General features: G+C 44.6%; 10 protein-coding genes and 2 pseudogenes across 22 annotated transcripts; 8 read left to right on the top strand and 4 right to left on the bottom strand.

The window, feature by feature from the left end:
• Positions 1-5,920: 5,920 nt before the first annotated feature.
• TAF15 (TATA-box binding protein associated factor 15) lies at positions 5,921-35,182 on the bottom strand. Of its 2 annotated transcripts, none has more exons than XM_033431533.2 (16): positions 34,927-35,182; positions 28,432-28,471; positions 26,887-26,938; positions 26,720-26,804; positions 26,535-26,637; positions 24,655-24,848; positions 23,119-23,239; positions 15,740-15,774; positions 15,095-15,127; positions 13,108-13,217; positions 11,923-12,052; positions 9,074-9,166; positions 8,297-8,378; positions 8,092-8,180; positions 7,606-7,984; positions 5,921-6,251 (listed from the first exon to the last, which is right to left on the bottom strand). In XM_033431533.2, the coding sequence occupies exons 1-16, from the start codon at positions 35,165-35,167 to the stop codon at positions 6,212-6,214; spliced, it is 1,827 nt and encodes a 608-aa protein (XP_033287424.2). In that variant the 5' UTR covers positions 35,168-35,182; the 3' UTR covers positions 5,921-6,211. The 2 variants fall into 2 exon arrangements, with proteins under 2 accessions (XP_033287424.2, XP_033287423.1); XM_033431532.2 differs by lacking the exon at positions 34,927-35,182 and adding an exon at positions 34,242-34,398.
• Positions 35,183-44,018: 8,836 nt separating this feature from the next.
• MMP28 (matrix metallopeptidase 28) lies at positions 44,019-69,152 on the top strand. 5 transcript variants are annotated; one of them, XM_033431530.2, is made up of 9 exons: positions 44,463-44,567; positions 52,223-52,366; positions 52,708-52,787; positions 53,011-53,198; positions 58,904-59,128; positions 62,000-62,245; positions 63,599-63,748; positions 64,079-64,246; positions 65,073-69,152. In XM_033431530.2, exons 4-9 carry the CDS (start codon positions 53,039-53,041, stop codon positions 65,465-65,467), a joined length of 1,344 nt encoding a protein of 447 aa, XP_033287421.1. In that variant the 5' UTR covers positions 44,463-44,567; positions 52,223-52,366; positions 52,708-52,787; positions 53,011-53,038; the 3' UTR covers positions 65,468-69,152. The 5 variants fall into 5 exon arrangements, with proteins under 5 accessions (XP_033287418.1, XP_033287422.1, XP_004271749.1 ...); XM_033431529.2 differs by having other exon boundaries at positions 44,490-44,567; positions 52,220-52,366; XM_004271701.4 differs by lacking the exon at positions 52,223-52,366 and having other exon boundaries at positions 44,028-44,567; positions 65,073-66,679.
• C19H17orf50 (chromosome 19 C17orf50 homolog) lies at positions 67,278-70,071 on the bottom strand. The gene is made up of 3 exons (XM_049702284.1): positions 69,917-70,071; positions 67,590-67,905; positions 67,278-67,488 (listed from the first exon to the last, which is right to left on the bottom strand). The coding sequence occupies exons 1-3, from the start codon at positions 69,927-69,929 to the stop codon at positions 67,278-67,280; spliced, it is 540 nt and encodes a 179-aa protein (XP_049558241.1). The 5' UTR covers positions 69,930-70,071.
• Positions 70,072-78,572: 8,501 nt separating this feature from the next.
• GAS2L2 (growth arrest specific 2 like 2) lies at positions 78,573-87,807 on the top strand. Its single transcript, XM_004271700.3, has 6 exons — positions 78,573-80,689; positions 82,102-82,346; positions 83,193-83,300; positions 84,447-84,543; positions 85,145-85,397; positions 85,974-87,807. Exons 1-6 carry the CDS (start codon positions 80,305-80,307, stop codon positions 87,520-87,522), a joined length of 2,637 nt encoding a protein of 878 aa, XP_004271748.1. The 5' UTR covers positions 78,573-80,304; the 3' UTR covers positions 87,523-87,807.
• Positions 87,808-88,501: 694 nt separating this feature from the next.
• Positions 88,502-102,676, bottom strand: RASL10B (RAS like family 10 member B). Of its 2 annotated transcripts, none has more exons than XM_033431526.2 (4): positions 99,023-102,676; positions 95,821-96,183; positions 91,405-91,529; positions 88,502-90,934 (listed from the first exon to the last, which is right to left on the bottom strand). In XM_033431526.2, exons 2-4 carry the CDS (start codon positions 96,034-96,036, stop codon positions 90,661-90,663), a joined length of 615 nt encoding a protein of 204 aa, XP_033287417.1. In that variant the 5' UTR covers positions 96,037-96,183; positions 99,023-102,676; the 3' UTR covers positions 88,502-90,660. The 2 variants fall into 2 exon arrangements, with proteins under 2 accessions (XP_033287417.1, XP_004271747.1); XM_004271699.3 differs by having other exon boundaries at positions 88,502-90,931.
• A 3,558-nt stretch (positions 102,677-106,234) lies between these two features.
• AP2B1 (adaptor related protein complex 2 subunit beta 1) lies at positions 106,235-228,796 on the bottom strand. 7 transcript variants are annotated; one of them, XM_049702262.1, is made up of 23 exons: positions 228,713-228,795; positions 223,687-223,911; positions 217,426-217,485; positions 212,968-213,073; positions 209,683-209,818; positions 207,512-207,757; positions 192,432-192,622; positions 189,954-190,175; positions 189,310-189,430; positions 189,082-189,177; positions 182,399-182,514; positions 180,227-180,392; positions 178,587-178,685; positions 170,372-170,631; positions 163,760-163,952; positions 151,492-151,533; positions 150,496-150,642; positions 147,406-147,551; positions 144,244-144,373; positions 120,430-120,514; positions 119,407-119,493; positions 111,485-111,639; positions 106,235-106,696 (listed from the first exon to the last, which is right to left on the bottom strand). In XM_049702262.1, exons 3-23 carry the CDS (start codon positions 217,460-217,462, stop codon positions 106,622-106,624), a joined length of 2,856 nt encoding a protein of 951 aa, XP_049558219.1. In that variant the 5' UTR covers positions 217,463-217,485; positions 223,687-223,911; positions 228,713-228,795; the 3' UTR covers positions 106,235-106,621. The 7 variants fall into 7 exon arrangements, with proteins under 7 accessions (XP_049558219.1, XP_049558225.1, XP_049558222.1 ...); XM_049702268.1 differs by lacking the exon at positions 207,512-207,757 and having other exon boundaries at positions 228,713-228,796; XM_049702265.1 differs by lacking the exon at positions 151,492-151,533.
• LOC105748098 (glutathione-specific gamma-glutamylcyclotransferase 1-like) lies at positions 139,187-140,145 on the top strand (annotated as a pseudogene).
• A 74-nt stretch (positions 228,797-228,870) lies between the features above and the next one.
• On the top strand, positions 228,871-232,574 carry LOC101286601 (peroxisome assembly protein 12). Its single transcript, XM_012539362.3, has 3 exons — positions 228,871-229,526; positions 229,822-230,375; positions 231,196-232,574. The coding sequence occupies exons 1-3, from the start codon at positions 229,401-229,403 to the stop codon at positions 231,593-231,595; spliced, it is 1,080 nt and encodes a 359-aa protein (XP_012394816.3). The 5' UTR covers positions 228,871-229,400; the 3' UTR covers positions 231,596-232,574.
• A 6,781-nt stretch (positions 232,575-239,355) lies between these two features.
• LOC101287619 (neuroligin-2-like) lies at positions 239,356-241,351 on the top strand. The gene is given in 3 exon segments (XM_012539356.3): positions 239,356-239,664; positions 240,464-241,239; positions 241,242-241,351. Coding segments are annotated over 3 exon segments (972 nt in total). The 5' UTR covers positions 239,356-239,563; the 3' UTR covers positions 241,337-241,351.
• Positions 241,352-243,880: 2,529 nt separating this feature from the next.
• Positions 243,881-245,405, top strand: LOC101286863 (spermatid maturation protein 1-like; annotated as a pseudogene).
• A 1,829-nt stretch (positions 245,406-247,234) lies between these two features.
• Positions 247,235-249,329, top strand: LOC101287879 (uncharacterized protein SPEM2-like). Its single transcript, XM_012539357.3, is given in 4 exon segments — positions 247,235-247,389; positions 247,552-247,609; positions 247,743-248,366; positions 248,369-249,329. Coding segments are annotated over 4 exon segments (1,446 nt in total). The 5' UTR covers positions 247,235-247,251; the 3' UTR covers positions 248,995-249,329.
• Positions 249,330-249,719: 390 nt separating this feature from the next.
• Positions 249,720-252,814, top strand: LOC117199133 (uncharacterized protein SPEM3-like). The gene is given in 5 exon segments (XM_033417739.2): positions 249,720-249,857; positions 250,006-250,063; positions 250,182-250,715; positions 250,718-252,627; positions 252,629-252,814. Coding segments are annotated over 5 exon segments (2,682 nt in total). The 3' UTR covers positions 252,671-252,814.
• The last annotated feature ends 89 nt before the right edge of the window (positions 252,815-252,903 follow it).

Here is a 252,903-nt window from a genome sequence, read left to right as displayed (position 1 = left end):
ATCCCACATGCCGCAGGGCAAATAAGCCTGAGTGCCACAACTACTGAGCTCACACGCCTCAACAAGAGAGCCCACGTGCCGCAAACTGCAGAGCCCACACGCTCTGGAGCCCGCGCACCACAACTAGAGAAGAGAAAACCCGCACGCCACAACTAGAGAGAAGCCCGCACACAACTAGGGAAGCATGCATGCAGCAACAAAAGATCCCACATGCCTCAACGAAGATCCCACGTGCCACAACTAAGACCCGATGCAGCCAAAAAAAAAAAAAAAAAAAAAGATAAAGAAAATAAATACAATAAATATTAAAAAAAAAAAGACAGCACGGAGCATAAAGGTCTGCATAGAGCACCGACCGTCTGGTATGCCACCAAGGTACCAGAGCCTTCCCAGTACCAGAGCTACCTATATCCAATATTCTTAGAAACACACTTAATCCAAGCTGTGGCCAACTTCTCTCAGAGGCCTGAAATGCCCACTCTTCTCAGCCATCAGGATATGTTGGGATGGATTTTTGGACACCATCCAAAATGTAAGTCCCCCTCTTACCTCTCCTCCCTTTCTAATGGGATCTCTGGATACTCCCACTGATGGCAAAAAAAAAAAAAAAAAAAAAAGGATTTATACCCTCTACCTCTACACCTCTTCCTCAAACATTCTCCCCCATCTCTGTGCTATAACTGAAACCTTGCTCTTGAACTGGCTTCTTCCTGAAATGTCAGGTGTTGCTCATCCTCCTACATTCCTTCCAATGTCACAATGTCCTGTCATTGTTTCTCCAAGGGTCTTGGCTCTCAAACGAGCTATCCCACCCTCTGGCCCACTTCCCTATTTTCTCTCATTCATTGCCTGAATCTTAGTCTTGCTATCACCATCCCTATGGACAACCATCCAACACCTCAGTTCCTCAGTCCCTCAGCTCAACTACAAAGGCTTTTCCCTCTCTTTCACTTCAGCTACCTACTTCCATGGCCACACTTAGCCCTAGTCATCCCCAGGAATTTCTCCATCTACAAAATCGTGAACATCTACTTTCTGACCCAAACCTTCTATCTCTCCAGCTCTTTTTATCCCCACTACCAGGCCTCTGAATCTCATCAATAACACTATGGTCTTGACTTCCCTACATTCTCCCTGTTAGCCCCCTCTTACTTTTTAAATTTCTACTCAGCTGGGACTCCATCCATCAACCACTATTCTCACTATTCTTATACTTCCACTATCATCTCTCTCTCTGACTAGTAAAATCCCCAACCCTGAATCAAATTGCCTCTGATCCTATAACCAGGTTGCTGATTATAGTGGAGAAAACTCACACATCCATAGACTGGTTCCCTCAAAATACTTGCTTCCTATCTTAACTGAGTTCTTATTGCTGTCTGGCAATTTTATGGGTTCCTAGTTACAATTTCAAGCCTTCTCTGCTCTCTTCACATTTCCTACAGGCTCTTCAAACTTTCTATCTTATTACTCCCCAACTCTCAGTAGGCCATTATAATTTCTCTTCGGGGGAAAAAAATTAAAAACATCAGATGAAATTACCTCAACTTCTTGCCACCTGTTATAAGAATCCTTGTATACAGTAGTTGATAGCACAGGCTCTAAGGCCAGATACTCTGGTTAGTATCCTAGCTCTGTAACTTACTAGAGATGTGATCTTGGGTAAGTTGCTTAACCTTTCAGGGTCTCTGTTCCTCAGTGTCCCTTCTAAAAGCCCCTTTCCAGTAGCAATCAAAATCATTTACACTATTCACCTCTTCTCTGATTTTACATTCAAAAGGAATATTTTTCCCTATACCTCCTTGCCTCACAGCATTGTTATGAGAATTAAATGAGTTAACACATACGGATTGCTTATAATTGCCTGGCATACAGTAAGCTCCCAATAAATGTCAGTCATCTGTTACTACGATTATCAGCATCTGCACTAACCTTAGCTCCATTACAGTGCAAGAGGCACTCTCCTCTTCCGAGGCAAAATCCTCCACCAGTGTCTTGGGTGCCATTCCTTCAAGGAATTTGAATATCAATTTTCCCCATTTCCTTTCAAATAGTGTATAAACATGATCAATTCCCATCCATCTTAAAAATAACCTCCCACAAACCCATAACCCTTTCTAGATGCCTCCTCTCCTTAGCTCACCTCACCTCTAATCATCCTTCATAATCAAGATTCTTAAATAGTTGTCCACATTACCTGTCTCCATTTCTCTAATTTCTATTATTTATTACCCTACTTCAGTTTGGGTTCAGAATTCAATTCTCTACCAAAACTGCTTTTGCTAAGGCAGTAGTTCTCAAAAGGGACAATTCTGCCCCCTCCAAGGGACACTTGGCAATGTCGGGAGACATTTTTGGTTGTCACAATTGGGGGCTGCTACTGGTGTCTTGCGGTAGAGGGCAGGGATGTGGCTAAATATCCTATACATAGCACAGGGCAGCCCTCCACAACAAATAATTATCCAACCCAAAATGTGAGTAGCACCAAGGTTGAGAAATCTCATGCAAAGATAATTTATAACCTCTGTATTGCTACATACAATGAATGCTTTCTATCCTTTATGTGACTTGGCCAACTCGAGCACTTGACCCCATTAGTTTCTCCCTCCTTGTAGTCCACTCTTCCCTTGGGTTCCACTGACACCTCACTGGTATTCCCAGTCTGTTTCAGTATCCTCTTCTATTATTATTTTTTTTATTTTTGGCTGCACCACGTGGTTTGTGGGATCTTAGTTCCCCAACCAGGGAGGAACCCAGGCCCTCAGCTGTGAAAGCAAGGAGTCCTAACCACTGGACCACCAGGGAATTTCCTATTATCTCTTAAATATTGGTACTTCTCAGGGTTTTGTCCTAGGCTCTTTTCTCTCTAGACTCCAAAACCATTAGAATCAATTGGGGCTTTTGTTTTTTAAATGTCCCAGGCCTCACAGATTCCATTGTTCTGGAGTGGAGCCCAGACATCTTCTGCATTTTAAAAAAGTTGCTAGCTAATTCTAGTATCCAGCTAAGATGGAAAACCACTACACTAGTCTTATTTTAATCATATCCACTCTCATCACTTTAATTACCATTTATATACTAATGGCTCAAATCTATAATAATAGAGTCTTTCATTTAGTCAATATTCATTGAGTACCTACCTAGGTACTGGGGTAGAACAGTGAACATCAGAAGAGGTTCCCTACTCTCCTGGAACTTACATTCTAATGGAGGAGAGAAATTAACCACAAAAAGATCGTTTCATATAGTGATAAGTACTGTGAGGACATCATTAAGAGATGATGTGTGTGTGACTGGAAGAAGTATTTTAGATACGAAGGTCAGCAAACACCTGGGAGGGAGGCTGGGATTTGACCCAACATTGTTATGAAAAGGAGTCAACCATGTGAATATGAGGAAAGAGAATCCTGCACAAAGCACACGCAAAGATACTAAAACACAAGCACGTTTTGTACCATCAAGATTAGGACCAATGTGGTTAAGGTAAGGCTAGTATGGAAAAATATTCTCCTATGAGGTTGTGGAGACAAAGGCCAGATCATACAGGGCTTGGTAAGCCAAGGTAAGGAATTTATAGCCAACATACAATGGGAGGTCACTGAAAGGGTTTTAAAGAGGCATGACATATAGGTTGATTTACATCATTACCATATTGTTTAGCTGCTGTGTGAAGAATAGATTTTAGAGGGGCAAGATTGTGGGGGACCTATTAATGGGCTATTGCAGTTATCCAGAAAAGTGATGATTGTAGCTTGTACCAGGATTAGAACTAAGAATATAAAGATGGTTTCAGGATATATTTTGGAGGTAGAATTAAAAGGACCTGCAAGTATGGGATGAGTGAAAGAGAAATCAAATGTAAGTTCTAAGTTTTTTATCTGATCTGATTTGGGTAGATTAAGACTGAGATGAGGAAGACCAGGAAGAAAGAAACTGATTTGGAGATCAGAAGTTCTGTTCAGTCCCAGCGGAGTCACCAAAAAAAAAAAAGTTATGTTAAATACATCCTAGTGGAAAAGTCAAGTAGGCAGCTGGATATAATGCAGAGTTAAGGGAAGAAGACAGACTGGAGACATAAATTTGGTGTAGTCATCACCATATAAAACCCAGGATAAAAGTGAGTATAGGGGCTTTCCTGGTGGTGCAGTGGTTAAGAAGAATCCGCCTGCCGATACAGGGGACACAGGTTCAAGCCCTGGTCCAGAAAGATCCCACATGCCGCGGAGCAACGAAGCCCGTGCGCCACAACTACTGAAGCCCATGCAGCACAACTACTGAAGCCTGCGTGAGCCTGTGCTCTGCAACAAGAGAAGCCACCGCAATGAGAAGCCCATGCACCACAACGAAGCTTAGCCCCCACTCACCGCCACTAGAGAAAGCCCGCACGCAGCAACGAAGACCCAACGCAGCCAGAAATAAATAAATAAATTTTTTTTTAACAAGTGCGTATAAATAGAAGAAAGGGGATCAGAACAAACTGAGAAACTTCTAACACGTAAAGGGCAAGTAAAGCTAGCAAAGGAGACAGAAGTCAGTAAGGAACATCAGTGGCACGTAATGTTCAGTGCTGCTGTTCTCTGAGCTGCAGATTTGCACACCCAGCTGCTGACTGAATGTCCCTACTTGGAAGGGACATTCACAAGTGCCCCAAATTCTACTTACCCACAACTGAATTAATTTCCCTCATCTTACTCCCAAACCTGTTTCCTTTTCCAGTGTTTCCTATTTCAATGAACAGCACATCTACCCAACTGCCCAGGCCAGAAACCTGACTCTTTTCTCCCCACTACTTCTGACATCCAGCCAAATCCCATCAAATATACCCCTTCACTTCTCAAATCTATTATCTCCTCCTCATCCAGTCACTATCTGAGCTCAGACCTGTATCATCTCTCACCTGGTATACCATTCTGTCTCCAGTCCAGCCTCTCTACTAGGCAGCCATAATTATCTTTCAGTTGATGCCACTCAGGTCAGGCCATTCCCCTGCCTAAAATCTTTTAATGACTCCCCATATGGAGGCAGGGGGAAAATGAAATGCAAGGACCTTATCGTAGAGCTGGCTTACCTCTCCAGTCTTATCTTTTGCATGCCCATTCTTAAACTTCTTCCTCCAATCACAGTGCACTACATACAGTTCTCAAGGGCACAGCCTGTTCCTCACTCTTTTAACTCCTGATTTATTAATATTTGTTCATGTCAGTTTTCTGCTGGGAACACCAATTCCTCACCCCAGCCTCTTTACTTAGCCAATTCCTACTCTTCCCTCAAGGCTCACCAAGCTTTCCCAATCCCCCATGACTGGATTAAGTATCCTTCCAACCAGCCCTCAAAGCACCTTGTACTATTCTTACCAGAGCACTTATCAGACTATATACTCTCTGTTTGCTTGATGAGTAATATATCCAGCATCTGATGCAGTGCCTTACCCTTGGTAAGGGTAGGAAAAATAGTTTTTTAAAGAATATCAAATAACATATTATGTATATTGGTATCTTAACCCTGGTTTGTCAAACCCTTACTCTTCCTTCCTAGCCCTTAGACCCCCATATTCCCAGCGTCTAGAACACTGCCCTAAATAAATGGTTCTCAGCTGTAAACCTGGTTTTTATCAAAACCACCTGGTGATCTAAAGATAAATTAAGATTCCCAGCTCTACCTCCCCACATCCCACCAATTTCTGATCCAGTAGACCTGGGGTGAGGCCTAGGAATCTGGAATTTTGACAACCTCCTCTTGTGGTTCTAACATGCAGTCATGCTTGGAAACTACTATTCTAAATGGAGTAGGAACTCAATAAATATGGTTGGAAGTAACATTTTAATTTCATGAAGTAGAATTCATTTCCTAATTCTTTAGAGTTCGAATCTGTTGTGACTGCATCCTGAGTGTGACAGAACAATGCACTAATGTACAAAAGTCCACAAAACAAACATCCTTTATTGCAGTATTACAAAACACTTTCCATTTTGGCAATATTTTACAACGCACTTAGCTTCAAGGGTTGGGAAGGATAAGGCTGGAAACTAAAGGGGGATATTTCGATGGACATTTCTAAAAGGAAAACTGTCCCAGCCCTCCCACCCAAATAAAAATCCAAATGTCACTTAATTTCACTACGCAAGAAGAGGCCACGAGGAAAGCAGCAGGCAAAACTCTGGCAATTTCACTATGGATCATGTCAGAGACAAAGGAACATTCAAAACAGTCATCAGTATGGTCGGTTGCGCTGCTCATTTCTGTAGTCGTTTCTAGGAATGAAAAATAAAGAGCCAGACTAAATTCTAATTTTCTACCAGGGGAAAGCATCAGACACTTCTTCAGGGTGCTGGTGACTGGCATCAGCTTGACAATTTCTATAAGAATGACACCATGCCTAATATATTTCTCTGCTCCTAGAAGGTGCTTACGAAATGTCTAATTTATCAGCTTTAAGACATACAAAGTTCCTAGAAGCCCTGCTATCACTAACTCTCTTAAAAATTTTTCCATCTAGAATAAGGACTCTAAACCACTGTGGTATTTCAGGTCAGAGACTGCCATTCCAGAACTCTAAAAAGAAGCGTAGTATAGTGGAATAAGCAAGCAAACACTTTCATGTAAGAATTCTGGACCTGCCACTTACTATGCGGTCTTGGAAAAGTTACTCAACATTTCTAACTCTGTAAAATGGCAAGTACATCTACCTCTGGGGTTGACAGAAGGACTAGAACTAAAGTATACAAAGACACTTTCACAGGATTTGCCACACAGTAAGAAGTGTTTAATAGATGATAATTACTAATAGCTAACAATTATACAGTGATTACCATGGCCCCACGGCATGGCATGGTTACCATGGCAACCGTTGTAACATAATCTAATGCAACTCCACGAAGGAGATATCATTAGCCCCATTTTACAGATGAGAATACTGACACTCCAAAGGGTTAAGTAACCTGCTTATCAAGCAGCTAATAAGTGGTGGAGCCAGGATTTGAAAGAAGACAGTCTGTCTCCAAACTCTGTGCTCTTAACTACATGCTTTACTAATTCTTGCTACCCTATATTGTCTCTGGCACAGTAACTGAAGTTATTTTACATCACTGGTTATTCAACTTTTTTTGCCTCTACAGCTTTCACGTGCATAGCACACTCCCATCAGTACCACCAGTGATTTTCATCTGAAAAGGTGTAACAGAATCTCCAGAGAAACAACTGCAAGGTAGCACGTGTGATTTGCTAAAAAAAAAAAGCACACTCCTATAAAAGCACACTCCTATAAAAGGTGTGCTCTCCCCTCACTTAGATTAAGAATGCCTGATTTACATACAGTTTCAAATCATCTCTCAATCTCAATTATCTTCAGCTATGAGAAAGAATACACACACATTTACCTACATTCATCCAAATATAAAAATCATGAATAAGAATTTCCAAAACAAATTTTAGGAATTGCTAAACAGGAAACTAAACGGATCTTCTCCAACCTAACTGAAAGAGGTGACAATGGGAAATTCAAGTTCTAAAAAACTGGACAGGAAGAAAATGTGATGAAAAGGGCTCAGCCTCTAAAATCTAAGAGCAGTGAGGTAGAAAGGTTAGTATGTACATTCTAATACTCACCTTCCTCCCATTTTGCCTCCATAGCCACCTCGGTCTCCTCCATAGCCGCCGCCACTCCTGTCTCCTCCGTAGCCTCCACTTCGGTCCCCACTGTAGCCACCACCACCACGGTCTCCTCCGTAGCCCCCCCCACTTCGCTCTCCTCCGTAGCCGCCGCCTCGGTCTCCTCCATAGCCACCACCACGGTCCCCCCCATAGCCACCTCCTCGGTCCCCCCCATAACCACCCCCACTTCTGTCCCCTCCGTAGCCACCGCTGCCACTTCTGTCTCCACCATAGCCCCCCCCACTTCGGTCTCCACCATAGCCGCCTCGGTCTCCACCTCTGCCCCCACGACCTCTGTAGCCCCTCTCTCCACCGTAGCCTCTTCCCCGGAAATCTGCAAGGCAGAAATGCAAACTAGTAAGGCCAGCAGAATAATGGAAAGTCTCCTTAATGCCAGTCAGAAGATTAATAGCATGCAGATGCTGTTAAAGGCTGACCCACCTCCTCCTAAGGGACGAGAGTCCTCTGGTCTGGGCTCATTGCACTGATTGCAAGAATTCCTTCGAGCAAAGTTCATATTTCCACATGACCTGAGAAAGGAGGAAAATAAAATGCTCAATAGTTTCCAATGGATTCAGAACCCCCTCTTGTACCTTCCAACCCCAATCCCAACTCTTACATCTACCAAAATAAATGGTATACTTACGGATTAGGGCAAACCCAGTCCCCACTTTTGGGGTCTCCACCTCTCCCCTGAAAGCCTCCACGGCCTCTATATCCTCCACGGCCTGGGGGAAGTAAGGAGTGGGGAGGAATCAGTAGCAGACATTAACAAAGCAGAGGAAAACCATCAGACGAAAGAACTAAGAGCAAGTGTTCATCAATAACTGGGCAGCACCCCCTCAAATTAACCCCTTATGGCAGGACTCCATGATTCTTTGATTTGGGGCTTTACTTATTTAGTCAATGCAGGAGATGTGGAAGAAGACCCCAAGGCACACATTTAAGTGCAAATAATGCACTAAAAAACTTCGAAGTCCACTTTCTATAATGCCCTCCTTAGTTTCAGAATCTCAGGGATAAAGGTTAAGTGAGAAGACATATTCCAAATTTAAGGAATTAGACACAATGGAAATGAAAGAGTTACAAGTAACTATCAACATATCAGGGAACTCCCAAACTGGTCAGATTAACTACCTAATTAGGTACCATTTAAACAACTACCTCCTAATGTCCAGGTGAATAACAAACTGCTTTATATAGCTTTCCAAAGAGATTTCTGGAACCTTCTTCCACCAGTTTCTTAGCTATTACGACACCTTATTTACCTAATCTCCTATTCTGTACCTCACTTTTAAGATAGAAGGAAAAAGACCGATAGGGAGAGAGAAGTAGTAGCAAGTTCACACAACAGGGACAGAACATGGACTCAAATCCAAACCTTCTGTGTAATACCCAGGCCTGTGAGCAATAAGTATTTTACCTCGTCGCCCACCTCCACTTCCACCTCCTCTCATGAATTCAGGTCTTCTGGTGGCAAAAGACACTTTAATGATGTTGCCGTGGAATTCTTTTCCTAAAAAAAAAAAAAAGAAATGGTTTTGCAGAAATGCTATTCTACATCTCCACCTTTCAAAAATATAAAACTTACGAATTTTTAGTTTCAGAGGAATAACTGACATGTCCTCACAGAAATTCAAACACACTAGTGTTCCAAAGAGTCAAGGTAACTGTACTAGAACATGACACAATCTACTAAATACAGCAGATCTGTCACAAGGAGACAGTCATTTCTTACTAAGCAAAAAAAAACAAAAAACAAAAAAAACAAAAAAAACAACCATCTAAAATTTTACATGAAAAAAGCCAAGTACAGAACAATGTATGTAGTATGCTACCATTTCTTTTTTTTAAAGGGAATGAGTGTGTATGTGCATGCATGTGCACACATATGCCTGTCTATACACGGCCTATTGTGCTTAACTCCAGTAGGTGAAAAGGTGGAAAGGAAACTCATTTTTTACTATATACTCTTGGTACCGTTTGAAATGTTTTTTACCTTAGACAAGTAGTATCTTTAAAAATAATGTGTGCAGGGCTTCCCGGGTGGCGCAGTGGTTGAGAGTCCACCTGCCGATGCAGGGGACACGGGTTCGTGCCCCGGTCCGGGAAGATCCCACATGCCGCGGAGCGGCTGGGCCCGTGAGCCATGGCCGCTGAGCCTGCGCATCCAGAGCCTGTGCTCCACAACGGGAGAGGCCACAACAGTGAGAGGCCCGCGTATCACAAAAAAAAAAAAATGTGTGCATATGTGATTACTTATATACATGCATACATACACATATTCTGCTGTCCCAGGGCCTTAGAGACAGAAATTTTCACTTTATATTAAATAAGAGAACTGACATATAAGGAAAAGGTGCCCAAGGAGTCATAAAATAGTTATAAATCCAGGAGTCTTAGCACTCTCACCGAAGTCCTAATTGTTGTGACTGGCAACCTTCCACAATGTCAGATGGTATGACAAGCACTTTTAAATAGGAAACCCATGGATCAGTATTTTAAAAGCTGTAAAAAGACCTGGTGAGAGCTGAACTATGGAGTTACTGTTAAGAGGCTCATTTGCCCTATGGGGGAAAGGCACAATAATTTTTTTAACATATCATAAGCTATGATAGTTTTATGATTCACAGAAACTATGACACAAGCAGAAAAGTGAGGGAGAATGGACCTAGCCTTCAAGAGCAAGGTGATGGGGCCTGAGTAGGGCAAAAAAGTAAAGAAAATGGAGGTGAAGACAGAGTTATCATAACCTCATCTGTGAAGAAGTAAAGAAATGCAATTATGTCTTGCAAGACACAGGTGCAATACTCTTGGAACTGGAAGGGACCACAAGTGCCTGTCAATCCAGCATAGTTTAGCACTTCACAGACAATGGTGCTAGACTGCCTGAGTTTAAGTCCTGACCCTGCCACTTATTCTGTGGTCTTGGAAATTATTTATCTTCTCTGTGCCTGAGTTTCATCATCCGTAAAATGGTAATAAAAGGGTACATCTTATAGGGTTACTGTGAAGATCAAACTGAGTTAACGCACATAAAGTTCTTAGAACAATGCCTAGCTCATAAACCACAGTAAACATGCAGTAAGTGTTAGTTATTATTAAATTAGGGTACAAAAAAACAGTGAATTTATAATAACATGGGGAAATGACTATGTTAAGACGTTAAGTGAAAAAAAGCATGAGACAAAACTACATTTGGAGTATAATGATAAACTATTTTAAAAAACTGGAAGGAAGGGGCTTCCCTGGTGGCACTGTGGTTGAGAATCCTCCTGCCAATGCAGGGGACACGGGTTCAAGCCCTGGTCCAGGAAGATCCCACATGCCGCAGAGCAACTAAGCCCGTGCACCACAACTACTGAGCCTGTGCTCTAGAGCCCGTGAGCCACAACTACTGAGCTCGCCTGCCACAACTACTGAAGCCAACGTGCCTAGAGCCCGTGCTCCACAACAAGAGAAGCCACCACAATGAGAAGCCCGCACACCACAACGAAGAGTAGCCCCCGCTCGCTGCAACTAGAGAAAAAAAGCCCGCGCACAGCAACAAAGACCCAACACAGCCAAAAATTAATTGTTTATTTAAAAAAAAACTAACTGGAAGGAAAAGTTAATACCAGTAGTTGTCTCTATGTAGAGAACTATGGATGCTTTACTCCTTTCTTCTACTCTCCCATATTTTCTTATTTTCAGGGGGAAAAAAAGTCTTACTGTTTCTTCTAAGTACGTATTAAGATTATATTTTAAGGGAAATTAACCTAAATTTAAAAAGAATATAGTCAACCAGGCCAACCCTCTACATCTCTATTAGGGTGGCCTTAAGCACAAAGCATGACATAAGGAAATATTTTAGACAGAGTTCATCTCATTTCTAAAGGTATGTAAAAACTCTGGCCTGTATTCTCAATAGAATATCTAAAAAAGTAAACATGAAGATAATCACCGTCTACGAGAACATATTTTGACTTCAATACTAGAAAACATTTAGCCAAACCACACGTTGAAATGATATGAATGAGGGACTTCCCTGGTGGCGCAATGGATAAGACTCTGCACTCCCAATGCAGTGGGCCCGGGTTCGATCCCTGGTCAGGGAACTAGATCCCACATGCATGCCGCAACTAAGGAGCCCTGGAGCCGCAACTAAGGAGCCTGCCTGCTTCAACTAAGGAGCCGGCAAGTTCAACTAAGGAGCCCGCCTGCCACAACCAAGAGCCAGCACAACCAAATAAATAAATTAAAAAAAAAAGAAACTATATGAATGAGCTATACCATCAAACCAGTCAATGGCTGCCTTAGCTGAAGGAGGGTCATCAAATGATACTGTTGCCTCCCCTTTTGGCTTTCCTGTGTCCTTGTCTGTGTACAGATTTATCATTGGTTTTCCAGTCTTCTTATTTGTCTGAGGAACAAACAAGTGGGTGTCAGTATTTTAAGAAAAAGTGATCATGAACCACATAGATAATTAAAATTTTATTTTTTAAAGGAATTTACATATCCATACAATAAATACTATCAACTTAACATAAAAATGAAGTTATCTGTAGGTTCTGAAAAAGAAAACTCTCTAAAATACATTAAGTGAAAAACAAACTAAAAAAATGATACACAGTATATACTGTTTTATCCATGTATAATTTCTTTAAACCCACAAAAAAGAAAACAGATAATACTTCATATAAATATATACCTTGTAAAACTTAAAAAAAAAAAAAAGACCAGGAAGAATGTTCACCAAGCAAATAAATAAATTACCATTAAGGCGTACACACTGGATTTTGTTGAGAAGGGAGTGGAAGACAAGAACTGTGTGAATTTTTTACATATTTCATGTGTAATTAATAATTTCTTAAGAAACTTTTACTCTCCAAGAAGGAGGAAAAAAAAGTAATTCCACGGACACCAAAACAAGAGCAACTGCAAACTGATATCAGGCAAATGCTTCAATCTACTAACACTAATCTAAATGCTTTCTAGTTAGGAGATGAAAATATATGCATGAAACAAACAGTGCATGAGACACTTAAGTACAATAAAGTTATGAAATAAAGCATTATTATATTGGGCAAATATATAGCAGACATTAAATACCAACATAAAAAGTTGTTAGTAATAACTTGGGTTTTCATATGTTGGCATTTCAGAATATAAAAATGTTTTCACAATTTCATTTGGTTCTCACAATTTTAGGAGCTAGGCAGAGACTATGTTTAGAGTCCTAAGATTGAAAGCCAAAGCTGTGGAAGGCTGTGGAAAGGTACACACAAGCAAGGAATAAAAATCTTCAAGTATTTTAGCAAACTTAGCAAAGGCCTACAGACATGGGTGAGCATGTGCATCAGGGAACTTTAAGAGACAAGCCTTACTGGAGTATGGGCTTATTATGTAACCTATGTATCTTAACCAGAATATGTCGATAATTATGAGATTTTCAACATAAGCCAATTTTTTACTCACCTTGATAATTCCTATTTGTTTAAAGAACTCCCCCACTTGATCTGTAGACACACCCTCCCCAAGTCCTTGTACAAAGATTGTGTTGTTATCTGAATTATCAGATTCTGAATCTATGGGGGGAAAAAAAACCATGATTAATTTTACATATTCCTTAGGTTTACTACATCCTATTTAGTAATCAAGAATAATAATTTATTATTCAATATTCAACTATTTCTGTGACCAAAAGGAAAAAGGACCAATACATGAAACCTCTTAGATAAACATGCAAAGTGGTCATAACAGTTATTTGGTAGGTCAATTCTCACAACTAAACTTCACGTAAAGTGGATCAAGTCCACACTATGTCAAATACATAGACCAATTAAGGGAAACCTTACAAATCTCACTCTTCAGATTCAGATACAGGACTCAAGCTCAGTAAGAGATGAAGAAAGTTAGTATAAAGTAGCATTCCTTTCTTTGGAGAGTTTTAATTCTTTCTGGCTAATCAATACTTTTAAAGCTTTCTAGTAGAAAACTGCCCAAATCTGACACCTTGAACTTCCAAGCAAGCCAAGCAGAATTGCTGGTTTCCCATTCATTGCAATAAGCTTTATATATACCAGAGAGTAGGGGCACCTTGACACACACCTTACCTTACATGCACACTTTTGGATTAGTATAACAAAACAAGAAAGATGCACATAAATTCAGTCCATCAAGGGATAATTCAGAAATTGCCATCCATATAGAATACTTTAGCATCTTAATAAAAACAAAAGTTCTGATTTCAATATATACAGCTACTGAGCCTGCGCTCTAGAGCCCGCGAGTCACAACTACTGAGCCCGTGTGCCACAACTACTGAAGCCCACACACCTAGAGCCCGTGCTCCACAACGAGAAGCCACTGCAATGAGAAGCCCGCGCACCGCAACGAAGAATAGCCCCTGCTCGCCGCAACTAGAGAAAGCCAGTGCACAGCAACGAAGACACAATGCAACCAAAAATAAATAATTAATTAAAATTAATTAATTTTAAAAAAAATTTTGGCTCAAATAGATTTTTAATCTCTACATAACTTTCAAAAGGCTCCAGGCAGCCTTGAATTTCATTTGAAAATATAAAGGTACATGAAATTAGTGACCTCTGAGGACTTCCCTGGTGGCACATTGGTTAAGAATCTGCCTGCCAATGCAGGGAACACAGGTTCGATCCCTGGTCCGGGAAGATCCCACATGCCGTGGAGCAACTAAGCCTATGCACCACAACTACTGAGCCTGCGCTCTAGAGCCCGAGCCACAACTACTGAGCCCATGTGCCGCAACTACTGAAGCCCGCGCACCTAGAGCCCCTGCTCCGCAACAAGAGAAGGCACTGCAATGAGAAGCCCGTGCACTGCAAGGAAGAGTAGCCCCCGCTCGCCACAGCTACAGAAAGCCCACGCGCAGCAACCAAGACCCAACACAGCCAAAAAAAAACAAAAAGAAAGGCACACGTAGAAAGAAAGATGTTTTGTAAAAAAGAAAAAAAAAGAAAAGAAAAGAAAAGAAATTAGTGACCTCTGCCCAGAGTAAGACAATTCTCTCATATATGAATTCAGGTTTCTTAGGCCCACTGACCAGACTATCAATCCATTGTAATATTTTCTTAAACACAGCTATTCTAATTCCCCAATCATACCAATTCTCTCATACTTGATTTCCAGTAATTAAACAAATAATGCTAATTAGCAGTACAAAATCAAGTATTTCTTCACAAAAGAAAAAGTAGAGAGCATGGGAAAGCACAAACATAGTAATTTTTCCTAGCAAACTTTCCAATCAATCCCCCTGAACTTTTCTTGCTAGTACATCTTTAGAAGTGAAGCTCCCTGGTTCTGGCAGCATTATCAAATCAAATCTTCCTCCTGTACTAACTCCTCCAAACACACACATTTCTCCTTTGAAAAAATGGAAAACTAACATTCTCTTAATGGGAGAGTCACAAACTACCATAAACCTTACCAGCATCTGGTCTGGGTCCATAATCCCTGTGACCTAAGGGAAAAGAAAAAGAAAAAGAAAAAGAAAGCTATTTAAGGCAACTCATAAGAAATCATTTAAAAACAGTAATAATAACCAAGGCATGAAAAGTCAATACTTCCAAAATCCTTGTAAGTAACCATCACAGATTTACAAAGTAAGTATATAAATTAAGTTTTATTAAAAGTTTAAGAAATCAAGATGAATGTCAATATTCCCTTAAACTTGTCCCAGACGGCACCAGCCACTTTGGCATTACACTAGTATCACTTTTGTTAAGTTCTGGTTGTGAAGGCTGATTGGAAAACCGTAATAATTTAAAAACACCATGTCAGCTACCTTTATTAAAAAACATATTGACAAAATCCAGTGAAGGTCTCATTCATTGGTCACCAGACTCTCATGCAAATTCACTGTGTAGAAACCCATTGGACTGTTTGAGATCAACTTCGTCTTTTTAATATTTTGAGATATATATATATGCATATATATAATTTTTTTTAAGCACACAACACACACCAGCCTCAACAGAGTAAGAAAGGGCTTAGACTACGTCTGCGGGATATTGGTGGCTTTTAGGTTTATATAGCATTTCCACTGAAACATTTTGGGATACTCAGCACTTACCACCAAAATTTTTGAAGCCACCGCGGTCACCACCACTGCAGAGGAAAAATTGAAGAAATGATTTCTTCCTTAGGTCTCTAATGTGCTGAGCCCTGGGCTCAATCTATACTTAACTGTCACAAGTAGAGCGCCCAGGAAAACAGTAGCACCTCTAACTTTCCAGTAAATTTCATTTCATAGACTTCAAAATGTTGTTTTCACCTAAATGTTTCCCCAAGGATCTATTTCCACAAGGGTGCCTTTTCAAGCTTATTACAGAACATACCTAATATACTCTTATTTTAAAATTTTCCCAACCCCAAGCCAAAGGGATAATATTCAAATCCACTTAAACTGGAGGCACAAGAGGAAGAATGCTAAACATTCTTTCCAAGGGGAAAGAAATCATTTTAAAACAGTAATAATAACCAAGGCATGAAAAGTCAATGGGACAAAGTGAGAGAGTGGTGTGTACATATATACACTACCAAATGTAAAACCGGAAAAAAAAAAAAATGTAAAACCGATAGCTAGTGGGAAGCAGCTGCATAGCACAGGGAGATCAGCTCGGTGCTTTGTGACCACCTAGAGGGGTGGGATAGGGAGGCTGGGAGGGAGGGAGATGCAAGAGGGAAGAGATATGGGGATATATGTATAGCTGATTCACTTTGTTATAAAGCAGAAACTAACATACCATTGTAAAGTAATTATACTCCAATAAAGATGTTAAAAAAAAATTTTCCAAAATCCTTGCAACCATCACAGATTCACAAAGTAAATATATAAATTAAGTTTTATTAAAAGTTTAAGAATTCAAGATGAATATCAATATTCCCTTAAAGGGAAATATTTTTGTTAAAGGGGATATTTTTGTTAAATATGAGAAAAAGACTAGGAGAAAAATATAAAGCAAGATTAAAATTCTGATAGCAGAATGGGAGAGGTAAAAACTTGAGCACTACGTTCTACTGTGACACCAAACGGTGGGTTTTATGAGATGAAGAAAAAAGTGAGGTACAAATATACACAAAAGTGAGACTGAATGAAAGCGGTCTTAAAAATTCAAATCATTCAGATATCTGGTAAAATGAGCACTAAAAGAAAGCATAACTTTAAACTGCCCTCCTATTCCATGCCCACTGCAACATGCTAGCTCTCTTCACAGCAGAGCTACTGACATTCATGCTGCCGAATGCTCTTGTACACCAATCAGTAGACCATATCAGAGACAGAATGCTACATACTCCACAAGAAAATGACTTTATTTGGCAATTTCCACTGCCAGGTAAGTCAATGGCCCTTGTGTGCATAGCTTTATGTAAGAAATCTAAGATCTCTCTTATCAAGAAACTCTTTAAATGCTCATACATTGAAAGCTTGTTTCTCTTAACTGAATTATGTAATCCTCTAAGATTCATGTGCTGACATGGATACAAAAACACCCGAAGTTTTCAGATGGTGATATCTAATTTTCTAATACTACTAATCTTCTACTATAACCCAAGAAACTAATCCAATATACTAATGTCTCTTCACTGCTTAAAAGCCTCTGCTTTAGTAATAACCCTGCCCTCTAGATGGCCTTTCTTGAGCCATCCTGAGAAAAACCACTCTGACTAAATGAGAAAGAATTTTTTCTTTAGAAGTCTATTCTACTACCTTGACGTAAAAAAAAATTCCCTTGCAACTAGCATAGGTATGGACACACGCAACTTAACTCGCCATTAATTTTTATTTGATGCCCAAGAAATCTAAAAAGGAGAATAACAATATTTCAAGGCTATGCAGACAAAGCGAAGCTCAGGTCTTTCATATATATAGTTTCCTATTGAGTGTCTAAGACCTCTCTTTCAGAACATCACCCAAGCCCTCCCACCAACCCATACTTCTAAATGGCCTATATATCATAGCTTAACTCTTTAAGGAAAGGAAGCCAAACAGAGTTCTGAGATTAAATTGCTGAAAATCTTATTAGAAACAAGATATCTCAGGTTTCTTCAAAGATGATCATGAGAATTCTAAAAATGATGAAAAAAGAGCTAGTGAAAATATTAAATCGGGCTTCCCTGATGGTGCAGTGGTTAAGAATCCGCCTGCCAATGCAGGGGACGGGGGGTTCGAGCCCTGGTCCAGGAAGATCCTCCATGCTGCGGAGCAACTAAGCCTGTGTGCTACAACTACTGAGCCTGCGCTCTAGAGCCTGCGAGCCACAACTACTGAAGCCCACACACCTAGAGCCCGTGCTCCGCAACAAGAGAAGCCACCGCAGTGAGAAGCCCGCACACCTCAACGAAGAGTAACCCCCGCTCGCTGCAACTAGAGAAAGCCCGCGTGCAGCAACAAAGACCCGATGCAGCCAAAAATAAATAAAATTTTTTTAAAAAAAGAATATATTAAACCCACATTCCTATGTCAGGACGTTAAAGTACCCAGGATAAAGTATTTTTTTTTAAATAGGATATTTGCACAATTAAGTGCTGGAAGAGGCACCACTTAATTATTCTGCTGCCAACTTAACCAAGTACCAAATTGTTTATCTGACCACAATGGAGGGAAAATATGCAATTTCATATATCAAGTACTTCTAAAATTTCTATTCTGGCCAGCAATATAACTTTGAACAATTTTTTAAAAAAGGACATACCCCTGGTAAAATATAAAGGATATAAAACAAATGACACTTGAATATGTTTATAATTTTCTATTCCTCCATACAATGGCATTTTAACTTAAGTCATCATTACTGAGCATTTCCTTTGAAAATTCAGCAGCTGAACACTTCAAACACAATGGCCGTAAATAAGGAAACACCCATAAGTACATTCGAAAAAGTACTAGTCTTCAAAGTAGGAGTCTCAGGGTATAGTCTTAACTATCACTAATCAATCTTGAAAATTTGGAGAAGTCAGTAATTCTCCCTAGGCTTCAGTTTCCTCCTTCGCAAAATAATGGTCTACACCCTTACTACCTGAAAGGTGGTCTATGGAATAGCAGCAAAGGCAGAGCCTGGGAGTATCTCAGAAAAGCAAGCTCATCCCACACCTACTAAATCAGAATCTGCATTTTAGTAAGATCCCCAAGGAGTTCGTATGTACATTACAGTTAGAGAAGCACTGGTCTGGATGACCTATAATTTTATGTGAGGCTTTCTTTCAAGTTCCAATGTTTCAGTCGCTTTTCTCTTTCCTTATTAAGAAATTTCATATTAATTAATTATAGTTCCTTACTAGGAAATTTATTATATTAAACACAGTAAATAAACCTCAAATAGTACCACTATTAAATCAGTTAACAGAAGATGGGCCTGTGGTTAAGAATCTTTCTTCAAATCTGCAGCCAAGTTACATGTCCCTTTTCCATAAACTAAGTTAAGGCCCCACTAGCAAATTAAGACACAAAGGCATGTGAACATCTGAGTCAAGATGTTGCCACAACAAATTTGTTTTCCTCCCAGGAAAAGAAACAAACTTGTACACATAAAGAATTTCTGAAGTAAGGACACTTTAATGTAAAGAAGTAAAGGTATTTACTAGAGACATAAGAATACTCAAAATTTATGGCTGAGTGCCCCCCGCATAGGAAAATCAATTGTATATTCTTGACTCAACTACAGAAATCGTCCCAAGTTCAAAACCACAGTGAGCAGCCTACTCTAGGGTAGACTCTGAGGGTTCTTTCACTGTTACAGCATTACATATTTAGAGACGACAGTCAGATTTAATTTCAGGTGCTTGTCAAGAAAGAAAATATACTTTGACAGAGTCTCTATTCCCAAAATTTAATTTTTAAAAATCCAAATATATCTGTATTCAAGGACTAAAACTGCCAAGAAGTAAAAGGACAATATAGGAATCTTTATTCCCAGAAAATTCAATACACAGAGAGAAAAAGGAACTTAGCTAAATATTGAAAAAGATTAGTTTTTTAAAAACTGTTCTGTTTGATTTTTCATACTAGTAATTTACCAACATTTCAGAAGACCAAGAATCTACCATTCTAGAGCTGCACTATCCAATACAACATTTACTAGCCATATGTGACTGCTGACCTTTTGAAATATGGAGAGTCTAAATTGAGATGTACTCTAAATGTAAAATACAAAATGGATTTCAAAGTCTTAGGTAAAAAAAAGAATGTGCATTATCTCAATAATTTTTATACTGATTACATAAAATATTTGTGATATTAGATTAAATAAAATGTATTATCAAAATTAACTTCAGCTGTTTATTTTTCTTAATGTGGCTATTAGAAAATTTTACATTACACATATGGCTCACAGTTGACCCACATTATATTTATATTGGGCAGCACTGGCGGGACTATCACCAGCACACATGCACATTTTTAAGAGAGCTATTCAAAAACTCTTATAAGGGCTTCCCTGGTGGCGCAGTGGTTGAGAGTCCGCCTGCCCATGCAGGGGACACGAATTTGAGCCCCGGTCTGGGAAGATCCCACATGCCGCAGAGCGGCTGGGCCCGTGAGCCACAGCCGCTGAGCCTGCGCGTCCGGAGCCTGTGCTCCGCAATGGGAGAGGCCGCAGCGGTGAGAGGCCCGCGTACCGCAAAAACAAAAAAACTCTTATAAGAAGACATTCAAAATTTAAGATAACTTTTTTGAGACTTGAGATATTAAAGCCTAAAAAATCTACTTAACTTGATGACATGCTAATAATGGAAAACGGTTATCTATAAAGTTCTAGTAATTTTGCAATGCATTCAGCACAATGCTAAAGTTAAAAGCACTGAGAAAATGTATGGCCTTAAGCTTCTAGTCCAGTAGGAGGCCACTGATCTACTTTAGATAACAATTAGAAATTCAATCTCTTTTGCTGCAACTGCTTCTTCAAAGAAAAACACTGTTTCCTATAGTCCCTATAGTCTTCATGTTTCTCTTCCAAAATTGGAAAGCTGACAGCTTCCTTTGGTCTGAATTCTTCCTGCAGTCAAGCAATCATACAACTTGAGTCTAAGAATGTCATATCCTTTACCACACATCAAACCTTCACCTGCAAACTGTGCCCCTTCTTTAATTATAAACCCAACTAATGCCAGATATTCTTCAAACAGCCCTGAAAGGATCATATTTTCAACCTTGCTATTTTTAAGTAAGATGATTACAAACACAAATGGGAGTGTTGATGAAGACTAAAAAAAAATGTTTGGGTATTTCTGGTACTTAAATGTAAAACCAAGTGTAAGGGGAAAAAAAGCCCTGAAACTGGGCTTTTTTTTTTTTTTTTTTAATTTGAAACACTTCACCCCTGTAAATAAGCTAAAAATCACATCCTGAACAAGATATTGTGGCACATGAAAATTATATGAACTTCGTATTTCAGTATCCATAAATGAAGTTTTATTGAACACAACCATGTTTATTCATTTATACAGGAGCAGAGCTGAGCAGTTGCAAAAGAAACCGCATGGCCTGCAAAGCCTCAATTATTTACTATGTGGCCTTTCACATAAAAAGTTTGCCCATCCAATATAGAGAGTAAGTATAATCATCCACATAAATTTCTTAAAAAGGCATTTCATGCACATTCCATTTACTGGCTAAGGGGGTGGGGTGGGGGGAGGGAGGGAGTATACAGACAGCAACTGGGTAAGACCTCTCCCCAAAAACCCTACCCTGACTTGAACCAGATCACCATCATTTTGACCTAATACATCCTGGGCTTCTACACAAGATTTTGTTTGAAGAGGTTCTAAAGTTAAATAAAAAGATTTGAAACTCAAAAACTTAGTTCATGATTCAGTACCTGGGCCAAAAATTATACTGAAATGTTGCCAAAGAGGTTTATCGAAGTGCTTAAAACTGGTATGCCCAGGGTTGGTTAAGATACAGATCTTCCCTCTTTTAGCAGGAGGATCACTCAAGGTCCTTTCAACTCTAATTCTAAGATAAGTCATCTCTCAAAAACGAAAACATATTTTTAAAGACTTCCCTACCCTCCTCCTCCTGAAAAGTGGGGTTCTACCATTCTCCGTCAGACACTGTCATAGTTTCAGAGATAATCTATAGATATAATTATAACTTCCTTATGAAGAAAATTAAACCTATGATGTGCTGTAAAACGTATAGCATCCCAAGGCAGCCAATTATCTAAAACATATTAACCAGAAAATCACATATACCTGTTAGTTATCTTGTTTGGGATTCTGTTTGAGGGAGCGAGGCTATTAGGTAGAGAGTAAGCACCATACCACTCTACGTTGTTCACTTACATCCACATGACAATGAAGAGGCATACAATATACTTGTTTTATCTTAATAAATTGACTTCGGCTATCAATCAAAAGACATTTAATGTTCAAGTCTTATAGAAATTTATCAAATATGTTTAGACTTTAGATTTGCCAGACCAAAGCACTATACACTAAACAGAGAGAAAGTCAATGAGATCAAATTCCTGGCTCACTTGAAAAATTAACAGTGCTGTATGTAACTGATTTTCTCAGGTCACCTCAGGGAACAGACAACAGTCCCTAAGAAGCAAAAGAGTGACCTGGTATTGATATAATATTGTCAGTTAACAGGCTGACAATTTCAATTCCCAAGGAACACAAATTATCTTTTAAGCCTGTATATTTTACACACGAAATGTGCAACCTACAAACCTCATCTGAGGACAATAAATGTCAATTACTTTTTCATTCCTATTTTTAGAGCAAAAGCGCTAGACTTACGCATATATTTGAAAGTAATTTTAAAGCCACCTTTCATAACATATGCCATAAATACCAAAACCTGATAACACTAACAATGGAGAAAAGGAAAGCTGAATTAAAAAGTCATTCCTTTTGCACAGCTTAGTCTAGACAAAATATGCAACGGTATGTGACATTGCACTAATTATCTCAATAATTGTTTACTTAAGAATGGGGACAAAACAGTTCAGTTACATAAAATCTTTCTCTCATTTGCCAACCCCAAATTTATAATCTGCTATTGCCTCCTAATATTTTCCCTTCCCAAGGGGATTCAAGATTAAAGAACAGCCTCTCCACCTTCCAATCTAGAATTAACTTACCTTGTATTTTCTACATATAAAACACTTGGATTTCCCAGAGTCATCTTTTAAAGGAGTTTAGAGTCAATAGCTCTGGCAGGAAAAACATAGTTAAGTGGTTTAACCACACCATAGTAGGGGACTTTTCTCCATTGGTATTTAATATATACCACATAAACTAACGGCTAACAAAGCCTATTTTGAGGTAATTTATGTGACATCTTAAGACTGAAAATAAATTTTGAATTTCTGTCCTCTTCTCTACAACATAATCTTTTATAGGCCTCTTAACTAAATCAGATGATGGAATCAAACCAGCTAAGTAACAACAACAAAAAAAAAAAAGAGAGAGAAGAAATGTAGACATCTGTACCTAAAAACTTACCTTGATCCTGTCATAGGACCTCTTCCATCCTTGTCATATCCCCCACGCCCTCTACCTCCTCCCTGTGACCCGCCATATCCTCTATTATCTTCTCCATACCTACTCACATCACGACGGTCATCTACAAAAAAGAAAATTAATACATACATACATAAACAACTTGAAATTTCTGACAAAGGCTTTCCACAACATAATATTAAATAGCTCTTTAGGTCACCTGTGACCTTCAGAAAATGGCACATGTGCACAAAACTCAAATGCAAGTCAACATAACACCATCTGGAATTAAATGTATGAGACTTATATGTGTGTCAAATTCCATTCTACCAAAGTCAGACAGCAAAATGGTGATGTGGATATCACCATTTGATGTGATGATAATATGGAGTAGTTTGAGTAAAGTACATTAGGTACAGAACTCTAATAAATTAAAAGAATACCCTGATCTTAGGGACTTCCCTGGTGGCGCAGTGGTTAAGGCTCACGCTCCCAATGCAGGGGGCCCGGGTTCGATCCCTGGTCGGGGAACTAGATCCCACATGCATGCCGCAACCAGGAGTTCACATGCCACAACTAGGGAGCTGGCAAGCCACAACTGGGGAGCCCACCTACCACAACTAAGGAGCCCACAAGCTGCAACTAAGACCTGGTACAACCAAATCAATCAATCAATAAATAAATACTTTAAAAGAATACGCTAATCTTAAAAGTTATTTTTCATGTCGAAAATATTTCAGTGTAAATCAAACACAGACAAGGAATAACTAGATTTTCAAACTGAGAGATATTCAGTGAATATATTCAATGAAGAAGATATTCAGTGAATGAGCTTCCACTCTTACTCATTCACTTGTTCATTCATTCAACTATTCAACAAATATTTATCTAGCAGGTACAAAAATGAGTAAGGCAGGACCTTTGCCCTTGAAGCATTCATTTTTATGGCTGATCAGATTCCTAAATATCATGATATATATAAAATGATATATATAAAAGAAAGAATGACTGGTCCTTCTTAGTTGAGGTTAGAGAAGGCTAATACAGGATCATAATTTCCTCAAATCACATACAGCACCAGTACCAAGATAACTGGTAGCATGGACTTCCCTGGAGGTCCAGTAGTTAAGACTCCGTGCTTCCACTGCAGGGGGCACAGGTTCGATCCCTGGTCAGAGAACTAAGATCCCACATGCCACACGGTGCGGCCAAAAAATAAAAAATGTTTAAAAGTTAAATTAAATTATAAAAAAGAACTGGTAGCAGCAGCATTCATTGTCAAATGATCAGTTGACTGAGACAACAAAGGAAATTCAAAAACTCAGCCAGCAAAAAATCACGTGACCATCTGGAGTCTCCAAGTTCAGAAATATCAATCTAATAAACTAGTTTTGATGGACATGAGACAGAACATATGTTCAGGGTGACTCTAAATTCTTACAAACAGTTGAAATCCTCTGTGGGTCTTTTAATACAGAATTCAATACACAATTCTATGAAGGGAAAAAAGGAAAAGTAATAGAGGTCAGCATATCTTACCTTGTGTGTGGTGGCTGTAATTTTCCCTTTGTGAATGGTAGGACTGCTGGTTTTGATTATAGGAATCATGCTGCTGATCATAATTTGACTGCTCGGCATAAGAGCCGTGATGTTGATCATAGCCTGACTGCTGGTCATATGAATCTTGTTGACCATAGTCTGACTGGTCATATGAAGGCGCTCTTCCACCTTGGCTAAACAGAAATCAAGAACTTGAGCGATTTTACAGAGGGACTGTTTACTGCAGCAGGCTGACTGAGACTGATTGCTATAAGAGGCCTGCCCAGCTAGACCTCATCCACATTTACTACCCTTTTCTGGTAGGAATCATTTAGCTCTTTTATCTACAGAATCTTATCACCAATGGAATGACTTTCAAACAACAGTTCTACTATCACTGAAGAGGTGTCACATTATGAGAAAAAACACACACACCTTTGAAAACTGTAGAGAAGCAAGAAAATCACTATGGTTTTTATCATCTCCTTGAATTAAAAAAAAAATTAAAGATGACATAAAGTACAGTAATATGTCTGACTCTTTAACAAACATGACACAGCAAGTACTGACTCCTTTTAATAGTTACAGTAAAAGGCTCTATCTCAGTTTTAACAACAATATTATTTAATAATATTTTGGGGACTATTTTCTTATCTTTAGAACCTTACCTTTAGTACATTCTTCTAAGCATCTTCAATAATAGTAAATTTTAGAAAATAGCAATAAATCATTCAAAGTTTTAATCTGCTGAGTAAGAGGAAGGAACTTGCTTTGTGATGCCATTTTTTAACTGAAACAAAGTCTAACTACCAAATGAGACTGCTTTATTTTCTCTTGCAATTCAAAAAGAAAATTCTAAGTATGTTCTGAGCAATATGACTATTAATTACCTACTCTCAGGATGGGAATGTTGAAACACTTAATTGGATTTGAGTTCTAATGTTTACTCAAAAAAAAAAAGGTGGAGGGGGGGACAAAAATGGCCTCACAACTTAATAGTCACATCTTACTCTGCATCAAATGATCAAATGCATCAAATGATCAAAACAATCTAATAAAGATCGGTTCCCCAACTCCCTACCCAAAGCACATCACAAAGGTCAGAACCCTAGACCTTCACTTTAGAATGACTGTCAAACCAAATCTAACATTTCTCTTTGGTCCACATTTATACGTCACATTACCAAAAATGCATCCTTATGAAAAGGTTCTCCTTAAATTTAAAACTAACCAGGCTTGAAGAGCCTTCTAATGTAACACGCTTTCTGGATAGTATTCCCTACATTTGTACTTTGTAAAGCACAGTAAAAAGTAAGTTGCTATTACTAAAATTAATAACAAGTACAGGCTCCTCAAATCAGAAAATTTTAAAAAAATATATAAGACCTGTAAAATTGCTAATATTCACCTACCTATATTAACAATTAAAACATTTTTTAGGGTATTTGAAATAAGTGCATAGGTTTTGGCACTTTTTTCTTTAATATTTTTGCCCCTGAAAAGGACATTAAATACATTAAAATGGTTAAAAAATAAAATGGAAATGAAAAGTAAGCATTGATAAGTCTCCTTTTATAGGCAGGTTTTTATTTCATCTCAGGTATAAAGCAGAGGTTCAAATTTTACATTTTAACATTTAAATCATGTGCATTCATTTACAGCTAAACTAACTGTACAAATAACACATCATAAGAATCAAATATCAATATTGACAATCTCCACATTCTTTATAATACAAAACTGTGAAATTCATACACCATCAACACTTTTCTGGAAAAAAAAAAAAAGTTTAAAGCTGGGACTTTGTTAGTGAAAGCTGTTTAATACCCAAAGTGTTATTTCCACTTCCCAACACCTCAGTACTTTCACTGTTTCCTTACCCTCCTGATGATTCCATGTTTTGCTGTGCCTGGTTATTATAAGATTGCTGGCCATATGAGCTCTGCTTTTGATTCTCATAACCACCATAGGACTGTGAATAACCTAAAGATTAAATAGATATACCATTTAGGAAAGGTTCTGATTTTAAATTTCTAAAACAGCAAATTTAACAAATCAGTCCAACCTGATTGGCTTTGTCCGTAACAGGAGTAGCCGCCATAGTTCTGCCCATATGAAGAATCAGTAGTTTGCCCATAGCCAGAATAGCTCTGAAATTTAGGTAAATACAAGTTTCACTGCATATTTAAGATTAAAACTATTTATAAAGAACTCAATTTATATTTAACCTACTTGTGGTGCTTGTCCATAACCTTGGCTGCCTTGATTTCCATAGGAAGAATAACTGTAAAAGAAAAGTGTACTACTTGAAAGAAATGTGCTAGAATTTAAAAGCTTAAATTAACCCTATCTTCCTTTTCAACTTTCAACTCAAATACAAGCTTCTTTCCTGAGAAACTGTTGATCTAACTACCTCTTCGAGTCTAAATTGAAAGGTGATAACCAAAGACTGTCAAAGACATAAATAAAATCATCCCCAGACCTCTTAAATGCCAAACACACACCAGAAGTTTTGCTTTGACAATCTCCCACAAATAAACAAAACTTCACCAGAGCTAGAAAATTCCAACAGAATTATGCTTGGATGGGTGGGAGGCTGGGGGTGGAGGGGAGTGACTACATGGTAGCAAGACCCATAATAAATATCTGAAGCAGAAAAATAATGACTCTTTAAGTTAGAGCTTTAATCAATTTAGCTGTGCTGTGACAGATTAATTTCTTCCTACCATTTGCCTTAAATTTGCCTCTAACATCCTAGAAAATGCACAGTGTGGCACTAAACATCCAATTGTTAGTGCCTCAGTAATGAGAGGCATGTATATCTTCAGAATACTATCATAGAACAAAAGTATATTGTATCTCCAGTGTCATAGCATAGGATGGCATAGTTTGTTGACTGAATGAATACATGCAGCTTTCTCGGAGTTGAACTTTCTTTAATTTTAGTGCATAGAAGCTTTAACAAGTCAGAAACAAACTTTCTGAATATATACCAAAGAAAAATAAAACATATGCCAAAAAAAAACTTACTATTTTAGAGCTATCAAGTGCTAACAGAATTTCTTAACTTTATAAAACATATTTCATTGAATAAAACATTTGCTAGTTGCCTACTATGAGGGTCTATCCCATGAGAATAAAAAAGTCAAATCAGTTTTGTTTTCATGAAGCTTAAAACTTGATGACAGAAGGTATCTGAGATGCTCTTCTGAATATTTCACACTGAGCTGCAAAACACTTATACTACAAGTGAAGGCTGTATTTCTGGTAAGCAAGAGAATCCTACTGCATGTATACATTCACATAAAAACAGACTTTTCTTTTTATTGTGAGCATGGTGAGGATGATTTTAAAAATGCTAAACACTTCTATCATAGTGCTTCAAGAAAATCCACTCCAGAAAAAACATTTAGCATATTATATACAATCAAAAAAATTAAATGCTTTTTCTAAGCTGTTATAGTTCAACTACTTAAATCCTTTTAGTAATTGTTTCTTCTAAATAATTTCTTAAAGAAAACAATCTTTATAATACCTATGAGATTCATTTTAATCTCTAGGGGGCACCTATATTTACTGATTCAAATAGCCTTTTAAAAAAAGAAAAATATCTTACAGCACCTATGTACATAGGCTGACTCTTTCCCCTTCACAAGCTAAGATTTAACTCTTTTAAGACGTCAAGATACCAAAGCTTAAGAGGAAAGCCTGACTAAATTTATCTTTTTTCTCAGCTCTACTCGTTCATGGTATTATTGAAATGTACGTATACTTTACCTTTGCTGCTCACCCCCAGACTGACCGTAACTTCCGGAATCTAAAACACATAAAAAGAATTTTTAGTCTTATTTAAAATTAGGCTTCCCTCAAAGGCTGACTTTAGCTCTTACAGATGAAATGTGATAAGAAAATATCATAAACTACAGAAAGAAAAACTAGAAGTTAAAAATACAGTGCAAGGAAAAATCTGTGCCAATAGTATTAGCTATTTACAGTAACTACAGCTTTGAAAACAACTACTCTACAAACATGTCCTGATGGTCACAAAAACCAAGTGAACAAATGAGAAACAGTCAGTGAAAAACCCATCCTTTCAACAAAAACTCAAAAGCTCAAGTTATATTATCTTTATATATAAAAAGATATCTGTTAAAAAAAACTAATCAGGATCAAAAAGGGGAAAATGCACACTCTAAGATAAATCCCCAGGATTACATTCACGTCATATCCTTGCCAGCCTAACATATACACCATTCCCTTGGATTGGATTGGATTGCTTTGGCTGTCAGCAGCAACAAAAAGATCTCCAAAGACTTGGTAAAAGCAGCTAAGCCACTTGGTATATACCGACTCAGCAATACTTACCTCTAGCTTCCTTGTTGGCAATAAAAACTACCAAGGAAGGCATGAGTTGAGTAATATACGTCAAAATAATAATAATAATTTGAACTGTGAACTTTTCTCAATACTTTAAAGTGTCGGTTATTCCAAAAATTTTTGAAGAGGCTCTACCCTCTAGGCTTCTCCTCAGAGTCAAATGAATGACCTAATTTTATTAGTGATTGAGTAAGAGAAGAATATCATATGAAATACTCTTTCAACTGCAAAAAAATGACTGATAGTCTTCAACTGCTATTAGGCCCAACCTCATCTAATCTGAATAAAACTATTTGATGTTGAACAGTTCTGAAAACCCGCCAAATATCAAATCACATCAATGACTTTTTCATTCAATTCATATAAAGCTACAATATGAAAACTGTCACTGGCTGTGTAAGTGGGTGACATCAAATTTGCCACTTTTCTACAGTAGAGATCTCCAATCAGACTGAACAAGAATTTTTTTAATCCTTAACTACTAAAATATTGAATGAAATCCTGACACAAACTACTTCTTTTATGAATGTGGACATAAGGCTACCTGAGATGAAAAAAAAATTGTGCATCACTGCCCATAATAATATGACTAGATCTGTAACTAACCAAATAAGAAAAATATGAAAAGAATACAGAACCTAACTGGATCATAAAGAGATTAGATGCATCTATCAAATGGCAAAGGAAGTTAGTTTCAACCAGTTCAGAAACTAAAAAGGATTACTGTGGGAGGAGGGGGTGTATGAATAAAACAAATATACATACACTGAGGATGCATGAAGCTTTAAGTTAAATTATATCCCAAGGCACTGACGTGGGTTCTCCCAGTAACAGAGTGGAGTCCAAGACCTTATTGTACTTTGGCTCAGGCAAAAATTATAGAAGTACACAGCACATATGTCATATGACCCTGGCTTAAATCTAATAAGTATCAGAGCTCTTAACTCAGTCAACTTCAGCTCTCTGAAACTGTAAATCTGACTTCTTTAGCTGGCTGACTTTAAAACTCTAGAATATAGAAATAAGAGTACTGACCAACAAGTCGAGCTCTTAGTGAAAGTAGATGTTTTACATTCACCAGAGAAAATCAGTTTATAAATGTTATTTATGGCATTTTAAACAACTGCTCATTATGAGTACTTGACACTTGAGCCTTGTATCTGGGCCCATGAATTATTTAGAGATGCTTTTATTTCCAAGTGTATAGGGTTTTGACACTCCTTGTGGTTTTGTCTTCTTATTCCATTGCAGCCAGAAAAGGTATTTTCTGTACTATTCCAGGTATTTGTTAGGATTTGCTGTTTTTCGCTTTTCCCCTTGGTAAACACTTTTACTTACATAAATGTCTCCTATGTGCTTGAAAAGAACTGTATTATCTAAATGTTGAAAGAATTCTGTAAATCCGTAAGATGATGCTTGTTAGTTCTATTATTCATATTCTTACTCATGTTTAGTCTACCCGATCTATTAATTACACAGAGTAGTATGTTTAAATTTTTTTTAATGCCCTGTTTGACTCTGTATTTGTCAATTTCTTTCACTGAGTGTTTTTTTGCTTTCTACACTTTGAGGCCATATTGTTAAAGCACATAAAAGTACAGATTTACAGCTTCCTGGTGAATTTCCCTTTTTTTTCTTTTTTGAATTTCCTTTTAACATTACATGAAGACTATCATTAAAAATGTCCAAACTTTATTTTGACTGGTAATGTAACTAAACAATCTTCCTTTTGGTTGATGTTTGCCTGATTAATATTTTTCTATCTCTATACTTTTAACACTTCTTATTCTGATGTTTTAGGTATGTCATTTTTGAGAGCATACATCTAGATCAATTTTTCCCAATGTGAAAATCTTTGTCTTTCAACTGATGTTTTCATATTTTTATTATTACTTTTTATTTATTCCTACCAGCCTATACTAGACTCTCTACTTACCAGGGTCTTTTTTTTTCAACTCCTTAACTTCCTTCTATTGGATTTTCCTTACTCCCTTTCCCCCTCTACTGCTTTGGAAGTTAGACGTTCAAATTCTGTTCTTTTAATAAGTCACTATTCATAATTTAAAGAGTATGTTCAATTCTTAACATGCATTCTTGATAAAGGTCAAAATGATCTTCGACCTCCACTAGCATACAAGAACTTTAATGCTATAATGCCAATCACAGCCTTCACCTATTATTTTGCTTCCACTTTTTCTTTCCGTTATCTTTTGCTTCCACTTTAAAACTCTAGATTCCACACAGTCAATACTTTTTATCTACTGCATTTGCTTCCTCTGTATCTTTTTGCATCCCACTCCTCCCTTTCGGATTTCTTTTATTAGTTCTTTCAGCAAAGGCCTGAAAGTGGTATTCTTAGTCTTTTATTTGCATAAAAAAGTCAAGGTCAAATGTTATTTTTCCTCTAAATTCCAAAGATCATTTAGTGGCTTCTTAAAACTTCTAAGAAGTCTACCAATCTTACCTTTTCTCTATTTCCTCTGATAGGTCTGTCACTGGTATTTCATAATCTGCAGTTTCACATTTATGTATCTAGGTACGAATTGATTATGTCTCATGTTTGAGACTACTGCTTCTTGATCCATCAATTTTGAAAAACTCTCAACTACCTATTAATTCTTCACCATTTACTCCTTCTCGAACTCATATTAGATATATGACAGGACTTCACAATCTATTTCCTATACTTCTTAAAATTTCAATTTTCATCTTTATCCTTCTGAACTGAATCCTGGGTAATTGTATCTATTTTCTACCTCACTAATTATTTCTTCTGCTAGGTCTATCTGCAATTCTACTTGGCCACTTTTTCCATTTCTAGAAGTTACACTTGACACTTGATTCTTTTTCAAATCTACGTAACCATTTTCCACGTCTTGGTCTTAGGGTTGATTACTTCTTTTAGGTTTCTAATAATTTTAAACACATTAATACTCGCTTTCAGACTATCTATTAGGGATTCAAATACCATCTGTCACTCTCATTTTGGCGAATTGTCTTCCAGAATTCTGCAATGTTTTACTGTGAACTTATGTTCTGCAAGGCTTGTTTTTTCTGTAAGATTCCTCGTGACCTAGGCTCTGAAATTTCCTCAGAAAAGGTTTTTCGTTTGTTTTTACTAGAAACCCCAAGGTTACTGTCAGTCGAGAACCAATTTTTATGTTAAATTTCTTGGCCTGAGGTTCCCTGGACCTCATAACTAATCTAAATGTACACCGAAACTGTATGAAGCACAGGTCCCAAGTTACAAATTCTCAGGAAAAAACTTTTTTCCCTCACTCAAGGCCCAGGCTTCCTTCTTATCTCCTATCCTGGTACAAAGGTTTTTCTAGTTCATTCTTTCACTGAAGATACAGTCCTTCAAACAACCAGGTTTTATGTAAGGGTTCCCATTACATGGCTCTAATGGTCTCAAGGCTGCATTTCATGTCCTTAGTTATTTGGGCAATAAACTCCAAGTCTCTGAATGAGACCTACACCCTTCTCTATGCCTACTATGCTGGCTTCTACTTCATTTCTGGCAGCAGGGGCTCGCCCTTTGTTTTATGTAAGTTCTTGCATTTTTAGCTATTCGTATACAGAGGATTTACAAGTTATCTTAGGCTGTCATAGTGCCAAAAGAAGTTTCTTGACTTCGTAATTTTTATATGTATAACTGATATTAGATTTAACTTCAAAGGTGTCAGATAATTCACATTTGTCTGAGAGTCTGACTCACAATATTTACAACTCTGATTTATTTATTATGTAAGCATTTATTTTATTACGCTTATAAGTCTGTCCTGTCAGGCACCTGTAGTGGCTGAGTCAATTTGATAAGTTAAATTTACAATATAGTTTGGAATGTTTAAAGGACTTAACTAAACTTAATGCCATTAGTTGTTTAGGGGGGAGTCAAAAGCATTATTCCTATTTTTATACAAAGTCGAAAGTATTATTTTTATACACAAATTACAAAATGTACAGAGTATATAACAACACTAAGTAGAACTTAAAAGATTCTAACTCTAATTGACTTAATGTAGAAACAAGCAATTATTAGTTCTTTTTGACATGAAAGTCAATTTTGATGTTAAAAAAACTCAAATTACAAAATGACAAGTGCGTGCTGTCTTGGTAATTCTAAAGACCAAGGATAATGGATTACCCAGCTCACACACTATTATGACACACTGAAAATCCTGGATCTTACAAACGGTACAGCTCTAAAACTTAATTTTCCATAAAAGCTACCCAGTCCTACAAAAATAAGCCATTGCTTTAAACCAATAATTATGTCAAAAATCGAGACAAGTCAATGGTTTTTAATGAGCACTGTATACATTGAAATGGTAAATTTCTGCATGAAGGTGGGAGAATCTTAAAAAATTTTTTTTTTACATCACGGATGGGTTACACACCCTCCTGAGTGTACTTCTATGTACTTCTGTGGAGCTTTACCAGACTTCATTCCAAATTATGCAGCTGGTAAAATATGTACCAATGTCACCTTTGGGGTAAGAAATTATTTCTTGCTTGAGCAAGAATTAAAGAGACAAATTCTGTGCAATTAACAGCCTCTTACATCAGGTAGATGCCCCTTCCCCTTAAAGATCAACCTTCTGGCTTAACATCAATGTTAATCTAAAGAATGTTTATCATTTCCCTGTCCAACCATTCTTGCTAATTTGGTCTCCTCTCAGCCTGCTCCTTCCTTTTTGTCACATATTTCCACTCTTCTGCAAAACTGGATTACCTGGGGTGGGGGTGGAGGTTGTGTTTTTGGTTTTTTTAATATCAACAAGTCCTCCCTTAAAAAAATGTAAAATACTCTGCCAGCAGTCATTTTCATCCCAACCATATGGCTTTCAGGGACGTGTTCTGCTTTTCCACCTGAAAAGTAACATGTAATTCTCATGATGGTTCCTAGCAAGTGGGGAGCCGGGTCTTTCTTTGCAGCCTGCGATGTGCCCAACAACAGAGGGCCTTGTGTGGCAGCTTGGACTGCTAAGCCAAGCGCAGACCCACGTCCCGGACTTTATATTCTACTTTCGCAAGACCTAAACGGGCTGTCCTGATAAGACCAAGGCCTCTATTTCTCTTTCACACAACGGGGGTGCCTCTGTCAATTTAAAGTGCTTGATGGAAGACTGCCTTTCCTTTGGTCTGTATGTTTCAACGTAAATGCCACAGGGACCTACAAGAGCCCATCAATAATAAACAGGGCTCACTTTCAAGCTCGTGCAGGAGATAAACAACTGAAGAGGTGAAGATGACAGAGAAGGGTGAAGAGGAATTATACGCAAGCACCCCCATCTCGAATCCGGGAGGCTGGTGCGGAGGGAATGACGACATGTATGTAGGATTTCGTGTCAGGCAACGTCGTTTAAAAGGGCTCCCAGAGCGTCAAGGCCCCCACCTGATGAATGGGTGAGTCAGGAAGGCCCAGCTCCACGTCACGGATGGGGAAACTGAGGGACGAGGCGGCGAGATGACTGGCCGGAGGCCTCGCTGAAAGATCTGAGGCGGAGCGGAGAACCAGAAGCACCGATTCTCTCCGGCCGATGCTCTAATCACGGGCTCCCCCCGCCCCTGCGATGGCGTAGCGGCCTCCGCCCCCCGATTCACACACCCTCCCCCGGGAGCAGCACGTCGCCTCGGGTTCCAAGGACAGGGCCAAGAGACCGGGGGCTCGAGGCGCTCCCGCCGGGATTTGCAGACGGAGAGCGTTGGGAGCGTGCGTCCCTCCAGTCCAACATGGCGGCGGCAGCGTCCGCCCCCCCCACCCCCACCCCCACCCCAGCCTCCCTCAGGGCCGGAGACTTTCCCGCGGGGCCCTCCGGTGGGCGGGAAGACGGCCCAACCCCGCCGGGCCCCTTTTCGCCGCTGCCGCTGCTCGCTGAAAGTGTCACCTACCCGACATGACTAACGGCCGCGGCGCAGAGCCCCCACAACCCGCAGACAACAAGGAATACCAGAGCCAAGCGGGGCCGTACTGAAGGCGGCGCGGCGATCTGGCCCCGAATGCGGGACTTCGGCAGCCAATCAGAGGGCAGCGGGCGGTACCACAACGCCACGGCTCGAGGGGGGGCTCTGTGCTAGACCAGAACCCAGAGGACTTCAGAATCCCCGTTCCCCCCTCCTCGGACGGTACCATTATTGAGAGGGAATTGTGGAGAGGCCGTACCACTGCCGCGATCGGGATGGGGGAGGGGACTGAACCTACCCGGTACGTCCTGATTACAGTCCTATTTTTCACTTTATTGGATCTAATAGAATTCGAGGTTAGGAAGCGAAACAGGAGAGCCTTATAAACGCAGATTATATGGTTAGAAAAGGAAATTTCGAATGGTATGTCCTAGTTCGCTCCGCTTGGGCTGCAGAAGGCTTGAGCCACCGGGGGCGTTGGGGGTTGCTGAGCTCCGGGCCGTAAAGTCGTGACTAACTGCGGGACCAAGTCGCCTCCCGGTTTGTTGTAACTAACTTGCCGAGTAACAGATAGACTACAAGGTGATACTGGAACAAACGTGTGCCTTAAAACGAAATCACACACAAACCGGACCCTGAGGATGTGTCAGGGTAGGGGGTCGAGCTTTAGTTTTCGGTGCTAGGATAATAGCTAATTCTAATTGTCAGGCACCTTGCATCATCTTGTTTAATTCTCACAGCAGACTGATGAAATACTATTCCCACGTTACAGACGAGAAGGCAGAATTCACTTGCCCTGGGTCGCACTACTGGTAAATGGCCAATGTGGAATTGGAATCCTGGTAACCAGGCACCACTGCCTGTGGGTCTAACTATTCTGTTGCCCTGCCTACAGGGGACTCAAGCTCTCCAGTCTGAGGTGAGGCTATGAAAGCTCAGAGAGAGCACACAAGGACATTTTCCCCAAGGGTGACGTGACATCTGATGAGACAAACCATAGGTGATGTGCAGAAGCTGACCACTTCTTAAGTGGGGAAAAGTGTTTTCAATGACTTGGGACTTCCGCGGTGGTCCAGCGATTAAGACTCCACGCTTCCAATGCAGGTGGACCTGGGTTCGATTCCTGGTCAGGAAATTAGATCCTGCATGCCGCAACTAAACACGTGACAAAGAAGATGCTGTGCAGGCAACTAAGACCGGGCCCAACCAAATAAACAAATACTTTTTTAAAAAAGTGATTCAGTATGTTTGGAGTTTACCCAGGAGGGGAGTGTGGTAGGAGATGAAGCCAGAAAATTAGGGGGCTAAAGAGCTGAGACCTTGTAAAGTACATTAGAGTTTGTGCTTTATTGAAGGCAGTGGGTAACTCCTGCCAGATGATTTTAAAGAAAGATCAGATTTGCATTTTCAGGTTGCAATATGAAGAATGTATGGAGATAAGAGGTGCCTAAAAGCAGGGAGACCGATTAGGTGACCAATGCAATAATTCTGGTGAGGGATCATAGTGGCCTGGACTTAGGTTGTGGCTGCGGGGATGGAGGTAAGTGAGAAGATCCCTGACATACTTAGGTAGTAGACTGAGCAAGATCTGGTGACCAATTTGGGTGGGAAAAGAAGTGAGAAGTCCAAAAAAAAAGAAGCGAGAAGTCCTGGGTAAATTCTGAGTTTCACACCTGGACAAGTGGGCAGGTGGTGGTGTCATTCACTGTGACCGGGAAAAGGAGGAGGGGCAGGCTGGGCTGGAGGTGGAGTGGTAAGTTCAGAATTACTGCCTTCAGGTCAGAAAAAGAGGCATGAGGTCATCTCTCTTCATTATACTAGCAGTAAATGAGAGCTCAGCTCTAGAGGTAGAGGGTCACAGAGCTCTCTAGGCAGGTCCAAATAAGCAAGGCTAAAGAAATAGAAATTCTTTCATGACTAAAAACAATTTAGCCATTCAGTGTATATATTGAGGAAGGCAACCCCAGAGGAGGAGATGGGCAGGAGAGAATTCGGTTATTGCCAGTGGGGGGAGCAGGGAACACGATTTCTAGGTTTTTCTTCCTCTTTTTTTTTTCATTTTTTTTTTTAGTTTATTTATTCTATTATTTTTGGTGGGGTTGGGTCTTCGTTGCCACGCACGGGCTTTCTCTAGTTGCGGCCAGCGGGGGCTACTCTTGGTTGCCGATCGCCGGCTTCTCATTGTGGTGGCTTCTCTTGTTGCAGAGCACAGGCTCTGAGCGCGTGGGCTCAGAAGTTGTGGCACGCGGGCTCTAGGACTCAGGCTCAGTAGTTGTGGCATGCGGGCTTAGTTGCTCCTCAGCATGTGGGATCTTCCTGGACCAGGGATTGAACCCACGTCCCCTGCATTAGCAGGCGGACTCCCAACCACTGTGCCACCAGGGAAGTCCCTTTTCCTCTTTTTGAATTTTTTTAAAATTAGGCTATTTTAAAAGATGGATATACAAAAAGTGTTGCTCATCATCAACCCCTTAAGTTTGTACCACCGTTCATTCATGCATTCTTCACTCAGCTGCCATCTCCTGAGGTCTACTAGGTGTCAGGCCCTGGAAGACCTAGAAATAGAGAAACAGGAAGCAGGATGGCTCCTGCCCTCCAGGAAGGGCCTTCTCATAACAGGGACAATACAAACCTATGATTCCAATAAACTACTGAACATGCTAGAATTGGAGGGTGCAGAGGGTGGTCTGAAAACACAGAGGACGAGCACGTAGCCTACGTGAAGGGTAGAAGGGTTATTAAGGAAGTCTTCCTGCAGGAGATGCCTCCTAAACCGAGCTTTGAAGAAAGAACAGGAGTTAGCCGGGGGAGTGTATATCGGGAACAGCATGCTCCAGGCAGCAAGGGCTGTATTTGCAGAGACCGGGAGAGAAGAGGGTTCTGGAGTTTTTAGTGATTCAGTCTGGCTGGTCTGTGGAGTTGCAGGGGTGGGGAATGGTGATAAGTGAAAGAAGTAGGCAGAAGCCACATTTTGAAAATCCTTGTGTGCCTTGTGGAGGAGTTTGGATGTTAAATTTAAAACAATAGAGAACTTCTGAGGAATCTAATCAAAGGAGTGACATTTAGTTTTTTATATCCATTATCTCTTTTAATCTGGACAGCCCTGTGAAATAGATATTGCTGTTATCCACATTTTGTAGACTGAACACTGAAGCTTGGGGAGGTGAAATTCTTTACCATGTTCACACAGCCAACTAGGGACAGAAACAGAGCTCACAACCAGGCCTTTGGGCCAAGCCCCGTGTTCTTTTTGCAGTGTCTGTGGTCTCCCAGACTTGAAACAGAGAACTCCCAGGTCTGCATTGTCCTGGGGCTTCTTTCCCAAGGGTCCTTCTCTACCACAAACTGACTCCAGATTGACTCCTGTGCCCTCCTGCCTTCCAGGCTTTTGCGAGGATGATTATCTGCCACAAACTTTAACCCTCACTCTATGTATTTAGGGAAGACAGCAGGTACTTTTCATATATCAGCTTTAGCAGAATGCATCTGGGAAGGTCTTAGTAGTGGGTCTGTTTGCCCCTGATCCATTCCTCGGGTCCTCACTTGGGGAGCTGACCCCTGCAAGCTGGTTTCAATTTCATCGATTCCCTTAGGCGGTAGCTTCCAGCTAGAATGGCCAGGGAGCATCTCAGTGGGAAATTAGGTGGTAGAAGAAAGGGAGGATCAAGGGTTATTTCTCCTCCCCCACCCCCCCTCTGTCTGCCACAGGAGGTGTCTCAGGCAGCACCTATCTTCTCCAGAGACCCAGTTTCACTTGGTGACCCTGGTTCTTGGACTCCAGAACCCTACCCCTCCCTTCATCCCTCCAGCCTATGGTTGGTAGAGTCTTCTCGCTGTTGATCATTTCTGAGTTGCCTCCACCCTGTTTGGCTTCCCAACTCTTCCACCACTGGTGTAGGGCCTTGTAGGACACCGCAAGGACTGTGAATTTACTCAGAATGAGAAGGGAAACCAGTAGAGGGAGCCATTTAGCAGAGCGCCAATAGGATCTGAGCTATTTTACCAGGATTACTCTGGCTGCTAGCTTGAGAACAGATTGTAGGGGGCAGGGAGAGGTTATTACTCCCACCACAGTAGAAACCAGCCCCCAGTGATCTTCTGCCTCTTTCAAAATCCTGTGGAACTCACAATTGGACCACATAATTCAGGGCTTGCCTACCTGCTTAGAGACCAATTTGTTCTGTAGTTGGGTTGCATCATTCATCTCTGAACCCCCCAGTGCCTCATATAGCACCTGAAACAGTAGGCACTGAAAAAAGGGGGTGGGGGGGACTTAAATGAATGAATAAATAAATGATGAAAAAAATGGCATGACTTGTCTAGAAACTCCTCAAGCTCAAAAACCTCATCCAGGACTTCCCTATGTCTCCCATGGGGCACAGAGTAAGTGTTTGGTGAGTATTTGTTGAACACTGTAGTCCTGCTCTGTGCCAGGTGCCCTCATCACCCACCCGCACCCCACAGAGGGGTCCCTGGAGCCCCACACCTCCAGCCTTCGTAGAGAGCAAGCCTCCCACGGGGATGAGACTGACACTCCGCTGCGGCAGGGCGGGAGGAGGCTCCTTGTGAGTGACCTGCTCAGGCACTTCCTGTTTGGGGTGGAAAGGAACCAGACACTTTCCTGTTAGCACGTCTTTTAAGCAAAGCCACAGATGCCGAACAGGTCCTGGCCCGGCCTTTCAGGCCAGATGCCTGGAGGTTAGATGGCCTTTATGTAGAAGGGAAGTGGGGCACAGGGCCAAATTGGCCAGCCTTTTATTGTGTTCCTGGCAAGTCCCCTGGGTCCTGGTGTGAGTAAAAAACAAACCAGAAGAGGCTGACGCCCTGCAAGCTGTGATGAGGGTTAGGGTTGATGGGGCAGCTCTGAGCCAGAAAGCATTGTTTGGGATGAGGTAGGTGTTCATGCAATTGTCCTGGGGCAGGACAGGCTTGTGTATGTCGTGTGGATCTGAGTGCATTTGAGTGTGAAACCCATGTGAAGAATACATGCAAGTCGCTTATGTCTGTGCACACAATCCCCAGCACTTGATAAGACTGAACAGTAATTGTCTAGCTTGCTCCCCATAGCAAATCGGGGTAGTAGAAAAGGCAGGAATTATTATTGTCCCATTTTAGATGGCAGACACAGAGAGGTTAGTTGACTTGTAAGGGTCAACAGAGTGTGAAAAAGGCAAGATTCAAACGCAGGTCTGTGTCGCTCCAAATTTCTTGCTTCTTCCAGTCCCCTAGGAACGTGGCAGGTGTGTATGTACAGGGTGGTAGAAAGGGAGGTATACTTGTGAGTGTGACCCAGGCTGATGAGAGCACATCCACCTGTTCTGGAGAGAGGAGATCTCTCTTCCAGAGGTGGAGGTGTTTGCTAGAAAATTAGGGCTTCCAAAATTGAATCACAGTTTAAAATGCACAGAGGTTATGGTCAATAATAATCCAGATTATCACAGCTAAAGTCCTCGCATCTCTGGAGAAAGCCTCCTTGTCAGCCCTCCCAAACTAATCTCACATCCTCATTATTCCTCTGGTTATTCCTATCATTGTGGTTTTCAGACGTTGATCATTCCATTAGTGCTTTTCTCCAGAGCTCAGAATTCCTTCTGATAACATCTACTTTGTGTTCTACACATTTCCTGGGGTGAAGGAAGGGGCAGAAACAAAGCTGATTGTTTCTCATATTATGAAGAGAGAAACTGAGGCCCAGAGGGGCCTTGTCCAGGTCCACACATCCTGACTGATTCAAGGGGTCCTGGTCAGGAAGAGGACTCAACGGCCAGCTGTTGCCTTCTATCAGGCAGGAACGAATGACTGGGGAGCTGCCAACTATTCCCCTGGGCAGGCAACTTGCCCAGCCCCTGGCACGAGTTCCTCAGAAGTTCTGTCCACTCTGGGAGGGCTGGGAGGTACTGTGGATCTAAACCGAGCCCCAGTCCAGGAGGAGGGAGGGAGGGGAAGCAGCTCTCTTTGAAGAGGAGCTGTGGAGAGGACTGCCGGCTAGTTGGGTCAGGAACCTGCTAAGCAATATGTGGAGGGAGAGAAGGAGAGAGCCAGAGTTTTCTAAAGGAAAACCTAGAGCTACTTTCCTCTTAAACTTTTTTTATAAATTTATTTACTTCTTATTTATTTATTTTTGGCTGCCTTGGGTCTTCGTTGCTGCCCGCGGACTTTCTCTAGTTGCAGCGAACAGGAGCTACTCTTTGTTGCGGGCTTCTCATTGCGGTGGCTTGCCTGTCTTTGCTGCGGAGCACCGGCTCTAGGCCCACGGGCTTCAGTAGTTGTGGCTTGCGGGCTTAGTTGCTCCGCGGTATGTGGGATCTTCCCGGGCCAAGGCTCGAACCCATGTCCCCTGCATTGGCAGGCAGATTCTTAATCACTGCACCACCAGGGAAGTCCCTCCTCTTAAACATTGGTATCTAGTATTTAGTGATCCAGCAGGTCTGGAGTGGGACTCAGGAATCTGAATTTTTAACAAGTGTCTCCAGGTGATTCAGTGCAGGTGTCCAAGAATCACATTTTTTAAAAATGAAATCTACAATTGACTTTAATGTACGTCCCTAAGTAAGAGCTTTTTCTTTTTCTTTTCTTTTCTTTTTTTTGGCCGTGAGTCATGCGGGATCTTAGTTCTCTGACTAGGGATCAAATCCATGCCCCTCAATTTCCTCATCTGTAAAATAAGGATGCTTATAATAGTAGCTTTCTCATAAGGAAACTGCAAAGATACAATAACATGATTTATGTGAAGCACATAGCACATACATGGTGCATGTTAATTCCTCAGCAAGTATTAACCATTATTATTTGTTCCAATTCCTCCTTCCCACCTCCACCCCCACTCCCACCAGAGGAAGATACAAGTCCCTATTGGATTAATATAGGGACTTGTCACCACAGTATTGTTTTGGTTGTGGGCAGTCTTTGGACCTTGCTTTGAGGATTCCTGCTCCAAAGCCGTTCTCCTCCCATCACTCTTCTGATACCCTTGCTGTGGATAATGTCTTTCCAATAAACTACCCTGCCTTTCTCATCTCTCTTTCCTGCTCAGTCTCCCCGCCAATGGCAAACAGCCCTCCTTCACATCATCCAAAGTGATTTGGCTCGGGATGTGTCCTGGAAAGTAAAAACATACAGCACGTCAGTTGTGGAGCTGCAGGTAGGCCCCAGGATTCCTGAAGATCACAGAATTTGGTGCTCTGGGACTTATGAGTAAGCTTCATAGGCGGTCAGGGAACTGAATCCCCCTGCTCCCCTCATTCTAACCATGGATACACACTGTCTTTGGGAAATAGACATATCCTGTACAGAGGTATGTTTGAAGCCCAGGGTGGGTGTGTGGGCAAAGAAAGCTCTGTTCTGCATAAACTCTTGCAGGCACTCGCAAGCAGAAATGGAGTGGGGAGAGGTGAGGATAAGATGAAATAATCCAACCAAGGACACAAAGGGAAAGCAGAGGAAGTCAACTTTCGAACACAATAGTGGTGCTAGTTTTCAGGTTCCTGGACCAGGGCTAACCTCGGCACTGGGCTAACCAGGGCACTCTCTAGGATTGCCAGATAAAACAGAGGATGACCAGTTAAACCTGAATTTCAGATAAACGATGAATAATTTTTTAGTATAAGTATGTCCCAAATATTGCGTTGACACATACTTATACTTAAAAATTATTTGTTGTTAATCTGATATTCAAGCTCCCGTACTAGATTTAGCAACCCTTCTCGATGCTCAGCCCTTCAGCATCTCCCTCCCCCAGGCTCACTGCAGGGCTTTGCCTGAATCTGTAGCTGTGTCCATCTGTTCTGTCCTTAGCTGAGAACCTTGGTCACAGTCCGCCGCTAGACTGAAAGCTCTCTGAGGGTAAGACCCAGGCCTTGTCCACCGTCTCCATTCCAGGCAGAGATGCTCCCTATAGATGTGCACAAGGGCACCGGCAGAGAGGGGGCATGAATTTACAAAGAAACCCACCCTCAACTCTGCCCGCAGCGGAGCCGTTGCCGGATTGTGTCTGAGCCCTTGAAGGGCGCCTTTTTCTCATTGATCTGCCCAAACGAGCGCCTGTTTCTAATTGGTTCGCCCAGAATGAGTGTCCCCTTTTCATTGGCTAGTTGTGAGGTGAGCGTGGCCTATTTCCAAACAGTCCGCCCCAGGAACGCCTATTTCTGAGACGTCCAATCAAAGAGGCGCCTTTTAAAAATTCCTCTGTCCAAGTAGCGCCTTTCTCTAACAACACAAAAACATCTTGTGCACTACTAAGGCCCTAAGACTTCGGATAAGAACACTGCGTTACATTTGCTTAGCGCTTTATAGATTCCAGATTACCTTTACACACATTAACTCATCTAAACCCCACATCGACCCCCACAGGTGGGTATCATTGTGCCATTTGCCTTTTACAGGTTAGCAAACTGAGCCTGGAAGAGAGACAGCAAGCCGTCTGCAGTCACTAAGGCGGATAATGAAAACAGTTTACTTTTGCTCAGTACGAGTTTGACTAAGCTTTTCACGTAAATCATCTGTCCACCCTTACTAGGACTGTGTGGGATATATAAAGCCAGGCACTTTACACTCATTTTCTCAATCTTCATGCAACTCTGGAAACTAAATATTATTCACTATCATTTCATTGTTGAGAAAATTGACGCTCGAAGTAAATTCTTTGCCAAAGGTCACACAGCTGCAGTCTACCTTTTACTGATATAAAATGCGGAGTGCGTGATGCCAGGTACGGTGCTCAGTTATTTACAGGCATTCTCTCATTAAATATTCCCTATTATCACGTGATGTCGGTATTCTATTATCCCCATTCACTGCTGAGAAAAATAGGTTCAGAGAGGGTGAGTGACTTGCCCAAGACCACACAGCCAGCAGGTGGCTGAGACAGGATTCACACAGCTAGCAAAGAAGCAGATCAGGAGCTCAAATTCAATTCTTCTGACCCCAGCCCAGGGCTCCTTCTCTCACACCTCAGGGCCTCGGTCCCTGCCAGCCCGGCTGAAACCATCAATGACCCTCGGGTAGGCCAGAATGCCTCTTCATCGAAGCCTTAGGTAGCCACAACCGCCAGGAGAAGACGTTTCCTCCCCTGTCCTCCCCACAGAGATCCGGATCGACTGGAGGTGGCGGACTAGAGGACGGGTTCGCAAGACGACTGGCGCGGGGCGAGGCCACACAGCCTGCGGAAGAGGCTCTAGCACCGCCGCTTGTTCCAGGAGCCGAGGCGTGTGGGTGGGGCCGAAGTGCCGGGGTCCCGCCTCCTCCTCTCTCTTTCCCCTCCCTCCCTCGCCTCTAGGTCCTGGGCCGGCGGACCCGGGGGCAGGCACTACCGGGCTGGACGACCTCGACCCGGCTCCCGGCGAAGCGCTGCGGAGGAGCTGCCCGGCGCGGAGACCGGGTACGGGCGAGCCCCTGCAGCCTTCCCCTCGGCGCTGGGCCGGCGCAGAGCTGGAGCATCCGCGGGGACCCGGGCACGGAGGACCGACGGCCGGCTGCCCCGCGCCCCGTGCCCCGCGCCCAGCTGCAGGGGCGGCGGCGACATGTACGCGCGTGTCGGCCTCCTGCTGCGCGCCCTGCCGCTGCTGCTGTGGGGCGGCCTGGACGCCCAGCTCGCCCAGCGCGTAGGCCAGGAGCTGCGCAGGGAGGCGGAGGTACGCGGTGTGTGGGGGGCGGAGAGGGTCCGCGTGCTGGAGACCCGCCCGAACTTTGCAGTCAGGCCACCCAGCCGCCCCATCTGAGCTGACCATCGGCGTGACCCTCCCTTGTCCTCCTCACCCTTCGCACTTGCACACAAAGAGCCTGGGGCAGCATTCTCTCCCCTCCCACCCCATCACCCTACCCCACCCCCGAACCCCAAGCCAGGGCTGGAACCACACGGGCAGGCGGATCTGCACTGATTTCCCAGGACAAGGGGAAGGGGCAGCGAAAAGATAGGATAGACATGCAAGAACTGAGGGAGAGGGAACCCCTACACCCCAGTTTAGCGGGGAGCCACTGTCCCTCAACGCCTAGTCTGGGAGACTTAGCAGTTCATTCATCACACGCCCTCCCCAAGTGTCGGACGCTGCGGAGACTCCCAGATTGCTGGCGAGAGCGTACTGCTGTCTGGCCCTGGCCGGGGACACAGGGAACAGCTCTGGCTTCCTGGGCCGGTGCTGCCCCTGACCAGCTGGGGCTAGTGAGCGCCCAAGCTCAGAACTTTCTGCATCTGTAAAATGGGTGAGAGTAGCACACACTCTCTCTCTCCCTTTTTTTTTTTTTTTTTTGGCTGTGCTGTGCGGCTTGTGGGGTTTTAGTTCCCCGACCAGGGTTTGAAGCCATGCCCCCTTGAAGTGAGAGCGCAAAGCCCTAACCACTGGACCGCCAGGGAATTCCCAAGAGTAGCATACTCTTAAGAGTTGCTTCTAAGGAGCTTTAAACAGTGCTTCAGGACTGAACTGGAGAAAAGGGGGTGGGGAAGTGGAGGTGAACCTTAAAGATTTCCCATTTCATTTTCCTCCTTTGGACTCAACTGCTTGGTGTAGGTTGCACAAGGGGAATTTTTGTGAGGTGGGGTTAGAGGTGAACTTGGAACGTCTACTTTCTAGATATAGGTGATTGTAATAATACACCAGTTTCATTTCTTTCTTCCCCAAAGGAACATCACTGTCTGTGTTCTTATCTCTTCTCTGGATTAGAAACCGGGGTCACCACTATTTTAAGGAGAAGGGAGGCAAATAAGTTTTAAATGACTGAGCCCAGCACTTTGCCCTGAGACTCTTACAGAGCATCTTTCCTGCTGTAAAACTGCCAGTTGTGAGCTTCTCAGTATCCCCACTCCCCTCCCCTAGAAGAGAGAGACATGCTGAATTTAAGAACCCTGCAAAATGAGGAGGACTGCCTCTGAACCACTCTTCCTTCCACCAGCCCTTTCCCATTACTGCTCTGGAATATTTGGAAATGACCCTGCTTCCACAAGGGGGTCCTCTCTCCAACTCCTTCACTCCCTCCCATCCAAGCACTAGTCTCTTGCTCTGTGCTCTCTGCTTTTGCACATTCGGGAATCACTTTGTTTCTCTGAGTTTAGAGTCTTACAACATCAAGTGCAGAGTCCTCCTGGCCCCAGGAGAAGGCTTCTGTGTACCAAGCCAAGTCTTGTTAAGAGTTCCATCCCACCTCCCCCCAGGTCTGGGTCCCAGGCAATCCTTGGCGAGAGAACAGAGACCCTATCTCTGCCGCCCATGCCTGCGGTGGCCCCAGATGGAGAGAATTTCATCTTGGGGTGTGCTTGGGAAATGTAATATCTAGCCGATTAAGTCTCTTTCCATCTATTTAACATAACTGGGGGAAGGGGATTTTTTTACCTCTGAAAGCAGGGAATATTTTAAAAGCATAAAGAACTCTGGAAATGTGTAATGGGGGTGTGTCCCTATATGCATATATATATATGCAAATTGTGTGTCTGTGTCGGTATGTCTATATGTGTTTCTGTATATGGTCAATTGCATGGGCTTCAGTGTCAGGCAGACCTGTGTGCAAACCATCAGTAAATTATTTAACCTCTCTGAGCCTCAGTTTTCTTCTCTGTGTTATGGGGGTTAGTAATGCCTATTTCACAAGATTTGGGTGTGGTTTCATGAGATAACATATGTGAAATACTTTCTAGGCTCAGCACGGTACCTAGTATGTAGAAAGCAGTCTATCAAAGGAAGTTGCTCTCAATGTTGTTCTTGTTATTTTAGAAAACAGACCTTCAAATTAAAGTCCTGGCTTGGTGACTAGCTCTCCTAGAACAATAATACAGGACAAAGTATGTAAGACAACAATTTTCAGCATTTGACAACAGGGCTATAATTCTTAAGAGATGGTGTTGCAGTTACTATGGCTACATTAAAATTACTTCAAAATTCAGTGAAGTAAAAGAACCATGTATTATGTCCATAGATATTGTGGGTTAGAATTTCAAACAGGGCACAGCAAGGCAGCTTGTCTCTGCTCTGCAGTGTCTGGGGATGGAACCATCTGAAGGCTGTTTACTCACCTCTCTGGCAGTTGACACTGGCTGTCAGCTGGGGGCCTCAGTTCTTCTCCATGTGGGCCTATCCACATGGTCTCTGCATGTGGGCTAGTTTGGCCTGCCTCCAGACATGGTGGTTGGGTCTCCAAGCTGAGAGCTGAGAGAGAGAGAAAAGAGAGTGAGAGATGCAGAAGTTGTATCTCTTTGTGACTTAGACTAGGAAGTTGCATAGCCTCACTTCTGCTGTACTCCACTGTCTGGAGTCACAAACTCCAGGTCAGGGGGTGGGAACACAGACCCCACAGTTGGTGGGAGGAGTGCTGACGTCACATCGTAAGGAGAGCATGAGGATGAGAGATGTTGGGATCATTTAGGGAAATACAACCATCCACAGAAAGGAACCTGCACAAAGTGAGCCCCCTGATCACCCTGGCTCTTTGCTCCGGTTCATTTCCCTGACCGCAGTGCAGGGAGCCAGACCCCAAACAAAGCACGGCAGTCCTGCTGAGCTCATAGACAAAGGTCAAAGTTCAGGAGATGGAAAGAAAGAAACAGTAAAACAGCTGTGTGATCTTAAGCTTGTCTTTTCCCTTCTCCAGTCAGCAGATTCCTCTTATGTAAAATAAGGGAGTTAAATTTCTTAAATGATTTTTAAGATTCTCTCCAGCACTAACATTCTTTAACCTTGGTATGTTTGTACGCCTTTGCCTCTGTGTGTATGTGTGTACACATTTCATCTACCTATGTCCGTGTCTATCTATCTGGATGTCTCTGTGTGTATTCCTGTGCCCTGCATACATGGCTCTATGTGTCCCCTGTGTGCACACAAAGAAATAAAATCGAGGGCTTTCCAGAGTAGGCTTTGCCTTGCAGGGGACTGACTGCTTACAAAGCTGCATTGTGAACAAGTTCATTGTTGCCCACTTAGGAAAACTAGAGCTGCTCACAACATTCGTGAGCAGGAACAGTCTCCGCTGCTGAGTTGCAAGATTGAGAGTTAATGAATGACATCATCACCCTGGCCGCCCTCCCATTCCCAGCCAGGCCCTATCCTGTTCTTGGGCAACACAGACTGTCCCGAGAGATCTATCTACCATGCATTGCTCGGACCTTCTTTAGCACAACCCGGCAATGTGTCCAGGACCTGCCTTCCACTCAGTAATCATGCATAACTGCACGGCTATTCCCAGTGTGCCAGTGCAACAGGAAACTGGGTAGTTTGTTTCTCCAGGGAGACACTGGAGCTTCTGTGGAGTATCCACCACCAGGTGCAGTGTCTGTTTCTCATACCACAGATCCATTCATTTTATTTTGTGTGAGTCAGAAACCCAGAAGCCCGGGCATGGAAGCCTTTCCCAAGAGCTCAGCTCAGTGATTCATAGGGGGCAGACGAGGCTCTGAAGTGTCCCAGAGGACCACAAGTTGATGGAAAAGCAATTGCCAAGCCAGTCTGAAAACCAAGACATCTATTAATAGGAAAAGCTGGATGGTGGAAGCAGGGACATAGAAGGGAGAGATTGTTGGACAACTCCTCCTCAATACAATCTTGGTTAGGACATTATTTTGTGCCTTAAACTTCGCCCCACACCCAGTGAGGACTATGGGTCCATACAGTCTGGTTATTTGGCATTAGAAAAAAATACAAGATGGGATCTGGATGGAGACTGGCCAGCTAATGTTTTCCAACTTCCTTAAGGATGGAAAATGAAAGAGGGCACGGGGATTACAGTAAGAGGTATCTAAGTTATACCTAGACAGAACTTTGTGAATATGGGACCAGGGACAAGGGAAAGGAGGAGAAGAGGAAGGGAGTCAGACAGAAGGGAAGGGGAGGTCTTTGCCCAAAATAAAGGAAAGGGGCGGAGCTTGTCCCACTGCCCTGAGAACTTCAGTAGGTTTCAGAAGTCAGAGAGCAAAAGCAATACTTTGTGGAAGCAGACGTTTGTCTTTGTGAAGAACACACTTGGGTGCTGTTGAATACCTGTGGCTTGTCAGAGGGCCCCTGTGGCTTGTCGTGGGACATGTGATCCTAGTCTCTTTGGAGTCCCCTGCCTGAGCAGGTTCTTCCCTCTGCTCCACCCCTGGGCCTGCTCGTGGAGGAGACAGAGGGGATCCAGCTAGAAACACCCCCAGTTTTACCTTTTTTATATTTGAGGGCCATCTCCCAGTGGTGAGAGCAGCTTGGACCCTGCTCCTTCGGTTTTAAAACCTCTGAGTCACTTGCTTATTAGGTGTCAGAGGATTTAGATTCAAGTATGAAGCACTACACTCCCTTGAGATTTACCTTCCTCATCTTTAAAATGGGAAGAACAACACGTGTCCTGCCTATGTTCTTGGAAGGTAATTGTGAAGCTCAAAGAAGGTGAGATACCCCGAAAAGCTTTACAATAGGCAAGAGCTCACTGTGCTCCTGACTACCAGAAAACGTTTTTATTTATGGGACATGGCAAGGCGGAACATCAGCTGCTATCCCCTGCGTCTTGACTTGGCTAATAATGCCACAGGTGTATCAGATGATAAACACAATCACACAGAGTCACTACAGAAAGAGTGGAATCATAGTGAAACATAATATGAGAAGTAATAGATCGTAGGTGAAGAACACGGTTTCTGCATGAGCTTGCAATTCTTTCATTCTTGGTTTCATTTTTTGCTGCTGCAATTCTTTGATATGGAGGATGTCATGGCCACTCTGTGGACAGGAGACTGGAAGCTGACCCCTCCTAGACTAATCTACCAAAGGTCCCTTCCAGCAATGAGGCTCCGTGACTATAAATGGAAAAATAACGTTTTTAATGGAGCAACTATCATAAAGCTTTCCCAGAGCTGCTTCTTGCTGGATTGTCACGACACTCCTGTGAGAAACATAAAGCAGTAGTCCCACCCCCATTTTATATTTGAGGCACAGCTTTATATATATATAAAATTTTATATATATATATATATAATTATAGCTTTGCCATAGTTCACATAGCTAATCAGTTGCAGAAACAAGGCTACAATAAGAGAAGGAGCTGGAGTAGATCTTAGCTCTAATCCAACCCCCCCCCCCATTTTATAAAAGAGGAAACTGAGGCCCAGAGAGGCACAGGACTTGCTTAAGGACACACAGTTCACAGCAGCACCAAGAATAAAACTCAAGACACTCAGTCCAGGGCTCTTGCCCTGCCGGGTTAGTGACTCAGAGCTCCGGGGTTCATTTTGCTACACCTCATTGCTAGTCTAGCCCTGCTCAGTAATGGCCAGAATTTCCCCTTCCTTCAGGCACTGAATGGGCTGGGCTCTACACACACTCCCAGGACAAGTCAGGACGGATGAAGGACTAGAGCCCCTGGAATTCTGATGCCTCTCAGCTTTCTGGGTCTGGGGAGAACCGTCTTCATTTTCCCCAAACACCACAGCCACCCCCAGGGCTTTGCAGAGGCGACTCCCCAGGGAAGTGGCCCCAGCCCTGACCGAGTGGGTGAGGCAGGTTGGCGCAAGCTTTCAGACCTGAGCAAGGTGAATCACTGGGGGGCACAGCCCTCCAGCTTCCTCTCCATGCAGCTCCAGCCCTGGGCTCCATGGGAGAGAGGATGGGTGGAGGACAGGGCAGAGAGAAAACCTGATGTTTGAACTGTGAGGCAAAGAGGAGCAGCCTGGGCACGGCTTCCACGAAGGGGGACAGCGGTGATCCCAGGTGGAGCTCGGAGAGCCCCCGAGAGAGCACAGGACACCCTCCCGATCCTGCATCTTCTCCTGGGATCCCTCTGCCACACTGTCACCTGCCCTACACCCCTGCTCTTTCTCCCAGGCAGACGAGCATTTCTCTAACCTTCGCAGGGGAAAACAGGCACGGCAAATGGGCAAGCAGAAGAGGGTTAGGGAGGCCTGCAGGAGCAGAGGGCATCTCAACCCTGCCTCCTCGTCACCCCGGGATGTGGGTCTCCCTCCACTCAACAGAACTTCAGGACACTCAGTATTAAGGGCCCCCTTCCTGTAATTAAAAATGTTTTAAGATATGTGCATAGTAAACATAGAATAAGTATAAGGGAGTTCTTAAGTCCTGATAACCCCCATTATAGCACTTCGTTGCTTTTATGGAAATATTAAGTGTCAAATTCTTAACATTTCTTTTACTCATTCTTTTGGTGTCTTTTGGCTGGTGTCCTGGATACTTGCTTACTCTGCCTTCTGGAAATTCAGCTCTGCCTTGAAACCCACAGGTCAGCCCAGGACTTCCCCTCTGATGGACCCCTGAAAAAAGCCTCCACCCCCATCCTGCCCTCCACCCACCTTGCCTGCCAAAGTCCCAGGCACGGCAGCCCAGCCAGGAAACAGGAGACGCCGCTAGTCAGTTTCCCCCGTCCTCCCCCCTCTGTCCAAGGCTTCCGAGTTCCTGAACGGGAGCCAAGTCCCTGATAAGGGCTGGGTGGGTTTGGGGGGAGAGGCACAGGGAGGGCCAGCCTGTTAGCCTGTGACCCAGTCTCTCCCAAGTCACTCACTCAGCAAAACTGCTTCTAAGGAAACAATTCGCTGACTTCCTTTAGAAAGCCACTCTGTCCATCGTCACCAAGGGAGAGGGAGGAGGCATGGAAGAGAACCAGGCACCTGGCTGGGGTGAGGCAAGTCTGAGATAAAGCACCTAGAATAACAGAGGTGTAACTGCCTTGTTCAAAGCACTTCCCGTCTTATAGATGGGGTGCATTCCAAAAGCCTCTTGTTAATTTCCCCACTAAGGTAAATCAACCTGATCAACTGTTTATTGAGCATTTACTATATACCAGACAACTATGCTAGATGTACATTGCTATATTTAATCCTTCTGAGAATCCTGTGGGGTTATTTCTGTTCTCACATTGTGAGTGAAGAAATGGAGGCTCAGAGAGGTTAAGTAGTTTGTCTCTGGCCATCCAGCAGGGTCATGGTTGGGAACAGATTCTTGATTCCAAGACCTGTGGCTATTCTATGATGCCACACTATGTTGAGCAGTAAAGAGTCTTCCAGATTAAGTCCCTAGAACTCCTTTAATCCATTTTGCATCCCCAAATGGTGTACCTATGCAAAGGGAAAGAAGAAAACAATAGTGCTGAAATACTAATAAGTTAGCGCAGGAAAACAATAAAATGGACTTGGAAAGAGTTTGTCTAGAATAAGCGTTCCTTATGGAAAGTGACTTTATTGAGAAGAGGATGTGGAGGTCTCTGGAGACAGATATAACGAAATCCACAAAAAGGAGGCGGGATACTTGCAAAGGTTTAGAGGCTTGCCGGTCCTGGCTCTTAGTGTCTGGCTTCATTCCCAACTTGTGCCTTTTCCTTGACGCAGCAGCTATGATTGGAGTTGATCTGAGTTAAGAAATACAGCAAAGAAGAGAACAAGGAAGACAGAAAATTATTTCTGGATAGGTAACACAGCAAGGAGGGGTAAAAATGAAGAGTCGATGTGTGTCGCTATAAGAATTCAGCAGCCGAGGTGATTTTTTTAATCCATTGGTGGAGTTTATGGGTGAGAAGTGCAAGCAGGGAGCTTAGTGCATCATTCCCCTGAAGGGCAGGACTGCTGATAGGGATGGGCAGTGAGTCACACACTTCCTTCCACTGGCTTCCAAGAACTATATCCAGCTGATCTGTTGTTGGCCTGGAACTGAGTCCAGGTTCTGACTTTGATGCCAGGACTCTTTCTGCTATAGCTCATAGACCTTGTTGGGAAAAGGGATGAGCCTGGGCGTGATGTATGTGACATGGGCCCTCGGAGACCCAGGGAGGGGAAAGGGTGCCACACCGTGGGAAAGCTGACCTTTCTCTCTCCCCCAGGCATTCCTGGAGAAGTACGGGTATCTCAGTGAACCCGTCCCCAGTAGTCCCGCCTCCACGCGATTCAGCAATGCCATCAGGTAAGACAGAGGGATGTGGAGGACTTGGTGGTGCTGGAGTGCAAAGCTCCGGTCACCTCCTCCTTCCTCTTAGAAGGCTGGTCTCCCACATGTGCCCAGGGGGTCACACTCCATTGCTCCCTCCCTTGCCCCCAGCATCCTGCTGTCTCCAGGGAAGCTCCCTGCATTCATCCCCACCAGCCAGCCTCACACTGTGGTCCTTTATCTCAATTCCTCCTAACAGGGAGTTCCAGTGGGTGTCCCAGCTGCCCATGAGCGGGATGCTGGATGCTGCCACGCTGCGCCAGATGACGCAGCCCCGCTGTGGGGTGGCAGATACCGACAGCCAGGTGGCCTGGACCAAGAGAGTCAGTGCCCTATTTACTGGACGTCGGGCCAAAATGAGGCGAAAGAAACGCTTTGCCAGGCAAGGTGAGCACTGTTAAAATGTAGCTGGGCTGGGATTCCCCAGCGTCCTGAAGCCCCATGGCCAGAAAAATACGTCTCATCCTCGGACTGGGCTCTGTGAATAACCTCGCTCCCCTAGGGTGGGTGAATAGGACCTCTCAACCCAAGGACCATCTTTGTGAACACAGATATTTAAGTCAGAATTATGCCTAAATTGATGAATTTTCTTTTTTTTAAATTTTTCTTTATTTTTTCATTTTAAAAAATATTTATTTAGTTAGTTTTTGGCTGCGTTGGGTCTTCGTTGCTGCACATGGGCTTTCTCTAGTTGTGGCGAGCAGGAGCTCTCTTTGTTGTGGTGCGCAGGCTTCTCATTGTGGTGGCTTCTCTTGTTGCGGAGCATGGGCTCTAGGCCTGCGGGCTTCAGTAGTTACAGCACGGGGGCTCAGTAGTTGTGTCTCGTGGGCTCTAGAGCGTAGGCTCAGTAGTTGTGGTGCACGGGCTTAGTTGTGCCATGGCATGTGGGATCTTCCCAGACCAGGGCTCGAACCCGTATCCCCTGCACTGGCAGGCGGACTTCTAACCACTGCACCACCAGGGAAGTCCCTAAATTGATAAATTTTCATTGTGCAAGTATTTTCCAGAGCAAACCCCATCAAACCCACTTAATGCCTTGATCAATTTGCTATGTAGGGCAGTTAAACCATTGCCAACATTTTCCTTTATATTTGACTGAAGTCATTTTCATCAGAATCGATGTTTTTTCAAAAGCATTATTCAACAAAGATGTGATTCATCGATCAGTTTTATTTTGACCACAGCACATTTTTTAACAGCGTTATGGAAATACAATTCACATACCGTAAAATTTACTCAAAGTGTACAACTCAGTGATTTTTAGTATATTCACGGCATTGGGCAACCATCAGCACAATCTAATTCCAGAACGGTTTCATCACCTCAAGAAGAAACCCCATGCCCCGAATGGAACAGTCACTCCCACTCTCCCGCTTCCCAGCCCCAGGCAACCGCTAATCAATCTCCTCTCTGACTCTGCAGATTTGCTTATTCTAGACATTTTCACACTACAGTTTCTGCCATTGTGATTTTCCTTGTGTAGTTTTGGGTTTTTCCTTCCCTTCCCCTCCTCCACTTCCTCCTTCTTTGTCCAAATCCAATCTTCCAGGATCCGATGTTACAGATCTACGATTTATGAAGGAGATTTGATTCTTCTGTCAATTCTTCATCAATGACAAGTTTAACTGTGTGTGATTTTTTTTAAATTTATTTATTTTATTTTTATTTATTTTTGGCTGCATTGGGTCTTTGTTGCTGCAGGCGGGCTTTCTCTAGTTGCGGCCAGCAGGGGCTACTCTTCGTTGCGGTGCACGGGCTTCTCATTACAGTGGCTTCTCTTGCTGCAGAGCATAGGCTCTAGGCACGCGGGCTTCAGTAGTTGCAGCACGTGGGCTCAGTAGTTGTGGCTCACGGGCTCTAGAGCGCAGGTTCAGCAGTTGTGGCCCACGGGCTTAGTTGCTCCGCGGCATGTGGGATCTTCCCAGACCAGGGATCGAACCTGTGTCCCCTGCATTGACAGGTGGATTCTTAACCACTGCACCACCAGGGAAGCCCTAACTGTGTGTAATTTTAACATCTTGTTTGTACTAAGTCTAGTTTTCTCTGCTCAGTTTTCACAGTTTTCAAGATTCCTAACAAGATGGGGTTGCTCAGTCAGGTTCTCATCTCATTCATTTTACTGTGAGCGCTTAGGGCCATTGCCTCTTTTAATTTGCATTAACTACTCTGGCTGACAATACCCATTATGAACAGAACAAGTGGCACACTGTTTTTATTTCTTAGCTAATTCGTAAGGAAATTGTGACCTGTTCCCCTCAGCTGTTGGGGGATGTCTGTTTCCAGGTACTTGCCAATCCAGTTCCACTGTGTCTACACATCCAGCCACTCTGGGTCCCCAGTACTGTATGACCGCATTCTGGTAAAACAAGGAGGAGCGATGGGGTCCAGACTCTGGGCTCAAGATGTCCTTGGGGTCAACATGTTCTGCATCCCCCAGTGTTTCTGGATGGCAGAGGGGAAGGACAAGGTAGAATGGGGGAGCGGTGTGAACTGGAGCAGCGTCCCTGGATCCAGAGCTCTGAGTTTAGCTGTGTGACCTGGGCCATGTCACTTTGCTCTGTTTCCTCATCGGAAACAGCTTGTTCAGGTTGCAAAGGAGAGGCGCTGATTACTAAGGGGAAGGGCTTGTTGTGAGAATATGGTGGAAACTGGGGCAGCCCCGGATAGTCTCAATAGCGACACTTCCAGCCTAGAGTCGGTGTCCCAGAGAATTGAGACGATGCTTCCTGGGCACTCAGGACATGACCTGAGCATGAGGGATGTTTCCTCCAGGCAGCATCTCTTCTTCTCATGCCCTAAGGGAGGAACTGATGGAGTCCGTTTGTCACTGTCCAATTTGGAACATCCCTTTTGGACGGAAATTCATGCTAAGGCACCTCCCTCTCCATCTCATTATCTGACACTGACCCCTGGTCCAGACAGCAGTGGCCAGACTAGACAGAGAATTTCTCTCTTATTCACAACATGAACCACAGCAGCTTGAATTCTTTCCCTCCTGGGTGGGAAGACATTCCCTAGAAAAGAGCTGCGAGCTTGGCAGGCACCAAGCACTTCCTATGCCTTAGGAAAGAAAATGTGATAATAACAGTTAATACACACTGAGCCTTTATGATCGTGCCAAGCATGGTTCTGAATGGATTAACTCATTTAATCCAATAACAACCCAATGAGATGGGTACCATTAGTATCCTCATTTACAGATGGGGAAAATGAGGGACAAGCAGCTCGAGCAACTTTCCCAGGGCCACATAGCCAGAGCGTGGCCAAGCCTTCTTTTCACTGGGAGGACTGTGCGATTGCCGGATGTGAAAAACCCAGAACGTGGGTAGGGGCTTAAAACGGGATGTGGATTTCTAGGCCAGTGACTTTCCATTATGCGGGTCAATGCTATACCGATGAAATTGGGTTCCAGGTTTGCCAGATAAAATACAGGATGCCCAGTTAAATTTGAATTTCAGATGAACAACGTAACTGTTTTGTTTTCACACACTTATACTACAAAAAGTATTTGTTGTTTATCTGAAACTCACATTGAACTAGGCATTCTACGTTTTCATTTGCTAAAGCTGGCAGCCTCATTCCAAGCACCAGCTCCGGACTCTGTGCCTGCAGGGCTGATCTTCAAGGTCCCTGCTCCCTCACAGGGCTGGTGGAGGTGGGGAGCCCCGGGGCGGGGAGGGGGGGTGTATCTGGATGGAAAACGAAGGAGCAGGGATATTTATTGAGCACCCACCACATGCCAAGCAGCTTTGTGCTGCCTTTTCATTTGCTGTTTCACTTTTACCAGGAGGTGAGTCTTACCAACCCCACTTTGCAAGTAAGGAAACTGAGGCTTGGAGAGAGTCTGTAATTTGATACGCGAGGTTGTAAGCAAAGGGGCTGGGATTTCAACCCACGTTCTCTCCACAGTATCAGTTGCCTGTGGGGAGTCAGGATCCCAGGGTCCCCCCCCCCCCCCAGGCAAGAGTCTAGCTCTCTGCCCTTCCCCATCTCCTTTTCCTTCCCTCTTCCCTTTTGAATTTTGGAGCAAGGGTGTGGTGGCTGCAGTGCCAGGTGCTGCTGTGGCCTGAGGGTTGCCATGGAAACCAGCCCTGCCTGGTCGGGAGTTTGGGATGGGGGCCTGAAGTGGCCAGCCTGCTCCAAGGACACAGACCTACAAGAAGACAGGGATGAGGGCTCAGGCTGCTGGCCAGGCGGTTCCTTTCTCACCAGCAGCCCCACCAAGGACCCCCCCATCCAGCTCTACTCTCAAAGAAAATTAGTCTCTCAATACCAGTCCTATCTGTCCTCCCTAGCCTCCCCACTTCTTGCCCATGGAGTGAGGGGCCTCCCTAGCTGCAAAGAGGCAGGAGGAGCTGCCTCACACTTTTCTAGAAGCTTGAAGGTTTTGTGGGCGGTGGGGGAGAGTCTGAGAGTTGGTCACCCGCAGCAGGGTGTGAAAGAGCCCAACGCCAGCCTGCCCTGTGCCTGGTGAAACTTACGATTCAATGAGAAGTGTTATTGGTACCTCGGGAACCCTCAGGCGGCGCCTCTGGCCTTCCTCCAGGCTTTCCTCCTCTGCCTTCCTTAGAATCCTTCCCTTTTCCCTCCCTGAGGGTTGGTCACTGGCTGGGAGGGGTTGGGTGGCTGCCAGGCCCAAAGGGGTGAGAGAAGGGACACCCCCAACCCCACTTCCATGGAGGATGGAGGGGGAGGGAAAGCGTGCTCAGCTCTTCTGCCAGCTGGAGAATTCAGGAGAATTTCAGCCTGCGCAGAGCCCCTGCTTTGACCCAGAGGAGGGACGTTTAGGCAAATTTATAAGCCTTGAGTCTTAGCAAACGGGCCTGCTTATCTGTGTGGTACAGTGGCCGGCGCACTGGATTTGGTGTCAGGGCCCGGGCTCAGGGCCTAGCCCCGCCACTCACTCGTTCTGAGGCCCTTCCTCCTGGCCTCAATTTCAGCAAACTAGAGCAGAGAGATGGATAAGGCGATGGCCAAACGTCCGTGACGTCACTCCTCCTGCCTGGTTCAGGCAAGGGTACCCCCAGGACAAAAAGGCAGGAGATCTGAACCTTCACCTGCCCGCCAAGGGGAGACGGGGCCCTGTCCTCTGGCCTGGCCTCCTAGCACAGCCAGGCCTGCCCTGCCCGCTCATCACCCACGCTCCAGGGACTCTGGTCCATTTGGGAAACTGAGACCCAAAGGCAGCATGATTCTCGGCTGCTCACGGGAGTCCTGCCTCCAGAGCTGTAAGTCTTCCACAGTTTCAGCCCCTGAGCTTGCAGGGCTCAGAAATAGCCCACGAAAAACTCTGGGATCTGGACCTTCTGAGCACCCTGGTCCTGGGTGCAAGGCGAGCTGCAGAGGGACACGGTTGACCTGGGGCTCGGGCAAGAGGCCAGAGTCTCAGGCCTCAGGGAGGAACTGCAGTTTGAGGCAAAGGAATAGGAACTCTTAACTAAGTGGAGATGGAAAAATCTCTCTCGGTCAGTGACAAACACACCCTTTGTTCTTATTTGTTTTCACCTCAGAGCTCTGCAGAGTCCCTGAGGAAGTGAGGGGGAGGGCCAGAGGTCAGAGAAGGACCTCGAATAAATGGGCCTTGTGGTCTCTGGTCAGCAGCAGGCCCAGGGCACGGGAAAGGGAGCTGGCAGGAGGGTGTGAGGGGTGGAGAGGAGGAAGGGGGAGAGGGCAGGCATGGCTGTGGCCCCCGTGGCTCCACTCCGACACGGTAGACAGGGGCTGGGATTCGCTGCCAGCAAGAGACGCAGCACGGTTTTCCAGCTCAGCCCAGATTGTAGGGAAGACGGCCCCAGACCCAAGACTCCTTCAGGTTGGGGACTCTTCCTGGGTAGAGGCTGCTTATCCCCTGTCATACTGGGACCTCCCCAGGTCGAGCCACTGGAGTAGGGACCGTGCAGGACAAGCGTAGTCTTGTCAGTCTGAGAGCAGTGTCTCCACAGCCAAACAGGGGACTTCCCATTTGGGCTGTGGTTCCTCCGTCACATCAGGGACTTCCTGGAGGAGGACCTATCTCCCCATCAAAAGAGTCCGCAGGGAGCAGCCCCAGGCTCTGCAGCAGGTGTGACTGATGCGGCCTCTCTGGGTGGCAGGCAACAAATGGTACAAGCGGCATCTCTCCTACCGCCTGGTGAACTGGCCCCAGCACCTGCCTGAGCCGGCAGTTCGGGGGGCCGTGCGCGCCGCCTTCCAGCTGTGGAGCAACGTCTCGGCGCTGGAGTTCTGGGAGGCCCCGGCCACAGGCCCCGCTGACATCCGCCTCACCTTCTTCCAAGGGGACCACAACGACGGGCTGAGCAACGCCTTCGATGGCCCAGGTGCTGACACAGAGCCTCTCTCCCACACGGCAGGAGGGAAACCCAACTAGGAGAGGCAGTCTGGGGAGGGCAGTAGAGCCTTCACTCCCTCTTTGGCCTTGGCCAAGCTGCAGCCCCCTCTGAAGGACCTTCAGTCTTCCCATCTGTAGAATGGGAACAGTGGTCCCTGCCCTATTAGGTGCCTCATGGCTGAAGGGACGGTCACATGAGGTTCTCCATGGAAAGTGCTTTGCAAACTCTAAAGAGTATTATCTCTTTTGGGAGAACCTTCTGGGGTCTTGTCCCCTGCCTCTAGTCAGGCCTGTGCCTCTCTTGTTCTCCAGGAGTGAATGTTCTCCAGACCAAGGCTCTAAAAACATCCAGAGGCCACCACAACCCCACTCCCGCCCTCCCACCACCCACTGCACAGTCACTGCCACAGGGCAAGAGGCCTTCTACCCTCTCCCTGCCACCTGCTTCACACACCCACAGCCCAGACTGTCTGCCCCTGACCTAGAGGCTTACGGCTGCAATGTAAACCACTCTCCTCCCCTTCTGCCCAACACTAGCCTTCACAACCTGAATGCAGGCCATCTGTGCATCTCCTCCCCACTAGTGAGGCGAGGAGACCTGATCAGGCCCCTTCAGGGTGGGGACTTAAGCCCTTGTGTCGCCTGGGTACTTGGGCCCCACCTCCCCTGCACTCTCCTGCTTTCCATCAAGCCCACTCAGAGCAAAGCCCACTTCCAAGCCCTGCTGCTGAGACCCAGGGTAGGACTGGGAGAGATTTAGGCTCTTCAAGAATCCACATGGGGGCTTCCCTGGTGGCGCAGTGGTTGAGAATCTGCCTGCCAATGCAGGGGACACGGGTTCGAGCCCTGGTCTGGGAGGATCCCACATGCCGCAGAGCAACTAGACCCGTGAGCCACAGCTACTGAGCCTGCGCGTCTGGAGCCTGTGCTCCGCAACAAGAGAGGCCGCGATAGTGAGAGGTCCACGCACCGTGATGAAGAGTGGCCCCCGCTTGCCACAACTAGAGAAAGCCCTCGCATAGAAACGAAGACCCAACACAGCAAAAATAAATTAATTAATTAATAAACTCCTACCCCCAACATCTAAAAAAAAAAAAGAATCCACATATAGCACCCACACGTGCTTGCATGTAACTCACTTCACCCACGATATCTCCATGAGACATTGATATCCATACCCAGGTCCCCAGGTGGAGTCTGGTCACTAAGACGGCACTGGACTGGGAGTCAGCTCTCTGATTTGAGAGAGGTGTTTTGTCTGAGTTCAAGTCTTCTCCCTTCGAAACCTGCCCATCTGTCTCCCAGGATTATTGTGAGGGTTAAACAGAAAGGGCTTACATGACTCGAAACAGCTTGGGGCATATTCAAAATTAGAAGCATGTATTCCTCCTACAAATGACCAGCTCTCCACGCCCCAGGAGGCTCCCTTTAAAGGCAGCCTCCCAACTTTTGCCAGTCCCCTCTGGCCTGGGCTCCAAGAAGGCAACGCCAGAAGGACCTTCAGTGGGCTTCTAGGCCAGCATCATTGCAGTGCTGTCTGCCGACTCCTGCGGAAAGTGAATTGTGAGGGGGTAGGACCCTAGAAACTGCAGAATTGCATCTGGGGCCCACTACCAGCTTGAGAATCACTGATCCAGCCCATCTCCCTCTGCGCACTCCTATTACAAGCAGGGAAGCAGGGAAGTAGAGACCCACACAGGACCCTGGCAGAGGGAAGGCAAGAGTGAAAGAACGCAAGAATATATAGACTTTTTTTTTTTTTTTTTTTTGCCCCGCTGCGTGGCATGCGGGATCTTAGTTTCCTGACCAGGAATCCAACCCGTGCCCCCTGCAGTAGAAGTGCAGAGTCCTAACCACAGGACCGCCAGGGAAGTCCCCTACATATGCTTCTCTCTCCTTTTTTTTTTTTTTTTTTTTATAAATTTATTTATTTTTGACCGCGTTGGGTCTTCGTTGCTGCACGCAGGTTTTCTCTAGTTGCGGCGAGCGGGGGCTACTCTTCGTTGCCGTGCGCGGGCTTCTTATTGCAGTGGCTTCTCTTGTTGCAGAGCACGGGTTCTAGGCACGCAGGCTTCAGTAGTTGTGGTGTGCGGGCTCAGTAGCTGTGGCTCGCTGGCTCTAGAGCTCAGGCTCAGTAGTTGTGGCGCACGGGCTTAGTTGCTCCGCGGCATGTGGGATCTTCCTGGACCAGGGCTCGAACCCGTGTCCCCTGCATTGGCAGGCGGATTCTTAACCACTGTGCCACCAGGGACGTCCCCCCTATATGTACTTATTAATAAATAAGCTATACCTACCCATAAATACACTCAGCACCCAGATCAAGAAACAACATTACCAACACCCCAGAAGTCTCATTAAGCCCCCTTCGGGGGTAACCACTGTCCCTACTCCTAGATCTCTTCGAAAGTAAGTAACGGTTAGTACCTGCGGTAGACACTAAGTATTACATGTAACATACACAAGTACACACATCCCTTTTTAATACTCAGAACAACCCGTGAGGAGCAACTCCCTTATCAACATGCCCATTTTTCAGATCTAAAATCTAAAAGCTAAGACACAGAGAGGTTAAGCTATCTGTCCAAGATCACACAGCTAGTAAGGGGATAAAACCGGGATTGGAAGCTAGGCAGTTTGGCCCTGTGCTCTTTGTACACCACCGTCCCTCTTAGGCTTCCAGGCCCCATAGCCTAGTCATCTGTTCATTGCTCCACACTTCAGCTTCTGCCAGACTTAATTAGGAGGGAAATTACTCATCAAAAACGCAGCCATACACACGCCAATGGCATTTGCGCCGGGCGGTGGGAAGTTGGGGGGTGTCGCGGGCGGCGGCTCCGCCTGACCTCCTCGCCGCTTGTAGGCGGCGCCCTGGCGCACGCCTTCCTCCCCCGCCGCGGCGAAGCGCACTTCGACCGCGACGAGCGCTGGTCCCTGAGCCGCCGCCGCGGGCGCAACCTGTTCGTGGTGCTGGCGCATGAGATCGGCCACACGCTCGGCCTGACCCACTCGGCCGCGCCGCGCGCGCTCATGGCGCCCTACTACAAGAGGCTGGGCCGCGACGCGCTGCTCAGCTGGGACGACGTGCTGGCCGTGCAGAGCCTGTATGGTGAGCCCCCGGCGCGCTCGCCACTGCGCTCTCCCCTGTCCCCTGCGCCCCGGGATCCCCAGGGCTCGGACACCGGCTCTTCAAATAGGATCCCCCATCCTAAGCGCAGGAAGCTGGCCTCCCCATCACAGGTCCTTCCCGATGCTGAAGCTTCGGGCTCCCCTCAAATCTTGAGAAACCTCATCTCCTGCTGTGCTTCACCCGCATGCCTGGCCTCTATCATCCCAACCAATTCCTGGGCACAGCCCTCCTCTGCGTTCCAGTTGCTGATTCCTGCCCGACCAGGGCTGCGCAATTCCTCTCATATCCCTGCCCCATCATCCAGACCCAGTCCTCGGTCCCACCCAGACCCCAGAGCCCTCATTCCTGCTCCCAGCTCCAGTGGCTCTCCCCCAACATTTCCCTCTCCGTGAGCTGATGCCCACTTTCCCCCAAGCCTGGGCCTCTGCCTGGCGGTGGACTTAGACAAGGTCTTCTCCCGCAGAATGAACTGACTGGTGCTTCCCAGAGGTTTATCTGGACCCCAGCCCGGGGCTGTGACCCTGAGTACCTGGTGTGGTGGGCAGGGCCAGGATCCCTAGGATCAAGTACCATTCCATCGGGGTTAGCAGTTGCTCTTGGGCAAAACACTTCCCCTTTTAGAGTCCTCGGTTTTATCTTCTGGGGGAAAAAGAAGGTGGGGGGGATAATAATTGAAGCCCTGCTTACCTCCCAGGGCTGTTGTTCTGGTGGATATGAACATGCTTTGTAGTCTAAGAGACCTACACAAAGGTAATAATAATAGCTGCTATTTCACGAGTGTCTACCATGGGCCAGACACTTAACACACCCATGAGGTATCTTTTTATCCACAAATGAGGAGAATGGGGCTCAGAGACGTTAGATAACTTGTCCAAGGTCACCCAGCTAGGAAGGTGCAGACCAGGATTCAGGAGCTGGTGCCGAATTCTAAGCTTGGTGGACTCTGCCTCATTCTCATAAGTGAAGTATAGTGATGTCATTATTATAACTGCTGTAATTATCACAGCCCAGGCCCCTGAACTCTGCCCTCCCGCCATCTGCATTGTCCAGGACTCAGGGAAGAGGACCCTCTGCCCTTTTTAGTTCCAAACCCTTGTTTGGTTCCCCCACGATTTTACCCTTTTCCAGACTGTTCGGCAGGAAAGAGGACTTCTGAGTTTGGTGCTATGGTTATAACACCAACAACCAAGGACAATTCTTAACCCCCCACCCCTGCCCTCCTTCCCTGCCCCTCATGTCAGATAATGAAACGAACCAAGGGGGAGGTCTCGAGCACTCAACACACCCCCAACCAGTGTGCGTTCTCTCCCGCTTCCCTCCTTCCCTGTGAAGGGAAGCCCCAGGGCGGCTCAGGGGCCATCCAGCTCCCTGGAAAGCTGTTCACGGACTTTGAGGCCTGGGACCCCCACAGACTCCAAGGAAGGCGCCCCGAAACCCGAGGTCCTAAATATTGCCACTCTTCCTTCGATGCAATCACTGTAGGTAAGATGGTCCCGCGGGTTCCTTGCTTCCTTCTTCCCTCCTCCTCCTCCACATCTCCAGGGGTCTCCGGAGCTGGAGTACAAGGTTGGGGGATGAATTATAAAATCCAGAAATCCCAAGTCACAAGCATTCTGCAGGGTAGCAAGCCCACGCCAAGCAAAACGCTGCTTCCTGCTGCACTTTCCCCTCTGCCCCAGCTGTGCCTGCTGTATCCTCTCTGCTGCATCCTCTCTCGTCAGTTTGGGAAGCTGGGTTCTAGGGAAGCACCTTCCCTGGAAAGAAGGCAGGAGGCCGATGGTCACTCCTCAACTTTCTCTTGTCTCTGGGCAGATGGGCAACATCGACTGTACATATTTCAAGGGAACCAGTTCTGGGAGGTGACAGCTGATGGCAACGTCTCAGAGCCCCACCCACTACAGAAAAGGTGGGCAGGGCTGCCCCCCCATATTGAGGCTGCCGCGGTGTCATTGGAGGATGGAGACTTCTACTTCTTCAAAGGTACCAGCCCTGGGGCAGATGAGAAAATTGAAGCCTAGAGAGGGGAGGAGTCTGCCCAAGGTCAAAAGAGGGGAGGAGTCTCAATTCCATTCTGAACCTGTGGCCCCAGAAACTCTCCCAGGAGATTCCTTTAGTGATGGATTGGGGGGCACAGGTGTCACGGTTGTCCCAGAGAGCGGGTGGGAGAGTTTCAGAGAAGAGTCTAGAGGGAAGCAGAGGGTGGCTCTGAGCTCTGCAATACAGCAGAAGGACAAACCTTCCTTGGACTCCTGGCTGTGTGAGTCTGGGCCTGTCACTTAACTCTTGGAGCTTGAATTTGTTGAATGGGGAAAATAATCCCTCAGGCTTGTTGGGGAAGGAGGATTAAAAGAACATAATGTCTGAGGAATGTGCAGTATGAGAAAATTGTGTTCATTCATTGATTCAACAAATATTGAGTGCCTTCTACAAACTCGGCTGGAGGTGTTGGGATACAGTAGTGATCAAAACAAAATTCCCTGCCCTCACGGAACTGTTGGTAGTAATGGCCGTGGAGAAAGCCCCTGGACTTCCCTGAAGTCTACCACTCCCCTGGGAGGGCGCATGCTTCCTGCCTGGGTTGGGGAGGTTCCTTCAGAGCAACCTGCCCTCTGCGGACACCTGCTGGAAGTGGAGGCCACAAGAGTCCCTCCTCTACTGTTTACAACTGATCTATTTTGATTATCACAAATACTGACCACCTTGGACTCCAACATGAAGGGGAGTAGGAATATGGGGGGACAGAGGTGGGGTAGAGGACCAAAGGGCGAGCGCACCAACTCACGCTGGCTCTGCCGATGTCCCACAGGGAGTCGATGCTGGAGGTTCCAAGGCCCCAAGCCAGTGTGGGGCTCCCCACAGCTGTGCCGGGCAGGGGGTCTGCCCCCCCACCCGGATGCTGCCCTCTACTTCCCTCCTCTGAGTCGCCTCATCCTCTTCAAGGGCGCCAGCTACTACGTGCTGGCCCGAGGGGGGCTGCAGGTGGAGCCCTACTACCCCCGAGGCCTGCAGGACTGGGGCGGTGTCCCTGAGGAGGTCAGCGGCGCTCTGCCCAGGCCCGACGGCTCCATCATCTTCTTCAGAGATGACCGCTACTGGCGCCTCGACCAGGCCAAACTTCGAGCAACGCCCTCGGGCCGCTGGGCCACAGAGCTGCCCTGGATGGGCTGCTGGCACGCCAACTCGGGGGGCACCCTGTTCTGAAGATGCCCCCACCTCTTAGTGAATTGCTGGCGCTCTCTCGTGGCCAATGTGTATCCCCAGCCCCAAGGGAAGCCTTGAGCTTGTCTGGAAGCCTCTGAGCCTCCCTGCAGAAGTCCAGGCAGGAAAGTTCATCTGCATTTGTTCCCTGGAGAATGTCTTTGTGCTGTCAAGACATTGATCTTTGTGGGATCAATTCGACGAGAAGCCGAAAAGGACCCCAGACCCCACGGCCCTTTCCCCAAAGACTCATTCCTCCCCAGGCCTTGGGGATTTTGTTTCTTCCCCTAAAGGTGCAGTTCCTGTCCATGAGGCCACAGCACTGGGCAACCAGGAAGGATGCAAAACTCAATGGAGAAGTTGGGACCACTTTGCAAGACTGTCCCTTCCCCTCAGGGCCTCCTGGCTCCGTCCTTGGAGGCTTGTGTCTTATTTAATCAGAGGCCCCACCCCCAGGAAGATTGGATGGATTGAGTACAAGGGTCTCCAACCTCAGGAGTGTCAGGACCCAGAACAAGAAGGAGGCCGATGCAGGCCTGCCGGGCCCTGTTTCTTTCAGGGGTTGGGGGGAAGGCTGGAATAAAGAGGTGCTCCCAGCTGGGGGACCTGGAGGGGGAAGCAGCCTTCCTTGGACACGTTTCCAGTGAGAGCAGGTGGGTGTGGATGCCACGGAGGCTGCAACCATGTTCTTCCGGTCAAAGCTGGGACCAGGGAGTTGTGCGTGTGTGTAGTTGTGATAGGGAGAGGGGCCCTGCCTCTCTCCTCAAAGATCAAAATATCCTTCGTCCACCTCATCCCCCAGGCCAGATGAAGGACCCTGTGTGGCAGGAGGAGGACAGGGGCCTCTCTGGAGGTCTGCACAGCTGCAGTCGCTGGGGGCTCTGCAGGCCGGGAGAGCTTCGTGCTCACAATGGCCCCATTCTCCTGGCCACACACGAAGCATTCCAGGAGCTCCCGCTGGCCGGCCGAGAATAGCTGGGATTCCTGGAGAAGGACCCAGCTCTCCGGCCTCCCAGTCTTCTGTCTCAGCGGCTTCTGGGGCCGGTTCTCTAGTCCTGCCCCCTGCACACCTGCCAGTGCCTCCTCTGCACACACACTGACCTCAGCCAGACCGGGCTTCCCGCGGGAGGGGAGGAAGGTCCGGCCAGCTTCAGCCCTCAGCTGCCCGTGGGCATTCCTGGCCCGGCAGCTTCATTTTCTTCTCTGCGCGGTGGGGAGAATGGCCTTTGACTGCCCTTGGCTGCAAGTGCTTTGTTCCGCCCTCTCCGGGGGGAGTTGCAGGGAGGAGGCTCTCCGCCTGCCCTTTTCCCTCTGGCTTGAACCCAGGGGAAGGGGAGGAGGGTCGATCTTTATTCCACGCCCCACCTCAAGGCACTGACACTTTGATTAGGGGCTTTATTGAAAGATTTGAGGGAAGGGGCAAGTTTCCCAGAGGGGTTATTTTCTCTAGGCGACGCCTCTGCTCACCGGGCCCGAAGGACGTGAAATACCCCAGAGATGAGCGTGAGGCTGTACCAGGGGGCGCAAGTCAGGTGGGCGGTGGGCACTGCGTGCTGACCCGGGCGCTGGGGCCCTCGGGAGGCGCTGTTGGAGGAATGGAGCTCCAGGTGATGTTGGGCTCCGCATTGATGACAGGTGGGCCCGGTCATCAGCGGTGGGCCTGCTGGGCTGCTCGGAGTGGGGCGCTCCGGGAAGGCGGCTCTCAGGTACGTATTGGAGAGCGCTCCGCGTCGGGGCGGGGGAGGAGAGGGTGGCGGGGAATTTGGAGTCAGGCGAGGATGGAGGGCCACAGAGACCGGGGATTGGGGGGCGCTCAAAGGCCCACGGCAGCCCCCGCGCCTCCAGAAGCCCGCGCCTCCGGCAGATCCGGGTGCTCCAGAAGGCAGTGCGCCACGTAGCTCTGCGAGCTGTGCAGGTTCCTGCACTTCTTGCAGAAAAGGATCTCGCAGCGCGCGCAGCCCCCGCCGCGCAGCCGCCGCCGCCGCGTCTCCAGCACGCACGGCTCCTCCGGGGGGATCCGCTTCCTGCGGGAGGGGGCCGGGGCGCTCAGGGCACCGCGCCACCAGCTCCCGCCCGGGGCCCTGGCGCCAGTACATCCCGCCCCCGCCGAACGGCGCGCCCTCACCTGTTGGCGGGAGGGGCCAGGCCGCCGAGCAGTGCTAAGGGGCTGAACCAGCCCCAGAAGCCGCTGTCCGCGCTCCGCAGCAGCGCCACCTGCAGGATGCTGGACTCCTGGCTCAGCGGATAGTAGGACACGGAGCCCCGCTCCCGGCCCTCGCCGCCCTCCGCCTCCCCGCCCTCCGCCTCGCTCTCGGCCGCGCGTTCCTCCAGCAGCCTCTCCTCGTCCTCCTCCGGCGCCTCCTCCGCAGCCTCCGCCTCCGCCTCTGCCTCTCTGGTCCCGGGCTGCTCCAGCTCCTTCTTCCACAAGGGGATCTTCACGCCTGCGGGGGCGGGGGGCGGGGAGGAGGTCGGTGAAGGGCCTGGGTACCCTGGTACCCTGACTGTTGCCCACAGCCCGACCGCCCGCCCCCCCCCAAAAAAAAATAGGCAGGCGTTCGAACGACGGTGCGCACGAGATGCCCGGAGCCAGCAGGATTCCAAGAGAGGGTTACAGAGTGTGCAGGATTTCCTGGGCAAAGGAAGGCCTGGTTTCCTAGGTCCCCGCACTTCATAGCTGAATACTCGGGGCAAATCACGTCGCTTCTGTCACCTCCGTTCCCCTATCTGTAAAATGGGAAAAAGTAGTGCCTATCCCAAGGATTACTGTAAGGCAGGTATCAGATCGAGTGTGTTTGAAGCGCCTGGCTCAGGGGCCGCGGGAAGCCATCAACAAACAGGTGCAATGAGCCTTGCGAACCCGGAGGAGATGGCGGTTCATCACCACCTTCCTTCTAATTGGCTCCGGGGTGGGGACTGATCTCTGTGCAGGCTGTCAATAAACATTAAGTGCACTGATTGGAATTTTAATAGGTGGTTTATATTTTGTTTTCTGGATGGAACGGGATTTCCGTCTTCAAAGTGGGCCATACCTTAAGAAAGCCCAGCAACACCTGCAGCGGGGTGGGCAGGCAGGTGGGCACACAGCGCCTCTGCACTGTTAGAAATGGACGCCTCTGATGAGCAAAACAGGAAAAGTGCCCCTTATGAGCGGACTAAATAGAAGTTTTCTTGCCCTCCCACCCCATGGGCAGACCGATTAGGAAAAGGCTGCCCTAGGGGGGAGCCAATTAGAAAAAGACGTCTATTCCTCCTTCTAGGCTTGACCTGAACCGCCAGCTGGATTTCAGCCACAACTGTCCCCCTTGCTGGTGTTCAGGACACAAACTCCACAACCCCAAGCGGCAGTCCTGGCAGGCGGGAAGTTCTTGGACTGATGTGAAAGTAACACGGCCGCCGCCGGTAGGTGTCCACCACTCACTCAGCAAACACTGACCCAGCCCCACCGTGTGCCCTGCTGGCTGCTCGATCTGGGAAACTAGACTTGTAATGAAAAAAAGGGGGAGGAGGGCAGGGAAGACACAATTCCTGGGGTTTGCGCTGGAAAGGTCTAGAAATTTTTCTATTGATCCCTGCCCATCATGATTAAAGAGGTTGGAGACAAAGCGGAATGATAATATAGTGTTCCAGCCCACATGTATTGAGCACCAACTGCACGTAGTCACCGGGCTAACCTCTTCATACATCATGCCCCTTCATCTTCCTGACCCTCTCAGGCAGGTGACGTGGTAGGTAACAGAGGGGCCTCTGAATTTCAAGACTTTTGAAACCTTTCAAGAAAAGTTGTTTCAAACATTCTGCCAGTTCTTGGTATTGCTAAATGTGGAGAACCAAGATCCACTGTACTTTTTTTTGGCCACGCCGCATGGCATGTGGGATCTTAGTTCCCCAACCAGGGATCGAACCTGTACCCCCCTGAAGTGGAAGCCCAGAGTCCTAACCACTGGACCGCCAGGGAATTCCCAAGGTCCACTGTACTTTTATTTAGGAAATATTTAGGAAATTATTTAGGAGCCTTCTGGTTGTGAAAGGCCAGACGTAGTGCACAGCCAGAAAAGGGTGCTGGGAACATTTGGGGAGGATGAGGAATTGGAAAGGAAGGTTGGGATTTGGGGGCCCAGACTATGGAGTTTAGACTTTGTCCTTCAGCAGTGGGGAGCCACTGAACGTTTTGACACAGGGATGTACTCAGAGCCATCCTTTAGGATGTTCCCTCTGACAGGAGGAGACAGAGAGACCTACTTAGGAGTCATTACAGTGGTCCAGGCCAGAGAAAAGATCTGAACAGCAGCAGGTGAAGATGAGAGAGCAGAATATTCAGGAAAGAGAGAGAAGAGGGCTTGTACATGGATGGGTAACTGAGAAAAGGTTGGGCTTCTACTCTGGGATTGCCATGGTGATGTGTTGATTGGTCCGCCCTGGAGTCAAGAGACCCTGTCCTCCGGCCCCACTCACCGTGTTTATCCATTCTTCCCAAAGCTGTGCTGCCCTCTTCCCTTGATCAGGCACTGGGATGAGAGGAAGTTCCCACAGAACTTGGTCTGGTCTCTAGGGCCTCTGTTGGATTGTGAGGGGGCGGGGCTAGAACCCCACCTGCCCATAGGGTTCCACCCCAGAATAGTTGCCTTTTCTAGAGCTTCCAAAAGCACCCCCAAACAGTACCTTTTCTCTTGGGAAGGTATTAAAGGGATAGAGAGCAACTTTGGCCCCCAAAAGACTGGGGTCAAATCCCAGCTTTACCACATAAACATAAAAGCTATTAGCATATTACCTTTCTGACCCTCAGTCTCTTTATCTGTAAGTCAGAGATGGCAGTGCAGTACCAGACTTTACCTGGCCCACAGAAAACACTTAAAGCATTATGTTTATTTGCATCACATTTCCTCTTTCTGTTCTATCCGTGTCCTTCCTCACCCTTGCTCCCCAGCCTACCGACTTCCAGCACATTGCTTTAGCTCCGAGAAGCAGAGGACATGGTGTGAAGTCCTGTAGGAAGCAGAACTCGGGCAAGAGCTGGGTGGAGCTCCTGGATGTTCTGTATGTGTGTGAGAGAGCTGGGGCTGGGGAAGGGAATAAAATCATAGAAACTTGGGAGACTCCTTCTCTTCCTGGCCTGACAGTGGGGTGTGTTGGCAGAGTCAGGGGCATGGAGAGGGGCAGAGGATGCAAACCCAGATCTGGAGAGTCTCAGTCTGATGGCATACAGTTGCTGGAGTCAAGGAGATACCAGCCTGATAGGGGAACATGATATGGTCCTCCATCCAGGTCTGAAGCGGGGCGATGGGGTCTCTTCCTTCAGGCATCTCCTAGTTTGGTGGAGCCAGTTTGATGGGAGGTAGAACAAAGTGGGCAGACCAGTCCCCAGGAATCTCATGGGGGCAACACTGTCAAGAACTGTAAAGAGTCTAAAACTTTACCCTACTTGCAAGTTAGCCTGCTGTACTTTCATGGGTGCTGCCAAAAAAACATGAGACTCCTGGGTTGGAGAGAAAGGACCTCATTACTCAAGGCACAGCAGCATCAGCATACCTGTGTCATCTCCTCTTGGCCCACTGTCCCATGGGTGCTATAGGGATGGGTGCCAGGGAATACCTGCATATGCAGTCATTTGCATTATAAGAGAAACCCTGAGCTTAGGGAACCCTAATCTTTCATGCTGGGCAGTAACCAAACCTCTTCTTTGCTCCAGAAAAAGACACTATCTCTACTTCCAAGGTTGTTCACTATATAAACACCCTTGAAAAGTCAGTACCTCTGCTTGCAAGACATGCAAAAATAGGAAAGACCCATGCAGAATTGTCTCCCCTACAAAACCCCATTTTCCTTACATTTACTAAAAGAGCCTATAGCCACCTTGGCTCTTTTTTTCCTCAAATAATTTGGTAGCATGCACATTACTTTTTTTTTGAATTTTATTTTTTTTTTTATACAGCAGGTTCTTATTAGTCATCAATTTTATACACATCAGTGTATACATGTCAAACCCAATCACCCAATTCATCACACCACCACCCCCAGCCCCCGCCACTTTCCCCCCTTGGTGTCCATACGTTTGTTCTCTACATCTGTGTCTCAATTTCTGCCCTGCAAACCGGTTCATCTGTACCATTTTTCTAGGTTCCACATATATGCGTTAATATACGATATTTGTTTTTCTCTTTCTGACTTACTTCACTCTGTATGACAGTCTCTAGATCCATCCACATCTCAACAAATGACCCAATTTCGTTCCTTTTTATGGTTGAGTAATATTCCATTGTATATATGTACCACAGCTTTATCCATTCATCTGTCGATGGGCATTTAGGTTGCTTCCACAACCTAGCTATTGTAAATAGTGCTGCAATGAACATTGGGGTGCATGTGTCTTTTGGGATTATGGTTTTCTCTGGGTATATGCCCAGTAGTGGGATTGCTGGATCATATGGTAATTCTATTTTTAGTTTTTTAAGGAACCTCCATACTGTTCTCCATAGTGGCTGTATCAATTTACATTCCCACCAACAGTGCAAGAGGGTTCCCTTTTCTCCCCACCCTCCCCAGCATTTGTTGTTTGTAGATTTTCTGATGATGCCCATTCTAACTGGTGTGAGGTGATACCTCATTGTAGTTTTGATTTGCATTTCTCTAATAATTAGTGATGTTGAGCAGCTTTTCATGTGCTTCTTGGCCATCTGCATGTCTTCTTTGGAGAAGTGTCTATTTAGGTCTTCTGCCCATTTTTGGATTGGGTTGTTTGTTTTTTTAATATTGAGCTGCATGAGCTGTTTATATATTTTGGAGATTAATCCTTTGTCCGTTGATTTGTTTGCAAATATTTTCTCCCATTCTGAGGGTTGTCTTTTTGTCTTATGTTTTCCTTTGCTGTGCAAAAGCTTTGAAGTTTCATTAGGTCCCTTTTTTTTTTTTTTTTTTTTTTTGTGGTACGCGGGCCTCTCACTGCTGTGGCATCTCCCGTTGCGGAGCACAGGCTCCGGACGCGCAGGCTCAGCGGCCGTGGCTCACGAGTCTAGCCACTCCGCGGCATGTGGGATCTTCCCGGACCGGGGTACAAACCCGTGTCCCCTGCATCAGCAGACAGACTCTCAACCACTGCGCCACCAGGGAAGCCCCCCATTTGTTTATTTTTGTTTTTATTTCCATTACTCTAGGAGGTGGATCAAAAAAGATCTTGCTGTGATTTATGTCAAAGAGTGTTCTTCCTATGTTTTCCTCTAAGAGTTTCATAGTGTCCAGTCTTACATTTAGGTCTCGAATCCATTTTGAGTTTATTTTTGTGTATGGTGTTAGGGAGTGTTCTAATTTCATTCTTTTACATGTAGCTCTCCAGTTCTCCCAGCACCACTTATTGAACAGACTGTCTTTTCTCCATTGTATATCCTTGCCTGCTTTCTCATAGATTAGCTGACCATAGGTGCGTGGGCTTATCTCTGGGCTTTCTATCTTGTTCCATTGATCTATATTTCTGTTTTTGTGCCAATACCATATTGTCTTGATTACTGTAGCTTTGTAGTACAGTCTGAAGTCAGGTAGTCTGATTCCTCCAGCTCTGCTTTTTTTCCCTCAAGACTGCTTTGGCTATTCGGGGTCTTTTGTGTCTCCATACAAATTATAAGATTTTTTTGTTCTAGCTCTGTAAAAAATGCCTTTGGTAATTTGATAGGGATTGCACTGAATCTGTAGATTGCTGTGGGTAGTATAGTCATTTTTACAATATTGATTCTTCCAATCCAAGAACATGGTATATCTCTCCATCTGTTGGTATCATCTTTAATTTCTTTCATCAGTGTCTTATAGTTTTCTGCATACAGGTCTTTTGTCTCCCTAGGTAGGTTTATTCCTAGGTGTTTTATTCTTTTTGTTGCAATGGTAAGTGGGAGTGTTTCCTTAATTTCTCTTTCAGATTCTTCATCATTAGAATATAGGAATGCAAGAGATTTCTGTGCATTAATTTTGTATCCTGCAGATTTACCGAATTCATTGATTAGCTCTGTAGTTTTCTGGTGGCATGTTTAGGATTCTCTATGTATAGTATCATGTCATCTGCAAACAGTGACAGTTTTATTTCCTCTTTTCCTATTTGTATTCCTTTTATTTCTTTTACTTCTCTGATTGCCGTGGCTAGGACTTCCAATACTATGTTGAATAATAGTGGTGAGAGTGGGCATCCTTGTCTTGTTCCTGATCTTAGAGGAAATGCTTTCAGTTTTTCACCATTGAGAATGATGTTTGCTGTGGGTGTGTCGTATATGGCCTTTATTATGTTGAGGTAGGTTCCCCCTATGCCCACTTTCTGGAGAGTTTTTATCATAAATGCGTGTTGAATTTTGTCAAAAAGCTTTTTCTGCATCTATTGAGATGATCACACGGTTTTTCTTCTTCAGTTTGTTAATATGGTGTATCACATTGATTGACTTGCATATATTGAAGAATCCTTGCATCCCTGGGATAAATCCCACTTGATCATGGTGTGTGATCCTTTTAATGTGTTGCTGGATTCTGTTTGCTAGTGTTTTGTTAAGGATTTTTGCATCTATATTCATCAGTGATATTGGTCTGTAATTTTCTTTTTTTGTAGTATCTTTGTCTGGTTTTGGTATCAGGGTGATGGTGGCCTCTTAGAATGAGTTTGGGAGTGTTCCTTCCTCCGTAATTTTTTGGAAGAGTTTGAGAAGGATGGGTGTTAGCTCTTCTCTAAATGTTTGATAGAATTCACCTGTGAAGCCATCTGGTCCTGGACTTTTGTTTCTTGGAAGATTTTAAATCACAGTTTCAATTTCACTACTTGTGATTGGTCTGTTCATATTTTCTATTTCTTCCCGGTTCAGTCTGGGAAGGTTATACTTGTCTAAGAATTTGTCCATTTCTTCCAGGTTGCCCATTTTATTGGCATAGAGTTTCTTGTAGTAGTCTCTTAGGATGCTTTGTATTTCTGCGGTGTCTGTTGTAACTTCTCCTTTTTCATTTTTAATTTTATTGACTTGAGTTCTCTCCCTCTTTTTCTTGATGAGTCTGGCTAATGGTTTATCAATTTTGTTTATCTTCTCAAAGAACCAGCTTTTAGTTTTATTGATCTTTGCTATTGTTTTCTTTGTTTCTATTTCATTTATTTCTGCTCTGATCTTTATGATTTCTTTCCTTCTGCTAACTTTGGGTTTTGTTTGTTATTTCTCTAGTTCCTTTAGGTGTAAGGTTAGATTGTTTGAGATTTTTCTTGTTTCTTGAGGTAGGATTGTATTGCTATAAACTTCCGTCTTAGAACTGCTTTTGCTGCATCCCATAGGTTTTGGATCGTCGTGTTTTCATTGTCATTTGTCTCTAGGTATTTTTTTATTTCCTCTTTGATTTCTTTAGTGATCTCTTGGTTATTTAGTAACGTATTGTTTAGCCTCCAAACGTGTTTGTGTTTTTTACGTTTTTTTCCCTGTCATTCATTTCTAATCTCATAGTGTTGTGGTCAGAAAAGATGCTTGATATGATTTCAATTTTCTTAAGTTTACTGAGGCTTCATTTGTGACCCAAGATGTGATCTATCCTGGAGGATGTTCCGTGAGCACTTGAGAAGAAAGTGTAATCTGCTGTTTTTGGATGGAATATCCTATAAATATCAATTAAATCTATGTGGTCTATTGTGTCATTTAAAGCTTCTGTTTCCTTATTTATTTTCATTTTGGATGACCTGTCCATTGGTGTAAGTGAGGTGTTAAAGTCCCCCACTATTATTGTGTTTCTGTTGACTTCCTCTTTTATAGCTGTTAGCAGTTGCCTGATGTATTGAGGTGCTCCTGTGTTGGGTGCATATATATTTATAGTTGTTATATCTTCTTCTTGGATTGATCCCTTGATCATTATGTAGTGTCCTTCCTTGTTTCTTGTAACATTCTTTATTTTAAAGTCTATTTTATCTGATATGAGTATTGCTACTCCAGCTTTCTTTTGATTTCCGTTTGCATGGAATATCTTTTTCCATCCCCTCACTTTCAGTCTGTATGTGTCCCTAGGTCTGAAGTGGGTCTCTTGTAGACAACATATATATGGGTCTTGTTTTTGTATCCATTCAGCAAGCCTGTGTCTTTTGGTTGGAGCATTTAATCCATTCACATTTAAGGTAATTATAGATATGTATGTTCCTATGACCATTCTCTTAATTGTTTGGGGTTTGTTTTTGTAGGTCCTTTTCTTCTCTTGTGTTTCCCACTTAGAGAAGTTCCTTTAACATTTGTTGTAGAGCTGGTTTGGTGGTGCTGAATTCTCTTAGCTTTTGCTTGTCTGTAAAACTTTTGATTTCTCCATCGAATCTGAATGAGATCCTTGCCGGGTAGAGTAATCTTGGTTGTAGGTTCTTCCCTTTCATCACTTTCAGTATATCGTGCCACTCCCTTCTGGCTTGTAGAGTTTCTGCTGAGAAATCAGCTGTTAACCTTATGGGAGTTCCCTTGTATGTTATTTGTCATTTTTCCCTTGCTGCTTTCAATAATTTTTCTTTGTCTTTAATTTTTGCCATTTGATTATTACGTTTCTCAGCATGTTTCTCCTTGGGTTTATCCTGTATGGGACTCTCTGCACTTCCTGGACTTGGGTGGCTATTTCCTTTCCCATGTTAGGGAAGTTTTCGACTATAATCTCTTCAAATATTTTCTCGGTGCTTTCTCTCTCTCTTCTCCTTCTGGGGCCCCTGTAATGCGAGTGTTGTTGCGTTTAATGTTGTCCCAGAGGTCTCTTAGGCTGTCTTCATTTCTTTTCCTTCTTTTTTCTTTATTCTGTTCCGCAGCAGTGAACTCCACCATTCTGTCTTCCAGGTCACTTATCCGTTCTTCTGCCTCAGTTATTCTGCTATTGATTCATTCTAGTGTAGTTTTCATTTCAGTTATTGTATTGTTCATCTCTGTTTGTTTGTTCTTTAATTCTTCTAGGTCTTTGTTAAACATTTCTTGCATCTTCTTGACCTTTGCCTCCATTCTTTTTCGAGGTCCTGGATCATCTTCACTATCATTATTCTGAATTCTTTTTCTGGAAGGTTGCCTATCTCCACTTCATTTAGTTGTTTTTCTGGGGTTTTATCTTGTTCCTTCATCTGGTTCACAGCCCTCTGCCTTTTCATCTTGTCTATCTTTCTGTGAATGCAGTTTTTGTTCCACTGGCTGCAGGACTGTAGTTCTTCTTGCTTCTGCTGTCTGCCCTCTGGTGGATGAGGCTACCTAAGAGGCTTGTCCAAGTTTCCTGATGGGAGGGACTGGTGGTGGGTAGAGCTGGCTATTGCTCTGGTGGGCAGAGCTCAGTAGAACTTTAATTCGCTTGACTGCTAATGGGTGGGGCTGGGTTCCCTCCCTGTTGGTTGTTTGGCCTGAGACCACCCAACACTTGAGCCTGCAGGCTCTTTGGTGGGGCTAATGGCAGCCTCCGGGAGGGCTCATGCTAAGGAGTACTTCTCAGAACTTCTGCTGCCAGTGTCCTTGTCCTCATGGTGAGCCACAGCCACCCACCGCCTCTGCAGGAGACCCTCCAACACTAGCAGGCAGGTCTAGTTCAGTCTCCCCTGGGGTCACTGCTCCTTCCCCTGGGTCCCGACGTGCACACTACTTTGTGTGTTCCTTCCAAGAGTGGAGTCTCTGTTTCCCCCAGTCCTGTCAGAGTCCTGCAATCAAATCCCACTAGCCTTCAAAGTCTGATTCTCTAGGAATTCCTCCTCCCGTTGCCGGACCCTCAGGTTCGGAAGCCTGAAGTGGGGCTCAGAACCTTCACTCCAGTGGGTGGACTTCTGTGGTATAAGTGTTCTCCAGTCTGTGAGTCACCCACCCAGCAGTTATGGGATTTGATTTTATTGTGATTGTGCCCCTCGTACCGTCTCATTGTGGCTTCTCCTTTGTCTTTGGATGTGGGGTAACGTTTTTGGTGAGTTCCAGTGTCTTCCTGTCAACGATTGTTCAGCAGTTAGTTGTGATTCTGGTGTTCTCACAAGAGGGAGTGAGAGCACATCCTTCTACTCCGCCATCTTGGTTCAGGCTCCTACTTATTTTTTTAAATTAATTAATTAATTATTTTGGCTGCGTTGGGTCTTCGTTGCTGAGCACGGGCTTTCTGTAGTTGCAGCGAGCGGGGGTTACTCTTCATTGCGGTGCGTGGGCTTCTCATTGCGGTGGCTTCTCTTGTTGTGGAGCACGGGCTCTAGGCGTGCGGGTGTCAGTAGTTGTGGCATGTGGGCTCAGTAGTTGTGGCTCGTGGGCTCTAGGGTGCAGGCTCAGCAACTGTGGCACACGGGCTTAGTTGCTCTGCGGCATGTGGGATCGTCCTGGACCAGGGCTCAAACCCGTGTCCCCTGCATTGGCAGGCAGATTCTTAAACACTGCACCACCAGGGAAGTCCCAACCACCTTGGTTCCTGATTGCAAAATTCAAAAGTTTACTCTGGCTAATTTAAAGAAAAAAAATAGAGCTCACAGAATGGCTGGAAGACTTGACAATTGGAAGTCAGGTTCTCTCTCTGGGGCTGGGCTCATCTTCCCTAATTTCAACAAAGCCCTACCTAATACCTGAAAATAGGATTTTATTAGCAAGAATGGAAAAGAAATAGCTCCTCTGTATTGGGGTAACCAGTCTCTAGAATGGCTCCCAATGACCCTTGTCTCCTGGTAGTCACACTCTAATGTAGACCCTTCCCAAATGAAATAAGGCCAACCTGGGTAATTGATAGGATATTGTGGAAATGACAGAGTGTGACTTTCAAGGCTAGGTAATAAAAGACCCTGTGGCTTCTGTCTTGCTCTCTCACTCTAGAGAAAGCCAGTTGCCATGTCTTCAGCACACTCAAGCAACCCTATGGAGAGGTTCATTACACTGAGGAACTCAGGCCTCCTGCCAGCTTCAGTTTTCTTGTTTCCTCATCCATAAATGGGTACAACAATCACCATCTTGATGCCTTTAAAAGGTAATTGAGGGACTTCCCTGGTGGTCCAGTGGTTAAGACTCTGCGCTCCCAATGCAGAGGTCCCGGATTCTATCTCTGGTCAGGGAACTAGATCCCACATGAATGCTGCAACTAAGAGTTCTCATGCCACAGTGAAGATCCCACATGCTGCAACTAAGACCCGATGCAGTGGAAGGGAGGGAGGGAGGGAGGGAGGGAGGGAGGGAGGGAGGGAGGGAGGAAGGAAGGAAGGAAGGAAGGAAGGAAGGAAGGAAGGAAGGGCAGGAGAGAGAGAGAGAAAGAAAGAGAGAGAGAGAGGGGGAGAGAGATAGACAGAAAGAATGAAAGAACGAAAGAAATTGAAAGAAAATTACCTTCCAAAAGGTAAAGAAAAGCCCTGCATAATCTGAGGCCCCATTTCCTCTCTTCCTCAGAGCCTACCTATCATTACTATTCCTGGGATATGCTAACCATCCCCCTGCCTAGAGTGTTTTTATTTTTTCGGCTGAGCCACATGGCTTGCGAGATTTTAGTTCCCCAACCAGGGACTGAACCCAGGCCACGGCAGTGAAAGCACTGAGTCCTAACCACTGGACCTCTGGGAAATTCCCCTGCCTGGAGCTTTTGCACTGGCTGTTCCCTCTGCCCGAGTACCCTTCCCGAAGATATGCTTCCTCACTTCTCTTAGGTCCCTGCTCAGTCATCACCATAGCAGCGAGGCCTTTCCTGACCCCCTTATAGAAAATACCTCCCCCTTCTCCTTTAGTCCTTTAGTTTTCTCCCTGGTATTTATCACCGTCTGACTTACTATAGACTTGTAAGTTTGTTATCTGTCATCCAACACCCACCAACATATAAGCAGCCTCCATGAGGTCAGGGACTTCATTTATAGCTACACCCTCAGGGCCATAATAGTGCGTGGCACACAGGAGGTACTCAGGAAATATTTGTTGAATGAATGCATTGCTGTGGCCATGGGGTGAGGTACTATGATTGACAGCCCACTCTGGAGGAAGCACGTGGGTAGAGTGGGAGGGGTTCACCAGAGAAATTAGGGAGCATGGTGCACAAACAAGGCTACTGGGAGAATCAGTGAGAGCTGGGACCCCCCCAGTCTTAATAGTCTGATACTTCCCACATTCGCGATTCCTCTATTCTTCACAACACCCTGGAGAGGTAGATATTACTATTCCCATTTTATAATTGAGGCAACTAAGGCACAGAGAGGCTAGGCAGTATATGAAGGCCACAGAGGGCTTCAGGAAAGGGTCCAAGGCCAAACTCGTGTATGGACTCTGTCGCTGCATCTATTTCATCCCTATCCTACGGTGCTCACTAAACACCAAGGGGCATGGCATCCCCTGGCCCCGCTTCTCGCCCTCATTTCCCAAAAGCCCCCACCAGTGTCAACCAAGTGAGAGAAGCCAGCCCCAGCCTTCCTCTGCTCCCCAGGCTCCAGGGCGGGCAATGCCAGGAAGGGTTAACAAGGAGTGTTTGTAGCAGCCACTGTCTCCAAGGAGAGGAAAGCAGAGTGGAGAGGCCGCCAGCCAGACTCCAGGCTGGCCGGTGGTGGGTGGGATGCAGCTAGCACAGCCTGTCCAGCCCTGGGGGGAGAAAGGAGTGTCCTCACCTCCATCTGTCCTGGGAGGTGGCGACCTCTGAGCGGACTGGGCAGCTGGGGTGTGAGGTCGCTGCAGGGCTACAAAGTAGGAAAGTTCTGGGAGGGACTGAGGAATGGGGAGGGGGAGGGGGCAGGCCTGGCCCAGCCCAGTGGCGGCAGTGACAGTGGCTGAAGCCAGCGGCAAGTAGCAGAGCCGTCCTGGGCTCTCGGAGGACAAGGGGAACCCCCGAGTCAGGGAGAACCCAGCAGGTGGTAGGAGTGAAGACACAGCTGTGGGAGAGAGGAGGCAGCTGCCCCTTCCCCGGCTGGTGGTCCAGCCATGGCCCAGCCTGGGGTTGGTAGGAGGAGGCCTGGGACCCTGAGGCCTCCGGTGAGCAGCATCCGGCCCTTTAAGTCCAGCGAGCAGTACCTGGAAGCCATGAAGGAGGACCTGGCCGAGTGGCTTCGGGATCTCTACGGGCTGGACATCGACGCGGCTAACTTCCTGCAGGCGCTGGAGACGGGCCTGGCGCTGTGCCAGCATGCCAACGCCGTCACTGAGGCCGCCCTGGCCTTCCTGGCTGAGGCACCTGCCGGAGCCCAAAGCATCCCCCTGCCCCGGGCCGGGGTTTCCTGCAATGGGGCCGCCCAGCCAGGCACCTTCCAGGCCCGGGACAACATCTCCAACTTCATCCAATGGTGCCGCAAGGAGATGGGTATCCAAGGTAAGCACCCTGGCCCCCCCTCCCCAGACCCTTATCTTGTCAGGCGTCAATCTCCTCTCTGAGGCTCAGGCTGCATCAGGGGTCAGGAGCCACGGTCCTCCTTCCAGATTTGCCTTGGGCCAGCTCATTCCTTTTCATGCCTCAGTTTCCCAATCTCATAGGAAATCCCCAATAAATAAATGTGTTGATTGGATGATTCGAGCACCTATCTCCTTTGGGTAGAGCGTCGTGCTGGGCACCGAGCGCTAAGAGGGCTGAGAACCAGTGCCAAGAAGTTTGTGGCCCAGGAAGAGAGACAGCTGAGAAGATGCATAAATTATAGCCCAACGTGGTAGAAGCTCAAGGAGAGGCATCTGTGCTGGGGAGACAGAGGCGGAAACAGCCACCTGATGGGCCTGGAAAGACCATATAGTGGATGGAGATTTGAGCTGAGTCTTGGAGAATAAAAAGAAGTTTGGCGGACAGGGAGTTCTAGGCAGGGGGGCACAAAGAAGGCGTGTGTTTGGGCTACAGTGGGGTGGGGAGGGGACAGGGGAGGAGGCAAGTGGATGTTAGGGAGGGGCCAGCCGTGTTTGGGGCTTCCAAGACTCTAGGACTGATATCAGGCTCCCTCATCTCCTTGGCCTTGGACCCAGCAGCGGGGATGAAGCTGGGTGCCGCACCATCCTTCAGACCAAAGGCAGTGGGGGTGTGGCAGAGGGAGGGGTCAGGCCTGGCCTACCGGCCAGTCGGTGGCAACACAATACGGAACAGGACTGGAGGGTTGATAAAGGCCAGTGTTTTATCGGGCACTTACCATGTGCCAGACATTGCCTGCAAACACATAACTATCCCTTCAGCAACCCCATGAAACAGACTACTTTCCCGTTTTACAGAAGAGGAGACTGAAGCTGGGACTAGCCCAAGGTCATACGTCCGGTGGGTGGGAGCGTCAGGGTTCCAAAGCTGGCAGTCAGGCTCCAGAGCCTGTACTCACCCCAGCCTGGTTATGTGTGGGCTGGGAGTTGAGTCTGGGGTGCCTGGTGGTTACTGGAGGTGAGAGGCGCGGATGGGAAGCAGCACAGACTGCTTCTTGCTCCTGGACCCATCCTGGCAAACAGAGCGGGGAGAAGGGCTGGTGGAGTTAGGCTCCTTCGCTTGGCTGTGTCCCCTCTTCTCCCTCCCACCCTGCCCCGCCATAAGGCAGCCACCTCGTCTTGCACTCAGTACCTGAGCAATTCTGTCCAGACCCTCCTAGGGGCTGGCTTGCCGCCAAGAACCTGAGACGCAACCCCCCATCCCCCATGCCTGCGTCCGCGCCCTGGTCCAGGATGGCCCCAGGGCTACCCCACCTGTTCCGCTTTCTTGCTCCGGGCAGGTCAGCAGGGATCTCAGGCTGCCTACCCTCCTCTCCCCTCTCCCGCCCCGGCCAGAGGTGCTGATGTTCGAGACGGATGACCTGGTTCTGCGCAAGAACGTGAAGAACGTGGTGTTGTGCCTGCTGGAGCTGGGCCGCCGGGCCCGGCGCTTCGGCGTCGCGGCGCCCAGCCTGGTGCGGCTGGAGGAGGACATCGACCAGGAACTGCGGCTGGAGCTGGCCCTGCCCCCGCCCGACCCCCCGCCGCCGCCCGAGCCCCCCACGCGCCCGCCCTGCCACTTCCGCAACCTGGACCAGTTGGTGAGGTCTCCGGACACGCCCTCGGCCCCGCCTTCCTTCGCCCCGCCTCCCTCTCCCCCTCCGAATCCGGCCCCTCTGAGCCACCCCCTTCTTCAGCCCCCGTCCCCTCCTCGACACTCTCTCACCGCGTGGTTGTTAAGTAAGTCGTGTCCGCTTGGAGCCTCGATGCTCATCGTTTTCTTTATGAATCCAGCACCCTACGCCTCTCTCGTTTAAACCCCGTGGGACGGTTGTTAAGAACGCAGAACCTTTTCTGACTGCTTGGTTTAAGTCTTAGTTCCACTGCTTTGCAGCCGTGTGACTGGGCAAATTATTTGCCCTCTCTGTGCCTCAGCTCCCTTATCTGTACTGTGGGGATGTAACCGTGCCTACCTTCCACGACCGCGGTGGCTGTTAGATGAGCCAGCGCACGTGAAGCGCTCAGCCAGTGTCTGGCACAGAGGGTCCTGTCCTGGGAGTTAGCTCTGACTGTGACTAGGAATCACTTCTACCACCAAGGAATCGAGCTCAGGGAGGTTTCTTACCTTGCCCAAGGCCTATAGTGCGGTGGAGGCAGGATTCCCACCCAAACCTGTCAGGTTCCAACGTCCACCTTAACCATCACACTCCACGGCCTCTGTTAGCTGACTCACGAGGGTGCTGGGCCGTAGGTGACCACTCAAGGTCTTGTTCTCGTTGAGCCATTAAAAGGCTTCTCTACGTGCTTCTCAGCCCCCAGCCCTGACTTGGCAGAAGCCTTGGGTCTGGGGGGCAGGCAGGCCGCCCGTTGGGCTTGACCCAGCGTGCAGGGGGAGCTTGGCTACCTGGGCAGAGGGGAGGGCTGAACCCATTGCCCACTGCCCGCAGGTTCAGAGCCTGGTGAGCCGCTGCACGTGCCCGGTTCAGTTCTCCATGGTCAAGGTGTCCGAGGGGAAGTACCGCGTGGGAGACTCCAACACCCTCATCTTCATCCGGGTAAGTCCCTGGTCGGGGGTGGAGGGCCCTCTCTGGGGTCGGCAGAATCAGGTTTCCTTCCGTGGGACTTTGCCCAGGCCTGAAGGCAAGGACAGGAAATCACCATTCATCGCCAGTTATCAGGCCTTGGGGCTTTCCTTCTCTCCGTTGGAGAATTCCAGAAGATTCCTGACAAAGTTGGCAAGCATGTCCCCTCCTTCCATGAGGGCAGCCAGAACCAGAACCTCCCCCCCATCTGCCTCCACCTTAGTTCAGAAGGGGGTCTCCCCAGTCAGAAGTGAGGATGAAGCGTACTCCCACTTTTCCACCCACAGGCTTGGTCACAGCAAGGGGCCTGAGACCCCGTTCCCCGTCCCGCCCCCCCCCCCCCCCCGCCCAGTCTGTGTTCCCCGCAGGGCCCAGCCACATCAACCCCGCGGTCCGCGGCTCACATGCCCAGCTTGGTGCCTTCTGAGCGGCAGTACAAGTCTGAACTGTGCCTCCCACCACTCCCCACTCCCCACCTCCTCCACCCCACCCCATGCCTGGCCACCTGGCCAGAAACAGTCTGCACCTGGGGGTGTGGCCAGCGGCTCAGGGGCACAGCTAAGCCTTCTTCTCCTTGGGTCGGGCCACACCTGGGGGCAGAGCCAGCTCCCTGGGCCCTCACCCAGAGCCTGAGCCAAGAGCTCGGCGAAGCAGGTGGGGATGGATTGTGGCGCCCCGTTTCCACTAAGGAAGTGGACGCCTGGAGAGGCTACGTGACCTGGAGTGGAGTCGGGCCAGGACTCCTGCGGGTCCTTTAACACACACACCACGAGAGCAAAGCCAGCGCCCCCCACCCCGTTTCTGATACAAACGTGCGCAGGCGTCAACCGCTTCCCAGCGAAGGGAGAGGAGGGAGTCGGGAGGTAGACTACACAGTGCTTGGGAGATCCCTTGTCTCGCCGTGGGGCAGCTTGCTGTTCGTCAGCTTGGCCTCCACCCTTGACAACATGTGCTATCTGATGCCAGTCCTGCAGGGGACTCAGGCTGCAACATAGGCACGCTCCCAACTACACGTGTGCATGTGTACGTGGACGGGAGCAAGGGCTGAAGGCCTGCAGGCTGGTCCATGGAGAGGGGACTCCCTCACCTTGCCCTCCACCTCACCCTTGCCCCCTGCAGATCCTCCGGAACCACGTGATGGTGCGTGTGGGGGGCGGCTGGGACACACTCGGTCACTATCTGGACAAACATGACCCCTGCCGGTGCACATCCCTCTGTAAGTCCCCTGAGAGTCCCTTCCCTATGACTCCAGGTCGGGAGGCCGGAAGCGGACGCGGGAGGTAGGCCTGATCTCCAGGGGCAAGAGGTGTGCAGGGGGTGGAGGAAGGAAGATACTGTAGAAGGTACAGTTGTGGGTGGCCTCTCAGCTCTAGGCGGAAAGCGGGCCAGCCACGGTGCAGTACCAACTTGAGCCACAAGGTGGCGCCAAATACACAGAGAATCAGCATTTGGTCATGAGGGCATGTGGGCAGGGCTTAGGTCTGGCTCTGATGGAGGCGCCAAGCATGATTTGGAAGGTCTTTAGTCTTCCCGTAATGTCCATCAGCACCTCAAGCCACCCCAAATAAGCATGCAATCTAAGCTAAAGACGTGGACTTGCAGCTTTAAACAAGTCCCCCAGCCAGACCCTCTGACCAGATTTCATCCCCTAAACCCCTCCCTTGAGGAAATTCCGGTGCTGTCACTGTCACAGTAGGTCCCACTGTCTCTAATGCGGGATTCAGGGTGTGGGACAGCTGGGGGAGGGAACGGTGGACCCCATCAGCAGGAGTTTAACCCTTTCCTCCTCTCCTGTCTCTGGGGGGCTGTGTTGGTAGCACACAAGACGGGCAGCTTCCTGAAGCCCCCTGTCCCACTGGTGCAGCATGAAGTGAGGGTACACGATGGGCCCTCACAACCCCAGCCTACGATGACCATCAGCCGCTCCCAGAGCCCCCTGCCCTCCGTGGACTGGAAGACATACACCTCTTCAGGTCGAAAGCAGAGGCCCCCTGCCGCCTCCTCCCCTACACCCCACCGTGAACGGAGAGCAGGGGCAGGGATCCTCAGAGAGACAGCACCATTCCCGAGGTACTGGGGAGGGACAGGGCAGGGCCTCTTCCTGCTTTGGAGTCTACATTCTCAGAGGCCACCCCACCCCAAGATAAGGGGAGCAGGTCTCCCAGCAGTGCCCCTATCCCAGCAAGACCTCAGGTGTTCAGAACCAAAAAACACCCAGTACCTTTAGGATCATCTAGTTAACTTCATACACCCTCCCGTTTCACAGATGAGGAGGCTGAGGCCCATAAAGGGAACAGACTTACCCACGGTCCCTCTGCCATTTCATGGTAGAGCAGAAACTAAGACCGTCCCCACCCAAGACTGGTGACCTGTAGTTGTGGGATCTGAAGCAACCTGCGGTCCAGACCAGGCTGCTTTCTATCTGCTACACAAGGAATGGGGGAGGACAGACTTAAACAGTAGCTGCTGTAAGGAAGAGTCTCTGGCAGGTACGGGGGAGAGAGAGCATCTGCTTCCTTCAACATGAAGTCTGACCCCCTGGGAGTTCTGGCTGGGGAAAGGCCATCCCTTCGCAGAGCCAGGGGACTGGGAGCCAGCGGACTGGATCAGATAACCCTGCCGATAACCTATGATTCTCCCTTTCAGGTGCCAGGAGAAGTCACTCGCCCCGTGTTGGAGGCAGCTGCCAGATGGGGACAGCCCCCCGAGCCCCCAGTCCTCACCTACTCCCAGGGGCCGAGGCACACAGTGCACCTCCTCAGGGAAGAGGGAGGACAGATACCCCCCTGAACTCCCCAGGAGAAGGACTCCCACATCTTGGGTTCATGAGCAGACAGACAGCTGGGAAACTCGTGCCAGGACCCCCATCCCCCAGGGACTCCAAGCCCCTGAGGCCACTACCACAGGGACACCAGCAGGAGGAGCATCTCCCCTGCCTTGTTCCTCCAGCCCAGCCAAGCCTGTGGGCCCCAGGCCACCACCCGGGGATGAGGCCGAGGGTGCCTCCTCCCAGCTTAGGGAGACAGCATCTGTCCATTCTCCATCCCCTGTTAAAGGACCCACCAAGATCCTGGTCCGGTTGCCCCCAGCTTGCCCCCCGACTCTGGGAAGAAGCTTTCCAGGGACTGCAAGTGGAGGTCCCAGGACAGAACTGGGGAGAGGGCCCATTCCATTAAGGGCCGTCACTGGGGACCTGTCTGGGTCCAGACATGGGGACTGCTCTGTGGAAGAGAGGCAAGAGGACCAGAAGCTGGATGTCCAGGTGACAGCAGAGGCCGGAGAGCCCTGGGGCCTGGGCCCACAGCACCAGGAGGGGAGGTGCACTCCCCTGCCCTCGGGTGGGATCAAGGAGCAAGCCATCCACCACAGCCTTGGGGAGCAGCTTTTGGCCAGCATGAAGCTGCTAGAGGTGGCTGCTGTCTGCCCCCAGGGCGCAGCGTCTGGAGTCGTTCCTCGCAGTGGAGTCTACGTGCCCAGTCTGGGTGGGCGGTGGCCTGAGCCTGGGGGTCCTTATGACAAAGTCATCCAAGAACTGGCTCAGGGCCCCCCACCCCTCCTTAAGGTGGACCTGGGAGCCTGGAAGGCAGCCCCTACAGGCTGCCCTAAGCCGGCTGTAAGTGCAGGCCCAGGAAGCCCAAAACGGAAACTGGGAGCCGAAGAGAGTGGGCTGAGGACAAAAGCAAGCCCAAGTGCCAAGGGTGCCGGGACAACGAAGGTCCCGGCTCAAAGGCGGCAGGACTGCTCAGCCCCTGCTGTGTCTGCCACCCCAGAGTCCTCCACACCTTCGCCCTCCGCCCCCAGTTCTGATAAAGCCAAGGCATGTCCAGGCAAGGGCAAGAGAACACTCCGGAAGCCCTGGAGAGTCCCATCCATCTACAAGCTGAAGCTCAGGCACAGGATTCGGCCCCGGAGAGACCACAGGCCCGAGAAGCAGCCTTCACGAATCCCCAAGCCGTTGACCTGCCTCCACCTGGGTCCAGCCAAGGCACCCCCCAGGGGCAGGCTGGTGAGAGCAGTGCTGGGCAGCAATGGAGGGAAGGCAGCCCTGGGGGCTGGAGCCTCGTTGGGGGAGAAGGAGGAGGGAGAGGAGAGGAAGGGGCCAGCTGCACCCCTGGAGAGCAGCTCCCCACCTTTGGAGGGGCCTCAGCAGCTTGATCAAGCCCCCGCCTCACCTGAGGAGGAGTCTTGGGTGTGAGAAGGCGCTTCTCCTCCCCGAGCCTGTGGGTATAGAGGATGAGGGAAGTGAAAAGATGCCCGTGTATTCGTTGCACTCCCAACTGCAGGAACAGAAAGAAAGGTCCCTCACCTCAATACAGGGCCTTGGCCAGGAGAGTTTAGAAGACAAACAGAGACTCCATCTGGTCGGTTGAGCAGGAGGGCAACCCATGAGTCCCAGTCCAATTCCAGGGTGGTAGGGCTACTGTCTCCCAGAACAGCTCCCCAAATTCCTGTGCTCTGTCCTCCGGCCATGCCCATTTCCACAGCTCTTATCAGTTATTAAACATGAGTGGGTCTGTCCCTGAGCCCCCAGCTCTTGAGTCCTTCACTCTACCACGGTGCAGGAAGGTGTGGCAGCATTTTCCCGCTGGAGGGGAGGAGGGGGAGGGAGCTGGGGTGAGAGAGGTTTCCCCTCTGTAGCCCCAGCCGACCTTGCCAGACAGCCCTTCTCTCCTGGAAGAGGCTGCTGCCTCAGCATCATGGACAGGGACAAGGTCGCCCCACACGGGCTCCTGCAGGACTTCAAAACTTTGCTCTGGGGGCTGGGAACTGAGATCACTGAGTCAAGAGGGATGGCTGAGAGCATTCCTTAACACACCGACACGCCTGGAGTTATGATGGGTGTGGGCTGGGGGGGCTGCAGAGCCTCGGCCATGAGTGCGAGGAAGACACAAGGCAGAAGCTGGGATTGAGTCCACTTCTGAAAGTCTTCCCAAGAAAGTGGCAGAGGGAGATGTTATGCTTCTCTTCTGAATGGTTTTGATCACCTGGCGGGGTAGGTGGAGAGGAGATGAGTCCCCAGCTCTCTCCCTTTCCCTTCATTCTCCTGGTGGGCCTGGGCTTTAGGACTCAGGCCACCTCATCGCCCAGACTGTCTGTCCCTCCAGAGCTCAGCAGGCAGAAACCCTGCGGGGAGTCCCTTCCTTCCCACGGCAGGAACTGAGCCAACACCTTGGTACAGAAACGAGGGAAAACACTCCCTGATTTTTAATCTGACTTCTGATCACAGCGCAGTGGGCGTCACACACACTTCCAGACCCTGTGGTGGGAAACCCTGGGGAAGGGAGGGCAGGGTGAAGGCCAGACACTCAGAATGGGGGCGGAAGGAATCAAAATCAAAGATCTGGGGTGAAGCGGGGGTGAGAGGGTGGGTGAAGGGGGCCAGCCAGGCAATACATTCCAACGGCTCCCACAGGGGGCAGCCAGAGGCCTGGGTCCCTCACTCTCACCTCAGGTGCCTCAGAGCTGGGGGGTGACAGTGATGGGGCAGGTGAGATGCTGTCACCACTCACCCCATCCCCCTGGTGAGTCAGGGGGCAGGGATGCGGGGGATAAAGGGGGGCAGCCCCTCTTCCTTACCCTCCCAGCCACTCCAAGGTGTGGGGGGAGGGGAGCCACCTCCTCTGCTTCAGGGGGAGGCTCAGAGAGGGCAGGTCACTTGCCCAAAGTCATGCAGCACAGCAGGGACCAGAACCCCAAAATACTGGACTGCCCAAGGTCAGGGCAGTCACTGTCGGGCTGCGTCACCCCCAGTGAGCGGAGTGGGAATCACCTGGGGAAGCAGAAGAGAACATCGAAGCTTCCCTCTCACGCTGGATCTGGATGAGAAGTTTGCCACCCATGACGCCTCCCCCAGACTCCTCTCCATCACCACCCCGAGCTACCTGGTTTCCTGGTCTATAGGCCACAGCTTGGCTACATCGAGGCTAGGCTCTTCTCTCCGTCTCTCTTCTAACAAGGGACCTCGCTATCCTCCCACCAGAGAAGGGCTGAGGGCTCAGCCTCAGGGAGAACTTGGCTAGGCGGCCGGGGACTCGCACCATTTCTCCCGCCCTCCAAATCCCCCAGTAATCCCGCAGGTCACTCCTAGTATCTTCATTACTTTTGTTATTTCTAAATCGGTACAAAACTGACAGTGATCAGCTCCGGTGACAAGAGGTAGAAACTGGCCAGGCAGCCGGAGAAAATGGGGCGGAGTGAGTCAAGGTATGGGGCCAACTGGTGTCGGGACGAGGGGGCGTCAGATCCTGAGGGCCTCCATCCAGGGGTGGGGATGCCGGTATATCTCCCCCAAGCATAGGGGTTCCCATAATTCTTTTCCCGGCTCTGCCCCTCCCCAGATTAATCGGGGTAATCGGAGATTCAAGGCGGGCAAGGTCTGGGGCAGTCAGCTTGGGGTCAGATGGGGAGAAAGAGTCTTCCCTGGCACGATCTGACTGCTTCCCTCCACACCCCGCCCACCACCAGACACCCCCCCTCCCCCCCAAACATCCTCCAGTCTGGCAGACCACTGGACGCTGGCATCATGGAAATAAATCTATCATTTGTGGGCGATCCCTCTCCACACTCGGTCAAGAAAAAAATGTTGAACCCAGGGGGTGATCTGACTTTAGGGTCAGGAAGTGGGAGAGGGGCACCCGGCAGGGACGGACCATCGAGTTAAGGCTGGAAGGTAGCTTGTTGCGTCTATTGGGGCTGTTGGGCAGGGAGGTCTCCCTGGAAGCGGGGGGAGCTCTGCCTCCTCCCCCTGACTGATCCAGGACTTCAACCCTCGGACCCCGGTTGTGGTCCCTGGGCCACCCGCATCGCCCCGCCCCGTGCCGGTGGTGCTGACGGTCAGAAGGCTGGCCTCACGAAGAGGTGCTGCCGGGACCTGCGACAGGGGGTGGATAAAATGAGAGCCCTGTGAACGAAGCTGGAGGTGGCGAGGGTGGGTAAGACAGCTGAGGACCAACTGACGCTTGGGCAGACAGACAGACACGGGAGAAGAAGACGCGGAACAATGACAGACACACTCTCTGGAGGTGACGGGTGCGGGCCCGGTCAAGAATGCACCTCTCCACCCCCGCCCTCCGTGTCACGCGCTCACCCCCAACCCCCAGGGGCGACGGCGCTCCTAGGGGCCCGGCCGGGCTCTGCACGAACTACAGCACTAAAGGCGGCCGTCCCAGGAAGACAGACTGGGGAGAGGCGGGAGGACGGGGCAGCTAAGGGGAAGCTCCCTCTCGCCCTCCGCCTCTCCCGGGGAGGGCGTGGCTGCGGGGGCGCTCCAGGAGTTCTCTTCCTGCCCCTCCCCGCCCAGGCCTGCCGGGGCTGCGGCCCGTGGGGCGCGGCGTCACATGATGGCGCAGCGGTTGCGGCGCAGCGCGCCCTGGAAGCGCAGGGCGGCGTGCACGTGCTTGCAGCGTGCGCAGCCGACGCTCTTGAGCAGCTCGCTGAAGAGCAGCAGGATGTGCCAGTTGTACTTGGCCGAGCACTCCACGTAGCCGCACTTCCAGGTCTTGCGCACCAGGTGTGACACGTTCCAGCGCGGGATCACGCGTCCGCGCTGCAGGTCCCTCTTGTTGCCCACGATGATGATGGGCGTCTCCGAGGTGCCGATCACCCTGCTGGGCGAGGTGGGAATCTCAGAACCCCACAGTCTAGTCTCACAACCTCCCCCCCGCCCCGGACTTCAAGAAGGGCGGGCTGTGCCTGGTCAATACTACTACTACCATCCATCTGTTCCAGGCGCAGCGCTGTAACTGACGCAACTGATGCAAAAGGTGGGTGTTAATGTTCTCCCCATTGTACAGATGAGGAACCTGAGCCTGGCTTAAAGCCGTGCGGCTGAGGCGCCCTGGAAGTCTCCTTCCCCTAGCCTCTGCTCTTTACTGCACTAGACTAGCCACCCCATGGTAAGGGTCCCCAAATGAGTTAACAGAAACGGGGACGGCAAAATGTCGTGAGTGTGTGTTTGAGTGTGTGTGGGAACCAGAGGCACGTGATCTGTTTCCCTCCCACTGCACCCTTTTCACAGGAAGTGGCCAGCATAGGGGCGTCCACTGAGGTGGCAGTGGAGTGTATCCTGGCCCCTCACCTCGTCTCTAGGATCTGCTGGCGGATGGTCTTGACGTACTCAAAGCTGTCAAAGCAGCAGATGTCGTAGACCAGGATGTAGGCGTGGACGCTCCGGAGTCCCCTGCAGCAGGCGTCTGCCCACTCCTGCAACACCCCCAGCCAGCACCAAGGTCAGAGCAGCCATAAGGGCTCCCCTTGCCCCCAGCCACCTCCCGCCATACACAGCACTCTCACCTGCCACTGCACCCTAAGCCTTGCACACTCACCGATCCCCAGGAGGCCAGGCCCAGGGCACAACGGCAGAGCTCAGGTGTGGCTTCCCCACCTCCAAGCCAGGATGCGGCAGGGCCGCTGTCTGTCCTGTGCACTCCTGGAGCTGAGATCTGCCTTGTCCCATTTTGTCCCCCAATCCATCCATCCAGTCCTTTGTTTGATTACATTTATTAAGCGCCTCTACGAGCCCAGCCCTGAGCTAGTTGTTGGACCTGTTGAAATCCTCTCTATCTTCCCAGGCCTCAGCTCAGATGCCTCTTCCTCCTCTAAGAAGCCTTCCCGCAAGCAGGGGACTATTCCCTTCATCTTCTGTGTTCTAAGAACAGTTCAATTATACCTTGGTCAGAGCTGTTTTCCATTCCCAGGTCCCCACTTCTGCTGTGAGCTCCTGAGAGGACCAGAGTCCAGCCTTCCTCATTTTTACATACCTCCTCCTCCTAGGCTCTTTAATTGCACTACCTAGGCTGGTGAACTCTCCACGGTCCTGGATCCCACCTGGTCCGTGCTGGAATCAACCCAATTCCTGCCTGTAACACAGCCCTTAGATTGCTACCTGAGGTACCCCTTCTGTTTGCTTCACTCTGCCCTCAAAGTTGAGAAGAAGAGGCCTGAGGAGAAAAAGGTTGAGACTGGATGCCTAATGGGGGCTGATGTAGAGCAGGGCCCCAGGGCAGCTCCAGGGAGATGGAACTTCCTGAATGCCGGTGGCAAATTCTCTGGGAAGGGCCCGGGCTCAAGCTGAACAGGCCCCAGGCAAACCTGAGTGCACGAAAGAGAAGATTGCTTAAGAGATGAGTTAGCTAATTAACCTGCCAGCAGATGAGAATTGCAAGGGCAGCAGCAGAAAGCAGCCAGAGTGTGGAAAGACGGGCCTCCCAGGACAAGGGGAACTAGGGTTTTCTCTAGGAACTAGAGCCCCGGCAAAAGACTAGAGGGAGAGGCAGGCATATCTCCTGTGCCAGCTTAGGAGCTGAATTGGGGTAGGGATCAGGCATGGAGGACTACAGCTGGTTCTACACTGCAGAGAAGGATTAAAAGGGGAAAGACTTGGGCGACCGTGGTGGAGCGTTAAGTCCGACTCCAGAAAAGCACTTCCCGATTCAAAGGCTTAGAAGCTGCTGCAGTGGATTTCTCCAGGGAGATGATGTGGCATCTTTTCTTTGTGCTGAGTTTTAACTTTGGTGCAGGGGGAAGATGCTGAGGACAAATCTAAAATCATAGAAAACCATGAACTGGTTTCTCAGGCCAGGAAAGACTGTATTGCACTGGACACAGGACCTCTGGGAGCTTGGGGCCCCAGAGCGTACGCTGTTCCTCCTCCATTCCATGCATGGAGCGGAGATCAGCAGGAGTGGGAGGGATGGGGAAATAGGCAGAGAGGCTCCCATATTCCTCCAGCTCTCTGCTGGGGAGAGGGAACAGCTGCCAGCCTTCGAGGGGGACAGCCCCACCTCTCTCCCAACATGCTACCTCCTCAAGGGGGCCTCCAGGCTGCCTCCCACCCACTCCTCTCTGGGGGCTCCTAAAAGGGAGAGAAAGAAGGCTCCCGATTGGCTGGGTTGCCCCTTTACCCCTGATTGAAGGGAGGGAATAAGAAAGCTCAGCTTGCCTTCCAGCTAGCTCCATGCAGCATTCCAGATGGTAAAAGACCATCTTGGAGCTGTATCAAGACAGAGAAGGAGCAATGGAAACTGAGTCCAGTTCCGAGGACACAGGAGCTGAGGGAGCCTCAGCCACCTGGGTGCCAACCATGCATTTGCTGCTTGTTCCTTGGGTGGGTTGCACACGCCCTCTAACCTTAGCTTCCTTCTCTGATAGGAGGAGAGAGGCTGCAGAAGCAAGAGCTGAGACGACCCTAGAAACGCCGCTCTCCTGGGCTGGATCTCATCTGGCTTTGGGGAAGAATGTATTCTTATTTTCAGACAGTAACCAGTGGGATTCTACTATTTGATCTTTGGGGCATGCAGGATCCTGTCTCAGCATTTCTTTGCCCAAAGTCCCTTTCTTGTGCTTCAGGGGTGACGTCTTGGACATCCTTGTAGAGTCCAAAACTCAGGGTCAATCAGGAAGAAAAGGCCAATGATCCAACAGGAAGATGGGCAAAGGCATTAATAGTTTTCAGAAAAAGAAAGGCAAAGGCCCTCAAACATATGAAAAGATGCTCGACTTCACTCATAAGCAGAGATGTAAATAAAAAGTACACTGAGATTATCCTATCTCATCTATCAGACTGTCAAAAATCCAAAAGTTTGACAATACACTCTGATGGCTTTAGGGAAACAAGCACTCATGTAACATCCCTCACAGGAGCACAAACTATGCACCTTAATGGAGGGGTGTGTGGAATCTGGCACCTTCCAAACTCCAGTTGCATTTATCCTTTGACCTAGCAATGCCACTTCCAGAAATCGATCCCACAGATATGCCTTCCTGTGTACAAAATGACTATTACAAGGCTATTCACTGTGGCATTGTTTTGAAGCAAAAGTTTGGAAACAACCCACTTGTCCAACAAGAGGGGACTTCATAGTACATCTTTCCAATGGAATACAGTGTAGCCATGAAAAAAGAATGAAGACCTCTAGATACTGACATGGAAAGACCTACAGGTTAAAATGTCAAGCCAAATAAACAAAGAAAAAACCCAAACAAACAAACAAAAGGTGCAGACAGTTTTGTTTTTGTTTTTGTTTTTAATGCAAGAAGGGAAGTGGAATAAGAATACATTTTCTTATTTATGTAAAGAAAAACTGGAAGTGTGAATAAAAAAACCAATGAGAATGGCTATAGAATGGGACAAGAACTGGGGTAAAGGGAGCAGGGGTGGGACTGAGATTTCTTTGGGTGTACTTTTTGTTTGTTTGTTTTAACAAAATTTGGGCTTTTAAATTGTATCTTCCCGATTCCAAAATCGAAATTACAATTTAAACACACAACAAAATGTGAAAAATAAACCCAGCTCAATGCACAGGACCAGAGCGGGATCTGAGCATCCACTCAGGCTACCGTTAGTCTCCTCTGGAGGAGAAATAGAACACCTGACCTTGGACCCACTGCCCTGACCTCACTGTTTCCAAGGCGTGATGTGTGGATCAGGCTTTTGTCTTTGGTGCTGATGCTCCCACACCTAGGATGGGAGAGACAGGTGTCCCCGAGGTTGGGCGAAGGTCCTCCTGCCCGGAGTTGCTGACACAGTGCTGAGCCTGAGCCCTTCCCCAGCCCCCAGCTCCACCCGAGAGATTGCTGTATTTGCACAGTTACAACTGGCCAAGCGGTGGCCCGTGCCCTCTGGGCCTCCACCGTGCCTAGCCTTCCTGGAGAAACTCTGCGCTCTGGTCAGGGGCTTCTTTGGTGAGCCAACATGTCTAGGGCTCAGCTTCCCCCTGCACCCGACTCCCGCTCAAGCCAGAGGTAGAGAGCAGGAAGAAGGACCCGGTCCTGCAGGCTGGACCCTGTAAGCCAGAGCACTGGGGGCATCTGAATCCAACCCCTGCAGGAAAGGCCGCCCCGAGGGCCAGTCCTGAGGTCAGGGGACAAAGCATCACTTAAGAGAAAAGGCCCTTGGGCAAGAGATCTGATTGGGGTCTCCAGTCTCTGAGAACACACCTTTCCCAGGTCCCAGCCTTTTCTTCTGTTGTCCCTTCTACAGATGACATGGGTCTGAGGCCACGGGAGGCAGCGCCCAGAATATTAACAGGCATCCGGCGCTCTATGCCTTTCTCTTCACTGACCCTTACCTGCCCAGATCCTACCTAGCTGAGACATCACCTCCTGTGACCCCCACCCTCACACACCTTCGTGGGGCAGATGCCCCTTCAGGGCTGTCTTAGTTCCCGCATCCCCTGCAATCATGACACTCATGGAACTATGTAATAGCTGACTGTTTGTCTTCTCACCAGACTATGAGTTCCTTGAGAGCAAACTGCTCTGTCTGGAGCACCATTCTATCCCAGTGCCCACCACAGGGCCTGGTACACATTAGACATTCGTCAAATATTTGTTGAATAAACCAGTGCACAAATGAATGGATTCCTGGCACGGCTCTAAGTAGGGCGGCCCGTGGTGCAGCGCGGAGTTCTCAAAGCCAGCAATAGGGCCGGAGCCAGGAGAGGGTTGGGGTCCAGGCTGTCCTCCACCCTGTCCCCCACCCCCACCCCCCTACCTGCAGCGTATTGACAGGGAAGGCGCTGATGGGCGGGAAGTCGAGGATCTGGAGGTCGTGCACGTGGCCGTTCATGACGACAGCAGGCAGGTAGAGGCGGCGGGCGGTGGTGGGCACGCAGACCTCGCTGAACTCGTTGTACAGGAACTGGCGCACGATGGCACTCTTGCCCACGCCTCGCGCCCCCAGCACGGCCACCCGGTAGGTGGAGACCATGCCTCCCGCCCCGCTCCGCCACCTCGTCCTCGCCGCTGCCTGGGGCTCCCCCGGGCTGCATATTCCAGGGGCTGGGGGCTCAGCCACCGTCAGGACCAATCATCGCTGCCCCTGCTCGCCCTGGGCCCTCTGCGGCCTCCACCTGGACTGTGGAAACAAGAGGTGGGCTCGGTGGGGCTGGCTTCTCCTTGGACAGATCCTGTACTTTTCTACCTTGGGGAATGTCACTGGAGCTGTTACTACTGCCACTTGGGATGCCTTCCCTTCCCCAGAGCCCCTATCCCATCTATCCAGAACCTCCCCATCCTTCCTTCTCCATTCTCCCTGCCGTCCATCCCATCAGTGGGAATCAATCTTTCTTGACTTGTATTATGACCTGACTTTTGGCCGGTCTGACTCCCAGACCCAGGCAGGCCACAGAGCGGAGTGGAAAGAGCACTAGACTTGGCTTCAAGTCCCAGCCTTCCCACTGAGCCCGGGGCAAGACAGCAACGCTCGCAGCCTTGGTCTCCTGGTCCTCAGGAGTGAGACCAGGCCAGTGCGTCTCCGTGGAGGCAGTCCTGGCATTTTGTGGAGAGAGAATTCTTTATCGAGCAGGGCATTTCACATCCCCAGCTGCCTGGAGGTACTTGCCAGCAGCAGCCTCTAGTGACCATGATGACCCAAAATGCGCTCCCCCCACCTTCCCAAGCACCCCCTGCTGAGAATCCCTGGATTGGCCGATGACTTTGGCTCTGTGGAGCGTGACACCTGTGGAGCAGTTACTCTAAGTCAGCATGCCCACGTGGTTATCCTTAGTCGATACAGTATCCCCAGGTAATAGGTATTCCCACTTTGGAGAGAAGACCCAGAGGGAGGGAGACACGAGCCCAGGCACACAGCTGGGAAAGGCGGGCTACTCCTTTCTACAATGTTGCATTACTTCAGCTTCCAAGTTTAGGGATTCTAGCTGGCGTAGGCCACAGGCCAAGGGCTGGGTCTGATTATCTGGCAACCCCCTGAGCTCAGAGGACCTGGCATGCAGCAGGTGCCCGGGAAAGGGCTGCTACAGGATTGAACCTTGACATGGATTCGTTAGCTCATTCTTGCTCAGTTTCAATGACTTTAGAGCATGGGTATAAATCCAGCTCTGATGTTTCCTGGCTGTGGATCTGAGCCACATTCTGCACACTTACAAAGAAGGATCATTAGCCTCTACTCCTGAGATAATCCAAGTAAGCCTCTTAGCCAGGTGCCTTCTCTTTCTGTTGAGGATGGTGACCAGGGAGGCTGGTACATGCCTGAGACCTCCTGTTTGGGGACTATTCCCAGGAGGGTGACACCAGTGCCTGCTAAATGGGTCCAAGGCAGATGGGTTCGCTGGGTTTGGATGGGGCCATGCTTTCCAGCACATATGCATGTTTTCTCTGTGGATGCATGCCCTTTCCACATATGCACAGCTCACAGCACAATGTCACTCAGTCCAGTCCGTCCTGGTTCACAGGACCCAATCCACAGGGCATGTGCACATACAGCATAGTAAACCAATGGCAGGATCTGGAGTGAGGTCCACCAGCATTGGATTCTCCGCTCTGCCACTCACCTAAAGTGTGATCTTCGGCAAGGAACGTCATAGGGTGTTGTGAGGCCATAGGGTGTTGTGAGGCCAGAGTAGGTGTTCAATAAACAGTGGCCATTGTTATGCACAGGGGTCCTTCACTCATCGATCACAATGGGACCTCCTAGCCATCCCAGATGGGTCACTCTGCACTACTGCACTGTTGCTCACGTACATGTAGTGTGTGTGTGTGTGTGCAATTCTCCCCATTTTATTGAAGGTAAAAACAAAACCAAAAAAACCCCCACAGATTTAGGGATGTGAAGACTACACAGCCAGTTGAGCTGTCAACTAAGACTAGGACTCTCATCTCCTTCTTGTCCCATGCAGTGTCCCTTCCCAACAAGTGCTTCTCTATTTCTGTGAGCTCCCAACTGGGGGAAGTACCAGCCCCTCCTCCCCATAAATCCCTCCAGGGCCCTGGGCTTCTCAGGCATCCCTGGACACTGTCAGCATGGCAGAGAGCCTCAGCTGGGTTAATTACATAACCAGCACAAGCAGGTGGGGAGGGGGCACCTTAGGGGAGGAAGAGAAGGCAAAGAATGCCAGAAGTGTCCCGGCCTCCCCCTGGGTGTGGCAACTTAGAGGGATCTAGGATGTAGCCTACCTGCAGATTCTCCTGGATAACCCATTCCCTGCCCTGAAATCAACCCTTTCTGGGGGAATAGCTGGGAAATAAAAGCGGGGCACAGCGCTAGAGCCAGGGAGGGGGTGCCAGAGAGGCCCCTAGGCTGGGGACAGCCTCCTGGAAGTCACCAGGCCCTGACTCAGAGGTGACTGGTGTCCCCTCCCGCTTCCCAGGCGGGGGTCCTGGGTCTAAGTGTTTGTTAATGCAACATCCCCAGCTGGGTGGGGGTGGAAGAGGGCTGTCCGGAGAGGCAGGGCCCAGGCCCCTGAGCCTCCCTCCCCAAGGCCTGTGCTCTGCAGTGAGTCTGCAGACAGCGCCCGGGGACATACACTGGGGCCAAAGCCTGCTTCTGGTTCCTCTTCCCTGGACCTGGACGCCTGAGTCCCAGCCCCAGACTGAGGGCGGGGGCTTTGCAGGTCCCGTGGGCCGAGTCACACGTCTGCCCGCTGTCTGTCCCCATCACATTCATGTGGGAGTGGGTGGGTGCGGGCGTCGGAGGATGCTGAGCTCCCTATGACCTGATTGGTGGGAGTTCTGGGTGAGGGGGATGCCGGAGCCCAGCCTGCTCTCCGCCTCCAGCACCTCGCAGGCAACCCCCCTCACCACCCCGCCAGCACCAGCTCTCACGTGGCCGCCCCGCGCCGCTTCCCCGCCAGTCCGCCGGCCCCCACCTCCCTCCTCGCCCCCGTCGCGCCCCCCCATTCCCCCACCGACCCACCCCGGCCCCGGCCCGCCCGCTCGCCCAGCCTCCCGCCGCTTACCCGGGGCCGTCCTAGCTACCCCCAGCCCGGGCCGGCCGGCCGGTGGGGCCGCGCTCCCCCCGGGCTCCGGTGCTGCCCCCCGGCTCCCCGGCCCGGGGGGAGAGAGGTGGGAGCGCCCCCGGCTGCGCAGTCTGGGCGGGCTCAGGGCGGGCGCGGGGGGAGCAGGTGCTGGCCGCCGAGTGGGTAGGACACCTCCAGCCCGGTTCTCCCTCCGGAGCGCGCCGCCCGCTCGCGCTGGGAGGAGGAGGAGGCGGGAGCGGGGCGGGGGGCGGGGGGCGGGGGGGGCGTGCCCCGCTGGCGTTCTGCTGGGTCCCTGAGCCTGCCATATTCACTTGGGAAGCCCTGGACAAATTCTTTAATCCCGAGCCTCGACCTTCACCCCTCCCGACTCTCCCTGCGGTATTTTTAGCTCTAACCTGGAGGGCTGGGAGAAAGGGACCGGAGAGGCCCTAAAGGCTTTGGCTTCACTCCATATCCCACCCCCGCCACACACCCCAGGTTCCCTCTCTAGGTCTCTTCTGACCCTTCCCAGTTCAGTCATTGGACGGTCGCCCACTGTGTGCCTCGCACCGTGTGCTAGAGAGGCATCCAGACTCCTCTCCGCCACCGCACCGGAGGACTGCGAAGGGCGGTCATTTTCACCCCTCACTGCAGCAGGGAAAGAAGAGCAGAGCAGGCTGGCAAAGCAAAGCTCATCCCAGGCCAACGAATGACCTCCATCCCCTGAAACGACAGCTCCCCTCTCCTCTCCAGAGGGGGTGATACCAGCATTTGCCAGGGGAGAGGGCAGAATCGCCCGTGTATTTACTCTAAAACAGTCGTGGTCAGTGTCATTCCTCACGGGTAGCTAACATTTAATGAGTATGTGCCAGGCCATGTGCTCTCAGCTTTTCCTGCATCTTCAGAGTTAACGCTCACAATACTATGAGGTAGATTCTGTTTCCCCCGTTTTACAGATGAGATAGTTGAGGCTGAGACAGGCTGAGTGACTGGTCTTACTGAAGTGTAAAATGCGGAAGACAAAAATCGGGAGTCTCTAGAGGGGCAGCCACTGACGAACTTGGCCAGGGGCCCACAGTTCATCAGGGAGGCCAGAAGCACACACGTGGCGCGAGTATGTGATGTGTGCAGAGTCAAGGTTCTGGGGATGGGTAGAGGGAGCAGGCCAACTAGGGAGAGGAGTCAGTGGAGGCTTCGGAGGAGGCAACTTTCAAGGAAGAAGCCTTGAAAGAAGTGGATTTCGGGTGCCAGGGTGGGGGAGGGTGTGGAAGAGGAGGGTTCAGATGAGAGAAGTTGGGAGCAATTACAGGGGTTTGAGAAGGGTCCAGGACACAGACAGGCACGACGGTGGGGGCGAGGCGCTGGAAGCACAGGGAGAGGAGGCTGAGAGGTTGGTGGAGGTGAAGTCACGAAGGCCTTGACTGCCGAGGAAGGAGTTGGGATCTAGCCCTGTTTGGCTGGGATAGCCTGTAAGCGTTTTGAAGCAGGGCAGCAACCTGGTCAGTGGTGCAGGGAGGAGGAGGGGGAAGCTGGGAGAGATCTCCCAAGTGCTTTTACCCCTGGACCCAGCATCCCGCACTGCACTGTGACTTCCTTCCTATTCTTTCTAGTACTAGCAGGCTGAGCACCCTCCCGGTCACTCCCCTTCCCTCTCCCGTCCCGACAGAGAGTACAGTGGTTACGAGCCTGGGCTTCAGAATCAAGCAGATCTGGATTTAGGTCCTGGCCCTACCACTTACTACGCGACTGAAGGCAAATTACTTGAACGCTCCGAACTCTATGCCTTATTTGTAAAATGAAGAGGTGATCAGTTGTCCCCACAGCATAAATGAGCCTGTGGTGTGTAGAGTCTGTAACGCAGTGCCTGGCGTGGAGTCTCACTGTGTGGCCTTTCGTTTTTCTTTTCTGTTTTAGAGACACAGCCATTCAGAGGGAAGGCTGAACATGACCTTGGGAAAGCGTTTCCATTTCCATTTATGCTAAGACGCCTCCCAGGTGCTGGGTAGGGCTTTGCAGAGAAGGGCCAGGGCAGTTAGAAGCAAATGGAGGGCTGAGAAGGAGACAGGGGGCCCCCTCCTGGAGTGCCACTTTTGTTCTGGAGACATCAGATTTACTGGCCCTGTGGAATTGCAACGGTCAACCAAGTCAACCAAGAGACTCCTAAACTTGATTAAATCATCCAGGGCACTACCAATCCCCCCACTGTATTTGAAAATCTTTCATCCTTACCCCACCCAAGGATCCCAGAATTTATGTCTACTCCCCCAGGCTATGGCCCGCCAGTCTGGTTCTATTTCAGCCCAAGGGAGACCAGAAACGAGAAATCATGCAATGCTCACACACACCTTGCGGCCAGGCTTCTCAGAATTCTCAACTTAGCTATACTAGGAGAACACAAAGCCACAGGTTCATTAAGGGGCCTCACACTGGCTTGCAGTGATGGGTCATTTAAAGCATTATATCTTACATAAAAAAACAAACCCATAATATTAACATAAAATGCAAAATGTGCCTGAATTTAAGACTCGGTTAAATCATCTTGGTTCGCTGAGAGTCACTTTGGTCTAAGGATGTACGCCCCTAGGAGCCTATTCACTGTCTTCTATGATTAGGATTACCTTGGTGAAAAAACCTGAGAGGCTCTGTCCTTAGTCTGTGGCTCTGGTTCAGCTGAGGACGCCTGAGGTTTAAGGGGATGGAATGCATGGGTCCACCTGCAGCATCTGAAGCCCAGACACAGAGCGGGACAGAGAGGACGAGGACCCGAACCTGCCACTCCGCTGCCCTTGCTCCATCGTAGCCGAGGATCCCGCTGGCTTTCAGAAGCTGGCTAGCCAGATCCTGGGGCCTTTGACCATAAGTGGAGAGTGAATGAAACAAGGGAGGGAAAGCCAGAGGCTAGGCTAGACTAGAATATCCTCCTCTAATACCTACCCAGTGGGAGAAGGCAGGTAGTGGAGTTCTCTCAGTCCCAGAGTATTGGGGCAGTCCTGTCTCAAAAGGATAATTCCGGAAATGAAGTCCATCTGGGTCTAACCAATCCCTAAATTAGTCTTCCTCTTGTTGGCAGCATCAAGAACAGCAGGGCAAAAGCTAAATGGGAAACTGAGATGGCAAGTTTGGAGCCAACTCGGAAACTTTTCAAGAAACATCCTTGTTGCTAATAACATGTCTGGGGGCTGGTGGGGATTCTAGGATTAGTGTTCAGGAGACAGAAATGGGTAACGACGGGGGAGGTGTGATCTTTCCCAAGTGCCACACCAGGTATTAAAATAAACAGGCTCTTGCCTCCTGGAGCTGGGGGTGGCAGGAAAAGAAATCTGGGTCCAGGCAAAACCAGAAAAAGCATGAGTGCATGAGGTGGGAGTAGGAAGGCTCCAACCCGGGAGTCCTCAGCTGTTTTCTGGCCTCAGAAACAATGTACCTGAGATCTCTGGTGGCGGCGGGGGGGTGGGGGGGGGGTGGGGGGTGGAGGCAGAGAAGGATGGAGCAATCTCAGGTGGAGGTCTGGGGGCCAGTATACCCTGCTTTTGGAGACTGAACACACTGGGACCTCAGGGGCTTAGCAAGGCTGGCTTTTGGCCTGGTGGCACAGATGAAGGGAAGCTGTAGTAGTTAAGGACAGAGGGAATCAGAAGACGTGGCTTTGCCTTCTCTCACCTGAAAAGCGGGGATAACGCTCTCCATTCACGAATGGGCAGGCATCTCGCGTGTCTTGTGCATGAAAGTGCTTTACCGTTTTTCAACTGCCACAAGAGCACCATTACTGCAGGAGAGGCAGGAGGCAGACAAGTGTGAGTCTTTCTCTGGCAGTGAGTCTCAATCCAGCACTTCTAGAAACATCTGAGGAGTCTTCTGAAATGCAGATTGCCCCAGGCCCCACCCGACTGGCCAAGAATCATCAGCCTTTTGTGAAAGCTCTTGGGTGATATCGATGTGCACCCAGGAGGTGGAAGCTTCTGTCCTAAGGATTTTCTGGGCCAAAATTGACACTCGCAGCTGGTGAACCCAATGAGACCTCGGTAAGGCCCCTCCCTCTTCATATCTCTGACTCTGACCCCACTCCACCCTAAGTGTTACTCCAATTAGAGCGCAGCCTAACTGCAGCCAGCCCGTGGAGACAACCAAGAGCTCCGAGAGTTCCTAGCTGCCAAAGGCAGTTTGTTCACGGTGTCTGGACAGCCACGTAATAAAAGCAGTTACTCTGCCAAGCATGGTGCAAAGCACCTTACCTACACTCACTCTACTGGTGAGAGAGGCTCAGGGCATCTGGGCATTGGATCCCTCAGCCTCCTTCCCCCACTCCAGGCTGTGGGAGACTTCAGACGCTGTCCACTCATCACAACCAGGGGCAGGGCCTCTAGCTTGACCACACCTGGCTCACGTGTCCCCCCGCAACACAAATGCAGGTGATTAGATATGAACTCCTTGGGAAGTTTGCTTGAAAGCAGCATTAATTCTATCCACTTGGGAACATGCAGGCCCTGAGTGCAGATCTGAGACGCTTTTATAAATTCATTAGTGGAACGTCCTGGGTAAGAGGACACTGACGAGAAGCTCTGCTGTGCTCCTTCTGCCCCTGTGCCTGGCTGGCTGCCTGCCCCTGGACCATCTGCTTTGGGTCCTAGCAGGGGACCTGCCAGGGAAGACGGATGGGCTCCTGTGAGCACTCCCTGCCTGCGGCGAAATGCCTGTGTGGTGATGGTGATGGGGGCTTGGTTAAGAGGAGCCTCTGAGACATATGATCCTTCCTCAGGCCAATCTTAATTTCATCTGGCTAAATCCCTGGGAGGGTTAGGACAGCCAAAAGGCAAGTTCTAATAGAATGCTTATTAATGCCTATCCCTCCCTTGGCCAGCTGTGTCTTGTCCTAGATTGTCACTCTGGGAACAAAGTACATAGGCACAAACTTCATTTTATGTAAATGAGAGTTTATTGACGAAGACAAAGTCAAGCTTCCCCTGACCCCCACCCTCCCCAAGAACAGATCCCAACAACAAAAGAATGATAAGCCTTCACTGGGCAACGTTTACCACTCCCCCCCCACCCCCTTCTCTCCAGAGTCCCAAGGTTCACAACACAGACACACAAAATGGGCTCGGGCGAGGACAGACACTCAGGGAATCTCTGACCAGCAAGAGTTCTGGGTGTGTGTGTGTGTTTCCCTTGCCCTTTGTAAGACACCAGCTGACGTTACAAAGACATACTGAGGCAGAGGAGAGGGGAATGCAGGGCAATCTCCACTCCGATCCCCAGTTTGGCCAGGCTTGAGATGGGCCCAAAGGGAAGCTGTGGTGGAGGCAACAGGCTTTGTCTCCTCAGGAGAGAGGTCCTTTCCGTGGAACAGAATCCCTCCCTAACTGCTCAGGGGCAAACCGGGAGGCAGCCTCTCCAAGGAGTGAAGAGTTCGCACGCGGATTGGCTCAGTCAGGTCAGCTGAGAACAGCAGCTGTTTCCCCTCACTGCCGGGGAGGCTGAGAGAAGCCTGGTTTCAGGGGTGGAGGAACGTATCTTGGTGCAAAATTGTCTTGTCTGCTTACCCTGACACACGCTCTTCCTTCTGGAACTGCAGTTTGCTTTGAGATGAGAACACTGCATTTGTAGTGTGGACCTTCTTCACTGCTTGTATCCAACTGACTCCACGAGTGATTTCCCAAAAAGGGGACTTTACCCACCTGCTTTTCTACCCCACCTGTCACCAACTGACCCACCTCCCACACGCAATCCTGTGCTACTTCCTGATCTCCACGTGCCCGAGGGGTGGTGAGCGCAGGACATGGCTCCTGACCCTCACCCCAGAAATTCTTCTCTCGGAGATTCTCAAGGTTTAAGAAGCTGCTTTGGGGGACCTGCACCCCCAAACTTTGCAACTGGTATGAATCACAGTCATTTCACTTGCGACAGGGTTGTGGGGGTAGTTTCTGCTCTTGTTTTCTATGATTCCTCCTTCTCTTGGACTCACTCTTAGGTCTGGGTCCTACATGACGCCTTTGGACCCAAGTGCCTCTGATTTGAGCAGGGGCATCTGAGAAGCAGTCTTGGTCACGGACCCTGAATCCTGGGCACTGGTCGGCACAGGTGCCCACAGATGAAACAGTGTGAACTCTGCTAAACAGACTGGTGTTCCAGGCATGAAGCATTCTTTGACAGATCACACCCAATGTGTCCAGGGGGCAGGGGGTCCTCACATCTCCCAATCTTTTGAGAGATGAAAAGAACCGCTTCGCCCTCTAGGTGATCTCAATTGCCTTGGAGCCTAAGCAATACAAGTAAAGAGCAGATAGAGAACTGAAGTGTTCTCTCAAGTGACTCTGTGGCATCCCGAAGCTCACTTCATCCCTGCACCCATCGTGCTGGCCTCAAGAACTGCGGCTCCAGGAGACTATTAGCTACTCCTTCATTCTGGCATCAGGATTTACCTTCAAGTCCCTGGAAAGATACTCTGCTGCTACCGGATGCCAATGAATGGAGTGCCAAAATCTGTATGAAGTATGAGAAGAGCCATAAAGAAGCAGGCACAGAAAAGGTAAAAGAAAGGCATTGAAGGAAGAAAGTCATGGAGCCGGTCCTGCAGTGAAGACAACACTGATGAGGACTTCGGAGACCCACTCCCCCACCTCTGCTACTGATCATTAACAGGTCTTAGACAATAACACCCTGTTTGTCTTTTATCTTTTTCCTTTTTAGAAAAAAAAGGTTGGGTAAGTTATTACTTAAAGTCTGTTTCAACTCTAAAACTAAGATTTTAGATCTGAATTGGACCTGAGAGTTAAAATAAATCCAGAGCGGGAGATGGGGGAAGGGCATTTTGGTTCCTGTTTCCCATCTCTATTCAAATTCCTTAATCAGTGTTATTAATAGATTAGATCAGTGGAAAGGAATGTAGTAAGTTCTCATTTTTCTCAGCCTCAATGCTGACAGGTCCTATTTCCTGCACCCTGCAGCACCATTCAAGAAAGACCACCATTCCTAACTGCAGAGCATCAGAGGAGATGATAATACGGGGCAGGGGGAATCACAAGGAAAAGGAGTTTGGAGAGAAAAAAAAGTGATCAGGGACAAGGCTGCCACAGACAAAAATCCCCTAATGGGGTGGGCAAGAAACTGCGTCTCTTCCTCCAGGACTGTGTGGTTGTTTTAACACTTTTTATCAGTTACACACTATTCCCTCAATTTCTCATATGTACAAAAATATAAAACAATAAAGTGCAGTTTACGTTTCAGTGACACTTTTCCTTGCTTTAATTTTTTTTTGTCTTTTTCTGCTTTTGAAACGAGCTGTCGATTACAAAATATCAAACTACACTCAAAAATGCCAGCCACTGGTACAGGATGGAGAGGCCCACAAGTAAGGACAGATAGCAGCAGGTGGCACGAGGTGGGAAGTGATTGAAGCAGTGGTTACAAATGGTCACAGGAAGCTAAAACTATCCAACAGGTTGTGCCCTAATGTTAGCACAGGTTAGACTAGTCACTACCTTGGTGGGTGGCCTCAGTGTGTTTGGGTTCAGATTCTACACGGCAATACAATTTTCTTCCAGTTAAGAGTTCTTGGCTTGCACCGATCACAGGGTGGCCAGAGGGCACCGGACCAGTCTATTAGTTTTTCAAAATGCTGTCGTAGACCTGATAGATGTACTGGGAGACTTCAGGAGCTCTACACTTCAGCGACAGCTGTTCGGAGGAAAAGGAGAAGGAAGGTTAGCACAGAGGCTGGCATTAACTCGAAAGGTATCCAAGTACTCAGTGCAAGGACACCTCTTCCTGATAAAAGGGGAGAAGAGCTTCTACCACTGAGTAGCCAAACAAAGAGATCCTGTTAATAGGTTACATGGGTTTTAGAATTTCAGTTTAATCAATGTCAAGCTGTGCTGTGTTTCTAACGACATTCTATGTGGGTCTACGAGGTTAGGAAATAATCCATATGAAAAAATGTATAGGAAAAGATGCTCTACTGCTTTCCTAAGAGTCATAGAGACTACTGCCAAATGAAAAGGGAAGGGTTAAAACCCTTAACGTGGTCGTCATTTCAGCTGCCTGCTCCAGTTTCTATCTGACAAGGATGGTTATCTCGGTCCCAATTCAGGAGGATGTATATTCAAGTAAAATAAAAGTGTAAGCTAGGTACTAGCTCCAATGGTACTAGCCTTTCCTGTATTACACTGAGGAGAGCATACACTGTTAAGGAGGGAAAACAAGAACCAACACAAAAAGACATTTACTGAGTGTAACTGTACAGCCATTTATGCCAACAGCATAATCTTCCATTTTCTGCCTGTTATTCAGGCCTATCAAGTACTGCTGATACTACTCTACTTCTCTACCACCACCTCTTCTTCTAGTCTAACAATTACCAAATTAAAATTAAAATGTTAAAAAGATTTCAATGTTGAACACTGAGATTTTCACTTTGTGGGTCAACAAGTGCAAAATTTAAACCCATATTTGGACTCCTGAATTGTACTAGATTAGGCAAAACACTATTAACAATAACATAACAGCAAAACCATGCAAACTGCATTTAGAACCAGAAAATTTAATACTTGCTTTTTGTATTACTGACATCATTGCTCTTGACTATTAAGGTAGATTAACAAAAGTTGTCTTTAACGATATATCACCATGAGATTTCAGATTACCTCCTTATTCTCTTATTAGAGACTCTGGATGATTTAACAAAGTACAAAAGGTGAGAATATTTTTGGCAAAAATGTCAAGAAGATGATTGGTCAACCCTGAACTTGAGAAAACTCACATCCTCAAAACTTAGTGATATTTTAAAAATGCAAAACGAAACAAAACCAAGCCAAACAAAAGAACATCAAAAGAGGCTCTATTTATTTGCAGCTTTAATATTCAGTCTCTAAGGCATTTCCAAAATTGCTGCTTGACATGAATCAGGAAGATAATTCTGATAAATGTAGAACAAAACAAATGAACAACTAATTTAAGAATATAAATACGAATAGAGGACTTCCCTGGTGGTGCAGTGGTTAAGAATCCGCCTGCCAATGCAGGGGACACGGGTTCAATCCCTGGTCCGGGAAGATCCCACATGCCATGGAGCAACTAAGCCCGTGAGCCACAACTACTGAGCCTGTGCTCTAGAGTCCGTGAGCCACAACTACTGAGCCTTCATGCCACAACTACTGAAGCCCACGTGCCTAGAGCCCATGCTCCACAAGAGAAGCCATCGCAATGAGAAGCCCACGGACTGCAACAAAGAGTAGCCCCCGCTCACCGTAACTAGAGAAAGCCCACGTGCAGCAACACAGAAGACCCAACACAGCCATAAATAAATAAAGTAAAAAAACAAAACAAAACAAAACAAAACAAAACAAAACAATAACGAGTAGAAAACAGCTCCCTTCTTTGGTCAAAGTTGCAGCTATAGGCATTTCCCTGACTTTCAAGCTCCCTGTAGAGGCAATCTGTACCTCCTCCTCCACAGCCTCTTCACTGTCAGTGTTGTAGAAAATTCTCATGGGAGAGTATGTGGGTTCAGAAAAGGAGGAGGAGAGGAAGCTAAAAAGAGTTAAGAACTGCCTAAGGGAGTTAACTCCCAGCCTAAAGAGAGGGTAGTTCCTCCCCTTCAAAATACTGTCCTGTATTTTTTCACATCTTTGTAGCAATACTGGAACTTCCAACCAGCTGGAAATCCACTTTTTCGTTCACGAGTGATAAGGAAATGTTGCCTTCCTCAATAAAAGCCCTATCTGCCAAGGTTGGCACTGGCAGGGGTCATGGACTGACCACGCCTGGACCCTGAGAGTTTCAGCTGCTCTTTGGAGGGGGAAGGAGGGAGGCGAAGGAAGAGAAGGAAGAACCTCTCTTTCTGGACTGTTCTATCACCTCCCTCCCCCAGACATCCCAGCCTTTAACAAATGGTTAAGTTTAGACTTAAACCCATTCCTTGCTTTCCAACTAGTACAGCTAAAACAAGCCAAATTTAAAAAAAAAAAAAAGATTTTTTTTTTTGTTGTTGTTGCTAATTCCTAAAGAAAGCAAAAGGGAAACATACATAAAGAACAAAGAGGCTAAAAAATCTCACTTAGGACTCTGGGTCTCATTTTACATGGCTCCTCAGGGAAAAGAGGCCTTACCAGGATTTTAACTTTTGAACCGCTAGCCTGCTTATGTGACACATCTTTAACACCAACCACTCAGGAATGCCACCCACCTAGACTCACCCCCCCACCCACCCCCGCCTAGGTAAGCCAAGGACTTACACATCCACTTCTGGTTTATAGCCTGGAACACAGACTTCTTCACCTGGGACAAGTTATCTTCCCAGGTGAGATAGAGCTACTTAGAGATATGAGGCCTCTTCCTCATGGGATAAACATACTTTCTTAATGAAATACAGTAAGGGGTTGGGGGAAGTGATTTATCATGTAGTGCACCACTACTTGGTCATAAAAAAACACATGCAACGACTTAGATAGATGTCAAGGGTATTATGTTAAGTGAAAAAAAAAGTCTCAAAAGGATACAGGCTGTAGGAATTGAATTTATATAACACTCTTGAAATGAGAAAATTACAGTAATGGAGAACAAACATACCAGTGGTTGCCATGGGTTAGGGCTAGGGTGAATGTCTAACTATAAAGAGATAGCGAGAAGGAGTTTTTTTGTGGTGATGGAACAGTTCTGTATCCTGACCGTGGTGGTGATTATACAAATCTATATGTGTGATAAGATTTCATAGTACTGTACACTCCTTAACTAAATAAAATAAAGTAAGAGTAATGATGTAGAAACTGGTGAAATCTGAATAAGGTCTGTAGCTTAGTTAATAGTATTGTGCCAATATCAAGTTCCTGCTTGAAAATGTACTATGGTTGTAACATGTTCTCAATGAGGAAAACTGGGTGAAAGATACATGGGAACTCTATGTACCATTTTTAAAACTTTCTGTGAGTCTTAAACTTTCTGTGAGTCTTAAATAAAAAGTTTTTAAAAATTTTAAACAAACTATGCTGTTACTAAGAGGTCCTTCTCAAAATTCTCACTATCCTTATAATGAATAGAAAGAATATGGTAGGAAGTGTTGAGATACCTGAGTTCTACACACAACTCAGCTACCAACAACTTATATGATCTCGAACAAGTCACTAATCATTCTTAACCTTGGTTTCCTTACCTGCAAACTGGGGGTAATCATGCTTCTTTAACCTAGCTGAGACGGAATACTATATACAATAAAATAATGGATGATAAAAAATAAAACACACACAAATATATATACTTTGAAGAAATTTCTGGGGAAGCAAATGGAGTTATTTTACAAGACCTTGATTTTATAGTGAAAACCTGTCCCTCCAGGAAGAGTACAGAGGAGTTTTCCTTTCTTAGGGAGCTCAAGGAAAATGACAGAGTAGTTTCTTACAAAAAAGACAAGGCACTGGTCATGGAGGAGGTGGGTGGGAGGAGCACACACTTTATGAGGGAAGCCTGAAGTCTCTCAGCTCACAAATGCTTGGACAAACATCTAGCTTGGTGGAACTCAGTAGCTCACACACACACATGCTAGTCCAGTTTACTTCAAGGGAGGGAACTAGTGGGGAGACACCAAGAATTTTTAGTTCTGGTGGTATTATTTCCTTAATGTATGCTAATGAAAACAGACTTGCCTTAAAATTAAGGAAAGGAGTCACAGACTTTTCTCAGCTACATGGCTAAAAAGCTCCCTTAATCTACTGAATATGAAGCTTCCTCAGAGTTATTCAATTCAAAAGCCTTAAACATAACAGAAGAATAAGATATTTCCCCCATCGCAAGGGTTTTTCTTGTACTTGACAAAATGCAGATGACAAGCAGCATCCTATTGGGAGACTGCATTTCACAACAGCAAACAAACACTGAGTGCCTAGGTATTAAAGCTTTGTTGTTTAACAAAGCAACTGGCTCCTCCCCTAAAAATACTGCCAGGATTCCAATTTTAGTCCAGTGTGGTAATGAATGAAGTTTTCTAAACTAAAGTCCCCTTACAGGCTGTGAAAGGTATGTCCCATTTTGCTTTAACTTTTCAACAACCATTTAGGCCACACAACACAGCTAAAAAGGCTCATATGTCTGGGATTCTGATATCCTAAGAAAAGCAGAAATGAGCTTGAAATGAGCTACGAAAACAATCCTCTTAGCAGCTTGTTACAGTACCACATGCATAGATATGCTAGGTTAAGTATTAACCAATACTGATGAAGTTTTGTGAGCAGCTCTGTATATACCAGGAGGAGTCTGAGACTCGTGCTGGGAGGCACTGTGCCTGCTGGATGGGGCAGACACTACAGACAGAAGGTCTTCTAAGGAGGCAACTGGGGACTTCTTTACTGACTGCTTGTTTTGGATACCTGGTGTCTGAAGCACCTCTACCAGGTCTTTCCTGGATGCTGAGAAAAAATGAAAGGGCTCTTACCCACCTCCTTGAACCCAACTCACCCATTCTGAGAAAGGCCTTACCGTGTAATTGGGGTTTCCTGGCTGGATACGTAGCTCAGCCAAAATCCAAATGCCATTAGTGAGCTTCAGGGATTGGTACAGCATGTCCTGCCCTTCCACATTCCTCTTGGCAATAGTATAAACATTGTTGTTTTGCAACTTGCTGGAAACAGTGTCTAGAAACACAGATTCAAAATCCAACACCTTCAGTTAAAATATCAAACAAATGTGCTATGAGCTATGTGTGCTCAAGTCTCCTGAGAAGCACTGTTACATGCATACATGCACATTTCAGAAAGCTCTTCTCCCACAAGAGCGAAGGATAAGGAAGAAGCTCCTGAAGTGCCTGTCCATCACATTCCAGGACAGAAAACAGAATAAGGTGCAAATAAGCGTTAGTGTAAGAATTACCTGTGGAGATTATGGTGGGTCTAAGGAGTTGGTAATCTTAAACTAGGTGTTAGACACGTAAAAATGCACTGACGAGGACAAAGACAGAAACAGGTACATGGGTGTGCCACAGTGACTGCCACGTCAGATTCATTTCTCCAACGCTAGTCCCAGATTCACGGGGATACAAAACTGACACTCAAATGCACAACACTGCCTCGCAAGTTGCTACTACTTCACCGTAAGCCATTCTGGTCTCAAGTGCCAGGATCAGAAAAGCACCCAGTTGCAGAAATCCTGCAAGTCAAATTTATTAATCTGGATGTTTAAGATTTTTTTTAAAAGCAGGCAAATGATTTCTTAGGTCTTAAATTAAATTATTAATTTGGGGGAATACCATGCCCCAAATTAATAATGAAACAAACTGTCTCAACAAAAGACTCTGAGGAAGACTGAAGTTGTGCAAAGATGATTGCTCCAAGGCCATGTAAGCCCGGCTGCCGTTGCTGGTCAGAGTGGAGGACTTCATAGTCACCAACACAGGGTAAGAACAGGTTGGTGTTTGGGGTTTTCCTTGTGACTACAGCATCAGAGAGACATGACATTCTAGAATTAAAGGTAATTTCCCTCTCCTTGTTCTCTGACTGCTAGCATGAGATGCTGCAGCATCACAGAAAGAGAAACTTTAAAAACACAGATGATAAACACTACTTCTTTGTTGATAGTTTATTATGTTCATTTCTGATGAGAATTCAAATTACTCAGGGACTAAATTCTCTCCACATAAAATCCTGTCATGTTCTATTGTGCTCTCTAGGAAAAGGCTGTTGTGGTGGACAGTCTTTCTGTTCTCCAAGACAGTAAATAAGCTGAGCATAGGGATCCTAGAGTTTTTCATCACTGTATTTCCCACAGTATCTGGGACACAATGGATACCTGCCATCAATACCTGTGAATAAGCCTCTGACTCAGGTGTTGGAGACGCTGATATGTACATAATGCCATAGGCATTAAAAAACATCTATTTAAGACACTTCTCCAAAGAAGAAATACAGATTACCAATAGGCAAATGAAAAGATGCTCAACATTTCTAATCGTTAGAGAAATGCAAATCAAAACTACAATGAGGTACCACCTCACACCAGTCAGAATGGCCATCATTAAAAAGTTTACAAACAATAAATGCTGGGACTTCCCTGGTGGTGCGGTGGTTAAGAATCCGCCTGCCAATGCAGGGGACACGGGTTCGAGCCCTGGTCCGGGAAGATCCCACATGCCGTGGAGCAACTAAGCCCGTGTGCCACAACTACTGAGCCCACGTGCTGCAACTACTAAAGCCCACGTGCCTGGATCCCGTGCTCCAGAACGAGAAGCCACTGCAATGAGAAGCCCGCACACCTCAACGAAGAGTAGCCCCCACTCGCTGCAAGTAGAAAAAGCCCACACAGCAATGAAAATCAAATGCAGCCAAAAAATAAATAAGTAAACAAATTTATTAAAAAAACAAACAAACAAGTAATAAATGCTGGAGAGGGTGTGGAGAAAAGGGAACCCTCCTACACTGTTGGTGGGAATGTAAGTTGGTGCAGCCACTATGAAAAACAGCACGTAGATTCCTCAAAAAACTAAAAACAGAACTACCATATGATCCAGCAATCCCACTCCCGGGCGTATATCCAGAAAAAACTATAATCCAACAAGACACACGCACCCCCACGTTCACAGCAGCAGAGACATGGAAACAACCTAAACGTCCATCGACAGATGAAGGGACAAAGAAGATGTGGCACATATATACACAATGGAATACTACTCAGCCATAAAAAACAATGAAATAATGCCATTTGCAGCAACATGAATGGAACTAGAGATTATCAGACTAAGTGAAGTCAGAAAGACAAATACCATATGATATCACTTATATGTGCAATCTAAAATATGACACAAATGAACAAACCTATGAAACAGAAACAGACTCACAGACACAGAGAACAGACCTGTGGTTGCCAAGAGGGTGGGGTGGGAGAGGAATGGAGTGGGAAGTTTGGGTTAGCAGATGCAAACTATTATATACAGAATGGATAAACAACAAGGTCCTACTGTACAGTACAGGGAACTATATTTAATATCCTGTGATAAACCATAATGGAAAAGAATATAAAAAGAATGTATATATGTGTATAACTGAATCACTTTGCAGTATAGTAGAAATTAACACAACACTGTAAATCAACGATACTTCAGTAAAAAAAATCTCTGCTAAGAAAAAAACCCTTTATTTATTTATTTATTGGAAGTATCGTTGATTTACAATATTGTGTTAGTTTCAGATGTACAGCAAAGTGATCTGGATATATATACATATATATGTATACACATACACACACACTTTTTCAGGTTCTTTTCCATTATAGGTTATTACAAGATACTGAATATGGTTTCCTGTGCTATACGATAAATCCTTTTTGTTTATCTGTTTTATATACAGTAGTATGTATCTGTTAATCCAATACTCCTAATTTATCCCTCCCCCACTTTTCCCCTTTGGTAACAGTAATCTTGTTTTCTGTTTGTGAGTCTAAAAACCACCTATTTAGAAGTGGTCTAATTTTAGAGGTAGTTTTTTTTTAAAATTTTTATTGGAGTATAGTTGATTTACAATGTTGTGTTAGTTTCTGCTGTACAGCAAAGTGAATCAGTTATACATATACATCTATCCACTCTTTTTTTAGATTCTCTTCCCATATAGGTCACTACAGAAAACTGAGCAGAGTTCCCTTTGCTATATCGTATTGATAGGTCCCTATTGGTTATCTATTTTATATATAGTAGTGTGTATATGTCAATCCCAATCCCCCTTGGAGGCAGCTCTTGCCCTGATGTCTTTCTTCCACATTCAAACCAGTGAGAGCTCAAGCGAGGAGGCACTAAAGCCCATTCATTAAACAACTGCACCACACTTAGTTATGACTTAATTTCCCTCCTTTTATTTCCAAGGTTTTCACTAACACCAAGCAGAGTAGTTAAAGCTCAAGAATTGGTTCTCTTTGGGGAGCTAAAAAGTATATCTCAAGGTTGTTATATGCAAGACTGCTGAAGGAGAGGGCCTCAGTATGCTTTTTAATCACCTTTTGGAGGTTCAGGCAGTTCTGGCTGTCACCTTGGTTCCCACAATGAAGGGCTCTTGCAGCTCAGACTGGGTTGCCAGGCAACATCACCAGCTGGAGTTTGGCTAATGCCTTTTGACAGGACTGTCTTAAATACAAAGGGGGGGGGTGGCTTCCCTGGTGGCGCAGTGGTTAAGAATCTGCCTGCCAATGCAGGGGACATGGGTTCGAGCCCTGGTCCGGGAAGATCCCACGTGCCGCAGAGCAACTAAGTCTGTGCACCACAACTACTGAGCCTGCGCTCTAGAGCCCGCGAGCCACAGCTACTGAGCCTGCGTGCCACAACTACTGAGCCCACACGCCACAACTACTGAAGCCCATGTGCCTAGCAGGAGCTTTTGTTGAAGATCTACCTTGTTGCATAGGCACATGTTCTAGACAATATACACAGCAAGGCCCAGATGCCTACAGATGTCTCGTGATTTTACCACCTAAGTAAGAGATAATAGGCTAAGAAAAGGAAGCACACAGACACACATACACACTCACCCCTTCCAGAATTAGAAAATGTGGCAAACAGCCAGGTAGAATAAGCAAGTTGAATGGATGTAACTTTACTGTGTTTGGAAGCATTCCAGTTAGGAACCTGGCTCTGCTCCTACTAAATGGCTGTTATCGTGATTTCTATCAGAAGACTGAATGGAGGGAGGAGGGTTCTATAACATAAGTATGTGTGAGTCAATTTTCATAAACCTTCGCTATCAGGTTTGAGTTAGAGGGTATGTAGATGGCAGGATCATCAGACTCTGCTAAATGAACCTATTAAGAATGGCAATGCGAGCCAATGTTAAGGAGGCTTCCTTGTCAGACTGGGATAGACTTCTTTACAAGATGTCAGTTTTTTGTAGTTGTTGTTGTTGTTGTTTTAAATATACCTGAAGTCCTGGGAAACATGATGGAATCTTACAGTTGTGAGACTTTGAGAATGACAATGCAATGTTAAGACACTGAGATTTGCCCTAAAGGACAGAGTTTTAAAAGATGGTCAAATATGGTTACAAGTGCATCAAGGTGTGATTTATTTTGGTTCATTTGTCTCCTACCTCAAATCTGGCTTTGGGCCTGAGGCCTGAAGTCTGAGAAGGTGTGAAAGTGGTCTTCCCTCCTTCATTTTCCTACTTTAGCTAAGGTCACATCTCTTCCAGCAGCCATAAGAGTGAAGATACTCAGTGAGTGGGAAGGGGGAATCTGTACAGGGGTCCCAGCTGTGGTACATACTCATCAGCAAGTTCAAAACCATTATGCTTGCTGAAAAGGACACTTTTTACCATTTGAACAACCAAACTATATTTAAGTGCTGGCTGGCAAAGCATTTGCATTTATGAAATGTTCCGAGGGATGGGGAGAACCACGACAAAACAAAGAAACAGAATTCATCCTCACCTAGTCCCTGTGGCAGAAGAAATATTTGTCCCTTACTAGAGAGCCCAACTAGTGAATATAGATACAACATGTCTCTGAGCTCTTCACAGTATAATAAACACTTAATTTAAAAAACAGGTTTGTAGATTGCTTGCCAGAAAGATTCCTTTCTGGATATGGGTGGAGATGCAACTACTTCTTGTATACTTAAGATAGTGGTCCCAGACATGTACTAAGCCCAAATACAGCTATAATATAAGCTGTAAAACAGATTCATACAGACCGCTTGACGCCAGTAGAGATGACCAGTGCTAGGAAGCAGGGAGACCCAAACATTGGTGCCTTTCTGATCTAATATTTTCTAGTATTTACACAACTAGTGGCACCATAAGCACCCCATCATATACACCTTTCTATTAAGAACTGATAAATGATTAAGGCTTAGGAAGAGGGTTTCTTTTCTTCTTTCATCTCTAGAAGACATGGAAGAGCAAAAGTAAAAGCTCAACGCTAGGTGGTCAGCCCTTTAAGGCTACGACTTCCTGTTGCCCTCAGAGTGTTAGCTCCATCTGTCAAATGTCTACTCTGGCACAAAAAAGCTATTTAAAGGGTTGGTGCTATTGTTGTGATTAGGACAGATCAGCTGGGGAGGATGGTATTTTTAGCTCTCAGCTAGACCCAGGGTGTTGAATCAGAAGGCACTAAACCCAAAAATGTTCATGTTAATAGAGCCCTCAGACTGGAAGGAAATGTAAAGGCCAGGGTACTCCAGACCTTGGGGTGGCAGCAGAGGAAAAGCTAGAAAGGATTAGTTGCAGGAAGTGGTCTTGTAAGCGATTAGCAATGATTCAGTGTGGAAAATGATGGCCTCAGGCTCCTGGAGAAAACGAAGTGGCTGTTTTTCCCTCTGCTCCATGTGCTGCACTGCCACGTGCTGCACTGTGTGTCACTGGAAAACTTATTCGCTGGTATTTGGAGCACCCGAGGCAGGGAGGAACTGGCATGAGGCCATGGCAGAACTGATCAAAACTGAATTTGCTTTGGGAAACTGTTCCAGTTTACATCAGAAGCCAAAGACCCTTTGGGAGCAAGACCAGACACCCCTTCTTTGGGCAGGATCACAAATGTACACCAAGGTTCAATAAGGGTTCAGAACCCCAATCTGGAAGCAGGGGGATCTTTTCTATAACTCTGACAGGCCACAGTAAAGCCCTCAATCATCCAAACTTCCATTTTCTTTTTTGAAAAAGCATGTCCCTTTCACACCAGACCTCTGAAACCAAATCTGCTTTCCAATTACTCTGGCCTTTCTCTGCTCTCTATAGGCCAGAGTTTCCCAGATCGTGCATGTTCAAGGAACACCGGTGTTCCATAAGACATTAATAATAAGCATTTTGTGACTTTAAATTCCACAGTGAAAAAATTCAGTTAATGTTGAGTTAAACTGGTTTCTTCGATGCAGGAAGCCTCAGCTTCTAGTGTGCTCATGTGCAATGGCAACACCCAAGAGAGGCACTTCATACACTGTATTTTCCAACTTTTTTGACCACAGAACCCTTTTCTGAGGGACAAGTGTTCTCAGGAGCATAATAAATGAAATGCCCTGGGACTGACTACACAAGGGTGACTATAACTCTCGCCATGAACCACTGCAGTTCTGCACCTGGAGCTTCCTGAAAAACAGCTTACACAATGGAAGACTGCCCAACCTCCCAACTCATCAAATGAGGCTTGTGGTAACTAACCAGTGAGCCTAGCAGAGAGATAACACCGTCACCTACCTAGAATACGGCATAAAAAGCAGCTCAATTTAAGTATGACTTTTTTGTGAAAACTCAGCAAAAATCTGGTTTTGTTTAATAACTACATAACCAGTCAGGCTGAAAAACCCAGACCAAGAATATGTTCAAAAGAAGGCAGATATGTGGTATTCCTGAAGAGAATCGACAAACTAGTAGCGACAGTGGACATTACAGAAAACTATCTCCTCAAACACCTCTCCAAGGGCTCAGGAGAAGTCTATGAGAAAAGACTTGTCTGAACACAGAGGATGAATGCATCATAGAGCACTCCCACTCCCCGCAAAAAAATTTTTTAAAGAACAAGTTGAACTGAGAAGACAGTGAGGTGTTTTTTTTTTTTCCTTTTCTTTCTGTACTGCTATACTGCCTCTTTCCCCCACTCAATGCTCCAGCTACAGTGGGAGGGCGGCAGCCAGAAGGAGGAAAGGACGGGTGAATGAAGAAAAGAGGAAAAGAGGCGGCACCCAACAGCACCAAGGCTCACTTTCATTAAAACGCCTTTCATTTCATAAGGCCTTATACTAACCTCAAAGAGAGACTGGAACAAAGGCAAGACCCTGAACAGCTGAAGGCTCCTTCCACTCCTGAGGATGCTTCAGTGAAACAAAGCCCTAGGCACTGTCAGCTGCTATTGTTTCTCCTCCTGGGCTCCCCAGTTTGATGTTCTAGTACAGTAATAAAACTAACTACTAAGGGGGCTGGAGCTTTTTCATGGTGATTAAAGAGGTCAGTATAACCATATGAAAGCTGACACAAGGCAAGAAAGAAAAAGGCTACCAACTAGGCTTTAATCAACTATGATGTAGTCTTATTTAATAGTAAACACAGGATTCCAAATAAGGATCTCGGAAAGAGTCACTACTGAAGGCTGATGTAAAATGACAAACAGTCCTTTTAATTTTTAGGAGAGTGCATATCTTCAAGTGCCACTTCAATCACCTAATGCTTAGAATGTTCAAGTAACATGACTCATACATGTTCAACTACTAGAGAATTGGGTGGGTGGATCCATTCTAGTTCTCTTCTCAAATCTGTTAGTTTGTAAGTAATCTAGTACCTACATCAAAACATCCCAAGTTTTTAAAGAGAAGTTTGCAAAGTAATACCATATACTCACTAGAAATAAGGTAGGTGTGAAAAGGTAGGTAAAGAAAAGACAACATTTTCAAATATCTAATATAATACACTAAGATGAAAATGAAATTTAGACTCATCACTCACCAGCATTTAAATGACATTCCTTAATCTGAAACTGAAGTTCATTTTCATTGGGAATATCCTTCCACGTTGCAAGGAAGACCTGGCGCTCTGTATGGGGAAGCAGAGGGAAAGGAAGGATGTGCACAATCTGTCAATATTCTGACATCTAAGCCCTTGTACCATTTCTCCTTTGGAGTGCTGGTTCTAGCAATACAGCCAGCAGTAGTCTGGGACTGGAGTCAACTCCTAGCTATGCAGAGGTGCTACACTCCAGGTCAATTAATCCCTCATGAGTAGCACTAAGATACACTGGAAAAAAGTCAACATCTAGGGTTTAGTTTTGCCTCCACTGTTTTCCTATTTGGGTGACTTTGGTAAGTCTTGTGATCTTTCTGATCCTTAATTTCATCATATATTATTACATCTGCCTACCCTACCCAAAGAGCTACTGTAAGAATGAAACCAATGTTAAGTGCCAATACAACTTCATATGTATCAATACAAGCTAGTTTTATTAGATGGTGGTTTCCTAAGTAAGGGAAGAGAGAAATATCAACAACCACATGGGGAATACCAATAAATTTATCACAAATTATTGAATTCTTATCTTGAGACAGTAAGAACTCAGGACAGGGCTAAATGCTAAATTTCCATGTATTATCTCAAGTCATTATAAAAACGATTTCTGCTTTGTACACTTGGAAACTGAAACTCAAAAAAATTAAGCATCTTGCTACAGTCACATAGCTGGTAAATAGCCAAGCTGAGATTCAAATCCACATCTACTTGTCACCAAGCCACTTACTCTGTATGCTGTGGTGACTGGCTTATTTGGACAATAGGCATTGTGACTTGGAGACCAACAGCAAAGCAAGATCAACTGTGACTCAGGAGAATATATAATTAGCAATTATTAGAGCTTTAGAATAGCCTTCCTCCATTTTTTTAAACCTCAAAATAGCTTGTCCTTCCGGGGCTATGCTCTGCCTGACACATTCAGAGAAAGAGCAAAGGTATATTTGCAGGACAGGAGGACATACTTACCCATTTTGCCATCTTCTACAAAAAGCACGTTGAGTGGGATGAGGCAGCTGAAGTAGAAGACATCAATATTGTTTTTCACAGCCACCTGCCAGTAAAGTAGCAAGGGAAAATTAGGACATCATAAGAAGCCAGGTAGGAGGGAAAGAACAGTTATGTGTCTAGAAATAAATCACCCAATTTCCTTCCTATTTATTTATTTTTAAATATTTATTTATTTATTTGGTTGTGCTGGGTCTTAGTTGGTTGCGGCACATGGGATCTAGTTCCCTGACCAGGGATCAAAGCTGGGCTCCCTGCACTGGGAGCACGGAGCCTTAGCCACTGGACCACCAGGGAAGTCCCAAAAATCTGTTATTTATTTATTTAGCTTCACTGCACGGCATGTGGGATTTTAGTTCTCCGACCAGGGAATAAACCTGCGCCCCTTGCATTGGAAGCGCAGAGCCTTAACCACTGTACGGCCAGGGAAGTCCCTCCTTCCTCTTTTAGACAGGTTAGGAAACCCCAAATCAAGACATACCAGCCCATACACTGCAAAGCATGTCCTTATTCACTCCACTGTCAAGAGCACCGTGGACAGCCTGCAACTCTGCCTTGCTCCAGGAGGGGCCCCAGGAGGAATGAATTCAAGGCACAAATTCTATACCTGCGATATCCAGTCAGTTGTTTTAATAGTAGTTTCTGCTACCACTTACTAAGTACCTATTAATGAGAATATTTCTAATCCTCATTATAACTATCCCAAACAAAGTACTGTTACTACCCTCTCATTTTACAGATGAGGAACTGAGGTTCAGAAAGATTAAGTAACATCCAGTATCACACTGTCAGTACACAGAAGAACCAGGATTCAAATGCAAAATTGACTCTAAACCTTGTTTTTTTTCTCTCCACAATAACTGGTGGCATACTGCCCCTTATCTTTTTTCAGGTATCAGTTTTAAAGCTCTTTCTTTTATAAAATCTTACTTTCCTAAGTCATATGGCTGGAAAAGCTTGCTGGGTCAAACACTCGTAAATCTGATGACTCTCGGAAGGAAAAGCCTTTGAACAAATGAAGAAGTGCGTTTTCTTCTCACAATACAAACTTCTGGATTTGGGCAGGCTGTGATTCTACCATGGCCCATTCAATCCAGGGCACGCTGTTCATATTTTTTAAAAAGCTATAATAAGTACCTGTGTTCAGGGGCAACACTGATTGGTGTCTCTATTCAGAAACAGGCAGACTCCACTGTGGCAGATTATAAGAGCCATATACTGTAAGAGGGGAGAGTAGGAGAAGAACTGCTCGAAACTACCACTTCCCACTGGTTCCTGTCACTGGTGACTTTCCTATCTATGCTCTTGGCACTGCAGAAAACCATTTCTCTGGGTGAGTTTTATAATCAGTAACCAAGTCTATTTCTCTCTAAGAAAATAAAGGTAAAAAGTGCTTATCTAGCACCACTATTCTCTCCCCGCCCCTTCTTGGGGCAAATGCCTATAACTTCAACAGCATATTGAGACTGAAATATCCTCTTTCCGAAGTACTTCCAGTTCTTTTACATTTGTTATCAACTCATCTTCCCCACCTTTTTTTCTTTTGTCTGCATTGGGTCTTCGTTGCTGCGCACGGGCTTTCTTCGTTGTGGTGGGTGGGCTTCTCATTGCGTTGGCTTTTCGTTGTGGTGGGTGGGCTTCTCATTGCGTTGGCTTCTCTTTGTTGCGGAGCATGGGCTCTAGGCACGTGGGCTCTAGAGCGCAGGCTCAGTAGTTGTGGTGCATGGGCTTAGATGCTCCGTGGCATGTGGGATCTTCCCAGACCAGGGCTCGAACTCGTGTCCCCGGCATTGGCAGGCGGATTCTTAACCACTAAGCCACCAGGGAAGTCCCTTCCCCACCTTAAATAGTACCTTTATTTCACCCTCCATAATCTGGTTTGGGTATGTCTACTTGATATCTTTCTGCCCTCTTTCCTGTAAGAATTCATCAAATTACTTTCCTTGTAACTTGTACATTTAACCTTTCAATGACCCACACCCAGGAGTTTCTGACCTATATCACACAATCAGATGCCCAAAATGCTGAGACAGCAGGAGTCTCAAAAAGCTTGAGTCTGGTGAATACAAGCAGAGTAACTAACCTCAGGAAAGAGGGACCTTAGACATTCTTTAAGATGTACTAGAGCACCACTTCAAAAGATCTATACCAGCTGTGGGCTTCTGGGGAGGAGGTATTTTCTAATTCATCTGGTACTCAGCAATGAGAGAACGGGAACTCTTATTTCAAATAAGGGCACCAAGAAGACCTTGAGGGAGTGCCAGGCTCTGTAAAGGTCATTTAGAAGTGAAAACTGGAAGTGGTTCAAGTGGGCTAGCATGGGTCATATGTCCTCCAAGAGGTAATATTAGCGGTTCTCAACCAAAGACTTATATTAGAATCATCTGGAGAGATTTCTCAAAACAGAATCCGGGACTCCATCCTGTATTAAAAAAACAGCAATCCCTAAATCTGGGACCTGGAACATGTATTTTGGAAAAAGTTCCTAGGAAGATCAACCAGACAAGTAATTAATTTACAACAATGTTACCTAAGAAGTCTGTGTGGGCTTATAAATAGATTGTTCATCTGAGGGAATCCTTATTCCAACTGAAGCCCTTTAACAATGGAAAAGACATGAAAATCTCTTCTAGGTCAGCAGTGCTAAAACCATTCTGCCCCAAGGACCCTTTTGACAAACAGATGAAAGTCAGGGACCTTCTTTCTGAAAACCGTACATGCAATGTTTCCACAAAAACTTCAGGGGTTTCAGGACACCCTGAAGACTATCCCTGGACTTCTGCTCTAGAATAATTCTCTGAGAAGCTGGGACACCCAAATCAGAGGCAGCAGACACAGTGGCTCTGAACACGGACTTGGGAACCAGACCAGACCACCTGATTTCAAATGCTGACTCTGTTACTTATTAGCTGTGTGACTTTAGGCAGTAGTACTCAGCTCAGTCTCCGGTCTGAAGGATGGAGATAACAAACAGGACCAAATGCATGGGGTTGTTATGAGCCTAACGAGTAAATGTTTGCAAAGCACTTATAATGGTGCCTGACTTACAATTAAGTACTATTAACAAATGTTTCTCAAAGAAAAGTTCCCTCTTCTTTCACCATTTTCTGCTTTACCTTTTTACTCAGAATTTTTCATAATTAAGGATAACCACATTAGGCTTATGTGACATCTTACACATGCTCAAATGTAGTATTACAACTATGCTAACAAGAGCTCAGTGAGGAAGCGTTTCATCTCTTTTACATTAGATTTTCAAAATCTGCATCTTGCAGCTCTCAAACTTTTACTCTTGGTTATTTTTTTAGGACCACATTTATTTCAAATGTATATGGTTCCCTTGGATCTGGGCCCTGCCTACCTCTCCAGCCTATTTCCTTAACTTCAAGCACATCAGAATTACTTCTTGCTCCCCAAACACTGAAACTGACATGCTGTTTCTTGTCAGATGTTGTTCTTTCTGCTTAATATGTTCTTCTCCTAAAATTTTATCTGTCTGGAAAATATCTATTTAATCTGAAGATTCAGTTCAAGCTTGACAAGGATTTCTCAGGAAGGCTCTAGTTCCTCTCCATAGCACCCAATCCATGCACCTCTATATAGAATAAATAATTGTTTATCTCTGCCTCACCCACAACACAATGATCTCTCTCTCAGTGCAGGGGCTCTCATCTTCATTCGCATTCTAGTGACTCAATAAGTATTTGCTGCATGAAATTTAAGGGGAAGAAGTTGAGCAAATGAAATGAAAAACTGGTTTCTCAACCTTTTTTTTTTTTCCTTTTTAACCTGTACATCGTTCATATGCAGAACATAATTTCAGGGACTTCCTTGGTGGCACAGTGGTTAAGAATCCGCCTGCCAACGCAGGGGACACGGGTTCAAGCCCTGGTCCGGGAAGATCCCACATGCCATGGAGCAACTAAGCCCATGCACCACAACTACTGAGCCTGCGCTCTAGAGCCCGCGAGCCACAACTACTGAAGCCCGTGTGCCACAACTACTGAGCCCATGTGCCACAACTACTGAAGCCCATGTGCCTAGAGCCCGTGCCCTGCAACAAGAAAAGCCACCGGAATAAGCCTGTGCACCGCAACGAAGAGTAGCCCCCACTCGATGCAATTAGAGAAAGCCTGTGCCGCAGCAACAAAGACCCAACGCAGCCATAAATAAATAAATAAATTTATTTTAAAACCCCCATAATTTCACCAGTAACATGGCTCATTAGGCACACAGATACTTCATGAGGCAAGGATGGGGGGATAGAATGATACGTGGGCTCTTCTGGTTTCAAATACACTGGGCTAAAATAATATTTAGATGTTGAGGAAGAATAACATAGGCAGTAGATCACAACCCAAAGAATATTAGATTCTCCAAGGATATGCCAATAGCTCTTCAGGAGTCTCAGCAAAAAAGATTCAAGGAAAACACAGTATGAAGCCAGTCCAATTCCAATCCAGACGGCAGCTCTCTCTGTTTTTAAATTTTTATTTATTTATTTTGGGCTGCGTTGGGTCTTCCTTGCTGCGCGCAGGCTTTCTCCAGTTGTGGCAAGCCGGGGCTACTCTTCGTTGCGGTGCGCAGGCTTTTCACTACGGTGGCTTCTCTTATTGCAGGGCACGGACTCTAGGTGCGCAGGCTTCAGTAGTTGTGGCACGTGGGCTCAGTAGCTGTGGCTCGCAGGCTCTAGAGCACAGGCTCGGTAGTTGTGGTGCACGGGCTTAGCTGCTCCACAGCATGTGGGACCTTCCCAGACCAGGGCTCGAACCCATGTCCCCTGCATTGGCAGGAGGATTCTTAACCACTGCGCCACCAGCGAAGTTCCCAGAAAGCAGCTCTCTTAAACAGAATTGAGTAAACCTTAGAGTATGATATTGACTGCTTCAGCGGGAGAGAGGGGAGTTCTTTGTTTTCTTATTTTGAAATTCACCATCCCAACAGGTACAGAACAGAAAGACACAATCCAGACAAGGTGGAGAAGTATTTTCCAAGAGCTTTAACATCAACGTATAGCTTGCCTATGGCAAGTCAATTATCACATATATATCCAACTGCCTACTTGGTATCTCTACTTGGATAACTAACAGATATCTGAAAATGAACATGTCTAAAACCAAATTCTTGATCTCCCCATCTCATCCCTAAATGGACCCTCCTGCTGACTTTCCAAACTCAGTATATGAAACCCCGCCAAGCTTTTTATGGTGTCCCTGGTTCTGCACTTGTCTCTCCCCACCCTCCCCACCTAGCTTCCCAGTCTACTGTCAACAAGGCAGAGTGATCTTAAAATGTAGATCAATTCATAAATACTTCCCTGCTCAAACTTCCAATGACTTCCCAAACTTACAACTGCCTATAGTTGGATGTCTCTTACCTCTCTGTCGTCATATGCTATGACTCTCCCGTCAGCCACAGGAGCTGCTGTTGTGCCCTGCACATACCAGGCATACTCCTATCTCATAGTTTTTTGCCTTTGTTGTTTCTTCTGCTTGAAATTCTCTTCCACCAGAAATGTGCAAGGCTCATTCTGGCCTCCTTTAGGTCTTTGCTTTAAATCAAATATTATCTTCTCACGTAGGTCTTCCATGACCAACATATTTATAAAATTATACCACCCAACCTCCAACTCTAGGACTCCCTATCCCAACCTCTGCTTTGTTTTTCTCCATCGCTCTTACCTGACATATTATTTTACTTATTTGTTGGTGCACTGCCTGTCCCTGTGCCACATAAGCCACCTCGAGTAAAATGTAAGTTTCACAAGGGAAGGGATTTTTGTCTCTTGTTCACTACTGTATTCTCAGTTTCTAAAACAGTGACTGGCACAGAGTAAGGGCTCAATAAGAATAATGACTGTAAAATACACTACTCAAAGTTCCTGACAGCCATTTGGGTTTAGACAAGATATGAACTTGGTCTAAAGTTTCCAAAAGGACAGGACTTCTCAAGTTTTTTCCAGTGTACTTCCCTTAACAGAGGAGGAAAGAATGGACATATATAGTGGTGTGGAGGTAGGGGTAAGGATCAGGATTAGGGGCATAATATGAAGTAGCCCATCATAAGAACAAAATTTCTTTGAAGTTCCATGCTATTCCATAATGAATCCATGTGTTCTAATATGAAAATGTGTTTCTCCATTTTCCTTTAAATAAAACTGATGCTCCAGGCGAACACACCGTGTGTATTCTTCAGCCTCACGTACCTCCTAACATGGTGGTTTTAAAACCGGTGTTTTGGGGTTTTTTTTTGGCAGTATGCGGGCCTGTCACTGTTGTGGCCTCACCCGTTGTGGAGCACAGGCTCTGGACGCGCAGGCTCAGCGGCCATGGCTCACGGGCCCAGCTGCTCGGCGGCATGTGGGATCTTCCCAGACCGGGGCACGAACCCGTGTCCCCTGCATCAGCAGGCGGACTCTCAACCACTGCGCCACCAGGGAAGCCCCTAAAACTGGTGTTTCTTAAAATTAATTTAGTGGGATGAAACTGGCATAAAAAATAGAATAGAAAATGTCATAGTGTGTCTCACGAAGAGTCAGTAATGTTTCCTGAAACTTTCAGTTTTATGTATTGTGTGTATACACTATGTAAAATGTATCTCTTACTGTAAATTGCAGTCAAAAAAGTATAACAACCATAATACTCATACACCAAATTAAAAAGGAAGCAGTGAGGAAATGGGCTCAGTGAGCTTAGGAACAGAGTGCACACCTCAGTTTCTGCTTTGAGGATGCCTAAAGCAGATCACAGATGGTACCAAGGAGCTGATTACCTAATCCTCTGTTCCTCTGGTCTGTCACGTGTGACATGCGGACATAACAATATTAACTTGCCTCTCAGGGACATCAATAAGAAGAGCAAATAGAAATGATTATAAGGCACTTGGAAAACACAAAAGCGGGCTATAAATGCTTAATAATAATAATGATTCTTAAGAGTTACTTTCAGTGGCTGCTGGGGAAAGAGCAGCCTGTCAGCTTCAGCCTGTAACCAGCAATTAGTTTCTTTCCACAGTATAGGAAGCCTGCTGCAGGAGCTGCAGCCTCTTTATGGTGGCACAGCTGGAGAGGAGCAGACTGAATTAATATTCTAACCTTGTTTCAGTGTGCTCAAAAGTACTATAAAAAGGTACGAGATGAACTCAGTGTGAACTCCGGCAAATGCGGCCTCTCCCCACAGATCACCACAGGAGGCACTGCCACAAGAAAATTCAAGCCAAGTGGTATACAGCTCACCTTTGACAGTATATCATCTACTCTTCCGTGACGTCACTTGTGACCTTTCCAAGTGTCTGAGAATTTTTTTTTTTCCTCCTCTCCATTTAGCTTTTAGAAAGATTATTTGCAGGCTGGTCCAAGCCAGGACCAGGCAGTGACGCCAACCATCGCCAGTTGTCTGAGGAATGATGATTCAGATGTGTGTTAAGCACCACACCACCTAGTCAACAGAGCCTAGGGGAATGGCTCTGAGTGACAGGTTTATAATGACACTGACTCCAACTGTGTGATATGTCATCTGAGACTCAAGCAGAAGAGGCTCTCTGCTAGCTGCTGGAGTTAAATCTACCTGTAGTTCTGCATTCCTAGTCAATGCCAAAAAATATCTACCATCTTTAGTTTAAATATGGTCTTCCATTTCAAACCCTATTGACTGATACATTATCTGAGACTTCTCAGAGACGTCCTGACAAATCAGGGCTATCTATAATATTTGACAATGTCTGAATACACTTAAAAATATAGCAGAAATAGTCATGCAACCCACCATAGAAAATGTCAATTTACTTTCCTTCCGATGCTAATTACATTTTAACTTGAACAGCCATCTTTAGTTTACTTCCAGGGCTAAGACTCAAACAAGAAGCCTCTATTTTCTTTTTTAGTTCACCCAATAGATCAGATGGACTGCACGGCAGCTGAGCAGCCCTCAAACACTGCCAATCTGCTGTCATTATAGATAAAAGCCACACTCGTTGATTTTCATTGTTAAGAGCATGTGGACGGTGGAGCCTCTTACAGGGAAAACTTGACAGGTTCCTCTCTTCCTGATAAAAGCAGTAGCTCCATGTCCCTAAGCTAATTTCTCCTTGGGCAACAACATGCACTTCAGCATCTGAAATTTCCATGTTAAAGTGGCTCTCAGAATGGAAAGGAAAGCTCTGAACAGACCCTCAGATAGATGATCTCTTAAACTTAAATCTTCTAGTGGTACACATGATTACCGGGTTTTAGAATGGCAATGAGGGGGCTTTCCCTGCTGGTCCAGTGGGTAAGACTCTGCGCTCCCAATACAGGGGGGCCGGATTTGATCCCTGGTCAGGGAACTAGATCCCACATGCATGCCACAACTAAGAAGTCCACATGCCACAACTAAGAAGCCCGAGCCTGCATGCCGCAATGAAGATCCTGCATGCCTCAATTAAGACACGGCGCGGCCAAAAGTATATATATAATAATAAATATTAAAAAAAAAAAAAGAATGGCAATGAGAACCTAAGAGACAAGCTCTCTTGGTGGGCCCTGTTTTGAAAGGCAAAGAGAAACCAAAAGATACTGAAACTGATATAACTATGACTCCTCCTGGAGTCCCCATTCGGTCATGCAGTTTTGCTTAATCTCAATCTCAGAAGCCTCCCACAGAGTTAACACCATGAATTAGAATGTAGGCAGATTAAATCTCCAGAACAGCAATGAGAAGACTAATATTGTAAAGTGGTATATATACACAGACATTAGTTTAGAAGAGGAAGGAGTATATCAGAATGATAGTCTCCAAGGCTGTACACTGGAAGAACCCTAAAGCACAGGAGGGTTAGAACTACTGGAATCAAATTCTGTAATTCTTCTGCAACTTAAGCTAGACTCTCAAGTATTGCTTTAAAAAGGAATTCCCCCTCTCCGTCAAAGCCATTTGGAAAAGAAGTGGAAAGGTCACAATTTTCATGAAAGACTGCCTCTGTGGACAGAGGCAGCCTTTCATGAAGCTTCTTTTTGAAGCCCACCCATAGCCACCACTAAAGCCATCTGAACTGCAGAGTCAGCCTGAACTCACACCCTTAAAGTCCCAGCACAACCTCCAGTGCCAGCATTGTGACACCTCACCCCAGAGTGAATTTCAGTTTAGGAGTCCCACCCTTTTTACTGCTTACCTCTGAACTTATAAACAATCACACCCATTCCCACCAAAGCAAACTCTTCTGATAGGAAGGGTGGAAAAACCTGGAACTGGGACGTGCTAGACCATTACCTTTTTAAATAAAAAAAATTTTTTTTCCCTTTTAAAGGCAAAAGTTAGACTGTTTTGAGTATTATTTGAAAAAACTGTTTTCTGAAAGCAAAGAACTGAGCGACAAGATACAATGATCATCTACTGGCAGAAGGCAAACCCTTTTGCCCTTCCTTTTAAAGCTTGCCTTCTCATCACTTCATATCCATCAGAATTAGAAAAAAGTCAGGCTTCTTTCTGGTCTCATAGAAAAAGGGGTTTGCTCGGCTCCATTTCCTGTCAGACAGCTAAATGATTCTGGTTTTCCCTGGGGCTCCAAGACACACACAGAGCATCCTTAAGCTTCCAAATTTACTCTGAGAATATGATACAAAATAGTCGGAGGGAATAGGATAATGGCTTAATAGTTGTGTGGTGACAAGTTGTTTTTATTTTGAAGTGGCACACAGACATAGGTTAGTAACAGAAAAAGTTCCCCAAATGTTAGAATAGTCACATGTTCTATTTTCCTAGTTATCGCCAGCCTTGGAAATAGGGTCCATTAACATGTTGTGATCTTGCCTTTTCAAATATCAATGAACAGAGTAATGGAAGCAGCAGCTTCTGTTTGTTCCGCCCATTTGAGAGAAAATGAATCTGTGACTGTAGGTCCTCAGATTAAACTTGGGATCAGGACCAGACCCACCCAGGTAAAAGGGTATTGAAACAGGGGCAGGGGGTAGACTGCAAAGCCACTAAGAAACAACTGGCAGACAGAGTGTTTAGGGATACCCTGTTTGCTAAGATGAGGAGATGCCCTTGCTGAGTTTGGTCAAGAACCAGATGCACCTGATATTTGTAAACACTTTCTTAAATGAAAGCAAAAAGGGTCATTCAACAACAAATATTTATTAAGCTCCTATTGTGTGCCAGGTATTGTTCCAGGCACTAGGAGATAAATCAGTGCAGAAAAAAAACGAAGACAAAAACTGTTGCCCTTTTGGAGTTTGCAGTCCAGTGACGGGGCGGGGGGTGGGTGGGGGGGTGGAGGGTGGGGGGTGGGGGGGTGGGCAGGAGAGTAAGAACAATACACAGTATTTAAAATGGATAAGTGCTCTGGGGGAGAGTAAGGGTAAAGGGGATCAAGAATACTGGGAGTAGAGTGAGGTGGCCTTATCAAAAAGGTCCTACTTTAGCAAAACCCTGAAGGAGGCAATGAGTCATGCAGATATGGCAATTGGGAGAAAGAACATTCCAGACATGGGAAACAGCTAATTGAAAGGCCCTGAGGGGGCAGCATACCTGTTTGAGGATCCATGAGGAAGCCAGTGTGGCTACAGTGGAGTGAGGGGAGGAGAAGGAGATAAAGTCAATGAGGTAAGGGGGAGGCGGAAGGCATGGCTAGATCACACAGGGACTTGTAGACCATTGTTAGGACTTGGGCTTTTCCGCTTAGAAAAAATATCAATGCAAGTTGTTCCACACTGGCGATGTAAACCCATGTATAACAGGGCAGTGGTACAGCAAGAATTAAGCAACTGCCACAACTCTGATAGGACCATACCTAGGTAGAGAGGGTCACTGGCAGCTGTGTGCCTCAAAAGGAACACAGGGTCAAGGGAAAATAATGCTAAGATATACTGCATCCATTCCTGCTCCAGGCAGCTTCCTCCAAGTTTTACATGTTAGGCAAAATAAATCAGAAACTTACAGCAAAAAGCGTACTTGATCTCTTTCTGTCAATACAGAACCCACCTGCCGTGCTATACTGACCAATCTGGTTACTACCCGTAAGTAACCAAATGCTAACCAAATTAATCACAAGCCCCTAATGCTCTCCTCCAGCAGCCTACAACAGAATTACTCTATGCAGTTTCAGCTGCCAGAAAGAGCCAGCAATATCTTCACAGGCCTTTCAGCCTGACAGAGAGATAAGTTCCCCAAACCCAAGGTCTTACCTTAAACAGGTTCCGCCCGACCTACATAGGCTCTCACCCTAAAGGCACGATCTTTCTTTTTCCCTTTAATGACAGATTTGTGCACCTTGCTAGGACTGGGTGACGTGCCCCTGGTTGCAGCTGTTGCACCATAGAATACTATGAATACACAGAATACGAGTACACAGAATACATCAACAGCACGAACTATTTGCTATGCAGGGCTTACTGTTAAACTTTAAAATACATTTCGTACATACAGTACTGAATCACAAAATGGTGAAGGCAGGACTAATAAACTATCAGTTAAAGTTATCAGCTATTCCACACCCCAGTCTGGTATATCATGGGACTGAAGACCCAGTAAAAACTCAACAGAAGAACAGACTTCAGTAATGAGAATGAATGAATATTATTCATTTTTAAAATCCTGAGGTGAAATTGATCTAGAATCTAATCTAGGTTCTAGGTGGTAAACACACAGATTAGTTCATAGGAAGTTAGAAATCAAGAGGGTTCACAGGTGTGCCTATGTACTGCCCACTATATTATTTAACCTCAACATGGACAAAAAGGCAGGCAAAGGTGGCTGTCAAGATGACTGGGTACATGGGTAGCCCACTGTGCACAGATGCTATCTCTGGGCAGTTTTACTGGGGAATCAGGTCATATACAGAAGGGGCAGAAACTATTGTCAGAAGCACAGCATGAGCTATGGAATTGAGAAGTTTGGTGCTTTCATAGTTGGAGTATCTGCCTTCCATCTCCTTCAGTGGCTCCTGGAAAGGATTGTTGCCACTAAGCTAAGGACCACCATTCATTCACACACTTTTCAAAAATAATTAAATAATATTTTCCTTTGTCTCCAAACTGTAATTGAGTCTAAGTACATTTACCAGTGTCTCCACTTCTTTCTTTCTTTTTTAAAAAAATATCATTTATTTATTTATTTATTTATTTAGGCTGCATTGGGTCTTCGTTGCTGCACACGGGCTTTCTCTAGTTGCGGTGAGCGGGGGCTACTCTTCGTTGCAGCGTGCAGGCCTATTGCGGTGGCTTCTCTTGTTGTGGAGCACGTGCTCTAGGCACGCAGGCTTCAGCAGTTGTGGCTCGTGGGCTCAGTAGTTGTGGTTCACGGACTCTAGAGCACAGGCTCAGTTGCTGTGGCTCACAGGCTTAGTTGCTCTGCGGCATGTGGGATCTTCCCGGACCAGGGCTTGAACCCACCTCCCCTGCACTGGCAGGCGGATTCTTAACCACTGCACCACCAGGGAAGCCCAGTGTCTCCACCTCTAACCGTTTTTTTTTTTTTTTAATTAGAACAATAAAACTGATATCTATTTGCAGAACACACAAACATATGTCCTTCCATAAATTTAGGCCTTCCTGAAGTGGAATAAAAGGGAAAATGAATTCAGACTGAGTATATTTTCATTATAGGCCCACCTGACTGATTTTCAGGCCCTATGAACCTTGATTCAGAGAGAAACTTGTTCTATAAAACCTCAAACTGTAGAATTAGGATCTACAGATAGAATTTAAAGACACATAAATTTTAGTTCAATATAAATAACTTCCTAAGAGAGTTTTAGGAAAATGGAATGGGCCATTTTAGGGTAGTAAATCACTAGTAGTATTCATGTAGATGCTGAGGCTCCAATCACAGCTAATACAAGGCAAATTCCATCAGAAATAGGGTTTGAAACAGACAATATTAAAGGTCATCCTTACAACCAGGAGATTTTACATTCTTTCTGTCTGCACACTCATACAGCTCAAAGCTTTCCTCAAGTTTTATTTTCAACATGTATGAACCTCAATACCATGAAACCTATGTATAACCTCTATATTAAAAAATTGTGAATAAAAGAAATTCTTTTCCTATCTCACTGAACATGACACCATAGCAAAATAGCAATATAAAGAGAACAACATGAATGAGGGCAAGATATGGCTCTCAAGTGGGCTTCAATCCAGCTTAGGAAAATCCCAGGGTGTTTCCTTTAATTCCAACCTATAATACACCCTAAGGCTTTGCGTAAAAATTATTAGCCATAATGAGAACATAAGTACTAGAAACAAGTACCGACTTTTTATTCAGAATTTAAAGTCCCCTACTGCAAAAAAGATCACATGATTCAATCTATTTTCTAATCATTTATCAAACCAGAAATACAAAACTAATTCCATTTTTCATCATCAACTCCTGACTTACTATCATGATATAAAGATGGCTGAGATTTTAATAGACGAAAATGCACAAATCACTTCTATTACCCTGTAGAACTACTTTGTGAAATTTATTACCATTTGCTCAAGATTCTCAGCATGGACTTCTGTTACTTGAGTAACCTTAGCTCACAGGCTCTTTTCAATGAGAGATTAGCTCCCAAGCTTGGGTGTCCTACGAACTGAATTCTGGGTTTCAGGAACAACTGTCTCCTACCACTGAGGGCAGATAATTTTTGGCCACGCCACACGTGGGATCTTAGTTCCCTGACCAGGGGGTGCGGGATCAAACCCGCAACCCCTGCAGTGATAGCACAGAGTCTTAACCACTGGACTGCCAGGGAAGTCCCTTAGAATACAGAATTCTTACCTACTGCTTATGTGTGGTTATTCAAGCAGGGCCGTCGCTATTAAACATATTCCTGGGACTTCCCTGCTGGCGCAGTGAAAAACAATCCGCCTGCCAATGCAGGGGACACAGGTTCAATCCCTGGTCCAGGAAGATGCCACATGCTGAGGAGCAACTAAGCCCGTGTGCCACAACTACTGAGCCTGTGCTCTAGAGCCTGCAGGCCACAACTATTGAGTCTGCTGCTACAACTACTGAAGCCTGTGCGCCTAGAGCCCATGCTCCACAACAAAGAGAAGCCACCGCAAGGAGAAATCTGTGCATTACAACGAAGAGTAGCCCCCGCTCGCCACAACTAGAGAAAGCCCACGTGCAGCAACGAAGACCCAACGCAGCCTAAATAAATAAATAAATAAAAATTAAAAAACAAACATATCCTAAAAGAGAGTCCCAGAAGCCAGTAGTTGAGTTCCGGTTATAGAAAGACAAAAGATACTGTCTAGCAGAATCCTGATTATCCAGACAAAAAGGATAAAGAGGGTTCTTACTAAGGCCAACCTAGTGAAAAAGGAACATCTAGTATATAAGATACCCTATTTCTCAGATGAGATTAAAAGAAACATTTATAGTCCTGATGTGACATGAAAAATATATCAAATTTGAAGCAGCAATCAGAAAAAAACAATTTTTCCTTTGGTGGTAAAATATTTTCATCTTTCATAACCAAGATCTTTCATAACCATTACCTACATACTGCTAATGGAATATTTCAGATTCTGTCCTGTCTACAGGGGTTATTTTCAGCATTGGATCTATCTGTGACCTGGGAATCTCTTATAGTTCTCCTAAGATCCACTACTTCAAGGACTCAACGTCTATTCAAGCAGCATGTGGTTCCATAAAAGCAATCAGAGTGCACTGTCCTCAACTGTGGATCCCGGAAGACCAAAGGAGGCTTTAATACTGAGGTTGTTTGGCTTGCACAACAGTCAAGAAAAGTCAGTAAATGCCAAGCTGGTTTGCTTCCTTTCATGGAAGCTGCTGAAAAGGTCTTCCGTTTGGAAGCATTTACCAGTTTTTCTGGTACAATAGCTACAGCTGTGGGCTTTCTGAGTGTGAACAGACATATGGAAGACATGAAATATTAGGGACAGGCACCATCTGCAACTGATTGTCTCACAGGCTGGGACTGCAATATAGGAGTAGCAAGGGACACACTTTTCTCAGGGCCATACACTGGCAAAAAAAAAAAAAAAAATTGGGGGGACTTCCCTGATGGTCCAGTGGTTAAGAATCCGCCTTCCAAAGCAGGGGATGCGGGTTTGATCCCTGGTCAGGGAACTAAGATCCCACATGCTGTGGGGCAACTAATCCCGCACTCTAGCGCCCGGGTGCCGCAACTAAGACCTGATGCAGCCAAACAAACAAAAAAACCCTTTTGGCTGACAAAGATCGTAAAGATATGAATAAATGGGATTGTAAAACTGTGTCCTTTGCTGCTAGCATCCTCAGCACTTCCTGCCCTAATCATTCAAAGGTTAAATGAACACAGTTGATGAATACTGCCTTGTTTTAGAAGAGACATTTAAAGAAAAACACAAGACATTATGGCTTTTCCCTAATTAATATCCATCCTCTTATTAAACAACACTTATGTGGGGTATCAAGGGCATACAAAGATAGATAATAAAAATCATATACACTAAAGGACCAATTCTTCATCCATAGGTTAACCTCTAACCATAAAGTAGTATAGAAGGAAAGAAGAAATTTTATGAAGGGGCCATCAGGCTTTCAGGTAAAGATAGTAGACTGAAAATCACATTTAAATTTTCTTTCTCTTGGAAGAAATTCTGCCATAATTAAAGGGAAAAAATTTAAAGGTATAAATTCATAAAGACGGGGAAGAGAATATACAACTGCAACAAAATCTCAGTAACTGTGAAACAAATGGTGTTAGCAAAAATACCGCAGAATTCTCAAAGGCTTAGGACTGGTAGCGCCTCTGGAACTGTATGGAGGGGAAATGGGGGGAGGGGATGTTAAAAAAAAGAGGATCAAGAAACTGTTACAGCCCTAGATCCCCCCACCATTCTAAGCTACCTCAGCCCCTCAGCCCCTGAATAAAACTGAAAGATTGATTCTTTCAGAGAAAATAAGATAGATGGCACTTTGGGACTTCCCTGGTGGCGCAGTGGTTAAGAATCCGCCTGCCAATGCAGGGGACGTGGGTTTGAGCCCTGGTCCAGGAAGATCCCACATGCCGCGGAGCAACTAAGCCCACGTGCCACAACTACTGAGCCCACGTGCCACAACTACTGAAGCCTGTGCGCCTAGAGCCTGTGCTCCACAACAAGAGAAGCCACCACAATGAGAAGCCCGTGCACTCCAACAAAGAGTAGCCCCCGCTCGCCACAACTAAAGAAAGCCTGTGCGCAGCAACGAAGACCCAATGCAGCCAAAAATAAATAAATATATAAAAAATAAAATAAATAAAATAGTAAGATAGATGGCACTTTGAAGGGGATGCCAGGCATGGCTGAGGGGTGGTGAAGGAAGTGAATTTATGCATATACTGAATGCTGAGACTCTCCAGCCCTCTTTCCCAATTTAGCTCCCAGGAGGCTGGTAGACACTCTTTATATTCTAAACAGGAGAGGCAAGGATAATTTTTTGAAAAATTAAGCCAGCCCCTAAAGAAAGACATGAAAGTACTGACATAGAGGATTCTAGCTACCCTTGGTGATGGGTAACTGGAGCTCCTAACCTGGCCCTCATGGTTTAGAGGGCCATACTCTGATCTTCCTCTGGCCTCCTCAGAACCGCTGTATAGAAGAATCCACACGGCCAAAGAGACATGCCCAGGTAGAACACATAGAATTTCCTGGCTAAAAAGCCCTAACACTGTTTCCAGGGCCTTCTTGAAATACTTCTACTGGTCACTTTTCCTGAGGGTCAGTAAGCATATCCGTAGGCCCAAGGGATGGCCAAAGGGTGGAAGTTGAATAAAGGAAGAGTAGGCTGTGAAACAGGGTTCTTCAGTTGCACTCCTGAGTGAACAGATGGGGAATTTTAGTAAAGAATCAAATGGAAGTCCTAGAACTGAAAAGTACAGTATCTGTTGTTGTTTGTATTTTTTTTTTTTGGCCGTGCCGTGCGGCCTGTGGGATCTTAGTTCCCAGACCAGGGCCTGAACCTGGGCCCCCTGCAGTGGAAGTGCAGAGTCTTAACCACTGGACTGCCAGGGAAGTTCCGAAAAGTACAATATCTGAAATGAAAGTTATACTGAATGGATGTAACAGAACACTGTAGCCTATAAAAGGAGAGTCTGTATACTTGAAGACAGATCAACAGGAATCACCCCATCTGAAGAACAGAAAGGAAGAAAACAATAACAACTAAAAACCACCCTTAGTGATCTGAGGGACAATATCGAGTGGTTACACATATGTGTAAGTGGAGGTCTGAAAGGAGGGAATAGAAATGCTGAGGCAGAAAAAAATTTAAAGAAATAATGGAAAAAAAAATTTCCCAAATTTGGCAGAAACTATCAATTTACAGATCCAAGCTCAGTGAACCCGAAGCCAGATAAATACAATGAAAACACCTAGGTCCATAACAGTCAAGCTGCTGAAAGCCAGATAAATACAATGAAAACACCTAGGTCCATAACAGTCAAGCTGCTGAAAGCCAGATAAATACAATGAAAACACCTAGGTCCATAACAGTCAAGCTGCTGAAAGCCAAACATAAAAGAAAAAGAGAGGGTGCCCATAGATCAGCACTGTCCAACAGAACTTTCTGTAATGATGGAAACGTTCTACTTCTGCACTGCCCAATCTAGTAACCACCAGCCATGCGAACATCTGAAATGTGGCTGACGCAACTGAGGAAATTAATTTTTTATTTTATTTTACTTTAATTAATTTCAATTTATACAGCTATAAGTGGCTAGTGGCTATCATACTGAACAGTGTAGCTAAGAAGCCTTATGAGATATCAACCCATCATAATATGTGCACTTTACTGATTCAAACCAACAGTAATAATAAAAACAAACAAAAAGTTTAAGATATGGAGATAATTAAAAACTTGAGAACTGACTGGATATTTGATGTTAACGAATTCTTGTTAATTTTTTAATGTGCACATAATTATTGTGGTTATGTTTTTAATAAGACACCATCTGTTTTAAACATATATATTGAAATATTTACAGATGAAATGATATAAATGTCTAAGATTCACGTCAAAACAATATGCTGCGGACAGGGATATAGATGAAACAATATTAACTATGGGCTGATAATTATTGAAGCTAGATGATGGGCACACAGGGACTCATTACACTATTTTGTTTACTTTTGTAGAGTTAAAAAATTTTCATAAAATGTTTCTAATTAGAAAGTAGAGCAAAAGGAGAAAGAGATGGAGAACAGGACAAAAAAAAGGGAGATCGGTCCAGGAGGGTCAACATTCAAATAGCAAGACTTCCAATAAGAGAGACAGAGAAAATGGAGGGACATCTATAAAAAAGAAAAACTCCCAGAACTGAAGGATACAAGTTTCTACATTGAAAGAGCCCAAAAAGTACCTAGTAAAATGTGTGAAAAGAGACACACACACCAAGGCACATCACTGTGAAATTTCACAACATGGAGGATAAAGAAAGGATCGTACAAGCTTTCACTGAGAAAGAACATGGCATAGAAAAGGATCAACAATCAGAATGGCTTCAGACTAGGAAGCAAATTATTTTCCTAACCTAGAATGATATACAGAAACCATCAGACAAGTGTGAAGATAAAAAAGACATTTTAAAACATGTGAAGTCTCAAAAACTTTATTCTCTACATACTTATTCTTAGGAAGCTACTAGAGGATGTTTTTCATCAAAATGAAGGAGTAAACCAAGGAGAGAAAAATACAATAGGAGACCCAACATACCAGACAGGCAAAGGGAATGAATCCCCAAGGCTATTATGAAGGGAGATCCCAGGATGACAGTTCCAGGTGTTGAAGGAAGTCAGTTCAGACTGACACAGTCAAAAGACTCCAAAAGGAGACTATAAGAAAGTGAAACCGATTAAGACTATCTTGAAGGATCTGATCTCACTGCAATTTGGGAATGAATTACAGTTAACACAAAAAATTAAACAAACAAGAGCAGCCAAGCAGTGCCAGGCCAGGTGGGTACGTCTGTCGGTCCTGCCATGCCTGCACCGGAGACCAGCCCTGGAGGCGGCCCGGGCCCGTCCTGTGGCCGGCACCGTGAAGCAGGAGTTGGCAGCCCAGAACACCCCACCCCCCAGGACGACGGCGGCCCCCAAGCGCTGTGGATTTCCGGGTATGGCTCCCTGGTGTGGAGGCCCGACTTCACCTACAGCGACAGCTGTGTGGGCTTCATGCACTGCTACAGCGGCCGCCTCTGACGGGGAGACACCTTCCATTGGGGCAGCGACAAGATGCCTGGTCGTGTGGTGACCCTCCCTGAAGATCGTGAGGGCTGCACTTGGGGTGTGGCGTACCAGGTGCAAGGTGAGCAGGTCAATGAGGCCCTGAAGTACTTGAACGTGTGGGAGGCAGTGCTTGGTAGCTATGATACCAAGGAGGTCACCTTCTGCCCTCAAGATGCCCCTGACCAACCACTCAAGGCACTGGCCTACGTGGCCACCCCGCAGAACCCTGGTTACCTGGGCCCTGCGCCTGAGGAGGCCATCGCTACGCAGATCCTGGCCTGCCGAGGCTTCTCTGGCCACAGCCTTGAGTACTTGCTGCGCCTGGCAGACTTCAGGCAGCTCTTTGGGCCCCAGGCACAGGACGAGCACCTGGCAGCCATCGTGGATGCTGTAGGCACCATGCTGCCCTGCTTCTGCCCCACTGAGCAGGCTTTGGCACTGGTCTGAAGGGCTGAGCCCCTACGTGGACACAGGGGCCAGGTCCCTACTCCAGTGCACACAGACAGACTTGATATAGCTGGAGCCCACTGAGAACACTTGGTGGGCCGACTGGAGCCTCTCTCAAGCCCCTGCCTGTCTGCCAGCCCCCAGATCTCCTACCTGACACTGACTTACTACTTGAAACTTTATTTCTTGCACCATGTTGGTGTGGTGGGCAGGGTGGGGGGCCTGCCCTAGATACAGGGGCCCTGCTGAGCGGTGCCCCACCCCAGGCGCCTGTTGCCTGATCAGATTCCCCCCAGTGCTGCTGCTATCCCCATACTACCCAGGCCTCCACCTCCCCAGGGAGCCTCCAAGAGCCTTGACCCTCTGCCCCTGACTCCAGACCAACCATTCCCTAGCCCCAGAAACAACACCCGTCAAAGGTCCCAGCCTGCTGGTGAGGGTAGGAGAGAGTGAGGAGAGGGGGCCCTACAAGAACTGAGGCCCCTGCCACCCGTGCTCATCCCCCAGGTCCCCAGGGCAGAGCTGGATCTGGAGGCCAGACACAGCTGCTGAGGCTGGGCCTAGGCCTCTTACCCATTTGGCTTTGTTTCCCTGTCCTTCTGTCTGGGCTACTCCTGTCTGTTTGTTGGTCTATTCCTGGGAAGCTCATCACTATAGGTCCTGGCACCTTCCCAATCTGTCCCATACTATAATCCATAAACTGATCTCATTAAAAAAAAAAAATTAAACAAAAAGACAGGTATTAATGTGTAAATATCTAATTACTTATAAAAATTTTATGGAGAAAAAAATAATCACACTATATAGCTCAGCTATGAGGAGTATATATAATCATAACAACATAAACAATGAACACTGATGAAAGCAAATTCTAAGACAGCTCTATCAGGAAAACAGGAGGATTGGAAATATGTATGTAGATGACGGCCATAAGTGGTGAGAGAAGGCTGGGGACTGCGTTTTTCTTTAACTACAGAACTAGTTGACTCTAAATTGTATTTTTATAATCCCGATAAAATTAAAATTTGAAAGAACGGTGCTATCCATTTTCTCACAAGAGTTTATAGCCTGGTGAAAAAGGAGGCCAAGCAGCTGTGAGAACACTACAGCATCTATACAAAGATTGGGATGAACACGTGTTGTATCATTGTTCTACTGTCTTTTTGCAGACACTGACTTGAAGAAGCAGTCAGCTGCCAGGTAGCAAGTTTGAAGGAGTATATTGGGAAAATGTTTCTAAGCAACTGACACAGATGATATGAAAAACGAGGATATCAAAGTTGGAGAAAACTCAGAGAAAATTCATTTAGACATTTGTTAAGGTTTTTGTTTTATTTAAATAGAGGGGATCAATTCTCTTTTCTTTTTAAGGAATATAATTATATGATATAAATAAACTCAAGAGAAGCTCCCAACGGAGGCAAGCTAAGCTTTACTTTGTGTAATATTGTTACGTTGAATTCACAAAGGCTTTTACAACCAACATTATTAGTACAGCTGAAAAAATTTTCTAGGTTCAAATTTCTAGTAAGTATCTAAGGTATAACCTATTTTACATTTTAAGAGGGAACAGTGTCTTTCAATAATGTTTCAAAAAGACTATAAGCCAATAAGTAGTTTGACTATGTTTTTAATGAAAAGTTTTTGTACTAAATGTTACATTACAGTTTTGGCGACTAGGTTTGATTTATCTGTCCTACGTTGATATCAATTTAGCCAAAATAGCTAAAACTCACACTGCTTTCAAAATTTCATTTCCTAAACCCCCATTTTTTCTTTCCTGATTTTATGGTCTGGAGTACTAGAAAAGTACTAATTTTTCCTGCATGAGCTCTTGAATTTAAACATTATGTTTGCATAACATTTAAATGCCAATCAATCTTTACCTGGCTTTATCTGGATCTTTATGGTCTAAGCTTGTTGAAGTTAAGATCTGATTCTTTTTGTTCATACTAGGACAAGAGCAGAATGGAAGCTGAAATCTAAAGTAGCCCAGCACTTTAAGCTAGTCATTAGTTTCACCTTGCACTAGCAGACATTAAATAGAGCTGCTCACAGCGGGGAAAAATAACTTCACCTCTTTTCAAGTTTTTGCTTATCTTCTCCATTGGGCAATACCAATTAATGAGAAAATAGCCATTATTATGACATCCCTGCAAGAAAAGAATCCATGGGGAAAACATGGAGAATCAATAGTTGACTACAGATGGAAACTGCTTTATTACATTCTGCTTAGATAGAAAATTTTTAAGATTGCTTTTTATAATGTCACGTTTGTGAAAATGAAAACTTGCTAGTCCTAATATCATAACAATACTTTTGAGGGAGGGGTTTGGACTAAGATTCAATTTCTTTTATGAGGGTTCCTATTTGGGATGTTCATTTCACTGAATGTGAAATGGAAATGCAAATAGGGAAGTAAACTGACATTTATTTATTTACTGTTTCCTTTTGGTTTTAAGAGTAGGAAATTTGCCCTCATTTCTGTGACCCAAATTCCCTTTCCTAATTCTAAAGTAAAGCATGCTCACACCCATGCTGACTGTCCTCAAATATTTGGCTTGAGGCTCTGTGGGCCAACAGGAGGTTAGATTTCAATGAAAAGAGAGGAGATGTAAATTTGAGTTAGTTTCTTTTAGGATTCTGTACTGGAAAAGCCCCTTAACACATTAGTCTCATTATAGCAACAGAGCCAATTCCTTCTGCACAGAAATCCTTGTTTTGTTCTTCTAGACTGAGCCAAGTTATATTGTGACTCACTCATTGTCACTCTAAATCATTACACCCTTTGCTGAGAAAGAAGCAGTCAACTGCTGAGGCAGCAAGGTAGTTAGTCAACTGGCAGGCAGGCTTGGTGCACTGGTACTTTAAGTAATTTTATTGCTGATGTCTCACCATAAGTACTAGTATCCCACACTGGTATTTCCAGGAGATTGAGCAATGGGGTCCCACCTGTCTTGATTGGAAAGTGGAAGGCTGAAATATTTTGCTCATCATTTGAAACATATTTTATAGTCTCATTCATACTATTCTATCATTTCAAGTTCTCGATAGAAGGGGATAGCAATCCTCTTTGTTGCATCTTCTGACTGTCAGTCACAGTGCACCTTTCCCTCTTGTTTTTTTTTTTTTGGTTAAATTGTGAGCTGACTTTCAGTAGAGATTTTCTTCTCAGATGGGAGTCCTGATGGCCTTAAAGTTCAAAACCATTGCATAAAGGCCGTTTTGCATTTGCTTCTGCCAGGTACCCTGGGTTTCACCAGTTCTGGTCCAATTTTACATTAATTTACTGGTTTGGAGAATTCTTCATGTACACAGTATAAATTCGGGCCCTGGATTTCTCACAAGAGGTCGCCCAGAACCCAGGTCAAAGAGAACTCTCTCATCACTTGCCCCTGTGGAAATCTTTTCCTAGTTCCCCTTTCATTGAGGGACTTGCCTTTCCAGGGTCTCAGCTTTGTGCAGGGATCAGTTACAGTTCCCCATCTCAGGTCAGCCCAAGGTGGTCTCTTCTGTCCTTGTGAGCATTAAAACCCTCAACTTCTTGGGCTTATATCTGTATTTTATCCCTTGAGGGTTGCTACAGCTTCAGCTTACATGCTTACTACTCTGCCTTCATGTTGCTTGAACCCCAGAAGGCTTAAATTTCAAGAGAAATTCAAAGTGGTGAAAACAAAACGATACTCTAAGCTAGGACCTTAAGCATTCTAAAAATTCAATATTTTCAAGATGGAGAGGCTCTTATAAACTTCATAAAGTTCTGAGCTCCTCTAAGATGCTGCTACACTTACCACACACTTATCATATTTAAATACCGATAACCCAACTATTTATGGCTGTGTGTTCAAAATGACCTCCACACAGCTCTACTGAAATCTGTTCTTGTGACATTCAAATTCCCTATGAAAGTCTTAAGAAAGAAAAAAGTTTGTACATAACACCTTGAAATGTTTGTTGAGTAAAAAGAAAATAACTTTGTGTCAATGAGTGACTTCTGTGTGTATTTTTAATGAAAAATAAAAGTCTTCTCCACAGATTTATTTCAAACCCTATTCCATGACCAAATCTAATATAAGAAAGAGAGGGGTTGCTTTACAGATAAAATCGGCAAGACATAAACCTGTACCCCCTGAGTGAAGTAAAAGTCTAACCTGCAGGTTGTTCAGAGGCTCCATCTTCATGACTGGGCCCAAGGTGTTGAGAGGCAGGGAGACATCAATGCTCTGGTTTGGCATCAGTGGTGTATGGATGGCCAGAGGAGTGCTGGGGATGACACCAAAGCTAGGAGAGAGGATGAAGAAATCCCAGAGGTTAATCAGGAGGCAGGATTTAGCCACGTCTTTAGGTTTCAATGGCTTTTTACTCCATTTGAAGGAAACAAATTCTAATTTGCTGTAACACTAGTTACAACATAACCTCTTTTTTCCATTAAGAAGATTTGAGGAAGGAGAAAACATTCATAAGCACAGAACCGGTTTGCTAATGCTCTGATTCTGAAACTTTCTTATGTTTATCATGCCACTAGAGGGACAGGTTTGATAAGCATCTTTTCCTTATACATCTTCCTTTAGATAATCTTTGGGAGAAAGAACACTTAAGAATACCCACCCTGTAAAGTATAATGATATTATTTCACTTGCTTGATAACCTGCCGGATCAGACCAGAGGATGATTTACTGGTAACTCTCATTTTCTTTCTTCTTTATTTACTTACACAGGATACGATCATTGGGAAAGAGCCAGTCTAAGTAAAGCAGAGTTGATTGGCTTAAACATTCCAAACAACACCCCAAAGGATAAACTGTAGACTCAAATCTGGCCACTTTCTTCACCTAAGGCAGGCAGTGAGTACCCACAAGTTTGACTTCTCAGAGAAGCCTGCCTAATAATAATACAAGAATAGTAAAGAGATGGGAAAAGCCTGAGTCTGAAGTTACAAAAAAACCCAAAAATATATGAGGGAAGACAGACATGTCTTATGTCTCAGAAACATAAGAATACAATTTTAAAAAGATGGAGCAGAAAGGGAAAAGTAGGCCCATAGGTATAACAAATAAACAACTTAATGATATAAATTTATAATGAATTTATGTTCTAATGAGCCTCAGGAAGGAAGATGGGATTTTAATATTTATAAAATAATTATTGAGTTTATATAGGTAGTATCAATTTCAAGAGTCACAGACTAGCAGAAGAAACATTTTCCTTTTTGTAGATAAACTACACTTTAGAGTCCCAAATGCAATAAAGAAATGATTTTGAGTAGACACATCACTCATTTTGGTATCAACGTTTATGGGTCAGAAAACCCTTTTGCCCTTTTGATCTTGCTCTCATTATTTATCTATGTGGAAAACCATAAGGAATCTAAAAAAAAGGCTACTAGGACAAATAAGTAAGTTTAATGAAGTTTCAAGATACAAGTTCAATGTACAAAAATCAGTTGTATTTCTATATACTAGCAACAACCAAAAACTAAAATATGCTTCTTACTATAACATCAAAACTATAAGGCACTTAAATGTGACAAAAGATGTGCAAGATCTGTACACGAAAAATTATAAAACATTGCAGAGAGAAGTTAAGGATGACCTAGATAAATGGGGAGACATGCTATGCTAATGGATTAGAAGACTCAATATTGTTTGATGCCAATTCTTCCTCAAACTGATCTGCACATTCACTGCATTCTCAAGCAAAATTCCAGCAGGCAAAAGACCTAGGATTGCCAAAACAATTTTTGAAAAAGAACATACAGAGTAGGAGGTTTATACTATCTGACTTCAAGACTTACTACGGAAAAAAAGTTTACTTTGACTCTTACTTTACACATATTATCTCACCAAAAGTACCTCAAAGTGAATTCTAAAAGGTAAAGGTAGGAGCTAAATCTATTAACACTTCTATTAAAAACATTTTAAAAAAATTGTAACTGTGGGTCAGGCAAAGATTTGTTAAACAGAACACAAAAAGCAAAAGACATTAAAAGGAAAAAATTGTAAAGTAAACTTTATTTAAATAAAAAACTTGGGCTTCCCTGGTGGCGCAGTGGTTAAGAATCCTCCTGCCAATGCAGGGGACACAGGTTCAATCAATCCCTGGTCCAGGAAGATCCCACATGCTGCAGAGCAACTAAGCCCGTGAGCCACAACTACTGAGCCTGTGCTCTAGAGCCTGAGAGCCACAACTACTGAGCCCACATGCCACAACTATTGAAGCCCGCGTGCCTAGAGCCCATGCTCCGCAACAAGAGAAGCCACTGCAATGAGAAGCCCGCACACCTCAACGAAGAGTAGTAGCCTCTGCTCACGGCAACTAGAGAAAGATGGCACGCAGCAACGAAGACCCCATGCAGCCAAAAAAAAAAAAAACAACAGTGTATATGTGTCAATTGCAATCTCCCTAAAAAAAATAAATAAATAAAACAAAAAATAAAAAACTTGTTCTTTGAAAAATACTGTTAAGAAAATAAGGCAAGCCACAGACTGGGAGAAAATATTTGCAAGACATATCTGACAAAGGACTTGTATCCAGAATATATAAAAAACTTTATTACTTGATAATAAGACAATTAAAAAGAAAAAGGAACAATTTGAGCAGATACTTCACCAAAGAAGATATAAGAATGGTCAATAAGATTATGAAAAGAATGCTCAATATCACTAGTCATTAGGGAAATTCAAGTTAAAATGAGATACTACTATACATGTATAAGCATGGCTGGCATTGGTAAGAGTATGGAACAGCTGGAACATTCACACTTATTACCATATGACCCAGCAATACCACTGCTAGGTATTTATCCAGGAAAAATGAAAACATATATCCACACAAAGACCTGTACATGAATATTCACAGGCGCTTTAGTCAAAAAAGATAAAACTGGAAACAACCCCCAGTTCCACCAACTGGTGAAAGTGTAAACAAATCACGGTATAAGCATCGACGGAGTACTACTCAGTAAAACAGAACAGACTGCTGAAACGTCTCAAAGCGTTATGCTAAGTGAAAGAAACCAAATGCAAAAGACTCCATACTACGTGATTTCATTTACGAAACATTATAGAAAAGGTATGATTATAATGGCAAAGACAGTTTTCTTATTCCATATGGATGAGTTTTCCCAGCAAAATTCCCTAGGGCCTCCAGTGTTGAAGCTGACCACTGAACAGATGTGCAACAGCCTCCACTCACTCTACATCAAACATCTGCCAACACGAGAGTTTTTACCCACTGCTAAATAGAACACTCTCTTGTTGGACACAAAGTACACTGCTGTCTCAGGATCGAGCTGGGGAACTCAGATTTCTTACCTATTCTTGTTAAACTGAATTGCAAAGTCTGTCATGTGCTGCAAAGCTTTGTTGGTGAAGTTCATTTCCATATAGATGTGCCCTTGGCGGTGAGTAAATGTTCCCGAAATCTCCAGGCCCTTAGCCTTTACTGCAGGCAGCCAGACCTGAAACACAGTATAAAGCCCAATGAAACCAGACAGGACGCTTCTGAATAAAGATGAAATTAAGATTTCACTTCCTTAGGCAACTAAGGTGATTTTTATACCATAAATACCAAGCCAAATGCAAAAGGCTCTGGATAAAGTCATATTTGCTGAATTTTGAGATCATTCTCAACTATTTAAGAACCAAAAAGAACCCACCAAAAATCAAAAAAAACAAACAAAAAAACCCCAAGCAAACAAAACAAAAACCCAACCCAAAACCAAAGCCAAAAACAAACAAACAAAGAAAAACAAACCCCAAAATAGTCTATGGGTAACCATGGCGAAAGGAGAAATTCCAATGAGCATAACATGGGGTTTCTTTGGTTAGTAGCTTTGGTAAAAGGCTTAAAAGGGCAAAAAACTGATCTAATGAAAATCGCATGTTTACAATATTTGAAGACTTTTAAAAATCATTACCAAATTCCTTATCAGTAATCTGTTAAGGGCAAGGACCATGTCTTACGTATATTTTTAACTCTCATTATAGTCTCTGGGAAATAGTAAGTATTCAGATGTCGTTTAAGTAATCTGAATGCCTATTTTCTCTATATAATTCATTCGTGACCCACCTCTGGCCCCAGAATCTGTGATACTCCTGGAGTGTACCAGTTTACATATATATATATATATATATATATATATATATATATAAACCAACAGGAATTCATGAACTGTCCTGACTAAAGACAGAATACCCATTAGTCAGTGGGTGGCTAGTAAACATGAGAATATACTCAACCACATTACAGGAAAAAAAGGAAAAAGAAAAGAAGAAAATGACACTATTTAATAGTACAAGATACTATTTTTCATCTATCAGAGGGTCAAAAATTCAAAAAGTCAGTAATACTCAGTGAAGGAGAATATAAGGAATCTGGCAATATTACATTCTGCTTTGGAGAACACAATTTGATGTCACCTTTTTGGAGGGTAAGCTGATAATGTCTTATTTTAAAAAAATAATTTATTGTTTTATTTTTGTCTGCGTTGGGTCTTAGTTGCAGCACACAGGAACTTCGTTGCGACAAGCAGGATCTTTTTGTTGCTGCACAGGCTCTTCGCTGTGGCACGTGGGCTTCTGTCTAGTTGTGGTGTGTTGATCTCTCTCTCGTTGTGGAGCACAGGCTCCAGAGCGCATGGGCTCTGTAGTTTGTGGCACATGGGCTCTCTAGTTGAGGTGCGCGGGCTCAGTAGTCGTTGCATGCAGGCTCAGTAGCTGTGGTGCGTGGGATTAGCTGCCCGGTGGCATATGGGATCTTAGTTCCCCAACCAAGGATCGAACCTACGACCCATGCATTGGAAGGCGAATTCTTTACCACCGGACCACCGGGGAAGTCCCTGTAATGTCTTTTTCTTTTTTGCGGTACGAGGGCCTCTCACTGCTGTGGCCTCTCCCACTGCGGAGCACAGGCTCCGGACGTGCAGGCTCAGAGGCCATGGCTCACGGGCCTAGCGGCTCCACGGCATGTGGGATCCCCCCGGACCGGGGCACGAACCCGTGTCCCCTGCATCGGCAGGCGGACTCTCAACCACTGCTCCACCAGGGAAGCCCCTGTAATGTCTATTTTTAATGCTTAAATGATCAAGCACATTCCAAGTTTATCCTATAGATATGCTTACAAAAATATACCATGATACACATAAACAAGAATGTTCATGGTAACATCATAATAACAAAAAAGGGGGTGGGGATAGGACTAGATGAATAACCTAAATGTCCATCACCAGGAGAAAAATTAAATACGTTGTGGCACACATCAATAAAGTGGATACAGCCATTCAAAAGACTGTGGTAGAGAAAAAACAAGGTGCAAAACAGTATATCCCACTGACAGTATTTAAAGGATACAAACATACAGGTATATGCATGATCTTTCTTTCTTCTGAGAGGACACAGAAAAAGTTAATAGTGACTACTTATGGGGAAGTGGGGACAGAGGGAAACTTAATTTTCCACCTGATCTTTCTACATTATTTAAATTTGTCATTTCTAGGTATTACTGTAATGTTAGTAAACAAGTACGTTGCATAATCTCTTAATCAATTAAAAGTCTGTGGGGATAATATCCAATGCAGTAACCTTACAACAAAGCTACTAAGCTGTGCCAAAACACTATAGCTCAGTTTTGAATCATATTTCTGGTTACTCTACATAATGGGTGTGTACACAAAGACAAGACTCCTGGGATGGACAACTGGTTTACTATCTGCAGCAGAGATCCCCCACACTGAGCTGGTTGAGCAGGCAGAGAATTCAGAAAGCAACCAGGCACGCTGCCCCTCAGAAAGGCAAAATTAAAAGAAACCTAGCTTAGCCTGGAAGGCACTATTCCCAAGGGCCGAAATATGCTTCATTGACAGGGAGTTTCCCCTTCCCCTTTTGAATTTTAATCTGAGCATGACATCAAGTGAGGCTGAGACTAGAGGGACACCAATGACACTAACCTAAATCAAAACTCTAAAAAGGTGTAGTAAAATGCATGAAAACCAAATCTGGGCAATAGCACTCTAGAATCCATATGCAGTACCAATGGAAAAAGGAGAGTGGAAAGAATGCAAAGTAAAATGTTACTTCTCTATTATGTCTTTCTCCTCCTGCTGTTGCTCTGTATATCACATCTACACTAGACTGACTCCAGTGTTGACAAGCTAGGCAATATTTCTAAACTAGAGAACAAATACTAAATGCTTAGTATTTCCAATTTTAAGTCTAATTATACAAATGGTTAATAAGGATGCTATGGTGCTTCCTATTGCTAGGTTTAAGGCCGCCTTTCATCCTCCTCGTAAATCCTCTAGAGAAAGAGCCCCAACCTTGGATTTATTATCAGTGAGAGTAACACAAATGTCAGATGCTAAATAATTCAGGTCCTGTCCACTAAGAAAGTGTTGTTTTACTTACAGCCTTAGGAGCCACATATCCACCAGGTGCCATGCCTATCCCCGTGGAGAGTTCAAATAGGTCATTCAGACCACTGCTGACCACAGCAGGAGTAGGTGAAGGAGCAAAGGTTGCAGGCACTGATGATGGGATGAAGGACTGTCCCACCTGCAGGGAATAAAAGGGAAGGGGAGCAGGGAGATCAGGAAGAATTCATTAATAGTCCTTAAAATGTTGCTATATATTTTAATAGTATTGATAAATCAATAAGAACACACCATAATTCCAATATTCTTAGGCGTTTAATTCGTATATTCTTTGTCCTTCAAATCATCATGGTTATTTTTCATCATTGAAAAGATACACACACTCTTTAGAAGTTCTATCAAGAGAGTCATCAGTAGGATCAGGAACACAGTGATCCAAAGTTTTTTATGTTTGTTTCCAATTTTAGCTTCCATGATTCTGTGCAAAAGGCCTACAGGTACCCTAATGAAGGGGGAATCTGTTTCTATAGGAAGAAGGAGAAGCATCCAACTTAGACAGCAGTTCCATTTCCACTTGGGCCCAGGCAAGTCTTACTTCCGCATTTAGGCATAAATATCTAGTAGGAAACTCTCCTGGGGGAGATGGATACTCACACCCCCCTAACTCACGTACGAGGAGAGTCTCACTCTGAGTCCAGCTGACGCTCAAGCTCTTTCTAGACGACAGAAAAGAGTATTCTCTCGTCAAGATGGGAGGTTCCATTTCCTTTAGCCCTTTAATGTCAGGAAGACAAAGAACTCTGTAGACACCAGAGCGCCAATCCCTAAAGAGACCCCTACACCACATGTGGTGTATGGTCCCAAAGAATCCAAGTAACCCTACGCTACTTTCTACTCTTCATACACTGCTACAGAGGTTCTGGTGTACAGGGCTAGATAGCAGCAGTGGCTGGTCTGAGAACGTGTGCATAGGAAAGGCATCAAACAGGGGGCAGTGCATCCCACGGTGAAAAAAACCGATGGCACTTACTGCCGGACTTCCTCCAATGCCCCCGCCAAGGTCACTGCCAAGCTGAAAGAGAGAAAGGAGAGAGAGGAGAGAAAGGTAGAGTTCATTTAGCTAAGTACTAGATGCCCATACAGAATCTGTAAATTGCTCTACCAAGTTGCGGGGAATACATGCTATTCAACTTGACTCCCAAAGCCTAAAGAAATTCTAGATTGCAAAGAAATATAACCTAGGGGAACTGAGTAGGGGAAGTGATGGTGTGTGGGAGTTTTGAGAAAACGTGGAAAGAAGACGGAGCTGGGACATCTCAGGGATGTTTCAGATCCAATCTTTCCACTGGGGTACATAGGCACAAACCCAAACAGGATTTAAAGAGTTTACATATTCCAAGAAGCTATATCTCTAAGTCATAATGTCCTGAATATGTTTTATTTTTTCTTTAAAAGGAAATTTAAGGGGAGGAAAAAAAAGAAAAACTAAAAATATGTTTTGAACTACAAAACTTGCCGCCCCACTGAGTAAGTGGGAACCAAACCAGTAATGAGCTGCAATTTCAAGCTTCAAAAATTATAGCTTGAACAAGAGTGATTTTTAGAGTTTAGAACTCTCCTAAGAAAGCAAACGGCTGGGTTAGGAAGATATCCTATCTGGGTAGGAAATGCGAAGGCATGCAATTCCTCAAATCTCTCCCACAGTCAATACAGCTACGCAGAAATGCTGTGATTTATCTGGAGTAGATCATTTAAAAGGATGCTAACTATTGGAGAATTAGACTAATGCAATTAGCTAGGTGACAGGAAAATAATTCCACATGGTCTTACTTCTGCCTCTTTTTCCCGTCAGGGCTCTGATATAATTCACCCTGAATTCCAGGACAAAAGCATTAAAGAAGAACTGAAGCTGAAAATAGCTAGCATGAAGAAACATAAAACACACATATCCACAACTAATGGTGCTGTTCAGAAAGCAAACAATACGCTTTTGTGCTACGATTCTATACTGCTACTTCCCTAGTTCTCACTGTGCATCTAACATTCCCCTCTGAATCACCAAATGCCTTGTATGCTTTACAAAACACTGTTTCCTTTATTGTCTGTCATTTAGTGGTAGAAACTTGGAGAGCTCTAGGCTGTGGTTGTGTTAAAAAAAACAACAACAACTGTATTTGTCTTCAGGATTTGAGAGAGGGGATTTATTACCTTCTCAATGGACAGATAAATAAAACTGGGTTGCCAAAATCTCAAAAATAATATATATACTGAAAAATAATGGGACTTATTTCCACCACGACAGAACAAAAACCCCAGGCGTTTCATAACTGGCATAAATAAGCATGTTCTGCACTAAGCTACAGAACACTCCAAACCTCAAAGAACCAACATTTGCAAAGTCTGGTTCCTGAAGACTATTTACTGGTTGGACGTGGGGCGAGAAATCACAGGCATACAGATAAAAAGGTCATCACAACCAAGAATTCGAGTAACTGGAAAAGAATGACAGCAAACAGAAAAGATATTACACACCTACCTTCTCCCTGTTTCTAGAATAACACACATCCATAGCATGACATCTGAAAAGCATGAGATTCCTTTTATTCAAACACACACTCACATTTGCTGGACATAAGGTACTATGGGGACTATAAAGATGCCGGGCAATGAGGGGAAAACAATAGATGAACAAGATCCAGGCTTTGCAAACTGGCAAAAAAACAAAACACGAATGCAAAAACCATACAGAATATACTAAAGCAAAAAAAGAAAGTTCTGAATAGAAGAGCCTCCTTTTGGCTGAAGGATAATGAAAAGAAGCTTCAAAGACATGGTAGTGTGAAATTATAGAATGCAAAAATGGGGGAGGTTATTTCTCAAATAGCCTGAACAAAGGTTAAGAAGTAGGAATAAAAGCATGATCAAGAAGGATGAGTAGGGACTTCCCTGGTGGTCCAGTGGCTAAGACTCCATGCTCCCAATGCAGGGGATCCAGGTTCGATCCCTGGTCAGGGACTAGATCCCGCATGCTGCAACTAAGAGTTTGCATGCCGCAACTAAGAGTTTGCATGCCGCAACTAAAGATCTCGCACACCACAACTAAAAGATTCCCTCATGCCGCAACGAAGATCCCACATGCCACAATGAAGATCCCGCATGCGGCAATGAAGATCCTGTGTAGCCAAATAAATAAATAAATAAATACTTTTTTAAAAAAAAAAAGGAAGAAGGAGTAGTAGCCTAATTAGACTGGAGCACAGGGTAGATATGTGTTAAAAAAAAAGTCAAAGAAAATAAGTTTGCAAAGGCAAACTGATTATGGTTAAGTCTTCAGTTTTCAATTCCTCCATCACAAAAACCTGGAGGTTTCTTAGAGTAAGATTCAATCTTTCTAAGATTACTAATAACTACTTCAATTGTGTTCTATTAACTATGGTTTTCAACCTTAGATACACAATGGAATAAATCACCTGCGTGTGTATAACTGTGGGGAGGAGGGGGATTTTTAGAAGTACTGATGCCCGAGTCTCAATCCCAGCCATGGTGATTTAATTGTTCTGAGTTGTAGCCTGGACATCAGAATTTTAAAAAGCTGCCCTAGTGATTCTAATGTACAGACAAGGTTGAAAATCACTGCCTTAGAGAATTAACTATGATCTGGAATCAGACAAGAATATATGCTCAGGAATTACTTTGGCACTAACTCCTGGATTGAAAAGGAAGCTAGAACTTAAGAAGAAAGAAAACCCCATTTATTTATTTTTAATAAATAAATAAATAAATAAATAAATTTTTGGCTGCGTTGGGTCTTCGTTGTGGTGCGCAGGCTTCTCATTGTGGTGGCTCCTCTTGTTATGGAGCACGGGCTCTAGGCACACGGGCTCTAGACACACAGGCTTCAGTAGTTGTGGCTCACGGGCTCTAGAGCCCAGGCTCAGTAGTTGTGGTACATGGGCTTAGTTGCTCTGCGGTATGTGGGATCTTCCCAGGCCAGGGCTCGAACCTGTGTCCCCTGCATTGGCAGGAGGATTCTTAACCACTGTGCCACCAGGGAAGTCCAAGAAAAACCCTTTCTAAGGAAGGGTATGATGCAGAATGTCTCACTTGTCCTGATGCTGGTTTTGATTTAGTTTTATGACTTTCTGATGGGCTTACACATCCTCCCCCCAGCCACTCTCCTCCCTTCTGGCCTATGTCACAACTGAAGCTTGAAAGAGATGGAATTCTTTATGGGCCTTGTTGGCACTCGACGGCAAGAAAGAAAAAACACACTGGAAGAGAAATGACAGTATTATCAAATATGCTACATTCAATAAAAGGCATTGAGAAAAGGCACTCACTAGTGGTGTTATTTCCAAAGGAAATAAAGCCCATTTATAGCCCTTATTTTCTTAGATTTCATTCTTATTATACATGAGTATTATATGAATATTATCTTAGCTGGACAGGATCTAAATGTACTCCCACCCCCTCCCCCCCACCATGCTGCTTGTCAATTTTATTCAAAAACATGTAAGAGAAACTAAAAAGTAATTCTGATACTCCTTTGTTTATGTTCAGCTTATCAAATACAACTCAGCTGCAACCCACAATCAAGAACTCTTGATCTTACAGAGACAGAATCCAAAGGGTGTTAGAGACATGCAGCCAGAAATATAAAGGTTCACATAACTGTGCTATGTCCAGAGAGCAAAAGGAAAGGACAATTTCAATATGTTTTCTAACTAGCAGAACTATAGCTTACTCAGACTTTATTCAGCATCTTTCCTTTTGACTGAAAAGTTTCTAAGGGAGGTTATCATCTTCCTCTCTGAAAATATGACACAGGTGACAGCACAGTGTTGGGCAAGAGTAACTAACAGGGAGATGTCAGCAAGGATGGGAGCCAATTCCCCAGTAAGGGCCTCTCCTATCTACAGGGACAAGCAGGATGATGCAGATATTAATCGAGGAGGGGGCGGGGAAGGCAAGAAAGCTTAACAAAACACAGCAATGTCGTTGTCATGTTGGCCTGAACTAGCCACTAACCATTTCAGTTCAGTTGCTGATATCATCTGGAGTCAGACAAGATTCATCTGTTTGGTAATACTTACTAATCAGGTAGGGTACAAAATCAGTCAAACTGGACTAGTAAAATTTCAGTGATATCTATTATCCAGTAAGCTGGGAGAGGTGAGTGAAAAGTGCCAGAGGCATAAGGCATGGCTTTAATCTCAATCTTAGGTGTCAAAATACTGTGTACGTTTTAAGTGTCTTTTGGAGCTGTCCATTTCCCGTTAATCCCAGGACTGCCTTAATGAGGCCGCTATTTTCTCCATGAAGGAAATAATGTCAACTACAGACCAACTAAATCAGGATATAGGAAGATGAAGGAGAGGTGCCAATTTCAGGAAAAGAACACTTCAAATGCTGAAAACTGAGCAGAATTTTCCTACAGGTCCATAGCTGATACCCAAGTCTAAAATTTTTGCTAGTGGTAAAGATTCCCCAGCCCCCAATCTAAATCACATTAAACGGCACTAAGAATAACATTAACATTTCGCTACTGCCACAGAGTGGGTGCTTTATCATGCCTGAAGAAGTGCTGAAATAGGTTCAGTTCATGTTGAACTAGGGAGATGTGTCGCTGCACTGTTCATTCAGTAATTGGATGGAAAGTAGTGATTTCATGGTGACTTATTTTATGGGCTAAGGGAATTTCAGCACGGTTGCATGAGCTCTGCTGCAGAACCAGGTTGAGTCAAAAGTTTGAGAGCTGAGTCTGCATACCAAAAGGAAATACCTTCATCCAATGGCAACATGCTACAAAAGCAGAAGTACAGAGAAAGAACTCAAGACTGAGGTTCTGTAAGGGACCAAGTCTGCCTGACTCCAAGAAAAGGAAAAGCCTTGACATGGCCACCAAGCAGACCGAAAACAAAACAAGAACAACAACAACAAAAAACCCTACATGGGATTTCCCTGGTGGTGCAGTGGTTAAGAACCCGCCTGCCAATGCAGGGGACATGGGTTCAATCCCTGGTCCGGGAAGATCCCACATGCCACGGAGCAACTAAGCGCGTGTGCCACAACTACTGAGCCTGCGCTCTACAGCCCGCGAGCTACAACTACTGAGCCCAAGTGCCACAACTACTGAAGCCCGCACGCCTGGAGCCCGTGCTCCGCAACAAGAGAAGCCACCGCAGTGAAAAGCCCGTGTAGCACAACGAAGAGTAGCCCCCACTCGCCACAACTAGAGAAAGTCCCTGCGCAGCAACAAAGACCCAATGCAGCCAAAAATAAATAAACAAATAAAAATAAAATTAAATGCAAAAACCCAACCCCCCCACAAATGTTCACAATCACTGCTCTGGGTTAGCTAGCCCCTTTGAGGTCCATCTGACCAGTCTAAAATATACCTGTCTGCTTCTGAAACTGGAGCTGAGTATCTGAAGACATTCTCTTAATTAGAGGTGTAGATCTTAAGCTCACACATTTCTTTGCTCCTGTCTAGAATTATCACCTCCTTTATTTGACACTTTCCAGAACTGATTTAATTGAAGGGAGTCTAAGGAATGCTTCAGGTCATATAGCTCTGCTAGTTAGGAGTCAAAACAGAATGATGTAAAAATAGTACACAATGATTCCGATCACAAACAAAACTTATACCAAAATCCTACTGGTGTCAGAAACATCAGTCTGTGTTTTTCCTATTAGCTTTTAGATTTTAGAAGGCACACACTATCTTCTAGGTAAAAGTATGGTTTTCCAACTGCTGGGCTACAAATTTTAATTTAATCTTCAAAAAGCTATTTAGAAAAGCACCATAAAATATAACTAATCAAATTGGTGAAAAGAATAGGTAACCATGCAAAAGCTATTAGACAAACTCATGGTGAGAATAGACTTCATGTGGAATAGCATAAATGAGTTGAGATCATACAAAATCATCAGAAGACTCCTTAACTTGAAGGGAAAAAAGTCTTACATCAATGGAAAAATAGGGAGATATAATAGATTACTTCCTGAGATGGGACAGGGAATAGAATGTGACAGAAAGTCCTTAGAATGGCCACTGTTGGTCTCTTAGGTCAGATATAACTCAATGTTCAAGGCAGTAAAAATTCACAGGAGAAGCTCTGCATCCTGTCTCATTTTCCTTTGCAGTAATTACTACCTATGTACTTGTTTGTCATTCGTCTCCCCTCACTAGAATGTATGTTTGTAAGGACTCACCACAACTATATTCCCAGTACATAGAATAGAGCCTGACAAGGAATAAGCACTCAAATATTTACTGAGTGAATGCATTTCCATATAAGCACCACTATGGCAGTATTATTTCTTGGGGAGACAATTTGGAAATGAATTTTATTGCTGAAAATTATCACAAAATGGACAGAAGGCTGACAAAATTGTTTTCCCAACTGACTTAGAGCACCATATCTGCATCAACACTGCCAACACATATGAATACAACCAATTAGGGGAAAAAGTGACCCCACCCCCTCCGTTCCCACCCCAAGGCCAAAGATCTTTCTAGAAAGGAAATGTATTGTCTGAGTGGTTTTGATTGCCAGTTTTCAGCACAAGAATGTCCTGTGCATCATTTATTTGCCTTGAAAGTACTTGCTTTATATCACAATTCACCACCAAATAGATGGGAACACAGGATTTTGTGGCTCTAACTGAAAGCAATCTTATTCCTTTTGCTGCGAGACAGATGTGTAAACTTATCCAATCCCTCTCCTCATTAATGAATAAACTTCTAAAGTCTTTCTCAAACTTTCAAGTGCCTCCTAATGATAAGCTAGCCCAAACTCACACACAGGGCATCTGGGAGGTATAGCATGGAGAGGCCTAGGGCAAACAAGCCTTGTGTTTTATCTTAAACATTCATGCAATTTTACATTCTAAGCTGTAATACAGTGTGTTTACATTCCTTACCATCAAGTAAGACTGACACTGCAAGATGATGAACCAGGTTTATCCTGCAGCTTCAAATGCACCCTGTACTCTGCTGTGTACTCCAGAGACTGTGTACCCTAGTCTGAGAAGGACCAAAGTTAAGTGAGACTGAATTCTATTCTGGAAAATGACAATAACAAAAAAACTGGAGGAATCACAGGACAGTGGAAAACTGCGTATAAACTTTAAAGTTTTGAAGAAGTCTGGGTTCAAAATCCTGACTCTGAGTCTTACTTGCTATGCAACCTTCAGTTTTTTTGTAAAATGGGACCCAATGCCAATTACCTTGCAGACTTATTTTGAGGATTAGGAATTATAAAAGTTCTAGCACAGAGACTGGCACAGAAATAGGCACTCAGTATTTGGTAATTATTCCCAACACTGCCTGAGGCCAGCCTTCACTAAATCTATGCATTGATAAAAAAGACAGTGGTTACAAGAGCCACTGAAGAATTTACCAGGCAAAATTAGGCTACAACTTACAAAACTGTCTTCACAAGACTACCAACTCTAAAAGTTAAGCTCTTAAATCACAGCAACTCTTTTCCAGAGGAAGAGATATGAAGATGCAAAACTAGTATGTACAATGGATTTCCCACGGGCTAAAAAAACCCTCAAAATCATTACTACAATAGTTCATGAGCTGAAATATCTGGAAGGTAAAAACCTGTAAGAAACAGGGTAGGAGGTTCTGAAAAACATACACTGGAGTCAGGAGAAGGCAGTTTCTCCTCTCTTCTACTCCATCCTAGCTGGGCACACTGAAGCACATATCTCTGGCAGGAAACCCTTCGTCAGCACACAGAAAGGGCACTCTGGATAATGCTTCCTTTCTATTCTTGATGCACAATAGCACCATTTTTCTAAATAGAATAATGCACAGCACCTTGGATAAACAGAAGGCCGTAATTTAGCCAAGGCCTGACAGTCTGTTGACAGTCTGAAAGTAATGGCAACAAATAACTGAGATTCAATTATTACTCTAGCGATCCTCAGCGATGTCAGACTCATTAGCAGATGGTATATCTTTATAACATGTATGCAAGATTTACATACTGGCTGCCGGGTCACCTCTCACACTACACCAAACCAGAAGGATCTGCACCACCGTCAGAAATGTCACACTACCCAAGATGAGCAGTTTCTTAGATTTGGTAGCAGGGGCGTAAAAAGACACCTGTACTGCTTCTAAAACAAAGAAACAAAAACCCCAATAACATTTAAATAGTATACTATATTGCTCTATACACAGATCAGAGTTTCATTACCTGAATTCATTCCACATCAAGGTGACAGTTAAGTTTACACTAACGGGAGAAGGAAACTATCTACATTTAGGCAAAAGAGAATACACTAAAGGGCAAGCGAAAACTAAGGAGGAAAGTGAAGAGTACGTAGGAAATCCATTTTGATTTGAGTTTTGTGATGAAGAAGCAACATTTTTACAAATCTGAAGCTCTGCCTACATCAGTGATTTTCAAAGGTACCTGTCTCCAAAAACAAACAAAAAACCAAACAACGAAAAACACCATCTAAGAGTCACCTGGGAATAGTGTGCACGTGTGTGTGTGTTTTTTACATCATAGCAATATACCTACTTCACTCTCTTTGGTTCAAGAATCACAGTTGTTATATATGAGTCACGATTATTGATGGAAGAAGGCTGGAGCCTTCAGGTAGCTTGTGACAAATAATAATAATGAATAAATAAATTGATAAGTATTTCCTGAATGACAGTTCTAGAAAAGTCACAGTTCACTAAATCTCAAAACTTCACAAGTGCAATGATGAAAGAGGGCAAACAAGATCTAATGGGAGGGTCACCAGGATGTGAAAATGGAAGAGTAATATTATCCTCTAGTGAATATCAAGTTTTAAAACAGAGGAACAGAAAATGGGTAGATAATCCAAAATACAAGACAATTTTCAGTCTCCAGTTATGGAACATGAACAAGGGTGAGAAGAACCCTGGGAATGAGCAACTAAATCTAAATCGGTCAAATTCAACTCTTGGTCAATTTCTGGTAGGCTGGATCACCTAACAGCAAATCACAACAGGAAAATGTCCTGGGGTCAGGGGGTGAGGGTGTGGAGGGGTAGGAGGCAGAACAAAGGTAAAGTCAGAGAGGTCTGTTTTGTAGGAGGTGCCAGGGGCTCACCAAAATATAATTCTTCTGTGGAAATCACTGCCTTGGTTTAAAGATCAATTTTGTAACATCTTTACCTAACTTCACCTGGAGCTTCATTTGGCTCAATATTCTCAGTCTTGGCTGCAAAATTAAAATAACTTCGATTTTTAAAAAAAAATACCAATGTCTAAGGTCCTGTCTCCCAGAAATTCCATTTAATTGCTCTAGGGTTGGGTCCAAACGCTGACAATATATATTTTTAAATACCAGTTATGCAGCTAGAGTTGAGAACCACAAAGCTTGAAATAAAAGGTTAGTAGCTGCCACGCTTCATTAGCAGCACACCACTGACCTCTATGGGTAAGGTTCTGTTAGAAACCAGTGATAAAAGCAGCAAAAACGCTGCTGAGAGCTGTTCTGAGATGAACACCACGTAACCTAAGTGCTGCTTGCCAGACAATCACATAACTCTAATCCAGGCCATATTTTAAATGGGGACCTGGGTCAAATTCTACCACACCCAGCAACATTCTTCTTCCTAGAGAGTGAAAGACAGACCTTTAACAAAATAATTTCAAGAGTTTCTTGCCCTCTCTCAATCTGAGGCAGAGTAGGAGCCCTCTTTCCAGGAGTGTGTTTACTACTGAAGCCAAGAGAAAAAGGCATCTGGGTTTACCAACAGCTATTCAAACACTAAAGTGAACTGGTTCACAGTGATCACAGATACTCTATGTCTTTACTATGCAAAATGTGGTCTACAGACCTCGGTGTTTGTTAGAAATGCAAACTCCTAGGTCTCACCCCAGAGCAACAAGAATCTGTCTTGTTCAAGATCTCCAGTTGATTTATGTACACATTAGCTTGAGAAGCACTGCTGTAAGGCAACAATTCATTCAAGAAACAGCACTATCTGTATAGACTAAGTAAAAACTTTGAGAACGATTTTCCTCTTTAAATTAGATAATTTACGTAAGAACAATAAAAGCATTTTAAAACTGGCATAGACTACTGCTGCCACAGAAACTCGTCATTCACACAGCCAGATTTAGGCCTCTTCCTTGTGATATTCTCTTAAAAGGAATCTTGGTTCTTTGAGTGATATATATTTAACTACATACAGATCCAAAGCAAAAAGAAGGGCTTTTACTCCTCATTTTGATTTCTGGGACATATTTATATCACAGAATAAGCTGAAGAAACCTGCATGTAAACACTTTCTGGGGCTATAACGCCAATTATACCATTTTAAATCCCAAAGTCAGAATAAGCTAAAATTTAGAGTTACACAGAAACATTACTGGGCCTACCTAGCAAAGGCTGTATAATATTTTGAAATCCAATTATAAAAACAATTTATTCTCCACCCCAAAGAGAATATCCTTTGCAAAAAAAGAAAATGAAAAAAGGCCCATGTGTGACTTGGGCTACTACAATCTGAGAAAGTTCTAATTGTTTTTCTATCTGATGTAAACTTGCCAGAATTCTGACACATGACTGGATTAGCTGTGTAAAATATAAGGAGAAAACTCACTAGTTTTAAGGGCCAGCAAGAGCTGATACAAAGCCAAATGGAAATAACATGTTTCTTTCCCTTCCATGCTAAAGTGGGTTAAGAAACAAGACGACAGAATCCTGGGCCAGTCAACATCAAAATATAGAGCCTCTTTCTCCCCTCCATCCTTCAAACTTAATTTCTTTGTCTTCTTAGGTTCAGCAAGTCCACTATGTCGTAAACCACTAGGGAAATAAGCAGGGTTGGTAAGGCATAACCGTGGGGAGGATGTAACATTTAACTTGTAGCTCATGTGTCAACAGAATAGGATGAGCTATTTCAGTGTTTATAAGGGATTTCTGAGAGTCTCCATGAATATTTCAATATTCATTTGTCAGTCTCCTGAGTCTATAAAGGAGGTTATACAGCAACGCAGGATATCACACGAGGAAGCTATTCAGTCAACTCTATTCATTAGAGATATGAAAATGAAAAGCAAATGCTTTTATTCCCAAGGAAGACAAAAGCAGTGCTCATTTGTGTCACCATTAGCTAGAGTCCAGAGCTTGGTCAGTGTATAGACTCTGGAAGCAGTGACTTCCATTAGTAAAATGCATCACCCACAAAGATATGACGGTAACCCTATCTCCTTAGGCTCTCTGTCAGCCAAAAGTAAATGTACCTGTACCAGCTGGCATAAATCCCAGACATAATACTGCTCGTAAAGTAGAAGAGAAAATGCCAGTGTATGAAGCAGAAAGTAAGGTCGTTTTGTTTATGTAATCTCTAAGACATATGTATTTTTGTATCTATGGCATTGCCTTCCAATTTCTGATGCTGGGAAATAAATCAGTTTGTTGGGCATATTTATAGTCATCAGGTTGATGAACAACTTATTTTCAAGTGTTCAGCTAAAAAAGCCCCTCTAATTCCACCACAGTTAAGTATCTAATTTGCAGGGAGCCGTGTGATGAGACCTGCTATTTTTCTGGCCTTCTCTACACAGATGGAAGGTCATCCTTAATATTTCTCATTTATCTTTTACAGCAACAGTAACTAATTGGCTTCCACTGGTGGCACATATTCACAGATACTCTGGACATTGGAGCCTTTTAGAATTAGAATCCTGGAAGCTAATTAAATTGGAAGTATGACAGGGTGGAGTGGGGGGGTGTGGATGGAAAAGGGGAAAAAAGAACCAATCAAGAAGTACTTCTCAACTATAAGTAAGATACATTTAAAATAAAAACACAAATGGCTCCAATGAACCTTTTGGAATTAGACAAGGCATAAGCCAACAAAATACAAAAAAGGCAAAAGTCTGAAAGCCTCAAAATAGGATGATCACTATGAGGTCATCTGAACGATGTTCAGGTCAGAAGGGGAATTACAGGGGCTATCCAGAGTTAAGCAGCAGGAGCAATAATAAGCTCTGGAAAGGTGACTAGGTTGGTTAAACATCAAAAGTTCCATTCAGAGGCAGGACAACAAAATAATCATGTACACTTGTAGACATATCCCATACCAATGATGAACAGTATCAATTACATCTCTAGAAAAAATAATCCTGTCCTTTATCAAAGGACATTGCTCTGCTCGTCAAGGAAAGGTCTAGTTCTAAAAAGCAGAATAATTTAAAGTTCTTCAGCATATCAAGAATTAAAAATAACCCCAGAAATTTAAAAATAAAAAGAATTTAAATATCCAAAAGAAAGAAGAAAGATGCTTACCAGACTATCTAGTCCTCCTCCCAAGAGATCCACTGCTCCCATCTGCATGGAGGATACCTGTGGCACATTGACTGGGGGACCAAGGTCAAGGTTTAAAAGATCCCCCAGAAGGTCACCTTGAGAGGGGATAACCTGAGGCTGTTCCAGGTTGGTGGCAGTGGTGGTGCCAACAGGGCTGTCACCCGCATCAGTGCTGCAAGTCACACACAGAAAGAGGGGAAAAGAGAAAAGTCAGTTTCACCCGGGACATAGTAACAAGGCAATGAGGTGAAGGTCAGATATACAAAAACAGGAGGGGGAAAAAACTCTTATACTATATAACTTCATCAGTCAATCAATTTTAATTGAGCACCTACTCTATAAGGGAGCACTGTAATGAGAACTCTGGGGAAATACATCTTTTTTTTTTTTTAAAAAAAGGAAATATATTTCCTGTCCTCAAATAACTTATACTCAAACAAACAAAAAACCAGCATTCACAAAACAAGTGAAAAGCACACTCACTGTGTAAAAGCAGAAATGAGTATTGTGTGTCTGCACACTGACAGGATACAGATGAGAAGCAAAACAGAACCAGGTGGGGCTGATCCCAAAAGACTCTGAGAATGGTTTTATGGCTAGATTTTCAAAAACAGCGTAGTTATGAGGAACTACCAGGGAGAGACCTTCAGAAAAAGAAAGGATAGCTTGTGCAAAGGCACAGAAATGAACAATTTGACTTTAGGGGTGGTGAAAAAATTATACTGGCAGGAGCAGACACTGTAATTGATAAGATTTGGGGGAAGTGAAGATGAGGGAAATACAACTCTGAAAACAGGTCTGGAGAGTTAATTTTTTATGATAGGCAATGTACAATCACTTTTATTTGATGAACAAAGAACTAAAATGAACATTTAGAGGAACATTACCCAAGCAGCTGTGTGTATAATGGACTGAAGTTGGTAGAATGGACATGAAGATGAGCTAAGAGTGACCTAAACCGTTACTGCCACAACACTGTAAAAATAAAAACGAAGTGGTGAGTTCCAAGAGATGTTAAATGGACTAGGCAGGGGGAAATGATCTTAATAGATGGTGCTGGGTCAACTGAATAGCTGCATGGGACAAAAATGAGCCTTGACTCCTACACCTCACAACATAAACAAAAATTAGAGATAAATCAGACATAAACGTGAAGGGGAAAACCAAGAGGATTTCTATGACCTTGGAGAAGACAAAAGTTTCTACAAAAAGCTCTAACCAGGGCTTCCCTGGTGGCGCAGTGGTTGAGAGTCCGCCTGCCGATGCACAGGACATGGGTTCGTGCCCTGGTCCGGGAAGATCCCACATGCCGCGGAGCGGCTGGGCCCATGAGCCATGGCCGCTAAGCCCGCGCATCCGGAGCCTGTGCTCCGCAACTGGAGAGGCCACAACAGTGAGAGGCCCACGTACCGCAAAAAAAAAAAAAAAAAAAAAAAGTTCTAACCATAAAAGAAAAAAAGTGATGAGCTGGATTTCACTAAAATTAAGAACATTTCTTCTTCAAATGACACCATTAAGAGAAAGTGAGAAAAGGTATTCTCCACAGACTGGGAGAAGTTTGCAAAATATCCATCTGACAAAATACCTGTATCCAAATTATATATAATTCCTACAAATCATTCAATCGTTACATAAAGAATTCCTACAAAGATGATAACTCATTAAAAAATAAGGAAAAGATCAGGCATGACACAAAAGAGGATATACTAGCAGTCTATAAACATGAAAAGGTACTTCCATCTTTACTCATCAGGAAAATGCAAATTAAAACTATAAGACACCACTACAAATCAACCAGAATGGCTAAAATTAAAATGATTGACAATACCAAGTGCTGCTAAGGATGTGGATCACCTAGAACTCTTATACATTTCTGGAAGGAGTGTGCACTGGTACAATCACTTGGGAAAACTGGCAGTATCTCCTATAGCTAAATATACATCTATTCTATAACCCAGCAATTCCACGAAGTGTATACACAAGAGAAATGAGTATATAGGTCTACCAACAGAAATATATACGAATATTCGCAGCAGCTTTCTCCATAAGAGCCCCAAACTGGAAACAACCCAAAGATACATCAACAGCAGATATAAATAAATTGTGGCATATGCAGCAATGGGATACTATGCACTAATAAATAGGAACACGCAACTGATAACACGGCATTAGAATAATCTCAGATATTATACTGTGCAAAAAAGCTAGAAACAGAAGAGCAAATGCTGTATGGTTCCATTTACATGATGTTCAGAAGAGGCAAAACTAATCTACAGTGATAGAAATCAAAACAGTGGTTATCTCTGGAGGGTGGATATAACAGCAAAATGGCATGAGGAGTCTTCTGGGGTGCTGGAAATATCCTATATCTGATCAGAGTGGCAGTTATATGAGCGCATGCACACGTAAAAATCTATTGAGCTATACACTAAAGATTAGTGCACTAATACTAAGATTATTATAAATGACATATTCATTTAAAAAGTGAAAAAAAACAATGAAAATTTCAGGCTCAGATGGCTTCACTGTGAATTATTCCAAACATTTAAGCAAAAAGTAAAACCAGGGCTTCCCTGGTGGCGCAGTGGTTGAGAGTCTGCCTGCCGATGCAGGGGACACGGGTTCGTGCCCCGGTCTGGGAAGATCCCACATGCTGTGGAGAGGCTGGGCCCGTGAGTCATGGCCGCTGAGCCTGCGCGTCCAGAGCCTGTGCTCCGCAACGGGAGAGGCCACAACAGTGAGAGGCCCACGTACCGCCAAAAAAAAAAAAAAAAAGTAAAACCAATCTTAGATAAACTTTAAAGTAGAATAGAGAATGACAATTGAAAAAATCTGAAAGTATTTCAGTTTTATTGAATGTTAAGGAATTACCCCTAATTTTGGCTTGATAATATATTGTGATTTTTTTTTAAGTCCTTATCTTTGAGAGATACCAAGTTAAGTACTCATTGGTGAAGTGATATGAGGTCTGGAATTTAATTTAAAATACTCCAGCTCCCTCAAAAAAAAAAATGTGTGGGGGTGATAAATGAAACAAGATTGGCAAAATACTGATGACTGTTGAAACTGAGTGATGAGTAAACGTGTTTGTTATACCATTCTATCTTGTATGTTTCCTAAGATTTATATAATTTTTTAAAAACTAAACGACGACTATAAAAATTCCATTAATAAACAAATGCTTTCTTAAAAAACGAAAACCCTACGTAGGTTCTGACAACACTTGAACAAAGAAGAATGAAGAATCAAACTCAGAAAAAACAAAAACGAAGAAGTGAAAGACTAGTGTTGCTCCTTATAAGAGGAATCTGGAGGGATGATGGGGAAAATAATATGCTGCTTTCAGTTCTGTTAAGTTTCAAGTGAGAAAAACAAGTAGGGAAGACCAACAGACAGCTAAGGAAAAGGGACTGGCAGTCAGAGTTACAGAAGTAAACTTGGGAAGAAATTCACACACATGCCTCAGGTGAAATGAGCAGAGTAACTCGGGGGTGCTGTGCTAAGAGCAGGGCGTCTTTAACAGAATATATCAGTGGTAACTGCCTAAGGGAATACATAGAGAAGGTTCAGAATGAGCCTTGTGATACAACCCGAGAAGAGAAGGAACACAAAACTGCAAAGATTAAAAAACAATCTAAAAAAAAGAGGGCTTAGGAGGAAAAAGTGTCAAGGAAGCCAAAAGGAGACCTATCTAGATTGGGGAGAGGGTGGGTACAAATAAAGCCAAAAATTAATAAGGAAGTCAAAAGGGGAAACAATTTCATATACACCTAGCAAGAAATATATGAAATCTCCATAAGGGGTATCCTCTGCCCGTGAAATTCTATCATCTCTCAACATGTACCATTTGGGAAATGTGACAAAACACATGGATTTATCAGCACCTTTAAATAGAAGGCAGAAAAGGCACATATTTTCCTCCACTCTAATAGACAGGTAAGAGTATTATGAGAAGACAAAAGTGAGTTAGATGAAAAGAAATAAATGATCTTACAGTTTCTACAAATTAAGAACATGATAAATCGTTATTATGTATTTTTTCTAAACTGAAGACACAAGAAAATAACATGAAAATCTTTCCCCATTGTGAAGGCATGGGAAATAACTGCATAAAACTGTCATCCAAGCAGTATTTTTAAAAGGTGAGATATTTCCAAGTTAGACGACTATTTACCATCTCATGCCCACAGAGCAGCTGACAAGTATAGTAAGCAATACTCAACTAAAAGGCACTTTTCCCTTTCCCAAGTGATTTTAAAAGACCTCATGAAGTAAAGCATTTTTAAGCCTCTAAGGTTTTATGGTGCAAACGTATTTCATGTCAGAGGCATATCACTTATTACCCTTAGGACGCAGAAGCTAGGTGATGTCAGTACTCTTACAGACATGCCATTTGCAGCAACATACCCATATTTATTTCAAAGGGGATTTTTCTGCACTTGTGTTTCTTTTTTAAAAACAGGGCTTCCCTGGTGGCGCAGTGGTTGAGAGTCCGCCTGCCGATGCAGGGGACACAGGTTCGTGCCCTGGTCTGGGAAGGTCCCACGTGCCGCGAAGTGGCTGGACCCGTGAGCCATGGCCGCTGAGCCTGCGCGTCCGGAGCCTGTGCTCCGCAACGGGAGAGGCCACAGCAGTGAGAGGCCCGCGTAGCGCAAAAAAACAAAACAAAAACACAAAACAAGCACAAATGGACAAAAAAGTCATCCAAAAAGAAACCACATAAGGAATTGTGAAGGTAACAAATTGAAGGCTATTAATCTGATAAAGACCTTATGTAAAAGACTGTGCTTCTTTTTACATATTGGTTCTCTCTTTGTGTTCTAGGAAGAGGTGTTTTTGTTTGTTGATTTGTTTCACTTTCCCCATCCCATCTGAGGGTCAAAGTTATCAGGAGAAAGGTAATTTAAATGGCAAACAACAGAAAGTCCATATCTATTTATCAAAACTTGAAGCACAGACTGGGAGATGTACTTAGAAGTTAAATGGTCATATCTAGTGAATGTTAAATATGCTTGCCCACGAGGTCAAACACCCTGTAACGAGGCCTGATCCTCATGAAACCACAAGTTTCCTTTGGGTGAAAATCACAGCACTGCCCTAAAACCAAAGATTCAACGCAAGGGCTAATGAAAGATTAATAATCATTTTCTTGGGTACTGCCCTTTTCTTTTTGTTTATCTGTGCCCATAGTCTGTCAAAACAGAGCTACAGTATTGTAAACGTTGACTACACTAATTTGTAAAGCAATAAATCCTACACTCTGGCTATTCATGAACCACTGAAACAGCAATATATATTACACAATATGAGACACTCAGATATGGTGCAAGTGCAGATACTCTAACCACTCAGAGATCAAATTCTACTTAGATTTGAGGTTTATTATAATTAATGAAGGGAGATTCTGAAAAGATTCCAAGATACCCATTATAAGAGTTTATTAGAGTACTGCCACTCCCAAATTAAAATTTTAGGGTTATCTACAAAGCAAGAGTTCCATGTTACCTGACAGTCTGTTCATAATAGCATTTCCTTACTGATATGGAGCAATTTATTTTGGTAAAAAAGGTACAGGCAACTGAACAACTATGTCTACACAGAACCTAGGCTGCTCTTATAAAACACTCCTGCAAACATTATTTCATTAACAGCTAGCTTTACAGCATAAGAGAAGCAGTGTCTGCTGACTTCATCCATAAGCTTGAACCAAAGTTACAGTAAAGGATAAAAATAGCTAAATGTATACATGGGCGGACCTCATTTTATTGCACTTTGCAGATATTGCAGTCTTTACAAATTCAAAGTTTGTGGCAACCCTGCATTGTCAGATGATGATAAGCATTTTTTAGCAATACAGTATTTTTTTTTTTTTTTTTTTTGCGGTACGCGGGCCTCTCACTGTTGTGGCTTCTCCCATTGCGGAGCATAGGCTCCGGACGTGCAGGCTCAGCGGCCATGGCTCACGGGCCCAGCCGCTCCGCGGCATGTGGGATCCTCCCAGACCAGGGCACGAACCCGTGTCCCCTGCATCGGCAGGTGGACTCTCAACCACTGCACCACCAGGGAAGCCCCAGCAATACAGTATTTTTAAATTAAGGTATGTAGACTATTTTTTTAGACATAATACTATTGCACATTTAATAGACTACAGTATAGTATAGACATAACTTTTATATGCACTGAAAACACAACAACAAAAGAATTCATGACACTTCATCGCAGTGGTCTGGAACTGAAGTGCACTATCTCTGTGGTACGCCTGTACAGGCTTTTTACCAAGTTTTCAACTCTGGGAAAATTTCTAGCCTCATCTTTCTGGAAACTTTAGCAACTTTCAAACTTTATCCATTTAGAAAATCTTCACCACAATTTTCTAAAGGCACAACCTTACCTACCCTGAGATTAGAACACAGAGGGGCCTTTTAACCCATTGTTTGTGTGTGGTCACTAGTATTCAGATGAAGCCTCCAGGGCAGTAGAGTAGGTTTGCCAAATGCATAGCAAATTTTTCTAGGCTATAAAAGCTTGAGGAAGACCAACTTCGTCTAAACAGAGAATCACTTCTCACTCAAACCTAGTTTACCTGCTTACCTCCCATGATGTACTGGCAAGTGTTTGCGATGGATTCCATGACTTCCTTCCACAAAAGCATTGGGCGGCTTATGGTACACTGAGGCCAAAGAACCAATGTGGCAGATGAGCTCATCCAACAGAGTTGGCTCAATAAGATCTGTCTCCTCAGAGATCAGTGGCTTCTCGGACAAGACTACTTCTTTGGCTGTGACAGGATCAGTTGAGAGAAGGCGCCAATAAATATAGCCCCGGTCTCGAAGGTCAGGATTATCAGAATCCTAATGAAAAGACAATGGCAAGAAGGTTTAAATGTAACCTTTCTCCATACAGAAAGCCAAACTGCTGGATTTATTATCAAGGCAATGCTGAAGTGATTTACACAGAGCTGGCCGTTAAGAAGATATTTAGACTCAATATATTGTTAATAGTCATAATTCTGTAATCTCTAATGTTTCCAAGAATTTAAATATAAATTGAAGTGGGTTAGTTCTAAGACTCAAATTCAAAATGAAGTTGGGAAAAGGAAAATAAATTTTAAGCCAGTAAAAATCAACTGCTTACGATGGCCTCAGGACATAAAAATAATGTTTTTAACTGCTTTAATATTAGCAGGATTATTCATGAAACACATCTTACATATATTTCACTCATACCTTCTTTCTTCATTCAAATATTTATTAAGTATCTCCTATGGAGACACTAGCTAGGCCCTGGATATAAAGAGACAACAACACAGTGCCTGACTTCAATGAGCTCAAAGAATATTAATTATTACAATATAGTATGAGAGGTACTATTACCTAAATAATAAAAAAAAACTGTTCAAGAGAGCACATAACTAAGTGCTTCTAAAAGGGGTGACACTTGAATTTAGTGGTCTCATTTTTTTTTTGTGGCTGTTTAAAAATAATTTTATACATGGTCATGGCTAAGAAAAATTTATTATCAATGACACATCACAATTTAGAAATGTATAATATAAAAATAAGTCTCCCCCATCATCCAACCCTACCCCACCTTAACTCCCCATCCCCAAAATAGCCATATTAACAGTGCACTATATATCTTACCAGAGAGCTCCCACACATATATATTTATTTTATACAAAACCAGTTTCATAGTATATATACTGCTCCTCAAGCTGCTTTCCATATTGGCACATACAGCTGTCATTTTCCACTGTATATGCAGCACTGCATCATTATTTACTAGTGTCCTATTGATGAACATTTAGGCTGTTGCCTCTTTCTCCCTCCTTCCTACTATTTATTTTTGCAATCATTACAAAGTGGCAATAAATATCCTGGTATCCACCTCTCAGAATGTCTATATAGTGGCATTCATTTACGCATGAATTGTTCCAGTGGTATCATGTTATTAAAGGCAACAATCAGTCCCATTTCAATTTCTGTATTTAAAACACATACAAAAATATTTTCTTTAAACTAGGCCAGGGTTTTTCCCATGAGTTTCTACATAAGCAGATGAACTGGTTTATAATTTAGCAATTTAAGGCACGTATCATTCAACTCAATACCGGAAGTGACCCTGATGGTTTTATATATATTTTCTTAATCATGTATATTTAATTTGCACTCAAAATGGAGTGCTGGTTAAAAACAAAAAAGCATAAAGAACACTGAGATACAAGTTAATACAGTATAAAAATGGTAAATTTTACCTCAAGATAATCTTTATCACATTCATAGGTTGCATTATTCTAATAGAAATGCACATATACATGTATTATTCATATCAAAATGTTTGTAGTATTTGAAATGCCAGGGTTAAAAAAAGGAAACAGTGATACTATCCAATCTAAATGAGTTTGTTCTGTTGCTTGCTGGGAGGGGGGCTAATTTGCTCCTGAGGAAGTGTTTATAAATAGCAGCCTGAAACCTCCGCACTTGGATTTTCATTTGGAAACAAAGCGTGAATATTATGAAACATAAACAAGTTGAGTTTTTAAAAGAGCAGAATACAAGTTTCTCCAAGTATCACATTAGGAAAGCAATCCCCTGCCCAGCTTTTATTGCTATTTAAATTAAAAGTTAAATTTTAATCTGTATATTCAGTCCCCAAAGCATGTCATTTAAAATTTGTAGACTATGCTTTTTATTACACAATGAACACTACACATCACTTAACTGGGAAAACTTAATTTGCCTTTATATAGTAGTAAAGTTGTTAAACATATTAAAATAAACTACATAATACAGCTTAATAATATACTTATCAAAATATTTTTTTTTTACTTTAAACTATTTCTCTCATATAGCTGGTACATATTTAACCAAATGGCCAAAAAAAAAAAGATTCCTGTGGGGATTCACAAAATATATACTTCCGTGAAAATAGCTTGAGTCCCCCCACAAATTCAAAACACTGCAACAGGACAAACTTCTGAAGATAGAATCACTGGATCAAAGGGTATACGTACTGTAAATCTTAACACTGACTTAAAAATTTAGTCCTATGAGAAATGAGAAAATGCGTGCAAATTTTCCAGGACTAGAAGTGAAGAGTGGGCAAGGATCTCCACTGTCCAAACTCAGTTATCCTGAGGGGTGATCTGTTAGGACTACTATCAGTTGGCCTTCACTGCCTCACTAATTCACATGGAGACCACGATAAATCAGGCCCAGTCAAGGCTAATGACAAGAAAATAGAAACTTTTTATGATTTTAAGGTGCCATTATGTGTTTGGTGACTCAGAAAATTTGGTTTCGGATCTACTGTACTGCTAGTCTGATAGGCCCCCATAAGGATCTCGAGAAAATAGTGTATTTTCCAAAATTTGAGAGCTTCCAAAACAATTCTTACCAAGCAAGCTCTGAAACAGTAATTCTTAAACTATAATGTGCATCAACATTTTAACACACCAGGAAAGCCACTGAAAGTGCAGATTCCAGAGTTTCTGATTCATTATGTCAGAAGTGGGGCCCAGGAACTTTTATTTTTAACAAGCAGCACAGGTGATTTTGATGATGACGGTCTCTAGTTCACAGACGGAAAAACTAAGGTGAAGACTTCTTTTCCATGTACTAAAAATAGTAATTACTAAAGTTTGGACACTTCTATGAGTATTCTTTACTAATTCCTCTAAAACTATCAAAGCGAAAATACAAATCTTTGAAATAAAGCCATGGATTCAAGGGTTGGTTTTCTTTTCCCCAATTATATATATATATATATATATATATACATACACACACACACACACACACACATATATATATATACACACATATATATATAGTTTTTTTTTTCCTAACCTGTTGACTTCTGTTATTTAACTGGGGTGTTTAGACAACGTTTAATGTACTTATTGATATGGTTAGGTTTGGAACTGTTGTCATTTCTTTTTTGTCTTATTTGTTCTCTGCTCCCCTTTTATTCTTTTTTCTTTATTGTTGTTGTTTTTATAAATTTATTTTTTGGTGCATTGGGTGTTCGTTGTTGGGTCTTCATTGCTGCGCGTGGGCTTTCTCTAGTTGCCGCGAGCAGGGGCCACTCTTCGTTGCGGTGCGCAGGCTTCTCATTGCGGTGGCTTCTCCCGTTGCAGAGCTTGGGCTCTAGGCGCATGGGCTTCAGTAGTTGTGGCGCGTGGGCTCAGCAGTTGTGGCCCACGGGCTCCAGAGCACAGGTTTAGCAGTTGTGGCGCATGGGCTTCGTTGCTCCGCGGCATGTGGGATCCTCGCTCGAACCCGTGTGCCCTGCATTGGCAGGCGGACTCTCAACCACGGCACCACCAGGAAGTCCCATAACATTTCTAATCATACCACCATTTTATTTAAAATTAGAAGCACAAAGATTTCACATATACTTCACTGAATTCTCAGCATAGATAAACAATAGGATTAAGTCTACTATAAAGACAGAACAGTAGTATGACAGAGAAATTTGCCCAGTCACGTCCTGAACCAGTGGATGTAGCAGAAACAGAACCCCACCACCCAATTCAAATTAACGTAACTCAGCAGATCATGCTGCCCTCAACTTAAAAATTTATGGCTGGTAACATAAATATTAAATTAGGTTCTTATTTCACAAACTTGAGAAAAAAATTCCAGAGGAAAATTCCAGTGGAAAAGACTTATATAAATGTGCTTATTCTATTATGCTAATGCCTCAGATTTCATTAACTGGACAGAAAAGGCAAGCCTAGAGAAACTGTTTATTATTTATAGCCAAATATGAAATAATCATCCACAATAATCTTAAAACCTCTAAGTTCACTTATTTATACTGGCTTATGCACAACAATGCTTCAGGCAGGGAAGACAGGAAATGAGTATTCTCAAAAGTCATTCTTAACTTTCAGACTTGAGAAGCAGCATTAACAGAGTAGAAAAGGGCAAAGACTCTGGAGCCAGGCTACTTGGGTTTGAGTACTAGTTCCATCCCATATTAACTGGGCCGGTCTCTCTATGTCTCAGTTTCCTCACCTATAAAATGGGAAGAGTAACAGTATTAACCCTTACTGAAAGCCTGGCACATAGTAAGCACTATACAGATGACTGTTGTTACTAAGATTCTCTACTAGTCCTTGTACAGAAAATCTAGAATTAGGAACGTCTGATGGTTTATTTATACCCTGCCCTGTTCTAGAAATGGATTTAGCAAATCTTATAAAATACATCTAAGGCTAGAGAACATAAATTAGAAGCAAAGGCAGAAAAATGCAAGCCACGATGACCCACACATTTTCTACGGGAGATCCTTATATCTGATTCTAAGGTTTCAAACATCTGATATGAAAAACAAGTCTAGTCAGATAAGCCATTCAGAGGGGCAGTTAATTACACACTAATGCATAAGAGAATCCAAAACTGGTTAGGAATTTTTTTATGGGGTTTCATAGAGAAAAAAATATATAATGGAATAAATACTTTGATAACAGACCTAAAGAGGATAGTTTCTCATGACAACCCTTACTACAGGATGATGATATTAGTGTAATTCAGTAAACACTATTCTAATAAGGGTCAAATACAATGCAGTCTAGATCCCCAGCTCTCTACTAATCTGGCTTGATTCAGTGGTAAATTTCAACATCTATAAGAACATAGGGAATCCTCCCTAAACACTTTATCTCAGGCAAATACTGTAATAAGAGTGAGTTTGAACTCTGACAAGAACCTAAAACACAGCTCTCCTATGCTGCCTGTTAAATACAGATACAGAGGCCTTAAGAGACAATGGAGATGAAGGCAGGGTTCAGAACTTGTGAATACAATAGATATCTACCAAAGACACTCACTTGATTATGAGGCTAGCCTTATCTATTCAGAAGTGAGTAGACAGGATTTCCCTGGTCACACAGTGGTTAAGAATCTGCCTGTCAATGCAGGGGACACAGGTTCGAGCCCTGGTCTGGGAAAATCCCACATGCCACGGAGCAACTAAGCCTGTGTGCCACAACTACTGAAGCCCACATGCCACAACTACTGGAGACCGTGCTCCGCAACAAGAGAAGCCACTGCAATGAGAAGCCTGCGCACCACAACGAAGAGTAGCCCCTACTCGCTGCAACTAGAAAAAGACCGTATGCAGCCAAAAGTAAATAAATAAATAATTAAATTTAAAAAGGGAGTAGAGAAGGAGCAAAGCCAAAATTCTTTTTAGAAAATTGTTCTAACTCCATCTTAACAGAGATACAAATGGGTAATAAAGGGTCTAGACTAGGAAATCTAGAATGCTCAATATAGATAATATTAATTGCTTTGCTTCAGGCAAAAGGAAGTTTTAGAAAAAACACTTCAAAGAGCTCTAACAGATAAATTTTAAAAGATGTAAAATTAATAATAGGAAAGGTGTATCTATTTTCCAAGGTGGATGAATGTCAAGTGGCCTCTCAGCAGTTAAGATGATTTTGACTATTCCACACATACATAAACACAGAATCTTCAATTTGGCTGAGGCATGAATCTGTCACACAATGTAAGCCGAGACAGTCTCTTACCTGCCGAGTGATTCTAGGTCACCACCCAGCACTCCCATCTCTACATTTTTTCTTTCCTTATTTTCTACTTCTTGTGGTAACTTTCATGGAGAGCCAAATATTGCTGATGCTTTGAAATGTGGCCGTCAGGGGAGAGTTAAAACTTGAGATACTTTAATAAACAGAAATCCCATGATTCTTGCAGAAAATGAGATTTCTGAGAAAGCTAAGAGACTGTATAAATAGGTATTTATCTGTGTTCAGGGAGTTTTCTGAAGTGTTAGTACATAGGCCTCATTAAAGTCAAGTTTACTATATTACCATCTAGAATAAACACAAGACTTCTTTGAATCTGGTTAACTTATACAGAGCTCTTTCTTTCATAAAGGAGAGAGGCTCCAGGGCCTGTAGCAAAAGACAGAAATGAACTTCAAGGCCCTAAGATGAAGTCAAATACATGGCTAATTTAATGGCAATCACCCTACGGAGTCTGTAATAAGCACTATATGATTAAGAAGGGGCAATTTCTATTCAAAATGGCCCCCTGTAGATGACCTATTAAACATTAACGTGAAAATTAACGTCTAACCTAAACTACTTTGATTCAGAAGATGACCAATTTCTGCTCTTAGTGCCAAGACATGCCTCATCAGTGATGGACAACCTCCCAGTCCACTTTTCATGGACAGATGGTGAGCCATGGCCTGCCCTTGACTCCACATACTCATATGGATGCGTCTTCACACTAACCATAATGGGGTCAAGTGAAGGTTTAGAGACTTGGGGAAATAGCACATTAAAAAGTTCATTCATAATTTGTTGGAGAAATGGAGAAGACTGAGAGGTACAAGGGGTGGAGTGGGACACCTCTATTTTCTGTGAAGTGAATTTTCTGACATCCTTTAACTCAACTACTGTTGGTCAACTGCTCCTTAAAAGATAATCAAGTGATAATTCTCAGTAATGCTTACTTGCATCAGTAATCAGACAAGACAATTATCTTAATTTTTAGTTTCAGGTCTTCTTCACATTTGAGTTCATTGATTGTAAAACATCTGTACTTGAATCAAGTGTCAGAAAGTAGCCTTTGACTCTAACAGTTTTCTTGGCTGTATTTTTTTCAGAGTTGTATAGCATATCCTATAAACAACTTATTTAATAATGTTGTCTGCTTTATAGTATTCCATTAAGTATTCAAACGCCTTATCTGCCCGTCAAACTTCTTTTCCTTAAAATGGATTCCTGGCATTTCTAAAATTAAATTCTGTCAGAGGAAAGAAGAACTTTGCATTTATCATGTGCCAAATGATGAGCTTTGACCACTTAACAGATGATGTATTGGCAACTATTCAAGGTTCACATTTGTGGTCTCAGTTTGGAACTGGTTTTCAAGAAGTGTACTAAGTGCACACCCCAACCGTACTAATTAATTACAGGATTTACCATATTTAGTCCTCCAATTGTGCTCATTATTGATATGAAATAAAGCTCCCCAGAGCAAAAAAAAAGGAAAGATGACAGCTCAGAACTAGGTTAAATAACTATAAAAGAGTTCAAATGCTGTTAATATACAACTATAAAGAGATGAAAGGGGAAAATGGTAAATTGAATATCTGAATCAGATTCCATGTGTAAACACACATCATAACTCTTGACAGCCTGCTAAAGCCAGCCTGTTCTCAAATCTAATTAAGAACATTACTGGATCATGATGGACTGATCATTATACTAGTTACGTCAGAAAAAGTAATTACTTTGATTTCTGTGTATCCAGCTGGTTGCCACATTCCTGAAATCAGAACCCTCCCTAAAAGGACCAAAAATACTAAATAAATAAGGAAGCAGCATTAGCACTTTAAAATTACTTAAAGAGAAAGGCAACTTATCTAGAAGGCAGAACAGCACACGAGATATTTGTCAAAGCATTTACCATCTCTACAGGGTACTTTCATTTGAAAGCTGAAATTAAGTCCCCCAGAAGGAGATACTGTGAGACTCAATGTCATTTTCACTAAATCATGTCCTTCGTTAACACTAAAGAGTCTAAGTTCAATTTTCATGAATTATTATTAAAACTGGAGTCAGTCAATTCATTTAGAAGCCATACAACCAGTTCTAATTCAGCAGAATATGTAAAAGAGGCACTGTTTTTATTTTTTTAACAGAATCTAAAGACTGCACTCCTTCCGTTTAAAATCTCTGCATATGAACCTTCTTGGAAGAAGTTTCACAATTTCCTAGAATTTAAAACAAGACAAATCAACTCCATGCTTTTTTCAGACTTCTTACCTGTGTTGCCAAACTCAAGACCTGCTGTACCAGCTCCTGCGTTTCTGATGGTTTCTTGAGAAACAGCTTCACTATGGCAGTAAGCAGAGTGAGCTGTACCTAAGCAAATGTAATTTAATAGGTAAAGTGAAAGACATTTGCATTATTCCATACCATGAATTCCAAAGTGATATTTTCCCAAATATGACTTACTATGAGGTCTTTCTGATTTTGATTAAGAAACAAAGGTTAAAACTCAGCCAATATCCACAATAGCAGTCAAAGGTTTTCATCAACTGAAAACTCACTAGCCTCCTATCTCCAAATTGCATTTTTTGGCATCAAAAACTGCTGGTTTGTTTCTGGCCCAGATAATCACCTGTATTTCTTAAAGTACATGCTAACATACTGATGGCAATAAAACTGGTTCCTGACCAAATTCTTTATTATTTACTTCCACCAAAAGCTACAACTTCCAGGGAATTAGGGAATCATTTATCATACTGAGGTAAGAGCCAAGACAGTAGAATTATGCCAGATCACAACCAGTTAAGAGTGGCATGCTAGGGCTTCCCTGGTGGTGCAGTGGTTAAGAATCCGCCTGCCCATGCAGGGGACACGGGTTTGAGCCCTGGTCCAGGAAGAACCCACGTGCCGCAGAGCAACTAAGCCCATGCGCCACAACTACTGAAGCCTGCGTGCCTAGAGTCTGTGCTCCGCAACAAGAGAAGCCACCACTATGAGAAGCCCTCGCACCGCAATGAAGAGTGGCCCCCGCTCGCGGCAACTAGAGAAAGCCCGCGCACAGCAACGGAAGACCCAATGCAGCCAAAAATAAATAAATGAAACAAATCAATTAAACACACAAAAAAAGAATAAAATTTTAAAAATAATAATTAAAAAAAAAAAGAGTCGCCTGCTGAACCATGAAACTACTGGCTGGTATATGTTCCTTGTAGGGCCTATTAAAATTACTATGATAGATTACACACATGAACTTCAATTTGCAGTGAGTACAAATGCCGGGGAAAAAGCTTTAATAATTTATCTGCTTCTCTGGGCCTTTGATTCGAAGGTCTCTCAGTTTTGGTAGAAGACAGACAGAAGATGGGAAGGAGTCTAACCACCCACAAAGAATCTTTTCAAACTGCACATGCCAGCCTTCACCCCAGACAGAAACCCCAGCTCCAACTAAGCCACAACCATTACTAACAGCAGTGGGTAATCATCTTTAGGTGACAGAAAATTAAAAAGTAATAACTACTGCTCTAAGTCAGTAGTTGTCAAAGTGTGGTTCTGGACCAGCAGCAGCAATAGCATCACCACCCTCAACCTTGTAAGAAATGAACATGCTTAGGCCCATCTCAGACCTACTGACTCAGAAACTCTAGGGGTGGGGCCCAGCAACCTGTCCTTTAACACAGGTTAAACACCAGTGCTTAGGTGCTTCTTAGGCTCATTAAAGTCTGAGAACCACTGTCTAAATTAGGCAGGCTTGTTCCAACAGAAGTTAGCACAACAGAAAAGGTTACCCCTTTTTAAGAGAAAAATGAACATACTATATGTGTATATAAATTCACACACATGAAACTGCCTAACCTTTACCTTTCCTGAAATCGTCCCCAAAACATCTAATACATAAGATATAGATGGGAACTTACCTGGGTGCTTTCATCATGAAAACCTTCCAGGAAGCTCTCTAGTAACTCATCTGCATTGTCAATTCTTTCAGCATATTCTCCCACAATCCAAATCATAGCTGCTCGAGCGTCTGGTTCATCCAGTGAGTCTAAGTTCTCACACAAAGTGGCAATGATACTTTCATATCTGATATAACAAAATGGACTATGGTTACTGAAAGCAAAACTGAGAAATATATTTAACAATGAAGCCTAAAAAGCAAAAAACCATGGACAAGGTACCCTAAACCACCACCAAACTACAAAGACTTTTAGCCAAGAGAATGTACAGGCTTTAAAGCCAGAAAATTATAAATGTCTTCAATTTTCCTTCAATTATGTTTTAATAACTAGACCATAAATCTTTGTAAAAGCTTATCAGATATTCTTTTCACAAGGAAAAACTAACCTATGGTTTAAGATAATACCACTACCTTACATTTCTCACAGTCCTTCTCATAACTAGATCAGAGAATTTTCCTATTACTTCATTTTACCTTCATCGTAGAGGAACAGAAATTCCACTTTACTATTAGGAAAATGGAGTCAGACAACAATAGCATCCAGAAACAGTAATTTTGCCTCTTATCCACCTATCTCTGCTTTCTATAGAGATCTTTATGTTCCTTCCTCCCAAGGCACCCACACTAATGACCTGTTTTTCTAAAGAAATAAGCAATTCGAGTATTTATTTTTACAGGTCTATAGCTCTCATTCTTTACCATGTTAAATCCATCTCCTTGGCTAATGTGTTTTTTTTTTTTTTTTGCGGTACATGGGCCTCTCTCGTTGCGGAGCACAGGCTCCGGACACGCAGGCTCAGCAGCCATGGCTCACGGGCCCAGCCGCTCCGCGGCATGTGGGATCTTCCCGGACTGGGGCACAAACCCGTGTCCCCTGCATCGGCAGGCGGACTCTCAACCACTGCGCCACCAGGGAAGCCCAGCTAATGTAGTTTTAAACATCAGAATGAAATTGTATAATAAATGAGATATGGACAACTGAATAATACACTTAATTGTTTGCCCTATTTCCACTGATTAAACCAGGTTCTCGATAATGCTTTCTTAAAATTAAACTATCATAATCCCTCAGTAATACAGACCAGAAATGGACACATTTCTTTACCAAGCATATTAAGATATACACCTCCCCACTTAATCAAGAAGTTTAGAAACCCAACCCTCCTCTTTCCTGGGAGAACGGTAAAAGTATATGATCCTTTTTCCAAAAATACCATTTCTAGAATTCAAAAAAATATATATATATATATATACAGTATATATAATGCTTAATAAACCACTACCTTATTAAAATATTTCTTCTAATTCTGAGTCCACCACTAAGCTAACTAACTGTAAGTCACTTCATTTCACATTATCTTTAATGATAATCAGAAGCCTTAGCACAGTTCATCTCTATGATTATAAGGTAAAATGAGATTTAGGATGCTTATAAGATCTGCTCTTATTTCACTCTTTCAGATTCCTTAATTGTTTGCCTTCAAAAGCAAATCTGAAAAAGTATTTTTGTTTCATAACTAAGAGGCCTCAATGTGAAAATTTTTATGGAGTGAAAATGTAGATTTTGTATATCTTAAAGGAAGCAGCTACAATACTTCAGAAAAGGCCTGAAACTCTGACAGTTTATTGTGGCATGTTCTATAATTTTCTACAAGTACTACATAACATACTAAGTGAGTAGTGAAGCTGTCACCTCCCTGGCTTTTACAATAAGGTGACCATATAATTTATTATTCAAACTGAGACGTTTCTGAGAGTGAAAAGGGGCACAATTATTAATTATGCCTGGTAAGAGGCATAAAATGGATTATGCCCAGACAACGTGGAATATATGGGTATCCTTATTTAATAGTAACTTCATCACCAAAGAATCTGGCTAACTTTAATATATGCCAATTGACAATGCATATTCAGACAGAACTTCAATTCTTCTAAAAGTGATAAAGCAGAGTGAAAAATCAGATTTTAATCCTTGTGCTAACCAACTTATACGTTTCTGATTTTTAATAAAGTATTCAATTATGACCAGTTACTTTACAAAGACTAATTCTTACCTAGCCAACCTCAAAGTGCCTTACTTAAACATTTCCTAAATGATCTGAGGAAGAGGGGCAGAAGTATCTGGACGTACTTGTTGGGGTATTTGCGGAAGATATCCCTGATGACAACAATCGCCTCTTGGACCACATAATTTACTTTGGTTTGGATGAGATCAAGCAATGTGCTTACACAGCGCTCTGCAGATTGCTGCAAAGAGGAACATAATGAGAAGTCAGATGATCTATCCAATAACACAACCTCAACATAAAAAATATTTTTTTGGAACATTCAGGTGTATCAACTAAACTAGACTAAAAGATGAGGCACTTAATTTGACCACACTATACTAGAGGCTGGGTTATCTGATGGAGATATACAGAAGTTCTAGATATACTCCAAATTTGACTCATTACAAGAAACAGTTCAAGTGAAAAAAATCATCTTGGATAGCCAGGATGACAGAAATGAGAAGAAAGCATAAGTCAAGGTAGAAGGAAAGAATAAGAATGAAAGAATAAGCCAAGCGAAGAGGTCTTTATCTGAAGTTCATGAATGAGCACAGACAGAAGGCATCTTTAAACCTCTTGAAATGAAACTGCCAAATTTCATTTGTGCACACAAGCATATTTTCCTGGGAGAAGGTTTACAGTTTTCATTATATTTTCAAAGTTCTCTGTGACTCAAAAAACTCTAAGAAAAATTTGCCATCTTCTGGGCTATATAACTGCAAGTCTATGGCCTTAGATAAACTGCAATTTTCCACAGCCTATGTTTCATCTATAAAATAGAATTTAATCTATTAGTCTTTTATTAATGAAGGGAATATGGAAGAATACAAGTGACAAAACTAATGTATTGAAACAATAAGTCATAGTTTTTAAAAGGGTTCCAGAAGAGAGATCCTAAAAACCAAGGACTGATTTATCATATATTACAATGTATTATGATGGGTCATTCCATTATATGCCTCCTGATAAGATGCAACAGGAAATTCACAGCAGCATCTAAGAGGTATTCTTGCCAAAAACACTGAATATGAATATTACCAAGCCTCTAGATTTAATTTTCTAAAGGGGATGAAGGAATGAGATAAACAACATCACTAAAATACTATCAGCCAAATCTAGATTCTGCAAAATTCTACAAGCCTAATGAGCTAGTCCTTTCAATAAATGGCACCCAAATAAATAAGTAAAGACTTAAGAGACATATTAACCAAATGCAATGTATAGCTAGCTCTTGTTTAGATTTTGATTTGAACACGGCAACTGTAAGAAGATATTTAGACACGATTAGGGAAAACTGAACATGGACTAGGTATTTAATGAGATTAAGAGTTACTGTTTGTTGAGTGCGGTAACGATATCATGACAATTTTTTTTTAGAGGACCTTATCTATTAGATATACACATTGGACTACTCTAATAAGATCATATCTGAGATCTGCATTAAAATATAACAGTAACCCACTCCCTTGAAGGGGGAGGGAGAGGGAGAAGATCAAATGGGAACAGCAATGTGTTGATATTTGTTCAAGATGGATGGTGGGTATATGAGAGCTCATTAATCAATTTTACCTTAGTGTATACCTAAAAATTTCTGTAATAAAATCTTTTAAAGGTACTATAATTTAAACCATTCCAAGCAATATAACGAAAACAAAATTGCATCTTGAGGTTATTTATATGAGGTCATATATATGACGATTCTGTTCTCTTTTATTATTGTAGTTTTCCCATTTTTGAATTCTATTTTATTCATTTTCAACTAGTTATTTCCTGTGCTGTTATTACAACAGCAAAACAGTTGGGAAATTTTAAATATAAAAGTTATGATAAATTATAAAGCATGTAAGGGTTAAATTATCAAATTAGATAGTACAAATAAAGTACTCAGCATTAAGGCTTGATAGAAAGCTAACATTTACTGAACCCTTAGTTTCATTATTATAATAAAGATAAACAAAAGGCCATCTCCCATGATTCATCAATATTCAAAAACAATTAAGTCTAGGATAGTAATTTTCAAGCAAATTGTCATCTCACCTATATTGCTTTTGATTAAATTTTAAAAACACCATTAAAGCAGTATGGCAGAGGAACAAAAGTAAATATCCAATCATTGTATATACAAAGTAAGTCCAGAAACAGAGAAAGGCATACAGACATATAAAATTTAGTATATGATAAAGGCAACATTTCATAACAGTAAGGAAAGGATGAATTGTTCTGGTGTTTGATCTCCACACTCTTATCTTTAACCAAACCATTGCCATTAAAGTAGAAAATAAAAGTGAATTTTATATAACTTTGAAGTGAAGCACAATTTTCTAGGTGGTCCACTAAAGATATCATTGGGAGAGGGACTTCCCTGATGGCTCAGTGGTTAAGAATCCACCTGCCAATGCAGGGGACACGGGTTCGAGCCCTGGTCCAGGAAGATCCCACATGCCACAGAGCAACTAAGCCTGTGACCACAACTACTGAGCCTGCGCTCTAGAGCCCGAGCCAAAACTACTGAGCCTGCACGCCCCAACTACTGAAGCCCAAGCACCTAGAGCCTATGCTCTGCAACAAGAGAAGCCACCGCAAGGAGAAGCCCGCGCACTGCGACGAAGAGTAGCCCCCACTCTCCGCAACTAGAGAAGGCCCACACATAGCAACGAAGACCCAATGCAGCCCCAAATAAATAAATAAATAAATTTATTATTTTTTAAAAAAAAGATACCATTGAGAGAAAATGGATAGAACTCACTACATAAGGAAATGCAAACTCCTATTCATCAAGAAGTCAAATGAAATCAAAAGGAAAATAATTGGGAAAATAACTATTAATGAAATGAAGGGGTATTAAATGAATTAATACCTTTAATTAATTATAAAAAACTTTAAAAAATCAATGTGGAAAAGATAACACATTGAAAAAAGATACACATGCCATGAAAAAGCAATTCCAAATGGCTAAGCGTAATGAAAAAAATGTCACCTCAACTAGAGATCAAAGATTTAGCTACAAGGATCCTCCTTATAACCATTATTTGGAAAAAGAGCAGAAACAACTTTAAGGTCCATACAGGAAGGGAAAGGCTAAATAATTATGAAGCAATCACACAGTATGTCTACAAACCACTAAAAATGATGTAAAATATTATCAGTAACATGGGAAAATGTCCATGTATAATAAGCAAAAAAAGCAGACTACAAAACATAATAGCATTTGTAGAATGATCTCGTTTTTGTAAAAAACACACCTGTTTATGGAGGACTATGTAAAAAAAGACTTAAAATCATGTCCACATCATCTCTGGAAGGGTAGAACAGGGGTAGGAGAAAGCAGAGTGTTCTACTTTTAACTTGTCTTTTTTAATAATTTTATGTAGTAAATACATATGCTTTTTGTTTGCATAAGACGTAAGTCAGTACCTTATCTTGAGCTACAAAAATGAGAAATGGTAAACACCAAAGAACAGAAGAGTGGGAAGTGAGGAATACCTTAACTTAGTGACTTAATCTCTCTCAAACAAAACCAAACATATAAATAAGTCTCGCAAACAAAATCATTTTATTTGTAAGAAGAGGAGGGCAGGGGTTTATTTCCTCCTTAAAGAAACAGGTATACACTGTAATATATACAGCTTTAAATCTGTCAATCATACCTCAATAAAGCTGGAGGTGGGGTGGAGAGTAAAATCTATTAAAAAAAACAACCAAACAAAAAAGAATAGGCAAAAGTTACTGAAAAAACAGTACTATGAAATTGCTTTTTCAGTGTTATTTATTGACTCAATGGCTTATGCTTAATCTTTAACCTAACCAACTTAATATGATAAAATTATACATTTTTTTCACCTCAGGATACTTAAAGCAACAAGGAAACACCTGTACTTACAGTCATGATAAAAAACAACTCCAACTCTTAACACCCAAATTTTACAATAGGCCCTGTTACCTTAGCTAAGCACTATACTAAAATTCTTTTTTTCTCATCTGTAGTATCTTTGAAACCAACTACACATTAAAAAAGGGTCAGATGCCCTGAGAGAAAAGCAGCAGCTCAGTCTGGAAGCTACAGAGAAAGGCTATTACAATTCCCTCGCTGGTTCTTGCCCTTGTCCCATGGATACGTTAGTTAAAAACAGGCAATCACTGCCTCTCCTGCCCCAACAACTGTGTCTGGACTAGGCAACTCTTTCCAACTAATAATTTTCATGATTTAACCAGTTCTAAGAAAAGTTCTTAGGCAAATCCAGGTAACTGGAGATAAGAGAACACTATCTAAAAGGCAGGATTCTTGAAGGCTGATCTTAAGCTTCCAAAGGAAGTTCATTCCTCACACACTCATATTCCCACCAGGGCACCCTGAATCAAAGGAAGAAGTGAGAGCCACCAGTTCATCTCTTCCAGAAGATGATGGATAACTTTTCCAGTTAGTCACAACAGACGGTACTAACAGCCGCTAGGAATCTAGATGCTTTGAGAACACTTTCTAGTAATTCCAGGGATAGAAAAATCTCTTTAACTTTGGAATGAGACTCTTTGCAAGAGCACTGTCAGAGAGGTTAGTAAGACAATGACATTCTGGCAGTGAAAAGCACAAAATGACTCTTCTGCTACCAAAATAGCTCTGAAAATTGTCTGCATTAATACCATAAGCAGGTGGCTATTCCACAATGAGAAAAGAAAAAGAAAAAAGTTAAGTAGTGGTGGTAAGTTAAGAAGTGTGGTAGTTAAAAAAAAGATGTAACACATCAAGATCCAATAAGCAGATTTTCCCATTTCTCAAATGGAGAAGCAGAAGTATATATTAAGTATGTGAAGCAACTGAGCTGGCAGAACCAGAAGTAGAAACCAGGATTAACTGACTTCTTGCTATAACAACTAGTCTACTAAATGATTTATCAGTGGTAACTATATGAAGCAGCATTCAGTAAATAAAAACAAGGAAGGCCAATTAGGAATTTGGCTTTCAGAGACACTTCTCTGAAACAGCATCTGTTTCCTTCTGTTCCTGTGAAGCACTGGTCATACTGTACAAATTATTTTAGTAACTATCCTTGTGAAATCATATGGTCCAATCTGACTCAAAGTAGAACTGTAGGAACTTCCCTGGTGGTGCAGGGGTTAAGAATCCGCCTGCCAATGCAGGGGACACGGGTTGGAGCCCTGGTCCAGGAAGATCCCACATACGGTGAAGCAAATAAGCCTGTGCACCACAACTACTGAGCCTGTTCTCTAGAGCCCACAAGCCACAACTACTGAGGCTGCATGCTGCAACTACTGAGGCTCGTGCGCCTAGAGCCCGTGCTCTGCCACAAGAGAAGCCACCGAAATGAGAAGCCCCCATGCACCTCAACGAAGAGTAGCCCCCACTCACCGCGACTAGAGAAAGCCCATGCGCAGCAATGAAGACCCAACGCAGCCAATAAATAAATAATTAAATAAAATGTCAAAAGAAAAAAAAAGCAGAATTGCACATAGTCAAGTAGTAAGAACAAATATGGAGCTCTGAATCCACAATATCTTTGTGAACAGAAGCCATCATTAATTGCAACAAACTTCTGAATGAGGAAAAACAATAGAGGCTTGGTAACTGATGAAGCAGTGCATTGTAAGTTGTAGCCCTTAATACCTACTGGAAGGCTGCAACCAAGCTAGAACCAATCTGCCCTCTAAGACCACAGAGAAGGTCTTCAAGAGGACTTCCAAGTAAAGATCAACTCCCTGCCCTAAAGCAGAAACCTGCTAGTCAACAGTCCTGCCTATGTGCACAGAAGTCCTGACAACTTTTCTGTCATCTCATTTTTAATATAAATAGGCAGCAATTCACTGTAAGTATGGTATACACTTCAATTAAAAAATCATATATAAACATGCAACCATCACCATAAAATGCTCCAGATAGTCAAATTCAAACTGCAGAAACAAAACCAAAAACTGTTAACTCACATCACAAGAGATTTAAGAAACTATTGCAACCACAAAAAAAGGAATGCTATGAAAAAGTACCCATAACAAGAAACAGCAATGAAGGGAGGCTGTATGGAAAGACGGCTGTGCAGAAGACAAGAAAGCAACCACTCAGACTGGAGTAAGGACTGGAAGGACAGAGGACTGGAAGAGAGAAGGGTCTAGAACAAAAGAAAAGTTTTATTAATTTGATATTATGCTTGAAAAGCTGGAAGAAGATAGGAGTGCAATGAAGGCACAATGAAATTTAAAAAAAAAGGCCATTATAAACTACAGAAAAAACAAAAGCCTTTATAAGAAAGAAAACGCAATCATTTGATTGTGTAGGCTCTACATATTTACAGGCATAATACGCACAGCAAGCTTTGCAAGATTCTAGTTGATAGAACAAGAAACAAAGGTATATTATCTCAATTTACAAAGATAATACAGGAACAAAAACCTCATGATATAACTATACAGGGGATCTATACAGAACGGTAGAAGTAGAAGTGATGGAGTATATGAACCAAGTTGCTTCTCTCATAGCGGAAAGTTAATAAGCGATGTCTACAATTGGTAAATCAATAATTAGTAGCATAAGGATATTAGAGATATGGAAGTAATCAAAATAACTAAAACTAGGAACAGAGTTAAACATGATTCCCTCGGGAAAGAGACGGACCAGGGACAGCTGTTTTTCATTAAAAATTCTTTAATATTTTAACAATGTGCTTTATTATTTTGATAAACTTAAAAATGTAAGGAAAGAGGTGAAGAGAATACCCAGAGTCCCACAACGTGATCACAACTACCACGGGACACTTGCCTCCACCTTGATGGCACACCGTCCAATGGCCCGCACAGCTTTGCGCACAAAGTCGACATCCACCTCTGTGGCATATTCCTTCAGTTCTGCCAGAACCTGTTAAAAATCCATGAAGTGAACAATCATTAAGGATTCTCCAACAGCAATTTCATGGCCTAGATTTTTCTGAAGGCCAGATCTTAAGATCTAAGTTATTAGATCTTAACTTGAATCTACTTTAAGTCTGACCTGAGCAATGTTGGCTTGGGATGCCAAACGAATCATGATGTCCAATTTCTCTAGTTTCACATAGATGGGATCGTTGTACTTCACAAAGAAAACTTTGATCTCCTGCTTCAAGATTTCAGGCCTGTGGTACACAGAAACACAAGATAAGTAAGGTGAGGCATATATTGTTATACCCTTCTGAGTCTGCATTAATACCTAACCTGTGCTTCTCTGCTCTCCATTCACACACTCCACTCCAGGGGAAAAAAACTCACAAACTTCCTCTACACCCCTCTAACCAGATCCATCTGGCAGACTATTTTTATCCTTTTTAAGGAGTAAAATATATATTGCCAAGAAGAATCACTGGAAGAACAACAACCTGATCTAAATTACAGCCTGAACCATATTAAGCACACATTAGCTATCATACAACTAAGAGTTCCTTCAGAAAAGGAACTAAACTGTAGAGCAACACCAGGCATTCATTGTAGGAACACTCTAAAATCAACTGTTAGCCTCCTGACCCTGGGCAAGTTGCTCTACCATACAGTATTTTCATTTCCATACATTAAACAGAGTTTTAACACAGTCCTCTTTAATAATGTTATTAAGTTTAATTCAAAATTACAAACACTTTAATCACCAATTCATTTTTTCCCAACCTTTTCTGGACGATTAAGTTGATGTTCCTCAGGGCGACGTACTGCACCTCTGGCTCCCCAGACAGCAAAGTGACAAGTGGAGGGGCCAACTTCTTCAGCAGCATATTGTAGTAGTCAGAGTCCTTGGGTAACAACTCTAGAAATTTCATTAGGACTTTTACTGCTGAAAGCACCACTGCTGAGTTGGCATGAGATAGCCGAGGAGTTACCCGCTCACAGATACTGAGGACAGAAAATGAAAATTAGTACCTTAAATTATAATTTCTTTGCTCAATCCAATCTATAAGGTAATGTTGTCAGAGGCTCCCATGGCCCAGGTATAAAGAAATTAGAAAATCAGTTAGAAAAGTCAAAACTCCATACATAGGTAAATTTGGGATCTAACACTGCAGACGCCTCAATCCCAGCAAACTACAAACAGAGCAGGGATATCAGAAGACTTTAGGAAACCAGCAATAAGGGATGTTCAAACTGGAAGGGAACTAGCCAATACCCAAAACACCCGAAGCTCACACCATTTACCTTCCTATTTTATAGTCCTCTCTGTCTCCCCATATTATGTAAGGGCTCCCTGCCTCACAGCCCATTTCTCCTCAGCCTATAGGAAGTCAAATTAAGCATTCTGAGAGTTATTTCATAGTGAGAGATATCAACCAACTGTGGCTGAAGTTTCACTGTAAGATGCAGAAGGAGATGGGCTGACAGGGAAAACCACCCAACCTCTTGTATTCAGCATAATAGGGAATCTCGGGAAGGGTGTTTGTTTGTTTGTTTTTAATAACACAATACCACTGCAGTACTCTCTCAACCTCATCCCCTTCTCCTAGTCCCTGCCACCTACACTTAAATGTCTCATAAAATATAGAATATTTAGTTATCCATTGAGGGTTCTTCAGAAATTAACCTAATTTTGATAGCTCTTAGGCAACGTGAGTGGCTAGCTGACTCAGTTAAGGACACAAGGTAAGTAAGCTGTGTTTCTCTCCCTTCCTCCTGTATCTACTTGACTGACTCCCTGACCTCCTTTAGGTATTTATACAAATGCTACTTTCTCAGGGAGACCTTTCCTGATCACCCAGCATATTTGTTAGATCTCTTCCTTACTTTATCTTTCTTGTTAGCACTTATCATCATCTGACCTATTATATGCTGTATTACGTATACATATTATATATACTTCTGCCCTATCCCTCAGAATAAGTGTTCCATAAGAGCTATGATTTTTGTCTGTCCACTGCTATATCCTCAGAGCCTAGAACAATGCCTGGCATACAGCATGGGCTCAATAAATACTTGCTGAGTGAATGAGTAAGTGTGAGATGTCAATGACCAAGAGAAAATAAAATTGTATGTAAAGTTCTTTCCAGAAGATATTTGTACTTTCAGCGATGGAAAGAAACTATCAGGGTGAGCTTTGGTTAAATCCAGAGGGAACAATTTCCCAGACGAGTGAAGAGCACTTACATTATAGTAGCTCGAGCTTTAGCCGGGCAAGGAAGGTTTCTATCTACCATAATTAAAATGAAGAGGCAGGGCTTCCCTGGTGGCGCAGTGGTTGAGAGTCTGCCTACCGATGCAGGGGACACGGGTTTGTGCCCCGGTCCGGGAAGATCCCACATGCCGCAGAGCGGCTGGGTCCGTGAGCCATGGCCGCTGAGCCTGCGCGTCCGGAGCCTGTGCTCCGCAACGGGAGAGGCCACAGCGATGAGAGGCCCACGTACCACAATAAATAAATAAATAAATAAATAAAATAAAATGAAGAGCCAATAATTCTTCAGAATTATTTTGCCTAGTACAGTGCCTATATACACAAAATGCTCAATAAAAACTGATGATACCTCCGATTCTGTAAACTAAAATGTATGTATGTGTATGTGAAATTTAGTAGTCAGTATCTGATAGTCAAAGAAAATCTGCAACACTAAAGTGGTAGAGAGCTGAGCAGAACAATCCAGGTGTGCCTTCCAAAATCTTCTCCAAATTCAGACTGATGTGATTCCTGTATCTAACGGAAGACATCATACATTTTGCTGGCTCCAACACAGTTTCTCTAGTACTAATTATAGGTATAAGGCAGCTCAATAACTAGTATCAAGCCACTTACTATGTATCTAAAAGAACGAAAATTTTGTTACTACAGTGAGAGACGCTCAAAAAACCTTTGCCAAATGGCTAGGAATTGCTGTATGGGAGATGTGAGACCATGATGAGGGAGAGTTTTTCAGAGGGTTGTAACTATACTGTTCAAAGAAGAAATGAAAAATACACATCTCCTCTTAGGAAGAGCTATTTTTTGCATGGTTTACTCTACCACCTAAAATGTTCCTAAATACATTGAGAAAATACCACAGGATAGCAATATATATCCCATAAGCCACTGATTTTCTCAATGTAACAGACCCTTATTCTAATACAGACTTACTAGAAATTACTGAACCAGGCAAGACTCCTAGATACTATCCAGAAAAACAGACTGACCTCTGAGCCTCCCGGTCATCTTTAGGGTTGTAATTAGACAGGCAGTCCAGGATGAAAATCTGGCCCCATTCGGTGCACTCATTCAGGGCTGTCAGTAGCTTATTAATGTTCTGTGGATTCAGATCGAGTAAGTTGCTGTTTGGGTGAGATTCACTGATTTCAGATAATGCTGCTACAGCATTAGCCACCACCTGGGAAAGAAGCAGATATGACCTTGATTTGTCAAGAACAGTACAACTATTTCTCTGGATCACTTCACAGATCTCAACCCATAACCGTTCCTGAACATTTTACGCAGTCAGCTAGAAAGAGATATACTGCTTTCAAAACGTATAATAAACCACCAATGATGGCATATATAGCTTCCTCATGGTCAGGCAACACAGAATTAAAACAATTCACATATTAGCAGATAGTCCCTCATGACTTACTATTAAAACAATAATAATTTTAATAGTAGTCAACACTATCAGTAGAATTAAGACACATGAACAGCTGTAAAAGAAGTGAAGGTCAGGGACTTCCCTGGTGGTCCAGTGGTTAAGACTCGTGCTTCCACTGCAGGGGGGCGTTGGCTCGATCCCTGGTTGGAGAACTAAGATCCCACATGCCTTGCAGGCAAAACAAAACAAAAAACACAAAACAGTGAAGTTTAAATATGAAACATGTACATTAGGCAACGGAAAGAAAAATCTAGGCCAAACAATTTTATAGGTGTATGGGCGTGCATGTACTGGGGGTGGGGGGTGATACTTCAGGTGTCAATCACACCTTAAGTCTCAGAGTAAGAAAATGTGACCCTGAAACCATAGTTCACTGTAACATGATGTTGGGAAAGCACAGAATCTCCGTGAAATTCAATTTCCTCATCTGAAAATGGGATAATTTAATCCACCTCACAGATTAGCTTTAGTTTGAGGATAAAATCAGATGACTTATGTATAAGTGCTTTCTACAAAGCCTTATACAAAGTTAAGGTGGCAATATTACCATAATTCATCAAGACTAAGTTGCACAGGTTTTCATATTAACATCTCTGAAGTTGGGATATATTTTCTAATCAACAGCATGTCAGTTTAATAGGAGGTATTTTTCTTTCTACGTAATACAGGAAATAATAATGCATCTTAGAATCAATGAAATATAGTATCTCAAATGTATCCTTAACTCAGGCAGTATGATAAACGAAAAATTGCTACCAAATATAAGAAAGTACACTTGTATCCTGACTTACAGACCCAGAAATCCATACTAGCTGCAAGAAAAAAAAGTGGACACTTTATCAAAATTACAGATTATGTCTAATTTAACTAAGAAATCTACAACCAATGAATGTTTAAAAGTAATTTTAAGATTATAAAGACACCCAAAAATAAACAAAATAGACAAAAAACTATAGCTCTGTACAAATGAATTTAAAACCACATTTTGCAGTGAGGCTCTCAGCTGTCGCTAAATATTAGCACAGTAAGGCTATATATAAATATTCTGTTAGCATAAAGAGATGCAATAGGTAGCAGCTTCATTAATTATGTATATTGAAAAGATTCTCAGAAATGTCAACTCATTTTTAGTTCTGACTGAAGTCCCTGTTAAAAGCTTGAGAAACTAAGAGCTGTATGATTATCCTTTTGCTAGCAAGAGAAGAAACATAACGGTTACAGTTTAGCTATTGATTTTAATATCCATATCACTTGGGTACTCCGCAGATTATCCCAGTATATGATTTTACCTAGAAGATAAATTCTAGAGAATATGGTTTTTTAAATCAAATAATACATTCATGACAGTATCCATTAACTAAGATAATGATGCCACAAATGGAATCGCCTTCAGTTATAACTTAGTGATCAGGACAAAAAATTCCAAGATGAAAAAAAATCAAAGGTTCACTTGGTAAGTATGATTATGGATATAATATTCTATTGTTATTAAGACAAATCGAGAAGGATTATCTAGTTCACCTATCACATGATAGCATGCATGAGGTTCTTTCCTGACTTAATTTTTCTTTGCCAACCACACCATCAGGCATGGCCTTTAGTAAAAATTAAAAAGCATGAAAAGTGAAACAATAATCTCCATCATCTCAGTGCTTTACATGCAGGGAAAAGGTACTGTGTTTCCCCTGTATAATACAATTAATACACTGGATTACAGGATAAAGGATCAAAATGTCACACTGGAAGAACAAATGCCTGTTTTCCTCTCTTGCTGCCAACACATGCCCAGTCTTGGTTACCAGTTTGTCCAAAACAAATGTCCTGTCACAACTTACCATTTCTGCCAGTCAAATTTTTTTAATGTTAAAAAAAATTAAATATGAGGTCTGTTAACAGGAAATGTTGAACAGAATGAACAATTAGAATTCCTCTGCTAACATCACAGGTAACTGGAAATTAAACCAAGTATATAATGCAGCTAATGAAGTATATGTTCTGGTGGTAAAACAGGCAATTTTCACTTACTATCACATTAAAACAAGAAAAGAAACAGGGAAAAGTAAATCTAATTAAAAGATCCAGAGAGATCAGATTATATGATTATGTTTAGAAAAGTCTGCATGGGGAAAAAAGATCACTGCCAAATGGTCACTGAGCCAATGACTGACCAGAGGAGATACACCCCCAATAACAAAACTCTACTGCTATTCCTCTAAAATTCCTTCTATTCTACCTTTCCACTTTCATCTCCTAATCTTCACATTCATACTGCTAAGTTTTCAGAAATATACTGAGTGAGCCCATAAAGAGCTGCTTAGAGTTCTCCTGGTCAGTAAGCCATGCTTCTCTCACTCTAATGGAAACTCAAAATGAGCATCGAATCTCAAGCAGGCAAAGACTGACTTCAAGACAGCAGCTGGGTAGCTGGGGTATACAGGACAACTCACCTGTCTCTGTGTTTCTTTGGAATTTTGTATAGAATGTAGTACATATATTATCTGTTTGTAAAAATAAACTTTAAAAAATAATGGATTGAAACATGATTTACTTCCTCTTCCCTGAGAGTTTTCTCCAAACAATAATTCATTATCAGAAGAAAAAATCTGACTCTTGCAGTAACTGCCCTGGTCTACTAGTGTATTAAAACAAAGGTTATGTCTCTTTCTCTTGTACCATCACTTTGAATCTGAACTAAGACTAACATGCATAACATTTTCCCCCCTAGAAAACTGGCAGTTCTTTTAGGAAACACTGCCATGAAGAGAACAATGGCCTTTTAATTATAATCTCGGAAAAACTGGAGTTCCCAAGAAAGAAAGGGGTTTCTAAAGGAAGTTTTGCTTTAAAAATGGATTTATAAATAGGGTTTAAGTGAGTTTTCTCAGCACACTGGTTGAGTTACAAAAAGCTGGCATCTAGGCTACAAAGGAACATATCCCATAGCATCAAAAAAAATTTTTTTTAAATTCATCTTGCCTCCCAATTATGGTAAATTCTGTTCTTTGGAAGATTGCAATGAAACATTCCTCCTCCCCATCCCACCCCTACCCCCTGTAGACCTAATATAATATGTATACTTTACAGATACAGATATTAAACACAAACGTATACATACATACAGAAGTATGCGTGCACGTGTGTGTGTAAAATCACACTCAATATTAGACAAATTTTTCTCTGCCCTAACTACAGACTCCCCTTCAATTTGACAGTTCACTGTGGACCCTTGGAGTCTGCTGATTTTTTTTTTAACGTAAGCAGTTTGTGTTCTGACTTACTTTATACTATGCCTAATAGAATTGGACAAAGAGATAAAAGACAATAATAGCTAAAACTTACTGAACACTTACTATGCCATTTACCTTCCCAGCAACTCTAAGGTAGTTGCTATCAAAATCCACCTATTACAGATAAGGAAATAGGCTTTAAAAATGAATTTATAAATAGGATTAGAGAAATTCAGTGACTTGCTTAGCCAACAAAGCTGGAAAGGGAAAATGCTTGAATACAAACTCAAGGCCTGGGGCTTCCCGGGTGGCGCAGTGGTTGGGAGTCCGCCTGCCGATGCAGGGACACGGGTTCGTGCCCCGGTCTGGGAGGATCCCTGAGCCATGGCCGCTGGGCCTGCGCGTCTGGAGCCTGTGCTCCGCAGCGGGAGAGGCCACAACAGTGAAAGGCCCGTGTACCGCAAAAAAAAAAAAAAAAAAAAAAAAGAAACAAACTCAAGGCCTGTATCTGATTCTAGTGTCTGAGTGCTAATCACTCTGCCGCCTGCATTTATAGAAGTTCCAAGAGCTGTGAACTTCAAATGGGGGAAAGGGAAAGAATAATCGGAGCTGGGGAGAATAATATAATCAAAACATTATTTCCAGGCAGATTTATACAAGGAGAAAAATGTATTCTCCTACTTTATATATTTCAGAGATAATCACATCCTAGCAGCACTTCAAAGAGGCAAGATTTACTATCCAGCTATAAAATCTGATTTATAAGCTACCCCTGTCTCATATGCAGCAATTCTGAGGACATAAATTTGACATTACTTTTTTTATTTTTATTTTTTTGGCTGCGCCCTGCAGCTTGCGGGATCTTCTTCCCTGCAAGTGGAGTCTTAACCACTGGACCACCAGGGAAGTCCCAGACCTCATTTTTTTTTTTTTTTTAAGGAGCAAGCTGGAGTGGTGGGTATGATTAAAATAAAAATGATCCTGTAAAAAAAGAACTCTAGAAGGAAATCTAGATATACGTTGGGAGTGGAGTATCACAGACAGAAGCTCCTTTAAGAGAAATCTCTCACACATTTCCCTGTCCCTTTGAATGATCTCTCTAATTTCACTCATTTTCATAGCCTCAGAACCCAAGAAAGATAGCACTTCCCAATATAGTGACTTCCTCCTATTAACTATATTTAGAAGACTTTCATTTCTAGCAATGACCTTCAAGGTCACACACTCTGAACAAACACTTCAATTTTCCCACTCAATTTACAATCGTTTTGGCTGCTGCCCCTGAAGACCTGAATAAATTGAACGCAGTAGAATAACTGACCAAAACTATTATAATGGAAAATAAAGGTGATTTGCATACTTTTATCCTCTTGAAAATCAGCAACGGTTCAGAATCTCACTTTCTTCTTTATGGAGTTGCCTCAAATAACACGTTAAAGCACAGGGCATTTATTCTAAGCATGTTTCAGTCATTATCATCTCCTTAAGAATAAAATGACTGGACTTCCCTGGTGGCGCAGTGGTTAAGAATCCGCCTGCCAATGCAGGAGACACGGGTTCGATCCCTGGTCCGGGAAGATCCCACATGCTGCAGAGCAACTAAGCCCATGCGCCACAGCTACTGAGCCTGTGCTCTAGAGCTCTCGAGCCACAACTACTGAGCCCGTGTGCTGCAACTACTGAAGCCCACGCACCGCAACTACTGAGCCCACATGCCACAACTGCTGAAGTCCCCGTGCCTAGAGCCCATGCTCCGCAACAAGAGAAGCCACTGCAATGAGAAGCCCACGCACCGCAACGAAGAGTAGCCCCCGCTCGCCGCAACTAGAGAAAGCCTGCGTGCAGCAACGAAGAGCTAACGCAGCCAATATAAATAAATAAATAAAAATTTTAAAATGCATTATTTAAAAAAAAAGAATACAATGACTATACGGTACCAGTTAATTTTACAGTCATGCTTTAATCCAAGACACTGTCCAGACTGCCAACTAATAATATGCTGACTACATGTGACATTCTGTAATGTTCCGTTTTTTTCCCCATCTTCTTTCCCAGAATGAGGAAGCTAAGTGAACACATCTACCTAGTGGAGTCAACACATCCCATTACAGCAAGAAAGTCTGAATATCTGGTAACAAGTAAGATTTAAAAATTAGACTCAATAAAACTCATTACTTACTTAAGGGGCTTACATAAGTAGCTTAAGATGTGTTTTGATGAAATGCGAATATTCACAAAGCTAAAACACTACAAATAAATATCTACAAATGGACAAAAGGCACTCCTAAGAAGCCAAGAGTTACTTGGCACACCAGCCCTAAATCACACAAAAGCATGCTGCAACATGAACAAAACAAAAAATTTATTATCACACCATTATCTCCCTTTTGAGAGTAAGTAATCCCCTGCCAAATTAGAGCCTTGAGATCATTTTAAAAGGGACACTAAGAAATGAATAAGCCGTGATCTTTCGGTACACTACTGAATTACTATGTACAACAGATCCAGTTTTCAGGAAGTTGCCTACGAAAACTGCTTTAGGCATATCCTTGAACAATTATCTTTTAAAAGTAATCCTGCAATGATGTGTTAAGTAATATTGTAAATAGATTTACTTCATTTGTGGATAAGCTGCCCTCAGAATCACCCTAAAAAATAATGCCTGGCTTTAAATAATGTATACAAAAGAATTAAATATTTTGGGGACTTCCCTGGTGACACAGCGGTTAAGAATCCACCTGCCAATGCAGGGGACATGGGTTTGACCCCTGGTCCGGGAAGGTCCCACATGCCGTGGAGCAACTAAGCCCGTGTGCCACAACTACTCAGCCTATGCTCTAGAGCCTGCATGCCATAACTACTGAAACCCGTGAGCCTAGAGCCCCGTGCTCTGCAACAAGAGAAGCCAATGCAATGAGAAACCCGCACACCACAAGGAAGAGTAGCCCCCACTCACCGCAACTAGAGAAAGCCCACACACAGCAACGAAGACACAACACAGTGAAAAATAAATAAAATAAAACTATAAAAAATAAAAACAGCTTAATTTAAAAAAAGAATTAAATACCTTTAAAAAATAAATTTTCCGTTGAAATATTAACCCTTCTAAAATCACTAATAACCAGCACCACGATCACTATACAATAAAGAAACCTTTGTTGTTATTAAGGGCTTACTCTATACCAGGTTCACTATTAAGTGCTTTGCAAGCCCTCTTTTATTTTTCACAACGTTCCAATGATAGAGGCACTGTTTATAATCTCCATTTTGTAGACGAGGATACTGAGATGTTCAGGGAGACCACCAAGCTAAGAATGGCAGACCAGGATACAAATCCAAGTCTGGTTGGTTTCAGAGCCTGAGTTTTAACCCTCATGTGTTAGTACTGGAGCGGAAAAAAAAAAATTCACAGTTACAAAGCACTTTTCTGTTTTTGAGATACTTTCATGAAGAGTGAGTCAACTCTTTATAAAAGGAAGTGATTAAATGCAATTTGGTATGCTGGATTGAATCCTGGAATAGCAAAAGGATATTTGTGTTGAAACAGGTGAAATAAAGTCTGTACTTCAGTTTATAGTAATGTACCAATGCCAATTTCTTAGTTTTGACAAAGGTACCATGGTTATGTAAGATGTTAACATTAAGTAAAACTGTGTGAAGATAGGTATATGAGAACTTTCTGTATGGTCTTTGCAACTTTTCTCTAAATCTAAAAACCCGCCCCCAAAATGAGATTTTAAAAAAACCCAAAAACGTAAGTTAGTGATAACTGATAAAATGAAAACTGATGATTAAAATTCCTAAGGTGAGAATACACATAAAAAGATCTCCACAGAGTTTATCATAAAGGAAAACAAAAATTGTTTCCTTCCTCTGCAAGAATTTAAAAACCAAAAAGCACGGAGATGGGCACTTGCCCTTATAACAGAGCAGCCTCCAATGATTCCACTTACTCAACACTCTGATCCTGCAGAAATTACCAGCAACTCATCTTTTAGTACCAAATACAACATTACTTACTTGGGGCATCCAGACACAGACTGAGTGAACATGTTACCTCCTACATCATTCTTACCCAGTGCCTACCACATACTGACACTCTCACACATGCCTAAAATTCTACCAGCTCTGGTACTCCTTTATGGACGCTGGGCATGAAGAGCATCACGCATTTCTAATTTCGCTTCTATATAATATTTTAATTTTATAACTATTCTCCTATTTATTGATATATATTTAGGGATAACAGAATTCATATAATTGAAGTACTAAATTAAATGAGGTCATTAATAAATGATTTAACGTTGCCCACAAGGACAACAAACATATTCTGACAAAAATCCTTCTCAAATTTACAAAGTGATCTAGAGAGACTTCAGTTTTTCAACATTTATCATCTCAGACAGACAGCAAACCACCACAAACCTTCTAAAGTCTAACTAGAAATTACAATAATCAGAAAGTACGTCACGTTAGATCTGTTTCTCAAGAATAGCTGTCAGTTATTAAGCATTTACTATATGTCAGGCATTATTTAAGTTTTTAAAACAAATTAGTCCTTCATGTTGTTGTAGGGGGCTCCCTGTGCACTGCAGGATGTTTAAAGTATCCTTGAACTCTACCTACTAGATGCCAGTAGCAACCTTCCCATCAGTTGTGACAACCAAAAGTGTTTCCTGACAATGCCAACTGTCTCCCAGGAAGCAAAATCGTCCCCAGTTGAGAACCACTGTCATAATCTCACGTGGCTTCTACATGCTGGCTAGCACATGGATAAAATACATACTTTTTCTGAGGAAAAAAAATGTTACTTTTCATAAAACAGCTTTCCAAAATAAGTTCATATTAAAAGAAGCTGGCAGTTTAACTAGAACCGTTGCTAAAGGCCATACCGGGCCAAGTTCTGAGAGCATGCTGCTTGTGCAGAAAAACCCTCAACAAACGAAAATATGTTTCTGGAGTTTTTTTGGTTTTGTTTTTTTAACTAATTCAGTAGTCTGTGCTTTGGCAGACAGGACAGAGCAATGGAAGAAGGGCATTCCCAGGGGCAGTTCTCAGAGAGATGGTAGAACTCAGAAGGCTTAGAAGACAAGATCAAAGGGGCTAAGGCGCTGAGCCAAAGGATTTAGGAGACCTGAGCTCACAAACAAAAAGCAAAGTAGATGTGGTGGGGCTGTCAAGAGAGTCTCTGGAGTGGCAGATTCTGGGGTAAACATTAACTGAAGTTGGAATACCTCAAAATGCCTCTAAGAGAGAAAAGGAAAACTGCAGTAAGGAGGGAAAATCCTAATGCATGGGCAAAAGCTAGAGAATTATCACTATCACCCAAAAGTGTATCTTTCTTGGAAACGTCAATTTAGTGAGACAGAATTCTCAAAACTCTGATTATTTGTGAAGGAATCATAGGAGCTATTTTCCTCTCGTGCCAAAGTGCTTCCTCATTCTGAATACGTTTACTTTCAAAATAATGGACTAATAAATCTGCGTCTGGAAATAAGTTTAGCTTTAATTCCCTCAGAAAGATTTTACCATATGAACCTGTATAGCTATCAAAGGGGTCAGAACCCTTTAAATTAATATTGTAGCAATAATGTTAACCTTTGCCTAATGTCTACTTCATAATCACGGCAGCAGCAGCCATCATTTCATGAACTCTCATAAGCCAGGCACTTTCACAGATGCTTTTTATGCAAGAGTTCAATTAATACTCCTAACGACTCTCTAAGTTGGTACCTCTCACTCTACAGAAGAGGAAACAGACTCAGGGAGGTTAACCTAGGACTTAACAGTGAGAATTTTTTTACTTCAAACTATCTTTTCTCTTTCAAATAGTATTTCATGGAAAGTCAGTTTTAACTAAAGTATAAAATGGTAGAAACAACTGCAGGAAAATGAGGTGTGTGAGATGCCCCCATAAAAGACACGAAATGAAAATATAATAAAGTCCTATTACTTGTAGCAACGCATACTACCAGGAATCAACCTGAAGGTCAACATAACCCCAAGAGTAGTCAGATTTTTGTCAACATGCTACCCTCCAATCTCAAAGTAATTTCTCCAGATGTTCTGGTGCTTTCACATCTAGGATGCCCTTCTAAAGTGAGCTACGAGAAAACTACTAAGGCAGAACACCCTAGAAGCATTAATTCCTTTTGCAAGAGGTTCTGATATTTGCTGGTACAGTGCTGCCACCATGTGGAGCAACTTCTGAAAAAGTGGAACAAAATTCCCCCTCAAGAACAGTAAAATAGGACTCATACCCATCATCAGATTAAGAGGATTTGGAGGATTTCCATAGTAAAACAGTTCTCAGATAATTAATGCCTTTATCCGTTCAAAATTTTAACCATTTTGAGAAAACGAAACAGTTCTAAACATGTTGTATATATATACTCATGAAGGCAGTGACCAGTAATGGCTATTGGGACTCAGACCTAGGTTAGAATTCTGGCTACATTACCACTAGCTGTATGACTTTGTGATTATTCTTTTTCTTTTTTTTTTTTTGCAGTACGCGGGCCTCTCACTGTTGTGGCCTCTCCCATTGCGGAGCACAGGCTCCAGACGCGCAGGCTCAGCGGCCATGGCTCACGGGCCCAGCCGCTCTGCGGCATGTGGGATCTTCCTGCACCGGGGAACGAACCCGTGTCCCCTGCATCGGCAGGCGGACTCTCAACCACTGCGCCACCAGGGAAGTCCTGGGATTATTCTTTAGCCTCTTCGAGTATACACTGCTTGATCTCTAACGCGGAATAACTTTTTTTTTTTTTAGGTAAGGAGTGTATTTATTTAAGGAGAAACACACTCCACAGAGTGTGGGCCATCTCAGAAGGTGAGAAAGGCCTAGAATAACTTCTAATTCAGAATAACCTCTAGTTGAGAAGATATGAGGACTATAAAAAACACTGTAAGTAAAAGCATCTGTCCCTGTGCCTGACACAGAATGCACTTAAATTTAAATTTCCCTTCTCTTAATGACATTAGGAAGGTCATCATTAGCCTCAGGACCTTCTCAGATGTTTGAGTCACTACACCTTATATCTACCACTAGATGTTGGAATTTACTTGACATTCTTGCACTCATCCATTTCTTATCAGCAGCATTTGACCCAACTGATAAAAGGAAAATCAATGATCTAAAGACAGTTGTAATACTTCTGGCAAAAAAACAGGACATACAGTTGAGATGAAAAGTATGGGTTCATGGGCTTCCCTGGTGGCGCAGTGGTTGAGAGTCCGCCTGCCGATGCAGGGGACGCGGGTTCGTGCCCCGGTCCGGGAAGATCCCACATGCAGCGGAGCGGCTGGGCCCGTGAGCCGCGGCCGCTGAGCCTGCATGTCTGGAGCCTGTGCTCCGCAATGGGAGAGGCCACAACAGTGAGAGGCCCACATACCGCAAAAAATAAACAAAAAAGTATGGGTTCAAGAATGAAAGTAGGCACGTGGGTATATGTGTTGGTTATCTCTTAGTCCAAGATTTTCAGTTCTTCACTTAAGTAACAAGAATGAAGAGCTCAAAAAATGATTTGAATGTATGTAAAATAAGGCCAGGACAGAGTGAGGCAATCGAGGTATCCCACTCTCAGGCTTGTGCAGGTAGAGTGGGCACCTGAGAATGAATGCCTCCTTAAATTCTGTATCCTGGGCACCTTACTAGCAAGACGTCAAACAATATCAGGGAAAAGTTTTGCTACTAATAAGTCTGACAAGGATAAGAAAAATTTCCTATTTAGTTAGAGGGGAGTAGGTCCAACAATTTAATCTCTAATGCTGACACCTGTCCTAGGAAAATCTGTAATAAAGACACAATAAAACATAAGGCATTCCTGAAACAGTTTCTCACAAACCTACCAAGTAACCGTAAATTTTCTCTAAAAGTTTTCTAAAAAATACTTAAGAAAATCTCCCCAAGTCACCTCCTGATTTGTTGTATAAAAACAGGTTAAGAGGGCTTCCCTGGTGGCGCAGTGGTTGGGAGTCTGCCTGCCGACGCAGGGTCCGGGAAGATCCCACATGCCGCAGACTGGCTGGGCCCGTGAGCCATGGCCGCTGAGCCTGCGCATCCGGAGCCTGTGCTCCGCAACGGGAGAGACCACAAAAGTGATAGGCCCGCGTACCGCGCAAAAAAACCCAAAAGAACAAAAACAGGTTAAGAATTATTAAAAGCATTATGGTTTACTATAATATCATGATACTTTAAATTCAAATAGAGACCCATTCATGTGTGGCCTCTTTAAATTACCTATATATAGATAGGGGATGGAAGAAGAAAACAGGTAAAAAACAGGCATATATTAATAATTATTGAATCTGGTGATGGTAACTGAGTTCATTTTATTTATTCATTTAGTCACTCTAATTTTGAATTGTTTGAAAATTCCCATATTGATAAGTATAAATAAATTAATGGCATACATATACTACTTGAGTACTATGGACTGGACAAATGCCAACCCTTCTACTACAGTGAAAACTTGGAATAAATCAGACAAATTAGGCTTGTTCCAGAATTGTTCCATCCTCTCAACTGATTTGGATAAAGATCTCTAAGTGCTACGGGGGTACCAAAAAAAAAAAAAAAGCCTTTACTAAACCCTCAGTTAGTCCCTTACCCCTGAGGATCTAATTTTACAGGTTCTGCTTTGAAAAATTTACATTAGTGTAAAGATGCCTTTTTCTCCCTGAACTGGAATTGCTTATATGAGCTAGAACTCATTTTTACCTCACTCCACTCCACATTCATAGGCCCACTGAATATTTTAAAAGTTTCTGCAGGGTACATGATATTCTGCTCATCTGGATGCCCAAAACTTGGAGAGCAAAGCCCAAACACTTTCAATCTTCTCATCTGTCCTCAGGTAGAAAATTTCAAGAATATTTGCTCAAAATAACAAAGTGAATCAAAAGCAATGTCAAAGATACAACTTAGTACCAGCTAAACATTCTAAAAACAGATACTACTGCTTTATAAATTTATTTCTTTATGGAATTTTTAAAAAGGTAACACGGGCTTCCCTGGTGGCGCAGTGGTTGAGAGTCCGCCTGCCGATGCAGGGGACACAGGTTCGTGCCCCGGTCCGGAAGGATCCCAAATGCTGCGGAGCAGCTGGGTCCGTGAGCCATGGCCGCTGAGCCTGCGCGTGTGGAGCCTGTGCTCCGCAACGGGAGAGGCCACAACAGTGAGAGGCCCGCGTACAGCACAAAAAAAAAAAAAAAAAAAAAAAAGGTGACACACAGGGCTGCTTGAGTGAAAAACGTAGGGTTGAATCTTCTAATGACGGTGGTGATTATACCCTGTAAAGTCACAGTTTAAGCATATACACCCACATCACTTCTATGCCTAGAAGGTGGCTAAAAGATTGCTGATAGTAATTAGAACAACAGTATCTTTTCAAAAATGTGGCTTACTTCATTTTTTGACCTTGATACTAAGTTTCAAAGATAATAAATAGAAGCCAAGGTTACCCAAAGAGTAAGATGAACCAAATGAAGTATCAAAGCAGTGATCTGAGCAGGTAATTTGCAAGTGAGACACGTCTATTTCACAGCAAATCCAACTCTCTCTTTCAAAAAGTTCAACAGTGAAATATTCAGAGGTTATCCACTGATTAGCTCAGTGTTATTCAACTCCACATAAAGAATGCCTTAGGCAAAAAAAGGAGAGAAAGTGGCTAAGTTCCTCCATCTTCTCAGTAATGATACTTAATGACCAATCACTCAATTCAAATGAACTTCAGTTACTAGCAGAGCCAATGTACCACTTTGAGACCTACTCTCCTTCATTATATAGGCAAAATTAAAAATGTCAATAGGAGAAATAAAAGGTCTCAAAACTTTAAGGTAAAGTTTCTTTAAGAAAATGATGAAAGAACCGGTTTGTTTCTGAGCAAACACAGGGGTAAGTATTATACAAAGGTTTGCTTTAAGACCCTTGTATTTTAGATACATGCACCCCAATGTTCACAGCAGCACTATTTACTAAAGCCAAGACATGGAAACAGGGGCTTCCCTGGCGGCGCAGTGGTTAAGACTCCATGCTCCCAACGCAGGGGGCCCGGGTTCGATCACTGGTCAGGGAACTAGATCCCACGTGCATGCCGCAACTAAGAGTTCGCATGCCACACCTAAGGAGCCCGCGAGCCGCAACTAAGACCCAGCACAACCAAATAAATACATAAACTAAATTTTAAAAAAAGTCTAATCTTTAAAAAACAAAGACATGGAAACAACCCAAATGCCCATCAACAGAAGAATGGCTTAAGAAGATGTAGGGTGTGTGTGTATATATACACACACACACAATGGAATATTAGCCATAAAAAAGAAGAAAATATTGCCATTTGCAGTAACATGGATGGACCCGGAGAACATGATACTAAGTGAAGTAAGTCAGACAGAGAAAGACAAATATTATATCACTTACATGTGGAATCTAAAAAATAATACAAATGAATCTATATACGAAACAGAAACAGACTCACAGACATAGAAAACAAACCTATGGTTACCAAAGGGGAAAGGGGAGGAATAAATTAGGAGGTTGGGATTAACATATACACACTACTACATATGAGAGATAACCAACAAGGACCTACTGTATAGCACAGAGAACTATACTCAATATTTTATAATAACCTATAAGGAAAAAGAATCTGAAAAAGTGTGTGTGTGTATATACGTATGTGTGTGTGTATATATATATATATATATATATGAATCGCTGTGCTAACACAATACTGTAAATCAACTATACTTCAATTTTAAAAAATTTTTAATAAAAAATAAAAATATTGGGCTTCCCAGATGGCGCAGTGGTTGAGAGTTTGCCTGCCGATGCAGGGGACACAGGTTCATGCCCCGGTCCGGGAAGGTCCCACATGCCGCGGAGCGGCTGGGCCCATGAGCCATGGCCGCTGAGCCTGCGCGTCTGGAGCCTGTGCTCCGCAACGGGAGAGGCCACAACAGTGAGAGGCCCGCGTACCACACAAAAAAAAAAAAAAAAAAAAAAATTAACCTAGAAAAATTAAAAAATAAAACAGAAAAGCAACAGGATTTACTGTATAACACGGGGACAACAGTCAATATCTTATAATAATCTATAATGGAAAATAGTCTGAAAATACATATATATAAAAAACAGAATCACTTTGCTGTACGTGTGAAACTAACACAATATTGTAAATCAACTACACTTCAATTAAAAAAAAAAACCAGCCTTGTATTTTAGTACTTGGTTTTCAGCTCAGAAACATGTAGGGTGTGAGACAGACAATCTGTGGGACACAAAGAAGTCATGCTTCACATAGCTAACCCATGGCTCAATGTCCCAAAGATAAAATTTATTTTAAACATGCTTTTTAAAGGGACCCATTTTAAATACTGCTCTCTTATAAACGCAGAAACATATTACCATTGGATTTGAATCTGCTATGAGATCCCGCAGAGAGTCCAGAAATCCCTGATCTTCCACCATTTGGGCATTGATGTCATGGAGTTTTGCCACACAGACTGCTGCTGTCTTCCGAACATAGGGATCTTCATCCTTTAAGCACTTGCGGAGGGGCTCACAGAGATATTCTGTAATCTTGTCCACCCGGATGCACCCCATGGTTCTGACTGCCAAGGCCCGAATCAGAGGATTGGGATCTTCACAGTCCTATAAAAAACAATCGTTGACAACTACAGGTGTACATAAACCAGAAAACTAAACAGTCTGGTTTATATAAGCAACAAAAGAATATTTAATTAATGTAGGCTTCCAGTTTCATTCTACACCAGAACCCACATCTCCCATACAATTCCTTTCCTAAGTACAACAGTTGCCTATTTAAGAGTTTAGGCTAGGAATTCATTTAACTGCTTTACATACACAATGAAGAAATGCCCTATAGGATTCATTCCAGAGCTGGGCAGAAGCTTAGATACCTGGTGTTACCATCCCCATGGCCATTGTTGGACCTGCACTAAAAGCAGAAAAGGGCTTTGGGCTTGTATTCTGGTACAGGATAAAATCAGAAATTGGGGCTTCCCTGGTGGCGCAGTGGTTGAGAGTCTGCCTGCCAATGCAGGGGACACAGGTTCGTGCCCCGGTCCGGGAAGACCCACATGCCGTGGAGCGGCTGGGCCCGTGAGCCATGGGCGCTGAGCCTGCGCGTCCGGAGCCTGTGCTCCGCAACAGGAGAGGCCACAACAGTGAGAGGCCCGCGTACCACAAAAAAACCCAACAACAACAACAAAAAATCAGAAATTGGAAAGATATGTCCCACTCCACAAATATTAAGCAGGGAGAAAAGAGGGCTGGATATCTGGGGCCTACAGCCAAGAAAGCAAAGGAGAATCTAGAAGCTGGTTTGGGCCCAACATAAGTTCCTTGTGTGAAGCAGCAGAGAGGGCCCTCTGAAATCCTGATTAACATACATTCTCCTTTCCTAGCAAGTGCCTCCAAACACAGTACAAGTAGAACACTTACCAAGAAGGAACACCCCTTAAATTGCTCTATATTAAAAAATTTCTTTAAACATTATAAACCTATGCACATGCTAACTTCCAAAAAATGTAAACTAAATTCTTTCCAATGATATCATCCATCTATGAATCACCAGACAGAAAGAATGAAATCTTATAATGATCCTGTACATTGTAGCTGAACACAGAAAAAGAACAAAAATTCCATGAGAAGGAAGAAAGCATGTTTATTTTCCAAAACAATTTAATAGAAGCTAATTTTAGAAATGCTGTCTGATTTTTCCTTTTAATGTAGACTAAATTCCAGGCAGAGGAAAAAGAAGTAAACAAAACAAAACAAAAACCCTAATAAGAACAACCTTATTACTGTGTTCATCAAATCTAATGATAGAATTCTGACTGGATATCCAATAATATTAAGGACTTTCTATAATGATCAGCTGATTAAATTGAGTTTTTCATTCTTAAGATGTTTGGGATTTGCTTTAAAATCATCCAGTAGGAGAGGAGGTGGGGGTCAGGAAAGCATGTATGGAGAGTTTACGTTAAACAAAACTGGCCATAGGTTGGTAGCTACTGAAACTACAAGGTAGATATTTAGGAATTTATCATACTATTCCCTCAACCTGAATATGTTTGAAAATTTCCACAATAACAAAAAAGTTAATCAACTATTGTAAGACCTATTCAATAAAACAAAATTAAAAGGTAGCTCCTGTAGTTTCCACTACGTCTGAACCATAAACATAATTTCTACAAAGATAAAATAGGTAAAGCCCCAGGTTACTGACACTACAATGATATGCCCAACTTTTGTCAGCCTTGGAAGATAAAACAGTGAGGTTTCACCTGGCTTTCTTCTCCCACCTGGCAAGGATGCACCAAGCCCAGCTGACAGAAGGCTCACCATATGGTCTGAACTGGATGACAAACTCTGGCATACAGAATGCTTGAATCATGAATATTCCTACTCAATGGCCAATACTTCTCTAGAGGCCCTCTTTCGGAACAGAGGTTGCTTATTTGCAATGCAGACACTAACCATATCAAGAGACACTTCTGAAAAGGTTTTCTGAGGTAGAAGAGACTGTTCTTAAGCCCCTGGGAAAAAGTTACCTTCACAAAGCTGTTGACAGCCATGATGGCCATGTCTGGCTGACTCTTGGCATAGTTCATCAAGTAGAGATACACGAGCTTCTTTAGTTCCAGGTTGTCAGTCTGCATACAATTCACTACATCTGGAAAGAGAGAGCTGAGAAAAGAGGAAGGGAAAGCGAACAGATGTTGGTGCCAGGCTGTTGGACAGAACACAAAGAAACAGCCTTAATTTAAAAAGTGATTTGATGTGAGGACAAATGTCCACTAGTGATAATACTTACCACAGAAATGAATTACTAAAGAATTTATAATAATGGTCCCAAGAAGATGTCTAAAAATAGATTTTTAAAAAACTTTTTACTATGAAAATTTTCAGATTAGAGACAGCAGTTTAATGAACCCATGTATCCATCACCCAGCTGCAAACAAATATTGATACATACCCGATCTTGTTTCATACACAACCTCAACCCACTCGCCTTCCCCCAGTCCCTACCCCATCTAGTTGCTCTAAACAATTTCGAAACAAATCCTGCACATACATTTCATATATAATATTTTAGTGTATATCTTTACAAACTTAAAAAAAATCACTATGTCACACACAAAAAATTAACCATAATTTTTCATATCAATTCTTTGCAGTTCAAAGCACTACAGTTGTTATGCTTTTTAAGGCACATATTCTTCCATCCGTGACCAGTGGGAACTTATTTGATTAGTTTCCTTATTAAAACAGTTCTCAGATAATTAGGGTCTTTATTCAAAATTTTAACCATTTTCAGAAAATGAAACAGTTCTATACGTGTGTGCCACGTACACATTTAAGTTCTATTGTATATATACACCCATGAAGGAAGTGACCAGTAACAGATATTGGGACCCAGACCCTAGGTTAGAATCCTGGCTACATTACCACTAGCTGTATGACTTTGGGATTATTCTTTAGCCTCTCCAAGTATACACTGCTTGATCTCTAACATGGAATAACTTCTAATTCAGAATAACCTCTAGTTCAGAAGGTATGAGGACTATAAAAAACACTGTAAGTAAAAGCATCTGTCCCTGTGCCTGACACAGAATGCACTTAAATTTAAACTTCCCTTTTCTTAATGACATTAGGAAGGTCATCATTAGCCTTAGGACCTTCTCAGATGTTTGAGTTACTACACCTTACATCCACCACTAGATGCTGGAATTTACTTGGCCTTCTTGCACTCATCCATTTCTTATCAGCAGCATTTGACCCAACTAATAAAAGGAAAATCAATGCATTTCATATTAACATAAATATTTTAAAGTAAAAGTCTACCTATTTTACTTATTTTTTTAAATTAAGATGACATTGTTTTAATTTTTGCCAATCTCTTTAATGTCTACTTTAAACAAAAACAGCTGGATTCTCACACATGCTCCTGCATTCAACCTGTTGCAGAATGTTGTTTAGCTGAAGTGTAAGAAGAAAATCCATTTGCATACACGTATATAAATTGGAAAATGGAGGAGTATTTTAATAGCTTTTTCATATAACTGGATGTTCTCCTTTGATACATTAAAGCTAGACAAATGGTTGTTTTTCTTTTTGTTTTTAGTCCACAAATGGTAGTTTCTTAAAAGTTAGGTACAATATGGAATCTGAAACCATATCAATAAACTTTCTGTACTTGGTTGCATTAAATTCCATTCATTTATCACTTATTTTGAATGGATATTTTACCCATGCATAATTTTGTGATGTATGCACTGGTCATTTGGAAAATATTGGTTGAATGAGTTATGCAGATCTTCTCTATGGTGGCATATTTCATTATACAGCAGCAAATAATCACAGTCATTAATTTCACCACCAATCTCATCAGAAAAATCTCTAAGTATTGGGAAGCTATCAAGCTCACGATGGGAGATACAAGTTTTCCAACACTCTAATTTTTACTTTAAAGTCGAAATTTATCTACTGTCAAATTTTTTCCCTTGAAGTGACAGGTTCACTTTGTTCATTTTTTATAAAGTGTCTCCCAAATACTGAAGTCTGATTAACTATAGTTCTGTCTGTCAATCTTTCTTTCACAAAGAAATGGTGTTCCCAAGTCAAACAATTGTGCAAGGGCTTTTTTTCAAGTCAACTGTCACACTTTGCTATGCAGAAGAAGTACTTTATGCCTAATTCCTATTTCATCACACAGAGTATTAAAAAGACCTGAACTCAAGGTTCAAGGTTTACTGAAATAAATTTTTAGTGCTTCATGCAGGACAGTCCTAAGGGAAACTGCCCTTTTTTCCTGCAAGCACATGATGGTGAAGAATACAATGACTACTTTTACAGTTTAGCACCACTGCCTTAATTCACACTAAGGCACCAGCCATGCAAATGTCAACACAGTGAAAAGGGTAAATAACACCTAAGTATTATTACAAGAATAGCTTTGACTTCATGGATTTCATGGAAAGGATCTCGGGAATCCTCAGGGGCCTGCAGACAATCCTTATTTATTTCCAAATGGCCTTCCTAAATTACAGGAAAAAAGAGAGGGAAAAAAAAAGACCCTTTGGATTTTGTTACCACTGATTTTCATCTTGAATTCGGCAATTAAAGGCAGAGTTGTAAAGTTGAGGGCACTGGCTTGAGCCAATTGAAGTACACATGGGCTTCTGCTTCTCAGTATATTTTTATCATCTTCTAAAACTACCTCAGCAACAGATTTGTAACTGTGTCAGCTCTCAAGAGGTTTTATGCTAGATCTGTATGCAAGTGAAATCAAACTCATTTCACTCTTAAAAAAAACAAAAAAAACTTAGTCACAGAGTTAATATAAAAGCAACTACACTTCCTGATGTTTCCAGTGGGACAAACTCATTCTTATATGTTCTGACTGTAATAGCTTTAAATAAAAAGCAGTAGGGCTTCCCTGGTGGCGCAGTGGTTGAGAATCTGCCTGCCAAGGCAGGGGACACGCGTTCGAGCCCTGGTCTGGGAAGATCCCACATGTCGCGAAGCAACTGGGCCCATGTGTCACAACTACTGAGCCTGCGCGTCTGAAGCCTGTGCTCCGCAACAAGAGAGGCCACGATAGTGAGAGGCCCGCGCACCGCGATGAAGAGTGGCCCCCGCTTGCCACAACTAGAGAAAGCCCTCACACAGAAACGAAGACCCAACACAGCCATAAATAAATAAATAAATAAATTTAAATCATATGGGCTTCTAAGAAGACCTCTGCTTAAAAAAAAAAAAAAAAAAAAAAAAAAAGCAGTAAAAGCCATAGAGTAAGAGTCTAAAATGAGCAAAGCAGAAGAGATTACCCTTACCTCACATCTTTCCCCACAGTCATAGCAGCAATCACTTTCTTCACAGCCTCTTTCCTCTTTTCTTTCTTTTCATTGTTGAGTTCAGCCTTTAATTCAAAGATTTCTCCTAAAAGACAACAAACGGGTGAGGTCCCAGGATCAGAGAACTAGAGCAGAATACTGTACTATATAGCAAGTAACACAACAGCTGACCAGTGGCAGGGCTGCAACTGAAATAAGATTATTTAAAAATTATAGGATAGGTACAGTTCAAATCCCTAGAATATTAACCAACGCATTGATAAGGATGCTATTTTGGGGTTATCGCCAGAGAGGAAGGTGTAAGCCAGATCTCAGGAAGCACAGAAGTAGGAAAAAGAAAAGATATCTCATGATATCTTACTACGATGGGGAGAGAACGGCATCTGAGGGATGATCTCCTGTCAGAATTTCAAAGTCCTGGGAAAAAAATAAATGCAGACAGCAAACAGGTTCACAAATCAATGTTTTCAAACCAGAAGAGACTCCTCATTCACCTACTCTCAACTCCACAAACAACTGAGGCTCAAAGGTCACTAAGTGAGCGAGTGACAGAGCTGGCCTTAGAACTGTTTCTCCCGACTCTCTAATCCAGTGTTTCTCAACGTTGGCTACACACTATTACCCGGGAAGTATCTAGAAATGCCAATGCTCAAGCTCCACTCTGGACCAAATAAATCAGAATGTCAAGGAGTAGAACTCCTACGTTCATATTTTTTAAAGTTTCCTCAAGTGATTCTAATGTATAATCAGGGTTGAGAATCACTGCTCTAATTAGTACTTTAAGATGATAATGGGCTTTAAGGCCCTATCCTGTTCAATCAATCTAAGAACAGAAATAATAATCTTGAAGCTTCAAGAATGGTACAAACCAGAGTCATTTCTAAAGGTATAATCTTAAATGACTGACTGCTCAGGCCCTGCACCGTGAAATGCCAGGACTGTCACCACTATTTTAAGGCCCAGGCTCACCTATGTTCAGAAAGCTGGAGCTGAAATAAGAAAAAAGGTTAACAGCCCTCAACTGGTTTTAAAAGAAAGAAGAAAATATACTATAAGACCACGAAAAATAAGTTGACTATTGTCACGTCAACTTTCAATCCACAGAATTGCCTCATTTTCTTCCACCTTTATGACTGGTCTTGATGTTCACTTTAACCTCGTTCACCAGTATAGAAATAGTGGGGGCAACAAACTAGGTGATCTGCTGAAGCCTCTAAATGGGAAGGATGACTGGCAAGAAGCACAGAAGTTGAGCACTAAAAAAGCCTGTTACATCAAAATCCATCGCTAACAAAGCAAACAAACTGTTACAAAAATCACCCTTTTATTTGACAGCTGCAAAAATAGCACAGACAGAAAAGCTGGGCCCTTTAAAGAGTCACTCTCCTCTTCTCCAAGTCCTCTGCTGCCAAATCCAGCTCTTAGGGTTCCCATCATTTACTTCTGAAAACAGTAAAGGACAAGCAGCACGGTTTCAGAAAATCTGAATTGTGAATAGCAGCAGGAGCTGAAGAATCAAAACAGGATATAACTGAAATTATTCCAACTCCAACAGCATAAATTTAAAGAATATGCTCCAGTGGCAGTTCTGGTGGGTGTTACAGGAAGTAAAAGGAACACAGTCTATCCATTTTTTAAAATGTGGTATTTACCCAGCCATGATTCATCTGTAAGTCTCAAACCTTTACAAAAATCCCTGAATTAAAAAAAGGTTACCAGGACCCATTATAAGTGAAGGTTTGAAAAATTAGGTGAGTTTTAAAATCACATCTTTTTGTGTTATTATAGAAACATCTTGGTCATCAAAGCACACAAAATGTTAACAGAAGAAATAAATACATTTCAGAATGATAAGAGAATAAGAAAAAATGCTGAAAATGAATGCCAAGGGGCTAAATGCTTTTGTACGCTATAAGCAGTAAAAACAGCAAGAAGTTGGGTGGAGCCAAGGAGGAGCACGGAGGCAAGGTATCTCACACATACTACAGTTTTATTAAATTCTTATCTTTCCCCCCTCCTTTTCCCCTGAATCAAATCTACCAAGCATTGCTAGCAGCTAGCAACAGTTCTCAATCTCGGCTACACATCAGAAAATTCTGGGGAGATTTTAAAAAAAACCCACGTCTAGGCCATATCCCAGACCAAAGAAATCAGGATATCTGCAGGGGTAGGACTGGACATCACCTATTGTCTTTTACTTCACTGGGCAATTCCAATGTGCAGGCAAGGCTGAAAGCCATGGACTAGTAGTAGCTAATGTAATTAAGCAACTCTCTATGGTGTTTTCTGTATTATAATAGAAGTTTACCCTTAAATAACTCCAAACGACAGAAATATGCTTGTGCTTTCTAGAAAATTTTCTGGTGCTCCAGGCCACTATGTGTGCCCTCCCATTTTCTTTTTCTTTTGAAATCATTTTAATCTTAAAGAAAAGTTGCAAAATTCCCCATCTGCTAACATTATGCCACATTTGCTTTATCATATTTTTATATATTTATACATTTTTTTCTGATTCATTGAATAAGTAAACTGTAGACATCATGTCTCTTCAACTCTAAATATGTTCTAAGAACAAGGAATTATGTTACATAACTATAATACAATGATGAAAATCAGGAAATTTAACAATGATATACTGTCATTATCTGATCTATAAACCTTATTCAAAGATCTTGATAAAGTCTTTTATAGTAATTTTACCCCCATCCTCCTTGGGCCAGGATCCAATGCAGGATCATGCATTACATTTACTGTCATGTCTCTTTAGTCTCCTTTAATCTGAAACAGCTGGTCAGCCTTTGTCTTTCATGATAATGACAATTTTAAAAAGTACAGGCCAGTCATTTTATAGAACACCCTCAGCTGTCACGGGTGTACCTTCATGATTACACTGAGATTATGCATTTTGATAGCCATAATTCAGAAATGATGGTATGAAATCATGATGTGTGGAAGCATAAGAAAATATCAAATTTCCATGCATTGTTTTGCATAATCATTTTTTGTTAAAAATTTTAAAAATCATATGTATTAATACATGCATAGAAAAGATTGAGGATACATAACAAGTTCCCATCAGGAACAGGAGTAGGGAGGGAGAGAACTTTCATTTTTACTTTTTATTGCTGTATTGCTTTAGTAGTACTCCTTGTAATAAAATGTTTATTTCCAAGTAAAAAATAAAAGAATTTGGTGCAACCACTATGGAAAACAGTATGGAGGTTCCTTAAAAAACTAGAGTTACGGGCTTCCCTGGTGGTTGAGAGTCCGCCTGCCGATGCAGGGGACACAGGTTCGTGCCCCAGTCCGGGAAGATCCCACATGCCGCGGAGCGGCTGGGCCCGTGAGCCATGGCCGCTGAGCCTGCGTGTCCGGAGCCTGTGCTCCGCAACAGGAGAGGCCACGACAGTGAGAGGCCCGCGTACCGCAAAAAAACCCAAAAAACTAGAGTTACCATATGATCCAACAAACCCACTCTTGGGTATATATCCAGAGAAAATTCTAATTCGAAAAGATACATGCACCCCAATGTTCACGGCAGCTCTATTTACAATAGTCAGGACATGGAAGCAACCTAAGTGTCCATCCACAGATGAATGGATAAAGAAGATATGGTTTATTTATACTATGGAGTATTATTCAGCCATAAAAAAGAATGAAATACTGCCATTTTCAGGAACATGGATGGACCCAGAGATTACCATACTAAGTGAAGTAAGTCAGACAAAGAAAGACAGATATATGGTATCACTTATACGTGGAATCTAAAAAATGATACAAATGGACTTATTTACAAAACAGAAACACCCACAGAAAATAAACTTATGGTTACCAAACAGGAGGGGAAGAAGGGATAAATCAGGACCTTGGGATTAGCAGATACAAACTAGTATATATTAAATAAACAACAAGGTCCTACTGTATAGCACAGGGAACTATATTCAATATCTTGTAATAACCTATAATGGGAAAGAATATGAAAAAGAATATATATATGTATACATATACACACACACATACATACACACACACACACATATATACACACACACACACACACACAAACTGAATCACTTTGCTGTGCACCAGAAACGAACACAACATTGTAAACCAATTGCACTCAATTTTTTTAAAAAAGAGAAAATAAATGTGCTTCTTCCTTTTACCCTCCTCAGATCTATCAATCTTCAACGGATCAATCTTGGATCTCTTCCTTTCACTAAAACCTTCAAGTCAAAATGATGTGCATCACAGCCGTATCTTTAAAAACCCATACTTTAATAATTTACTCAATACACTTTTCTGTAGAATATCCCCAATGAGATGGTCCAAGACATACATGTCTGAAGAGGTCAGGAGCATTCTACTTGGAACAATCTTACACCACGACTTTTGAAGAATCTTCAAAAAAGGCTGTGATCAGGTTCTCATACTGACCTTTTTTATTGGTTGTGAAGTACTTGGAGTCAGTCATGGTTGTGGATCTTTAATGTGCACCTATAGCAAGAGAAAAGAATTCCTTTAACCAAGTTATTTATGTCCAGCAAGGCATTCAACCAATTTTAAGATCATTTATATACAAGAATTTCTGCATTCAGAAAGTATCTTCATCCTTACCACCATCACTGGTGATCCAAAGGGATGCAAGGATAATTAAGAATGTAATCCTTGCCTCAAAAGCTAACTGGAACAAAATCCAAAGGCCTAATGGAATAGAGTGATAATCTGAACCTATCATAGTTTTATGATTTTATCCACAATTATCTCCTCAGAGCCTCCAAGACCTAAAGCTACATTTTTTTACAAATACATCTTCAGTTAGTCACTCCAATATTTAAAATAAGGAAAAGTTTGTTTCAAAAGATCTCCCCATTACTTTCCGTTAAAGCAAATCTGATTTACTTCCCTGCCTCAAGATGGAGTCACTCTAAGACATATATTCTGAAACAGAGTAAAACTGAAAGAGAAAAAAATTTTATCAACCTATTCACCATTACATGCAACTATCAATAAAAGGAATTTCTTTCAGAAAAAAAAGAAAAGCCTAGATTAGTAGGACAATACTCTTTCATGACAAACACCTAGAGAGGCAAACATCTTATAGAGGTGTTATGAATGGATTTTTTAAAAAATTACGGTTTTCATATTTCCAACAACCTACAATTCCCCAAAATAAAAAATATCAGTTTACAGTTAAAAACAATGCAAAAAACTGAGATATTTGTTTAGTCACACTGAGTACTAAAGAGAATCAGAACTGGTGTTAAAACTTAAAAGAACATGGATCCCAGCTTCAACTTTAACTTTTCTGTTCCAATTTCCAGAATTAATCCAGTTGACATAAGGCTCCACTGGTAAAACCAAAACAGCATGGACTGATCACATTTCTCCCCAAATAATGAGACAGTGTTTTCTGATTTGAGAAACCCTAAGATTTTGTCCAATGTACTTGACTTCTTTAAATACATTAAAATTTTCTTTTAATAAAGAAAAATGAGCACTCAAAAATGAGTATCTCAAAAATGAGTATCTTCTGGGATTTCCCTGGTGGCACAGTGGTTAAGACTCTGCGCTCCCAAAGCAGGTGGCCCAGGTTCGATCCCTGGTCCAGGAACTAGATCCCACATGCGTGCCGCAACTAAGAGTTCGCATGACACAACTAAGGAGCCAGCGAGCCTCAACTAAGGAGCCCGCCTGCCACAACTAAGACCCGACACAACCAAATAAATAAATTTCTTAAAAAATGATTATCTTCTTACTGACCACCATCATTAATAATACTTATCACCAAATTTTGGACAGATGCCCTGGCACCTACTCATTATTTTCTGGTCAAAACAACATGAGTGATAATACATTTGGCAAACTTGAGTGATAATACCTCCACACACGATGGTAATTATGGATCTGAGAAAAAAGACCTAAGCACTCAACAAATCAATGCAATTAAGGAAAAAAGCCAGAAAATCATAAAATAATGAAAATTGGCTCAAATTTGTTCTCTAAAATGTACTACTTGGACTATTTAAGGGAAATTAGACTCATTTGTTATCTTTCCAAGGAGCTACTTAATGTTTATAGTACTGATCCTTATACAATAGTGCTTTTAGGTTGTACAAGAATTTCACTGAATTTACCTCATTAAAAGAAGTGAGCTAGAACTCACACAAATCATTACAGAATACAGAAATTTCTGATTTGACACTAATTGTTATAACTTAAAGTGAGCCTGTAACAGAGGCTTGTCTTTTTTTTTTTTAACATCTTTACTGGGGTATAATTGCTTTACAATGGTGTGTTAGTTTCTGCTTTATAACAAAGTGCATCAGTTATACATATACATATGTTCCCATATCTCTTCCCTCTTGCGTCTCCCTCCCTCCCACCCTCCCTATCCCACCCCTCCAGGCGGTCACAAAGCACCAAGCTGATATCCCTGTGCTATGCGGCTGCTTCCCACTAGCTATCTACCTTCAGAGGCTTGTCTTATGTAGTATTTTCATAATGTCTTTTCTAGCTGAAATTCAAAGAATTATAATCTTTTAATCCATTTAATCATTTAATCCATTCACAATGTAAACTAAATGTGAAGTAGGCAAACTGAAGAAAGGAGTCCTTCACATAAAAGACCTGGAATAGGGACTTCCCTGGTGGTGCAGTGGTTAAGAATCCACCTGCCAATGCAGGGGATGTGGGTTTGAGCCCTGGTCCAGGAAGATTCCACATGCCACGGAGCAATTAAGCCCATGTGCCACAACTACTGAGCCTGTGAGCCACAACTACTGAGCCCACATGCCATAACTACTGAAGCCCACAAGCCTAGAGCCCGTGCTCCGCAACAAGAGAAGCCACCGCAATGAGAAGCCCATACACACCGCAACTAGAGAAAGCCCACGCACAACAATGAAGACCCAACACAGCCATAAATTAATTAATTAATTTAAAAAAAAAGACCTGGAATAAATTTGAAGTTATCATCTAAGAACTTATATATACAAAGAGGAAAACCAGTATACAGAAATGATTACAGTACTAGAGCCTGACAGGAGGCCCATAGCTCAAGGCCATTATGGTGTATCAAGGATGTTGTTAAGCCACTCTAGTCCTTTGGGATCATCAAAAGTTAAAACTTGCTTAACATTTAAAGACAAAAGCTGCTTGGAATTTCTCACTGTTTCTTTGAAAAAGGGCCCCAAAATCGTTCTGTTTTCTAAAGCTCTCATACACATTCACATATATTAAATTTTTAACAGAAAATTTCAGCACAATCTGTTAAACATTAAATTAACCTAGTCTTAAATCGTACCTTTATTAGTGACCCACACATTTCATTACTTCCCCTAACAAATTTCATCATCGAGGAATAGATTTCTGTCCTTTTACATTGTGAGCACTAAGTTCTTAACTAGAGAATAATGTACCAGCCCACAAAATTTCAGGGAAGAGGAGAGAATCAAGTACATGATCTTAGACCCTAAATTAAGAACCCCTGCTTTTCAAGAGAAAGGAGAAACACACCACTCTCTTATCTCGCACTGTCCTACACAACAGTAATGAAATATCCCTTACACATATTGGCAGAGCAACATTTTATCATGTCAGTTCCTGACTTAAGCCAAAAGAAACTCCCCCAAAATAAAAATAAACTAGCCTAAACAAAAACAAATGAGAAGAGGCGGGGCTGCACAACACTGTGAATGTACCAAATGCCACCAAACTCTAAAATGGTTAATTTTATGTTATGTGAATTTCACCTCAAAAAATTGCATATGTATGTATTTTTTGGCTGCGTTGAGTCTTCGTTGCTGCACATGGGCTTTCTCCAGTTGTGGCGAGCAGGGGCTACTCTTCGTTGCTGTGCGCGGGCTTCATTAGTTGCAGGACGCAGGCTCAGCAGTTGCAGCACATGGGCCCCAGAGCGCGTGGGTTTCAGCAGCTGCAACGCGTGGGGTCAGTAGTTGTGGAGCACGGGCTTAGTTGCTCCGTGGCATGTGGAATCTTCCCAGACCAGGGATCAAACCCCATGTCCCCTGCACTGGCAGGCGGATTCTTAACCACTGCACCACCAGGGAAGTCCCTGTATATATTTTTAAATGAGACACTGTTGGTTTTTTTTTTTAATGAGACACTCTTAATCACACACCAGAGATGAATATGGTCAGATTCTCTAAAACATAGGATGGTGAAAACTGTTGTCTGGGGCTTCCCTGGTGGCGCAGTCGTTCAGAGTCCGCCTGCCGATGCAGGGGACACGGGTTCGTGCCCCGGTCCGGGAGGATCCCACATGCCGCGGAGCGGCTGGGCCCATGAGCTACGGCTGCTGATCCTGTGCGTCAGGAGCCTGTGCTCTGCAACAGGAGAGGCCACAACAGTGAGAGGTCCGTGTACCACAAAAAAACAAAAAACAAAAAAAAAACTGTTGTCTGCTTTAGAAGCCAAAGAAAAAGCAGCCAAGATAGAGTTCAAAGAGTAAGTCAAGTATTTGCTGAAGAGCCTCAAAAATCAAGTTCCTTCTGGGAGCAGGGGGAATTTATTCCTCAGAAGAGTCCCACGGCAAAGCCAAGCCATCATGGAGCTGGAAGTCACACTACCTTTTTACCAGATCAAACTAGAGAAGTCACCGGCTGTTCTGAGGACCTGAGGTATGACCTCAGGACATTGTTAAAAAAAAAAAAAAAAATAATGCTGCCACAGTCAAAAGCACAATCACTCTAACTTTCCTAGCCCAGAGTATGATATCACTGCATTTCAAAAAAGGTCTCCCTGTACAGGATTATACATCTAGATTTAACATAACCTAGTTTCTACTAAATATAGGTTCTAAAAGTCCCTTCTCAACTACTCCTCCCTCCTTCCGGTGCCCATAAAGAGAATACGGCCAGAAAAAAATTAATAGGGTCTTAATTTCAAATGGCTCTCTGGGAAATGGCAGCTAAATTAGAGTTGGCGAGGCCACTAAATCCCCTCTTCGCATAAAGTAGGACTTTACACAGTTGGTGCTAGTAGGGAAAAAGTGAACAGTTGACCAAATTATAAAGCAGAAAGGTCATCTCAGCAATCTTTCATTACAAGGGTGAGAGGTGCTAATCAGATATTTCAATAATGCAAAGACAATGGCATCTTCAGGTATCATTTATTGCATAAGAAATGACAGCAGACAACTCATTACAACAGACACACCTGCAATTTCCATTTAAAAATGACCACAAAATAATTTGTTAATATTATCCGGTAAGAAAAAAGCTCAAAAGTTTTACATTCAATTCTTAACTGAAATAAACTCTGGAAAACTTACGCCTGAAGGAGAGAAAAGAAGGAAGAAAGGAAAATGCGTCCTACCTGATTCGTTCCCTGTTCAGCTTGGTTCGTAATATTTTAAAATACGGGTGTGTTAAAGAAGAAAAAGAAAAGATGGAAGAACAGGACTTTCTTGAGTCTCTTAAGTCACAGAACGTTAGCTTTGTATTAAGTTTACCACCCAATTTTCAGTGAGGCTATTTGCAGAACACACTATACTTTCTGCTTCTTTGGGAGTTTAAAACTATTAAGATACCTGCAAACAGTTCTCATCTTACCACCACGCTTAGTCATCATTGGAATGTGTTACACGTTTTCTTGTACAGCTGCATCTCCTTCATCTGCTACTTTCTATTATGACTTTGTAAGTGTACCCTGAGGCTAAGCAACAGAATTATACCAGGGAGGTAATTAATAATTTAAATTGTTCCTCACTGAGACCACTTCCTTTGTCATTCTTCCTTTTCTAAACTTACTGAGTTTTCTTTACTTTCTCTTTTAAACCACATGATTATAAGTGTTTGGCATTTAAAAAACACTTCTTAAAAGTCAAAGTTTAATGAAGCATTCACACTTTATTCACACTGCTTCATAATGAAGCAGCCAGGTGAGTTTAAAAAAAGTCTGCCCCGCAAATGGGCACTGTTTTCAGTGCTCTGAAAACAAAGAGCATGAATCAATTCTTTGGATTCAAAGAATATGGAATAACAGGAAGTTCCAGTTTCTTTACCTCTGTCTTAATCTACAGTCTTTCTCAAACCAGACCGCTCCTTCTAAGACCAGAAAGAAAAAACTCCGGGCTAAGATTTACTCCCACCTGCTTCCCCCTCTCTCACATCGGATTAATTCTGGAGGTTTCTCTTCCCTTTCTCCAATGTCAGGAATTCCTCTTCTCTCCCCAGGTGGTCAAGATTCTAGGGATATGTTCCTCCATTACGAGGTGAGGGAGGAGAGGTGTCTCAACCTCAAATTACAGAAGACGGGCGAGGTCTGCCCATCTATGAGCAAAACTTTGGGGGAACCCCTTTCCCCTTCTGGTACCTGGACACGTCCCAGCCTCTCAGTGAACGACGCCAAACCGGGAAGAAGGTTCTCCCCTCGGCCTCCAGTCTCTACCGGCCACACCCCTGGCCTCTGGCCCTCCTAACCCCCCACTTCGAACATATCTTTTCCCCAGTGCCCCTCAACTCCCAGTTGCCACCCCGCGGATTCCCTCACCCCGCTCCAGCGGTGGAGTTCCTTTCTCCAACCCTCTTCCTCACAACGGTCACACCCGACGGCTCACTCCATCTTCAACGGTCACGCTCCTAAGATTCCTCTCCTCCGCCCGTCTCCAACCAAGCCTGGCCCCCTTCCCCATGAAAGGGGGACACACCCCAAAGTTAGCCGCCCTGAACTCACCGGAGGCAAGGGCAGGGGTGGCAGCAGCAGCCACAGAGCACGGCCCGAACGTTGTTCTAATGGTTTCCTGCACGTCACGACTCCTTCTCCAGGTCTAAGCCACTGCGCAAAACCCACTTTGCCAGGGACAAAGATGGTGGACAGGAAACTCTGACTTCAGAAAGCCTCGCCGTGTGACGTCATCCAGGCGCGCGGGAGAGCCAGAAAGGCGGTCATCTCTGTCGCCTTGGAGATGGAAAAATTTTGCGCAGTCGGGAAGCGACCTGAGGTCCGGGCCTCCGAGGAAGTTCACTGACTATCGGAATGGATCTTTTAAACAAGCTGACATTCCCTGGATTTGTTTCCTCGCACAGGAGTTGTCTTAAAAACTTACACATAGGGATAGTGAAACACCCTGTTTTCTTAAAAAAAAAAAAAAAAACCCAGCTAATTTCCCTGGCCAGTTCAGGAATGTGGACAATGGTGATCCAGCCCAAGACCATACAAGGGCAGTGGGACTGGTGGAGAGTTGTGCAAGGAAAAGAGGTTGACATGGCCTCAGATCTGAGTTTGAATCCATCTGAGACCGAATCCCTGTCCTGAATGTGATTAGGAAAGTTACTTAACGTCTCCTCAACCTTAGTCTTACTTGTGAAATAAATCCAGTGATACAACTCTCTCCAGCCTGTGAAGCTTAAAGTAGGTAAGGCTCCCAGCATGTAATAGGCGTGCTTACACAAAAGTAGGTTCCTTTCAGAAACCGAGACCTAGATATCTCTGTACCTTCCCCTCTAAACGAAAACTTCCCACCTAAAACTGCTCTAAGTAATAATAAAGTCTTTATCCAAACAAGAAAAGGAATGTGAAGAATGAGAGCCTGAGGCAGAAGCTGGGAAAAATCCAAAGTGCAAAGCAGACTGAGAAGTAGAGAGGTAGAAGGAAAAGCAGGTGGTCATAATCATTTAGGACGTTTTTAGAGTTCTATGAAAGTATAGGAACTATATACTATATCTCTGAGGCCTAGCCGCCCCCTCCCCAAAATCTGTTGAATGGATAAATGTATGAGTGGATAAATGTATGAGTGAGTGGTCAACAACAACAGTTGCTATAGAGAAAAGGAGGAAGGGCCGAAAAGTGTCCAAGGATTTAGCAGCACAAAGGTCTTTGATGTCATTGCTGAGACCATCAGCAGAGATAATGAAGGCAAAAGCCATGCTGTGGAAGTCTGAAGATAAATGGGAGGTAACGAAATGAAAACAGATAACTCCATAAGAAAGTATGGCTGAAAGAGAAGAGATATAGGATGGTATCTGAGGGAGAAAGTAGCAAGCATTTTAAGTTCTATATTCATACATTTTCTTTACACTAACCCTTTAGCAATACCATGGGTTCAATCATTTTTCCTACCCATATGACTCCAAAATATCTATCTCTAGCCTTGACCTAGTCCCCAAACTTCACCACCAAATTGCTAACCGCACTGATCGTAAGTCTGCACATATGGCCCACCCAAATTAAGCAAATCATAAGAGTATGGGGGGGTGTTTAAAAAATGTGATTCCAGGTACAAATCATAGAAGACAGAGGTGGATTTTGTAAAGAGATGCCACCAGAAAAATCTTTGATTCATACCTCTCCCCGGTTCAGAAACTTTCAACAGCTCCTCATTTCCTAATTTGTACAGAACCTATCCTTCTCCCAGTTTTCCCCACTTCTTTGGTCTTTAGTTTTCTCATCTATAAAATGGGAGAAATACTAATATCCAATCATAATATTATTACAAGGATGAAATGAATTAGTGTACGTAAAGCACTTAGAACTATGCCTGCACATAGTATGGACTGTGTAAATATTTGCTATGATTGCAATTATTTGAACAAATTACACTGCCAGAAATTACTAGCCAGAAATCTGGGGGTCATTCTTGATTTCTCTCTCTCTTAACTGCCACATTCATTCCATCTCCAAGTTGTCAATCCTACCTTCAAAATATATTTCAAATTCATCCAATCCCTTCTATTCACCTCATTATTCCAAGCCACCATCGCCTCTTGCCTGAACTACTAGAAACCTCAACTCTCCTCCCATTATTCATACAGCAGCCAGATTTTTGTTTCACTTTTTTTTGAAGTATAAACGAACATTCCAAAAAGTGCACACCAAAAATATAAAGTTTGATGAATTTCCACAAAGCAAATGTAACCACATAACCATTAAGGGGTCATCTTAAAAATATAAACCTGGTCATGACTCCGGTGTATAAATCCTTCAGTGACCTCCCATTATACTTTGACTAAAATCCAGTTTCCTTCCCATGGCCTATGAGTGGTTAGGCTCCTGTCTACCTCTCTTAATATCATTTCATCCTTTCAGTCACTCCTCATTTCCTCTTCATTTCACCTCTTGCTAGCTTTTGCAGCTCTCAAATAGGCCAAGCTCTTTCCCATCCTAGGGCCTTCACAACTACCGCTCCTCCTACCTAATATTCGTTTTCCCCAACTCCACACAGGGCTGGCTGGCTTATAATTTAGGTCTCACTTTAATTGTAATCTCATAAAGGCACTCCCTGATTACCCAGTCTAAAAGGTTCTTCTCTCCCAGGCCCCACCGCCACCCCCATCATAGCCCTCTTATTCCATTTGTAAATTAGGTATTAGTCTCTTTATTTGTTTATTATCTCTCTCCCCAACTAGACTGTAAATTCCATGAGGGCAGATACCAAGTCTGTTTTTATTACTACTGTCTACCCAGCACCTAGCATAATGCTTGGCACACAGGATGTATTCAGTAATAAATGAGTAAGTAAATTATTCAGGAATAAATGAATGAATGTCCACAAGCAAAGTACTAAAACTAGCATTTAAGAGCCTCTATATTATGGTCAACAGTATAGACTATGTATTATTGGTCTATTTTCCTCTCTATATTTAAAGCAAACAATTTCCTCCTCAAATACAATCCACGCTGCTCCCTTAGCCTGGAAAACCCTGTCACCATGACTGCGACTTTCCCCAAATGTACTCATCTTTTGAGGTCCACCTAATCCACAAAACTTTCTCGGTGGACATCTGGTCCTGATGTAAGATGCAGGAGATACCAGGTTACATCGCTGTATTAGAAAGCAACTGGCAGAAAGAAGCTGAGATAAAACGTGAGGTTAGAAACGATCTTCCCTTTGGTTACAAAGGCGAATATAGCTTCTGTTTAAGCTGGTTTGAACGGCCTCATTTCTCCCAGCTCTTATTGTCTCTTCCTCTAAACTCACCATATTAACCTATCTGATGGCTCTTCACACCTTTTAACATAAGTGCAATCAATTTCTGTGTCTTACTTATTACACCATAAACCTGGGAGTGGGATTTGTGATGAGGTGTTTATTATTTATTGGCTGTAATAATTGACATTGTTATTTTTGACTGCCTTTTTTCTCACATAACATCAGTTTACTTTTGGAATATTCTCAAAGGACTATTAAGGTGTCTTGCACTCTTCTGGCTAAGAGTGAAACAGGGAGTGGAGATGAAATCTGAACCAAGGTCAGTCAATAGGGATCTGAATCATAAGTACAGTGACAGAAATTTGTTGAAGCTCATTCATTGCAACAACGATGCCTGTATGACACTTTGCTAATTCTTGCTAGAAACATCCAGTAGGACTGTGTAATTCCTGTTCCCTCAGAGCTGGTTTTCCTTATTTTGTTAGCTACTCCATATTCTTCTAATAAATTTTTTAGTTTAAATTAGCCTGTTTTCTGTTGCTTGTAACCAAAGAACCCTAACTGACACCAATGTTTAACTAACTTCCCACTCGTCTTAGGTGATGCTATTTTTCAACTTTGTCTTTTTGCTGTTCACTTAAGAAAAGCCTCTCTGTAAGAGCTACCACTGACCAAGAACCTAAAGCTAGGTGTTTTATATAGATACATTATCTCTACTCCTTAAAATTCTGCAAGGTAAAATCTTCCATCAATGTGACTTTCTCCAGCAGGTATCCAATCAGAGTATAAAACACTTTTTTTTTTTTTTTTGGCCACGCTGCATGCAGGATCTTAGCTCCCCTGGCCAGGGATCCAACCCATTCATCCTGCAGTGGAAGCACAGAGTCCTAACCACTGGACCGCCAGGGAATTCCCTGAAACACTTTTTGGAACCACAATTACGGTTAATTTGCAAGATTTTATTTCTCCTATTGAAACAACTAAACCCAAACCTTGTTCCAGCGTTCTCATTATGTGAAACAATTAACTATCTTTATACCATAACGTCCTCTATGGTATAAAGTAAGCAAATAATATCTTCCGTTTCTAGCTATTTAGCCCAGGGGTTGAGGGGAGAGGTTGGAGAGAGAGGAGATGAACTTTAACTATTATCCAAATTCAGTAAACCTACAGCTACTCAAGGCAATTGCATACGATGTAAAAGCAGTTTGCAAAAGGTCAGGTTAATTACATTAACTTTGGTATACAATGAAAAGTACCTTCTCTGCCAAGCCTCCCCAGTTCATGCTAGTTAGAATTCAACAGCATCACTCCGTTTTAGCACTGTATTCATATCGCTAATGTGACGCAGCCTACCGTGTTCGAGGGTAGGAACCATTTTCATTTAGTGTAGCAAGTGCCTCGAGTTCTGCTTGAACGTAACCTAACCTAGAAGACAATTAAGGTACCAGCTTGAATGAAAAATAATCGTCCCAAATTCTGAACACCAGCAGGAAACTTTTTTTTAAATAATTGGCAGCCATAAGGCTAAGGCTTCTATCTCGGCTGTGTCGCTTCAAATCCTTCCCGAAGGCGGCAAAAATAGTGAGCCACCACCCCCGCCGCAAGCAAAGTGAGCCTTCCATCTCCACATTCCCTTGGGTCCCTCGCCTCTATCTCTATCGCCCCAGGGAACAAAGGCCTCAGCAACAGGCCGAGCTCTGGCTCCAGGCGCCAGACGTCAGTGCGGCGACGCAACACCTTGCCAAAAAGACTCTGTAGAGAGATATCAGAGCTGTGGCTTTCCAACAAGACAGCGATGCAAAACCAGCTAAGAAAAGTAAAACCAACCCGCGGGAAACTCCTCTCCAACCGAGCCCGCTGGAGCCTTCTTTACTTTCAGCTGGGGGCGGAAGCGGAAGTCGCTGTGAGATCATAGAGTTCTCTAGTTCCGGTCGCGGGGCCGCGTTCGAGGCTAGAGCGCCTCTCCACCGCCACAGGTTTCCAAGCGGCTTCTATTTCCGGTTGCGGCTTCTGACGTAAAGCCGAGACCTTCCAAACGCGGCGTCGCGGGTTCCTCGCCCCTCGCCTGGGGTTAGCTCGCAAGGACTGGCGCGGGCGGGGGGATTGCACAGCCCACAGCTGAGCCAGGCCGTTGGGGCCGGCCTGCACTGGCACCTTCGATCCCTCAGAGCCGCCTGGCTTTTGAGCCCTCCGGATTGGGAGTCCGTGATTGGCCGCCTCCAGGACTGTCGCTCGAGAGGCCAGCGCTCCTTCGCCGTACCTGTCCCCCCATAGTCACGCTTTTCCCTGTGAGGTGCAGCATTAATCAACTCACCTCTCCCACACACTACTTCCCTAACGTGGGTGTCCGTGTTGACTTCATTCTTCACCTTCACTTGAGACCCCTCCCCTCTGCCTCCGGAAGAGGTCTTTTTTGCCCAGTTCCTGTAAAATAGCACCCATCTGGCACCCCCAGAAAGTTCATGCTTACTAGAGAGTTTGTGGGCAAAGTAAAACCCAGTGCACACACGAAACTATGGCTGAGCACGGGGCTCACATCACAACTGCTTCTGCGGTGGATGACCAGCCATCCATCTTTGAGGTGGTAGCACAGGACAGTTTAATGACAGCAGTGAGACCTGCTCTTCAGCATGTGGTCAAGGTAAGGATTTAATTCTCTGAAAAGATTTAGGAACGTCCGGGTAAAAACCAAGCGAATAATCTGAATTTATTTGTTGGCCTAAGTTTTGAAATAACCAATTAGCATATAATGCACATCACATGATTTAATGGTTATGGAGTCTCTTGTTATGTGTACTGAATACCCAGCACTTCAGGGAGGTTAAGGTAGACCCAGAAAGAAAAGTGTGGAAATTCAGAGGGAAAAAAAGGAAATATAAATACAAGACATAGTAGCTGTGTAATGGAATGAATTTCATTTATTTATTTTGCTTTAGGTTCTTGCAGAATCAAATCCTGCCTGCTACGGCTTCTTGTGGAAGTGGTTTGATGAAATCTTCACCGTGCTAGATCTTCTGCTCCAGCAACATTATCTGTCTAAAACCAGCGCCTCGTTTTCTGAAAACTTTTATGGCTTAAAGAGGATCGTAATGGGAGACACACACAAGCTTCAGAGACTGGCCAGTGCTGGTCTCCCAAAGAAGCAGCTTTGGAAGTCAGTTATTTTCCTGGTTCTTCTTCCCTATCTGAAAGTGAAGCTGGAGAAGCTGATTTCTAGCCTGAGAGAAGAGGATGAATATTCCATCCATCCCCCTACTTCCCGCTGGAAACGATTTTACAGAGCCTTTTTGGCAGCCTACCCATTTGTTAACATGGCCTGGGAAGGCTGGTTTCTTGTACAGCAGCTTCGATACATCCTAGGAAAGGCTCAGCATCACTCACCACTGCTGAGTCTGGCTGGGGTTCGGCTAGGTCGACTTACAGTTCAGGATATACAAGCTCTGGAGCACAAACCAGCCGAAGCCAGCATGATGCAGCAACCAGCTGGGAGGTAAGGCTTAACATTTCCCCAACATATTTGATTAATAAATCCTAAAATCTTATCCCAATTTTATGAAATTTACCCCCCTCAGTCCACTTCGGGGTATTTCATAAAATCATCGAAAAATTCTTGTGTCCATAAAACAAGGATTGCCATCCTGGTAACCTTCCTCATCATACTGGCTACATTTTTGCACACATTTGCTATGTACCAGGCCCTGTGCTAGGTGTTTACGTATATTATCTGAATCCTCATCACAGCTCAATGAAATAAATGCATTAGCACCACTTAACAGTTGAGGAAACTAAGTTCTAACATTTGAGTACCTTGCCAAGGCCACACAGCTAATAGGCGGCAGAGCTGAGATTCAAGCCAGATCAGTACAATTCTAAAGACTGCTCTTAACCATGGTGCTACCCCGCTCCTAGTGTCTGTGTTCTCTGACAAGTTCAAATATATTCCTCAGTACTGCTGAGTTGCTTTTTAAGTGAGTGATTTCTTTTTCTGGATATACTATCTTCCACCCCCATAAAAGGTCTATATAATCAATGGCTCATTAATTTCTTTCTCAAAACACAAAGCAACAAAGCCCTAGTCATTAAAAACAAAGCTTAGCTCCTAGAACTCCTAAAATACAGTAGGTCAGAAAGAGGAATTGTTTCGAATAGACACTTACAAGAGAAAACGCCAGTCCAGCAACTATTCAATCCCCAAGCTGAATCAACGATTCTAATGAAAAGTGTAAGAATTACATGCGTATTAGTTGTTCTGTGATTGTACCTAAGTAAACAGTTTCTCCTTTTGCCTCCTTGTTCTGTTCTCCAAACAGCGTTGGCGAGAAGATAAAGTCAGCCCTGAAGCAAGCCGTGGGAGGTGCCGCCTCATGCCTCTCTAGTGGCCTTTCGGTGGGTGTATTCTTCCTGCAGTTCCTTGAGTGGTGGTATTCATCCGGAAACCAAGAAACCATCAAGTCATTGACTGCCCTGCCTACTCCACCACCACCGCTACATCTAGACTACAATTCTGATTCTCCCCTGTTGCCCCAAATGAAGACTGTGTGCCCACTTTGTCGTAAAAACCGGGTGAATGACACCGTTCTCGCCACCTCTGGCTATGTGTTTTGTTATCGCTGTGTGTTTAATTACGTGAAGAGTCACCGAGCTTGTCCCATCACAGGTTATCCAACACAAGTACAGCATCTGATTAAACTGTATTCCCCTGAGAACTGAAAGGGATTAGCACCTTGTCTCACAACGAAATGACTGCACTATAAGGCCAGAGGGCTGGTTTTCAGCACGGTAAATAGCATTGTTTAATCATCCTCAATTAATAATTGTATGAACTTTAAACAGCCACATGGATTTCTTTAAAAGGATGTACTCGTTGATCTTAACCTTTTAGCTTGCTCCCTAGACCACTCTACTTAGAGTTGACCGAGCTGGTCAGAGTGAGAGAATCAGGACTGGCAGGGGATGTGAGGGTCAGCATAGAGAAGGGGATCAAAGAGGGTACTCGGCACAGAAGCTTTTCCTGTCCCCTTCCTTAAAGGACAAGAGGTATAGAAGCTCTCAGGAAAAACCCAAGTTAGACCTCGTAGAGTGGGTAGTGGAGGGGAAGCAGGCCTTTTGAGAAAGGAAAGCATTTATCTGCCTATGAGGAATAGGTTTTATCGGTTTGCAAACAGTATGAAATATGGACCTGCTTTTTTAATTTAATTTTATTTATTTTTTAATACAGCAGGTTCTTATTAATTATCACTTTTATACACATCAGTGTATACATCTCAATCCCAGTCTCCCAGTTCATCCCCCCCCACCCACAGACATGCTTTTTATAAAAATACTTAGAAACACTTTCTCCTTCCATATGCTGAGACTCATTTGTTAAGTAACATTTGCTATAGTTTATCAGCTTTTAAAGATCCCTTTGTGAACCACACGTATCTTCCTTGGGAAACTGGTTACAGGAAAATAGGGGTTGAATGTATATACAGAATAGTCTGAAGACTTCAGTGTGAAAGCAAAGCTATTAGTGAAGAGATGAAGTAAAATACTGCCCTAACTATGACTGTGTAAAGACAGGATCTTTTCATAAGGTCTTTGTGCTTGCTGTTAAGAGTTTGCTAAGCTGACATGAATTATTCTGGCTATTACTAAAGTTTCTATGAAACGCTTAAGTAAATTTTAAGAATAAATGTTTTTTGGCAAAGAGCTCTTCCATGTCATGATTATGTGGAAACTGAAAGATTAGTCGAGATATTTAGAGTAAATTTTTCATTCAGGCCACCTTTGCCTTTTTTTTTTTTTTGCGGTACGTGGGCCTCTCACTGTTGTGGCCTCTCCCGTTGCGGAGCACAGGTTCCGGACGCGCATGCTCAGCGGCTATGGCTCACGGGCCCAGCCACTCCGCGGCATGTTGGATCTTCCCGGACCGGGGCACGAACCCGTGTCCCCTGCATCGGCAGGCGGACTCCCAACCACTGCGCCACCAGGGAAGCCCTCTTTTTTTTTTTTTTTTTAAGGTAAGTTTTTTTTGCTTGTCTTTATGGAAATGATGTTAGTCCTTTTTTATGTTTTTTATTTATTTTATTTTTGGCTGCGTTGCCGTGCGCGGCCTTTCTAGTTGCGACGAGTGGGGGCTACTCTTCGTTGCGGTGCGCGGACTTCTCATTGCGGTGGCTTCTCTTGTTGCGGAGCACGGGCTCTAGGCGCGCAGGCTTCAGTAGTTGCAGCACGTGGACTCAATAGTTGTGGCTCACGGGCTCTAGAGCGCAGGCTCAGTAGTCGTGGCACACGGGCTTAGTTGCTCCGCGGCATGTGGGATCTTCCCGGACCAGGGCTCGAACCCATGTCCCCTGCATTGGCAGGCGTATTCTTAACCACTGCGCCACCACGGAAGCCCTCAACTTGGTGCATTACTTGCAGGTTTCAGCTCACATACCATCTCATTTATGAAATCTTATCTTGTTCTCACAAGCATAGTCACTGTCACTCCTTAGAACACCCCAAGCACACTGTTCATGTTTCTAGCTCTCCAGAATGGCACTAGAGTGTAGTGATCATGTATATGGACTATAGTATTTGCAAGCACCATAAACTCTCTGTTCCTCAGTTTCCCCATCTGTGAAAAGGGAATAATGACAGTACCTACCTCACAGAGCTGTTACGAGAACTAAATGAGAACAATGCGATAACACCTGGTGTTATCACGTATGTTGTATTTCAATGAGTTCTTTAATACATGTTTTCCCCCTCTAGATTGTGAACAGGACATGTGTCTTATTCTTCTTGCTAACAGTAAAGGCTGCATGGCAGAATGATAGTAAATGGGTTTTGGAATCAGATAGATAGGAGTCCAAATCCCAGCTCTGCTACTTACCAGGTGTGTAATCTTCAACTTTACTTCCCTGAACTCAGTTTCTTCATTTATAAGATAATGAAAATAATGCATGTCTTATAAGTTGTTACGAGGACAATTTGAGATCATCACAGTTGCAGATCTGGCCCAAAGAAGGCAGTCACTAAATGGTGCAAATGATGGGTGGCCCCAGGACATAGTACCATGTTCAGAACACAGTAAATGCTTAGTAACTGATTATTGAATGAAAAGCTGCCGTTATGTGCCAGGCACCATGCTAACCTTTTTATATACATCATCGCACTTCATTCTCACAAGAACCGTATGGAGAAGGCACTATTATTATCTCCACTTTACAAAGAAGGAATGTGAGGTTTGGATTATCTTAACGAAGGTTTCTAAGCTATAAAGTGCTAGAGCTAGGATTTCAAGGCCCTTGGTGCTTTAAAAAACAGCTGACTGAATGAGAGAATGAATGAAAGGAGACTTACCCAGAGTCAGGTGGTGGCATGGTAGAACCAGCACTGTTACTCTTGGTCACCATGCTATCTAGTCTGCTATTCTAGCTGAATCATCTTGACAAATGAATTGAGAGTGAGATGGACGCTGGTATTTGGCAGTTTGTGTCTACTGACCAGGAAAGCTGTGCTATACCTATCTCGGCTGATAAATTGAAGTGCTCGGTGAATAAACACAAATAAATTGGGAGCGCTAGTTCTTCGCCAACTGTCAGCAGTGTGGCCAGATCATTTTCCCAAGACCTAGAAAAAACCCACTGTACAAGCTACTGATTTCAAGTTGCTTTGTATCATGAACATTTGCTTTGAGGTATCAGAGCCAGAATGTGAGCTCCTCGCTGGCCTGATAACGTACTATTCATAGCCAGAGGACTTAACTAAGGAACTCTGAAGAAGGAAGAGAAACCCTCTTTGCTCATCTTTCACATTATCCTTCCTTCTCCTGATTTGGTCCCTAATAGTGCATTAAAGAATAAGAAGGAGAAAACAATACAGTTCCTAGTTCTTCTGCCCCAAAAATGTCCCTCCTGTTGATTGGGAAGGAAAAAGGAGGTACTTAGGTAGATTTCAGATTTTGAAGACTCCAAAGCAATCCAGAATCCCAAACTTGAAAGGCAGTGGAAGGAGTAAGGGCATTTGTATTAAACAGACCTAGCTTTGCATGCCATCTCTTCCACTTAACTGGCCATGTAATCTCAGGTTCCGTATCATGTGCCACACTCCCAGCTTGGTCCCTTGTGCCCAAATGCATATGTCCAGTACATGATGGTCCTTTTTATCTTTCTAAAAGTAAGTGATATCAGAAGGATTTCAGTGTGAGAGTGAAGCTGAGAATTAAGGTAGGTAGTAGAACTAAAAATGAGACTGGGGACTTCCCTGGCGGTCCAGTAGTTGAGACTCTGTGCTTCCACTGCAGGGGGCGCGGGTTCAATCCCTGGTTGGGGAACTAGGATCCCAAATGCCGCGTGGCAGGGCCAAGAAATAATAATAATACATTTTAAAATGAAATAAAAGTGAGACTGAATTTGGAAATGACGTGAGTGAAAAAGGGTTAAAGTTGAAGCTGAGAGCAGACCTCTGCAGTTTACTATGTTGCTGTGCTGATTATTCGTCATAGTATGTATTCTGCCTCCTATCCTGGAAATAACTTTTGAGCCAGACAGGTACAAAGTGTCATGCCAACAAAGCAGAACTCCATAGGAACAGTAACCTCAGTTTAAAAAAAAAAAAACCCGAGGGGGTGTTCAGAAACCTATTTCAGAATGCCATTTCAGCATAAGCAAATTGGAGTAGAAACAAAGAGTTGTTTGATGGTTTGACTTACGGGGAGAGAAGTATGTTAGTTTCCTGTGGCTGCAGTAACAAATTGCCACAACTTTGGTTGTTTAAAACAATAACATTTTATTCTCTCACAGCCAGAAGTTTGACATACGAGGGCAGAAATCAAGGTGTCAGCATGGGCTGTGCTCCCCTCAGACGCTCCAGGGCAGAATCCATTTTGTGCCTCTTCCTGCTTCCTGTGCCTGCCGGCATTCCCTCACTTGCGGCCACATCACTCCGATCTCTGCCTCTGTGGTCACATTGCCCCCTCCTCTTTTGTAGGTATCAAATCTCTCTCTACCTCATTCTTTTTTTTTTTTTTTAAGATTTTTTTTTGATGTGGACCACTTTTTCAAGTCTTTATTGAATTTGTTACAATATTGCTTCTGTTTTATGTTTTTGGTTTTTTGGCCGCGAGGCATGTGGGGTCTTAGCTCCCTGACCAGGGATCGAACCCACACCCCCTGCATTGGAAGGCGAAGTCTTAACCACTGGACCGCCAGGGAAGTCCCTCTACTGAATTCTTATGAGAACACTTGTGATTGGATTTAGGGCCCACATGGATAATCCAGAATAATTTCCTCATCTCAACATCCTTTCTTAATCACATCTGCAAAGACCCTTTGTCCTTGTAAGTTAACGTTCATAGGTTCATCATCATCATCAATAATTGCTGGCCAATATTCACTTGTTCCAGTTTAACCAGCATCCCCAAAAGAGAAAACTGTCTCTTACCTGTTTATTTTTTTTCACTTAATTGTTTTTTTTTAATTACGCAAACAATTGATGTTCATTGTAGGCCATTTAGAAAATACAGAAAAGTTAAAGAAAAAAAGGAAAGGAAAAGAAATTCAATGAAAAATCATCTGTAATCCTCTCACCCAGGGGTAGCCAAACCTTCACCAAAGAGTATTTTTCTAGGCTGGGTCTTGTGTCCAACAAAGAGGAAAAGTAGGAAAAAGAGAATAAAAGTGAATAGAATAGGACAAACGATTTGGAAGGTGATAGAATAGGTTAATATTGCTCATAATAGATATGTACAGGACAGCTTAATCTAAAATAAATGTAGAGCTTTGAAGTGAAATTAACCGTGACAGGAGATGCTTGTATGATGTATAGAAATAACACTCAGCCCTTTAGAGGAGGGACGTTTTAGCTTTGGCCCCTCACTTGAAAACCCCTGAATTTCCCCACTAAGACTTCATTCTCTCCCAGAGGTCAGACCCTGGCCTGCCAATCTGCCCTGTCATAGGCTTTTCTTGAGTCCTTATCAGCCTTCCTCAGGGGTCAATGTTATGAAGACTAGGGGAATCTGGCAGAGTTCCTACTCCTCCCAGGCTGATATCAAAGGGCAACAGGGGCTGTGACAGAAGGCAAACATTCAGACCAAAGCCAGATGTGGAACTGAAGCAACAAGAGGAAAAGCAAGAGCATCAGGAAAAAAAAATAATAAATTTTTAAAAAATCTCATTCCTCTCAGTTTATGTCTGAGAGCACGAAGAGCTTAGTAAAATCATAGCTCAGGAGCAATTTGTAAAGTAGAATGAGTGAGAAATTTGGGGAAATGTGGAGCAGATGTTCATATGGAGCTAGACTCTCAGAAAACTTTGTATCTATCATGGTTGTCATCAGCAACCAAGTAACATCAATGAGCCTTGGGAGTCATGAGAGTATAGTTCTGCTAGTTCAAAAGCAATTAGATTTGTTTGTGAGTCCCAGCAGGTGGAAGTTATAGGGAGACAAATTATAGCTGAAAATAAGGAAGCTATTTCTTTTTTTTTTTTTGCGGTACGCAGGCCTCTCACTACTGTGGCCCCTCCCGTTGAGGAGCACAGGCTCCGGACGCGCAGGCCCAGCGGCTATGGCTCACGCGGCCCAGCCGCTCCGCGGCATGTGGGATCTTCCCGGGCCGGGGCACGAACCTGTGTCCCCTGCATCGGCAGGCGGACTCTCAACCACTGCGCCACCAGGGAAGCCCGAGACATTCGGACTGTTTTGAAACTTGGGAAATATAACATTTGAAAAAACAATTTTAATCTGGAGCAAAATAACATTTGAAAAAAAGTTGAAGTTGGCAAATGGATGACACAATCGAAACAGCAGAAACCTGCTACAGTTTCTAAAACAAAGCCTGTCCGATGCAGAAAACGCGCATTTGAAGCAAATTAAAGAATTTGGACATTGTTGAAAACAGGGCCCAATATCTTGAAGTTTCACCACAAAATTTTGAAAAAGTGCAAATAACTTTTTTCTTTTTTTCCAAAAAAGGATCTTTTTGGTTTCTTGTTTTTTTGGGTTTTTTTTCTTTTCTTGTTGAATCTGCCCCGAGAGCTTCTTGTTTTTTGGTTGTTGTTTTTTTCTTTCTTCTTTCTTGATTCTCTTTTTTGTTGTTGGTTTTGAATTCTTGTCGCCCCAGCCCCCCTTCCTGCTCCTCCCCTTTCTGACTCCCCCTCCCCCCTCGCTGGGAGTGGAGGTGCTGGGTGGGGAGGAGCGGGGAGGAGTGAGGACGTTTAGGACAGGACCTCGGAGGGAAGGAGACCAGCCTGAACTGTTGGAAGGCCACTGGAGGTTCAGGAACAAAGGGAAGAATAGGATTGGGGGAGGACACAGAGAGGGCACTGCCCACCTAGGAGCTCCTGGCCAAAGTCAGGTGGAAGGAGTTGTCATAGAAGGTCCTAAGAGACAGGAGGCAGGAAGCTGTCTGTGGGGGGATGGAGGGGAGTGTCTCAGTGACCTGTTGGTTGACCTTCCGCCAGGAGGGAAGTTCCTAGCAGCATGAGGGAGGCGGGCAGAGGCACTGGGGACCAGCTGTGGAGGCCCAGGCCTGGATCTTATTTGCCCGAGTGCCCAGGCTGGTCAGAGATTGCAGGTGTCAAGAAAGAGGAGGGCCTGGAGGCCAGGGTTGACGCCAGCACAGGCACTGCGGCTGCATCGTGGAGGAGCTGCGGGGGCAGGGACCCCGGCAAGCCCTCTCAGACTCCCACCCTCTTCCGGAATTAGTTACCCCTCAAGGGGCCTTCTACATATGGGAGTGATCATGGGATCCTTTGGGGACATGGCAAGAGAAGGGTCCAGAACTCAGGACTTAGGCCAGTTTGGGGGGTCCGAGACTAGAGCTGCACCCTGGCTTCATTAGGCAGGCTATTTCCCACCCTGCCGCCTCCGGCCACAGTAATTAAGCTGGGGGTTGCCATGGTAACTGGGGAGGCGACCTAGAAAGGAATTAGGGCGGGGAGGAGACCAAGCCCCCAGGGACCCTAGGGCCTGGCACCTCCTCACCCACAGACCAGGCTACCATGTGGAGCTGAGGCCCACGGCCTGAGTCGAAGGAAACGCCAGGACCCTCCCAGGATCTCTAGCTCCAGTGGCAGCCTTGGGAGCTCGCTCTTCCTAGGAGTAGGAAGGAGGTTTGCTGTGTGTGTGTGTGGGGGGGTTCCCCTGGGTCCAGCAGATGCCCTGAGGAGGGCCAGCCCCCAGCCCTGCCTCTGCTAGGCTTCTTGGAAGGTCTGCCAGGCATGGGGAGAAGTGCTGTAGGGCACACCGGCAGGAGGTGGGGTGGGATCTTCTGCCAGGGCTAGCTGGGGAGGGAGGGAGGGGAATCCGGTCTTTCCCCCCAGGGATGGGAGTGACATGTCCCCTGAGCTCTGAGCTCAGGGAGAGCGAGGACGGCGTGTCCGCCAGCGCCTTCGACTTCACCGTCTCCAACTTTGTGGACAACCTGTATGGCTACCCGGAGGGCAAGGATGTGCTGCGGGAGACCATCAAGTTTATGTACACGGACTGGGCCGACAGGGACAATGGCGAGATGTGGCGCAAGACCCTGCTGGCACTCTTTACCAGCCACCAGTGGGTGGCACCGGCTGTGGCCACCGCCAAGTTGCACGCTGACTACCAGTCCCCTGTCTACTTTTACACCTTCTACCACCACTGCAGGCTGAGAGCCAGCCCGAGTGGGCAGATGCAGCGCACGGGGATGAGCTACCCTACATCTTTGGTGTGCCCATGGTGGGTGCCACCGACCTCTTCCCCTGCAACTTCTCCAAGAATGATGTCATGCTCAGCGCCGTGGTCATGACCTACTGGACCAACTTCGCCAAGACCGGGTGAGGGCCAGAGGGGCTGGGTCGGGCATCCCTCCAGGTCAGGGCACACACTGCCTCCATCCTCAGCCCCTTCTCTCCCTCTCCTTCACACGGCCATCATTCCTCCATCAAGGCACTCTTGCCTTCTCGACTCAGACACCTGCCGGACAGCTCCTCCGTGTGTGTTGGAGACGCAGAAGAGTTGGACAGAGAGGTCCCTGTCTTTTCTGGGGGGCGGGCTCACTTGGTGCCTTTGGCTCTGAGTCTGTCTCTCCTTCCCTCCCTTGCCCACCCAGCTCTCTCCTTCTCCTCCCAGAGCTCGGCCTGCTGTCTGAGTGCTCCCATCTGTGTATCTGAGTGTGTGTGAGGGTTTGTGTCTGTCTGTCTATTGCTGTCTCTGCCTCTCTCTCTTAAAATCTATTGATATCTCTGCTTGCTTTGATCTGGTTTCTCTGTACTCGCTGGTTTCCCCCTGGCTGTCTCTCATGTCCTTTTGTGTCTCTGTTTCCATATGTCTCTATCTCATTCAGTCTCAGACTCTGCCTCTGTCACTGGTGGTCTCTCTCTGCCCTCTCTGCCCCTCTGTCCTCATCTCAGACTGTCTCTGGCAGTCTGGCTCCATCCCTATTTGTCTGTCTGTCCGTCCGTCTCTGGCAGTTTCTCTGTCTCTTCGTATCCGTCTCTGTCTCTCTTCCCGTCTCCCCAGCTCCCTGCATCTCTGTCCATCTCTCTCCCCATTCCTCCCGTAGCACGCCTCCACCCCTGCCTTTCATGGGAGCCTCACCTTACTCCTCCTTTCCCTGCCCCCCTGTGTCCACAGCGACCCCAACCAGCCGGTGCCACAGGACACCAAGTTTATCCACACCAAGCGCAACCGCTTCGAGGAGGTGGTGTGGAGCAAGTTCAACAGCAAGGAGAAGCAGTACCTGCACATCGGCTTGAAGCCGCGCGTGCGCGACAACTACCGCGCCAACAAGGTGGCCTTCTGGCTGGAGCTCGTGCCGCACCTGCACAACCTGCACACGGAGCTCTTCACCACCACCACGCGCCTCCCTCCCTACGCCACGTGCTGGCCGCCGCGCCCGACCCCTGGTGCCCCCGGCACTCGCCGCCCCCCGCCTCCGGCCACCCTGCCGCCCGAGTCCAAGCCCGAGCCGGGCCCCCGGGCCTACGACCGCTTCCCCGGGGACTCCCGAGACTACTCCACGGAGCTCAGCGTCACCGTGGCCGTGGGCGCCTCCCTCCTCTTCCTCAACATCCTTGCCTTCGCCGCCCTCTACAACAAGCGGGACCGGGGGCAGGAGCTGCGGTGCAGGCGGCTCAGCCCCCACGGCGGCTCGGGCTCCAGCGTGCCCGGCGGGGGTCCCCTGCTCCCTGCTGCCGGCCGTGAGCTGCCACCCGAGGAGGAGCTGGTGTCGCTGCAGCTGAAGCGGGGCGGGGGCGTCGGGGCGGAACCTGCGGAGGCCCTGCGCCCCGCCTGCCCGCCCGACTACACCCTGGCCCTGCGCCGGGCGCCGGACGATTTGCCACTCTTGGCCCCCGGGGCCCTGACCCTGCTGCCCAGCGGCCTGGGGCCACCCCCTCCCCCGCCGCCCCCTCCCTCCATCCCTTTGGGCCCTTCCCCCCGTCTCCCCCCACCGCTACCAGCCACAACAACACGCTCCCCCATCCCCACTCCACCACTCGGGTATAGGGGGCGACTCGGGGAAGCCCCCCTCCCCGGCCCTCCCGGCCAGCTCAGAAGGCAGGGAGGAGGACTTGGCGACAGGCTTTTGTCGTGTGGAGCTGTCGCACGTCGAGGTGCTTTAGGTGGACATGGGTTTCCTCGCCGGGATGTGTGCGCTTCTCCCGCGCGGAGTGGCCTGTTCTCTTCTCCGGACCTGGGCCTTTGAACAACTCCCCTCCATCGTCTGGACACCCGTCTTCGGTGTGTGGAGACGCGGAAGTATTTTCCCACGTGGAGGTGTGCTTTCTCATGAGGGGGTGAGAAACCATGTGCAGGGTGAGGTGTTTTTTTTTTTTTTTTTTGCCGCCCTGGACACCTGTTGGCTCCCTCAAAGAATTTCTGTGGGGATTTGTGCCCCCACCTCCTCCCTCCTCCCACCCCCTGGAGACCCTGGAAGTGGTGTGTTCACAAACAGCGACCCTTGGCCACCGGACGACGCAGGGTGATGCCTGGGAAGTAGCAAGGAAATCACAGCCCCCCTGCCCTGCCCCCAGCCCTCCCGCCCCAGCGAAGCATGTGTATCCCCCGTGGCACAAGTGAGGTGAAGCACGGTCTCCCCCGGGCAGGCCTCGCCTTCTACAGATGACAGACACACATTCCCTGCCACGGGGAAGGGAGGAGATCTTGCATCCCTGTGCTGCCTGGGAACTTGTCTTCCCCTGGGTCCAGGATGCATTTCTGAGTGGAAACATGTTCTTGCATGTGGATGTACGTTTTCCCATGCAGACGGCCCCTTTCTCTCCAGCACTTCCCTGCATCTTAGGGCCTCAGGCCCAGCACTTAACTTCTCACACAGCAGGTGTGAAAGGACTTCAAACTGACAGAAGCTGAGGGGGAGGGACAAACCCTGAGGAGATGAACAGACCCTAAGCTCTGCCCTTCTTTCCCCTATAGTTGGGGGGGTGGGGGGCTGCGTGGCACCTGCCACCCACAGAGGCCATGCATGTTTGACCAAAGCCCTCACCGCGGTCTGAGGGCAGCCCTTCTTCCCTCAGTCCTCAGACCATCGCTTATCCGTGCCAAACAGCTGAGGTGGGTTTGAGGGGCGAAGACCCCCTGAAACGTGCCAAGGATTCCTCAGCCCTGGGCCAGGGCAGGTAGGATACAGGAGAGGGGGAGGTGGCAGCTAGAGGTGTCCCGCCTGCGTCCCTCTTCTCGCCATGTCTCATCCCTCCCTCTCTGCCCCTGTTTTCCCTCCCCCCTTCGCTGTCCCCCTCTGAAGCCATCCCTTCCTGGTCTCAAGCCAGCTTCTGCCCTCAGCTGCCCACCCCCTCCTTTGACCTGCCCCCTCTCCCCTGGGCCCCCAGGGCTGAAGGAAAGGAGCAGTGGAGGGGGGAGGGGAGGAGAGCAGGGGAGAAAGGCTTCCCCGGACAGGTTGGGGGAGAGAACGGGGTCAGCTGTACTGAGGAACAGATGGAGGGGGCAGTGGGGCATGGCGCTTGGGCAGACACCAGCAGGAAGAATTTGATTTGAAAGGATGTGTGTAAGGTGACTGCCCAAAGAGAAACGGTTTGGGCCTCTGGGGAAAGGAGCAATGTCGGGAAGGGTTTCAAGGGACACCAGCCGAGAAGGAGCCAATACTCATCTGCTGGCATTTTGTGGGTTCATTGGTGCCAAATTTGAATAGGGGGTGGAGTGCCGTCTTCCACTGACCCCCAAATCCCTGGTCTTGGCTCCCCAGAACTTTGCCTCCTGACTGTCCCTTCTGCCCCCACCTCCACCCATGGAAACTTAGTTCTTTTCCCACCCCTTCCCCTGCCTGTTCTAGCTCCTTTCCAAACAGCCCTGCCTTCTAAATGCTAGGGACCTGGGCCCTGAACCCTGTAGACAGATGCCCCCCAAACTGGGGCATGGGAGGGGGGCTGGGGGACCCCATGATTCAGCCACAGACTCCAATGCCCAGCCCCTGTCCCCAGAACAATTCCTTGACAATCCCGTGTTCCCACCCCAACCCTTCGCGGCTCTGTACACATTTTTAAACCTGGCAAAAGATGAAGAGAATATTGTAAATATAAAAGTTTAACTGTTGGATTTGCCTGCTGTTGTGTTGGGAGGTAGGGGTGGGGCTCTAAAGAAACAAACCCTGGAGAAGTGACTCTGCCAGTGAGGGAGGAGGAGGGGGTCCGAGCCCACAGCCCTTGCCAGTGAACAGCTCTGAGGTCAGAGAGAAAGGGGGAGTGGGTGCTGGGGTGAGGTGGTCATTGGTAATGGGGTTGTTCGGGGAGTTAAGATCAGGACCAGTGTCTGTGCAGAGGTCAGAGCCTGGCGTAGAGGACCAGGCAGGGGCTGATGGGGACAGACAGCAAACAGGCCAGAGGGCCTATGGGCTGGTGCAGGTGGCTGGCTACAGGAGAGACACGCAAGGTGAAGGGTTTGGCCTCTGTTAAGCCCTGGCCCAGGCTGGAGGGTCAAACACAGGCCCAGGACTCTCCCTCTTGGCACATTTTGAGGGAGAGCCCCACATCATTGTGACCCACTTATCCCCAGGAGCCTCTGGGACAGGAAGGCGGCCAGTGGTACTGTGGGCACAGTAGGTTGGGGCCCTAGGGACCCCCATGGCCACGGCTGAGTGGCCCCGGCCCGGGTGGGCCTTGTGTCACAGCCCCAGCACCAACAACTGCCAGGACCTGGGCAACTCCATCCTGTTGCTGCTGGACCTCATCATCTGCGTTAACATTGGCATCAATATGGTGACACTGGTCAGGGTGGGGCCGGGTGGGAGGGTGCTGGCAGGATGGCTGGGGGGCAGGCCGGGTGGCGGGGGCCTGCCTGGAGTCACTGTGTCCTCCCCCACCTAGCTCTGGCGCAGACTCCGTGGCTTCTTACACCAAGTGTTTCATGTTATTTGTGAGAAAGGTAAGTGGAGGATGGGGAGGTTGGGGAATAGGAAAGACAGAAACCAGGTGTTCTAGCCCTGACCTTAAGTGGGCCCCTTCCCCTCCCGCTCTCCCTGCTCAGACACCATAACTATGCAAGCTTCTCTTCCTGCAACCTGCCTCTCCATCCCTGGAGGAGCCAGGCTCCCCACCAGCCTCTCACCTGTCCCCGATCCACAGAAGCTTCTAAGTTATGCTCACCTGGAAAGCAGACCCAGCCCCCGAAGCAGAGCGCCCCTGCAGTCTGCCTTCGGTGCACCATGGACCCTGTGAAAATGACCGTGTCCCCCCCACCCACTCGCCGCCGTCGCCGTCGAGACTTTTCAGCACGCCGCGCCCACCGCCCCGTAGCCTGGGCCCCTGACAACTGACAGCGATGACGAGAAGCCCCCACGTCAGCACACAACAATCTGCCCCCACAACTGGAATTGCCCCAAGGACTGGGAAGGCTTTCAGTCCACCCAGGGGTTCTGGACTCCCTGGGCCCAGGATGCCGTGGAGCCACCTACCCAGACCATCCGCTTCCAGCAAACTGTAGAGGGAAGGCCGCTCAAAAGAGAGGCAGTCAGAGCTGGGCCTACAGGCCTACGCATACCCTGTGAACCCCCGCCCCACAGCCCTCAGGCCCTGAGCCACAAGAACGGGTGGGGGGTGCCCCAGGCAGAACAGGAGCAGTGCTCGCCAGCCCAGCCACCCATCCTGGGCCTGGCCCACGTCGCAGACATCCCCCGGCGCCACTCCTCAGGGCGCGTAGCCTATAATGCCAGAGACGTGAGGCGGCGGCTGCGGGAGCTGACCAGGGAGGTGGAGGCCCTGTCCCACTGTTACCCCCCGGTCTCTGGATCCAGCATGGCTGAGGGGACGGGAAAGGCCTAGGTATACCGTTCCCTGGCAGAGAGGTGACTGGGAGAAGAATAAAAAGAAGAGAGGAGGTGGTTTGTGGTGGTGTGGGGGGTGCCAGGGCCCACACAGCACCCAGAAGCCTGGTTGCTAAGGAAATGATCTCCCTGGCAACAGGGCCTAGAGAGCCCTGAGGACCCTCATCAACCTCTTGGCCTCACCAGGCCCTGTCCTCAGCCCTTTCCCAGGCCCTTCTTGGTTCCAAGCCTCCCACCTGCCTCTACTCTGTTCTTTAGTGCCCAGGGAAGCCCCCCAAATCCCACTCCAGATCCCCAGGCAGTACTGCCCTTGAGTGGAGACCCTCATCCCCATGGCCTCAGTCTCTCAGAGGTCCAGCTCCTACCAGAGCCCAGGTTTAGGCTGTAACTACAGGTGAAGTGTGGTCCCTCTGAAGCCCTGGTTTCTTTGGGGAGGGATGGCTGAGAGTGAGGGTACCCAGGCCCTCACAGTTCCCCAGTCAGAACCCAAAGCTCCTGTATACTCGAGAAGGCTTGGAGCGGAGGATAAAATATTGAGGACACTCTCAAGGGCTGCCTCCACACAGCCCTGTGTGCCCTCACTCCTCTGATTAGCACTTCCATGTCACAAATGAGGAGACTGAGGCTCAGAGACGCCAAGTGACTTATTCATGGTCACGCGGACACCAAGGATCAACTTCATGGCCTCAGACGCTCCGTCCCCCTGCTCCCACAGGTAGATTCCCATTGCTACTGAGTCAGCCTGGCCCATCAGAGTCTCCTCCCGCCTTCCTCAGTTTCCCATGTAAACTCATCAGGATATTGCATCCACTGGACAGCAGGGAAACCCAGGCCCTACCTACTTCTAGACACACACGCACACAACTTGGGAACAAGGAGCCAGGTCGAAGGGACTAGACCTCACCTTCCATACCAGATGGGTTCCTGGAATGTGAGCAGATGGGCCTTTTATGAATCACCCTGCTTCTCTGTTCATTTTCATTTGACTAACGTTATCGATCATTTTAAGCTGATTCCATTAAGTGGGTCTATATTGAGCACCTGCTGTGTGTTTGGAGTCTTGATGGAAAATGCCCACTGGCTCTTTCTATTTCTTTCTCTCTTTTTTTTCTTTTTGGCCATGCAGTTTGGTTTGCAGGATCTTAGTTCCCTGACCAGGGATTGAACTGGGGCCCTCAACAATGAAAGCGTGTAGTCCTAATCACCGGACATCCCGGGAACTCCCTGTTCCTCTATATCTGTTGAGATGTTCATTGTGCAAAGAAAATGACTTGAGGTTCCCCAGGTACCACTTTCACAGACCCCAGCAATGAAACCGGTTGATAACAGTAGATTCCGTTTGTCATATCAACAACTACATCTATTTTGTGCTTTGTGAATTTCATGTGGTTTTCTTAAGACAGCAGCTAACCGTTTTTCAACTCGGAGGGTTGGCTCAGTGGGAGGGAAGTTGGTTAGGAAGGAGAGAAACCATGGTTTGGGGTGGTCTCTGGCAAAGGCAGCAAACCCTTGCTCTGAACTAAAGGGGCCAGTGACCACCAACACCTAAGGCTGCAATCCCTGGCAGGAAGGGGTGGGTACGGTGGGTACTAGAGGGGTTATGACAAGGAAATCAGCAGGACAAGGAGGGGATGGTGCAGTGGGGCGACCCCAGAGGGGACTCTTACTGTCACTCATCCATCTAGTCACCCTCGCTGCTGGCCCCAAGCAGGCGTGGGTGGGGAATCACAACAGGCTACATAAGCTGCCATAATGTCTCGAACAATGAAATGGAGGAAATCCTTTATGCATGATTCAGTCCCTATGAAGACTGTCTCTCATCTGTAGCAACCATGCTCGCACATCAAGTTAAGCAAGGTCCCATGGAGACAGAAGGACCGACTGAACTCTGGGGACTAGGCTCCATGTAGTGGGAGCCGAGGGCAGAGATGGCCACATAAAGGGCCAGCTGAGTGGATGAAAGATTGGCCACCTCGGCATTGTGACTCCCTGCAACGTGCCCCATTATGACCATGCTCCCTCACCTGTTGGTGGGTGTCCGCAGGTCCTGACATGAGTGCACTGTGGGTCAGGGCCGGTGGTGGTGGGGGGCGGCCCGCGGCCCAGGTGGCCCTAGGACCCCCCCACCATGGAAAACCGGCTCTGGTATGACAACCTGGGGTGCTGCCATCAATACCAAGAAAGTACCCAGAATGCGGAGGACTTCCTACTCCTGCTGCTGGGCCTTGTCGTTCTTGTCAGCATTGGGATCAGCATGGCAACTATGGTCAGCGATGGTTGGGGACCACCAGTAGGGGTGAAGAGGGCTGAGGGTGGGAACCAGCTGCAGCCTGCACCTCCGTCTGCAGGAACGGTCTTGGCTGGGATGGGGGGTGAGGGTGGAGAGCCTGGCCTTCATTTTCACCCACCCCACCCCACCCCACCCCAGGTATGGCATGGGCTCCAGAATGCCTTAGACAAGACCATCTGTTGGATTAATCAGAAAAGTAAGTATGGAAGACGGGTAGGGGGCACCACACCCCTGCTACTCCCAGGGCCCTAGAAACCCAGGCCCCCAGCTTCCCAACCCTGAACTCTTCTGACAGTTGCCCTGCCCTCACGGACTCTTGCCTCTGCCAGATGAAATCTCGCAGGCTTGTGAAAGTTCCCCCAAACATCCTCCTGCCAAGGCCCAAGACGTCCACATCCACTGCACCCTGGACCCTGTGGAAGTGAAGATGGCCCGGCCCGCTTGCTACTCCCTGTCCTCCTACCATCATCTCCGCAACCGTAGCCGCAGCTGTAGCCGCCGCCCCTGCAGCCACCAGCAGAGGCCGAAGAACCGCAGACAATTCCCCTACAGCCGCTCAGGCTTCCGTAGGCCGCATCGCAGCCACGGGATGTCACAGCTGCGGCCTATGCCCTCCTTTGATTGGGAGGACCCGGACTCCTACCTGGAGGAGGAGGAGGATCTTTCCTTCCCACAACCCAAGTACCCGTGGGGGTGCTGGGGAGGGCTCTACCAGCAGATGGGCCTGCCCTCCAACGTGGGTCTCTGGGGCCGCCAGGGTGGGATCCTGGCCAGCCTGCCACCACCCTGTCTCTACCTGTCGCCCGAGCTGCGCCGCATGGCCAAGCGTGTGGAGGCCAAGTCCGAGCTAAGGCTGCAGTCCTTCGGGGCCCCCTGCTCACCAACCCGCATCTGGAGCAACGTGGAGGCTGACCAGTGGACCTCGTCTCCACCACCTCCCCGACGGCTGCCCCCAGCCCCTCGTGGGTCCCTGGGGGGCACAGCACTTACCCCTCAAGGGGCCAGCTCCCGTATGACTCCTGGGATCAGCGGCGGCGTGGTCTGGAGGGCTCTGGGCCTCCATCCGCTCTGGTGCCTCGGGGCTGCCGGCCCGAAGCCTGGCAGCGCAACTCGCTACCGGCCCACGGACGGAGCCTCCCCTGCTGTGCTCACAGCCAACCCAACCGCAGCCCGCACCCGTCCACGGGACACTTGAACTACTCCCGGGATCCCCACGAGGTGCGGCGCCGGGCGGCTGAATGGGCCGAGATGCTGCCCGTGCGGCGCCCTCTGGCCGCCTCCGCCTCCCTCATGGTGCTGGCAGAGGCCTCGTACAAGCGGGCCCCGGCTCCCAGCTCAGCACTGCTCCTCCGCCCCTTCCAGTCCCTGCCTGACGTCCAGGCTACCGAGCACCCTCCACCCCCACCCACCTTCATGCCACTCAGCTGGAACCCGGGGGGCAATGCCAACTACCAGGTGTATGACAGCCTGGTGCTGAAGCGGCAACCGCAGGAGGGCCAAGCGCGGGCCAACTCGCTGCTACCTTCCACCTCGGCCTCGAGGCCCTCTCTGCACGGGAGCCAGACTGGGAAAATGAACTGACCAGCAGCAAATGGGGGCGGGGGCGGGAGCGGCAGGGCATGGAGAGAGGAATAAAGAGCGCCAGAGTCCAGGAAACACTGGTGGTCTGTGGCTTGGAAGCGCCACTCCTTCTGCCAGCCTGGGCCCCTGCGCTTGGCTTCCTGCAATAAGAAGCCAGTGTCCCCTTCTTGGCCTGAGGGTCCCCTTAGTTTAGTGGTCACAATCCTGCCAGCAGGCCCCTCCTGGTCCTATGCCATGCACTAAGTACATCTGCAGCTGCAGACTCCAAACCCCTGGTCTCTGGGCACCTCCTCTGTGTCTCAGCTGTCCCTGTCCACAGAGAGCCTCATACAAGAAGCTGCTTCCATCTGGGAGGTTCCACATCCGGGCAGGTCCAGCTCCAGGCCCAGTGAAGGGCATGAAGAAGGCTGAGGCTCTGGACTCCAGCCAGGCCTTCCGCAGGGCTCTGAGGCCAAGGTCTTCCTAGTCTCAGGAGGGGCCAAGAGATGGAATGTGTCATTTGAACAAGTGAGTCAGCGGGCGGTGAGCGAATGATTGACCGCTCGAGGGGAGGTGTGCCGGCCTACAGGCCCTGTTTGACTGTCCAGGCTCAGCTTACCTCACCCTGGTAACCAGGGAATGCCCCTCCCTCACTGTGACCTCACCACCTGCCCCATTATGACCCAGTCTGACTCCCAGTTAAAAGTGGAGGGCAGGGGGCCCAGGCAGTCCTGGGACCCCCGGCCATGCGTGAGGGAACCTGCTACACAGCCGAGCCGGCCCCTAGCCCCGAACCCAGGAAATGCCAGGACCAAGAAGACTTAATTCCTCTGCTGCTGCTCAGCCTGATCTTCCTCATCGTGGGGATCAACGTGGTGACTATGGTCAGGGCAGGATCTGGGCAGCGGGGTTGGGGGATCCCTGGGGTCTTGAAGGGGCTGAGGTGGGGGGGCTGCTGGGGTGTGGCCGGACAAGGGTTGGATTTCAGGGCTAACCCTGCTCCTGGCCTCCCCCCTCCCCTTCTTCCCTCAGCTCTGGAGGCATCTGAAGAGATTCTTGCGGGCACTCTTCAATCGAATTTTCCCCAAAGGTGAGTGGGCGCCAGCGTGGGCTCAGGGGATGTGGGCCTGTCCCCTTTCTTCTATCCCTGCCTTGATTCTCAGCCCCTCATGAACCCAGGCCCTGACCCATCTCGCCTTTCCCCGCAGACAAGCAAGCCAGCTGTGTAGACAGCCATCGCATGCGCAGGCGCTGCTCCGTGGATCCCAAGAAACCGCGCTCAAGAGTTTCTTCCCGCCTCCGCCATCGCCCAAGCTTCCTGCTCGGGCAGCCAAACCACCCTGACTCCTGGATACGAGACAAAAAAGATGAGAAGGCTTCTAAGTACTGCCGGATGCCGCCTCAGTGTGGACGGGCTGGGGCTTCCACGCAGGTTCCACGGAGACTGTGGAAGGAGCGGGTAGTGAGAGCTGGGGAGGCCCCTGCTGTCACAGCCTTAAAGTCCCAAGCCAACTTTTACTCCAGGTAAGAGACATCTTCCAAGCTCCGCAGGATGAGCAAGGTGGACGTGTTTCCACTCCGCCTGCCCCAAGAGAGCAAGACTAAGACCCCAGACTCTGACCCAGCCCAGGCCCCAGCCCGGGCCCAGACCCGCCCCCCAGTTCAGCCCCCTGCGCATGCTCCTGCCAAGGCCCAGACCTTCTCCTCAGCCCACCCCACTGAGCACACACACCCCCCTCCCCCCCGTCGGAGACCTGCTCCGAGGCCACGCCCATGAGCACACTTCCGCCCCGGGCCCAGGCCTTCTCCCTAGTGCACCCCACTGGGAACACTCCTGCCAAAGCCCAGACCTTCTCCTCCACCCACCCCTCTGAGCACGCCCCACCTCAGGTCCAGACTTGCTCCACATTCCACCCCCCTGAGCACACCACCCCCCAGGCCCAGACCCCCTCCCCAGCCCTCACCCCTGAGCACAGCCCTGCCCAGGTCCATGGCCCTGAGCATACTTCAGCCCATACTCCAGCCCAGGCCCAAGCCCAGGCCCCCTCACCTGCCTCAGCCGAATCCCTGGGCCACACTTCTGTCTGCACCCTGACCCATGCTCATCTGACCTATACCCATGCCAACACTCTGGTCCCTCCCCCAACTGCTGCCCCTGCTACTACTCCTGCCCTTGCCCCTACACCAGCCCCTGTCCCGATCTCTGCCACAACCTCTGTCCCAGCGCTGGTCATGGCCCTGATGACCACTCCAGTCCCTTCCACCACCCCTACCCCCATCCTAGGTTCTATTTCCTCTACCTTGTCTGCCTTCAGCCAAGGCCTCTCCTCCGGCCGTGTGGTCTATGATGCCCGCAGGGTAAAGCAGAACTTATTCCATGTGTGTCCCCCTCAGAACTCTGGATATTCCAGAAAGGACTTGGGTACCCTCTCCAGGCCCCAAGAGAGGCATGGTCTGCTGAGCTCTGGTACAGCTGAACAAACACTCAAGCAATGTAGTGGGGACAGTGCCAAGCCCTCCACAGGATCCATACTGGGTTACCTGGAGTTGGGGAATATGGAATGGAAGACCTCAAATGATTCCAAAGACAAATTTGTACAGTCCAAGACCTTCCCTTACTGCAGCTTCCTTCCTTGCAGGTCTGAGAAGAGAAACACGAACCCCCAGACTCCAGTCTACCCCAAATTCCTGTACTCCAAGGATGCTGTACCTTCTCAACCTTACTTCCATTCTCAAAACAGTGCCCAGAGGTCACCATGCACCATGCCTCCACCATGCACTCTTTATCTACCTCTTGTTTCTCCCAGATCCTGGGTCCTTCATCAACACAGCAACCACCAGAAGCCCTCCACCTTAATGCAACCCCCCACCTTTCCCCCAACCTCCAAGTCTTCTCAGTCTGTCCTCTCTTCCCAGGGCCCCATCCCTCCCCAGTTATCCACTACTTCCCAAACCCCAAGCCAGGCCCAACCCCCTGAGCTTCATGAGAGTCTAGACCTCAACCAAGGCTCTGTCCTCCCAAGGACCCCAGGCCTTTCCAAAGTCTGCAGAGTTTCCAGAAACCCAGGCCTTACCACAAACCCAGGCACCCAGAAGAGTCCAGGCCTTATCCAAGACCCAGGCCTCCCCAAGAACACAGGCCTTGCTCAAGATCCAGGCCTCCACAAGCTTCCTGGCCCCCATAAGGGTCCAGCCCTTACTCAATACTCTGGCTTATCCCAGAGATCAGGCCTCCATAACAACTCATGCCTTATCCCAAATCCTGGCCTCCACAAGGATGCAGGGCAGCACATACCACGGACTTCTATCCCACCCAGTCAGAACTGCCGCTCTCCCAAGGCTCAGGTGGTCTACAATGACCTGCTAACCTTCTCAGAGGTACCTGTGCTGATTGTGCTGCAATCACCCTCCCAGCAAGCAGGCAGCCAAGGCTGGGTGTACCACCCCAAGGATACAGTTCCTCCAGCCTGCCAGAATCATCGCCAGATGTCTACGCCTCCCAAAACCAGCTGGAAGCCCTACCACCCGTCAGGCACCCGGCTCGGGCATGTGGTCTTTGACGCCCGCCAGAGACAGTTCAGAGCAGGCAGGGACAAGTGAGAAGCTCTGTCTCCCAGGCGCCTTCACCGAGAGACCTCCAACAACTCACCGGAGCCCATCAAGGAGTGGGGATATCAGTGTGCTCAGAGCAACTTAGAAAAAGAGGGGACAGATATGCATGAGGAATAAAGAGACAAGAGAAGTGTTCTGTGGTTGTTTGAGGACATCCACCCCAGCCCCATCCCACAGGGCCTGATGAGGACCTAAAATATCCCTGCTTTCCCTCCGTCGCTGTCTAGCTGAATCTTTCATCCCCAAGGCCCTAGAGCTGCACTGTCAATTACAGTAGCCACTAGCCAAATGCCTATTAGAATGTAAATTAGTTAAAAT

Source organism: Orcinus orca, chromosome 19 (genome assembly GCF_937001465.1).
Source record: "Orcinus orca chromosome 19, mOrcOrc1.1, whole genome shotgun sequence".
Taxonomy (NCBI): domain Eukaryota; kingdom Metazoa; phylum Chordata; class Mammalia; order Artiodactyla; family Delphinidae; genus Orcinus; species Orcinus orca.
Note: the sequence above shows the minus strand (reverse complement) of the source record. Positions and strands in the feature narration are given on the sequence as shown.

Coding starts and splice junctions, on each gene's coding strand:
- TAF15 (XM_033431533.2), bottom strand. CDS start 35,167: ATGGTACCGTCCGAGGAGGGGGGAACGGGGATTCTGAAGTCCTCTGGG. Junction 28,472..34,926: donor GCGGCCGTTAGTCATGTCGG/GTAGGTGACACT, acceptor TATGTGTTTTAG/ATTCCGGAAGTTACGGTCAG. Junction 8,181..8,296: donor GACTGGGTTTGCCCTAATCC/GTAAGTATACCA, acceptor CTCCTTTCTCAG/GTCATGTGGAAATATGAACT.
- MMP28 (XM_004271701.4), top strand. CDS start 44,457: ATGTACGCGCGTGTCGGCCTCCTGCTGCGCGCCCTGCCGCTGCTGCTG. Junction 52,788..53,010: donor CGATTCAGCAATGCCATCAG/GTAAGACAGAGG, acceptor TCCTCCTAACAG/GGAGTTCCAGTGGGTGTCCC. Junction 64,247..65,072: donor AGACTTCTACTTCTTCAAAG/GTACCAGCCCTG, acceptor GATGTCCCACAG/GGAGTCGATGCTGGAGGTTC.
- C19H17orf50 (XM_049702284.1), bottom strand. Junction 67,489..67,589: donor CTGGCCCCTCCCGCCAACAG/GTGAGGGCGCGC, acceptor CCCCTCCCGCAG/GAAGCGGATCCCCCCGGAGG.
- GAS2L2 (XM_004271700.3), top strand. CDS start 80,305: ATGGCCCAGCCTGGGGTTGGTAGGAGGAGGCCTGGGACCCTGAGGCCT. Junction 82,347..83,192: donor TCCGCAACCTGGACCAGTTG/GTGAGGTCTCCG, acceptor CACTGCCCGCAG/GTTCAGAGCCTGGTGAGCCG. Junction 84,544..85,144: donor CTGCCGGTGCACATCCCTCT/GTAAGTCCCCTG, acceptor CTGTGTTGGTAG/CACACAAGACGGGCAGCTTC.
- RASL10B (XM_033431526.2), bottom strand. CDS start 96,036: ATGGTCTCCACCTACCGGGTGGCCGTGCTGGGGGCGCGAGGCGTGGGC. Junction 91,530..95,820: donor TCCCTGTCAATACGCTGCAG/GTAGGGGGGTGG, acceptor GGGGTGTTGCAG/GAGTGGGCAGACGCCTGCTG. Junction 90,935..91,404: donor CAGCAGATCCTAGAGACGAG/GTGAGGGGCCAG, acceptor CACCTCGCCCAG/CAGGGTGATCGGCACCTCGG.
- AP2B1 (XM_049702262.1), bottom strand. CDS start 217,462: ATGACTGACTCCAAGTACTTCACAACCAATAAAAAAG. Junction 170,632..178,586: donor TCTTGAGTTTGGCAACACAG/GTAAGAAGTCTG, acceptor TCTTTTCATTAG/GATTCTGATAATCCTGACCT. Junction 106,697..111,484: donor CAGGAAACCCCAATTACACG/GTAAGGCCTTTC, acceptor TCCTCCGAACAG/CTGTCGCTGAAGTGTAGAGC.
- LOC101286601 (XM_012539362.3), top strand. CDS start 229,401: ATGGCTGAGCACGGGGCTCACATCACAACTGCTTCTGCGGTGGATGAC. Junction 229,527..229,821: donor CTCTTCAGCATGTGGTCAAG/GTAAGGATTTAA, acceptor ATTTTGCTTTAG/GTTCTTGCAGAATCAAATCC. Junction 230,376..231,195: donor ATGCAGCAACCAGCTGGGAG/GTAAGGCTTAAC, acceptor TTCTCCAAACAG/CGTTGGCGAGAAGATAAAGT.